The sequence below is a fragment of the Molothrus ater genome, chromosome 8 (genome assembly GCF_012460135.2).
Source record: "Molothrus ater isolate BHLD 08-10-18 breed brown headed cowbird chromosome 8, BPBGC_Mater_1.1, whole genome shotgun sequence".
Lineage (NCBI taxonomy): Eukaryota > Metazoa > Chordata > Aves > Passeriformes > Icteridae > Molothrus > Molothrus ater.
Window position 1 is genome coordinate 23005937 of NC_050485.2, and position 283071 is coordinate 23289007.

General features: G+C 47.5%; 8 protein-coding genes across 17 annotated transcripts in view; 5 read left to right on the plus strand and 3 right to left on the minus strand.

Annotated features, from left to right (window-relative positions):
• Positions 1 to 26100: 26100 nt before the first annotated feature.
• On the minus strand, positions 26101 to 36533 carry C8H10orf95 (chromosome 8 C10orf95 homolog). 2 transcript variants are annotated; one of them, XM_036385841.2, is made up of 2 exons: positions 36426 to 36533; positions 26101 to 27701 (listed from the first exon to the last, which is right to left on the minus strand). In XM_036385841.2, exon 2 carries the CDS (start codon positions 27635 to 27637, stop codon positions 26960 to 26962), a length of 678 nt encoding a protein of 225 aa, XP_036241734.1. In that variant the 5' UTR covers positions 27638 to 27701; positions 36426 to 36533; the 3' UTR covers positions 26101 to 26959. The 2 variants fall into 2 exon arrangements, with proteins under 2 accessions (XP_036241734.1, XP_036241735.1); XM_036385842.1 differs by lacking the exon at positions 36426 to 36533 and adding an exon at positions 34503 to 34537.
• Positions 36534 to 38383: 1850 nt separating this feature from the next.
• Positions 38384 to 51769, plus strand: MFSD13A (major facilitator superfamily domain containing 13A). Of its 5 annotated transcripts, none has more exons than XM_036385236.2 (10): positions 38384 to 38409; positions 39600 to 39670; positions 44043 to 44311; positions 44775 to 44854; positions 45652 to 46101; positions 46867 to 46984; positions 47940 to 48036; positions 48788 to 48959; positions 49518 to 49711; positions 49919 to 51769. In XM_036385236.2, exons 3-10 carry the CDS (start codon positions 44147 to 44149, stop codon positions 50170 to 50172), a joined length of 1530 nt encoding a protein of 509 aa, XP_036241129.1. In that variant the 5' UTR covers positions 38384 to 38409; positions 39600 to 39670; positions 44043 to 44146; the 3' UTR covers positions 50173 to 51769. The 5 variants fall into 5 exon arrangements, with proteins under 5 accessions (XP_036241129.1, XP_036241131.1, XP_036241130.1 ...); XM_036385235.1 differs by lacking the exon at positions 38384 to 38409 and adding an exon at positions 38454 to 38520; XM_054515532.1 differs by lacking the exon at positions 38384 to 38409 and adding an exon at positions 38467 to 38488.
• Positions 51770 to 52366: 597 nt separating this feature from the next.
• Positions 52367 to 67213, minus strand: ACTR1A (actin related protein 1A). The gene is made up of 11 exons (XM_036385239.2): positions 67080 to 67213; positions 61445 to 61509; positions 60482 to 60557; positions 59608 to 59733; positions 58697 to 58821; positions 58183 to 58399; positions 57192 to 57284; positions 56280 to 56454; positions 55362 to 55423; positions 54947 to 54987; positions 52367 to 54556 (listed from the first exon to the last, which is right to left on the minus strand). The coding sequence occupies exons 1-11, from the start codon at positions 67125 to 67127 to the stop codon at positions 54454 to 54456; spliced, it is 1131 nt and encodes a 376-aa protein (XP_036241132.1). The 5' UTR covers positions 67128 to 67213; the 3' UTR covers positions 52367 to 54453.
• A 1874-nt stretch (positions 67214 to 69087) lies between these two features.
• Positions 69088 to 157011, plus strand: SUFU (SUFU negative regulator of hedgehog signaling). 2 transcript variants are annotated; one of them, XM_036385581.2, is made up of 12 exons: positions 69088 to 69341; positions 74996 to 75130; positions 92580 to 92716; positions 111013 to 111155; positions 113480 to 113565; positions 115648 to 115720; positions 120288 to 120444; positions 121932 to 122043; positions 132639 to 132773; positions 134251 to 134389; positions 147391 to 147459; positions 150655 to 157011. In XM_036385581.2, the coding sequence occupies exons 1-12, from the start codon at positions 69160 to 69162 to the stop codon at positions 150742 to 150744; spliced, it is 1458 nt and encodes a 485-aa protein (XP_036241474.1). In that variant the 5' UTR covers positions 69088 to 69159; the 3' UTR covers positions 150745 to 157011. The 2 variants fall into 2 exon arrangements, with proteins under 2 accessions (XP_036241474.1, XP_036241475.1); XM_036385582.2 differs by having other exon boundaries at positions 120291 to 120444.
• Positions 157012 to 167762: 10751 nt separating this feature from the next.
• On the plus strand, positions 167763 to 198479 carry TRIM8 (tripartite motif containing 8). The gene is given in 8 exon segments (XM_036386045.2): positions 167763 to 169259; positions 169547 to 170202; positions 194024 to 194119; positions 194910 to 195143; positions 195514 to 195545; positions 196115 to 196230; positions 196920 to 196943; positions 196946 to 198479. Coding segments are annotated over 7 exon segments (1653 nt in total). The 5' UTR covers positions 167763 to 169259; positions 169547 to 169632; the 3' UTR covers positions 197527 to 198479.
• A 6847-nt stretch (positions 198480 to 205326) lies between these two features.
• On the minus strand, positions 205327 to 235436 carry ARL3 (ADP ribosylation factor like GTPase 3). The gene is made up of 6 exons (XM_036385397.1): positions 235349 to 235436; positions 225372 to 225515; positions 224164 to 224280; positions 219998 to 220048; positions 217830 to 218015; positions 205327 to 209354 (listed from the first exon to the last, which is right to left on the minus strand). The coding sequence occupies exons 1-6, from the start codon at positions 235349 to 235351 to the stop codon at positions 209307 to 209309; spliced, it is 549 nt and encodes a 182-aa protein (XP_036241290.1). The 5' UTR covers positions 235352 to 235436; the 3' UTR covers positions 205327 to 209306.
• A 241-nt stretch (positions 235437 to 235677) lies between these two features.
• SFXN2 (sideroflexin 2) lies at positions 235678 to 242749 on the plus strand. Its single transcript, XM_036385396.2, has 12 exons — positions 235678 to 235744; positions 236756 to 236928; positions 237232 to 237402; positions 238335 to 238433; positions 238586 to 238661; positions 238739 to 238824; positions 239502 to 239562; positions 239634 to 239700; positions 240237 to 240286; positions 240581 to 240630; positions 240881 to 240928; positions 241319 to 242749. Exons 2-12 carry the CDS (start codon positions 236768 to 236770, stop codon positions 241416 to 241418), a joined length of 969 nt encoding a protein of 322 aa, XP_036241289.1. The 5' UTR covers positions 235678 to 235744; positions 236756 to 236767; the 3' UTR covers positions 241419 to 242749.
• A 3067-nt stretch (positions 242750 to 245816) lies between these two features.
• The window catches only part of WBP1L (WW domain binding protein 1 like), a 59311-nt gene continuing 22056 nt past the window's right edge, over positions 245817 to 283071 (plus strand). Inside the window, exon 1 of one of the 4 annotated variants that reach the window (XM_036386172.2) lies at positions 245817 to 246033. In XM_036386172.2, coding sequence (XP_036242065.1) covers positions 245817 to 246033 — 217 coding nt within the window. Of the gene's footprint in view, positions 246034 to 252921; positions 252962 to 280545; positions 280710 to 283071 lie in introns of those variants that run through there. The other 3 variants (XM_036386173.2, XM_054515667.1, XM_036386174.2) reach the window with 3 other exon arrangements.

Consider the following 283071-nt stretch of genomic DNA (forward strand, 5'->3'; position numbering starts at 1 on the left):
TCCCGGGGCGCTCCCGGTGTTCCCCCGGTGTCCCGGGCGGGGACACTCCGCGCGTTTCGGCCACGAGCGGAAGCGTCCTGCGAGCAAAGCGCCCCGGATCGCCACCGAGCCGCAGCCCATGCGGCTTGCACTGCGGCTGGAAGGAGATCCAGGCTGCGCATCCACTTCCAGAGCTGCGAGACAAGGTGGGGAGGCTAAAAAGTTGGAATGGGAGTAACTTCTTCAAAATCACCACTAAACCCTGTGCCTGCCCGTCCTCAGCCTGATATGCAAGATTCCCTCTGCGCCTGGACTTCCCCTGGAAAAGGCATCCTGAGTAGAATCCCGTGTCCTGCACCACCACCTGGCAAATATTTTGGACAAAATCTTGGACTAGGCAACTGAAGAAGCAGACCTGCCAGCTTAGAGAATGCCAGTACTGCTATCTGTAATATTCTGTGTAAATTCACATATTTAGTCTGTAAAAACTAGCAGTATCAAAAAGTTGCTTTAGCAGTTCAAAGCAGGCATTGCACAGATAGGAAATATTCTTTTTACATATGCGTTGGGGGTTTTGTTGGAGGTTTTGTTTAGCACTTTGCCCAAGAGTGGAAAAACACCAACAAAGCCACTGTTTTCTTGGTGTTTTTCTTGGATTCAGAAACACAGGACACAGCTGACTCAAATGTAAAGGAGTGACCCACCCCACGTCTCTTCTCACACTCTACCTTAGGCTGGCCTACGGAGAGGCTGCAAAGCAGAAGTAACAGTAACACAGAAAGGGAAGCACAGGACAAAATAAGAAAATATTTCTTGAACACCCAAATATCTGAGTCTGCCCTGTGCTATGCACCCCACCCCCTTTCATCATGCCCATCCTTCAGTTTCTGTTTTTCAAAAGCTTTGAGCCTTGTAATTTCTGATATGTTAAACCCAGCCCCAAAAGCATAAAACACTGGCTGCCATCACAACATACACCTTGCTTCTTCCTTGCTTGAGCCCCTCCTGCACAAGTTCTGCCCTCAGCTGCAAGCTTTCTGCCCAGGGACCACCTATGACTATTTTGTTTTCTGGAGTGGATCCCACTGTTTGACAACACACTTCTAGACCCACTATGCACAACACTATAATAAATCTATGTTTATGCTGGGTGTAACTTCGTTGAGCAACAAATGAAGAATAGTTTGACTTGCTGTTATATAGACTTGTTTGAAAAGACAGTAGTGTATATATGAAACACCATTAATAAAGTGTTCAAGCTTCATGCCCAGTGTTATCCAGGAATTCCAGAAATATTTATAACACATTGAAGGAGCAGGTGAAATTGAAGTCCTATAAACATTTGCTTTGTCATTCAAGTTTAATACTTTAACCATGAAAAATGGCAATAGACATAGAGGCATTTCTACAGTTAAGTCACCTTAAAGAGTTTCTAAAAGACAACCAAGGAGTTGGATACAGAGCAGCTTCAACAGAACATCCAATTCCAGGACTGGTGATGGCAAGGTGAAGCTGTTTATCATGGGAAGTAAGGATGCATTTCTGAAGTGGCAGAGGACTGTGCAACTCTCCTATAACTGTAAGTACAAGAATAAAAGTAAACACAAGTAGTGAGGCTGGAAAAGGAAGATTTTGCTAAGGAACCACAAGGAGTGGCAGGTAAGAGCAAAGACTGGTATTGTCATAAGTTACCCCCTTGAGATTAAGTGTTGTAAATTACTTTTTCCCCAATACAGGACCCAGTCTGTGTGGAAACAGATCAACCAATATTTATTAGCATACCTTTTTATAAATTGTTGCAGTCTGCTTACTAATAGCAGATCATTATCCAGACAGAAAATTCAGTTATTCTATCAAGAGTCACACACATGCCATCACTCATCCTTACCAAGTAGGAAAGGAAAAGCTGATCACAGTGGTTTTCTCAGATACACACTGATGTGCCACTGGCTTCAGGGTCAATGCTCAGAAAGAGAAAGGAAATGTTTAAAGATTTTCATTGTTTTTCCTGGGAGAACACAGATACTGAAAAAAGTTGTGGAACTGTTGGAAGGGATAAAGCCCAGTGTCACGTGGAAGTGCTCTGATATAGGCAGCCATTATTCTTTGTGCTGCACATGTAAAGGGGACTGCTGGGCACTATGCAGGCTGGGGGGGGTTTTAAGTGAAAAACACTTACTTTGAAACCAGAATAATAATAATGTTTTCTTTAGACTTAGGCTGGTTTCCTCTGACTGAATCATACACCTGAGCACAGAGCCAGGAGCATGGCAGCACCTCTCATGAACATGTCTGAGCCAAGCCTGTGTAAACTCGTCAGGGTGATGTACTCTTCAGGCACTTCCACTCTCAGCCTCCTGCCTGGGATTGCCTCAGCTGCTCTTTGTTCCCTTCATCACCAATTTGCTGTGTGGTTTCAGCACAGCCACAAATTACAGCAGAGTTCAGATACAGACATTTATTTCTTGGCATTCCTGGTTTCCTTTCCTTCCATCTTTCTGGAGAAAAGATTCCCTTTCTCACTAGTTCCCAGATGTTATCAGATCAGACACTCCCTGCTGTGTGTTGCAGGAACCAATTTACACCTCCTTTACCAAGCAGACACTGATATCTTGACATGCAGCTCATGGAGCAGACTAAACTTGGCTTTAGGTAAACATCTGGAGAGAATATTTATGGTACCACTTTCAATTGCAATAACAGTTCAATCAGGGGAGAGGGTTTGTATCTCAAGGTTGTGAAGTATATGTGTTTTTCAGAGCCTGCTTCACCCAGGGAATAGTAATGTGGAACTCAGCTCTCACACCAGTTCCTTTTTTTGACTGGACAAAAAGCTGGCAGCACTGCACTGATATGTCAAGGGGACACAGTGTGTAGAAAATATCTGTCTCTACATAATAATTCTACTCCATTAATATACATTTACCAATCAGTACATAGTTTGCTCACTTTAACTAACACTAATGGTTCTCCTGACACTCATACCTATTCCCACAACCATTTTCATGGAAAACTTCAAATCAGTCTAGGTCAGTTGAATTCTATCTGTTCTATTCCCTACCTTTTATTTATTCAAGTATTTCAAAGTTGTGAGTTCCAGGTCTCTCAATACTTAAAGTTTCATTGGCAATAGCCATGTAACCACACACACAAAATTCCTTTGTCATGACTACAAGGAAAAGTCTGGTTTATAGCTTAAGCAAATTAAAAATGGAAATGGCCTTCACCTGTGGCTTCTTCAGCAGACATCCATGATGTTAACATTCACCAAAGCTAATTCCTGTCCTTGATGCTCCCTTTCCATGGAGGCTGCCTCTGGGTAAACTTCCTGTTAATCACTAATTGTTTCTGTAAAGATTAATCGTTCTTGACACAAAGGTCAAACACGAAAAGAAAAGATGAGGGACAATCCACTGCTAGCAGGCAATGAAAAGGGCTTTCCTTCAGCAGCTTATAACTGTTTCTCTGGCCTTTCCTCCACAACATGAAGATTGTGAAATACAAAGCTGTGTTTCATGTCAGGTACAAACAGGCGATGTGTGTATTTGTGAGTGCGAAATGTGCAGACACCGACAATGGGAGAGCTGTGAATTCTAATAATAACTGAGGAAAATAAAGCATGGAAAAAGGTCTTTGAACCTATCTTTTGTTTGCAATTAACCCTGGTTGATTTAGGAGCATTGGAATTAAAGTGTTAAGGATGTTGCTTTTTGCTTGCATTTAATCCATAAAGAGCTCTGCAATAATAACCTTTTGAAGTATAATTTAGAATATTACTTATATCCTTGAAACTATAGCTTTGGAATGTATATAAAGGAAATATGCTTATCTCATGCCTTATTGAAGCAGAGAAAAACAGCTTGAGAAAGGAAGATGAACATCACCTCAAGGATTTATGGTTTCAACCAAAGGGAAGCTGGACATCACTGTTGTTAGATTTATATAGATTTATAGTCTCTGCAATTAAAAGGTGGACCCACATCTGGGGAGCTGGACTCCACCAGATGGGATTTGTCTTTCTTCTTTTGGAAACTGGACTGCCACCATCTGGGATACTCCTTTTGAGATACATCCTGAGAGAAACTAAAATCACAATACTGTATAGAATTGTGATGTAATAATTTGGAATAAAAATTGCTGATGAGTAAAAATTGGAAATAGAAACTGCTGAAAAAGCTGATGAGTACCCCTATAAATACATGTAACCCTCAACTATGGGTGTGCAGTTGGAGGGAAAACTTCCCCCTTTGTACCCAGTGCTGTATTGCTCATACTTTACCATATTAAATAATAAAATGATTGCTGCTTGAATATTGGCCTAGTCAGGCTTCTTATTCATTACAAGATGTTGCTCTCTGCTTAACAAGCAACAAAAATTTTAGTTGGTAGGTTCAGTTGGCTAACCAAGTTGCCAGACCTCTCTTATCTTCTTCAATTTATATGTGAAAGAGCTGTGACCAAGCTCTTTCAAAGATATTTCTTTTGCAAAGATTGAGGGGATTCCTGAATCAGCCTTAAATATTATAATTCTTTCACAATCAGAGTTCTGATGAAGCTAGGGGCTGCTCAGCTTTCAGAATAATTAACAGAGAAATGCCTGCTGGGACAGGGGAATAAGAGTCACAACCTCCATCAGAGGTAAGCAGACAGGACATGTGATGTCTGGCCAAAATGAGGAAACACTGTTATATTTCAAAAGCTAGACATGCAATCACTCAGTAAACCCCCTTACACTGACTTTCTACTACTTTTAATCTAAGTTCCATGTCTGTGAGTGAACAAATGGAAGGCTATATATCAAAAGTGGCATGCCCTAGCAAATCTTCTTTAAAGGGCTTTTTATTTAGTAACCAGATAAGTCTGCAGGACCAGCCAATTCACCTAGAAGCCAGGGAGCCTCACAGCTGTTACTTCAATGAGGAAAAGGCATCATCACAGCTTGGTGAGAGAGGAACAGGCTTTGTAAAAGCAGAAGAGAGATGTTAGCAGGAAAGGTTGTGGCCACCTTGTCTAAGACCTATGGAGGAAGAAGCAAGATTTTTAGGGAGACAAATTCACTGCAATAACTTGGATTTCTTAAGCAAATTACACGCTAAAAATTTGTTCAAACCAGCTCAAAAACTAGATCTAGCATCATCAAGAGGAACCCAAAATATGTAACAAGGATTTGAAAGCCAGCATCACGTCCTTAGTGTTATGCAAGCGGTCCTCATGGGTTTTGACACGTGTCTTGGAATCCACAAGCATGAGGGTGTGAAAACTTGAGTAAAACATGTGACAGGGAGTGAGGAAAATAAGTTCTCTTGAAACTAAACTTCACTTTTCATTAAGAAACACACAATCTTGTTACATTAATTTTTTTACAGGCATAGGTCAGCAAGTGTAGCACACATCTCATCTTCCCAGAGCCTTGTATGCTTTAGAACACCCTCCCAGTCTAGCACTCCAGCCAGCTCCCCCATCCTTGCCCATATCAGATGGGAAGGATGAGTCCTAGCCTCTTCCTTGGATGTCTAAAGCCAAATCACTGCTAGAAATGCACAAAACTGGACAGCACAGGGTGTTGGCCAGAACCTTTTCCACTTAAAAAGATCAAGTATTGCTACAGCACACCACTAATTGCTCTCCTCTGAATTCCCTCAAGAAATTCACAGTTTTCCTGAAGAACAAAGTGCAAACCCTTTCACCACAGGAGCCCCACTAGAGCAGAAATATCTGTCCCCATATCCACAGGACAAACTTCTGCTCCCACAGGAGGAAGAGGGGGTTCCCCCTCACACACAGCTCAGATCTGATGTGACCTGCAGATCATTTCTGGCAGAGCTGTTGCTGAACAGTCGCTCTCCATCTGACAGTCTTGCAGTGCATTGTGTTAACTCACTGCAATTCCTTGTGAGTTCATCAATGCATTCCTGAGACCATTCCTCAAGATAACTTTTAACCCTGACTGTTTTCCAGGGCTCACCATCCCTCCCAAATTCACAACAGTTTAACAAACATACTCCACATAATTTCAGGCCACTGTGTGGACTCTGGATGAAACACTTGAATGCCCTTGAACACGGGACAGGTTCCTGGAAAAAATTAGGCAACAAATTCTGCTCTTCTGGCAACATGCCCTCGGGAACTCACCTTAAGTACGAGTGAGCACAGGGGAGGGAGAGATGGCCAGGAGTTGGTGCAATTGAGGTGCACAAACTGGTGCAAAAGACTCTCATGTCAATTTTGCAGGCTACAAGTCAAGACAGACAGGCACCTAAATGTACATGGCACATGCACAAATAGGCAAATATACCTTGCCAAATTCTGCTCCACAGGGCCACACTGTTAGGGATTTCTGAGCTTGTAGCTTCAAAGTGGTTTCAGGTGTACTTATGTCAGTTGGAGTTGCACTTCATGGTGATTTACATGTGTAAATACAGTGTAGTGACCAAGTCCCAGAGTAATCAGGCAGCAAAATGCAACACAGCATTTGAAGAAACAAACCTGCTTTTTGCAAATGTTGGATTAGCAGGGCAGAGTGACAACTAAGTTAAATTGGTAAATCAAATAGTAGAAGAATAGAAGCACACTTAAATCTCAAGTGACACCTGTCAGAGAGAAAACTGAGGCAACACTCTTATGCCAATTATTCTCCCACTATTGAATCTTATCACTAGATGTACATGCAATCAGTATCTGCAGCTTGGCTAAAAAGGAGATCGTTCCCCCCATGCTTTACTTTATGTTTTCATCATTCTGAGCATTGCTAAAACAGGCTCTCTCCACCACAGCTTCCTGCTTCCAACCAAACCTTCCAGAGTGACTCTGCAGAACAACCCTGGGACACCCTTAGGCCTTTTTATCAGTGTCTGCCTTTTCACTTAAACGATGAACTGTTGATTCTGGCATCTACAAAACACCCTGTGATGATCCAGAGGTCAAACCCTGAGCTAAGACAAACTGGCACAGTTTTAAAATAAGTGTTGGGAAATAAGAGTGACCTTCCAAAACATGCATTGGCATTTTAATCCTTAGAAACTCCATTTATAGGTACAAGGTCAGTATTTGCAAAAGGTTAGCTGCGTCTGATTATCTGAATATCATCTCTGATAAAGAAATGGTTTGGAACTCAGCTATGCCTTTAATTTTATATTGTGCAACAGGCACAGTTTATAATTAACTTGTAATTATTAACATTTATTCATCTTGTTTATAAAAAACCCAAAACTCTTTAAAATCTGTTTTCATGTAATAGCCTAGAGGAAATTGAGGCTTTTTTAAAATACACCAAACATGATGCAGCATAAACTCACTCAAAAAAACATTTATTCTGTTGAAACTATGAGATGGTAGAGTTGAGTCACACAAAGCAGGAATCATTTACAGCTTCATTAAATGGGCCACAAAGATGTAAAGGTTATAACTTGGCAGGTATTCCTACACTTCCCTCAACTGTGCCAAAGGAATTTCCTTTAACTCCTTCTTAGGGAAGAATTTAACTTTTAACAAGAAGAATATAATCAATCCAATCATTAGTTTCATCCATGTTCCTTATCAGTCACAGCTGTGCAAGACAGCTCATTGCTCTCTGCCTCTGCTAAAGGTTGCCACTTCCTCAGCTCTCCTTCCTGGTACTGTAAGCACACTTTCCCCATTTCCAGTAAAGTCATTTTTCCTGGTTTATTAAATAGATCTTTTTTCTAATCCAGATTGTGTTGACTGAAATGAGCATGTGTGTGTAGAAACAAAATCTTCCTGCATTTTCCCACCAATAGCTCCAGCTTATATGGGCTTTCAATTGACTGAGTTTCTGTAAGTTAATTCACCTTTGCCTTAGCTGGGTTGATCCTGCTAGAAACATTTATCTCTAATGGTCTGTCCATGTTCCCTCTCCCTGTCAGCCAAACCCTCCAAGAGGATCAGGGTGTACATTTGCAGTACATGCTTGCTCTTCCTATATTTCTGCCCTCAGAGTGAGCAGCTGTGGCTTTTCAAAGGGAAGGAAGCAAGGAAAGCATTTTTCACTTTCATATACTCAAAAAAGCTGGATTGCTTCATTATCATCTGTAGCTGTTCAGGTTTTGTTTCTTAAGCAGCCCTGCACACAAGGCTGGCTGTGCTTGGCGCTGGTCAGACACAGTGGCCTTTTGCTTTTACCTTGGGGACTGGAAAAGTGTCCCTGAACAAAAGTCTTTGGTGGCAGTTTGGTCCCTGAAAGTGGGCTCTGCTGCAAAAACATCCCACCTGGAACCCTTCCAGCCTCCTCTTCACCAGACATCTTTACAGCCCTGTGGTGAGAGACTGAAAACTCCAAATAACCCCAAGGCAACAAAAAATTTATATATTTCAACAGAACCAGTTCCCTGCCCTGCTGCATTACAGGGTGTGAGGTGGAAGGCACAAACCAGCTAAGAGAGAAGGATGGGATTTGCTTTTTCCCCAGCAGAATAGCACTAAACCCCAGCCTTCTGCAAAACCAAGACAAATTGAAGAGATTTAATTACCATATTCCACATTCCTAATAGAAGCAGGTACTGTTCTAGAGGGCATTTTGATTTATTCCTGATATCTATAACACAAACTAATGTTTAGCATCAGAAACCAGACAGACTGAAATGAAAAATAAGAAACAGTAAAAGAGTGGCAGTGGTTAACTAGTAAAACAAATTATCAGGGGAAATGTTGGTTTTCTCATTTCCCAATGTCTTCAGATCTGTCTTTTTTGGAAAAAATATGTACTTTAGTTCAGCATAAATCACTGGGCTGATGTCAAGAGAAGCAGGAAGAAATTGCAAGGCCTGTGAAAGATGGGAGGTCACTCAATGGGGTCTAATGGTCTTTGCCTGTTCTGCAGAGCTGAACTCCAGAACAGGAAATAAAGGATTTCTTTTGCATCCACATGCACACAGGTCCTGCACCCGCAGGATTCCTGCAGGCAGCTGGGTTTAGTCCCACACAGGGTGTTCCCCTGCTGACCACTGCACCCACCCTGCTGCTTGTTCACAGCCACATGCCAGCTTGTGCCACATGCAATTCCCAGCCCTTCTGGTTTTCTCATTCCAGGGCACTAAACAAGTTCATGTCCTTTTCCCTTGTGCTCCACTCACAAAACAGATCCTGAGTGTCCTACACACATTATCTCTCTTTACTATCCCATTATCCTTTAAGGACAATACAAGTTTTGTGTAGTTTCTTCTATACTTTGACAGACAGATTAGACCAGGAACCCACAAGTACCTGTCACTTTTTGGGGCCCCACTTAGATCACCACACCAAGAATGTTTCATTCAGCAGAAAAATAGTCTTTGCCTCTTGTTTCCCACTAGAATCAGTAAGGTGCTTTTACAAAGCAAATTCTGACTAGTAACTCCCACTCCCCTCCAGCTGTTCTGTGCTCACTCAGCTGCTGGGACAGGGTAAGTCTTCCCAAGTTGCCTGTGTGTGCTGTGCTCCTGCACCAACAGGCAGCACTGCACACCAGGCAACTTGGGAAAGGTCTGAACAGCCTTGTGACAAACCTGTGTTTTGTTTTCTGAATCCCAGAATGCCTAACATCCACATTCCTCTACAGCCCCCCATAGCAATCTTTCCAGCTCTGGTTAAGCTTCCATTATACTTAACTGTTATCAGTCTCTTTGGGACCACAGTATTTTTCAAGATAACTTAGCAAAATACTCTCATCACAAAAATTGTTAGAACTTCATCCACTTCAATTATTGCATACAAATTTAGGCAACAAATCTGAGTTTTTACCTAGAAAAATCAAAAGCCTTCTGTACTAAAGAACAATTGTGTCTCATATCACTCCCATTACCTCTATATATCTGCTAGCCCATCTCCCAGAAAGTTTGCCATTGGGAAGGGATTTGTGTTAGCAGAATCTCTGCTCACCTCCTGCCCCAACACCAGTATTGTGAATAAGTATGGTCACCATGTCATAGGAAAACAGAGGTCAAGTACTTCTATAAAGGCACATCACAATTCATCTACCAAGCAGTAAAAAAATACCAGTCTTAAATATCTCCCACCCAACCCTGCTACATTCTCCCTGGACTCTCCCAGCAGGAGCAACTGGAGCAGGTTGATTTTTACCTCATCTCCCAAGCAAGTTCTGGCATTTTTCCTTCCTTATCTTTGCACTTTATCAGTGCCCTGAGCAATACCTGCAGACATTCCCTCATCCTCACATATTCCTGCAGTTCTTTCTTCACACTCAATTTATATGAGACTTCTGAGGACAAAACCAGTCATATTTTCCTTTCCCTCCCACCTTGGTGGTTACTCCAAGGTAGGATGAGGCAGGACTCAGCCTGATGAGCTCATATGGAGACCATCTCTGAAAAATGCCTTCCTTCCACACGATTTTCACCTTTGAGGACAGGGGTTTTACTTTATCCACCTCTGTCAGTGTACAGACACCTGCAGAGTGCATCAGTTCATGCTGTCCTGCTGTATACTTCAGGATAGCCCTTGCCTCTCATGAGAGACCTGAATATTTATCCTTGTGCTATTTACAAAACACATAAATTATACATGTTCCTTTTCCAGATTAAGTATAGGTGGCCCATTCACTTTAGTCAAAACCAGTGGTTTATGCCTCAAATTCATGTTACAGGTGTCACACTGTGCTTAAGAGCCCCTTAGCATCCCTACATGCCACCAGCCCCTAATGGAAACTGGCATGTGATGGCAAACACACCCAGGGCAATTTAGCACAACCCTGGGCAGGACATCTCTAGCTAACCCACAACTGATAATATATTTCAAGTTTTAAGTATAAGGTGTTACAATAAAAATATTAAATAGAAGCAAGATGTTACAGTGCTATGCAACTTGGTAGCAACTGCATGTGCTCACCTCTCAAAGGTCCTGTGAGGCACAGGCGGCTTTACAGGGGGTAACCAGTCTGCAACAACTCTTCCAGACACTTCCACAGTGGGATTTCAATTCTCCTTCTGCATGCAATTCAATGGCAGCAACATTTCCCATTCCAGGTCCCTCCTCTTCTTTTTCACTGGGCTCTTATATAATGCCTTTTTTTTGCCATTTATCTGTTTCATAGTTTTTGATGGAATATACTCCCCAGTCAACTTGTTTTAAGTTTTTTCTCCCTTCATACTGCTCATCCAAATTTTCCTCCTTGGTCCAGTATTGCCAACATGCCCTTTGTGCAGATCTTTATTTGGGACGGGAGGCAGTGATCCACACAATATTCCTGATAATGGGTGAACCAGGCCAATTTTAATTTTGAATCCTTTTCTACATCCCTCACAAACCCATCTCTCTGCAGGAATCTTTTCAGAATCCCCTTGTGCCATGGGACATGTCAGGAAACACTGTTAATGCTTCACCTTTATCTTTCCACATTTGGCACAAAACCACAAACTTTCTCTTCCCATGCTAACTCTTAAGATGTTCAGTCAGTCACAGGATCTATCCTGTCTGGTTCCCACAACATGGACATGATGGATTTTTGCCCAGGACCTTTACACCAGTGTGTCCTGCAGTGGGAGGTCAGTGGTGTCACACAGGGCAGGTGACACAGGCACTGAAGGAATGAGCACCATGGCCCCCAGAGGCAAGACCCTCTTGCCATCACTTCCTCTCTCTTTTCCAGGCTCACGCTGACACACCTGATAACTCTGGAGTTTGGTGTCTGGTACACCTGTGGATACCTGGCCAAACCTTCCCCTCAAGGAGAAGGATGGTAACCATCTCTGTCTCCCACCATGAGGGGTTGAAGGGATCACAGCTGGCCCCAAAGCAGCAGGGATTTCCTGCAGACCAACAAAACAGGTAGAAACAGGTAAGAAAAATAAAGCAGTGGATGTAAGTGGTCACAAAAACACTGCTCCAAAATTACTTTAGATGACTCAGAGTAAGAGTACCTTCATTTTACACCTTTCCAGTGCTGCCAGGTTCCCCAGAAATCCATGCTAGGAGGGAACCCAGTGCATCACCCAAACCTGAGGCAGGATCAGCCATACCTGCACCATCCCCAGCCACTCCTCACCTACACTAAACAACCCGAGGACCCCACTGCTTCTGCAAAGGACACAGCTTTCCGGGGAATAAGGGCTGTGCTGGAGAAACTTTCAGGGGCTAAGGGAACTGGACAAGCTCGTCACATACCCCCCAGCATCAAGCCCATGCACTACTTACTTCTTTTCACCTTGCAAGTTTGCCCTGGCAGCAGCAGAGCTTGGGGAAAGCCCAACTGAAATGAAGAAAAATCACTGCCTTGGCCATGTAGTGGCAAACTGCCATTCTTCAAAGTTATTTTCGTCTCTCCTGGGTCACTGAGTCGGTCAGAAGTTAATCAGCATTTCCAGACCAGGCTGTGCAGTGAGAGAGAGAGAGAGAGACACCTCTGGCAGCAAGGACGGGAGTGTGCAGCCCTCTAGTGCCTGCCGCCAGCCACAGTACTGCCACAGTGGCCGTGTCCCTGCAGAGCTGCACAGCTCCCACCTCTGCCGTGGAGACCTGTCACTCCTGAATCTGCTCCTGGCAGGCAGCACGTCACAGGCTTTGCATCCTGAGACCCAGGGCACATTAAAAGAAAAATAAAAAATCCCAACATTTTGGCTTTCAGCTGCCTTCAAGTACAGGGTCTGCCCAGAAGCTCTCTTCTCCTGCACCTTCTGCTGTTCCAGCTCCTTCCAGTCACAAACTTCCCTCAGCATGCAGGGCTGGCACAACTTCATCTGTACTGGAGGGTAACATCCCCATCAGGCCACATTTTTTTCAGATCCCCCTAACTTAGCCCTGAGTGCAGAACATTTCCTCTTGGACTGGGGCACCAGCTCTGACTTGGGATGCAAACCCACACTTCCTCAGGGGTCTCTGCTACAGTGTCACAGCTACTGCACTTGAACACCTTGCACACGATCCAGCTGCCTGTCCCCTCTGGCACAAGCTCCTCACTCACCCAAAGGGGCCCAAAGCTGGGCTGGCAGCCAAGGTGGCATCAGGGCTGCAGCCCCTGTGCCAGGTCAGCCCTTCTCCACCCACACAGCAGCTGCCTCCACCCCTCCTTAGGGTCCCTGCTGGCTTTTAGGGGTCTTCTCCCCTTGTATCCCCACTTACCTCTGCCTTCTGTGCCTGGCAACTGTCTGAAGACCCCAGAGTGCACCTCTAGGAGACACCCAGCTATTCCCCAGAACCACACCAAGCTGCCAAGTTTGCCTACAGTGACCTTTATTTGCTGACAGTTCCCCTCAGTCTGCTCTTACCACCTCCCATCATTAGGTCCTAATGATGCCAAGACCCCATCCCAAATGCTCTCCAGGTGCTAACTGAATCCACTTTCCCTTTCTGTCGCAGACCTGGGCCCACAGCCCTGGGCAGCTTGGCTTAAAGGCCACGTTTGTGGGACAGTGCTTGCTCTGCCTGCTACAGCTCTTGGCAGACACAAAGACCTTTCCTCACCTCATTGATTTCACATAGAAGTAACATTTTTTTGTTTGTGATGCTGAGGGCTTGGTTTAGCTACCTGAGCATCTGCCCAGCAGCAGAGGACACCTGAGACAGCCCTGGGGGTTGGCAGAGACATCAGAAGACCCCAGCAGGCCTGTGTCCTTCTGCAAGCCAGGTGGAGCACCCCAGGCCATCTCCAAGGGCTCTGGTCTCTTTGTTCAGGCAGATGTAGTAACCCCATCCTTGCTATAGCAAACCCATTTCCAGATCAATGCTTTCCTACTTTCACATCTAGAGAAAAGCATTTGTTCTCAAGTGTCTCCTCTTCCCCACCAGCCAGGACATCTCCCTGGAAAACTCACTCTGGAGCCCCCTTGGGCCAGCCTGTGGGGAGCAGAGCACAGCTGCTGCCAGCTGGGATGGGTTTAGCCCCCCGTGTTTAACGGGCTGGGCTAGAAACAGGTGCCTGTCCCAGGATATGGATCCCTCCAGAGCCAGCCCTGGCAGCTATTCCCAGGACACCCGGCCTGCTCCCGGTCAGGTGCTCTCCCAGCAGCTTCCACTTGCCCGGAAAGCTTCAAAAGGCCCAAGTTTGTTGTGTTTTCCTTCCCCGCACAGATGATTCACGGCACTCTTCTGTGTAAACAGTGGGTGGATCCCGGCTGGATTTCCGGGAGTAGCGCAGCACCGATTCCGGGCTCAGGGAGCAGCAGCTCCGCTCCTCCTTCTCCACATCCTCCACATTATCTGTCCACAAGGGCAGGAGCAAACCTGTGGTTCACGCACACCTGCAAAACACTTATGGAGCGTGGAGGGAAAAGGGGGAAGGGGAAAGTGGGCCCTGAGCCGGATCACTGGCTGCAGGGGAACTGCCGGGCACTGGGCACCCCTCGCTGCCGGGCACCCCTCGCTGCCGGGCACTGGGCACCCCTCTGTGCCGGGCACCCCTCGCTGCCGGGCACTGGGCACCCCTCTCTGCCGGGCACCCCTCGCTGCCGGGCCCCCCTCGCCTCCGCAGGCTCCTTTCCCCCCTCCCCGAGCAGGAGCGCACCCCCCCGGGCAGTCTCATCTCAGCCGCCTGGGGCTGGCTGAGGAAAGCTCGATGCCAAGAGTTAACTGCTCTCGCCTCCCACTGTGCCCTACTTACAGGGCGAGACCAGCGTTTGCAAAGAGAAGTGCTGGCAAAGCTCAAAATCTATTTATTTTTTTTTTCCAAGGGACTAATTGCAAGGCTAGCTGAAAGGAATTACTTAGGGAAGAGCTGACACTTCCCTTGGTATTCCTCATCGCGCATTTGTGGGCATGGAGCAGTGTCGGAATCAGCATGATGCTTGAAAGCTTCCCTTTATGGGCAACGCCGTCCCTAATCCAAAAAAGCCCCTGCAAAACTCCATCTCCTCTCAGATGAGACCTTGGGGCAGGCAGGAGCATCCCTGTCAGGGGGGCCGGTAGGGGCTGGGGCCACCTACGCATTGTCCCAGCACAGGGGCAGTGCCCTTACTCCCCGTGCCCCGGCGCCGGGCGCTGCCGGGGCCTCTGGGAGCCCCGGGAAATGCCGGGATTTTAGCCACTAGAGGGAGGAAAGGGAGGCTGGACATTACCGAGATGGTGCACAGAGCTCCAGCACTGTGCAATGCATCTCAGATCCAGACACAGACACTGAGATCTCACCCTGAGGTACCTCTCTGAGCTGGGACCCGTCCCAGGACCCATCCTGCTCCAGTCACACACAGCACCTGGCTCTGGCGAAGGTCTTTTCAAGCAGGAACATGACTTGCACATCAGGGAAATTTAAACCTTGAGAAAGTATCAACCTGGGTGCAGAGCATAGGGAGAAGCTCCCCCAAGATGATTCTGAAGGGAAATAAACACCAAATTCTTAGACGCTGTTTTGTGTCACTTTCATTCCTGGCGAAGCTTTTTCTACCCTGTGACCTTCTGGGTGAATCCACTGCCCCAGCCAGTTCCCACCACCAGTAGGTAACTCCAGCCATGCAACATTTCCCCCAGCCCCTCTTTCACCCCTGCCAAAAACTCGAGCTTCTGCAGGTGCTGGGTCAACATTTGGGATACTCCCAATCCTCCATCCGTCTTGCATGCTGCTCCTCTCCTAGCCTAAATCCCTGGAGCAGACTCTCATCCCAAATCCTGCCCATTTGCTAATGGAAAGCTCGGATGGGGGAGCAGCCCCACTCTGACACTTTCAGGAGATGCTGAAAGGCAACACCCCACTTTGCCATTTCTGGGAAGCGGCTCAGCTTCCTTGAAGCCTCACTTGCCTTCACTCTCACTTCTGCTCACCAGCAGAGCTTTCCCCTCTGGAGAAGCCTTCCTGCCTTCTGATGGAAACCTGCCAAAGTTGGCAGTGGATGCTGCTCGACTTCTGGCTGAGTGTAACCGGCTGGGGAAGCTCTGTCCTGGGGAAAAGGGATGTGGCCATTCCTGTAAGCCACCCCTGACACCCCACACAGAGGTAGTGGGAAGGGGGTTTGGCTGGAATTTGTCCAGATGCACATGCCTTCCAAGGAGTGACTCAGCCCTGTTGTTTTCCTCCCTTCCTTGCCAGCAGATTTGATTCCCAATTTGCTTCAGGGCTGCTGGAAGACAGGGCTGCTGTGCCAGCAACGGGTCAAGGGGGCACCTCTGCCTCCCCATGCCCTCGTCTCCTCAGCCTTCCTCCATCTCTCAGACTTGTTCAGCCCCAGCCACTCGTTTTGCTCCCTCTGCAAAGCTGCATGGAAAAGGGGAAGGCTGCCAGCACCCATGGATGAGGGTTGGCGGGGAAACAGGAACCTTGAGGGAAAAACATCCCAAGAAACTCCCTTTCCCCCTGGCCATGCTTCTGCTGGGGCTGCCAGCACTGAGGGGACTGGTTTATGCTGGCAGATCACACTTAGTAGGGAGCTGCATGGGGTATGTGCTGCTTTCAGCATCTCTTTGGGGGAAGAAGGAGTTGCTCCAGAGAGGTAAATGCCATCTCTGGTGGTCACACCATCTGAACTTCTGTGCATTTCCCATTCATGAAATCTCATCAGATTTCTATCCAGGTGGTCAGACAGCAGGAGGTCTCAAAGGATGCAAAAATATGGCATAGGCTAAAAAGAGGCCAGGTGGAGGGGGAGTCCAAGCTCAGAGCAACACAGCCTGAGCAAAACCCTGGCCGCATACAGAAAGCCCTGCTGGGCAGAGAGGCAGAGCAAGTCCCGTTGGCAGGAAAATACCCACTGCTGGCCAGGCCTTTGCAGGGGGAGGTTTCTTGCAGGCCATCATTGATGATTATAACCACGCCTGAGCTCCTCTGCAGCTGTGCAAATGCTCAATGCAGGGCCTGGAGGCAGGAGTCCACACCAGCATCCCCCAGGCTGTGAGGTCTGAGTGCATCTGCAAGCCCTGCAGGAGCAGCCCATCCCACAGGACACTTGCTGTGATAGAGGCTGCACCTCAGCCCCTCCAGGTCTCCATGTGCAATCAGGGCTGGAAACACAAAAAAGGGGCTGAGAACAGGCTGAGCACCAGCCAAGCTGCTTGTCCTGCCACCCCAGCTCTGAGGCCTCTGGTGTGGCCTCTCAAACCTGGTTTTGAGGATCAGGCTCTGTGGACAAACCAAGGCTGCTCAGCTCTTTCAGCAAGGGCATCTCTGTCTTCATGCTGTCAGGAGAAAAAGCACCTGCTGTGTCCCTTAACACCACATCCTTCTTCCCAAGGGCAAGGCTGAAAGAAGCAGTTTCCCTCATGTATGATGTTTCTCAGAGGAGGAACAGGGGCTTGCAGGCAGCTTGCTGGCTTAGGGGAGAGGGAAAAGGAAAGACACACAAGGGCCACTAAACCTCACAAAACCTGATGTTTGTAGGTTTAAGTCTGGAGATGGACTGAGCCTCAGCTAAGGCTGAAGTGTGGAATTAGCTCTGTGTTAGACATCTGTGAGTCTACACATGAGAGAAACTGCCTGTGGAGGGGCAGCAGTTGCTGGCTGGGCATGACCCTGCATCTTGGCACTACTGTGGGCTTCTCTACTAAAGGGCCAAACAGTGGCTGTTGCCTCCAGTGCCTCCAGCCACAGCTCTCTTGCTGTGCACAGCCTGGGGCTGCAGCCTAGAGCAATCTCCCGGCAGGAGATTGGATCTCCCAGGAGGAGACCACCTCAGATAGCCATGAAAGCCCTTCATGTCCCACTCCAGCCCCAGAGGCAGTGGCTGCCACTGGGCCACTCCTGGGGCTGCAGACATTTCACTGATCCTCTTTCCAGTGTCCTGCCCCGGGGCAAGGAGCAGCTGCATCAGCTTTTATCCTAAACCCCACAGGGCTGTGGGGCTCAGGCGCTCAGAAAGCACACATCAGCCCTTCCCTAGGGCTACTTTCTGCTTTCAGCAATAACACTGAGGTGTTCTAATTGCTGGCTTATTTCTGAGCCCTAAACCACACCCTGGTCCTGCTGCATGGCTTTCTCTGCAGTCACAGAAGATCAAAGGTGGGGGATTTCAACCTAATTTCTTTGGATGGGTAGGAGAGGCCAGCTGCTCTCTTCCTTTGCCACTTCCCCAGAGGAAGAAGGTGGATTTTCTCCCCCCAGGGTGAAGTCCCAGCCTTGCAGGGGCAGTTCCCCAGCCTCCTCTCCCACAGGACCCCCCCAGCAAGGGCAAGCCCCTTGTGTCTAGCCATGCTCCCAGCACAGTGAGGCTGCAGGAAGCTCCCACTTCCCCCCAGTAAATGCCAAGCCATTGTCCTTCCACAGGGGGCTGGGCCAGGCTGCTCCTCACTCACACCTGCTGCCTTTGGCTGAAGGAGACTGGGGGAATCTGGAGAAATGGGGATTAGGAACAGCATCAGGTCCCACGTGTGCCAATGTCATGGGGAAAGGATGGGTCCTGCATGCTGCAGTGTGACCCCAGAGATTGCTTCTGCTTGCTCACCTCTGCTAACCAGACCTACCAAAACTGGGATTCAGACAGTCACTCCAACTCCAAGCACATTCCTCCTCCTCTTCCTTCCACAACCTGCATCGTGGGAGCTGGCAAAGTTGTTCACCAGCAAACATGTGCACTCCTTTCCTCCCACCCGTGCAGGGTCTGAGCTGCCTTGATGCCCATCCCCTTGGCACCAGGCCTGCAGTGACTTCCCTGTTTGCCCTACTTGTGTCTCTCTCTTGCTTGCTTCTTTGCTCCTTCCCCTGTTACCCAGTGGTTTTCCAACTCAGGAGCTCACCAGACCCTTCCCAGCAGGCAGACACATATGGAGCATGGGGGGGACCCATGTGCCAAGAAGGGTGCAAAGAAGTGGCCAAGCCAGCCATGGTACTGAGAAGGAGGATAATCCTTCTGGGGGCAAGATTTGTCCTGCAGAAGGTATCAGAAGCAGTGGCCAGAGGGATGTCCAAGGTCAAGGACAAGCAATGCAGCCAGTGCTAGGGAGGGATTTGGCCAGGCCCCATCCCCAATGGGGAAATCAGTGTCACAGCCATGATGCTGCACTGCTGCCTTGGAAGAACTGAGCAGGCAGCAAGAAAGGAACAGGGAGATCTCCAGACCTCCAGAGCGGCACTGAGAGCTGCCAAAAGTGATAGCTGTGGGGAGGGAGTGCTGGGTGCTGTAAGCTGTGTCATGTTTGGGTGGAACTGCAGCAGGTGAGCAGGAGGGCAGCCCCGCCTTGAGAAATCAGAGATATTTCAGGTCACAGACATGTTCCTGTCCAGCCCCTTGATGGAGCTAAGGGGCAGAGAGTGGCAGTCATGCAAAGTTGTGGTGTGCAGCCAAATTACACCTGAACACCTGAAAATACACTGCGAGGCCCTGAATTGCTGATGTTGCCTGCTTTGAGGACTTGCATTGATAAAACGGTGGCTGCAGCTTGGTCACCTCCATGACAGAGCCTTCCAGGTGCTTCCCACTCCAGAAACATTATGGCAGCTCCTAAAAGACAAAATCACTCTGTAAATTTTATCTGCACCTGTGGGGCAGCTGTTGAGCTGGGCAGGGCAGTGCAGGCAGCCAGGCATGTGAGGCATCTCGCCATCCCCCATAAATTGATTTGCCAGTTTATTTCTGGGTTTGTTCACCATGGCACAGAAGGAGCAGTGGTGCTCACCCCACCATCAGCTCAGTGCTACAGCCAGTACTGGGGCCCAGATTTTCATTTCCAGACTGCTGGCAGAGAGAAACCCCGAGGGACCTGACGTCACTTCTGAGCAAAAACAATGGTTGTGCGTTTGGTGGCACTGACAGAATGCTCAGTGAGAATGGGACCTTAAGAAAAAGACTACTTTTTAAGAAAAAGGAGTCTCATCAGATACATGTGTTAACCCTCCAGAGCTGGCAGTAGCTAGCAGAGGCTTTATGTCCCAGGGAACATCATCTATCAATGTCCCCAGAGAGGGCAGCCAGCTCCATGTGGTGCCAATGGGCGTGCTACTGGATGAAACACTGGCTGTGGAAGAGAATACTGGCTGGCACATTCCCAGGCCCTTGGCAGCACCTGCTACTGGCAGGGCTCTGTGGGCTGAGGACGGACACAGCTCATCACAGGTGTCAGTGATGTGTATGTCACCCCAACTGTGGCGCTGTCCCCACTTGCAGAGGCACTGCATTAGAGGAACTGAATGGGTTTTGGTGGGGTGAGGCCAAGGTATGTCTGAGTCCCGGGGGGATTTTCACTCCCAAAGGAGGAGGCTGAGCTGGTCAGGCAGCCACCCTTGAGCTTGTGCAGGGAGGCAGCACTCAGGTGCCCCCTCCACTTGGCTGGAGAGGAAAATCTGCCTAACCCAAGAGGGTCGTGGAGTGCTGGGCCACGGGCACAAGGCACTCCCAGCCACGCCGCAATTTCCCGGGAAAGTGGCCCCCTCTGGCATCCGCCCCTTCCCGGGAAGGAGAGGCTGCTGGGGGCCGTGGCCCTGGCACGGGGATGCCGGTTGCTCCCTCCCACGGCTTCCCCTTTTCTCAGAAAGCCTGGAAACCAAAGGTGAAAGAAGTGGGTGGAAACTCTGCGCTGCCGTCCAGGAAGAGAAGTGAGTAAGTCGGCTGCAATATTTAACGGTGCCTGCGGCCCCGCCGCCCGCAGACCCGCCTCGACGGGAGCCGGAGCTATCGGGTGAGTGCCGGGGTCAAGGGAGGGTCCGCGCCGGAGCGGGGGGACCGCTGTGGCTGCAATGAGGGCATTTCTTGGCTGCTGCTCTCCCCACGGAGCCGCAGCCCGGGCGCTGCAGAGGGCGGCTCTGGCCGTGCCGAGCGGCGGGGACGCGGTGACGTCTCGCGGTTGATGGCAGCGCACCCGCCCGCGGCTGCGGGGAGCGGGACTGGAGGTGCCGGACACCGTGTGTGTGCACGAGCATCTTCACTTCTACCCGCAGCTTTTTTGGTAACCTGCAAAGCTGGACTCACGCTTCTCATACTTTAAACGGCGGGGGGCATGTTCCCGGGAAGACAAAGTGAAACTCCCTGGAATAATGCTGCAGCCACCATGTCCATGTCAGCGCGGTGCCGGTGGCTGTGCAGCACCCACAGGACTCCGCTGCTTGGGCCTAGGCACGTCCTAGCTAATCAGTAACTCCCGGGATAATTAGCTGCAAATGCCAAAAGGAGGGCGCTGCTGGTGTTGTGGTTTTTGTTTTGTTTTTTTTTTTTTTTTTGGGTTTTTTTTTTGGGGGGGGGGTTTGTTTTTTGTTGTTTTGTTTTTTGTTTTTTTAAGACATAAAGCAATAAATCATTAACCTCTGAGCGCTGGAGCTGCCTGGGAGTCACGTCCCCTCTGGAGCAGTGGCTTGTGCTTTGTCTCCCCCAGGAGCGAGGGACAGGGCAGTGCTCCAGCCTGTCCATGGAGCCACGGCAGGGAGGGAGCGGAGAGCAAAGGGCAGAAAGAGCGCAGTGCCTCTGGCAGCTCAGGGCTGAGCTGCTGAGGCGCAGCTCTCCAGCAGCAGGGCTGGCCATGAGTGAGCTTCTACTTCTCTGTGTCCTCCCATCGCCTCCAGCGGGGCTTGCCATGGGGAAATCTGCTCATGTGGCCATTTCTGCTGTGCTCCACAGAGAAAGCCCCACAGCACCAGTATCCTCCTGGGCACCTGATTGTCACAGTGTCTCTCGACTCACCATCATTTTGGGCTGAGGTCAGGAGCCTTGAGGAGCTCAGCATTTGGCCAAGGGCTCCAGCTCCAAGGTCAGGGGAGGCAGGTTGCAGTGGGGCTATGAAACCCCACCTGCAAAGGTGGCAGCTGGCCTGATGCAATTCCCCGGGGTTGAGCTGGGGCAATGATCACCCCACAGGGCAGTGCTGCAGTCTGACCCTGACACAGCCTCCAGAAACACAGGGTCAGGTGAGGGCAGGGCACCTTCACACCAGCAAAATACCCATCACTGAGGTGGCTCCCATATCTCCATTCATCCCTGCTCTTCCAGGTATTACCTGGCACCCCACTTCAGTGCAGACCCCCTAGGGTCTTGGGATAATCCCAAATACACAGGGCCAAATCCAGCCCTGGCCCTGCCTGTGTGAATGAATACAGGACAAAGCTGGGTCAGGAAAACCAAGGAGCAAAAGCAGAGCATGTGTTGTGCTGTGGATGCCATGCCATGGGCATGTTGCTTACAGGAGCAGCCAGGAATGAAATCAGAATTGGAGCTTGTCTGAGTTTGCATTTGAATCATTTCTTTCCCAGCTGATCTCCCATGGGGCTTTCCAATACACTTGGACCAAACTGTTTCTGGTGCATTTTGGCAATGGGGTGCCCAGTCCCAGCACTCACAGGTAGGATGCCAAAAGTATCATGCTGGAGCTGTCCCTGCCCCATGCTGGGGAGGGTGGGACATGGGGCATGTGGGAGTTCATGCCAGATGGCTGCTGGGCTGTCCAACTCAGCCCCAGCACCCACATCACCTCCCCGGGCCATGGTGCGAGGGAAGGAGGATTATGAGGGAAGGCTTATTGGTGTTGACCTCCATCCTGCTCACCTGCCTGTCTGCTTGAAACCCTTCCCCTTTTTTTGCAAATCAGCCCACGGAGGAAGATGAGGAGGAAGGCTTTTCCTTGCCCTGCACCTTTCAGTTTCGGAAAGCAATGGTTGCTTAGAGCAGCAGAGGGCTGAAGGCATATGGATGGCACTTTGAACAGTAGACATCCATCAATTATGTGAAGCAAATGCCTCAGAGGAGAGTTTTACATCTTAGAAAATGAAATACAAAGGTTTTCCATCCACTGGATGCAGGGTAACATCCCCATGGGCATGAGATGGACAACAAGCAGCCCCAAAGCATCCCAACCCTACCAACCATTTCAGGCTGGCAGGTGCTTCCACATGGCTGCAATGTCTCTGGCAGGCTGCCTTCCTGCCCACTGGATTGCACAGGTGGCTGCCTGCAGAGCAAGGGGAGGAGGAGGAAGAAGGAGATGAGAGTTTGAGGAGCTCAGAGCTATTGAAAACTCTCTAACCCTGACCACCTGCTGCAGGGTGGGGACCCTGGTGTAAGATCTGCTTTACCCCATCTCCCTCCACTGCTGCCCCTCCAGGCAGCCCCTGTGGTACTGCTGCACGTGGTCCCTGGGATACACCAGAGCTGGCACTTTCAGCCTGGAATTCCTCAGCTTTTGCAACAGGGTTTGGCTGCCTTGCTAGTGCATCAGGATGGTGAGTTCATGCTGCCCCAACTGAACTGTAATTCCCAGCGGAGGGATTAAAATAGAGCCCGGGGCCAGCAGTTGTGCAATCCCGGAGTTCACTGCTCGTGCAACAGTTGCTCAGTGCTTCCCCCACTGAAATCTTTGCCATGCTCCAAAGTGGTGTGTGTCATTTCCCGTCTCTTCTGCTGACATACAGGCAAAGGGCTGGAATCCTCTCCTGGTGCTTACTCCTGCCTGAGCCACTGTCATCACAACTGTGCCAAATATTGCTGAGCCAAGAAAAAGCTTTTCAGCCATTAGCTCAGTCCCCAGGTTTGAAAGTGAACTTTTACTGAGAGGTGAGGCTGCCCAAAGCTGCTGCCAGCATGAGCAGCTCTGTGGGTGCTCAGGGGGATCCCTGTCTGTCCCTCAAGTCTGCCCCTCCATGCATGTGAGCTTTGCAGCCCAAACCAGAGGGTGGGGGCAGTGGGCAGCAAAGGACATGTATATAGTTGTGGGATGCACCAGCAAGTCCCAGGTTAACCCAGATGGAGACCAGTCCCTCCCTGAATCCACTCTGAGTTATCTGGAAAAGGTCTTTCACTCTATACAGAATTACCCTGTGTCCCTTCCCACTTCCAAATGGGCAGAAAGCCCCTGCACCTCATGGTCCACCCATGGTAGCACCTGCTGCACAAACCGTTGCCCTCAGCTGGCACCTCCCAGTTCAAGGGTTTCCTGTGGGCACTGGTTTCAGTATGAATGGAGCAGAGGGTCAGTGCCTCGAAGTGCTGAGCTGCTCCTATAGGACTAAGCATCCCCTTGGCACAGCTTGCCCCTTTTCAGACACACACACTGAGGAAAGAGTGTTTCGGAAGAGCAGTTTAGACCAAGGGTTGTGTGACACCTGCACACAGAGCAAATACATAGGGGGTTCTCAACACACCTGCCAATACCAGTCCTAGGTGGCAGAAATGGTGTTTCTCTTACAGCTCTAGCAGGTTTGCAGAGCTCAAGGCTGACCTGAAATTTTGCAGTGACTCCAAACAGCATATGTTGAAGCAGTGGGAAAAAAAAAGAGCCAGCCAACTTGAGCAAAGTTTCCAAAGAAAGCTGCGTCTGTCTGTGCCGCTTCTGGGGTGAGAGGTGCCAGAGTCTTCTCCTTGTGGCAGCTCCCAGTTGCAAAAATCTGTGTCAGCTCATTGCCTGCCCTGTGTCAAAGATATGATGAGCTCTTTGCTATTTTTTCCCCCCTTGCAGATGGAGACACAGCTGGCTGGAGCTGGGGAAGCTGACTCGCACTGGCTGCTTGGCTCTGAGAACTGAATTCCATAGGCGTTAAAGCCTCCAAAATGCCCTATGGATTCAGTTCTGCAGCTGGGCAGCAACTGAGCCTCAAACCTTCAGGAAGAAAAGGCAACTGTGAGCTCTTCCTACAAGGAATATGTAAATTTTGTTCCTGCACAGAGACCAGGTTAGGGGTGGAGGGGAGTTATGGCCACCACAGAAATATCTGCTATTAGAGAGCTACTAGAGGTTTGTGGCACATCTTCCCCCAAGGGAAAAAAAACACCCAACTATACAATGTTTTCTTCCTTCTGGAAGCGAAATGGAATTTTAGAAAATAAATACATTACTACCTCCTGATGTACTGCAAGCAATTGTGAGCCTCTGCTAAAAATACACATTGTCAGAACAACAGCCTGGGTGTGCCCAGCAATCTCCTGTTCAGAGTCCAGGCAGCAAAACCAAACAAAACTTTGCAGAAGATAAACAGGACAGGATGAGTAAAGTTAAGGGTTATGCCCTCTGTCTCCTCATGGGCCTTGGAGATGACCCCAGCAGCAACACATATTTAGAGAAAGTATTTGTGTAGGCAACAGGCTCTGTTTTCACCTATCCATCACATACCTCTGGGAGAGCCTGGCTGTGCCCCTTGATTTTGGGGACATTTCCACTATAACATGGTATCATGCTGCCACCAGGAACCTAACAGCTGGAGGAATGGCATTTAGGATAATTTATTGTGCAAGTCCTTGTAATTTATGTAGCATTTCAAAATCACTATATGGCAAACTCCATGCTCTTCCTCACCTTGCCTAGAAGAGCTAGTTTGCACCTCTTCCAGGATCTCACCTAAAGCAGCCCCTGCCCATGGCAGGCAGCATCCAGTTCCAACAGCTCAGCTGTGTCCCACAACAGCTACAGGGGATGGGGAAGAAGCTCCTTCCCACACCCCACTGAGGTGCTGAACCACTGTGCAAGGATCCAATGCATGAACTTTGGGTTCACTGCCCAAAGGAGCTGCTTCTTCTGCTGGAAGGACAGGGAGTGTACCACCAATGCAGGCATTTAAGTGCACATCCCTAGCTAGGTAGGACAGCCTGCTCAGCCAAGGAAGAGATCAAAAAAACCTCAACAAACAACCAACCAACCCAGCAGGAACTGCTGCCTTTTTCCTATACTAGGTAAGCAGAAGCATAACTTATTAGCCAGCTGTCAGTAATGGAGGCCTTTTCTAGCACATTCAGCAAGTCCCACTGCCACTGTTTGCAACACAGCCAAAGAGCACCAGTTTGGTCCAACGTTTCTACAGCAGTTTTTCTGGTTCAGACCTCTTGCAGCTTTGTCTGGCAGCAGAGTTAACACATTTCCAAGAAGCTAAATGGGGAAGGGGAAATGCAGACAGTTGCTGAGACATTTTGGCAATTGGTTAAACAAAATCTGTTGCACTAACGAAGAAAAAAAAATTAAAGAAAAGCCACTTGCTTTCACTTTATTGCAATTCAGAACAACCAAAGGCCTCCAAGTTCATTCACCCTCAGTCTCTCCTTTGCTATGCAGATTCATAACATCCCATTCCCTCCCATGTGTGAGGCCAGGGGGAGACTAGGAGACTACAGGGTGACAGAGAGGGTCCCCTATTTCTTCTGTATGCTTATAAAGTTCCTGCTGGTCCCTACAGAAGCTGACAGAAAATAAGCTAGGGCAAGGCAGGATACTGCCAAGTGGGACAAGGCACCATGGCTGGGCATGAACCACAGCAGAAGCCATCCCTAATTTCACAAAAAAGTGTCAGATTTGATCATAAGTTGTTCACAAAAGAGACTGATGTAAGGTATTTAAGAATCAGAAATATAAACATTTGCATTTGGTTTTTTTTATTGTTTATAGTCATTTAAAAGGTAGAAGTTTTTAGAAGTTTGCAAGTAAGTCAGACCCAGCCCCTCACAGCCCTCCAGACTTCCAGCACAGCTCTTCCAGTACAACCACCAAGCCATGGAAGTGCTGTGATTCACACAGCTCCAGTAACCTCATTGGAGAGCCAGCACCTCCAACAAGAGCCAAGTCAGACCCAGAGCAGGGCCTCAACAGCAGTTTCAATAAGGACATGTGGCCAGGAGAAATGAGCACCACAGTATCAAGTGTAAGAGGATGGGGACACCAGAGTGTAGGGAAGTGCTGCACAGGCCTCACATGGTGATAAAGCACAATGATATGGTCATAAACAGCAGTGACAAGACATGCAGACAATTGTTCTTCAGAGTGTTCAAGAACCCCTGTGTCCTCTGGGACCTGCACTGCCCTCAGCCTGAAGGAAATTCAGCTTTTATCGCTCCAGGGAGAGAACCAGCTTACAGGCCCTTCCCCTGGACAAGGTAGGAAGAAGCCCATCTTCTCTGATCAAGAGCTGCAGTTTGGAGATCCCCCACCAGGCTGTGACCAGTTAACCAAACCAGTGGAAATCAAATGCTCATTTTAAAACCAGGACCAATGAGCTGACCCAACAGTCCAGTGTCATGTGGTTTCTTCACAGGGTGGACATTATGCATCAATAAGGGTAAATCTGCCATAAGATTGTGGTTGATGGGGAGCAGTTAAAAGAAATCAACAAGAATGGTGGCATCCATTGCTTGTGTTACTTGCCAACCACACCAAAAACAGCTGCCAACTGGCTCCCATGAGGGTACTGGAGCATCAGTCCATTGGGTATCTGACTCCCTCAAGGTCTCAGTTTCTTTTTCTTCTTACGGTTCCGGTCCTCACTGCTGTCATCTGCCTCACTGGCACTGGGGGTCACAGCCTGCTGGATCACCTTCTTCTCCACTGCATATTCCTGGTCTTCTGTCTTGGGGTCTCCCTTAACCAAGAACTCCCCTTTCCGATAGGATATGGAAACATTGGTCCGGGGGTAGGTGCCATAAACCCTCCGGAGATCATCCTTCACAAATTCTGGGAGGTCTTTCCTTGGCCCAAACACCTTTCCAAGCTTCCCCCATTGAAGCTCCCCTCTCATTGTGAAGCCTTCTGGCCACGTATCTCGATACTGATCTGACCTCTGGCAGGCAGCATAGGGATGGTAGTTCGCATAGGGGCTGTAGATAGGAATAGGGACCATAGGAGGGAAGTGCCAGCTGTGGTATGGATGGATATAGGGACTGGAGGCACTATAGAGATGATGATACTCCACCTGACCTCCTGCATAGTCAGGGTATCTGTTCCTGTCCACCACAAAAGTGATGGGTCGACTGTAGAAGTTGTGCATGTGGATGATGGGAGGGAACATCACAGATCTGGATGTGTCTTCTGCTCTCCCAGGCCGCAGTGGTGGGTAGGTATAAGCAGAAGGTGGGATCATGGCTGGGTAATATTCCCGTGGCACAAAGCTGGACTGGTACATTGTACAGGAGCCTGGGGTTTTACACAGGGGGCACTTCTCTGGAGCAGTTGCTAAGTCTCAAAAGCTGTGAGGACAGAAGGGGAAGAGAATCAATTTATACTGGTTATATACATTTTGGGGTGAATAAGGAGATACACTCGCACTGTAAGCATACCAACTAATTAATAATTAATATAAGGAGTTCCCCACAGCTTGCAGGAGCAGTAACCTACCAAGAATAAGTGAGCCACATTGCCAGTGACTGCTTGTTAGCTCCTCTGCAAGACATTATTTAACCCACACATTTCTGAGTTGCAAAGATGAGAACAAGCTGACATAAAGACCACTGAGGGCAGAAGAGTCAGCCTCGTATCCTCATGACTTGAGTTTGCAGTGCTAGGAGGCAGCAAGACACTGCAAGGAGCTGAGGCCCTTGAGCAGGCATGAAAGTGGGAAAGGCAGGCACAAGGGAAAGAAACAAAGCAAGCGGGCAAAGAAAGGAAAGAGGCAACACAGCCCAACCCTGCTGCAGTCATGTCAACTGCTGTCCTGCCCAAACAAGGAAATCTTAAACAAATAAAAAGATCTTCAGCTGCCCTTGACTCTCCCCATCCCCCCAAAGCCCTGCTTTTACTCTGATAAGCAAACAAGAGCTGTACCTTTTGTTTATTTCTAGAGCAAAATCCAGGCACATCTACACTTCCTCTGACAAGTTCTCATGTGCAGGTTTCTCCTTCTGGTCTCACTAATTACCATTCACGTTTAAGTGCGCGTTTACCTTGAGCAACTCTGACCTACAGCTGAATTTGCTCCTAGCCTGCCTTTGCCAGTTATCCAAGCACCCTCCAGGGCATGAAGCAATGTCCTCCCATGACTCATTATCCTCTCCCCTAGGGCCAGAAAGGAAGCTGTATATAGCATAGGGTTGTTGTTTTTTTTGTTTTTTTTTTTTAAGAGTTTGCTATCAGAGACAGGAAAAGATCATGCATAGGACTATAGGCAGCAAACTAGATTTTTTTTCCCCACAGAGTTCAGATCCTGTGGGCTCTTCTTGCCTTAACTAGAGTTGCCTCTCCCACAGGTGTTAACCAAGAAAGAGAGATGAAAGTTCAGCTGTCCCCTAAGAGTTGCCTGACACAAGCAATGCTGGGTACTGCAAAATGTTTTTTTTTTTCTTTTTAGCTAGCACAAGTTCTTCCTTTTCCTAGAGGTTCATAATGTACATTAACTAGCTCAAGCCTTTTTTTTTGCCATGGGTTCAGGGGTAGACACCTACACTCCACAAAGGGAACAGCAAAACAGCACTGAAATATTCAGTCAAGACTAGGAAGCACCCTTAAACAAGACTTGCAGCCTTGGAGACAAAGCCCATCACAACCATCACCCCCTCAGATAGGAGGAAATTAAACAAAGTTCACAACCTACTTGCCTAACTTGCTCAGAATGACCACAAAAATCCAAAGGGGTGTTGTATGTCAATGGCAGCATAAAGTGGGCATGTGGAATAAGTGGTCTCATCTTGAAAACCAGTCTCAGCATCTCTTTAAGTAGCTCATTCATGCATTCCTTTTGAGATCCACACTTTATAAAGTGCTTGTATTTCAGAGCAAGTGGTCTGCGCAGAGTGTGCAGTTATTGCATCCATCATATGAAATAAAGCAAGCCCAGCTTACACCCCTTCTGCTGGGTCAGCGTGCTGCTCCAAGCCAGTTAAGAACCACTCTGGAGAAGCTGTTCACATCTAGCTGATGACCAGCTCTTGCTCAAAAGCTTCTGTAGCACCCTGCATTTTTGCTGTCAGCATCATTGCTCCCAGGTCTTCCTGGCAGCTGCAAGGAGAAGGACTGACAGGCCATCTAAATCACTGGGGGTTTAATCACAAGGCAGCCTGAGCACAGCTACTAATTGCTTTGATTTTACACTGAAGAAAGATAAGGGGAACAAGGTCGTGTCTTAGGACAGAAGAAGACAATCAGGATGACCCACAAGAGGAAGCAAACTGAACAGATAAGAAGGGGAAACAAGATGAGGATTAAGCAGGGCTAGAAGTGCTTCAGGGCAGCATTATCACATGCCCTACCACAGAAGCCAACACATTTCCCTGGAAGCAGATCACCCGGGGGGGGGGAGTGTGTTGACAGCCTACACAAGACTTCCAGCCCCGGAGGAAGTTTGCAAACCTGTCAGGACAAGCCTTGACTGGGTGGCCTCTGCCAGCCCCCCTGCACAGCTGCTGCCCTGCCCCTGCCTGCTCCCAAGCACAGAGCTCTCAGACTGCCCAGCCACAGTCTTACCTGCGGAGGCACCGAGCCCCAGCTCCTGGCTTGCACTGCTCCGAATGCTCGGGTGTGTTGCAACAAGGTTTTGGTATGCAGGAGCACAATGCTCCTGCCCTGCCCCTGCAGAGCAGCACCCTGGTGCCCCCAGGGGCTGACAATGCGATTTACCCCACCATTACACAATTGCCTGTTGTTCATACCGACCTTCAGGCTGAGCTACAGCATGACAAATCCACGTGTACAGGAGAAAAGGGCTTTGAGAACACCAGTACCAGCTTGCCCGACCCAATCCCTCAGTTACCAGGAAGTAAAAGCAGACACTGCTGCAGGGAAAACAGGGTTTGCCCAGAAGGTGATCATTTGTCAGGCCATCTGATGGCTGGAAGGCATCATTAATCAGATGCTTAAGAAAACCGACTCCAAAAACCAACATCAAGTGCTACCACTTGAAGAAGGAGTCCAATTCCCAGTTTCTTCTCCCCTTCCTCTTCTCTAGGAGACCTTATAGCACCTAAAGTACCTAAAGGGGGCCTCCAAGGAGGCTGGCAAGAGAATTACACAAGAGCAAGCAGTGATAGGACAGAGGGGAATAGTTTTAAACTGATGGAGAGTGAATTCAAATTGAATATTAGAAATTAAAACTCTTTACTGTGAGAGTGGTGAGGCACCAGAGCAGGCTGCCCAGAGAAGCTGGATGCCCCATCCCTGGAAGCATTCCATGTGAGACTTGATGGGGCTCTGAGAGCTCTAGTCTAGTGGAAGGTGCCCCTCCCCATGGCAGAGAAGTTAGAACTGGATAATCTTTAAGTCCTTTCCAATTCAAACCATGCTATGATCCACCTGCTCTTATTCTCTTGTTTCTCCAGTACCAGCAGCCAGAGGCTGGCCTGGTCTTGGAAGTAAATATGTGACAGCCTCCAACTCTTCAGGACCAACTACAGGACCAGAAAGGGAGAGGGGATCCTAGCTGATCTGTCTCTTCAGACTACCACCCTCCTTTGCTCCACCTTCAAGCTCTGTTATCCCTTGGGGAAAAAAAAAAAAATTAAAAATCACCACATCTGTAACTGAGCACTTGAATGTCCTGAGCAGGAACAGGCAAAGCAGACAGTAAAGCCTGAGCTGAACTCTGCTAAATGCTTGCCTGCTCCTGAGAGCCACTGACATCCATCAATACATGCCAGGTATTGGTGGCACAGACAGAAAGCCTGGATGGACAGACAGCAGGCTGTGCCTGGGAGCCAAGCCTCCCCATGCCAGGGCATCCAGAGCAGTAGTTGGCAACAGGAAAAAACAAGGGGCCAACACAGCAAGAGACAAGGCAGCCTCTCCTTTTAAGCCTTTCCAGCAGTTTTCACCTTGCTGGAAAAGGGTTCAGATCCCACTTGGCTGTTGCTGAATGAGACACCAGGCACAACAAAAAGAAAAGTCCAAAGATGGTGACAGAAAATTAACGTAAGATTGTCATCTCTTCTTGGTGAGAACATGATACTGCAGACTATTCCCAGACTTGCCAGAGCTGACTCCAGCAATTCCCTTACCCACTGGCCCAGTCATCTGGCAGGGCCTTTCCCTCCTCAAACATCTCAGTGGAGGTCAAGGGGACTGACACCACAGCTCCCAAAAAAAGGCCTGCCAAGCAAAGTGTGCTTCACACCAGCTGCCCCACATAGAGTTGCTATGGAACAACCAAGCAATGTTTGCAATACAAAACTAGAGAGGACATTTGATAAGAGAAGCTTTTGTTTCAGTCCTCTCAGTTACTACAGGTGATGAAACCACCAAAACAGAAATGCCCAAGTCTGGTAGGGCTTTCCTAGTACCTAAAGCAGCAGAAATTACCTGCTAAAAATACAGGGGACCATGGTTTTTCTGAACATCTCAGGGCAGTAGAGATTTACTATCACCTTGGCTAGCTTTGAATTTGGTGAGATTTCTTTTTGGGTATTTCTGGAACACAAGATACCACTGTGAGCTACAGAAAACAGAAAAAAGTAAATATTAAATTCATGCCAAACTTCACATTCTGTAGGAGAGAGACTGAAGTGAGCCTGCCTGTATCATGGGCAGTACCAACACACAGCTGTGCCACAATACCCAACATGTGAATCTTCATACAAATATTTCACCTGTCTGGAGAGTCTGGTTTCACCAAGTCCTCTGTCCAGCAGAAGCAGGGTCCCCAGGTCAGGCTGGCAGTTTGGATGGGTTTAGATACTGCCTCAGGGAATATGCTGCAAGCCAACACAACTGTGGAGACATTGGGCCCATGGGAGAGGACATGACCATCTAATTTACTGTAACACTCAACCCAGACTATTCTCACCTCATTCCATAGCTCTGTGATCAGCTCACAAATGAAGATACCATTAAGTTACCCTTTCCTCTGTTCCAGCACTCAAGCTTTCAGACTCTTCTTTCTAGCTTTTTTCCTGACCTCCACCTCCTCCCCCACCCCACAAAAAACCACAGATCTCCTGTCATTGCCCTGTAACAACTCCCAAGGGTACAGGGATGAATACTGCAAAAGCAGCAATTTCCCCCAGCCAAGAGGATGAAGAAGTAATGAGTTATTTACAGTAAGTCTCCCCATTTCGAGCAGAGTCTGCAGAATTGTTGCCACCTTACAAAGCTTTGGTAAAGACTTTTAAAAAAGAAAAAAAAAAACAGTTTCAAGGACTGCTTACAGTGAGATGTTAAAACTGAATGTTTTTATTAAGCCAAGGTTTGTCCTCCATCACTCTGGTGTCAGTCCCACACACTTATCCAGCATCCTGGTAGCTGGAGATAGTGCGTGGGAGAAGATCACGACAAAGCAGTTTCATATTTTTCCTTATCACTTCTATCCCTTTATTGCCAGCTTAAGGTCATGCCTGATTTGAAGTCTTTTCAATAAAACTTACCCAGGAGAAGACTCCCAAGTACTTCTTGGGGAGGTGAGAAAGCAGTACACAAAAAGCCACAACACAGTAACTTTGATCCTCCACCAGCAGTACTGATCCTTAGGACAGAGGCACCTGGCTGCCTTCCTAAATGGGATGCTTTCTCTTAGCCAGACATGCCTGGCAGCAACACAGGAATTCCAGGAAAATGCAAAAGCTTGTTAAAAGCTGGGCCTTTTCAGGCCTTCATTTTTATCTAGAGGACCAGATTCCCATACTAGTGCTGCTAAATAATGGAAAAACTTGAATTTTTAACAGAAACCCACTCACCCCCCAAACATAAAATAGCACCACATTTTGGTACACTCTGCAAGAGAAAGTCAGCCCCAGGAAAGTACTCCAAGAAGTGTTAAATACTCGCACAAGGGGTGACTGCATCACACCCAGTTCAAGGTACCATTACAGAGCAGTGATTAACAGCAATACAAATCAGTGCTGTAGAGAACAAGCCTCCACACATCACTAACCCAGTCTGAGGAACTCTCCCAGCAGTGCTGGGGCTCTGACCCTGTTTCCTCTCACCTCCTTTCTATATCAGGAATTACTTCACTGCCCAAGCCAACTGGAAGAATACCACAAGCACAGCTGATACAAGAGCTCCATGCACAATCCCTTCAGCTCAGCCAAGGGGGAGAATTTAACTTCTGAAGCCAGAAGACACCAGTCTCACCCTGCTGTTACTAGTGCACCATGAAGAAAAGAGCTCCAGCTGGCATTGGTAACTCTGGAAATAGCAGCTAATGCATACTACAGTCAGTCAACCCTTACAGAGGCCCTTTGAAGAGGGAATAGATCCATTTCAGCTATTCAAAGCAACATTCCCAGAAAGCACTCAAGTCTGGTGTGGGTCTGGCATTTGTTTCTGAGGTCTGTGCAAAGCCCAGACTCCGTATGAAATCAAAACACCAGGAAATGGCCAAGTCATTGCAGAGCAAGTCTTTACTTGACAGCTGTTATCCAAAAACCACCTTCCTGTATAACTCTGCTCAAATAGCAGTCAAATGCAACTCACTGGTGACAGAGAGGTTTGGAGCAGCCATTCCTACTCTGACTGCAGCTGCTGGGTAACACAGCAGCTCTGGAACAGCTGTGCCACCAAGAATAAAACATGATGAGTGTTACCATAGGGTGACTGCATCAGCAGGCAAGGCTCTAGAAAACATCCCTGCTGCTGCCAAGGTGATCCTGACACTGTCACCTATTCAGCCTCTCCCTGGGCATGCATCTGCTGCACCAGAGGACACATTTTGGAGATACTCCACAGTTTCTCTTTTTCTGACACATTCTCCTTTCAGCTTAGCCTAATTTCTGTGTTATTAAAGCTTCCACCACCACCATTCCTATCTTCCCAGTAGCCACTGCAGGCACCCTTTACATCAGATGTCTTCCTCACCTGAAGTTCAAATCTGTGTCCTATGTCTCAGTATCCCAGCCACCATTTTATTTCTCATTTAAACCCTTTCCCAGATGCAGCTGTGTATCTAGACACTACTGTTTTTTTTTAGTTGAGCATATTTTAATGTGTATTTCATAACATTCAGTCATTAGGATCCCCTCCATGTTAAAACACAGCCTGCACAGACCTGCTCCTCCTCTCACTCAAGAGTTCATCTGATACCCATCATCTCCATCCACACATGTTCTTCAAAGAAAAGATCTCAGTACCAGGTAGGTCAAGCTTCCAAATGAGAAGGTCCTGGTTGAGCCCTCAGCTGTGACTTCTGCCCAACTATTCCCCTACATATCACAGTGTTGAGGGAACAGACTCAGGGCACTAATTGTATCAAGCACACCAATAAGTCAACTAAACAGCCAATAATCTCCTTAATGCACCAGTAGCATCTCAGGGCTATTTATACCACTTTGCACACAGCTATGAAGCTACTAATCAAGTCTTACAAACCACACATGATGCTGTTGAGTCACCCTTCCCTCCCACAGCACTTAGCACTAGGATGCACATCTACCCCACTTTGCTCTGCCCTCCCACAACAATTCTTTCCAGGATAGACCTGATGTAGAGTCCAGCAGGTTGTTCAAGGAGCATCACTTCAGCACTCCTGTGAGCTTGAGTCCTCAGGCTCTGCTATCATCCAGACACCTGCAATCCTTCAGTCAGCTGATCTCACTTTTGTCTCATTTTATACATTACTCTCTAATTTCAGGATCCACTTTTTCTGCCACGTTCATGCTTTCTTTACCTCAGTCTCCTCCCAAACAGCCAATCCACCCAGATTATTTCTTCCTCAGTTTTGCCACATCCATAATTAAGCCTGACAATTCTGATATCGTTACCTTGGTAATCTCAGCCTTACGTGGTATTACTGATATGGTGCAGGTGGCCTTGAAAGGTTTTACCCTGCAAGAGCTGCTTCAGACACTCCATAATTATTTGGTTCCTCCTGGTTATATATTGTTTACTTTACACACTCCAAGACAAATCATTCAATTCCAGCCTTAATTCCCATAGCCAGCTCCAGTTACCTACCAGGACTTTCTTATCTTACACAAAGACAGTTTGCATAACAGAACAACATGTTTTGTACTTCCACAGCACCCTACTCTCACAGCTGCTCGATTACAAGTCTTTGTCCTTGAAGTGCTCTTGGGAGAGTCTCCTGATATCCTGCAAAGGAGTTAATGGATGATACAGCTTAGTTCTCCAGAGGGAGGTTGTGCCCACAGTGGGTTTCCTCTGTTGACAAACACCAGTGTCACAGAAAACTATTTGCATTTTAACTCTTTCTCCTTTAAATAGATCCTATGCCCACATATCCTGCATTGAGGATGGATATGCAGAAGTACAGAAGGCATTATCTTATGGACTTACACTACATCTTCCCAGAGTGTCAACACCCTAAACAGTAGGACAGGAAAGATTATCCGCTCTTTGGGGTTGTATTACATACAACATACCCCTCTGGCATATAAGGGAGTTTTCTGTTACAACAGCAATACACACTGCATTTCTAGTGTAAGTTCAAACATCTGAGCTAGAACTACCCATGGAAATACTGCTCTTATTGCATCCCCAAGGCAGACAGCTGCAGCATCTGCTGATCTACAACTTTGGTATAACTTTAAAAAAAACCAACCAACTACCTTCTGTTATGTACAGAACATAGCTCACAAATAACATTATTGATTTTTTTAAAATCGGAATCAAAAGAAAATCTTATGTTTCCAGGAATACAATCACTCAGGCTTTTCTGTGTCATTTTTTCCAAATTAAAGTGTTTAAAGCCTCTCATCACACAACAACAATGATTTACATTAGTATCTTCCACAAGCAGGTGGTGCCAGGAATATTACAGAGTAGAGCACTGGCAGGAGTCAATACTACAGCCAAGTTATGCTACTGTACATGGACGGGCACCCACATGATCAAACAGCAGATGTGAAAATGGCACCACCTGCAAAGGGATTTGTGTTTTTAAGAAGCCAGGCAAAATACAGAACATCTCAGTCACATACTGCTCTGCTACTGCAAACATTAAAGATAGCATATAACTGCAGAAACATTGCAAAACAGCCCAGTCTATAAGTGCAGAACATAGAGAGAGATTTGCTGGGCATATGTGTACTCACATGTGGAGAAAAGACAACCAGGAGAATGCCTTCACTTAACCAAGGAGCAGTAGGATACACAACCTGATCCTAAGAAAGCAGGTTTTTTCCACAGGCTCTTTTTCACTCAAGTACCTTAGGGACACACAGAGAGTAAAGAGATACCCTAAGATACTGCATTAGACCTAATAGAAGCTTTTCCTGTGGTAACTAAGGCAGCAAAACTTGTCTGAACATGCCTTATACCTTAAGATGATAACAGGAGGCTCATTCCTTCAGCAATTACATTACATGCTCAGACAAGGAACAAGAATACAGGATACAGGTAAAGAAGCAGCTAAAATCAGCACATAAAGCCAGCATGGAAAAACCTCAAAAGTACTCACCAAAACTTCGGGTTCTTTCTCAAGTCAGTAAAACTTAAAGAACTGTAGCCTTTAAAGCAACAGACTAACTGACACAGAAAAGAAGCCCCCATTAAGCACTACAAAAATAAACCTTCCACTTTTTTCTCTCAGTGCTACTTCCCCCCAAGCTTTTTACTCACACTCAGCTACAGCTAAGCTGGTATTTGTACTCACAGCTCATCCAGGTTGTAATTAAGTAAGAAGCCATATCAGTGGCTCCCATCAACACTATGTTATTGTAAGCACCTGCACTGTGCTAGACCTTTACAGGCAGAAATCTCCACAGGAGTTTTAAATAGGTGACTCCTTCTGTAAGGTCAGCTCATCATCACCCAGCACAACAGCAGCAGTAGTGCAGCTCCTTTGGGATACTTACTGATTCTGTGATCTTAAAGGTCTTTTCCAAACTAAATGATTATTTGATTAGTGCCTTATGCCTTGCTCTGCTGCAGGTGATCTCAATAGCTGAAGCTAAATACCTACAAATCACTCTTTAATTACAAACCATGTTGATTACAATTAGTTGTCTGGCTTCTAGGAATTTATAAAAATAACCTGCTTAAGAAGCTGCTAGTAAGCCTAATGTGCAAAACCATTGGCAAGTAATAGTGTGCAATAATACTTTTCTGTGCACAGCAATTGGCTTTTGCTTCAATTTTTCGTGGTGAAATTTCCCCTGGTGAAATTTGAGAACAGCTTAATGGAAGCAACTGTTGCAGTGAGAGACCAAAGGTGATACATATGCTGAACATAGGAGTTGCTTCTTTGAGAGAAAGAGCCACAGAGAGATCTTAAATGATAATGGACAATAATAGTCCCTATTTTCTGAAATACACAGGATGAATGGAAATTAATCATGGGAGAGAAATGCAAGTCTCTGATTACGAAGAACAGAGACAGGATATTTGCTGGATTACTGCCCCACCTTCTGAAGCAGCCATGTATATATTTTTGTTCCCACTAAATTGTTCTGCAGCTTGGCACATGCTCCTCGGAGAAGAGGAGGCTCTGGGGAGACCTCACTGCTCTTTACAAACCCTGACAGGAGGTTGTGACGAGGCAGAGGCTGGTCTCTTCTACCATGCCTGCAGTGAGAGGGACAGTGGAGATTCAGATTCAATACTAGATATTTTTCGTTTGGGTGATCAGGCATTGGAATTGGTTGCACAGGTGGTGGAGTTGCCATCCCTGGAGGTTTTCAAGTGGCCTCTGGAAATGGCACTGGGTGATACGGTTTAGTGGCTTACAGGTAACAGTGGTGGCGCTGGGCTGGCGGGTGGACTGCGTAAACTTGAAGATCTGAAGCAATATCGGTGATTCACCTGACTCCAAGCGCTGGCGTTCCGGCCAGGCCGCGTTTCCATGGCGACGGGCGGACTGACCATAGAGGTGGCGCCACACCAGAGAGGCTCGTGCGGCTGGGGGCGGAGATATGCAAATAAGGGAGCGGAGTGTCCTCACACGCGATGGCCGCCGGGAGGTGCTGGCGGCTTCACTTGCCAGGACGCAAAATGGCCGCGGGGCGGGGTTGGGGGTGCGCATGCGCGGCCGCGCTGTGCGACGGCGGAGCGGCGGGGGAGCGCCGGTACCGGACGCAGGTAGGAGGCGCTGACGCGGCGCGCGGGCGTCTCTCCCGCCTCATCGCTGGTTCCGGTCTGTCTCTCTCCCCGTCGTGTGGTAGGGTGGCGGCCCCTCGTCCGCTCAGTAAGGTGCTTCGGGTAGGGTGGGAGAGACAATACCCCCCGGGGGGCCGCCTCTGTGGGGCAGGGGGCACACCCTGTCCTTGCAGTGGTAGAGCCCTGGCGGATATTCCTTCTTGTTATCGTGGATGATTCCACTTCGGGCCTGGGGGTGCCGTCGCTCCCTGGTCTCAGTGCTCGTGGGCAGGGGGCTCAGCGCTGGAGCCGGGTCTGCCTCCCGGCAAGGGGAGGCGGCTCTGGCATCGTCCTCTTCTCCCCGAGTGTGCCGCGGGTCTCTGGTGTCCCTGCTACTCCTTCCCTCCCTTCACCTGGCAGGCTTCAACCCACTGCCATGGAGCCTGCGGGAGAGCCCACCAGGGAAGGATGGCAGCGCCTCTGCCTGGCCACCCAAGGTGGCCAGGCCTCTCCTCAGTGTGGAGGGTCCTGCGGATGGGGCACAGGGATGTCAGCGCTGCTTGGGCATGTCCAAGGTGTCCCCATGTCCAGCCTGGCTCCCTGTGCTCCTGTCCCGCCCAGGAGGCCAGCGGCTGCAGTTGGAGACCCACTCAGTGGCGTGTGGCCTTGTGGCTGCAGCCGGGGCCCTGTGCAGGGACGGTGCCCTGGGAGGTTGCACAGGTGAAGAGAATCCCTGTTCCCGGGAAGATGTGTAGCAGAAACTCCTGGTGACTGCACTTGGCGGAGTGGTGAAAGTTGCTTCTCACCTGGAGTTTCCTCTTAAGTCTTAACAAAGAACAGGCAGAATGTGTGCAGTAATCCCCTCTTATAGCTCCTTTGAAGCAAATCTTGGGGTTTGTTTTCAATGATGATTTCAAATTTACTTCTAGTTTTGTAATTTGAGGCCAGAGTTACCTGGCATTGGTTCCCATCCTTGTGCTGTGAGGTCCATTACAGGATTAGAACTTATATTGGCAGCAAATGATCAGGAACAAGTTTTTTAATACATCTAACACACTTCCTTTACACTGTAAAACAATGAGTTCTTTAGACAGGGGATGTTTCATGTTGTTAAGGTAAAAGCCTTGCTAAGTTCCATGGCTATGAAATCTGCCCTGTTATCTCTGTATTGACAAACCTTGTGTTCTTATTAGGCAATGAGATCTGATTGAACAAGATTGCTCAGCTGGAGCACAGCTCCACGGAAGCTACCAGCTGGTTCAAGGTATTAATTGTCTGTGTGGCAGTTGTGTTTGCGTGTATGAACTCAGCAGGGGTGATGGAAGCACATGATTGCTTGTAATAAGAAGGGTATTACTTAGTCTTATGATGCACAGTCATCAATTGTTGAATTGGTAAAGAGTACTGGGAAACGCTCTCGTAACCTCTTTCAGTCATGTTTCCATGCCTGATCCAGGTGGTTTCAAAGTTTTCATTTCTTCACACATCAGATACAAAGCTGCTGGGAGCCTGCTTTGGGATGTTTGTTCATGTTTCACACAGGACTGTGTTTAATGTTCCCTCAAGAGTCCTTGTTACTAAGGGATTATCTGAGGGTGTTAGGAGGGTTTCAGGAGAAGTATGGAGTGGAGAAACTGAGAGCCTTGGAGTTATATTCATCTCTAAAAGGGTGCACAATATCCAAGTTTTGTCAGAGGAGCCTAAATTTTATGAAATGTGTATCTAGGAAGGAGCTTTCCTGGGACAGAAATAGGATTTTGAGAGATTTTTTTTTTTTGTTTAAGTAGAGGCTCTGTTGGTTTCATTCATTCACATAGCTCTGTGAGGGGATTCTTGTTTTACTGACAGAGTTCTGCCAGAATCCAGGTAGCTTTGTGAGGTGAGGACTCTCTGAGATGTGTTGTGGAGGTGTCCTGGGGTACCATATGTGTGAAGGAAGGAGTGCGCAGAAGCTGGTCTGTGCTCCCAAAATGGGCTCATCACTGACAGATAACCCTGACCAGACAAAGACATCCGTGACTGTCACTTGCAGGCTCTGGGAGGAGTTGATGTGCCCAGCACCAGTCACAGGGCATCAGCTCTTCCACAGGTGCAGCTCCAGCCCACCTTCCCTGTGAGTGGGGCCGGACCCCCAGCACCCCAGTCCTGTCTGGCTGTGACAAATGTCTATAAATAGGGTTTTCTCTCAGCGTGGTTTTTCCAGCTGCTGGGTGGATTTATTGTGTGGAAGCTGCAGACATACAGAGCTGGCTTAGTAAGCCCTCAAAACCCAGAATATGCAGCAGAGGCAGTGTAGTGGCAGCTCAAGCAAGCACAAACATATCCTAAAGTATTATTTGGGATTCCAGCCTGCATTACCCACACAGGGGAGAATGAACACAAGAGCCATCCTGATACTGCAGGCAGGTCTGCAGATGGCTGTTTCAGGTTGCTGAGTGGCAACTTGAGCACATAAAAATCATCTGGCCCTGCTTAAAAGGTTGGCTTGAGCCAAGATTCACATGTATGGCTCTGTTGCTGGCTCAGTACAAGTGGCTTCAGCTGTGGAAGGCTGGAGCTCAGCCTTGTAGTAAGGCCAAGGCATTGCCGAATCACCACGGGACACAGGGACTCGTGCATCCAGCTGTGAGCTGGCTAGGAACTTAGAGCACATGTGTGAGCCCCAAGCTGTGGTGTGTTCCAGACACAGCTGGATGCCAGCACTCTCAAACAAAAGCAGTGCTTTCCTGGTAGCCAGTATTCCAACATCCTCCTCAGGAAGATAAGATCTGTGGACGTCACTGGCAGGAGCCAGATGTCAAATGCGGAGGAGGAAGTTTCTCAAATAAAGACTCATTGCTTTTTAATTTATGAGCTTGTTCCTTTATGACTGTGTTAGAGGTTCAGTGTGAATGAATGATGGCTATTCCCTCCTGCAGCTCCTTTTCCCATTCCTTCTTACAGCCTCATGTTGAAAAGTTCTGACATACTCCATGAATAATTCTCCATCCCAAGGAAAAGGTTATGAAAATACCAGTGTGGCAGTAACACAATCCTTTGGGTGTAGAAGTGAAATCTGTTTTTTACAGACGACTGTGATTTGTTTCCTTTTAACTGCACATTTGCAGATGAGGAGGGAAAAAATATCTATCAAATGACCTAATGACTATCCTAGCAAAAGTGACATCACTGGCAAATATCAGCTGGCTGGAGGGGTTGCACATCTGTGAGGGAGTGATGAGGGAGCAGAAAGGAAGTGGAACTTCACCCTCTTTGAACAGTGCTGTAGCATTTATATGACAAAATGAGGTGTCTCTGGAAATTTCAACAGCTGTGGTTTGTGCAACATGTGCTCAGTGAAGCACTTTTTGGATGGGGACAGCATGAAGTGCAGCACTGAGACCAAGTCTTGAGCAGGCTCTGCTTTCACTCAGCTTTTGGATAGCAAAGGCAAGGCCAGGATAAGAATCACCCTAGTAGGTCACACTGTTAGTCTGTCTGTCCCCATATCCTGCCCCATGGTGGCAGCAGGAGATGCTGTTTAGGGGGAGAGCACACAAGTCTGGGCACCATTTATGGCCTTTCCACTTGTCCACCCCCAGCCTGCACAGCTGGCTTGGGGCGGTTAGAGGAGATTTCCCTGCCTTGTTCCCTTTAGTAGCTGCTTGTGTACAGCTGTTTTCTGTGAATTTGTCTAATCCTTTGAAGCTGCTGCCCAGCTCTTTAATATCCTTTGGTAGTGAATGTCAGGTGTTTACTACCTGCCAGGTAAAGAAATATTTTAAGCTGACTTCCTGTTAGTTACAGTGAGTGTTCCCAGTTCTTGTGTCCTGACAATTCCATGAAGAGGCCCAGCACACCGATGTCTTCATCTCCTCTTCAGTTGGTCCTCCACAGAAGACTTCTGGCAAGAGACAGGGGGCTTACCTCTGGGACAGAGGACTTAGCTCTTGCCTTAACTCTCCCTTCTTCTTAACCTTTGTCTTTACGCATTGTGACTCCTTTCCAATTCTTGACCATACAAAATGAAATTTCCCCTTGAGGCTTGTCTGTCTTTAATTACGTCTATAAAGGTTCATTGTCTGGCTGAATTCTCTTCCAAGCAGTGTCTTCCTTTTTTCTGGCCATGGGTTTTGGCCTGGCAGGGATGCGGAATGGTGTCTGAGCTCTGCAAGGGCTCTGCAGTTGGATCCAGTTGAGGTCTAGTGCTTTGGCTGGGAGTGGAACTGAGGTGCAGTTTCAATCTAGTGATGTAATTGATTGGAACAAATGCTGTTCCTGCTCCTTCTGAACTAGTTATGAGGAATTCCTTGGCCTAGGCAGAGCAGATGGTTATTTTTTGCTTTTCTAATCTTGCCTAGAAGTGGTCAGACTCATGGCTTCAGGGAAATGCTGAATGGGACTGGCCTTTTATCAGGTTTCATACCCAGACGTTTATTCTTCTGCTTGATTTCCTGCTTGGACTTGCTGCAGCTGGTGTTGCAAGCCCAAGAGGATGGTGTGGTGCGTAGGTTCCTATTTCTTATGTGTTCAGTCTTATCCCACATTGCAAAGCCCCCATGATGTATCTGAAGTGGGTGAATGCAGACCCCGGAGGGGCACACAGCCCTTTATCTTGCTTTTGACAGTGCCAAGATAACCTTTTTGTCACCCTTCATGTCTGTGCTGTGAACAGGGCATGATGGTATGGGCTGGAGAAGCTGACTTGTACTGATTTAAGAAACCCTTATGTCTCACATAAGTGCCTTGTGTTTTGCCTTGGGTCTGTAGCAACTGGCATGTGAGAGAGCGCTCAGCCTGAAAAGCACAAGAGAACATTTCTGGCCCCAGCCTGCCAAGCTCAGTGGTGCAGGTGTGAGGAGTCCCCCTCTCACACTCAGCCCCTTGAGAACATACAGCGACTTGTTCTGGTCTAAGGCTGCTGTGTCCACGTGTTTTATTTCTGTGTATGTTGCTGTCCAGCCAAAGCACCTTTATTTCAGACTATGGTCCTAAGACTTAGGTCACTCCAAGACAAGCTGGACAACTGCTAAGGCACTTCTGGTTACCTTTATTGCATGATGGCAGCATGCCTGCTGCAGTTGTGTTTTGGTCGTGTCTCTTCATGCCACAAAACAGCAGCACTGCTCACCATAAATAACTCCTGTCTGAGCCAGCCCAGGTGCAGTAAGCTGTGACTGCCTAGGGAAAGCATTGTGCACATGTGAGGTTACATCACAGCTCCTGTCATTTTTATTTGGATAAAAATTTATGTGAGTACCTAAAAATACCAGTGACTAGGTGTGTTTTCTGAAGGCTGCTTTGTTGTTTGCAGCTATCTGGCTTGATTCTTCCTCTGACCTTGCCTTTAAAGAGCTGGATTAATTGTCTGCTTGCTGGATAACAAAGAACATTACAGGGTAAAGGACAGGGCAGGCTCCTCAGGAGGAGACAGCCATACCCCCATGAGCCCACAGCCCGGCTTCAGCTTAATGAAACAGCTTTAGTGCAGCAGACAGCTTCTAGTCTCTTAAATCCCCTCCAATCCACTTTGTAGCAGCTCTTCAAAACAATACAAATTCTAATTGCTGCATACAGAGATTTACCAATTAACTTAATCTGTTAAAAAAAATTGATCTGTTTGCATTTTATTTTATTTATTTTTTTCTCTCCTGCAGGAGCAACAATGGATTGGCCCCATCAAAGATGTAGTAGGTGTTGGGAGAAGACATCTCACCTGAAATGGAGGTGATCGAAGGAGCTGAACACTGACTGCACCAACATGGGGCTGCGACTGCTGGCTTGTCTTTTCCATTTGCCCACTGCAGTGATCTATGGGTCTCTGTCGCTCTTTGTTTCCATTTTGCACAACGTGTTCCTCCTGTACTACGTGGACACCTTTGTCTCTGTTTACAAGATTGATAAACTGTCCTTTTGGATAGGAGAGGTTAGTTTTTTCCATCAGCTTCTGCACTCTCTAAGTCGGAAACTCTGAAACCAAGACTGCTCCTTGCTAGAAATGTGAAAACTGTTCATTGTAACAGCAGTGTTCCCTTTTGGAGAGGGAGCGAGGGAGCCTTCCAAGTACTAACTTGGGCTTTTCAGTTTTTCCCACCTATATAAAAATAGAACAAGCTGGGACAGAAAATGCAGGAACTTTGTTCTTAAGACTGCCTTTCCTCTGGGGATGTTGGGGTGTTTCACAAGCAGTGAAAACCACTGGTCTTACTGCCAGTTGCCCCAGACAGGGGCATCATACAGTGGTGATGGGACAGGGAAGGTGTGCTGGGACAGTTCCTGGTGGTAGCTCACCATGCCAGCTCAGCACTGCTTGCTTTGGTGACAGAACGGAGCTGTCCTGTGGTTTCACTGTCGTGTGGTTTATTTCACTGTCCTGTTTTCTTTCCTAGACAGTGTTTCTGATCTGGAACAGCCTCAATGACCCTCTGTTTGGCTGGCTGAGTGACCGAGTATTCCTTAGCACACAGCAGTAAGTGGAGTTCTGCTTTCACAGGAGTCTGGGAAGTTGTTTAGTCTCTGAGGAAGATGATGTCAAATTGGCAGCTTTAAAAAGATGGCGTGGGAATGGATTACTGGGCATGGAACTCTTAAATACCTCCTTTTCATGGCATCTTTGAAGTTCAGTGCTCATAAATGTTGTTTCAGTATTTGCCTTTTTAGAGAAAGTCACACACACTTATTGGGTGGATGTGGCCCTAACCCTTAACAGTCATGAGTGGTGCAGAACCTAAAATATGGGCATCTAAAATCTCAAGCCCCTGCTATATGACCAAACCTGTTAATGGGGTGTTAGAGAGTGTGTACATGGTTTGGGAGGCACAAGTGGGAAAAGTACAGTTATTTCCACATGAAATGCCTTAGACCAGTTGTTCCCAAACTCTATAGGATGGAAGGCAAGACAGCTCTGTATTGTTGGCCGTTAGCATTTCTCATGTATTTATGTCAACATTTTAATGAAAATAGTGGTGTGGCTTCCTGAAACTAGTAAAAGGTCATGAAAATCATTTACATTGCACAAAGTGCAGACAGTACTGCACTGTCAGGGAGACAAATGCTCTGGGAAAAAAAATCCCTTTTTGGCTTTCTTAAACCCATATTTTCAGTGTATTCACTGTTAGCTGAGAAGGTATCTGATGTGGGTGGTTGTTACTTGAACAAAAGCTGTATTTGTGTCTGTGCCACTTACATGACTTCCTTGGAGAGGAAAAATATGTGATCATGCAGGGTTTTGTCCAGGTATGTAAATTTTTTTTTCTTCTGTTGCAGGGCAGGAGCAGAGATTTCGTCCCCTGAAGTAGTTCTGAAGAGGCTCAGAGCACTAAGCCACAATGGCCCCCTCTTTGCCATTTCTTTCCTTTCTTTCTGGGTTTCCTGGGCTCATCCTGGTTTGCAGTTCCTCCTTTGCCTTTGCATGTACGACAGCTTTCTCACCATGGTTGACCTCCATCACAACGCCTTGCTTGCAGACCTGGCTGTTTCAGCAAAAGACAGGACGAGCCTCAACTTCTACTGCTCCCTCTTCAGTGCCATAGGCTCCCTGTCTGTCTTCATGTCCTATGCAGTGTGGAACAAGGAGGACTTCTTTTCCTTTCGCATATTTTGCGTCCTGCTGGCCCTCTGCTCCATTGTTGGTTTCACCCTGTCCACACAGCTGCTCCGCCAGCGGTTTCAGGCTGATGGGAAAGCGAAATGGGACCAGGAATCAACCCTGAAAGAGTAAGGGTCACAAATTCTCAGCAGAGACAAAGGCCTGACATAGATCTGCAGCAAACTAAATGTGTGAGAAGATCCAGAATGAGGCAAAATTTGTTAATTATCTCTCGTTCTTGTCTATTAATACAGTTTTCAGGATCAGCTGTCACACTGCCTCCTCTGAAAATAGAACAAAACTGTCTTGTGTCAGCCCTAGTCCAAACTGGAGGCAGAGGCCTAACCTGCTATATGGCCATCCAGTGTTTGGAACACAAAATGAGTTCATGTCTAGAGCACCCAGTGAGGCTTATGAGTGGTAAAATGTCAGAAGCAGCTTATGAAAGCATTCGTGCTTGAGCATGAGACCACATTGCTGCCCATGTCCTACGGAATTGGACAAGTGAATGTCTGTCTCTGTCACTCAGTTCAGCTGCCTGATAGTGGCTGAGCTGTTGGTAGACCACACCAAGCTGATTTTCCCTGTTCAGCTCGGTCCTTGGGCTGCCTCACTTGTCATCTCTTGTTATGAGCTGCCAGCATTATGCTGTAGTAGCAGCAGATCCTGATGAGATCTGCCAGGTGAGCTAACTGCAGGGACCTGGAAGAGGAACGCATGTATAGTGGAATGGCAATCAAGTTATAGACTCCACTGTTTTGATTGGTCCAGGAATATGAAAGGTCAGGGTGGGGGCTGAGGAGACACAGCTCTGCATCTACACAGGGAGAGCTCGCGACTCTGTCTTGGTGTGAGGGATTTATGGTTGCTTTTTATCCCTCCTTTTCCTTGAGGCTGTACATTGAGAAACTCTCCGTCCCCCAGGAGAAGAGGATCACCCTGGCAGAGTATCTCCAGCAGCTCTCCCGGCATCGTAACTTCCTCTGGTTTGTCTGCGTGAATCTCGTCCAGGTAGGCACAGAAGTGACACACTGCGATTCGGAGGATGAGTGCTGTCTCTGGCTCTTTGAGATGGATGATTCAGCAGTATGTAAGTTCCTGAGGAAGGGCAGAGATGTTCCCAGCACCCACTTGCTCTTGGAGCCTCCTGCACATGCTGGCTGATTCAGCAGCTGGTAGCCACTCTCCCTGCTTGTGACAGGATACTTCTGAGCAAGCTGTGGGGTGCCCCTTCCTCTCTCTGCAGTGTAGGCTGGGTTATGGAGGCTGACTGAGCTCTGTGCAGCCCATATGGGGTGCAGAAGCACAGGGCCTGGCTCACAGAGGGGATGAGTTTAGGAGTGCTGTTTGCTGGCGTGGCTGTCAGCAGTCTCCTTTCCCTTTCCGTTTTCCTGAGGCTCACATCGCTGTTCTCGCTGTCCAGCTGGATCCATCTCTCAGCTGGCTTTTACTATTTCTGTTCTTCACCCTCTTCAGTGATGACTACCAAATGCCGGCAGCCTGCCCAGCTTTGTGTGCTGCAGTCATGGCTCCCTGAGGATCCCTCAGTTTCCCTCAGGCAGATGCTGGTCTGCATCTTTGTGTTCAAGCCTCACTGCTTTACCGATGTCCTCCTGCCGGCTGCCTCCTCCCTCCTGCCATGCCACTGTCTCTCCCAGCCTCTGGTCACTGCTGTCACCTGCTGGCCCTGTCTGCCCTAGCAGCACTGTGCTGTACGGCTGGGCAGTGGGGCTGACTTGGGCACAAAGTGGGCATAGCTGATGGCATTGCAGCTCTGCAGTCTCAGCCAGCAGTGTCAGAAATGTCACAGCCAAGGTCTTGCTCTGCTGAAGTACTCCAGGCCTATCCTGCATGATCCTTTGGCATGGGGCTCCTAGGATAACAGAGCCCAGTGGGCTGTTAGCCTTTTCTGTTCTTTCTCACTGCTGTTCCTGCTGACCAGCTCATCTGCATGCTGCCTTCACAGGTTTTTCACTGCCATTTTAACAGCAACTTCTTCCCTCTGTTCCTGGAGCACCTGCTGTCAGACCAGATCTCTGTCTCTACTGGATCCTTCCTGCTTGGTGAGTTTCAGGTGGGACGGGAGGGAGCAGCTAAGTTACACAGGACCTGGCCCAAGTCTGGGTTTGCCCTTCCCAAGCTCCATCTGGGGAGAGGTGTGCTCACATGCAGGACTCTGGGCTGTAAGATTCACACATGCACGCACCCCACGTTTCCCTGGGACCTCTGAATTGTCCTTCCTGGGCACAGAAGTAGCTCAGAGCCTTTTCTAGTAAGGACGAGCCTGGTGTGCTGGACACCAGACTCCAGAGAGGTGTTGCTCTGAGCACTAGAGGCTGCAGAATGCAGTGTTCCCAGGATGCAGCAGAGAACACAGCCCTAGATTTTATCCCTTTCCTTCTGCAGCATACAGACCATTTCCAAGCTACCACAGATATGTGGGCATTGGTCCTAGAGTTACCCTGGGAGGGTTCTCTGCAGGCCGGGTCTGGTCAGGCAGTCCTGCCTCTCTCATTTCTGCTCCAGGGCTGAGTTGCGGCCTCTGCATGACACTGCGCAAGTCTTTTTTTCCTTTCTGTCCATGAGGTTGATGGAAGAAGGTCTCCCTCTGTAGGAAAGTGTGTGCTGTGCCACAGAGCCATGGAATAAATCTGCTGCAGCCTTCTGTATATGTATATTCTGTATATGCGGAGGAGCTGCTCTGTATTGTCCTGCTGGCAGTAGCCAACCTTTCTGTCTCTCTTGGTATCATGTCTGGGGGTATGGTGGAAGGTGGAACTCCATCAAGCTGTTTCTGCATCTGTCTCTGTTCAGGTGTTTCCTACATTGCCCCCCATCTCAACAACCTCTACTTCCTGTCGCTCTGCCGCCGCTATGGGGTTTACGCTGTGGTGCGAGGACTCTTCTTCCTGAAGCTGGCTCTGAGTGTTGTCATGTTCCTGGCAGGACCTGATCAGGTGTATCTGCTCTGCATCTTCATTGCCAGGTAGGCAAGCACTTCCCCTGCTCTCTGCTTCCTGGGAAGCAAAATGCATTGTCCCTGTTTTAAGAAGAGGAGTGGAAGTCAGGGAACAGGGAGCAGGATCATACATAGGCCATGTGGTTTCCAGCTCTGACAGTACATGGGACAGGTCACTGCAGAATCCGCAGGCTGTCCTGCTGCAGAGTGAGGGAGGCAGTGATGTTCAGGAGGTCACAGACCAGCAGGACTGGTGGCAGCTTGCACCTGCATTTGCCAGCTGCTGAGAGCTTCTGTCCTCTGCAGCCCTCGGTGTGTGCTGTAGCTGCCTGTGAGCCACAGGCCCAGTGTGTCCTGTCCCCAGGCCTGTCTGTGTGGGAGGTCAAGAGTAAGGGTACTGTCTTGCAGGGTACTGCTGGGTAGAAAGTCTTACTGATAGTGGTGTTCCTCTTCTGTAACTAGGGCACCTGAAATTCTTATTTCAAGTATGGAGAAACCTTTTCAACCCTTGCCATTTTTTATGATCTGTCACATTTTTCCTGTCATTTGATAGCCCTATTCAGTGCTTTGCCTGTTGTTCTGCAGCAACCGCGTGTTCACAGAAGGGACCTGTAAGTTACTCAACCTGGTGGTCACTGATTTGGTGGACGAGGATCTAGTCCTGAACCGTAGGAAGCAGGCAGCCTCAGCCCTGCTCTTTGGGATGGTGGCTCTGGTCACCAAACCGGGCCAGACTTTTGCCCCTCTGATTGGCACCTGGCTGCTCTGTGAGTACACAGGTAAGGATGCTCCTGGGGAAAGCAGTGGAGCAGAACAGGGCAGAGTTCAGTGTCTGGCACCTTGTGCTGTGTCCTGGGTGGGTGCAGAGGGCTCTTCAGTTGTTAACCTGTGCCTGGTCTCTGCATCTCCACGGCTGGTGACTCAAAGAGAATGGACAAAGATCCATCCCCACAGCCCCTTTCTCACAAACTCTTCTCTGACACCAGGCTATGACATCTTCCAGCGCAACCCCCTGAACAATGTGGTGAGTGCCCAGCCGAAGCTGGAGTCTGCTGCAGCCTTGGAGCCAACTCTTCGCCAGGGCTGCTTTTACCTCCTGGTCTTTGTGCCCATTGCGTGCGCCCTGCTGCAGCTCCTCAGCTGGTCACAGTTCAGCCTGCGTGGGAAGCGGCTGCAGGTGGTGAAGGCTCAGCGGCAGAACCTGACACAAGGCCAAGCACCAGAGGTCAAAACAATCTAAGGGTGCCTGAGCCCCCCAGGATGCTGCTGGTTCCAGGCTGGTGCTGGAGGGCAGGTGAAGGGCAGGGATGGTGGGCTGAGAGAGCCTGATGTTCATGGTTCAGCTGTGAAATGCTGTGATGCCAATGTTTGTTCACTCCAGGTGGTCATCACTGGGGAAGGCAGAGAGGTTCAGCATGTGTGGGGCCTGAGATAGATCGCTTGATCTCAGGAGCAAGAACATTTTATCCCAGCCTGTCCCAGGGAGCAGAGCTGCTCATTCCAGCAAAGAGGTGCTGGGTTGCAGGTGCTAGAAAACAGACACATCCCCAATGTACTTCTCTGCATTGGGCATGGCTCTAGGGAGCCACAGCCTCTGCAGCTGAACAGGAGGAGACTGCACAGGGAGTCCTTCACTAGAGCCTTTCACTCTTGTGCAGTGGGAGGCTTCTGAGGGACCAAGTGACCAAGGGAATGATTGTCAAACAGGAGCAGGGATGACAGGACCTTGAAGGCCTTTCCCAGTAGAGAACCCTCTGCTGGGAAAGGTAGAACCCTCCCACTTGCAGTGCTGTGGTTCTTGGACCAAATCCATTCTTAAGCATTTGTTGTTCATGAGACAATATGCTGCACAGCCAGGATCTGCTGGGTGTGCTGTTTTATGCTGAGGTTCCCTTCTCTGTGGCCTTGTAGAGGAAGTTGTTGCTGGACTGGAAAAGGTGCTGGGCTCGAACTGAGTTCAGAGCCTTGAGCTGTATCATTTCACCGGGCATCCCATTGCATGTGTTTATTCCTCATTTGCCCTCCACAGTCCCTACTACTCAGTGCTGTCACACAGCTGTACCATGAGCCCCCTCCCATTCTGGGCAAGGTCAGGGAGCCAACCCCTAATCCAGCTGCTGGCAGTGCCTCCCTGCCCAGGGCAATCCCAGGTGACCCGGTGAGGCAGCCTGGTGCCCTCCCCTCTGGCAGGAGAGCACAGCTTGAAGGAGACACCAGGTCTTGCTTTTGTGCCTTTGATTCCTCTTTGGAGCCTGTCTGACACAGTACTGGGCAGTCACAGGGTAGGGATTTTACCCCTGTGGGGAGGGGCAGACACCTCAGCTCCTCTGTGCTAGAAACAGCGCCCAAGTTAGATCATCTCACCTGCTGAGAGCAGGTCAGAGAGCTGCTGAGAGCTGCTGAGCCAGGGACCCAAGGAGAGCAGGTGCTTTGGTCTCCCTGGTTTTGGCTGAGAGCAGATGACAGGTAATCACTGAAGAGGTCCCTGAGGCAAGGGAGTGACTCCTCAATCCCTGTAATGTGTTTGGGGGCAAGGAGAAGGGATGTGCCAAAGCCTGTGCCTGCCTGCTGCAGGAAGGTGGGCTTGGCAGGCAGTGTTTGAAGCTGTTGCACGTTGAGGGATGTTCTTTGTTTAGTCCCAGGTTCCCTCTGGGGTCTCAGCCCACCAGCCTCCCATCTTGCCTCAGGACATGGCTGCCTTCTGTCTTGGACCAAGACATTCCTGCCATGAGGCTGCTGTAGTTCTTACTGGTTCAATCATAAGTGATTTGTGCAATTTCTGACCAAGTTCGAGAATGATTCTCCATTTCATAAATTAAAGATGATCTTTTTCTGAATTGCTTGATGATTTTCTTCTAGCCAGTGGCTCGAGCCTGGCTGGGTGGATGTGGTGCTGTGGGGACACAGCTGTAGCTGGGTGGAGACAAGGGGACAGCTCCTTCTCCACAAAACTGCACTGAGGCTTGGCTGTTTCTGCAGGGGGCAGAGGGGATTACCTGCCTTTGAAGGGAGGCATCACTTACCCCTGCTGCTTTGGAAGGGCCCAGAGTTGGGCCTGTCCTGTTCCTACACCAGTGGGTGCTGGGGACAAAATGGGACAGTCATAGCACTGGGCACTGTGCCCCCTTCCCTTTGAGAACAACTACTCACTGCTCTCTCTGCAAACAGCAGTGGCATCACCCTTTCTCAGCCCAGGCTGCCGTCTTCCAGCCTTTCACCTCTCTGCAGTGACAGAAGATTCAGGGATAACACATGTAAAGGAGAGTAGATGTGGACACCACGGCTGCAACCCAGGAATCTCGTCCCACAAAAGCCAGACCAGGAATGCAATCCTGGACCAAAGATGTTGTCTGGCCAGCAACAATTCTGCACAGGCAAGAGAACACAAGTTACCGCCTTAAAATTGCAAACGTGGGCGGAGAAGGAGGCTTGAGTGTTGTATATGAATGACTTTATTTAAGTATGCTGGGCACCACCAGGCAACATGGTTTGGACAGTGTGCAAGGGAACAGTCAGGCAGACTAAACAAATGCTAGATTGGAGACAGCACCATCCTGCCCAGTCACTGCAGGTTACAAAATGGAGCACTGCTGCTGCAAGGCCAGCGGAGGGGCTGGGGGGATGGAGAGCACTGCCTGGGGCACACAGTAATGGAACGGAGGGGAATTTGCTGGAATTCCCCCGTGTGCTGCAGCAAATCAGCAAGAACACAACCAGTTTCCCAGCAGAAGGCTGAGCATTGATGGCTCTTTTCTGACAGGTTCTTGCTTAAAAAACAGTCTGCTCCGATGGGGCGAGGGGAACAAGCAGCCTAGCCTCAGCTGGAAGAGACCACCCTACCCACCTGCCTACAGCCTCTCCAAACCCAGGGGTGAGCCCTAAGAATGTGGTTCCTGCAGTGGCAACTGGCTGCTGCTTACATTTGTCTCAGCTGGGGCAGTGCACTGGCCTTTCCCTCACCTCTGTGGCAATCCTCCAGCTCTTACCCATCTCTGCACCTGAGAGTGACCCAAGGGTGATGTGTGGCAAAGAACAGAAAAGAGAGAAACAGGGAGGAACTGCCACCAAGTCCAGCTCCATTGCTACTGCCATGTTCTGCAGAAAACTAATGGGGAAAAAAGAGAGCACCGAATAATGCACAAGTAAAACTGGAACAGTGGCATGCCCCAACACAAGCAGGTCTGCAGGCTGCCCAGGGCTGTTAGAGCAGTACAAGCAAAGCAGCCAGCAGGTGAGCAGAAAGGCACTGCAGTGCAGCAGAACACAGCCAGCAGGACAACTTCCTGCTCACACACGTGCCACCCACACCGGCCTCCCAGCGCTTTGCTCCTCTCCCCTGGTGCATTCCCAGTGACCAGCGAGTCCCAGCGGAGCAGGGACAGGGGTGGTGCAGGGCTGGCCTTTCCGCTAAGCGTGGGTGCTGTGCGCAGTGCGAACATTGAGCAGCGGGCAGCTGGGCAACAGGTGCTCAAAGAAGACCCAAAGCGTAATTCCCAGGTGCTGTGGTCAGTATTTGAGATATCCTCAGACATTTCAATAAATAAAACAATTCTTACATTACAATGCACCTTCCCAATTATTATTTTGCCCCAGAATGGATAAAGTACACAAGAGTTATGCCTGGCTGTGAATACATGCTCCCTTTGGCCTGACATGGCAGGAAGGAGGGAAACAGCCTCGACTCTTACAAAGAACATGAGAAGTCAGCACTGTAAATCTTGGCAGGTTGAGGGGGAACACACAAGTGCCTTCACGCCCATTCCGGGGTACTTGCTTCCAGAGGAGAAAAGGTATTTAAAACAAGGTACGAGAGAATAACCGTCTAGTACAATGATAGCTGATTAGATTTGCTTTGTTCTACTCCATGCAATACAAACTAAGTCCTATCGCCAACTTCTCCAGCTGTGGTGCAGACCCCACATCAGGCTAAGAAGTTACACAGTCATACACACACTCACACACCAAAACAGTGGGGGCAAATGGACTTAACTGTTGAGAATGTGCTTTCTCTTAATAAAAAATATATTAAAAACAACTTCAAAAACTTACTGATGGTGAAGACACTGCTGAAGAAGGAAGTAGCTATGGGGCTTCAGCTATGTGTTTCCAGACAATCCAGGCATTGCGGTCAGGCTGACTAAAGCCTGCACGAGCAGTCTGCAGTGGTTGGCTCCCTTCTGGCTTGCCAGGCAGTTTCTATAAGCTGTTCCCTTTGTTTTTGCTTATTTGTTTTACAATGACAGATGTGACTGTGATACAGAAAATAAGGGACTGAAATGAGAAAGGAATGGGCCATTCTGGAGAAATGTAGATTGGTATTTTCTCCTTTCCATAAAAAAAAACCAAACCAAAACAAAAAAGTTAGTAGTACTAATACAACCCTCCTGCTGCTGTCGTCTTTGCTCAGTGACATCGGGGCATGCTGGCGCACACACACACACACAGGCAGCTCTCAGACACTCGGACTCAGAAAAGCGAGTTTAAGTGAGTCTTCGGAGGAGACTGAGGACAGGTCCCAGGGCTAGAAGGTTTTTCGGTGGATGGCACGAGCTCCATCTTCTTCATATTCCTTTTTCGAAACCCACATTTTCTTAAAGGTGTCCAGAGAGGCCAGGATAGAGCCACTACAGAGAGACAGGCATGTTACGGGTTAAAGGAAAATGCTGGGGGCACTCTCACAGTATCTCTGCAGAGATGGGCTGTTTCTATCATGATGCTTCCCCATGACAGTAAGGTGCCTAGGCTCAGTTACACATGACAGACACATTCTCTGGACAGTCACTCCCTCTCCTACTATCCTCAAATGTGCCAGTGCTACAGAGCCTGGCACCACTTGCCCCCTCCCACATGACCTGGTGACTGCTGCTTCATGAACACACCAAGCATTGCCCAGCTGAGCAACACAACCCCCCTGACACACAGCACCAGCTGGGATAACAACATGAGAGCTACTGGGCTGTGCCTCTCCAGCCCAATCCCACAGCAAAATGTGTTGCTGTACAGCACATACATACCCAATCCACGTGGAATACAATCTCTCCTGAGGAGCCGATATCTGGAAGAAAGAGAGAATCAGTCTGTACCTCCCCAAGCTCCAGTCTGCTCCTCCTAGCACACTGCCCACACTTCACTCCAGCTAGCACCTGACACAGATGTGACCTCTCCCAAGAGAAAGACACCTGGCAGTCCCCCCAAAACAGCCACTCTTGTCCAGAATCCTGGACAGGGGTCATGTCAGAGGAGCCAGCTTCTCAGTGATGAAACCTAACTGATTTTCATCACAACAGCAAATGCTGTTGGGCATGTGAGTGTCTCAGGAAAGGCATTTCTGATTTGAAGTAAATGGCAGCTGCAGTCTGAGCGAGGTTCTTTCAAGGTCACAGACCAATACACTTGGTAAGTGACAAACACAAAAGAGATGGCTCTTACCCTTATTTTGACATCCTTCGGAGCCAGTTTCTTCACTTCGCTCAACAGCCTGTCACCAAAGCCTACACAAGACAGAAAACATGTAGTGTGAGCACCTCAGCAAAATCCCAAGTCCCATCCACTAACAATGTGGACATGGCCTGTGCAGTCCTATACAAATACCCCATTCCACATCTTACACTAAGTCCAGTCTGGGGAGGCACAGAACACAGACAATGACATAACAGGACTTTGTCTCACTGAAAGCTCAAACACTGGCACAATGGGCTCTATTCCTCAGCAGCAACCTGAGTCAAGCAAACAAGGGTTTTAGCTAGGACCTCCTCCTTCCCTAGGCATTCCTCCTGTGTCCAGCCCATTTGTACAGGGGGTTGAATGGGAAGACTGGATCTGTTTGGAGATGTCAACCACTGGATAACAGACTGATGGGTTCTGGCAGAGCGTATCTTTAGGTCAGCAAGTACCAACTGAGCCCTGAGGAGATGGGTTGAAACCTTTCTGCACACACATAGCTGACACTCATGCAGGACGAGGACCATTGAACTCTCACATATCAGAGACCTAAAGAAACCTTAGAAGGTGGAAGAGTCCTTTTTGGTATCTAGTCTCAGATATTGTGAGCTACAGCAGCAGGAATAAACACAGCTATTCAGTCCTTCCACAGGCATTGACTGGAGGAAAACAGTAACAGCCCTCCAAGCCCAGAAAGTGATGTACGAGGGCAGGTGTCCTGCATACCCAGCAGGATATGACTAGGACTCAGAAAATTAGGAAGTAAATGCTCTGATAGAGCAGAATTTACACAGCCCTCACCCCAGAGGATAAACTGGGTGATCTGGGTTATCTTCCCAGTTTCACATGAGAAAGAAGCAAGAGATCAGGTATGTCACAGCACACTGAAAGAGGAGAGGCAGGAACCTTTGAAAAGTGTGGAGCCTCCAGACAGCACAATGTTGGAAAACAGCGTTCGCCTCAGATCCATGTCTGACTTCTGAATGGCAAAAACGAGCACTTCGTGAAGTCCTTCACATTCCTCCCCTATCAGGTCCGGCCGGAACAGGAGCTCTGGGGCTCGGAAGCGGGCAGGGCCAATCTGCAAGAGCAGAAGTTAGGACACAGGGAAGAGAACAGTGTGGCTTTCTTCACTACCTACAGATGGGCCTGTCTTTCTTAGGTGAAGCTTCAGAGTAATGAAACTTCCTGGACATTGATGCTGCATCACTAGATCCCAAGTGAATGCCAGTCTGGACTACAACCCCTACAAAGGGCACCATTTCCAATTTGCACATGAAAGAGATGAAGAAACTTGTTCAGCCCCATACAGCAGGTCTGGTATAAAGGGAGCAAATCCAGCCCTGGTAGTGGAGGTAAAACCTGTATTTCCTCTCTTTCGACCATTCTATAGTGGGCTGAGTCTTCTAAGGAGTATTCCTAACTCCTCAAGTCAACTGTTAATGCACAGGAGACAATTCTAGGCAGGACAAAAGGCACTGTATATAAAACCACTGATGGATTTAGTGAGCTGACACCTACTCACACTCCATACCTAATCTGCATAAAGTTTATTAGGTCAGAGTCTGCTCTCAAACAGCTCAGAGTCCCCATTGTTACACTGCATCCTTACTCAGGACTTCTAGAAGTTGTGAGGTTTCTAGTAAAGTTTTCTTTCCTTAAAGATTCTAGTGCCCAGTCAACAGCCTAGGATGAGTTATGGTCTTTTAAAATTACCCCCTCCCACCTAACACCGCATGAAATTTCCCATTACTGTGGAGCTTTTCTGGAAAACCTGTGCCTCACATGAGGAATTCTCCAAGAGTGGTTCTTACAAACCTCAATAGTGCTTCCATCTGGCAGGTAGTACTGAGCCTTCTCAGTCTCCAGAGTCTCATCCTTCTGGGGGTTTATTGACAGGTAGCAGGCACGCTGGAGAGGAAACAGAGTCAAGGAGAGGGAGATGAGATGGGTAAACCCAAATACCTCTGATAAAATGTTTTTCTCACTAATAATCAAAATCCATGTATCCCTTTGGGAAGACTGATTTCAACAGTATTATGTGCTGGAGAAAAGACCTTAAAGGTTCACAACAGGCAAACTACATTGCAATATCCCACTTGTGATCCCTAGTTGCCATGGATTTAACTCCATGAAGGGAAACAAACACTACTGAAAGCCATCATCAGACCCTGAAAAACTGCAGCACAGGTAAATGCAAAACTAATTCTGAACCACCAGCCCATCTTCACATCCATGTTAACAGCCTCTCAAAAGTGATTAATGTGATTTTGACTATAACTCTCTCAGAATACGGGACAGCTGAGGTTGCAAATGACCTCTTGCAAATGATCTTGTCCACGCAGGGTTCCCTAAAGCAGGCTGTCCAGGACCACGTCCAGGTGATATTACCGAAGATGGAGACTCCACAACCCTCTAGACAAACTGTGCCAGCACTTGGTCACCCTCGCGCTAAAGAAAGTTTATGTTCAGACAGAACCTCCTGTGCTTCAGTTTGTGTATCTTGTCCTGTCACTGGACGTCACTGAAATGAGTCTGGCTCTGTTTTCTCTGCACCCTCCCGTCAGACATTTATATACATCAATGAGACTCTCCCCAAACATTTCTTGTGGCTCAACAGTCCAAGCTCTCCCTGCCTTTCCACATGTTAGAGTCCTTTAATCATCTTAGTTGCCCTGGACTCCCTCCACCAATGGATTTAGGTGCAGAGCTAGGTAGGCTGAAACTTCCCACCAGATTTCACAAGCCACAACTTCCCTAGAGAAGAAATCCCCTCTTGGACAAACACAGAAACAAGGCAGGGCATCACCTCCTTGATGGTCTTGACAATCTCAAACTCAGAGGTTGTGTGGAAGTCATAGCCTTCCTTCCGGAGATAGAGGCGCAGGAAGCGGGAGACATCCCGGCCAGCGATGTCAATCCGCATGATGGAGTGAGGCATGGCAAAGCCTTCATAGATGGGAACTGCGTGGGTGACGCCATCCCCAGAGTCCAGCACCACTCCCGTGGTCCTGCCGGTCGCGTAGCTACCAAAGGGACAAAGGCTCAAGTCAGAACAAGCAACTCAAAGCGAGCTCAGGAAAGCAGCACATCCACACTCAACTCAGGAAGCAAAGATTTCACATAAAACAGGACCTAAAAACCCCTCAAAACACAAGCTCTGTTTGCAGTTCAGCAAATTTCCTGTAAACTCTTTATTACACAAATTGAGTTTCAGTTCTTGCATGAAAAGGGGGAGACATCAGTGAGGTCTCCCACAGTTTTGTAGAATGGATTTCATAGCAACATTCCGCGAACACAAATCAAAGACAAAAGACACTTACAGGCTAAGCACAGCTTGCATGGAGATGAATAGTGCTGGCACATTGAAGGTCTCAAAAAACACCTCAGCAGCACGCTCTCTGTTCTTGCGCGGGTTTAGGGGTGCTTCTGTCAGCAGCACAGGATGCTGGGAAAGAGAAGAAGGAGCTGTGCTGCAGTAACCAGGAGGCAGTAGGGGTATGTTCCTAAATGTTTCTGCTTATTTTTTCATTTTAGGAACCACTGGTGCAAGAGGGCAGGTACAAAGGAGTAATTTCAGCTGAGCTGTATTAGATTGAATAATCTCTATTAGATTGGAATACCAGCAGGGTTCTGGTCTAGTTATAAAGAAGTGTTAGGAAATGTACTCTGTGAGTAACTCTGACCCATGAAGGACAAGTAGGATGACTCTCAGTGACAAAAAATCAGCCAGATTAGCCAAAATACACACCCTAAGAAAGGGTGAAGGCATATGGTCTTTTAGCACAGGCAGACAGAAATATTCCTACTCCACAACTTAGATTGCTCTCAGACATTTAATAAGTTTTGGTCTGATCCTTCCAGACCACAGGACTGTGGTTTTCTCCTTCCTCACTTCAACTCATATCACTGCAGAGTGGATATGCCTGATGTGCAGGCAGAACAGGAAAAGTCAGAAACACTTGGCCAAGAGTAGAATCATTAGAGAGAGTGTGAATAGCAAATGTGAAAGGCAGATTTTCAGTTAGGCCAGACCATCAGATCTGGAGAAGAATTCTGCTTGGACACTTCTTGTGCAGTATCTCTTGAGAGGTGAAAAACCCTAATTTAGCAACAGACACACATTCAGAAAGAAGGCCAAAGGAAAAGTCCCAAATCTTTCCAAGTTCCAATGCTCCTGGTATTACACACGCATTGAATGACGCCTGTGCCTTTACATAACGTGGTCTCTCACCTCTTCTGAGAAAGTCTGGAGCTGGTCTTTAGAATACACGTACTGCCAGATGCGCTCCATGTCATTCCAGTCCTTCACTATGCCATGCTCCATCGGGTATCGGATCGCAAGAAGACCTCTGTGCTCCTGAGCAAACAGGAAGAACAAGAGAGCATCAGAGCTTTCAACAATCACACTTCTGAGCACTGTGACTTACTGTCAGACTCACCTACATTTTTGATTCCACTAAAAGATAACTTATCTATAGCATACAGGGCAAAACCTGAACATTCATCACAAACATCTCTCCCAGAGAAGCCAAGACTAGACAAGGCCTTTTCACACCAAGTAGGAATGTCTACATCTGACATTTGCAGAGCATATTCCATCAAAACACTTTTAAAGTCAACACATAGACACCTATCATACGGTATCTTTGTACTACCAGATCAGCCATGACATAAAAAACCATAATAGGATGTTACTGGGGAATGCAGTTTGAAGGCTCACAAGAAATGTGACTACACAACTGACTACATGCTGATAGAAGCAGGACTGTGGAGAGAAGCTTCCTGCCCACGGCAGGGAGATATACAGCAATTGAGTAGAGTCCATTTCTAAAGTTCCCAGTCAAAGTATGTAACAATGTAGAGCTAAAAGTAGCCTAAAAAGAAAAGAGAGATATTGAAGACTTTGGGAACTAGGTCTGTGTCAGCAGATTGGCACAAGAATTTAATTAAGCTTTACACTCCACTGTGGACACATATGCAAGTGACTATCTATTCTACTCTTCGGACCTACACGATACCAAAGAACCACAGCCCAGCTGCCACATCCCCCCCTTACAGCAGCACACTGAGATATATGGACAAGTGCAGTGTGCAGGTGTTCTTACCTCTGCCTTTGGACCAATGAAAATGTCCCCTTCTAAAGCACCAGCCATAACACGAACGTGCTTTGGTCTGCCCACACTAGAACAGAGACAACAGAGTAAATGCTTCTACAAAGAGCTCAGATGCACCTAAGGATTGCATACTTTGTGTTTCTCTCTGTCCTAACCAGAACTTTCTCAGTGGGTGAGTTTGGGGGTGTCACCAGGTGCAGACAGACCCAGGTTTGCTCTGAGCTAATCTCAGAAATCAGAGGTGAAGGGGACTGATTGTAGACAGTTCTGAACTGGCTGGACATAAACCAGCTGAGTCTGGCCATATTTTCACTGCTTATTCAGGACTCACCTGTTCAACAGTGCCTGGGATGAACATGGCTAGACTGAACAATTGTCTGAGTTGTTGGATCCACATGTGCTGCCTGACCTCAGGCAGACTTCTCAGCTTAAACATTTGTGTCCCATACCCCACTATCCCATATAGAAAATATGCTCAGAACACAAAACTACTCACTAAAACCCCACCACACTGAAAATAAAAGCCAGTGACTATTCAGAGTTCCTGTTCCAGCAGCCTTCATCCTGGCAAAACTCTTAGAAAACTCACAAAAAAGTCTGGCAGGAATCAAGACATCATACCACACACTGAAAAAATACAGAGGTCTTCACATTTCTTATGCCAAATTTTACTTTTTCCAGGTCCTTTTCCTCATGTGTGCAGATTAAAGGATCCTACAGCTTTGGTTGTGTGTTGAGCCTGACAAAGTGATGTCATCTTTTATGATGTGTGTGTATGTCTCCAAAAATCTCAAAATATCTAACAGCGGAGCTCTCATCTCCCTGATGCTTCTCTGCAGCAGGCAGAAAAGAGTAACTCATTTTTCCATTCATAAAATTGGGCAATTCTTCCCCTCTACATATCAAAGAATTGGTACACAGTACTAAGTTACCAAGAACCAGCAGAATACTTACTAGTTAGGAAAGCAGTATTTTGGTATTTGATCGCCCGCAAAACCTGCTTTAATCACACCCGAGCCCTGTGGAAGCAAGACAAATACGTGAGCTTATCACTCATTCCACCATCTTCACAAGTTTTAGAGGAGCAGCAAAGTACATCAGGACTGCCAGATCCTCTCCTTTCTACTAGGAATAAAGCTCCCAAGGGACTGACTCTCCAGGCTGCTTGGGGATGGGAAGTGCCAGCTTAGCTGTTGTAGAGGGTGACTGGCACCCTCTCTGGCAGTGACACATCTCACAGGGAACAACCATCCCGTGCACCCTGGTACTGCTCTGCACACACCCAAACACCCTGTTATAGATGAGTATTTTTCTAGCCAGGGTTACGTGAGGGGTGCAGGAAGCTAAATTCACACTCCACAGGTGTCTATTGATATTAGATAACCATTGGGGGGAGGAGAACACTCCAGAAAGCCCAGCAAGAACAACTGAACTCTGCCAGCTTCAGGAGGCACTGGAAGAATGAAGGCTACAGGCCTCTCAGAAGGAGATTTGGAAAAGATGGAGGGAGGGCAGATAAAGTCAGAGAAGGAAGTAGCAAAGAATTGTGAGAAACAGACTGGAGAAGAAATAGGGAAAAGATGATCAGATGGTGGATGAACTAGCTGACGCTAAGGAGGCAGAAGTGTGGTCAGAAAAGGCACTGGAAGCCAACCCAGACTGGTTGGGAAAGGACAAAAGTGACGGTTACACTGCAAGGGGAAAAACTGGGGGCAGGAAGCACAGCTGATGGGATAGAGCTTGTTCAGAAGAGTCAAAGAAGAGATGAGAGATGGCAGTCAGGAAGGCACAGATCCAAGAGCCTTCTGCAACATTCAAAGCAGCAAACATAGGGTGGGTAAAACCAGCCACAGCAAGGCCCTGGCAGGGAGTCAGTGCCGGGCATCTGGCCCCACAGCTCTCATTCCCTGTCCGGAAGCATCCTGGAACACCATCATCAACTTGGATCTGTGCTGACTCCTTCCCCTCCTCCATTTCCTCTCCCTGCACAAGGGAATGACATCTTGAAACAATGAGCAGCTTGCAGGAACACCCAAGTTTTGCTAAGGAGAGGATTTTCATAGGATCTCCTCAGATAAGCCGTTTCACGGGTAATCCCAGCCTACCATGGGCACAAGCTCTTCTGCAGAAAGAGGAGCAGTTCTGCTTAGCCCCATGGTGGGAGCAAAGTGTGTGTGAGCTTGCACTGAAAGCTCTGACCTGTGAAGTGCCTGTTCACTCTCAAGGGCTCTGCAGTAGGAATGCTCTGGTATGGAGGCCAAAAATATACTTTGGCTACCCCACCGCAGTTTAAAATGAGTAGCAACACAGCTCCTCCATAGCTTTCCACTTCTCACCACCTCTGCATGGGTCAGCATCACCACTTTTGCTTTGAGGCTGGGGCCAGATGAGTTGCTGAGGGCTCTGACAAGCAAGCTCTGGCTGAAGTGGTTTCCAATGCTGCCTTCCCAGTGCCAGAGGTTACCAGCCAGAGCAGGCTCAGCAGAAAGGAATGTGGGGTGGCCCCAGCCTCTCCCGTTCACAGTCCAGTGCTTTACTGCCAAGCTACTTCCATCAGCAGCTTCATCAGGGATGTCAGGCTCTGCACAGCGTGTGTGCACTCTGCCACCAGAGCTGGGATACTCCTGCCTCTAAACCACCAGAGTCAGATTTGCCAGGACACATCTGTAGGAGAGGAGTGTCAGGAATACTCTGCAAACCAGACACAGCTATTTATAAAGCATATGAAAGGCAGATTGCTTGAATCCTTGTCTCCTGATAAACACCTGCAGCCAGGCTGGCTCCAGGAGCACACCCAAGCTGCCAACTGGGCAGGACTAACTACTTCCTTTCCACACAGGGACTCAGCTCCAGGTGCATCCCAAGGTCTGCACTAACTGATAACAGTGTGACAAAGTAGCAGGTGAAGCGTTAAAAAGACTTTCCTTGACACAGACTATCTTCTGGCTATTCCCTTCAAAGTGAAGCAAGGAACAAACCAAAACCACTATTTTGATTTTTCTAATCATAGCTTATAAACAACTCTCTACCTGGGAAAGAATACCATCCTGTGGCAAGTCTTGCAGAAAAATAATTGAATGAAATGCAGTAACATAATGTAACCAAATTAGAATATTGCACTTAGTGAATATTTTGTTCAGGCTTATGAGTGATCTTGTTGCTAGCACATTCTGCTGTGGAGAACTGGTTTCAGGAGAACAATGATGTTCCTATTTAAACTTAAGAGATTAAAGCTTGCCCAGTGTGTCCTGGTGAGGTTCTTAGCAAGTTATGTATTTTAAGATTTACATACTGAAGTTCAGAGTTAACCAAATGTGTTGGGAGTTCAGAACTCCAACTTGGAGTCAAAGACAAATGACTGCTTTGAATGTGCCGGTGGGATGGGGCTTCAACACAACTGTGCTTCCAAGTGCCTGGGAACAAACCAAGAGCAGCTGTTTGGTATCTCCGCACTACAAAGACCTGACTGCACTTTCTGACCTATTCAATTTTTCTTGAAAATATTTTACTTCTTTGAAGATATGTGCACACTGAGTAAATCTGTTTATTATAGACCAGTTTGAGATTCCTATGCAATGAGAGGAAAATGTTTACATTTTGAAATAACTCTGATTCAGAAGGTTTAAAGACTTATTTTTTCATCTTTGTTTCAAATAAGCAAAACCACATGCATATTCTCTTTTGTTACAAACTCTGATTTATTAAAACTTTTTAAAAAATTGAAAAATTTATATACTTCCACCAGTAACTATCCTGGCTGCGTTTTCATTCCATTTTATCTGGCAGCGGTTTATTTTATTTTTAATCAGAGCAAAAGAATATTAGAAGAAAAACTACATGTAAAATGTAAAAGTCAGGAAAGATAAATTCATTAAAAATTTGGAACTGAACATACCTCATCCCTGAACATACCTCATCTATTAGCTCTGTGGCCAATTGGTTATGGATTCATTCATCTTGGTGCATTTAGGACTCAAATTTAAATGGAAATCACGAATCAATCTTCCATGTAGCACTTTCTATGGAGAGTGCACATTTCATATTGTTGTAAAACTGTTTTATTTGATACAGAATTTATAAGATCAAGAACAAACCAAAGACACAACAGCACTTGCTGATAGCTCAGTTGCATAAAATGCCACCACTTAGACTACAAGGCAAACAAGAAAATTCCAGGTTCCATGGAAGTCAAGAAATTTGCACTGACTTAGGCCACAGCTGGTCTACTGACATGTGCATTATGCTCAGCAGGGCTCCTAGACGTTCAGAGAGAGCTTGCTGGACTGCAGATGGGAATACAACTCTTAAAAATTAGACAATGGAGAGTATAAAGTTGTGCTGAGGTACAGCTCCAACCTCCCACTGTACATTACAAAGCTCTCCTAGTGAAAGCATACAGTTAAGAGCAATGTACTGTAAGAGAAAAAAAATCTCCCTGCTAATTTTTTAGCTACAGAACTTCATGTCCTTTTGGAACACACTGAGATTCTAGAGCAGGGCTGGGACTGGAGGGGTCTGGCTCTCACCAGCTCAGTATCTCACTTCCCCCTTCCCACACACAGGCATGTGAGACAGGATAACATTCAGCCTTCAAAAGGCATCTGCAGCTCTCTGCAGAAAAGCAGTAATGGAACAGCAGTGGGAAGAGTGGTACCTGCTCTGTGCAGCTCCACTTCCCATCCTGCCTGAACTCCAAAGAGCAGCAAAAATGCAGTGTCACCACGAGTCTCCTTGGCCCACAGCCTGCCAGCGTTCCAGGCAGATGCAACAACAACTGCTCCATTCTGCTTCTTGTAGGGAGGGGAAGGGGGGAAGCTCATTTATCGGAGAGGCAAGAACAAGAATTAGCTTTTATAAGACCGGCTGATAAAATTAAAAAAGACACAGAATCAGCTGCTAGCACATGAGCCCTTCTTCAGGTCTGAGGCAGAGGCAGCAATCATTGCACTAAATAACAAAAGGACATGCTGAAATTAAATATAGGCTGCTACTACATTAATAGCTCAACAAAGCGATCCTCACAGTGCCAGAAAACCTAGAGGTAACTTTAATATTTAGCTAATCACTCAATAACGCAGCAGGATCAGTGCTGATACAGGCATTCCCAAAAACAATCAACCTAATGCATTTTTTAACATCTTCAATAAAGAAGATACATGTTTTTCTCAACATAGTCAATTTTACTGCTTATTCTCATTTTCTATTAAATACTTTCCTTCAATGTCTGACTCAAATCCCTCTGCTGTAAGATTCCAGGGAAATAAACAAAGCCAAAACTGTATCAGAGAGCTCATGCTGTAGAGAGGAACTTGGGATCCATAATAAAGAAAAAGTCAGAAGAATAACCACCTTTATCTGAGAAGACCTACAATTATTCACCTTCTGAAGAGTTAAAGCAATAGGTGGAGAAGTGCCAGGCCAGAAAACCCAATTCATATGGCAAAAAAATTCAGGAGAAATTAAGCTTGTGGAAGAAGAATGGAGCACAGTACTGACCCTTCAAAACAACAGAATCTCAACCACTGGCGATAGAGGTCAGAAGGGAGGAGCACGGGTTTGTGACTCAGTACACTGAAGGAGGCTCTGTCCAAGACATGCCCTCCCATTCCTTCCTGGATGGTCCTTCCTCCTGGGAGGGCAGCATGGATGGGGCAAATCAGAACTGGACCCAGAAGTACCTCAAAGAGGCACGGAATCACTGTCATTCATCTCCCGCAGAGCTATTACACACACAGACTGAAGGTCTGCTTTGTGCTAATGAGCAGCATCAGCACACTGGAGCAGCCATCTGCAACACCACACTACGCTGATGCAACCCCGGGCACAGATCCGTCAGCAATGGCATTCCAAGGCACAGGAATCCATGCCTTGGGAACGGCACTGCCTTGTTGTGACCACTGTGCTGGATGCGCTGGAGGAGGGGCAGTACAGAGGTCAAGGCTTCTGTCTGTCTGGGCCTGTGAGGGGTGCCTGGCTGGAGAGCTCCATGTCCTGCATGGGCCCAGGGAAGCGCCAGCACCCCCAGAGCTTGCCGGGGGTGCATCCACGGCCTGCCAGGAGCACACTGGAACCCTGGCGAAGGCCTGCCCTACAGCACGCTGGGAGTGTGGCCATGATCTGGCCTGGCACCCCCATTGTCCCCCCGCACAAAGAGGGGTGGGGCGGGACCGGGAAAGCTCCGCCTGACTGACAGCGGCAGCTGCCAATGAACGCAGGTGTTCTGGCGACGGTCCCGCCCCGCTCCGGCAGGTAGCAGCGGGCTGTCCCGATGACAGACAGCTGTCTCAGCCAATAGGGGCGCGCCGCCCCTCCCAACCAGCGGCAGCTCGGCGGCGGCGGGGGCTGCGCCCCCCAGCGCGGAGCAGCGGCCCCGCTGCGGGTGACTGCCAGTCGCCCCAGCCAATCGCGACTCGCCGACGCGCAGCGGCCCCGCCCCCCGTGGACGCCGTATGGCGCCGTGAGAGGACCGGAGGCGGCGGCCGAGCCGGCCGAGGTGGGGGGGGCGGCGGCGGGTAGGGCGCGGCCGCCCCGATGACAAAGGGACTGCGGGCCCTCCCCGCTCCCGGGACGCGCGGCCGCCCGGACTCACGTTGTCTATCACGACGGGCTGGTTCGCTATCACATCGTAGGACTCCATGGCGAGGACCCGCCGCAGCCGCCCGTGAGGGAGCAACAGCCCAGCCCTCGGCGGCGCATGCGCGGAGCGGCGACGCGGCGCCGCCTGGGTGATGTATTCCTGCCGCCGCGGCGCCTGCCGGGAGCTATAGTCCGGCGCTGCGCAGAGTCAAGCCGGGAGGCGCGCCGGGAGCGGCGCATGCCGGGAGCTGTAGGCCGGCGCCGGCAGCGAGCCATGCTGGGAACTGTAGGCCGGCGTAGGAGCGGGGCGTGCTGGGAGGCGGAGTGCGGAAAAAGGGAATCCTGCGGACACATCCACGGCCCAGAAACCGCTGCGTGTTGCAGTCCAGGAGACAGCTGGGTGCTTCCACCAAAAACGCTGCATCGCAACTGGCTGGTTTATGCTTAAGAGATATCCCCCCGCCTAATTTTTTCTAATAGGAAAGGAGAAAAAGATGATCCCATAAACTTCTGTAGCGGGGATCTATGACTAAGGAAAGCCTATTACTGTCCCATAATTTCATGTGATCATCTTTACGAGCTACTGGTCATAACACATCTGTTCCCTCCATGAAATACCAGTTTCTCTCAATTTTTGAGGCACGAGAGCCACACAAGAGGTGTCAGTATAAAGAATGCACATCATGAACATGTCAGTATTGAACAATGAACACATTGTCATTTTCTATTGACTAAGTATTCTAAAAGCACTCGGAATAATCGATGCCTGAAACTCTGGGTCTTGAAATTAATTAAAATGGACTTCCATGCCAGTGAGCACACCTGAAGGCTTGATTCACCTGTCTTGTCTCACATTTCTCCTGCAGACATGGACTTTTCTCTTGTAGTTCCTGCCTTTAGCCCCAGCAGATAAGTTTCATCCCAGATGTGTACCTTTATAAACCTTCTCCATTCACCTAGTCTACAAGAGGGAGTTTTTGTACAACAGGATTGAGGGATTTAAATTAAGGCTAGTGTTGTATCACTTCAGTGAACGCCAGGAGACACTCATGGGTGTATGGAGCAAACAGAGCCTTTCATAGGTACTCTGTTACATTCCCCTTCTCAGCTGACTGTAACTGACTACTCAGGCAGATGTCACAAAAAGTAGTATGGTAACAGGACAAGTGAAATATTTTTCACTGTGGGAAGTGAGGACACCAACTGCTTACCTCCTCTATCAGGAGATTGTCACTGGGTGTCAGCTTGTCAGCTTCTTGACCATGTGTGTTCTCCCAAATGGTGTCGTGAATGTTTTTAGAATAAACTCTCACCTTTTTAAGTGAGAAATGTGAGCATGCGCACCCACCCTCTCCTCTGAGCACTCTATAGCTCATTTTTTTCTATTTGCTGATTAACAAGCAGGACCCTGCTCTAGCAAAGGTGTGTAGGACTATTGTGCACACACCATCCACACGTACATACTCGGCTTTGCATGGCCACAGTTGTAGTTGGGGCTCAGGAATGAGCCAGATCGTCAATGTGAGCCCCCAAACTTCACCTAGTGGCAGCTTCCAGCTGCCTGCAAGGGCCCTACCGACACAGAGATCGCACGGGGAGAGGAAAGGTGCCTTGAGCACTGGAGGAGGTGTAAAGGCAGCAGTAAGAACCCCCGCTGTGTCCCAGGCCTGCCCGGGTGCGGGACCTCCCGCTCCTCCAGGGACCCGCTCCGCGTTCCCGCCACGGCCTCGCGCGGGCATCGCCCCGCCCACCGCGGGCCCCCGCGCCGCCGCTAGGGGGCGCGCCCGTAACGGAGCGAAGGGCGGGGGCAGAGGCGCGGCCGCCCTCCGGCCCGCGAGCTTCCATTGGTCAGACCGTCCTGTCACTCACACCGCCCTTGCAGCGGGGCCCCACCCCCTCCGCGCGGAGCCCCGCGCAGCGCCGTCATTGGCGGAGCTGGTCTGTCACTCACGCGGCCCGGCAGTAGGCTCCGCCCCTCCTCCGCGGCTCCGCGCAGCCGCTTGGGCCGGGCCGGGCCGGGCCGGGAGCGCCTGGCGGGAGCGGAGCGGCTTCGGCACCAACTGGGACGGGCCGGGACCAGCCGCCTCCGGGACATGGAGGGCGTGCGGCCGGGCGGGGGGCCCCCCGCGGGCGGGCCGGGGTCCGGCTCGGGGTCCGGGTCTGCGTCCTTCCCGTCGCTGTTCCCGCCGGGGCTGCACGGTATCTACGGCGAATGCCGCCGCCTCTATCCCGACCAGCCCAACCCGCTCCAGGTCACCGCCATCCTCAAGTACTGGTGAGGCGGCCTGGATGGGGCCGGGGTCTTGCGTGGAGCTGGGGGGAGCCGTGAGGCCGGCGCCTTGTGTGGGATAGGAGAGGGTTTGGGAGGAGTGGTGGGAGCGGGAGAGGTTTGGGAGAAGCCCGGGGGCTGGAGACGTTGCACGGGTAAGCTGGAGGGGCTGGGGAGGGTTGCAGCAAGGGGAGAGGGACTGGGGGTTGCGTCCTGTGTTAGGGGTGAGGTGCAAGAGTTTTGGGGACGTGCAGCGGGGGATGGAGGGATTGGGGGTGCAGTCGGTTGCCTGGGGCGTATGTTTGGAGGGGGCTCCTGGGGAGAATGTGCTGGCAATAGGAGAAGGGTCTAGAGAGGTGTGCACTGAAATCAGGAGAGTGCATTGGGGTTTCTGGGGTGATTTGGAGGGTCCCTGAGTGAGGGGTTGCTGATGAAGGCCCCAGCTGGGGCAGATCTTAGGAAAAGGGAGTGTGTTTTACTCAGTGGAGGTGTTCCCACAGAAGGTGAGGGTCTGGAGTTTCCCCCTGGACAGGAGGCAGGAGCTCTGTCTCCTGCCGGGACCCTGGGGTTCCAGTGTGGCAGCAGTGACCAGAGTGAAGCCGCTGTTGCAGCCTGCAGGCCGGACACATGCCTTGTGTACCCATACAGCCCACGGGGCAGTGCCAGCTTCCCTTGCCCTTACACAGCCATGTGTTATCACAGACTGTGGATCTGCTGTGCAGTGTCTCTGCTGACACAGTGTCTGACACCAGGAACAGCAGTTGTTTATGTAGGAGAGTGGCATGAAGGAAGTTCTTGGATGTTTAGCTATGAAGATAAGTGTCTAGCGTCTAATCCCGTGTGAAGAGGAGTTCCTTTTGCTTTTTGCTGTCGCTTAGCTGGTCAGGCCCCTCTTCTGGGGCTAAAGAACACGATCAAGTCACCCCTGAAAGTTTGCTTTACATGACATTGGCCAGTCCCTACCCCAGCACTTGAAAAAAACTAATAAATGCTGAACTTCTTTATTTACAGCTCACTTCAACCTGTATGTTTTTATCTAATTAGAGTCCTGAACAACAGTAGAATAACATCCTCCCTGTGTGCTGTTCTGACAGACAAAGCTATTGCTGTTGTCCACAGAAGTGTAGTTTTTTAAGTGATTCTAGCAAGAAGTTTGTGTGTTAGCCTTTAGTGCCTAGGAGAGTATTGTATTAAAATGACACAGTGGGCTGAGATAAGATTTTGCAAATCTGAGACCTCAAAATATAAATTTCTTAGTCATCTATGCACATCAGTACTTTGGTGGTGGTCTGATCAGTCTGTTTTTACAGCTATGTCTAATCTTAGATACTCATGAAGCATTTCCAGTCACGTTAGCACTTCTTTTCTATCAACAGCTTAAAGCATACTGCCTATAGTGGTGTAGGATTTGTGGAGGTTGAGGGAAATTTAGGTCTATAGTGAAGAATGGCAAAGACCCTTGTTTGGGAAGAAACCTTGTTGCTTAAGGGATTGATGAGGGTTTTGCTGCAGTTGGAGCTCAAGCACTAAAATGATTACTGCTGACAGTGATGGCAGGTTGCAAGTAAGAAGTAATGTGAAGGCCTGTTTATCCTGGCATTTTCCACTTAGTGGTTCCTCCAGCTGTTAGCTCAGCCAGCAGTGAGAGCTGAGCTTCTGTTGTAAAGGTGAGCTTTCTACTGCTGTCCTGTGCAGGAAATGCTTGTGTGAGGTAAAGCCTCCATGGGCGCCACAAGTTCTTTCCTTCCTGTTGTTGGGTGAAACTTGGAGCTTGGTTTTGTTATGTCTGGTAGAACAACTCCTGCCACAACACTCTCTGTCCTACTCTGCCTGGGCTGCCAGCTATTAGCTGGTTTAGATTAGAAGAGGAAATGGCTGAATGAGGTTCTCTGCCTTTGGAGAAATATTGTAACACTAATCAGCTTTTAATTATATGTATCAGTTTCTCTATGGTTAACAGCGATTTGTTTTTTTTGTTCAGGGAGCTGACGTTGTAGTCTTTGGCTTGCAGATCAGAGCAGATCCTAACTGTGTAACGTTGGAGAATCTGCAGAACTCCATGCCTGTTGCACAAAGGAGTTTAGCCATGTGGATTATTTAACGGAACTAGTCTTCTAAAATGCTATTTGCATAGCTTGGGATCCAATCAGAACTTCTTGGAAGAGTTTCTGTCTGTCTTTGTGAAGGCTGTGCACCAAGATGGAGTTTGTCTGTTGATGTCCAGTATCCACTTTTATTATAAAAAATATGGTAGAGTATCTCAGATTGAAAGATCTTGTTGCATAGAATTGCTGGTGAAAAAATCAAATTTGTTCTTTTTTTTTTTTTTGTGATAAGTTTTGAAATAAGCATAATTTGGGCTCAACTACTGGGTTTTTATCACCTGTCTTAAATTTAGGCCATACTCTCAAAAACCTGTGCAGTGAGCTGTGGTCTGCGGCCATTTGGGAATCACAGGCTACTTCTGAAGGGTTGTCAGAAGGTGGCTGTGAAAAGCAATCCTATTGTCAGCTGCTGGGAAGTAACTACAAACAATACACTAAGGACTTTTCAGGGTGAATGAATTAGGAGTTTTCCAATGTCTTTCCATTGTGGGTCTCTTTCCTCTGTGTTTCTCCTTCCACACAAACTTCAGAGGTCTCTTAACATCAGTCAAAAGAAGACTCTTGGTGCAGATGCAAATACAGGGTTTCCCCTGAGGCTGCCCTTCCTGCTCCTGAATGAGCTCCATGAATAGAGAATGTAACAAATTTGTACTGTACCTCTGGCTTTGAAGTTGGGCTCTTCCTAATAAAATCCTCCAACGCTTCCAGCTCTTTGTGTGAGTGCATGTACTGATATGTAGATTGTGATACAAGGTCGAACCCTGCCGCGGCGGCCGTGGGCGGGAGGAGGATGTACCTCAGCAGTGCCGACAGAGAGCAGTGAAACCTGCCACCGAAACTGGATAAATATCTGTGCTGACTAACCTTTGGTGAGCATTATTGCCATGGCTGTGTTACTGAGTGCTGCAGGTAGCTGGCTTAAAGCTCATGCTGGATGTTTGTGCAGTTACGGTGGTTTTGGGATAGGTGTATGGCTTGGATATATGTTGTTCAAAATTTAATTAGTCACTGCTGCAGGCTTTTAGTCTATATCTCTTCCAAGCCTACTACATTTCTCAGCGAGTAAAGATGGTGTGACTGGATAATTGAGCAGCATGTGAACTCTGGGCAGGGCTGAGCTCAGCTTCTCCAGGTCACCTGCTGCCACGTTGCCGTGGCCACCTCTTGGTGGTGCGGTGCTGCAGCTCTCCTGAGAAGTTTGGCCTTTGGAGACAAACACAGGATTGCTGGCAGGAGTGGGGGAGAAGTGTTTGGCTTGCCTGAGGCTGTCCTAGGCAGGACTTGCCATCTGCATCAGACCTGACAATTGTGTTTGAGTAGCCCTAGGGAAAAGCATGTGCTCATGACATGGGACAGGAATAGTCCCTGTCCTGAAAAGGGCAGTATAGAGGTTTCTCTTGTGTGTTGTCAGTGTCAGAGTGCCTGTGTCAGCAGTGTTCCAGCATTGATTGTTTGACTTCTAAAGTGTTATTAAACCCAGTTTGGAAACAGGTTTTCTTTATGTAGGAGATGCTGGTCGCATAGCAGTGTTCCCTTCATTGCAAAGCCCACACAGCTGCTCTGACCACTGACTAACCTCTCCCACTGGTCAGTGCATGAACCTCCCTCACTCCAGATCCTTCCAGTCCAGTAATAATTGTATGTGGCTGCTGCTGGTCACTGCCACTCCTTCAGGGTGAGTGACCATCCTGGCTGGAATTGCTTCCATCTGACTGCTTCCATCATGGATCCCTGGAGGGCTGAGCACTGGCCAGGACACAGGTGCCATGCTCTGAACAGAGCCACCTGGATGGGTGTTTCTGGTCGAGACCTCAGCCTCCAGTGTGACCTGATGCCAGTGAAAGGGAACAGGTGAGAAAAGGGTGTCAGAGGGGACTTGTTTTTTTCCTGAGTGTTTCAAACTATTGCTAGACTTTGAAAACAGGTTTTTTCAGGTGTCTACTGAAGATCAGACTCAGCTTCATCATGGGGTCTGATACACTCTCCCTGTGTTTGCTCACCACTTTGCCTTTTATGCCGTGCGGATGCCACTTGTTATATGAGGAGGCTGCATTGTTCTGATGTAGCCTTTGACAATGGACACCTGTGCCACTACTGGGGGTAAGCTGCTCATCCCCTCTGTCCTGCCCTAGTATCCTGGGCTGCATCCTTGACTGACCTGCTGGAGAAGCTGTAACTGGTCTCAGTCACCATGATGGCAATATATGACTTAGGAGTGGGAAGCTGTCCTACGTAAAGTCAGTCTTGTTAGGCAGCTGCTCTGGTTTTTTGCCAGCAGCAGTAGGAGCAAGGCAGCACAGCACACCTGTGGAGAGGCCTTTTAGTACACCAAACTGATAAGCTGTTTTGTACAGACTTGATAAAGTTGGGCAACAGGAGGAGGGCAGAGAATATAAAACAGTGTCTCACTGTCACTAGGGCTGGATCCATCTGTCCAACCATGGAGACTGTGTATCATGATACACAAACCCTCAGGACAAGTGAAGGAAGCACAGCCATGCCCTGAAACCTGCGGATGATTGTGTAAGGGTCTGTTTCAGACAATAGACATGAGAGGAATTGATGTGTAGAAAGAATCATTTGTTCCAGTGAATGGGGTCATGTGAGTTTGGATTTTCTTGTTTGGAGCAGCTGGGAGTTCTACTTGAAGACACAGTGTGTTGTAGGCACAAAGTGGTTAAACAGCTGCTCAGCTGTGCCAAAACTGCTTGTGGGTAGGTGTTTTGTGATTGACAGGGCAAACAGCAAAACAGTCCAGCATGTTCCTTCCTTCAGCAGGGAGTTGTCCTGTCTTTGCTCAGACAGAGGTGACGTGAGTGGCAGGAGGATGTGCTCTGCTCTCTGCTGGCACACAGCCTCAATTCCCTGTGCCTTGTAGCAGGAAGGGTGGCTGCAGGCTTTGGTGGTTGCTGTGTAGCATAACCTGCCTGTGCTGCATTAACTTTTGAGTTATGTTCTTTTAAGGAAGCCATTCTAATGCTGATGCACAGAGTACAGTGGTGCTTTTTACTCATTCTTGGTTAATGCAAGTGGTGTATTTTTAGAAGTTTTGCTGCTAGTTTTACTGAATTAATGTTTTTCTCTTCCACTGTTTGAACTATTTTGTCTGTGTTCAAAAGTATGGATTACTCTCTTCAAAACTTAGTAATTTCAAAGTCTGCTTGGAATAGCATCACTTTTTTTGAGGTATGTGCCTCTGGACTGAATTAAGAGTTTGCAATGCAGATACAGCCATTGCTCTTTTACTAGTACAGTTTTTCAATTTTCTTTGTGTTTTGTGGAAGCTTTAATATGATTTTCCAGAGGTTTTTATGCTTTAACATTAAAAACATTTTTAGCATGTTGCACACATGTACTTTGTCTTCCTGTGCTCAAAGCTTTCTGGACTTAACCTAACCTTTCTCCTCAATCTTTTTGTTTTTTTAGAGGTAATTTGAATGTTCTACTTTTTGTTTTAAATCAGGTCTTTGTACAACCTCTTCTAGCACCTGGGGAGACTTACCCTTTGTCTTGAGCGAACTAACTTACGTAAGAATATTTCTGTTTTTCATGCAGGTTGGGAGGACCTGACCCTCTGGACTATGTTAGCATGTATAGAAACCTGGGAAACCCAGCACTGAATGTTCCTGAGCACTGGCACTACGTCAGCTTTGGGTTAAGTGACTTGTATGGAGACAACAGAGTACATGAGTAAGTGTCATTTAGGTTCTGTAGCTGTGTGTTGAGTTTTGTGTTGCATTTTGGGGGTGTGTAGGTAAAACCCTGTCCTGCTGCTCATATTATTTGAACAGCTGGTTTTCTGTTGAGAACACTCTAGCCCTGGTCTCAAAAACAATGACGTATGCCTGTGCTTGCATGTAGAAGACATTCTGTGTTCCCCTCTGCAGGCTTTGAATGCAGTATATTTCCTTTCAGTGTTGAGTGAGTTTTTCTTTAAATTTCTTTCAACTTGTTGGGAAATTTTCTTTTAACTGTCTCTCTTGTTGTGTTTTTCACACTCTGTAATCTGTTATGGTTGTACACTTAAATCCTGACCTCTCCCTGTGCATGTTAAATGCCTTCCTCTGGAAAACTGCTGTAAGGGCATTTTTGCTGTTGCTGGCACAGCAGTGTTACTGTCAGCAGACTGCCACTCCAGTGGCTGCTGTATAAAGTGCCAATTTGTGTAACAGAAGCCTGAAACTCTAATTGTTTGACTGTCTTTTTTCCAGTAATTAAATTATTATCTTAGGTTGTTGGTGTGAATGGTTTCTAGCAGGAACTTTGGATTAGACCAAGCAGAGGCAGCACGAGCTAACCCTATTCTTGTCTTTCGTTAGCTGACCTTACTCCTTAACTCCAGTTGAAGTGAGTAGCAGTAGCCAGTCCATCATGATTTTGGGGCTGTGAACATGGCCTTTTAACCAGCCAGAAATGGCACAAGGTTTCTGCTGTCACTGTTCACTGAAACTGTCTTTGCACTGTGTTATAGTTGCAGGATAAATGTCCCTTTCCTTCTTTTGTTTGTCTTGGTTAAGATTCAGCCACCATTTTTTTTTTCCATCAAAGTGCTTCTCTTGCAACAGCAGCAGTTGGGCAGTTTCTTTAGCTTTACCCATTCCTCAAGGCAGTTTCTCCTGTTTTTTTTTCTCCTTGTGTTTGTGATTACAGAACTGTTTTTCAGAAAACAAGTCTGGATTTTATACAGGGCCCTCATGTCATAGAGGTCTGCCTGGGACATTTAAGCAGCCATTAACAACAAACCCCAATTGATAGTTGCAGTGCCAGAGGAAAAGTAGGGCAAGTGAAAGAAATGAAGTTTAAGGCTTCCTTCCCTCCCAAGAGATCTTACTGTGAACGTGTAGGCATTCACATGGTGCTTTTGTTCATAGATCAGGTGTGTGTTCCCTCCTGCCTGGAACAGCATCCCCAGCTCCACAGCACTGTCCTTGTGTCACTTGCCCTGAGATGTTCAGCTGTCTGCTGTCTGTCACCTTTAATTTGGCCTCATTCTTGGAGCTACAAAGCTTAATAGTATTTGTCCTGTCGAGTAGATTGGTTCTCCCTTGTGTCCAAAAGCCTTAATATACATTTATGCATGTGGTAGAGCTGTCAAGACCTACACATCTCCTATACACTGAACCTGAAGTTACCAGCTGGTATGTGAGAGAAGGTTTTCAAAGGAGCTGAGCACTCACCAGCAGTTCTCACTCCCAAGAGCAATTGCTGTTTGCTAAAACTGCTCTGGAAATTTAATGGCTGCGGGAATTGCACATCACGAGCCCAGCCCTGGGTGCACACTGTAGGAATGTGGTGGATTTTCCTATGCACTCAGGAGGTTCTTGTTCTCTGACAGGGAATTTAATAAAGCTTTGTTCAAGAAAATGTCTTTTTTTTTGCTTGAAGGGCTTTGGGATTCTGCTGTCCCAGGTAAAGTGTGCTGTAGAATGGTTGGCAGGAGCATGGGGTTGCAGGGCAGTTTAAATCTTTGGTATATTTCCTTTAATACCAGTGTGGCACTTTGTTCAATTGCCCTGGCCTCTGGAGACAGGAAAGGGTTTGTATTTTTTTTTTGTTTCCCAGCTGTCTACAAAGAGTGCAGAGCTGGATCTGCTTGTGACAGTCAGCAGGATTCCTACATCAGGGATGTGCTTCCATAGCCTTGCTGTCCTTCATACTTTAGAAGGGGAAAGACAGAACACTGCCAAAGGTCTTGTTAATTGTCCAGTTTGGGTAACGTGTAGCTTACTTCTTGTAGACCTCTCATGGTAATGCAGTACAGTCTAGAACAATTATAATGCAGTATTAAATGAAAAGGACTTTTTGATTTTTTTTTGAGTGAACTAACACTGAATTGGAGGCCCCGTATTTTTATTTATAATGGAATAGCAAACAGATGTAGCAAATAATGTGAAAATGTTGACTTTAATTTATATTTTTTAATAAGAACCTGAAAAGTCTGAAGTAGAGCTCTCCCTGTGCCTCCTTGTTGACAGATTTATTTTCAGTTAAAGCAGCACTGTTTCCTGCTCTGCTTACGTATCAGCTGTACTCTGCTTACAGAACCAGTCTGGTTTTAAGAATCTGTAGAATAAGATGGAAGAAATCTTAAGAATTTAAAACAAGGAAACCTTTTTCATTTAAAACCCCGTAGTGTTTCATGGTATAATGGCAACCATGACACCAGCTGTGCTGGGCTGATAGCTCTAAAAATCCTAAATCATGATGTCATGACAGCATTAGGGAACCACAGGCCTTTCAGTGGGATTTCATGCCAAGCTGCTTGCATGGAAATAAGTTTCTCCAGTTGAGCATGTTGCACAACTTGAGTGGCAGCAAAAATCCTTCCAGTATGTTTTTGCAAGTTATACTCCATTTTTAGCTTTTTCTATCTTCTTTCTAATCAAAACAAATGTGTGACTTCTTGAATCTATTTAGCAGGGTTAAAGTAGGGCCTTTTTTTCCGACTGTTCTTGCATTCTGAAGAGATTCTGCACTGCAGTGGTGAGTGTGTGCAGCCTGCTGGCAGGAGGCATGTGGCCAGTGCAGTTGTGGGAGAGGAGATGCTGAGTCCTGCACTCTTCTCCACCCCTTGCTGGCAGCAGCTGCCCACAGCAATGCCAGCAGCAAGGAACATGTCCCTGTGTGTCTGCACAAAGCCAGTGCCTTAGCTGGCAGTTGCAGGTTCGTGCTCTGATGCCAGGCCGTCAGTGAGGTCAAGGGACAGATCATTCCTGCAGTTTACAAACATTATGGTGACTTCTTCCTTGGTGGAGAACAGGTGCATGAGGAAGGCAGCATCAGCAGGTGTAGCTGGACTCAGACTCTATCAGCGGCAGTGCCAGCTTCAGCTGACTCCCTCAGGAGTCTCTGACCCAGGAGGCAATGGGCAGAACCTGATGCATAGGAAATTCCACCTGCAGATGAGGAAGAACCTAATTACTGTGTGGGTGACCATGCACTGGAACAGATTGTCCAGAGAGGCTGTGGAGATACTAAAGAACTGTCTGGACGCAATCCTGTGCCATGTGCTCTGGGATTACCCTGCATGAGCAGGAAGGTTGGACCAGATGACAGTGGTGCCACAGTGTTTGCCAGCCCCAGATTGTGCTGGCACAGGTTTGCAGGGCTGTCCAGGGACTAAGAAGGAAAATGTTTTTTCCCAGACTGGCTTCTGACTTCAGTTTGCTCTAAGCCTAAGGTTTGAATCTCCACTTAACTGTTCACTGTTCTGTAGTTTGAGTGCTCATTCATTTTCTGAACACTTTAAAGTGCATGGAAAGTGAAAACCATGATGCAAGAGAATTCCTGAACACCTTGAATAGTCTTATTTGTATTAAAATTGCAGGGTTGTAATTCAGAGCTGAAATAGAAAGTAAGGCTTAAATAATGGATAGATTGAGATAAGATTTTTATTTGTGGTCTTCCCACATCCCGCAAAGTGACACGCCAACTGTGTTTTGATGTTTACTACATCAGCTTCATACTGACAAGGGTGGTGGGGTTTGGGGTTTTTTGGTTTTGTTTTTTTTTTTTCCTGGCCCCTAGCCAGGAGCCGAAGTGCAGCATCCCATTTGCATAAAACCAGAGAGATTACAGCTGCCTTCATCTCTATTACAGATGCAGGGTACCACCCGCTGAGACAACAGGTTCCAACTTGCTGTGGTCCTTTTGATTTGTGCTGCTTTCCATTTGGATCAGGAGGGAGCGGTGCATGCCGGGATAACGTGTTGTCTCTGTGGGTGGTGCCTCCCTATTAAAGGTGAGGGTAAGCAGGAGCCTTTCAAGATCTTCAGTCCAGCTTGTGTTCTGCTTGCTTGTATAGATCCTCTGAATGACCTTAACTTGTAAAAGGGCAAGGATGCTTGTTAGAGTTGGGAGGAAAAAAAGGAGCGCAAAAGTGGATCAGGTAACCAATACAAGGCTTGCAGAGGGGTGGATGTTTTCTGGAAGGCTTTTTCTGAGTATAAAAGGAGTTTGAAAAGAGTATTTAGAAAATAGCCTGGAAGTTGGAATGAGTCCTCTCTTTCTTTTGAGTGCATGCTGGCTTCTCCTTTGAACCTGCATGAATGTAGGATGGAGTGGTGCTGACAGCTATCACTTTAGTGGCCTCTTAGTTCTGTAGCCTTTCATAAATTTAAAAGCTCACTGCCCTCAGCTTGCCAGCCTTTAGCCTTAAATTTTGCTATTTAATGGGTCCCTAAGTGCTTTATAAACCACATGCCTAAAGCACTGCTGAAATATTACACCAAGCTCCAAGGTAACTGAATGCTTTTAAAATGGTGGAGAGTGACTCTGCCCCTCTTTGTTTTCATGATAAAACAGAGGGCCTTTTGGAAGATGGTAAATTAGAGAGAGGTGGTAGATCCGTATTTCAGATAAGATTTGTAAAGTTCAGCATGTCTACCTTGAGAGGTTGCTGGAGGTGAAGCATCTGCCCCAGCTAAAGAGAATTACATGGAAGAGGATATCAGTGAGCAGCAGTTTAAGAAAGCAGTACAAGAGGTAGGATTTGGAGGAGAGAGGGTCCAAGGTGGGCACCATACTCTGGACTTCCTTTTTCTTCCCAGGTCTTGTTTGCCTATCAAAGGCTGACCCCAAATGTAATGGTTATTTTTTCATTTGGTCTTCTGTCTGAGGCAGAGGGGAGAGAGGAAGGTTCACGGCAGAGTGCAAAGGGAGAGGCCATAGAATTAGGGAGTTCTGTAACAAAAAAAAAAAAAGTGTTTTCTTTCAATGCTAGTTTATTTGAGAATCTGTCAGAGTAGGAAAGAGTAGTTTAGATGCACAGCACAATAAAATCTGTCTTTTAATTGATTTTTTTTTTTGTGATTAGATTTTTTCATACCTTTAAAGATATGAGTTAGAATGAGCTTTTCTTAAAATTAAGGTACTTTTAACAAGTCTCACCTGTGTGGATTCTCTGGAAATACATGTGTGGTTCTACTTAAACTTGCTTACTGGGAATACCTGTAGATCCTTCTCTTCTGTCTGCCTATTTGTTTTTGCATACTTTGCAGAAATGTGACATTTTTGGGACAACTCTTGCTCTGAAAGACTGGATTGATTTTGACCAATGAGTTTAGACATTTTAATGAAATATATGCACAAGTGTGATCACGTAGGGTTCAATTCTCTATTTCCCAGACAAAAACATTACAAAAAACCCAGTTAAACCATCATGCCTATTTATGTCCCTCTGAGGGTGTCCCTCCAGTGACTGCCATGCACCAGAACCCTCTAAGGCTTGTGTTTTACTGCTGGAGGCAGACCTCCCCTGAAGCTATGGTCACTGCAGGGAAATCTGATTTTCCTCCTCCAAGGCAGAGTGCACTTGGCTTCCAAATGTCACTTGCTGGAGGTAGTTAGTACCCTAATGAAATGGAAGATGTGGGCCACCTACAGAGAGCAGCCTGCTTTGTGCTGCGGTCTATCTGTGTTTACGTGCAGGGGCTGTGGGACGAGACCACTCTTGAACTGTGCTAGATTTGGAATGTTTTTTGAAGCATTGAAGGAAATTCATTTAATGTTTACAGCACAGTAGTTGAATTTACAGGAAAGACTGTTTTCAATTAAAAAAAAGAAGGGAAAAAGATTGGAAGAAGGTTTAGTGCTGAGCATTGAAGGCAAATGCCACTTCCTGTTCGATTGTGGGTCTGCGCTCCAGTGCTGCATCCTGTTAGGATGAGCTTCTTGCTGCCTTGCAGGGAAGGGGCATAGTGCTCAAAGTGGATGATTTTATGGTGGTTTTTTTGCCAACAGAACTTCCACATTTATGATCTTGGCACATTGGAAGAGAGTTGATCTGAGACATGGCTTCCTTACTCTGATCTCCAATGAGTGGAGATGTGGGAGAGTTTGCAGGCTCTGCTCTCCCAGCAAGTTCAGCCTGCCAGGAAGAGAAGTGACTGGGGATCAAAACTGGGTCTTCTAGTGAAAGGTTGCTTTATGTGATAAAGATCTGTTTATGATGTTTTTAAAATCAAGAATTAAAAAACAGCTTTTTTTTCAGTGCAACATGAAGGTTAAAGTATTTTTGAGCGGTGCAGCCATTCCAGCTGTGAGATCATTGACATTCATTGACATTTTTTAATCCATTTGCTGCCTGGAATAGAGATACTAACAAAATAAAGGTTTGAAGAAATACATCAGAAGGCTGTCATTCATACCTAATCCCCTTTGTTTTTTCCTCAATGCATTTTTAGTGTTAGGAACATGCCTTCTTGACTAGTACTAGAATAGTGCATGTTTCTTGATGAGTCTTTGACTATAATTGGCAACAACAAATTACCACTGGTAATAAAGTTACCAATTTTATGTGAAATTTGAGCTATTGGTGTTTCTCTCTTCTATGCTCCGTGGTGATGACCTAACTCAGCTGCCTCTCTACTGTCATCTCAATTTTGAATCAAGGCCCAATAGGCAGTGACACCAGGCTAACAAAAGAGGGCTGCAAATCTTGGTGGTCTCCCATTCAGATGGTATTGCCTTCCTTGGACAAAGGGGTGAGTAGGGCTCCTGAGTGCCACTCTGCTTCTAGGGATGGTAAACAAGGAACGGATCACTGGTGGGAGGCATTTTTTCATCACTTGACAAAGCTGGGTAGATGGGATACCACCTGACAAAGGGCTGAGGTTTAAAGGAAGATTTTGCAAGGGCTCTTAAGAACAAAAAGAAAAAAAAATAGGCCAGAAAACTGTTTTTTTCAGGATGTAAACAGGGTGGGCGGAGGTGAAGGGGGACTCGGCCATTCTTGGGGAGCTCTGATTTAAGCTCAGAGGATACAGACAAGGGAAGGAGGGAAGAGTGCACAGATGGCTCATTGTTTTGTCTAGCTCAGCATTCTTGTACTGCCGAAGTGAAGGGCAATTGTTTTAAAATCCTTTTTGCAAAAAGTGCTCTTTGCTTTCCAGCTATCCCTGGTCCCTGAGATGCAAACTGTAAACCAGAGGGACTGGTCTTAAATGCCCATTTGTTTTGGAGGGTCAGTCCAAGGGGCCCTGGGCAGTTGCTGGGTGGCAAGGCATTGCTTCTATAAAGGAATGGGGGGAAAAGAGTACTCCTGGGAAAATGCACTGCAGCATTTGGGGAGGAGGCGAGAACAAAAGGATGCACTCGGAGGGACTGATGCAGAGCAGTGTCTGGCTTGGGGGCCTTTACCAAAGCTATGAAATGTAGTATGAAACTGGCACATACCTCACCTGCCATGAGGTCTGATGTACAGTATACTTTTCTTACAGTATTTCACTCTTTTTTTTTGTATCAAATAATTCATTATATAAAGAAATACTGCCATTTCTATACTGTTATTCTTTCTACTGTTCCAGTTACACTGGCACCGCTCCTTCCCCTCCTCCCCTGTAAATTGTTGTGGCCTTTCTGGAGCAGGGGCCTTTTTTGGCATAGTCGACAAAAATAAACCATAAAGGCAGCTGTTGTTATGAATAAGGCTCAACAGGGGAATTTTACCAGTAGAACTACAGCAATATAATTATACTGGTAGACTAGTTACAGTAAATTTCCTCATGAAGACAAGCCTTAAGTTGACATTTCCTAGCTAAGTTGAATCCATATGTATAACCTTATTACGCAAAAATAATATGTCTCTGGGACTTGAATTCCTTTTTTACCCAGAAGAGTAACATTAAGCAGAAAAGCAAAGCATTTAGTATTCAGAGATAAATGGGGGATTTTCTCTAACAGAATGGTTGTGATGAGCTGTATGCTGACCTCTGTGTTTTTTACTGGGCAGGTTATTCCTCCAAAAGTGGTCAGGAACACGAAGAGAGTGTTCCTGCTTGTTGCACTCAAATGTAGGCAGTACTGAAATAGGCTGTAAGTTGACATCTCTCTCCCAGCTTTGCTTCTGATTGAAAGACAAGCTGAGCCATTTTGCAGTTTCCATAACTGAAGTGGTTTGACCGAGAAGAAAACTATTTTGCCACTATTAAAATTTTTAGGGGTAAGCCTGGAGCCACTGAAGGGATGGTGAGGTAATGACACTTTCTTTCCTCCTTTGTTTGATTTTTAAGAGGCAAAGATTTATTTTATCCTTTTGGACATCATCTTACAACAAATAGAGTTCATGTAGCATTCACAAGCCTAGAAGTTTCAGGTGCTTCAAAGGGAAGATAGTCTTGCAGGAGAAGCTTAACACTTAAAAGCAGATTAAAAAAAATCTGTAGACTTTTCATTGCAGATGTCTCATGTTTCCTTTCTGGGAGTCTTTCACCAGCAGGTGAAATTGATTAAGATCTCTCATGGTGCTCATCAATATATTTTTAAGTGCACCCTTTGCAATGAAAAGAGACTATGTAACAGCTCACCAAGGAAGGCAAATTGTATGGGTTTCTATAGCTGATGAAGTGAAAGATCAGGGATTGAATTCGAGATCCATCAGGATCGGAGAGACATAGGTGGGTTTAGGTTGGAAGGGACCGTAAAGATCTTCTAGCTCCAATCCCTGCTAGACCAGCTTCCTCAAAGCCCCATCCAGCCTGGCCTGGAACACTTCCAGGAATGGGGCACCCACAGCTCTGCTGGACAGCCCTGTGCCTCAGTAAAGAATTTCTCCACCCTCACAGTAAAGAATTTCTTCCTAGTATCTAATCTAAACCTACTCTCTGTCAGTTTAAAGGCATTCCCCCTTGTCCTGTCACTTTGTGCCATCGTCAAAAGTCTTTCTCCAGCTCTCCAGCCCTTTTGGTACTGGAAGGTGCTCTGAGGTCTCCCTGGAGCCTTGTCTTTTTCAGGCTGAACAGGCCCAACTCTCTCAGCCTGTCCCCAGTCCTCTGAGCCTCTTCATGGCCATCCTCAGGACTTGCTGCAACAGATCCATATTATTTTTAGGATGGGAGTCCCAGAGCTGGATGCAGCAGTCCAGGTGGGATCTTGCAAGAGCAGAGTAGAAGAGCAGAACCACTTCCCTCAACCTGCTGGCCACACCTCTGGTGGTGCAGCCCCAGATACAGTTGACTTCCAGCACAAATCAATTCACCTTGCTTGTTCTCATTGAGCATTTTGCCAACCAGCCATGGGTGCCTACAGCCTGTTTGCAGGCTTTTGGAGTTCAGGCTCCTAAAAGCTCCTGAATACCTTTTACGCCCCGAGTTAATTTATTGCACAGCTGAGAACTTAATTGTATGAGAGTTCTAAAAGTGTGCTCAAGGATATGCTAAAGTTTCCTTCTTGCATGATTTTTCTTAAGGTATGTTCTTCCGCCAGCAGGAAAGTAAAGGGAGACACCAGTGTTTATATTCTACATAAGGTATTGGAGTCCTGATCCTTGCCTGAGACCTTTAGGCAATGCTGAAAAATACTAACTGTAGCTGTCAGTGGCTTTGAGGGTTTTTTCATATTCTTTCCACCCTCCCGGACTGCTTTTGAAAGGTACTTTTGTTATGCGAATAGGTTCCTCCCGGCAGCTGCAGAGCTTTCCACAGTAGCAGCTAGGAGGGAGCCAGCAGACACTGCAAGAAAAGCTGGTGCCCTGTTCCCGGCTGCTCACCAAACACAACAATACTGCCCTTCCCAGCCATGCTGGCTCAAACTAGCCCTTTGCTCATGTTCTCTTGCCTGGTGAGGTTGCAGCTGAGCCTTTAGGTGAGGTTGTGGAGATGTATTGCCATTCTCTGTCTATCAGAGCTGAGGATTCAGATCCGATAGGAAGTAGGACCCATGTGCAGATGGAAGTTTGTCTTCTCTAATGCACTGTGTCGTGCAGTGATTGTGTGCTTTGTTGGCAGAATCACCTCCAGCTCAGGCCAAATGAGAGCTCTGTTCTTCTGGGCCTTGTAGAAACAAAGTATGAGTAGTTCTGAAGTGCAGCATAAATAGGCAGCTTAAGTAAAATGTTACAGAACTTGATAAGTTTTCTTTTTCATTAGTGCCTTCACTCTTGTTCTGTGAATGCAATAGTAAATCCTTATTGTACTCCTAGCTTTTCTTTCCAGATCCTTTCAGTGGGCATTAAGATGATGCCAGTCTGCTGCAACTTCCCAGGCTTTTGCAGTGAAACTGTTTGCACTTTCTTTGTTAGGAAGCACAGCCTCACTTGTGGTGCTGGTTGTGGTGGTTCAGAACCTGCTCTCAACATGTCACCTGGGCTGGGACTGATTCTGCTGGCCATGAAGTGGAAAGCCAGAGTAGCTCTGTGGGGAAATGTGTGAGCCCTTGAGCTGAAACACATGTCAGTAGTCTAGTTACTTGATTGCACAAAGATTTATTTATTTTTAATAAGTTGCTTTGGAAATCATGAAGAGGAACTGGTTTGGTCTTGTCAGTTTAGCTATAACTGTAATGTAAGAATAAACCATCACCTACTGGTATAGCTACATCCAGGCACCATAAAATAGAGAAAATAAAATGTAAACTGCCCTCATATGAGCATCTTTTGCTGGAGTAGGGAGTGACATATCCCATGCAACCTCCTGTTTCGTATTTGGTTGTTTTAGTCATTTCCCGTGTTCTGTATTTGTCCATGCTGTGCAGAATGTGGAGTTAATTTCCCAGCTTTTGTGACCTTGATAGATGGAGCATAATAAGCATTTCCTATATGATGAGTGTGTCACATTACTCTTTGAAGCAGGGAACTATCATTATTTACATCTGAGAATCAAATCCCTAAGTAACTTGTTGAGGAGAAGTTTGTGGCAGACAGGAGGTTCAAACTTAGGTTACCTGGATGCTGTTTGAGCACTTTCAGAGTATTCTGAAGTTTCCTGTTAATAATGAGGCAGATCCGTCCCTTTGGCACTGACAGGGCCTTTGCAGCCTTTTGCCCTTAATCTGCAAGCACTGTCCCTACAGGTGTGACTGTATGTTGGCACTCTCCAGAACAGGACAATAATGCTTCCAAGCCTCTAGAGCTCAAAGGGATTAACCTCCAGCAGCTAAGCATGATCTTGTCCTCCTTCCAGATGCTACCACTTTCATGGCATGGACAGCAGAGCCTCAAAGAAACAACCCCCAGATTGCCTTAACTTGCAGCCCAGCACATTTAGGTGACCAGAAAACTAATGGTGGCTTACTTTAACATACAAGGCTGGAGATAGCACAGTTCAGGAGCTGTTTTGTAGGTGGTTGGGCAGGAGCTGAGTATAGGAACCACTTCTGTCAAAATGAGTTTAACACAAGTATTTGTGATCGGCTATGGGTCTTGCAAGTGGAGTTCTGGGTACAGAGTATCAGTAGCAGAAGTTCATAGCTGTGTTGTTGGCCATGATGATTTGTAGGATCACTTGGATTGGAAGGGACCTCCAAAAGTTTCCAGTTGATGCTTTCTCAGAGGGCTGAGTTCCCTGGATCACATCCCTAGATCTGATTCCAGAGTTTGATCACTATCTAGTGACACTATATAAAACAGTTGTGCCTGCAGAATTACGAATAAGGTTGACTTGACTCTGTAGGTTTAGAGGAAAAAACAATTTATCTGTTGTATCAACATTTTTACAGAGGCAATTGTGTAAAAACAAAATCTAAACTGTGATTCTCCGGGTTTCAGGGACAAGATTGTAACTGGCTGAGTTTTAAAGAAGCTGAATAGTAAAATCTGTGAAATCAGTGTTGTGTATATGTGAGTGAAACTGTACCTTGTCTCCTCTTCCCCCTCTGCCCTGTAACAGCTCTTCCCTCATTGAATGGTAGCTCAGTGAAACACAATTCTGTTTTCATACTGGCCAGCACAAATCAATTCACAAATTTTTACTCAGCTCTATCTCAGTGTAAGCTTTCTAAGTGGATCTACATGAGTTTTTCAGAAAGCTGAGAAACTCCTCCAAATAACTTCAGAGTGAGTGCTCTGCATCTGTTTGGATTTAGATGTTGGAATAAATCTCTAAAAACAATTTAACTTTCTAGAAGAGTTTTCCATTTGGTTGATGGCTTACACATTTGATATGATGTACTGCAAGAGCAAGCTCTAAGCAGCAGCTGCTACAGACTGATATCTCTGAGCCCTGTGTCACTCACTTTCCAACTGATTTTACATGAACAGAAATCTTTGAGCATGTGTTCGTTTTATGTTTATATTTGTCCTGCTTATCCATGAAGTTTTTTCTTAAATTAAGCTGCAAAGCAGTCCAGTAAGATTGTGTGTGCAAGTTTGGAGTAGCAGGAGCTCATGGAATTTCCTGCTAAGTACTCTGAACAGATAACCATCTGACATCCAGATAACCACCCCTTGCTTCTCTTAAATGTTTTTATGTGAATTAATACTTTTTTAAATGTCAGGAGACAATCCAGGAGAATATGTGAGTAAGCAGGTAGGTTTTGGCTGAAATTACTCTTCTGGATACTTTTTAAGCCTTTTATGTAAAGGGGTTGCTGTGCCTATTTTCTTATGGAATTGCTTTACAGGAACCTCCCAGCATGCTGTCGGGGTTCTCAGACGAGAGTTTTATAGTTTTATACTGTTTGACAGCTGCACTAAAAACAACTGCTTCCTGTTAGGCAAGATACTGGAAGTACTAGGTAGTACCCTTTTTTTTTTCTTTTTCTTTTTCCTTTAAGCTCTGAAATCTGAGGGTCATTTGCTTATGGTGGGTAGAAATTGCACAGTGCACCTGAAGCTTGAATTCAGAAGACTGACTGTGCATAATCTTGTTTAAGGCACATCAGCTCTTGCCTGACACCCTTCCCAGGAGATACAGACACTGAAGTGTTTAGCTCAGTGGCTGCTGAACAGCCGCTGGTTGGTTTTGGACAGGAGACCACCCTTTGTGTTGCTTTTTAGTGGACAGTAAAAAGGAAGTGATTCACATCTCAGGTGATTCAAGTGATTTTCAGGGAGGACCTGTGAAGTCAGGCACTGGGTACCTTGATCTTTTTATGACACCAGTCCTCTGTGTTGCTAATAGTAGGCTCTTTGCTACCTGATAGAAAAATTTTCTGGGACAGGTATTAGCTCTGCAGCCTTAAAACACTGTTGTGTGTTGGACTCCCAAGTGCTTTGTTCTCATCAGGCAGAGTGGTGGATCCTGTCTGTCACCTTGGTTTGACCATGTCCTCGAACTTTGAAAAGATCCTGAGATGCTGATCTGGAGTACTGAAAGCTATGGATTTGCAATTATTCTGTTGAGGATTTTTTGGTGGGTGGGATGGGGATTGTGGGCACAATTAAAATTGGTCCTGATACAAATACCAGCAGCTCTTTCTGATGTCAGGTTTAGAAATGTAATGATACTGTGTTTCTGCAGCCTTCAAAATGGTATCAGAGTAGCTCACCAGCAGCAGAACAGGTAACTGTCTTTGTAGAAGATGTGGAAAGATGCAATTAAGAAGTTTAAGTAAAAGACATCTTAAGTGGTTTCAGAAAAGTAGTGTTGAAGCAGCTGAACATTGAGTCTGAGACAAGTCATTCCAGAGTGCTGTGACCTTGCTTCCCAGAAGAGAGTCGGTTTATCTCTCTGAAGCTGTTGGGAGTGCAGCTGTGACTTCTGAAAGTGCAGTCCTAACTATCCCCAAACAGCCTGAAAGGGCTTTCTTGTTGTTCTCAGGCTGAAATAATCATAATGATTTCCCTATGTAAACTCCCGTTTCCAGGGATTGGTTCACCTAATATATTTATATGCACATACTCTTAAACTCTCAAAAAAATAAACACCTAGTACACTCTGCTCCTTGTACAGAGCTGTGTAGCTTTCAAAAGCAGAATTGCAGAAATACTGCCATTTGCACTGCAGTGAAGCAAACCTTCCCTTCTTCCTTGCAAAAGTGAGAATGAAAATGCTTTGGCATATAGCTTTGATTTAAACTGAAAAGCCTCTGGTTTTCAGAGCTGCTTTTAAAGCAAAGGGCTACTTTGGCTTTTGATCCTCTTAAGCTGGGTTATTTGATGTGAAAAACGTCCTGGGTACTCTGCTGCAGAGGGGAGCAGCTTTTCAGTTCTCTGTGTGTGGTTTCAGAAGAGGGCCTGGCAGAGTGTGGGGTGGTGGGGGGCTCGGGGGAGCCTGGTTGCACAGCTCTGTAAATAAAGGGGCCTCTATTTCTTTGGATTCTTTTGCTGGAACTAAATATCATGATCAGTGAAATTCTTACCTCATTAAAGGAACAAGGCAGGCTCCTCCAGCATATGTGCAGCACTGCAGTGTGGTTTGTTCTGAGCTGATTTGCTGAACAGATAACGGGAGTTTTAACCTAAGAATGGCATGTAATGTATGACCTTGGCTTTTGAAAGGTTTATTTTTGTTCTTTTGACAAAATAAGGTTTTAATATTAAATATGGGGTTGGATTTGACTTGGCAGATACCAGAGCCTCTATTACTGCTGTAGTCATAATATTAAACTATCTGCTGTGTGCCAGTGAGCATGCAGCAAGCCAAGAATTTTTCCATCAGTGTTTATTTTTCTGAAAACTTACCCAGTTGCTTTGCAGTTGGGTTGGCTAAAAAGGTGATGTGCCCTTATGTTGGAGGGAGCAAAGCAGTGGTGGGCACAATATAGTCCATGTAGACTCTTTATACTTAGCATCTTTAGTTTTGGGGTAAAATAGGGGTTCCCCCTCTTCCCCTTTGTGTTTTAGAAGTGTTTAGAAGAAACTTTCACTCAAAACTCCAGGGTTCACCAGAACCAAGGCATAAAACAAACTATGTGAAATATTCAGATCTGTTAGTACAGAAATTTAATGCTGTACTGCAGCTTTCAGTCTATGTAGCGGGGCCATGCAGGGATACAAAATACTAATTCTGAGCCTTTCTCCCTGCACATGTTCCATGTCAGACCATCATCTTACTGTAAAGCTGAGAGGCTTTTGGACTGCTGTGCTGCAAGAATTTGACTGAATAAATTACCTGTAAAGCACTTCAGTGCTGACTTAAGCTCCAAAGTCCTTGTTCTAAATTGGCTGTAGTTTGAATTGGTTACCTTCAGATTTAAGCCACTACCACCCTTCCGCCCTCAAAAAAAAAAACAAAAAAACCAAAAACCCCCACTAAAACCCCAAAACAAATAAACCACCCAAAAAACCAAAAACAAAACAACAAAAGCACTCAGCCAACCTAACCAAGACCAGAAAAACCTACACCAAACCTATCATCTCATTCCTCACTTCCCGAGCTCTCAGAGAAACTAGCCCCAAATAGTGCCAGAATTTAGTTTCTGTAGATCAAAGACTGTAGTCAAAGCATGTTGCCTCTGCAGCTGGCACAGGAGTTGTGTCAGGCTGACCTGCTGGGAATGCTTTCCACTGGAAAGGGAGCAGGTACAGGTAGCAGAGAATGTGGGGAGGTCTGTGGAAGAGTTCATGGCTTCCATGTGCTTTACCAAGATTTCTTCCATCTGTGGATTGTTACCCTTCCACCCAGGTTTTTTTTTTTGTGGAAATGAGGCTTGTCTGGTCTTTCTGATCAGGAAATATTCTTAGGGTTTTTAGCTTGTTCATTGTCTGGCTGGATGACAGTGATTGATTTTCTAGAAATTTTCTGGAAGTTTGGGGGAAATTTGGAACTTACAGGAAGAAGCACAAGTTTGAAAATCAAGCCTGCAAGGTGTGGTGGGTTTTTTGTCCAGCTTCTTGTCATCTTCCTAAGATAATGATTAAGCAGTTGAGACCTACTCTGAAAGGAGAAGACTGCCATGAGGACCAAGTGTTTCCACATGAGGAGTATCTCTGTCCTTGTGAGAGATGATAAGCCATTTGTTCTGTCTTCCATTGGCACATGTATCTGGAGATCTTAAGTTTCTAATTGGGAAAAATAATTTCCCATGCTACTTGCCTTTCCACTAGCAGACTGATGCATCCTTATCACAATTTTGAAGCTGGGGCCAGTGTGAGCACTTGCAGTAAAAAGGATATCTGTAAGAGAAGCCAAGCTGCATAACTTGGCTATTGGATAATAAAAGCAAAACCTTTGGCAAAAATACTAATAAAATTACGATGCTAATTACATTCTGAATATTAATATTTCTATGAAAGACCTGTCTAAATTAAGCATAAAGTATTTCCAAAGTAATCATGAATATTCAAAGCCACACATGTCACAATTTCCTCAAAACCAGATTACCAAACTAAAATTAAACAGATCAAAGACTTTCACTTTATTGACTGTTACCTCAGAACAGCTGCACAGTGCAGGTGAATTACATGTTTTTAAATTTTCCCTGTATTTTCACCAACTTGTGACCATTAACTATTCAAAAACATTTTAAGTCTAATCTTTAAATACAAATGTCTTAGATGCAAATAAAATTCTTCTAAGATTTAACTGTTAATTTGAAAATATAAGCATTGTATGCTGCTGCATTTTCTGAGTGTTCTTTGGAAGGTATGTTTTGAATCTTTGGGGATTTTAAAAAAATCTTATAATGGAAGTAGCTTAATGCTTGTTTCCTTACCTTTTTTTTTTTCTTATTTAGTAATTCTCTGTTTAAGAGTCACAGTACCATATGAACAAATCCATTTAAGTAAGGTTGCCTGTCAGCTTTACTGCTTTATGACTACTGGTCTGTTGTGACCAGCAATGTTCTCCTAAATACAAGTGTTGCTTTAGATTTGATGGATATTCACCTAAACACTTCTGTTATTTGGCAATTTTCATATGGATCAATGTAAAGCATGTGTGGTCTTCTTTAAACAGTTATTTTTGGGAAGCAGAGATCCAAGAGGTTAAAAAAAAGCCCACTGAACTTAGCTCATTTCATATTAGAAGTAAAGCTGTGTTGTTTCAGAACATGCCTTGAAAGGAGGAAAGTCAATAGGGAGCCATCTTACTTTCAGAAAACATAGCTGTGAAACATCAGCTCGAAGGCTTTTTGTTAACTTTGATCTTTCTTAAAACTGACCCATTCATAATGTATTTCAGTTTCTGGTTTATGCTTTTTCCTGGAATCAGTTCTTGAAAATTATCCACTTTGAAGCATTTTTATTTCTCCCTTTAAGAAATATTTTTTTTTTCCTTTACTAACTGATATGTGAAACTAATAAAACACTATAGGGATGCTGGTTGTCCAAGATACAACTTTGCATTTGTGAGGCTGCCAGTGTCCTGTATCAGTCAGTTAGGTAGATCTGCATGTGTGGTTACAGAACACAGGATCCAGATTCCACTCCCTGGATGGCTGGTTCTGTGAGGAAAACACTCCTCCTTTTTCCATGGTCCTAATCTTCAGTCCTGCTCTGGTTACAAGAAGTGTGTCATGACTTTTTATTTTTCATTCCCTCCAGGTTTACAGGAACAGATGGACCAAGTGGTTTTGGGTTTGAGCTGACATTCCGGCTGAAGAGGGAGACGGGGGAGTCGGCACCACCCACCTGGCCAGCAGAGCTGATGCAAGGCTTGGCCAGATACGTCTTCCAGTCAGGTACCACAGGGTCAATACAGGCCTTGCTTTTTCCTGCTCTGCTTCTAAAGGGCCACATCTGTTACAGGGTGTGGCACTTGTCTCATCAGCACCCAGTCAGGTCTTGGGAATTGTCTTGTATGGGAACCCAAAAGAGTGTGTTCCTTCCTCCAGCCCTGTCTGCAGGGACAAAACCAATTGTTGTTCAGGTTACTGCAAATCCTGAGTATTGAAAAGCTGAAGTTACACAACAGTCAGTAACTATGGGAGGTCTGCCCAGTGACTCTTTCCTGCATAGCTGGGTTCACAGAATCGCAGAATCACAGATTGAACTAGGCTGGAAAAGACCTTTGAGATCAAGTCCAACCTATGACCTAACACCTCCTCATTAACTAAACCATGGCACTGAGTGCCACATCCAGTATCTTCTCTCAGCAAGAAAAACACATTTGATTATCCTGAATGAGGAACAGCCATCTGATAAGGTCTCACTTCTCAGCAGAACTTCTAAAAACATTGGAGCTCCATCACAGGCAAATCCCTTCCCATGGTCCTGCAGCCAAGCAGTAGCAATGCATATAGACATGGTGTTGTTGAGATGTGAAAATGTAAAAGTTGTAAGGAATGCTAAGGGCTGGGAGGGCCAAGGAATTAACAGTTGTGAATCATTACTGCTGGTGGAGAATTGCCAGAAAACTGGGAACCAGGGTACCTACAGACCATCCTCTTGCACTGTTCTTTCATAGTTTCATTTACATCAGCAGAATGAATGTTACTTTGAGTGCCAGCACGTGAAAACCTGTGGAATGTCTGATGGCTAATGTACTTGAAAGGCACTTTCCAGCATCACAAGATCTGAATGAAAATATTTAAAGAACATTTTTAACTTAATTTGAGGTCCTTTATAGCTAAAGTACCTTGTAAATCGATGATTATTGAATTTGTAGCATTTGGTACCTGCTGAACTAGTTCATAAATTGCTCAGTAACTTCTGATTCTGCTGATGATTTTCAGTCAGCTGGCAGAGTCTCAAAAGAAAAAGGTCTGGGTAAGAACAGGATTGCTCTGCTAACCTCTATGACAAATCTGAGGAAGTGCCAATCTTTTGGGTATTTTTCTAAATATTGGTAGTCATAGTTCAGTGCCAGCCCAGACTATTGCTTGTCTTTTTGTAACCTTTGCTATGTAGCTGTCTTCCCCAGTTACCATCCAAAATTTGTCACACTTTTCTGTCTTGATTTTTACAACTGTTAAGCATCTAAATCTATGAGACTGTCATTATGTTTTACATTGTTCGAGATTCCCATCCTGCCTAAATTGTATTGCACAGCAGCTTTTTGCTACTGACCATGCAGGGATGAATTCATACTCACATTTTCTATGCAATGATTGCAGGATCTGAAGAAAACATCTGAATCTAAAGTCTTCCTCTTAGATACAAAATAATGTACATGTTATGTGTCAAGGTATACTAAATATCCTACATCCCATTTGAAACATTTAAAATTTCCTAGTCCAGGCTAGTTCTCACAGCAGTTGCTTGTTGGTCACTGTGTTTTCCATTGGTGAGAGGAGGTCTGTGGAATGAAATGGGATTTGGAAGGGTACTTAAGGGCAAACTTCTTGGTGACTAAGTTGGCAGTCAGGGCAGAGACTTCCCTTGTTTGGTTCCTGCAAAAATGCAGTCCCATCTTTTTGAACTTCAAAGCCAAAGAACTGTTCTTAGAATGAAAAGAGTGGTTGTGACCATGCTTATCAATCTGGCATGAACCATCCTCCGGTGTTATCTTCCGCTTATCTATGCTGGTTTTTACTTTACATCCACCATGACTCTTTAAAGGCACACTGAAACTCATCCATGCTGATGGATTCTAGCCTCTGGGTGTTTAGTTTTCAATTTGCCTTATGAAAAACAACAGTTCTTTCTTTGACTATGTAATTGGGTGTGAGCCAATACCATGCTTATCATACAGTGGTCAAACCACATGCTGGGTTACCTTAGGAAAAGCATGAGCAGCAGATAGAGGGAAGTTATTACCTCTTTGGCATGGCACTGAGAAGGGCTTGCTTCAAATATTGTGTCCTGTTTTGGGCCTTTATGAGATACTGAAAAACTGGAGAGTGTTCAAGGTGGTCAGGGTTCTAGGACGTGTGAGCCATGAGGAGAGCTGAAGGGAGCAGGGCCAGTTTAGCCTGAGAAGAGAATGTGCAGGGTGATCTAATTGGAGCCTACAGCTGTAGGGAGGGTAGTTACAAGATTGTGGGGTCATGCCCTAGATAGTACATCAAAGGGCTACAGCTCTGAGTTGCTGTATGGGAGGCCCTGGAAAAGCTTCAAGGAAAACTTGCTCACAAGGAGAGTGGCAAAGGACAGAGAATGGTTTATAAGAGAGGTGCTGGAACTCCATTCCTGGAAAGGTTCAGGAATGGCTCAACAAAGCTAAGTTGGTCCTGATCTAGCATTGGGGATGACTCCACTTCAAATAGGAGGCTGGACAAGTGACCTGCAAAGGCCCCTTAAAATATCATGGAAGTGTTGGATTTTGGGCCTTTTTTTTTCTATGCTGCTTTATGCTCTTCAGCAAGCAGCTGTGTGTTGTCACTGACTGTTACCAACCATTCCTTGCCTTGTATAAAACAAATCTGTGTGCTGTTGCAACAAGTGAAAAAGCTCTAGTTTTATTTTAGTACAAATTTGATTATCACATATCTCTTTGAGAAAGAATTTTCTCAGGCTAAAATCATCTGGTTAATAATAGACATCACATTAATCCTGATAAGATGATGCATTTAAAAGTAAGACTTGTAATGGGGCCTATTTTATCATGTTTCTTCTTGATCTTTCAGGGCAATGCTGTTGACCACAGCTAGATGCAGTAATTTTCTAATTTATTCAAAGATCTCTCACTCCATTGCTCTGCAGAGTCTCCAGTACTTCTACATCTGACGTGTCCTGCTTTATTTTGTTGTACTCCCTTGAGCTGTCTTGTCTCAGAATGGCAGTGTCCAGAGCAGTTCTCCATTATGTCGCTTCTGGGTAATCAGGCACCCAGTCCTCAGCAGTGTTACTTTCTTTTCTGCCTGGTAGAGTTTCCCCCAGTTTGACATTCTCACTCTGCAGAGCCAAGTGAGCTTCTGCCATTGTTTTTTCTCATTTTTTTACAGGACTTCTCTATTCAGATGTTGAAACTTTAAAACTGTGAAGTATTTGAAGGGTTGGTTCTTCTGAAGCCCATTGGGCATGAAGCAGGCTGTGGCATGACAGCATTGTTTTACATGATGAAAGGTTTCTTTTTGCTCAAGTTCTTTCTGACTGTAGTGCTTAGAGCATTTGTCAAATGAAACTCTGGTAAGCGTTGTTTAACTCTGGTGTATGTACTTTAATGTCGTCCTCTTCAGTTGTTTAAAAAAAAATAAAACTATGGTGTATCTTTAATACTCCAAAGTAGCCTTAAAAACATTTGAAGAACTGAAACAACTGAAGTAAAACTTACAAATCCACTCTGAACAAGAAGAAAAAGAATAAAATCAGCAGAAACTTTTTGGATGGGCTCCAAGCACTTTGGCATGTCAGAAAATTGTTTACGCTGAAAGCTGTACTAAGAGCTAAATTCTTATCTCTTGATAAAAGCCAACTTTTTAGTTATCATAGAGGTGTGCTGCTGAGTCCAGCTGAAGCTGGGGGAGAGTAAGGTGTAGTCATACTCCTGCTGAGCCTGAGCATTTTCAGGTGGTGACGACTCAGTTGAATATTCACCTAGCAGCTACTGCTGTCCTAAATACTTTTCCTGTGTATTGCAATTGCAAAGCATGTCTCATTGCAAGTGATGTATTTTTCTAACAAATTCTTCTAGGCAAATGAGTGTTGCATTCCTTTGTTTCTCTCTCCTGCACTGTGTCAGTGCTTTAGAAAAGCAATCTTCTGCATTGAATTTCAGACCTCTTTCAGCCTTGGCTTCTCTGTTCACTGTAACAAGCACTTGGTGCTTTTGATTAAAGGGCAGTACTTACCCTCCTTCAACAACACCAAGCTTTCAAGTCTCAAAGAGTTTTATTTGTGGCTTTATCTGTTCTTAATTTTATCACTGTTTGACCATGACCACAAATTCCAACTCTGTTAGTTTTTAAAAATCCCCAAACCTTCAAACCTTGAAAATGAAACTTTGCACAATTCTGTGACCTTAGCTTGTCACGGTTCATTGGTGTACTGCAAATATCTCATGGTAGAACAAATTTATATTTCAATTCAAATGAAAAGGAAGAAACACTCTTCCTACAGAAAGCTTATCCAGAGCTTACAACAACTGTTAACTCTTTATGTACTACAGTACTAAGACCCTTAATCACTACAGAGGGACTATGGTTTGTGTTTTCCTGAAATTAAAGTTTGCATTTTTTTTTTCTCTCTAGGATAAATTTATGTTGTTTCCAAGGGTCAGTCTGATATGTGTGATGAGGGCAATATATTGATGTAGCATGGGAACAAGTACATGTGTGTATTGAGCTCTTGCTGCTTCCATGTTTTTAGCCTGAAGGAAAACAGCTGCAGCCGTCAGGTACGGATTTGGAGAAATGGTCATGAAAACTCATCATGCAAAGAGCCTGAAGATAATGATGTGGCATATGTCATGGTTATATTCTCCACAATGCACAAGCTGTGGTGGGGAATGAGCCCAAAGTATGAAGAGCATGTCCATGAGTTAGAAGCTTGCAGGTTGGCTGAGCTTGATGACATTTACCCCAGAACATATCAGCATGAGCAGGCTGAGCCCCTGCTGGTTTAGGGGACACAGGCAGCACCACAGGAGACTGGAAAACTGGCAAATACTGTTCTTCACATCCCATTGAAAAACCTGTATCAAAACCAAAACAAACTCCCAAAACAAAACAAAATCCAAACCAAAACAAAAAAAAACACCAAAAAAAGTTTCTAAGTGGTCAATCAGATTTCAGGTCTTAAGAAACTGCTAAGAGAAACAAACCATCCAGAAGGTATCCACAGAATAATGGATGTTCCAGCATGGATTTATCAACAATAAATCAGAAGAAAGTAAGTTACATAGGAAGCAGTGAATGTTGGTTACCTTGATACTGCTGAGGCTTTTTACATTGTCCCAACAAGTGTGTGAATGAGCTATAACTCTTACAATGAAAGTGGGGCTCAGTGGGATTAGGGGATCTGATGGGGGTCTCAGACCTGCAACCATGAGCCAGCAGGTACCTTGGCACCTGCTGTCCTGCCATACCCACCAGGCCTTGGCTTTGCATCTCCTGGGGTCCAGAAAGCTTCAGAGTAGTAGCCTCAGTGACTCTTTGCTTGCCAACATGTTTTCAAACATTCTTGACACAGGCCAGTTTCTGTGTGTAAAAAAGAAAAAACCAAAACAAGCAACCAAACTAAACCTAAAACAAACTCCTTGCTTCCTTGAATACAAATGAAGCTTCTCTGGCTTGTTTGTAAAGCTGTTTATTTCTTCCCAGGAGAATGACTAAAGCCAAATAAAATGTGCCAGTAATTCATACACATTTTTCCCTGACTGTACCCTTATCTTTTTCTTCCCAACACCAGGCCGATTTATTATTCTCTTCTGGTTGCTATGGCTCTGGAAAATATATATTTTTTTCTATCATCTGTTTATAATATTGACCCGTTTCCAGTGTAGAGCTGGCCTGTCTCCTCTCTAGTATTCCAGGATTTTAGATTAAAATTGTATGGAGATTAACTGTGTTTTTTAGCTCTACAAAGAAGTATAAATCAACATCAATTTCAATTCAACAGAACCTGTTATGCAGTGAACTCTGCTGTGTGAATGCTGAAATTGTTGCACAGTAAATTGCCGTAGGTGAACAGGACACTCAACCAAGTGCACAGGGGCTGCGTGCCTTTATTCTGCAAAGGGGTATGGAAACATGAAGTCACTGGTTCCAATTTAACCCAAGTTTGTCATGGCCAAAAGCTCTCATCATCTGATAGTTATTCAGCAGTCCATGAGAAATTGGTTGGGTTTTAGCCTAATTCCTCTTAGATGTTTCCCATAAAACAAGCTGTTCTGTGAGCAGCAGCTCAGATCGAGCCTGGGCCTTTGCATTTTTGTGCAGTGTCCTGCACTGCTGCAATAAATCCCCTTCTCCCCATAGTGCTGCCTTTGAGCTCACCTCCCCAGTACCTCCCATCCCTCCCCCATCTCCTAAGCCAGCCTTGTCACATCCCCTAGCTTCCAGCTGGGACGTACGTGCTGTGAGTGGTACCAAATGATGTGCTGGCTGACAAAACAAACCGGTTGCTGGCGTGCAGAGTGGTTGGCTGATGAGCTGGGCACGACAGGCAGCTGTCAAGCTCGTGCCTTTGTCCCTAACCTGTAGCTGGCTTCCTCTGGAGCTGGATGGCATTGCTGATGTTGTTGGCAACAGAATTGCCAGATGTAATTCTTGTAAATTGTCATGAAAGGCATTGCAGCGAAAAGTGCTGGCTGCAGATAGACCTGGCCCTTTTTACTCCCCATTGTAGATCTGGGTTCCCTTAGTTAAAGTAATGCAGGTCCTCCCTGCAGGCTTGCAAAGCTTAATATTAAGTAAGTTTGTATTACTGTAATTTTTGGGACCTCTAGAGCCCAATGCTTTTATCCTCACTTGTGATTTTACCCAGCTCTCTTTTGTGGATGGCTGCAGTGGCACAAGCTTGCCAATCCTTGGAAAGCAGCTTTGCAGTGGCCTTGGCCATGGCTGAGGTTTCCCTGGCTGTGAACTAGTACCAGCTGGTGGCCTGTCCTTCCTCTCTTCATCAGAGTGCTGTCAGGTGTGGGTGGTAAACTGGGAGAGGGCATAGAGCAGGGACACAGCTGTGAATGCCACCACGTGTGTGGTGAGCCTGTTCTTCCTGGCAGCGCAAATGGAGTTGCATGGCCTTAGATTTTGTGTGATTACATTGAATTCACTTCTCTTCCTGTTTCCAGTCGGAAGAGTATTGCCCCTTTCCAATGCTAGAGGCACCCCAGTGCCAGACTCAGCCCTGCCCTTTGCCTCAGAGCACTTCATCAGCCACTGATGGGATAAGCTGGCCATTATTTTTGCTGATTTGTTATGGGTTTAGTGAGTAGCATCTTTCTGGCCTTTGTTTGTGACTTGCTGGAATCTTGGGCAACACTAGAGAATCTCTTCCCTATACATTTAATTCAGCTGCTGTATAGAAAAGCCCCTGCAGCCCTTTGGACAGGTTTGAGATGTGCAGGATGATTTCCCAGGAACATGAGAGGAAGGGACCAGCGCCACTGCTGAGTGATATTGCCTTTTGCTTCATCAGCATGCGTGCTCTGAAGCAGGGCTGGGCATGAGGCTCCTCCCAGTCAGAAGTGCAGGAGTAGGAAAGCATGACTGGAACCCCAGGAGTTTCCAAGGACACCTGCGCTCTCATTTTACTTGGAAGATGAAAAGTCTATGTCTTATGTTGTCATTAAGCTAGTTATGTAATATAAATTAAAGTATTTTCTTCTCTGCCTCTCTAATCTCCCACAGTTTGGGCTTTTTTCCTCTCCTGCAGTTTGTCTGGATTCATGGTTATTTCCTGTGTCTTGCTGTGGAAGCCACTGTTGTCTCTCCAACTTTTAGTTCTTGGCTGGGAACAGGTCTCTGACCTTCTCCAGCCCCAAAGGATAGGTTCACACTAAGGCACGGAGAGACTTTGCCAGGAGCAAAGGCACAGAAAGCCTTTGTTGCTTATAAAAGACTTTGTTGAAATAGAAGGAAAACTGTCTTCCCCTAGACTGCTTTACTGATTACATAGTATTTCCAGGCAGTAAGTGAGGGATCTCAGTGCTGCCTGAAAGAGAAGGCTTGTTTGTAGCTGCTACTGCAATTTAGATAAAGTAGGTTTAGGCCCAGTTTGAGTTGGCAAGATTTCAACTGATGCTGTCCCTTTTAATTCTGTCAACTCATGTCCTGTTCCTGCCTGGGAACTGAACTTGGCTTGTTGTTTTTCAGCTGTTCAGTACAGTTCATTCAGTTGGTTTATTTAAAAAAAAAGAAAAAGGAAAAAGAAAGGGGGTGGGAATTTGTCTTTTCTCTGTGTTTTACATCAGTCCATGTGCCCTGATGCTGCTCCCAAAGGGTCAGGGATGAGCACAGCACCAAGACTTGTAACTTTGATACATGGTTATACTTAGAAATGCACAACTTTTTTTAGCTTTCATATTGCAGGTGGGCTGCTATTGGGAGGGAGAGGGAGGGAAGAAGCTGGCACAGAGACCTGGAGGAAGCTGTGTGACACATCTCTGTGCAGAGATGGCAGAGGGACAGCCAGCAGGCCCCACGCCCAGGGACGCCTGGATGCTGGCCCCAAGCAGGTGTTCATCCACAGTGGCTGCAGTTCAAGATCAGGACTGATCTGGCTGTTTTCTGCCCAAAGTGGAGGGGAGCCAAGCTCTCTGCAGGAAGCCTTTTCTTCCATCCTACCCAGAGCCTCCCCACTGTAGGGGAGTGAGGAGGAGCCCACATGTTGAGACCAGCAAGCTCTGTGAGGAAGAATGTCTCTTAAGGCTGGAATAAAGGAAGCAGGGGAGAAGCTGCACATGGTGAGCCCTGCCTTGGATAAAAGCTCTGTCCCCTGTACTGAAGGAGGAATGCAGGACAAAGGAAACAGCACAGGGAAGGCAGAAAACTCCCCCTCCTGCTGGTGTGAGGTCCTTTGGCCTCTCATATACAAGGTCTTTGTCCCACCCGGCCTTTCCTGGGAAACGGAAGCAACTGCTTTAGCAGTTAAAAGCTTCTGCAGAGAACAGTATTGCCTCCTCCTATGGAGGAGCTGAAAGCAACAACACAGAGGGATTGTTCTGCAGTTGCAAGAGCATCCTCTCTCACTGCCTGTGTGCAATTGTTTGGGATGCACAGAGGAGAGTTTGAAGGTTACACGTACTGAGTAGCCTTCTGAAAAGGACTGTGTTTTCCCTTGACAGCTGCCAAGCCTATGTTAGATGAAACTGCAGAGTAGAGTAACTGCAGATGAACTGCAGAGCTGGAAGTTGGGTTCACTGTTACATATCCACCTTCTTACACATTCTATTGAAGATCTGTGCAGCAAGTGGTGCTCAAACTGTGCTTTCTGACTAACTCACTCTGCCTGTGAGAGTGGCAGTTTGCAGAGCTCATTACAGACCGTCTTCTGACAGCCTCAGAGCCAAAGATCCTTTGCAGCAGCCTGCTCAACCAGGAGGCAGCAAATGGGCACAGCAGGGGAAGTGTTTTGTTCTTGGTGGGAAAGAGAAACTGGGAGAGTATATTCAGAGGTTGTGGGCAGCCCAGAACCTGAGGAAAGTGGACTCTTGTGCTTTTTGATTTAAAATTAGGGGCTTAAAGGAATTTTCTCAGAACACTTGCGATGGTGTTTCAAATGACGCTCCATAAACAGGCTGTCCATTTTGCATTTGAACCATAAATACAACTCTTGGAATGGAATAAGTGTGTTTTTCTTGCAGTGCTGTAATGGGTTGGTAGAGCTCAGTGGTAATTATTTTATGCAAGCATGTGTGAATGCAGAGTTTTTCTGTTTCCTGCCCTTTGGCCTCCTGCTTTGCCAAAGTAAAACAAAAGTTTGGCCTGTGCAAGCTTTAAATTCCTGAAAATTTAAGGGAAAATAATCAACCACTGAGAAAATGACACAGTGCTCTCTTGAAGACCTCTGCCCTCCTGTCCATTACAAGTCCCAGAACTGATGCCTGAGTAATTAGAACCTTTTTCTGAAAGGGTTATAATGTGATAACTTTGTGAATGTTTTCTCACAGACCATCTGCCCTTTCTTGCAGTTTCTTAAATAATTTTGCTAAAACAGATACCCTGGTGCAGTCTAAGAGTCTCTCTGTCAGATGTCTGTGCTGTGAAAGCTATTCAAAGAAGCTGCTTGTGTGTTCTTTGGGTTCTTCAAAGACAGATCCTGCCTTTGCATTCCTTCAAGCTCCTTGAAAGCTCTTCAACAGAAATGTCTTATAAATGCATATCTAGGGGAAGGTCACAAGTGACTGTACAAGCTTATGGTGCTCATGGGTCCATCTAAATATCCTCCCTTCTCAGTGGCCTGCACATGTGCAAGTATGCAGGAGGTCCAACAAGGAAAAAAGTTTTTCTCACCTGCTGCAGTTCTATTCCCTTCTGTTCCCTGAGGACATTTAAAGGTTGCCAAATGCTGTGGGCACCAGTCTTTGTTCTAGTTGCACCTTGCTGGGAAACATTCAGGTAACTGTAAAACATTCTGGCTTTCCTGTGGCAGAACTCAGGATAAAGTTTGTAAATGACAGGTAAGTATCTCTTCAGACTGGTCATGTGTGGCCACATGATGTGTAAATAAACTGTCATTAAATACCTCTTTTGAGCTGAGTCCTTATCTGACAGGAGATCCTGCTGTATAACATCCTGTCTGGCTCCTGGGGCTCCACCCCATCCTGAGGCTGTTCACTTTTTGAAACTGCTGACGATGTAACTGCCATCCTTTAAAGGAGTGCTGCAAAATGCATCTCCATCCTCCTGAAGGATGCAGAAGACTGGTAGCAGTGCTAGTGGGCGGGGGTGGAAGGGTCTCTTGCCTGACCTGGAGCAAGCACATCACTCCTGCTCCCTTATGGTTGCTGGAACAGGAAGATGGAGAAAGTAAAAGGAAGACTGGGGGAGGAGAAAACATCCCAGCCCTGCAGTACCCAAGGGGAGTGGGTCTGAGTGATGGGGTGTAGAGGAGCAAGAGCTTGGAGCAGCAAACTTCTGTGGGACTGAGAAGAAGCAACTCACATCTGTGTTCATTTTCTTTTTCTGCCATACTCAACAATGCCAGCTAAGTCCTTTCATGCTGCCATGCCTTCTTCCAGCTTCCCCTTTCTGGAGAAGGGAGCCATGCAGATAAATCTGCAGATGGGTGAGAACTGTGTTGTTGTAAAAGCAAGATGAGAGATGCAACCTGCCCTGGACAGTGCTTATACAAAGGGGACAGCAGACACGATGAATGTGCCAGCTCCTGCTGTTTGCAAGAGCTGCAGAAGCCTGAGGGGAACAGAGTGGAGGAGCTGAATGAATTTTTGGGAAGAGAGAAAGTGTGGGAGGAGGTGGCTGGAGGAGCAGGCTGCACAGAGTCAGGGAGAGGACAGGGGGCCCACCACTTGCAGAGGGTGGGAGTGTGCCCTGGGCACTGGAGTCACTTGCTGGGAGCCTGCTGAGAAATTCCCAGAGTTTGCAGTCATGGAAATTGTGTACACACGTAGCATGGGGCAGGAAGAAGGAGTGAGCCAGATATACAGATCTGTAAGGGATGGAAAGAAATGTCTTGGAAAACAGAAGGGGTAGAAGAGGCTCAGAACCAAATTGGTTATTGTACAATAGCATTTAATTTTTTTTCTATATTGCTGCACTCTGCAGTGTGGCAGAAGGCATCTGGGTGCCTGGGGTCTACTTTGTGATAAGAAAAGCAGTATTTGTAACTCCATCAGTGGAAGCTGCAGTACAGTGAGACACATTTTCCTTCATCCCACTGCCAATAGTAGTGATGCCTCTAAGCACAACACAGATAAGTGAGGAATCACCTTGTCCTGCTGGTGATGTACCCTGGGAAGGTGTGGGAGGCTCTTCATTGTGTGTTCAGTTCAAAGAATTAAATGATCAAGTAAGTTTGTATGTGTTTGCATAAATTGATTGGGCTCTTTTGTGAGGGCTGTTAATTTTCCAGATTTAACACCCTGGAGCTGTGCAGTAATCATTTTTGTATTTTCAACCTGCAGAGCAATTTTTTTAAAATAAACTGCATCACGCTTCTTTGCTTTCTGAAACTGTCTTCAAACCTCAGAGGTCAAGCAGTCCTTACAGTAATGGTAATCTGGTTTTTTCCCTGCTATTTTTTTAAAGAACCTTTTATCTAGGCCCCTTGTTTCTAAAAGCCCAATTTGAATCCCTGCAGTGGAGCTATTGTTTAATTGTATTCCTGGGATTTAATTCTTCCTAAGGGATCTTCTCTATGCTGCATGTCTGCAGGAGGCAGCAGCACTGTGTGAATTTGCACCTCTTTGGAGTGCCAGGGCTGGGGCAGCTCCTGTTCCCAAGGCATGAGATAAGGGGCAGCAAAATTGAACTGAAAAAGAAAAACAGGGAGGAGGAAAAGTATTTTTTAAACATAGTGCAAGTATATCACAGCTTGGATTCTGCTAATTCCTTGTATATTCTTAAAACACGTTCATCTTGACTTGAAAGCAAAATTATAAACTAACTGACAGTGGGCCCCACAGATTATATCCCAATTGTTTTTTCCCCTTTACCAATCCATGTGTGCAGTTCTTTGTAGCTTAGAAAACTAAGCTTGAGACTGAATTTGGCATTAATTATCCAGTTTAATGTGGCTGGCAAATGAGTGTAAATAAAGTCTTTTTTTTTAATACTCTGTTTTTAAAAATTTTTCATCCATATAATGAGTTGCAACAACAGTATTACTTTGAGATACTTAGGCACAAATTTCATCTTTAGCTTTTGTATTGATTTATTATAGCTAAAATCTTTGCATGCATGCTTATATTTATTACTGAGCTAGTTAGAAATATATTAAGTAGGTCTAGTGAAAAATATAGCTATTACATTTCAGCATTGGACTCTGTGTTTGCCCTTAGTTTCTCTCAATTAATTCTAGCTGTTTGGTCTGCAAAATGGTACTGAAAAGCAGCATCAAATCTTACTTGTGACAGATTGCCAGATTGTTTTTTTTTTTAACAAAGCCAGACTGAATATTAAAAATGTGTTGGAGAAAATGCATTTATATAATAAATTATACAGACCATATACATGGGGCAATGGCAATGCAATAAATTACGTTGTTTCTGTAAGTATTGGATAAGCTGCATTCAATTTAAATGTCTGGCTGCATCACTGTCATGCTGGTCAGGAATTCACTGGGGGCCTTTTTAACATTCCTGCACCCATAAGTCATGGAGTTAAAATCCTTCTTTGCCTTCAAATACTCAATTTCTCTGAGTTATGCAGGCTGACATCTGTGACTCGCTGCCTGCAGTTTAGCTGAGATCTCTGAGTCAGGTTTGTAGCCCTTAGAGCTGCCAGTTTTCACACTGCTGAGCACTGTGGATAATGTAGGTCTGGCTTTGTGAGGGATGTGGTCATCTTGTTTGTGTGCCAACATCCCCCGTGCCACACACTGATGCAAATTTGCTGGGGTGGTTTTTTTGTTGGATTTTTCTTTTATTTTTAGACCAAGGTAGCAGAGAATTGCCAAGCATTGTGTAAGCATAGCTAAGCAACATCACTGCTCCAAGGACATGATCCAGGTAGCTCTGCTTTTGCAGGGGACAAGCAGGACTGCTTCTTTCAGCATCATCTTGCACATGTCCCCAAATAAAGTGACCATGTACTGATGGCCTGGCTTTCCCCAGAAACAGAATAAACAGAAACATGCTCTTGAAGGATGTAAGTGGCTGTTTTGCCAACACCAGGCAAATGTAGTTAGTGTACTTAGGGCTTCTCCCACTGTGTGCTGTATCAGCTGCTAACTTGTAACACACTGTCCAGGTGGATTTGTCTGGTTACTTACTCAGGCCCCTCTGTTGCTGATTTTAGCTGGCATTTGGAAGGAGGAGGTGTTTTAGATACAGAGGAATGATCAGGCTGCAAATCTGTTCTTCTAATTTTAAAATTTATCTCAAGAAATATGTGGCGGGACCATGTCAGAAGGGACAAGTTTCTGGCCTCTGGATTAACCAGGGTGGTGCAATTTGAACTGCCTTGGAGCCAGACAGGCTGGGGACAGGAGTCTGCGTGGACTGGAGAAAGGCTTAAAGTTGTCTTGCTGTCTTCTTGCTGGTGGAACAACATCAGCTCTTTGTTTTCCTCCTTAAGTTGCCAATGCACATGCAAGAGAAGATACTGGACTCCCAGATGCCCAAAGACTGTTTGCCATCTGCTCTGGGTGCAGGGTAGCCAGCTCACTGGAGGTGTTCCCTGACTCACTTTCAGCCTGGAGCTGCCTTTAGGATGGAGATCTCTCTCAGCTCCTGGTACTTCTGTAAGTTTGCTGTCCTTTTCAATTTACTCCCTGTGGTGATTAAGGGAGTAAGGACTTGTAGCAGGATCCCATATATGGAAAGCTGACAGGTTTAAAAAAGGAATTGAAAATACAGTTGGAAGTGACCTGTGTTTCTCTCTAGAGCCAGGTAACACCACTTGAGCATAGATTGCATGCATTATAATGTTTATGAAACATCCCGAGGCCAAGAATATGACTTGGTTTTATTTCTTTAGGCATGAGCTATATTTAGTCAAATTAAGGAGGGAGGAGGAATTCACTCCAAGAAAATACATGAGCAAAGTTAGACAATGAAAATTTACTAGTCTACAGTGGAATGGTTCCCTCTGAGTTATTTCCCCAGTTCTCATTACAGAGCAGTTGGATAGTAAAGTTAGGAGAGATTGTGCTGCTGAATTATGACTGTTGCTGCATGAAGGAACCTTACCTGCTTTATGTGAGCTGTAAAAGAAAATTGATAATGGCATTTTAAAGGCTTCAAAATATGGGTGGCTTAACAGAGTGGTCTGGTATAACTGCTGCTTTTGCATAAGAGAATAGTACAAGAGCTGGTCTATGGCAGATTTAGAGACTTTTCATTTTTGTAGAGATAGAGAGAGACTTCTATAATAGACTTGCTGTTATAAAATATGAACTAAAATAGTAAGTTTGAATTTAAATGTTTTAATAATTTCCTTGTTGAGTTCTTATGAAATCAATACCTCCCTATAAAGCAGTTGGATTTCATGAAATCACCAATCCTCACCAGAAAGAAAGAAAAGTCAGTGTTTTTTGTTAAAACATAAAGTTGCAGGAAAAGAACCAGTTTCAAAATTGTGAGGATGAGTCACCTTGCTGTGCTAGGTTTAAGGCTTGTTAGTTAGTGCCTCCTCCAAGCAGGAAGGGTGCAAGAGTCCCAGAGAGTTTTGTGAGCAAGCCTGTGTATTTACAACACATCCCCTGCTCCCATGGTAACTGCTGAAGGATATGAATTTATCCTGGGGCAGATTGGGTACCTTAGCTCATCCTGTCATGGAGGGAACACAAAGCCACCTCAGGTTTACCACAACGCAGAAGTATTCAGCAGCAGTCAGCTTCTGTGCAGTAAATCAGAGCCTTAGTTTACTCCTGAGGATTTGCTGTTTTATCCATAGGCTAAAATAATTTGGATTTAACTTTTTAACATATTTTCTTTTAGTTCCTTTGCTTTTAATTTCTCCTGTTGATGGCTAGATAATTTCTGTACTTTGCCCGCTGTTATATGGATTTGACAATTACCTGGTCATGTCCTGGAACTTTTTCTGATGACTGTTGGTTTTGCTGTGGTCCCCTAAAGAGACGAGGCTTATCCAGTTGTGGTGTTCTCATCCCTGTCTTGTTTTGAAAACATGAGTGTGAAAGGTAGGAAGGGAGGATACCGGATACTCTCCCTGTTTCCAGCATGAGGCAATAGAAATTATTATCTAGCCCTTTATTTCTGTAATTTCTTAGTTTTTGTGGTTACAAGTTATGTAATCCAGGCTGTTCTCAGTGCTGCAATGGTCTCTGTACAAGAGTTGATCTTACATCCCACATGGGTGACAATGCAGCAAGTGGAAAGCTGGGTTTCAGGGTGTAATACCAAGTTTCTTGAACTCTCACAGGTTTTAATTTGGCTTCTTGTTATTTGCAGATTTTTTTTGGTGTGATTTAATTGAGTAGTCAGTGTGAATTTTGTGGTGTTCGTGTGTATGCAAGGGAAAGGGAGATTTTCTAAGTGTTCAGTGTTCACATGGCCATAAACAGGTGGGTTTCCAGCAGAGACATTTGCATTTGAAAACCTGCTCTAACCAGGCTGGGCTTTCCCAGGAGAAGCAGCACCAACAGTGAAACGCAGCGATCGATCAGCATAGAATTGTGTGAGCATTTGATGGGCAAAATGTTGTGGTATAAAGACAGGGCCCAAGAATAAGCTCTTTGTGGCTTTGTTTCATTCCTGAAAACTGTGACTGAGAGGCTTTTATCATTTTAAAAAAATTAATCAGCCACATTTTGTCTAACTTGGAAAATATCACAAGATATCCCTTGCAACATTATAAGTGCTGTTTCTTTAACCAGATTTTGATACTAAAAAAAGATCATTTTTCATTTTTCTGCTTATATTTCCTCATCTCTAAAAGTAAAGTAATATTTGAACCAGTCCTTTTGGTCCCAGAGCTGGAAGTGTGTAATTTAGTGTACATAACGATAAACCCTTTGAAGCAGCTTGCATTCACTATGTTTTCTTTCTTTCCTAATTTTAACTAAGGAAAACATTCCCTTACTGATCACAGCACTTCTGTTACATGCCTCATTTTTCAGGCTAAGTTCCTTATGGTAGTTGGAGTTTATTTTAATTCGTAATCAAATGAGCTGTCCAGGAAATTCATCTGAAAAAACATATATAACAAATGTTCAAACCCACACCAATGGGGACACCCAGTGGAGACACAATGAGTTGCCCAAAATTACAGCCAGGAGCAGGCCAGCAGCTCCTCATCAGGGAGAGGACTGCAAATATTTTTAACCACAGCAGTTCTGAGGGAGCTCTCATAAGTTTACCTGCCTGCTGCTGAGGGCTCTCTTGGAGCATCCTGCCTTTGCTGCCCTTGCACAAACCCATGCTTGCCATGGCAATGAATAAAGTCTGTTGGAGAAAAAAAAATCTGAAAGGATTTTTTTACTAAAAGTTGTCATTAAAGGAATTATTAATAATAAATTTGGTCCTGATGCACAATTATTGCAATGGGGTGTGCAAGCACCCAGTTCCTTGGTGGTGCTGTTTAATGTGACAGGGAATGAGTTGCAATTCCTGGCAATTCAAAAAGCTTTTCTCTTGCTGTTGCAGACACTGCCATGTTCATCTATTAGCCCTGTAGATATTTAAGGGCTGTGCCTGTTGTGATGTGTTTGGAAGGTCATGTGGGAAGGTTAGGTGAAGATCCAGGACCATGGGGAGGGCACCTCTCTGAATTGGATCCTGCTCCTGTAGCATAGGAAATGCTCCAGTCTCAACAGACAGCAACTCAAATAACCACTGTTTTCCAGTCTGCACTGGAATTCTTTGTCCTCTTCCAGTGGGCAAGGCCTCCTTTCCTGCTGAGTTCTAAGTGTGGCCTTGGGAGAGACCACAGCGAGGACAGCAGCCCAGACTGCCTTCATGGATGAGCTTGGTCAAGGAGAGGGGCACTGGGCCTGCCACTGACTTTGGAAGCAAGCAGACAGTACTCAGTTCATCCCTGGAGCACTACACCTATCTCAGAGGGCAGAATGTGGATCCAGGTTGTTTATTTGTATGTACAATAAAGCTCTGCTTGGACAAGCACAGCACCCAAGATAAAAGCAGTCGGCTAGGCAGCATTACCACACATGCTCCAGGAACTGCATGCAAATGGAGTGTGCTTTAATTGCTGTGAATGTGGTCATGGCTGGTTGTTTTACTTCTAGTTCACTCCGAAAGCAAGCATTAGCCTTTCCTGTGATGGGGCTGCATCAGACAGATGGGTTCTGGTGTGCCTTCTGGCATGCACTAGCTGTGGAACATGGGATTATCTGGGGTTTTGTCTTTCTAAGTAGGAGGGGAGGAAAAGAAAGGAATGCCTGCCTTGTTTTGATGCAGTCTGTTCTGACATAGAATGAAATTTATAGCCTATTGGTTTTCTCATTGTTTGGGAAAGAAGAAACATATTAATTCTAATTCTGCGCCAGAGCCGCCCAGACAACTAGGAGAGAGAGTGATTTTGACTTACACTATCTCAAGTTGGGCAGCAGAATTTTTATTAAATATAAATTATTTTATTAAATATAGCAGGGTAGTATTCGTGTTTAATTCAAATTTGAGAATATTTTCTCTGTGGCAAATTAAGAGTGTGAATTGCTGTGGCATTGGGCATCCAGTAGGGCCTGCTGACTTTCTGTGCCTTCTCAAAAAAGGAGACTAGTAGTAAATGAGAGACAGGCTAATTTTATTTGCTAGTATTTCCTGTTGGGCTTAATATCAAAATAGGACGGTGGTTTTGTCTACAGGACTCAAGAGTGGGCAATTTTGAAATCGGTGTTGAACTCAGATGACTCCATGAGACTCCATTCCTGTTTCAGGTGGTTCAGAGGCTCAGCAGAGCTGGCCAGGGGCAGTCACTGTGAATAGTGACCAGTGACTGTCCCAGCCTGGGCCAGAGGTCCCTGCCTGGCAGCAGTCAGGAGCAGCTGCCAACAGAAGGAATGTTCTAGCAGACTTCACAGACTAAACATTTCTTGTTTCCTGTCCTTGCAGAAAACACCTTTTGCAGCGGTGACCACGTGTCGTGGCACAGCCCTTTGGACAACAGTGAGTCTCGAATCCAGCACATGTTGCTGACAGAAGACCCCCAGATGCAGCCAGTGCAGACTCCTTTTGGGGTGGTCACTTTCCTGCAGGTATGGCCCAGCCACCACGGCTCCCACTGCCACCTCCTGGGCGTGCAGTGCAGCTAACATTGCTTTGAGCTATGTAACTCAGATATTTATTATCCTGTCTTCAGTTTCAAACATGAACATTGAAAAAAAAATGTTGAGAGAAACAGTTTTAAAAGCTAATGTAAAGATAAAATGAAAATTAATTCTATGGTAATATTGGTGAGTGATCCACTGGTTTGAATGCCAGGAAGAGAAGAGTTTGGAGCAGGACTTGGAGCTGTTTTAGCAGTACTTAATTGCAAAAATGTAGCTTGCACTACCGACACAAAGATTCTTTAGAGGCTGAGTTTTCCTGTATTGATCTACTGTTTAAGAAAGGTTCAGGTTTGCTTTGCAAAAGAAACACTAAAAAAATCCCTTGTGATTTAACTCTGCTGTTCAGCATGGAGAGCTTCTGTGGCCAAACAGGTTTGCTTGCTTTCCCAAAGTCCTTCTCAGCGATGCTTCTTAGATAGGGGCTGCTTTGGATATTTTTAAATTGCATATTGGGTTAATAGCCTTAGTGGAAGAATGGCATAGTTTATGCCAACTGCTGATTTCTTCATGCTCTGTGGAAAAGCTTCCATCCTGTGGGAAAATGCAAGTGTATTTTACAATTCAAGCTTCTAGTTGCTCCCATTTGTCTTTGGCTGTAGTTACAACATGTAAAAGGAAGTTCTGTTACCACAAACCTGCACAAGACAAGTGCTCTGCAAGGCTTTTCTGAGGTGCCCAAATGTCTGTGTTTTATCAACAAAAACAAGGTGGGTGTGAGATTAATAAGTGCAAGGTGAGTTGTGGGACCTGGAAGGAGAGACAGAGAGCCAAGCTAAGCAGGATAATCCCTGGCTGATTCTCCAGTTAGTACTATGTTAGTCCTCATCTCTTCTTTAGTGCCCAGCTGTCTTGAATCAAAGAACAGTCAGCTTGCTGCATCCTGAGGCCGTTGGCCTCTAATCTTCCACAACACATACAGCTGACTTGGTTTTCCCCTTTGTTTGATGCTTGTTGTTATGAATTTATTTTGACCCATGAGGATAAATGATTACAAAAAGCAAAGAATGAACACAAAATAATTTCCTGTTTAGAGTCTTGCTGTTTGTATGTAATTAGTGAGTGAAGGCCCAGGGAGGGGTGTCCTGAGGCAGGGGTGATTCAGGCTGTTGATGGAGGAAGCCTGGAAGATGGGTGGGGATGAAGTGCACCTCCAAGGGCTGGGTCCTGACAAAGTGAACTGTGCAAGGGGCAGGAGAGGTGGGGGTGTGCAGAGCTGGGTGCCTGCTGACATGAGAGTTTTCCACTTAGATCTCTATCAGTGCAGTTATGTGCCTACAGCAGAAGGCACATCCTTCTCTCTGCTTGCTGCTCTTCAGAGCTTAGTTTCTAGTTTTCCTCTTTTCTGATAAAACATCAGTTGAACAGATTTTGTCAAAAAATTCTGTGTTGTTGGAAAAGACTTAAGAGTATTGAGGAAGAAAACAGAAGGCCATGGCAAAAAATATTTTTCATCTCAGGGTGAAACATTGTGCTCAAAGGAACAAACCAGTGGTTGATACAGCAGGAAGAAATTGCCTTCTGCTATCAGCTGAAGGGTGTTTCACCCCTTCATTTGAAGCAGCTGATCTCAGCTGCTGTTAGAGAGACATCTGGTATTGCTCAGTGTGGCAGCTCCTATCCTGCAAAGCAAACACATCCTGCATTATACAGGAAGGCAGAAGTGTGCAGTTGCCTGCAGTGACAAGTGGATTATGTGGTGTGTAAGCAGCTTTACTTTATGGTGCTGGGTAAGATGTAACCAGTCAGCAAACTGAGTTGGTCAAGGATTTTATGAGCACCAAAGCAATCCCATGTGGCAGCAATTCCCTTGCCTGGTTGAGATTGCTTGTGCAGTATTGCATTTGCCCCTAGCAATCAGATGACAGAGCAGTGTTTGTATGTGCTCACCCCTAACCTGTCTTGCTCTGTCCTGTCTGTGTGGACTTGATTGAAAAGTCAAGCAGACTAGTGTATAAACCCTGATTTGTCACCAGACCCTCTTCGTTGTTAAATTCACACACTCTGTACAAGATTAAATGTTACATGACCAGGGCGCTTCACATGGTAAATGTAGAGAGAGAGAGAGAACAAGGTCTTGTGGGATCCCACTGTTGTCTCAGGCTCCATTTGTCCTGGCATATCTGGTTAGATTAAAGAAATGGTGCTTCTCTAAATGTTCACTGTTTGATCCAGTACCACGTGGCACATTTTCTCCACAGTTCTTTCATGGTTCCCACCCAGTTTAGTATGTCTGTTGTTATTTATTACAGATTGTTGGGGTTTGCACTGAGGAACTGCATGCAGCTCAGCAGTGGAATGGTCAAGGGATTCTGGAACTGCTTCGGACTGTCCCAGTGTAAGTGGTCCCATAGCCCATACAGGGGAGCATTTCTATAGAGAACAATTCAGTTGTTTATTTTTATTAACAATCTTTAACTTGCTGATGGAACTTATTTAATCTATGCTGTAGCAAGAGATGGGAATTCACTGCAAATCTGTTCTCACGCACAGACACTTAGATGGCAAATTAATGCATGTGGAAGTCCACATGTTCAGGGTGAAAGAGAATGAGGTCTTGAAAGCTTAATTTCCTTCTTCTTATGCCTGCAGGGTTTTCTCATTGGTTCTTCCTGGGATAACTGTTACTGGTGACCTTGCTGTTTAGTTCAAAGAAAGGAAGGAGAGGGTCTGGCTTACAAAACTGTCTGGAAGTACTGTCTAAAAGTGAGAAAGTCACTCTCAAACTTGGCCCACTCTTGGTGGGCCAGTTTGCAGCAGGAGGAGCATTCATGAAAGTGAAGTTAATTGTTTTGCCATGGGAGAAATAACAAAGATGATGTTGGGTTGAGGAAGAGATGGGTTTTAAATGGTAAATTATATGTTGATGCTTTGCTGCCGGAGTGCAGCTAAATCTTTTTGGCTTGCAGGTACTTTGCTTAAACATTTTTAAATTCATTGGAAGTTATTGCCATGTGATTGTAACTCAAAAAGCCTTACTTTTTAAAGCAAAATAGTTCTGAATATTTGTTTCTGGGCACAATAGTACACTCTCTAGTGTCACAATAGCTTTGAATTGATTGATTATTTGGAGGAGCTGGACTTTTTTAACTTGAACTTTTCCCTTTTAGGCACAAGTGCAGATACTTCATGCAAATGCCCTAGAGTAGAGTGAATTTGTTCAATTTGTTCAGCTGCAAGCTTTGTTTCTGGGTCCCTGAGACAATAAACACTGCCTGCAGCTCCCTTAGCTTCTCTTAAGTCAATACAGATACAGCACCTCTCTCCTCAGTCTGTTCTCATGTTGGTTTTTGGCTTTTGTGCTGTGGTATAAGCACCTTTCCAAGGTAAAAAACGAGACCCAAATGTTCATTGTTTGAAGACAAAGCTGCAAGCTACTAAGCCATTGATGTGGAATTGGGGTAAAAGTCTCTTGCACCCCAGTGAGGAACTGTGGCAGGTCACACCCCTGCAGTTAATAATTCACAACTTCCAAAGTGATGTGAAAAAGCAAGTGGCTATCCATGCATCTGAAAACCTGTGAAATATTAACTTTTTTTGCTCCCACTCTTAAATGTTTTAGGAGACTAACACAAACTAGGCCAGAGGAGGGGGCTTTTGACTGCAGTAACAATGTATCTCATGAAAAAAATGAATTTTTTTATGGCAGTTCCAAAAGACTTCAGTTTTTACTTCAAATGAAAAGCACTATCTAAGGCTGACTTCTGCAGTCTGGCTGCACTATGACCCAAAGTGAAGTCTCTGAGTATTTAGTCTTCACAGTAATCTGTTTCCTATCACCTTTGTTGGGAAACACCTTGAGCCTTCCAACTTTTATTGCTAATGATAACAAAGATTTCCCTGAGCCATCTGAGTACTTAGCCATGAAGTACCAACTGAGTAAAATGTCTGTTGTGACAGTATTTATCAGAGCAATAAGCTCTTTGTGGTACTGAACATGACTGCCAATCTTGGCAAAAAGTGCAGTCCCACTGGGGCCCTGCTCTATTCTTAGATATGTAATAGAGGAATAAATCTTGACTCCATGCCTTGCCCATCTTTCTTTGACTCAGGCTACACTGGACTTCTCAGTCCCAGTTCGTTTCCTGTAAGATTAAAACTCCTCTCAGTCTTGTGTGAGCAAGGGGGCCTGCACAGGGGATAACAGCCTGTGTCAGTCCTGACTGCTGTGCACGTCTGGGTGCTGCCAGACACTGAGCAGATTAACTGCTAGGTCATGGAGGGCTTTTATTATTTATTTATTTGGAAAATGTAAAGGGCAAATGCATGCTGTGGGATGTATACACCACATAGAGGGGTTTCTAGGCTTATTTTAAACCCTTATCTTGTGCTTCCTTGCAGTACAGGTCCACTCTGAGGACCCTGCTGGAAAGTTCTAATTAAAGGGCTTGTTTGGTTCATTACCTGTCTTTCTTTGTAGAGCTGGAGGCCCCTGGCTGATAACAGACATGCGAAGAGGAGAGACCATATTCGAGATTGACCCACATCTGCAAGTATGTCTTTAGTTTATAAAATGTCATGTCTCTCGTAGGAGCCAACTGTTATACAACAGTTCTAATATTTTCTGTAAAGGTGCTTGGATCTTCTCAATGTTTTGTAATAATCCTGGAAAAGTCTTAGAAACTCTTTGCCCTCTTAGAGGTAGTTCAAGAGGGATTGTCCAGTCCCACATGAATGGCAACTCTAGGAAGAAAGATAGAGAAGAGAGACTAGGAAAATGGAATCTCCAATTTGAGACAAATTGGAGATATTGGATTGGATATTTTAGAAAGGAGGAAGAAAGAAGATGAGGGACAGAATAATACAAGATTTAGGAATGGTACACCAGGAAATTCCTCCTTCCTTTTATGTGCAAGTGTAAGGAGATATAACATGTAGAAATCTCAAAACCAAGTATTTTTTCACAGCAAATGTGATAGTGTAGCTCATTCCTGTAGGATATCACTTGAGGCCAAGTAGTTAGTGTGGACTGAGAAATTATGGGAACCCAAAAGTACCACATGCAGCTATTAATAATCCGTGCAGGAAGAGCTATTAAACCTTCCTCTTCAGAGTTCAATTTAATTTCTGAAATTTAAAGATAAGAATAGGACCTCTATGGAGAGGTTACTGTACTGTGGACTTCTCCTGATCCATGCATTTGGGAGACAGTTCTGCAATCCCTTCAGCAGAGCTGGAATACATGGTAGTGGAATGCATGTGTCCCCAGCAAATCCAGTGTGGTGCTGGCCATGTTTCAGTGAATCACTTAGTATTTGCCTTTAACAGAGAACTTGTGGCTCAGCCTGGTAGGGCACGTGCAAATGTGCATGTTTTGTACAAGCAGTTGCTTATGGTCTGCATGTCTGTATCTGATTATTCTTAGTTGCATCACAGCATCTTTTACTTTGAAAGCTTAAGAACAAAACCAAATTCTACTTTTACTGGTTTTAAGGATTTGTTCATCTAGAATAACCCCAGTCTGAGAAACACAAAAAAATGTTCCACAAATGTTCCACAGTGTGGGAGCTAATACAACTGAAAGTCCCATAAGTTTTTAGACTTTCCAGAACCTTGCCCTCTCGCCTCCTGGAGGTGTTTCTGTTGTCTGCACACTGGTGATTCCTAATGATAACAAGGTTTTCTACAATTTACTGTAAATGAAAAATAGCTCAGCTTACTGGAATCTGAGTCAGCCAAGGCAAGTTAAGGCAAATAAAAGAGTACCTCTGCCTCACCAATGTGTCCTGCTGCTGAAAGCTGCTACGTCTGTGGTCCTTCCGGACTTCCTCGCATGGAGCACATTCCTGTTTCTGTTCTCTCTTGCCCTTGCAGAAGTGCAGATGGGCAGGTGTGTGTGTGCACACCTCCCTCCTGCTCTGCTGCTGCAGCCCCAGGGATTCATAGAACAAAAAATCTGCCCCCAAGTCCCACAAAGAGCCTCTGCTGAGTGCAGGGAGCAAGGCTGTGCCAGACTGCCTTCAGCCCTGTCATATGCCTTCTGCTCTAATTAGTGGGGAAAGGATAAAGTGTCATTTTCTTGCTGTTGGTGGAGGGTGTGTGAGACCAGAAAGGCAGCAGTGGAAGAGAGGTGGAGGGGTGGGAGGGAACAGGCAGAGAAACTGGACAACTTTCTTGGGAGCCAGCAAGCGTGTTGTCTGCCTGGGAAGCAGGCAGAGCTTGTTTGGAGGCTGCATTGTGTCTTGTGGGAATTGGTTGAGGCCTAAACTCAGCCCTGGCAGCAGCAGCTGTACTTTCTGTTCGGAGCTGCTGAGAATGGATCCCAACTAAGATGTCATCCCAGGATGTCGGCAATTAACACTGTGGCAACGCTGGCTGTTTTCTGTTCAGCCAGGCTTCCCTGTAGGCCATTCAGATTTCCCTGGCAGCACTGTCAAACAATTCCTGTCGGTCCCCAGCTCTGTGCCTATTCTCAGTGCTTTGCTTCTGTTTAGCAGATATCTCAGAAGAGAATAAAGCTGATTTGAATTTCCTGAGTTGTGGTTGCCGCTCTGCAGGTCACACTGCAGTGCTCTGGCTCGTTTAAAAAGGGATCAATGACTTAGAGCCTCAGAGCATCCCTCCCACATGCTGAGAGGAAAATGGGACAGAAATATCTTTTCTTTGAGGAAGGAAAGAGCTGAACCTCCTTTGCCCTGGGCTCCTCCAGCCTCCTGTTCATGCTGCCCTTTCAAGGAAGGAAGAACAGCTCCTCAGTCCAGGCAAATCTTTGCTGGCTAAAGGTGGGGTAGAACTGTGAATTGCCAGAGCTATGAGTCTACACTGATTGGGGTTTTTTTTTACTTTTCCCCTTTTAACATCAATACTTGCAAACATTATGAAACAGGCATGCAAATTAGGCTGCCTTAAGCCAGCTCGTTTCCATCAGCTCCCCTTGATCTCCAAGGGATGCCAACAGAGCAGCACTTCTTCCCCTGAGGAAGTGCTCTGTGAGCCAGCTGAGCTGCAGATGAGAGTCCTTCCCCCTCCCCGAGGCTCTGCACTGTGTCCACAGGGTCTGCCTGGGAGTGGGGCCCTGGCTGCAGGGATGGGGGAGCAGATCCCACCAGAGCCTCACAGCCCTCTGGCTCCTTCTTCTCCGTGCTCAAGAGCAGGTTTAGTGGCTCTCTCATGCTTCCCCAATGACTGGGATAAAAAATAACTTCGCTGACAAGCTACACCTCCCCAAGCCAGCTCATTTGGGTCCTCACAGAGCAGCATGGAGGGTTCCCAAAGGAGCCACGTGCTAAATCTCAGAGCATTGTCTGCATATGTAGGAACGGATGTACTTTTATTTCTTTCCCCACAACTTCTATTTCTGGGTGACACAACTAATTTTATGTTTAGGATAAAACAAAAGAAAATCACAGCAGATTTATTATTTCTCAGATTTTCCTATTACGTTTTCAAGAAGCCAGTTTCCCCTGACGCTGGAGGAAGATCCTAACAAGGGGAGAAAAACAGAAGAAAGGCAGTCTCTTGAATGCTTAAGTCTAAGTCAAGACTGCTCTGGTCCTGCAGTCAGCCACAGGCTCCTACCTCAATTTTGGGCCAAAGAGCGGGTTTTGGGAGGTGATCCAGATGAAAAAAAAAAAAAAGAGTTGGCTCAAGGGAAGGGATAGGAGCACATGGAGGAGGGTGGGACTGCAGTCATTGCAAATTACATCAACTTAAACCGCTGTGCAACCACACCCTGAATGCTTGTGTTTATCTTTGAGCTGCTCAAATCCTCTCTTGAATGGTCACAAGAACAAGCAATGCTCTTCCCAGGGTGCAGCATGCACAGCTGGGCAAGGGGAGGGATGTATATGGGTTTAGGGTTTAGTCTGGAAACTGTTTCTTGGGGACAGATTTTGCAAAGAGCAAAATGTTCACACAATCTCATCTTCAGTGGCAATGTCAAACCAGAGGGTACTTACATGGGGTGGAGAGATCCTCTCCCACTGTGTGTGACACCACTCTGCTCTCTCCTCAAATCTTTGACGTTTCTTGGGACTGCCTGCGTTTCGAGGTGACACAGATGTATGCAGAGAGATGCAGATCTTGCTAGTGCCACTGAGCAGCACCAGAGGCAACACCCCTTCAGAAAAGGTGGAAGCGAGCCTGGCTGGTTCGGTGCCAGGGAAGAGGTGCCAGGCCTTCCTCGGTGTAGCACAGCCCCGAGTTTGTTCGGCTCAACATTACCCCCTTGTGGGTCACAGGTGGAAATTCAGACTGATGCCCATGTCCAAGAAGGTGGAACTTCCTGAAGAAGTTTTGGCTGTAGCTTAGGGCAGTCTTGCTGGCAACAGATGCACATGTCCTTAAGAAAATGCCTGGTGCCTGAGAGCATCCAGCTGCTTATAATTGGTGTGTAACACCTTCTGAGACCCAAACACTGGTTACGTGCTTGGAAAGTCCAGCTTGCAAGGGAGGGAGTTTGTTTATTTGCCAATAGAGAAAGCTATGCAAAAGCTTTGACATTGGGAACAGACCTGCGTTTCCTTGCACGTCCAAACTTGCATGTTTGTCCTTTATGAGGACACCCCAGCACACTGGAAAGCAGGGATTCTCTGGGCAGTTGCAAATGATGAACCCATGTGGATGAGTCTCTCCATGAGCTGTTTTCATTGTGGGATACTTTGGTAAGGTTGGAAAGAGAACTTTAGTTATTCAGGGGTTTGTTATCATTGACATATAGGAGATCGACTGACAAGCTGTGCTTCATGTCTTAAATATTTCAAGTTGGTGTAAATCAGTGCTAACAGTGAAAGAAGCAATCCTGAACACCCCAGGCCATTGGTTTCCACCTTTCTCTCTCCCTGCTTTGTGCCTGTCAGGGGCACATAGTGAAGCAGGGGGGACAGGGTGAGATTTCAGACCAACTTGCTATGGAAAAGGTTTGTTTAGTTCAGAATGGCTTCCTGATTTGGCTCAATGTGCAGTTGCTGTTTGCTGACACAGCAAAGTACAGGGTCCAGAGAGTGGAAATTGCCCACAAAAGGGGATCTGCAGGTGAAGGTTGGGCTGTGCCATGGTGGGTCTCCAACTCAGGCTCAAGCCACGCTCAAAAAAAGTCTTGGTGTTTTGAATCTTTTCAAGCAGGAGAGAGTCGACAAAGGGATTGAGACAGATGGCTCAAACCTGAGTGGAGTGAGTGCCAAATGTGCCTGGGATGACCTGAGCAGGCCACCAGAGGATGATGAAGACAGCAGGAGCATTTGCATTGGGACCCAGCCTCGGCGGCTCTCTGGGAAAGGTAAGAGGTCCTGGGCCAGGTCACTGGTCATGGCCTTTCAGCTTCTGTTCCGCTGGGTGTGGGCAGTGCACTGAGCCATGCTGCATCCTCGAGTTCATAACAAACTCCACTGCCATTGGGAGGCTTGGTGGGTCTCAGGGCAGCAAAATGGATTTTGGCCTCTTTGAAGAAGTCAGGAGAGAGGAAAAGAGTTCTTGGCATTATTTTGTCTAAACATTTCTTTTAGTTTTTAGGCAAATTGTAATCTGAATCTGCAAAGTTAAACTGAGCACCTGCTGAAACCAGGACTGTAAACACCTGCAAGGTGAAGCAATTTCATTTTCCCAGGCTGTGTTACCTTATTAACATTATCCCTTCTTGGGAAGCAAATTGGACTGACTCTGCAAATTGCTGCAGCTGAACTCAAGGAATTTGTGCAAATACAGAACTCTAAAAAGAAGGATTAAAAAACCGTGGAGTTTCCCTTTGCAGTGAGATGCCTTCTCAGGGTAGAGATGTCATAGCCATTACACAGACTTGAAATTATGCATACTACCTTTCAAATGGGTGAAGCAACATAAAATTTGAGGGCTTGAGATTTCCTGGAATTAACAATGGTTTCCACAGGAATGGCATCTGTTCTTAAATCCATGGTAAAAATAAGTTAAATGCATACAGCCTGTCTTCTGGCTTCTTTGCAAATATTTTGAACTGCACTAGATCTAAAAAGGCTGTTTTGCCTCAGCCTTGAAATGAAAAGCTCAAAAGGGGTATACATGATGAAATTTGTATATTCTTCAAAAGATTTTTAAATAATTTGGGGTTTTTTTCTCTACCTAATTCTCACATTTCTCAAAAATAGATGAAGAAACTTCTAAGAAAGGCAGGAAAGCTTCCTATTGAAAGTATTTGGCCAGTACACATTTCAGAAAAAGGCAGAAATAAAAAGACTGCATCTGAACTGCATAATTTGCAACTTATTTTCAGATGTGAGCTTGAGGCTAAAGGTTGCCCTGCATAAAAATCCCTCCCTTTATGAATCTTGTTGTAAATTAATCAATAGAAATCCAAAGCCAATTGCAAAAAACTTGGAAACCTTCATACATTCATCTGGGAAAGGAATAAGTTCCTCTTATGCCTAATGGGAAAAATTATGTCCAGTGCAAAGGTTTGGAAGTGTCAGGAGGTTCTATGAGAGTTAGAGAACCAACAAACACCTCATTTATGAAAACTTACAAAACTACTCAGAATTTCTTCATCAGGAGGACTCAGTACCAAAGATTCCAGCTCTCCTTGCCTGACATAACAATGAAGCCCAAACAAGAGAATTCAAGCTGACATTATACAGTGAAATAAGGAAGTTCAGGAAAGTGCAGTCAAGTGTTACCGCATAACATTTCTACACTTCTTTCTGAAGGGGAAGAGTTTAGATGAAACACACCTGGTATCTTCTTGTGCCTGTGTTGTTTCTAGGGATTCTAAATCATGTTAAAAAATTCTCTTTGCAGATACAGAGCAAATCAGGGAGACTTTGCGGAGAGGGCTTGAGATTAACAGCAAACCTGTCCTACCTCCAATCAATGCACAAAGACAGAATGGGTTGAACCTCGACCGAGCACCGTGAGTTTCACCCTGCACATTCACATGGTGGCAGAGGGAGGCTAAAGAGCTCAGCATGGAAAACAAAGTTAAGGTTGGGTGGGAAAAAACTTGTCAAGGGGAGAGGAAAGCTGGCAGTGAACACTTGCAAAGTGCAAGGGTGGAGAAGAGTTGCTCAGGCTGGATAAATGGGCTAGTACTCAGGAGGGCAGCTTTTTAGAGGGGTTTTGGACAAACTGTGCTAATGCAGAGTGGCTCTGACTGTTCTGTAGAACCTGCTGGTCTTCAGTGTTTGAATTCAGACTGGAGTGATCCCTATAAAAAGTGCTGTGCTGAAAAGTGCTATGGTATCAGTAGAGATAGGTGGCATAGGTGACTGCTGATATTTTTTCCTGAGTATTTTGTTTTCAAGCTCATAATTGCAAACCTTTCAGTTAAAATGTTGATTTTTTTTTTTCCTTTAAAGTGACTTTGATCTTGCCTTGCTTAAACAGGTGGGCTCTGTCAGTAATTACATGCCAATAACACCTGGGTCTCTAATAGCGGTAGTCTAACATGATTTAAGTGGGACTAGCGTGGCCCATAGATCTCTCTTGTAACTTCTGACTTAAGTGAATCTGTTATCTGCACTTCTGTCTTTCTGGGCTTCTTCCCTTCCCCTCTTAGACTTCAGGTGCTAGTTCAGTGCCTTCCCATCAATTTTAATGTTTTCATCTAAATGATACAGAAAGACACACATCTTTGCTGCACTCTTTCTTCTTGGTATTTCCTTTGGTTTCTTAGTCTCTGATGAACATCTCTACCTTCGGCTTTCAAGAGTAAAGATGAGCATGAAATCAGCACTTCCCTGTAGTGCCAGGCAGGGACAGCACCCTGGTCTGTTTCAATTCCTGTTTCATTCTTGATTCAAACATTTCATGAGAAAAATATTTCTTGTTGCTGTCCTTTCTTGTTCCATTTTGTGGGTGACTTCTGATTTGCTGACTAAATGAATGTTTATGAGTTGCCTAATCCTTTGGGGGAAGTATTATGTGTCAAATGCTAATTCTTTTTGCTAATATGTAATATGAGATATAGGTACTTATATTAAAAAAATCTCAAGTGACTTTATTATTGCTTTAGGAATAATTCTGCTTTTGCCATATAGTAATTATATGGAGTCAAATTCTGATCTGACTCAGGTTTTGAGTAGTATTTCTCTGCCTGCAGGTTGGTCACATTGGACCATTGGTTGGTCCCACTGAAAAAAATATAAAATTATACCATGTGATTTGCACCAATCACACCCAGCCTTGGAGAGCTCAAAAGCACTGGGCAGGATTTCTCACAGATGCTGGGCTCCTGCATGCATCTGCATGCTTACACTTGCCCAGTGTAAGCTCTGAGTCCTCAGTGGTTGAGGGTGACCACAAACATTTTGGGTGCACATCAGGTCAAGGAGGCAGCTGATGGGTAAGCCTTAATGCTGGGAGGCAGTTGTTTCTTAGATAAGAGAGCTTTACGTTATTCAGGGTGAGATAAACAGAGACACATTTGAGACAGAGTGGTGAAAGGTTAGCAGAGGTCTAAGATGAAGCACACAAATATTTACCTGGGTTTTTAACTGTTCTGAGACAGAGGAAGGCGGGTCAAATTCAGAGCCTCACATCTCTAACAGTGCTCTCTGTTGCAAATCTCTCTTACCTGCAGCAGCTGCACACTCACCCTGCCTGAAGCCTGAGTGGCAGGAATGGCTGGTTCCCAATGTTTGCCTCCTAGGAGGTCAATACATTTCTCTGAGGTCTATGGTTACCACTGGGGAAACTGATAGGCTGTTTCTCCATAAGTACTTCACTTAAGGAAAGACAGCTATCAGCTGTGTTACTGTGGTGATACTGTTGGAGGGATAGGGGAAATCTCAGCTTAAACCAGCAGTGTGTCCTGATACTTTCTTCCTCCATCTTACTAGATGCTGCTTTGAGAGGAGTTTGGGAAAGGTCTTCTTCTCCTTGTGCAGTTGTTTCTCCTCTCCATGTAGCAGATACAATGGGACTTGTTCAGTGCATTGACGATACCAAAAGGGGTGGTTTGTGCTGGAAAGCAGTGTTTACTTACAACCTCTGACTAACTAGTACTTAAATCAGACCTGATGATTACTCTTACTGTGGCTAAATCTGATCAGTCAACACATTTTCCAGAACAGTGTGGTATAGATGAAGCAGAAGAGGAAGATCTTGTTATGTCTCCGCCTTCCTTAACACACTGTCTCAGCATGTCTCATGCATTTGAGCAAAATTGCTCAATGTGCAGTAAGTACAAGAGCATGATATGGAGACTCTCATCTCCAGCTGCTGCACAGGAATGTAACTTAGGAGCTCAGCTTTCGCATGCAGTAATATACCTACATCCATGTTCCCTTCAGGTACCTGCAGGGGTAAAGGCTGAGACACAAAAGGCACAAACCCAGTGCAGTTATAACTCTTCCATAGGACTCCTGAGCACCTGAGATGAAGGACATTTCTGTACATAGATCTAGTCCTTCTGGTGTGATCCTTGCTTGCATTGCTTGGGCCTGGTAGGGCTGGGACTCAGGTCTGTCCTGTGCTGTAAATCTTGTGTAATCAAAGGCAAGTAATTTAGCTATTGAGCTTCAGTTCTGAATCAATAAAATGGGACTAATAACAATGTCATCTTCTTGAGGCACCACAAGGATAAATATGTTAATGATTACGAGGTGCTGGCTGATGGGAAGCAGGCTCGTGTGTAATCATATCCTGCACTGTACACACCAAATCATAAAAAGTCAAACCTGTGGTTCTTTGCAAGGGTCCTGTGAATAACTAGTGCATTAGAAGTTCTTTAGGAACTTGACCGAAACACTCTCTTGGGGCATGGCAAATTGTTTCAAATCTGCTTTCTATAGGGAGCACTGCAGAACCCCAGGCTGTCAAATTTCCACCCAACTGACAGTAGGATGTTAAAGTCTGACACAGACTCTAAGGGTTTTGTGTAGAAGAGGAATGTGCTGTTTATTTATCGTGGATTTGCAACCACCAACTGCTTTCCTAGTAGCTTTCTTCCCTTTCTTTTATCCTAACCCTAGCACCCACACACAATAATCTATCAAGGTTTAAAGCAGACAACCTGTTCTGCATTCAGCATCACAAATAGTATCAGAAACACTCAAGCTTTTGAATATTTATTTGTATAAAATGTAGAGGATCCAAATTCCATCTAGATTTCCCAGTCTTTGTATAGTTACAGTTTTCAGTGCTTATGCAAAAACCTCATATTATTTGGTTGCAGATAGGGCTTGATTCAATACTTTGGCTCCAGCAAAGCATATACTGACATGTTAAGCATGCATATTACTAGTTGTTCACTGTCCCAGAGTCCTAAAAAAAAGTTCCTTTGAGAAAAAGCTGGTTTGTGTCAAAACCCTGCTGGGCAGCTGTAGTACTTTGATTCATTAGTGTTATTACTGTAGACTGTGTAGCCCTTTTTCTCCTAAGGATATGAATAAAAGCACACTTAAAGCTTAAAACTGCATCGGACATCTGTTTCTCAAAATGACTGTTGGCTCAGTTCATAAGCAGCCATTAAATCAGTTTGTACGTATTAACAAAGGAACATGTGAATTAATCTTTGGAAACATGACTAATCATTTTGAACATAGGTAACTGGATACTCTCAATTACCACTTGGAGAAATAAGACGTGCATGAATACCAGTGTGCGTTTCAGTGGCGCATTATTTGTTTCTTAGGACCCATCAGCTTAGTAGGTGCTGCTGAGACACACAGAAAGGCAAGGCTCCCAGTCTTCTGAATTGTGCAGATTGTCTCTTGTTGGATACAGAGAACTGTTTTACCCGTAGGGGATGTTTAAATGTCAGACTAAACACTGCTGCTGTCAAGCCCTCAGTGGGCTAGAAGCTCCAGATGTCAAAGTTCAGTGACACTTGTGGAGTCTTGCTTCGATCACTATTTAATTTCTTGATGTAATAATTTCTGGGGCCAAGTCTTTGGTTGTCTCTGGTAATTAGCTCTGTGCTCTCCTGTGCAGTAGGTGAGTAGAATCTCCATGTTACAGATTAGGACAGCAGAGTTGATTTGCCACAGTTGCAGTGAGAGCCAGCACTGGGATAGGGGAATTCTTGACCTTTTCCACCCCTCAAGGGCCCCCTTGATCATGCAGCATTGCTGAAATTGATGTTTTTTCTGCCTCTTGGCTGACTCAGACTGTTCTACTGTGAGTTGAGGCATGGAGTAGAAACCTAGTGCTAGCACACTGCATTACTGCATGTGTTGAAGCTAAAATTATCTGTGATTGTTACATTACATTGTGCCAGAATTCAGGTGTGCCCACGCACACCCCAGTGTCTGAACATTAGGTTTGAGTGATAGAAAAGGGTCTCCAAAGTCTGTATTACTTTGATAAGGCTGTTCCATCATGTCTCTGCTGTTTATAACTCTCCCCCTTCTCAAGAAGGATCAAGTGGTGTGGTGTGTGGTTCACATGCCTGACACTCATATTTCTGTCTGGGATTTCCCAGGTAATTGTGCTGGTCCCTTATGTATGATGTCCCATTTGTCCAGGGACCCACAGAGACCTCAAGTCCCATCTGCATTCAATTTCTTGGCAGAAAGACTGTTTGAGTCTAGGGAAACCTGAACATATGGTAGCCCTGTAGCCATGTGCTAATTCCATCCAGCCCTGAACAGTTTCCAGCTGTGCAGGGAAATGAAGGCAGGTTCCTGGCAGAGTAGGGGACAACCCTCCGGCAGGTGGGGCTGGCAGGACTGTCCTGGCAGTGACCTGCTGGAGCTCTGCACTCTGAGCATCTCAGGTGGTTGCCCTCCCCTTGTGGGAAGAGGGAGGAGTGTCCAGAATTCCTCCTGGGATAACCCCAGACTATCACATGGTGTGCCTCGTTTGGAGCACATGAGTAATAGTGGCACTGCTTTCCAGGGCTGGAGTCCACTGCTCCTGAAGTTCTTGGTAAATAGGGCACATGGATGGAGCAGCACTGGGTTAATGCACATTAACAAGCTCCATCTGAGCAGCGTTTCTGAGGAAGCTCTGACAGTAATACCAAAATGTAGGATTTGCTTGGAGGCGAGTCTGCACTTTGCTTCTCCCAGTTGCACTGGGTTTTCATTCTGCTTTACTTGGGCAGAGGGAAGCTGTTGTCTTTGTAGCTGGTTTCCTGTCTTCAGTTCTTGGAGGCGAACTTTACATAAAGAGGAGCATTTCAGCATTCTCTGAAGCTGTCTGGTTCTGGCTAGGCTTTCTGATTCTGCAACCACTAAGCAGTAAGTTTCCAATCCAGTCCTGCTTATTTAGGCATGCTCTCTCATCGAGTCGCCATTCAGTGGTGTCCTGGTTGAGTCAGGAATGCTGACTGGAGGGAGGCAATATACGTAAGGGAATGTCTCTCAGCGTGAGGCTGAGTGCTGGGTGACAAGATTGCAAACTAGAAAAGTAAATGTCTGGAAAACCAGTGTCAGGAGAAGTGCAAAGCAGTCACCATGCTAATAATTTGCACTCCTGCATAGTTTTCCCCATCTAAGAATCCGAAAGTGCTTTGCAAACATTGACTTAATCCTTGCAACGTCCCTACGTGGAAAAATGTCTCGGTTTTACAGGCAGGGAACTTGAAGCATAAAAGAGTTGTTTGACTTCTCTCATGAGTCTGCAGGGTGCCAGTGGCACAGCCTAAATCTCTCAATTCTACTTCAGCTGCAGGTCTTGGAACAGTCTGGCCCCTGCAAGCTCTGACAGTGGTTATTATGCAGCTTTCCAAAGGGATATGTGAGTGGCAAGAAGATTGTTGCTACTGGCATTGTCCTAGCAGCCCTTCCCTGCCAGGAAATGCACACAGAACATCGTCACCATCCTGTTTAACCAGGCTGAGAAGCACCCAAGTCTGAGCACTTGGAGTGGGCTTGTCTCAGTGTGACCACGGCAGGAACTGTGTAGCCATGTCCTCACCAGTTCTGCACTCGCCTCTGTGCATGCCTGACGGGTGCTGGAACTCTGTGTGCCAAGGTGCTCAGGGCTCTTTCCCACAGCTGCTGGTTTGCCCTTCAGGGGAAACTGTGGGAAAGAGACTGAAAGATTGTTGGCACTTAAGTGATCTTTGACCATATCTTCATGAGGGAGTTAGGAGGTTTGAAACAGCCACAGTTGGAAAGGGAAGAAGGGGGAGTGGAAGGAGGGGGCGGGAGGGGAAGAAAGGAAAAGTGGCCCGACCTTTCTCTCTCAGCTGTGCAAGCCCACACTGATGGTTTGCATTTGCTAGCTCACAGTACTGAATTTTATATGGAGGGAGCAAGGAGCAATGACAGAAACTAACTTCAGTGAAGCAGTGGGCACCCACTCCTGGAAAGGGCCCCTGCCATGGCCAGCTTCCAACAGCATGTCCTTTGTGGTTTCAATACCTGGCAAGGTAGCTTGGAAATGCAGCAAAATTATGCTCCTTATCAGCAACAGAGCTTGGAGGGGAACTGAGACTTCCTTTCTTGACAGATCCATGAGATCAAGCGCTCTGATCATAAAGCAAAGCGCAAATGCAAGAATAAATAAACCTTTCTTAATCCAATCAACCTGGTTATTCTTGAATCCCATAAAATAACTGCCAGTGGTTGCTTGAGGAGTTGCTATAAACATGACTTATAAGGAGGGGACATCCAAACTTTGTGCAACCTAGTGATTGCATTGGCGATTTTCCAGGATCCCCAGGGGCTGCTGCTAATTGGCATCAAATTAAGCAGGTTGCAGCCACCCTCATCTTTAATACAAAGAGAGGGCCCCCGGGAGGCTACAGGTTCCAGCGTGTGGCCTTCTCACATCAAGAAGGAGCACAGCACACTGGGACATCGAGTCTCCTCAGGCCCTTTGCCCTTGTTGACAGATCTGGGGAAGCTGCAGGCCACACTGGACACCTTTACAATGGCTTGATCATGCTCTCTTTCTTAGAAAAAGAGAAAAAAAATCAAGTATGGCTTTGGTTAAGTTCATGTTAATCAGCATTCATGAGACTTAACAAAAAAACAACAAACATAATTTCCTCCCTCTCTCCTCCACCCAGAAGCAGACTACTGGTAGAAACTGAAGCTGGAAAAAATAGTTGAAAGTCAGCTAAAGTCACCTTGGTAACTGCAGCAATACACTTGCCCAGAACAGGAGACATCAAACCCAACTACAAACGGCTTTAAAGAAACAAAAAGAATGTAATCATCTAAAGAATTAATCTGACAACTGCCCACGTTTACACCTCCCACAAGCTCCCAATCAGAGGGAAATGCGCTTTAATCTCCTCCAACTCCCCTCCAGTTTCACAAAACACTAGATGTGCAGTCTTTAAACTGGGGCATTTCCGGCATGCTGCTTCCATTTAAATCTGCTGCCTTTCCTAATGCAGCAGCCCTGGCTTTTGCAGAGTTGTTTTTTCTGGACACTGAGAAACATGAATTTTTTTGTGGGGGTTGGACAAAGTATTAAATCTGGGATAGACAAAGTTTGCAACATTTTTTGTGATAGTCAGCTAGATCTTAGTCATAACAAGTAAAACTCCACTGACTCTTGCTGCTGATTTATTTGGTGATGGGGTGGAGGAAGCAAAGACTTACGGGTAAGTGACAGTCGTAAAACCAGGGATGTTAGTGTTAGAAAGCAAACTTTTTCTACTTTTTTTTTCTGAGTCTGAAAACTACAAGCTGTGGATGTCAATGTGTGTTAGGATGTGAGCTTTTTATTAATAACAACCTAGAGGTCCTGCTGACCCTTCATCTGGGTGATCACCCTTTGGAAGGGTCAGCACAAGGATTTCCAATCCCAAAGAGAGAATTTTACTGGGTCTTTCTTAGTCCCCGTGTCATGCAACATTTTCCCAAATCTGAAAATGATGGCACTGTGACCTCCTAATGTGTTATGTGCATTCCACTATATACAATTCTTGTTTAGAAAGGTCTACCTTAGACAGAAGGTTATTTGGTTTCTGCTATTGGAGTTTCACCCTTAATTTTAAATACCTGAAATTGTGTGAGCTCCTCTGAAGGGAAACAAGAGACACAGAGTATGAGTATTTTGGAAAGGATTAATCCTTTCATGTCATTCACAGAATTAACTACCATTTTGCTTCACCTTTTTGACAGAGGGGCTGGTTACTTATTAATGTGAAGTCATAATTATTGACAGCCGTAAAGTCATGACAGTTCCATTTGATAGTTATACATTAGTCAACATCTTCTCTTGAGCATGTAATGACAAACAGCATTTGCTGGTTTTAATGAGACTCAGAAAGCTTTGCCCCTTGCCTCCAGAATTATTGTCGTCATTCCTATTATTGCATTAACAACCAGAGGCTGTTCCCCCTCTGGACTGCAGCCCCATTTTGCTCGCAGCTGTACTGGCTAGCATGGTGGAAACCTAAAAACCCACCTTCAGCAAGGAGGGATTTGGAGCCCAGGGTTGTGGGGAGCTGTCCTGCAGCTCTCTGTCCTGCTGAAGCACAAACCTCACACCGTGGATTGCCTGTGAGGCTGTTCTGGGATGTCCCCATGCCTGGCACGCTTAGTCCAGGTGAGCAGGGCACAGTCTCTTGTCTGTAGCAGTAACATTGCTGTAAAACTCCTGATCCACTCCACAGTGCCTAAATTCTGGAACTGCATTTAGGAGTGCAAGTTTAAGGCTTGCCTGAAAATCATGCGTTGCTAATGGCTGACCCTTTTGGTAGGGGCTGATAAATGAATGATTGGAAGCTGTAGACCACAGGCTGACTTTCCCACAGCTCACTGTGTATATAAGATCTGATAAGGAAGTTGAGACAAAGCTTAGCTTAAGGTCAACTGATCATTAATCAACTGTAACTGCACTTCTCAGGTAATCAGCCTGAAAAATGTTGGCCTGCTCCACTCTTTGAAGACCCCACCTAGAAAGAGCTATAAAATGTTTGCTGAAGTAGATTAAACACGACTTTAAGTGCCACACATAGACTACAAAGCATGTTGTGTCTTTGCTTCAGAGTTAACCCACTAAACTGACACTCTGCTGACTGTCAGTCCATCAGCCCACCCTGTGCATAAACTGTATCCTGATGTACCATGTCCCTGCTGGATTCATTACTACTTTTGTGTGTTGCTAAAGAAGAAAATAGAGCATGTTTTACAGTTTTTATCTTGCAGAGAGCTGAGCTGCTCTGTTATCTTTTTTCTGCATGTCTGTGACCTGGCCATGCAGTGTTTTTGCAGGTTGGACCATGAGATATCAGAGTTTAGCTGTTTCAGAGTGGGCACTCAGCAGCGTGGGTGAAGGGCTCATATGGGACTGTGTGACCTGGCAGAAGCAACAGGCTGATCTGCACTGAAATTCACACTGAACTGCACTGCTATGTGTGTGGCTGGTAGGAGTAATTTAGGGACAGCTCTCAAAGGTAAAATCAAGTAAAGGTGTCATCTAGGTCAGCTCATGACGGTGAAGCTGATTCTTTACAATCATTTCCAGATGTACACTAAAGACAGTTCAGCTTGGATGGAGGAAGGATCCAGGCTTGTTTTAAGGCATTTTATCCAGGCTTGTTCCCAAATGGAGCCACAGCTTGATAGCCTTGTTTGGCTTTTGGTTCTTGTGGCACAATGGAGGTACATTGCAATGTGGAATCTCAGGGCCCTCCTGCTTTCCCTGTCCCTCTCCACTGGCGATTCTGTACTGTAGAAACTATCTTAACAAAGTCTTACCTCTGTTAAATTCTTGTGGAATGCCAGGTGACAAGAATATAAATCACTTATCAGACACTTCTCATCAGTCCATGTCATCCATTAAAGTCGTAACCCATCCTGTCCTTTATTCTTTGTTCCAGACTGTCAAGTAAGGGATCATGCTGGTGCTCTTTGAACATATAAAGTGTTTATGGTCAAGTATTTTGAGATAGATCGTTTTATTATCTAGAGGATTTGGTCTGGCAAAGTTCCTAATCATGTAACAACATAACCATGTTGTAGCTTCAGAATATGCTGGTCTTGCAGAAATGAAGGAATAAGAAAGCAAAGTTACTATTGTCCTAAAGCAGCCTGACTTACAAGGCAGAAGAGTCTGTGAATCTCCTACTTGTCACATGGAGAGTTTGTCTTCTGGCTGTTGCACTTGATGCTGGAGGAAACAGGAGATTCTCAAAGCCTTTTGGTTGAACTGTGCAAAAAAAAGGCACAAAGGACTGGTCTTTTGTGCCTTTTTTCCTGCAGTCTTTCCTGCAGGCCACTGCCTGAAAAATCCTGAAGATAAAGCAAAAGCAGGAGGAAGGACACACCTGGTAATTCTTCCAAACCATTTTAAAGTGTTTAGAGTTCTCTCTAGAGACTTTAGTTTTGCTGCAGTCCTTTCCAGATTTTTTTTTTAATACCGGGAAGGAATGCACCATGTATATGCATCAATTCAGAGCCCAGGTTGTCAAATCAAGGTGAAGAGCTGCATGCTGGGACTGGTAGTCTGAGTGAGGCTGTGTCTCTGCAGGAGTGGTGAAAACTCAGATGTGTCTTTGTCTTCATGACAGTGTTTTACTGAATCCTTCCATATTTGCAATCAAAATAGCACACAGTACTGGAATCCTGAATCTGTGCATTTTATCTGTTCTCTCAGAAGCCGTAAGGACAGTTTGGAAAGCGAGAGCTCAGCAGCCATCATTCCTCACGAGCTGATCCGCACGAGACAGCTGGAAAGTGTGCACCTGAAATTTAACCAGGAGTCCGGAGCGCTCATCCCCCTCTGTCTAAGGTGAGTGAGTGAAGCCATCCTCCTCCACAGCCTGTGCTAACACGCTGCTTTTGCCTTGTGGCATTGTTTCACCATACAGACATGCATGCAATGGGTCTGTAAAGGCCAGAGCTTAGATATTTTGCCAAAACACATTAAAAACAGATGATTCTTTGCATGATTCTGTGCTCATCATGTTAAGATTGTTTCTCATTCTTTTTACATCTTCCAGTGTCTTTTGAGAGCCGAAACAGGACAGAGTTAGTATAGGGGCTTTTTTATTAGTCTAATGCTAGCAACCCTGTGATAAAGAAGGGATGTCTTAACATACTCTGTCAAAGAAATCCTTAAGTTATTCATTCTGACTTACAGACTCAGATAAGTGGTTGTGCAAAACCTGTTTGCAATCAGTTTATGCATACAAGTGTGGATTTTAGACAAATTATGTCACATGACTGAAGGAGCAACACATTGTGTGCATACTATACACATTTTCTTTTGAAGGTTCAGTCTGTGCATATCACTGGCTTCTAGTTTTCCATAATTTCAGCCAGCATTATTTTTAAAATCCCTGTGCAAATGTTCTAGTATCTTAAGATAAAAATGAACTGTCGTGTCAAGACAAATGATTGTAGGTGATTGAGTTACTTTAGCTTAATGAGTTACATGTTGGTAGTATCAGAGTTATCAGCAGCAGGTGCACACTTGCCTGGGCCTGTTGAGAAACCAATGGGAAAGTTAATGCAAACATATTTTATTTTACATCACAAATGTGTGAACAGTCTGTCCTGATCAGTTAGCTCATCTGACCAGCCATAACTCACCAAGCAACTGTGACTCTGGTAGGCACTAAATATATTACCTGAAGCTTTCCCTCTTGCATGTTAGAAGCCATGCATGGGTGTCACAGATGCTTTGAGCTGAAATACAGAGCCATGATTTTCCTTTGCATTGAATGAAAAAAGGGAAGTAATACTGTAGAGGGTCATGTAAATGGTCAAAACACACTGTATGTGTGTTTTCTAGGCATTTGCTTAAGTAATACAGGTGACATTTGTCAAACACCAGGACAATTGATTACTAGGTGTTGTCACAGAAATGAGCCTTCTTAGAAATGTGTCTTCACATTCCCACACAATGTGGAGTCTGGATTCTCTTCTGTAGTTTCCATCTTGCTGGAAAACTGTTAGTCCCCTGCCTTTACATACATCAGCACCTCATCATGGGGATAGGCATGAAGTAGGTTTAGTTGTATTCTAGTTCTGTAACAAGGTCCTGAGATTAAGGAGGAAGATGAGGGGTAGCTCCCTGCCTCAGAAGGAGGCTCATCACCTGCTTTTTGGAGTAAATCATTCTTATATTCCTGAAAAAATATATATTTGCTGCCTTCAAAATGGTTTCCCATACTGATGGCAGAAACAATAGTGAAGTATCTCCATTGTTGTGTTGAATGCTGTGCATGCCCTCTCAACTCATGCACATGTGTTTAATTCCCCAGGGGAAGGCTCTTACATGGACGGCACTTTACATATAAAAGTATTACAGGAGATACAGCAATCACATTTGTATCAACAGGAGTAGAAGGAGCCTTTGCTACAGAGGAGCACCCCTATGCAGCCCATGGACCTTGGTTACAAGTGAGAAAACCTGTCTCCTGATTTTCCCCTTTCCTCCTTTACTGTGACCTAAAAATTATCTTGCTAAGGGCTTATGTTGTTTAAAAGTGTAACAAACCTGTATTTTCTTCTGCAACATCTCTCATAGCTCTTGCACAATATTTTCAGTAATTATGGCCTCAAAAAATAATGGTGAAATGCTGCTATTTATATTAGTGGAACTCAAAAAGATAATTGACTGGAAAATTCAGACATCATCTGTGAATACAGTAGTATCCATTTCTGAAGTCGGTGAACACTTTACAGGCTGTATTTATTCTTGATTTTTTCCAGAAAGGAATTTGGGGAGGCAGAGTGGAATGACCTAAACAAGAATGGAGCCAGGGCAGAAGAGCTAGAAAGCTGTGGGACTGTGATCCTGCAGAGCCAAGATCTCAGTTTGATCATCCTTAACAGGAGAGCAGCACAGAGAGCAATGCCTTTCAGTTTTAGCTCTTTTCTATTGATTCTTTGATAAAAGCTTGTGGTTGCTTGAAGCACCCACACATTTTTGCACCCACATGTTCTTGGTGTCACAGATTTTCCCTGGAAAATCCCCATCTGCTTGAAGTTGAGGGTCAGCCCTAGAGCAGTGATGCACTAATGATCTGACAGTGTAGCGCTGTTCTACCCTTGAATTTCTTTATGGTTATAAGCATATTGTGGAAAAAAAAATCTTGAGGGAATGTGTTAATGCAGAAAAGCCCATTGCTGAGGGACTATGTGTGCACTATGTCTCTGCCTTCACTGTAACTGTGGCATTCCTGCTTCCCCTTCTGTTTTGAAGACAGGGGGTTGTTTCAGCATTGCAGTGTTGCAGTTAGCCTTCCAATGACTCGTTTTCAAGGCATTCTGCAGTCTGCATTCTTAGGTCTGGAGGACATCATACCTTGGAATCTGTATGACTTGTAAAGGAGCTGATCTCGACCAGACCCATCTCGTGCAGGGATTTTCGAAGAGCCTGCTTTGATTGTTCTGACTGGAAAGTGCAATGCTCCTATAATGATTAACAGCAAAGAGTCAGGTTTAAGGGTGGGTCATTTGCTGTTGGTTCCTGTGCTTGCCAATACATGATACACAGGATCTTGTGACTGTGTTAACTCCAAACATGAGTGTTTGTTTGCATTTGCATCACATCTTGAAATATATTGATAGGTAGAGTAGTCAGGTAACCTCTAAACAGCGAAGAATGGCAATAATTATCTCACCATACAGACATGTTAACCCTTATGAACCTGGCTGTTTTCATGCCTCTTATTTTGGTGCTGAAAAACGTGTAAGATTTTTGGAGTAGGTGGGATGGAAAGGTGAAGAATTGCTGGCTCAGATGGTAGGGAGAAGGAGAAGCAAGTTCCCTCACTTGTCTCCTACACAAGGCCAATGTATTGGATCTTCTTGTCTGACATAAGCAGCTCGGCTGCTGGCCCCTGCCCTGTCCTGTGTTGAGTAGAAAGGAGGACAGGCTGAAGGGGGAGGAAGGGAGGCTAAAAGCAGCCTGGGACAAGAGGAGTAGCACCCGGTTGTGAGATGTGGGAGTGTCTGAGACTCTTGGCTTAGTATGCAAGGGAAGACTTGATCCGCGCTCAGCCGTTCCTTGTGGTGTTGGGAGCAGGGGAGGGGGAGGTTTATGTGGCTTTGCTTCAGAAGTAAAAGAAGTTGTGGTGCATAAAATTTCCAAGGAGGCGAGCTGTGTTTGGTTTAGTCCATTGCAGCCTGGGCTGGCTGAGTTGGCAAGCCCTGCTAAGCTTTCACAGCAAGGCCTAGAGAGGATTTTTCTCCTCCCTTGCTTGGGACCCCAGGCACAGCAAGGAGCTCCAAGGAGAATTGGTGGCTGAAAGCACATTACTGCAATGCAGGGGCATGTTGCAAAGACAAGTAAATGGAGGAACTGTGGAGAAGAGGAGACATGGCAAGCTTTTCCTCCTGTGGACTTTTTCCCTATCTTAGGGTATAAATAAGAGCCTTAAAAATCCCGGCCTCAGCTCCGTAGGAGCTAGAGACTTAGTTTTCTTGAGTCTGAGCTTTGGTGCAGTGAGAGCCCAAACCTGCAGACTAAACACAGTACCTCCTGTTTACATCTTGTGGGCTGGAGTGGAGCATGTCCAAGGTGGGACAGGCCAGAGAGCTGCTGTCTATCAGCCCCCGCTGCCTGGCCTGAGAGCTGAGAGTCACTGGGCTCTGATGGAGGGTTAGCAGATGACAGGAGTTTGGCAGGTCCCAGCACCATTCCAACCAGACAGGTGTCCATATCACCACCACAGCTGGTACTCAGCGGGAACCATTTTAGCAGTCTCAGCAGAAAAAGTAAGGAGTCATTAGACCAGAGAGATTGTACGCCCCAATTCTATCAACAGTCTTTCCAGGTCACGTTTGAGGCATGTTAGTAGGGGAAGCCTGTCCTGCTGCTGCCCGTGCTCTGGGGATGATTAGATTATTTCATTCTCCAGAGCTGTCAAATTGGCACCTTTCCCAAGTACTTGGAATTTTTTTTTTCATTAAAGTAACATCTAATTAGTTCTAAGAAGCTAAATTCTATTAAAGGTCTAAGCATGTTAGGCTGGTTTATTTCTGAACTCCTTCCACTATGTCATGTATTGTTGAATAGGGAAATTGCTTTAACTCAGAAATGTACAAACATATTCAAGAAGTCCTCCTTGTTAACACTAGACTCCTGTTTATATGCTAGTTACTGTGGCAAAGTCTCTGATGTGTAACACTTGAATTAACATTACACATGATCAAAGGCTTCCGGGGTTCTTTCTTCCACTCCCCCTACCTCCAGTGCTGTGACTGCAGAGCCCCCACATTGCCTCCTAAGCACCTCTCCTCTGCTTTCCAAGGGGTAGATGTTCCAGATGCACAGGGAAAGGCTGTGCAGGAGGTGTCTGGCCCATGCTGGAGGGTTAAGGATGCTGATCATGCAGACAGACTCCAACATAAACTGCCTCACAGTGACATTCGGATTTGTGGTGGAGCGTCCTTGGTCCAACATCTGAGCTGTGCCAAGTGTGCAATTCATCACAGATTGACCTTGTTTGTCTCTAAAAGATTCCCAAAGCAAGGTGAGGTTGTGCGTGTGTTCTCTCTCCCTCCCTTACTTTTGTTCCGACAGATGATAGAGACGCTCTGTTGAAATGTGTTACTGATCAAGCCCGTCCCAATAAAGTTGCCTGAGCCTTTAATACATATTAATATTATCCTGGGGTAGTTTGTGTCAAAGCCTGTCAGCATGCATCATCCTTTGGGAATTACCATCATTAAGTCTCCAGTGATGGGAGTCAGGACATGCTTCTGCAAAGCTCCTCTGCTTTTATGTGGAGCTCTCTGCCCATCTAGCACAAAGCAGGCTGTTCTCCCCTCCTGCCTAGCTCACCTGGACTGCTTACTCTCCCCAGAGGGGAGAAGGAGGTTTGTTTAACTCTACCTTTAGATAATTTCTGCTCCTGCTGCTTTAGGCAGTCATTGTTCTAGGCAGGAAGATGACATTCAAGCCTTTGATCAAGTGCAACGTGCATGTTACGCATCAGATACTACTGCAGACTCTGACATACAAGCCAATACAGTGCAGTAAAAACAAACCTATAGTTAGAGTCCTTGTTAACTGTAAAATCCAGCACACAGAATGTAAGAAATATCTCTGCACTTTAGCCTTGCCCCTGTTACACATATGCATTTCAATGCAATATCTAATTGAAGAATCATAGACGTTTTTAACAGAGTGTGCTTGCCTCATTCTCTGCACACAGATGCAGTATGTTTGGGGGATGAATCAGGAGCGTGGAGTAAAGTAGACTCTTTCCTACATGATTTCCACTTTATTTGTTAAAATTGGAAAGTGTGTAATGAATGAGGCAGGTAATTGCAAAAAAATCACAGTAGTCATATAGTGAAGCCTGTTAAACGTTGCCCTGGAGAACTGGGTCCTGTTCCTGCCTCTACTATTCTTATTCCAGAGTCTTAAGCTAAAATATTCTCACCTGGCAAGTGACTTTGTGTTCCTCATTTTCTGGATGCCCAGCTCAAACCTGAAGTCTGATCTGTGTTCCAAGCAACAAGCGGAGGTCAGGAGGAATTCCCTTGTTCATACCTCTGTGCTACACAGGACTAAGTGGACTGGAAAACAGGAATCTGCAAGTCTTGAGATGGGCACTCACAAGAAGTAGACATTCAGATTCAACTTTTTCTTCACTTATTTTCCTATGTCTGTTCAGAAGAACATTCTTCCAGTCATCCTGTGAAGAATGCAATGAATTCAGTGCTTGCCAGGCATTCTCCACAGATGAACAGCAGAAACAATTTCAGGAAGAGATTAAAATTTATTCTTGCAGGTCAGGAGAGAGATAGGATTTCTTTGGGGCAGGGATTCAGCCTGGGAGGTGTGGTCAAAGACCCATGTTCAGTTTCCTGCTCTTGCAGATTTTCTCTGTGACTTTTAAGTCTCTACTTCCTTGAGTCTCCATCCCCCATCTGCTGTACGGAGGGGAACACTTCCCTGCCTTGCAGAAATGTGAGGCCAAGCACATCAGAGGCTGAGAGTGGTGGACAGTAAGATTAGGTACTTCCAGTGTTATCCATGCTGGCAGTAGGTGGATGGAGCATACTAAATAAAGGGGAAGAGAGTAGGAGAAAACGGGGAAGCAAGTTGAATGATAATGAAAAGAAATGATGACTAATGCTGCATTCAGTGAGCAGAACCATCCTGAGGACTGAGCTGGGCAGAGGTCTTGCTGGAGAAAAACTGCAGGTGATCCTGTGATTACAGATTTGTTTCATAAGGCAGAGACACGTGCTGGCACCAAATTAGCATGCCATCATTTCTGTGCAGCAATTTCCCAAGTTTTGTATGCCCAATGTCACTCATCTCTGAGTGCAGAGGATATTTTTTCCAGGTAATGTACTTAGGTTTGGGACTAATCCTGTTAGGCAGGTGGAGGCTATGGATCATTGGCACTTGGCACCCCCTGATTCTCAGCACAATGTGAGTGTCTCTGTGTGAGCTGAAGAGCTCACAGCAGTGGTGGGGTGTTATCCTCTGGCAGCAGGCACTGCTGGGGGGTCCTCTTTGCTCACCTCCCTTGCCAGTAGGTTCCCAATGTCCATCTGACAGCATGTAGATGTTAGGGCTGTGGAAATGGGGTTCTCCAGGCTCCTTGCCCTTTGTTGTCCCCAGCTTTGGCATCTGATCTGCCCTTCATCCTGTTTTTCTGTGTCTCTGTCTTCCCCTCATTCTGGCCCGTCTCTGCTTTCCTCTCCTCCCCTTCATTCAAGATGGAAAATTCCTTCTCCTCCTCCTCCACATGGTCTGATTTCCAGCAGAAACACTGAGTGCTGGAGAGTTTCCCTGCCATTAGTCCTGATGTGCCTGGTGACATAGCAGTCCCTCGCCTCTCAGAGGCATGATTAGAGGAAAAATCACTCCTTAGCTACCTCTGCCCTATTTTGAGGCAGAGTGGCCTTGGGCTGGGATGTGCTCAGTGAAGGAGGACCCTTCATTTCTCATGAAAGCTATGGGCAAACAGTACTTTCAGAGACTTCTGACTTAGCAAAGCATTTTCATGATCAGGAGAAAGACTTTCCCTTGTCCTCCAGAGCACTCATTTGCTAATCTTCATCACCCTCTTCATAAGGGGTGGTTCTTGTGCCAACAAAATTATCATATGAATTTGCTAGTACTGTCAAAATACACTTTTTCCAAAATACCTCTCTTGATTCCTTTTTCCCTTAAAACCTTTAGAAAAAAAATTAAAAACAAGGCATCCAGCATGGAAAAATAAGTTGAGGCTTAGGACAGCAAGGTCAAACCTTTCATAGAAAATGTTAAATGTGCCTGTAGGCAGGATAGGTACATGGAAGCCGTGGGAAGCATCCAGCATGCAGGAGCTATCAACATGTGCTATCTATGCTGGCAGTCACAGCAGAGAGGGGATTACTGTGAGCAGGGTCATGGGGGACGATCCATTCTTTTGGTTTGGCAACCTAAGTGAAAAATCTGGGAAAGAAGATCAGTCTGAGCCCAATCTTTAAATATTTTCAGTTTTTCTTGCTGAAACAAAAGCCTTAAAGAGACCAAAAGCTGAAATAAAATCCTTTTATGTTGAATGAAACCAGAAATAAGAAATAAGAAAGTTTTCTTCAATAAAAACAGGGGAAAAATCTGGTTTTGCAGAATAGGGCTGGAGGTGTTAGAAGTTTTCCTCCTCTAATCAATATTTTAGGGATCTAATGCTTGCATAGGATATGAGAAACTCATACTTTATTTCTTTTCTTTAATTTGAACCCCTATTTCTACTTCTTTGCTTTATGGGCACTACAGCTATAGGGTATTTTGGTTCTTCCTCAGCTCTTCCAATTGGAGTTGTTCCACATCATATAAAAAACTGAATTAGTCACAGAGACAGAGTGCACAAGAGAATGACTTTGTTCCGGTAGAGTCAGGACATTCCCCTGGAAATGAGCACATCTGGTTCTTCTCTCTGCTCGACCACATGTTAAATCATTTATGCACATTGGCATAATGGCAGCAACAGAGGTTCAAAGCAACATTTGAAAGAGCTACTCTGCTGCTGAAGATGCTCACTTGTAAGTGGTAGCTATGGGTCATGTCCTCTCATGAAGACATAGGCTTGATTTTTGGTCTCCCCACACTTGAATAGATGTGTTATTCCTAGCGTGGCGAGTTTAGGAACACCCACAAGCTGGTTTGAGCTGTGTACAACTACAGCCTGCTCTTCTCCAAAGCAGTTTTATGTGTCTACTCATGAAATTACTTTTCAGAATGTTTTGAGTGGCTTCCCCCAAATTCTTGAGCAGGTCTTAGAAATGTAAGCTAGCAGTTTTCCAGTAAGTTTATCGTGTACTCCAAACACTCCCCAAAACCTTACTGCATTATCCCTTTGTGTTCTTCTCCCTCACAGCTGAATGAGACATTTCATCTAGGGTAGAAATGCACCGTTAGAACATGATGATCCTCCCAATGTCAACTCTCCTGCAGCATGTTCTCTAGTACTTTGTCCAGGCTAGTTTTGGATGAGTCAGGTTCTTTCATCCTTCTTGATCTGACTGGCTGTCTATCCTGCCACCTAATACCCCTCCCTTGCCATTCAAAGGAGACTTTGATTTTGGCTACTTTGTGTAGGTTGTCTTCCACCCACTTAGTGCATTCCTTGAAATGTCTGTTCTTCCTTTGCTTTTTCTCTCTGAAAGAATTGGATTTGCCTGTTGTCTTGGCTTCCTTGACAGCCCTTTCCCCAGCTGAGCCAAATTTTATGTATTGAATCAAAGAAGCCTTGACTGCATGATAGATCTCATCAGCCTGGGGTCTAAGGAGCTCAGGTTCTCGGGATCAACCTTGTGACCGAGAATGTCATGAAAAGATCTCACAAGATCAAAATCTTTCAGTGTCATTCTGTATTTCCTCTTCTGGGACTGTAACATCATGGTGTGAAGCAATAGGGTCCCTGAGGCATCTGTGAGTGGATGTTTCTCTTTTACAAGGGGGGGCGTGTGAATCTCCTGCAAGAGCAGCAGTGGAATTTCCCATCAGAGGTGTTTGTTGCAATACCAGTACCTTTGAGGCTGTAGTGAGAGCTGTGATGGATTCAGGCAGCAGCATGGCCTTTTCAGACAGTGTCAGGGCTGGCCTGATGTAGAACAAGGTGACAAGACCTCTGCCCTGACCCCCTTGCAGCATGAGCAAAGCAGTGCAAAGAAACCAGGTCAAGGAGAGAGCAGAGAGGTGGGCTAGGGGCTGCCTGTGGCACAACACAATCCCCCCCATCAGGGGATTTTATTGGTGGAAATTTCACTGGGAAAGGCTGACACAGTTTAACTTAACTTTTTGCTATGTTGACAACAAGAATTAAGCTGAAACATTTTCAGGGCAAAGGACTCATAAAAGTCGCTGGATATTTGCAGATGTAACAGATGATTTGGCTTAGGATACAACTGTTCCACCTGTTCCAGGCATAGCACCCAATGGATGAACAGTTTCTTACAAGGGTTGGTGTGGTTTACATAGGGGTTATTGCAATGTGTCCTCACCTTCTCTGGCTGGACATACAGGCCAGCTCTGTACTAAGTCCAGAACTAATAAAACATGGTTTCCTTTCTTTGACAAACTTGCTAGAAAAGCAACTTGCAGTGTTTAATGCAAACAGAGCACTAGGGCAAAGTGTGTGATTGTTTGGTTTTTTCCTAGGTAGGCAAGAAAATTGAGTATTATCAGTGAAAGCCTCTGCTTCAGTGTAGCTGGGCCATTTATTTTCTTGTGTCTTGCCCTGGGCAAAGCATGTTTCCTTAAGTTGGACAGAGGTGCAGCTTGATTCCTATCTCAGCCTCTGAGAGTCTTCCTTGATCAAAGTCTTGCCAGCTGTGCCAGGCATTCAGCATTGGTGTGACCTCTGTCCCCAGGAGCCTTTTCTGAGCTGAGAATGTCAATCCCTCATGGCAGTGTTGAACCCTGTAGTGAGAGATGGGGTGTTAACTGTGGGGTGTTACCTGTAAGCTAGCTATAAAATCTTTAATGTTTTACTAAGCACCAGGTGCTTTCAATGTCAGCCAAACTCATCTGGAGCCCCATGATCTTGTGTACACTTTTAGATTTCATCCATTTCCATATGCCTGCAGCTGAGTACCTGTAACAAGTCATGATACTCAGCCAGATGTGAGTATGAAAGCTCCAACACAGAAAGCTTCAACACAAACTCCTTCAGGTGACCCGTAGGTGAGCCCTGTGAATAAGAAGTAGATTTCAGCAAGCTCAGGTGAGACTTGCCACGAGAGGGAGACAGCATGTGTTCCCTGAGCACATCCACCTGAATGAGACAGCCTAGCCTGATGTTCTGAACATGTCTGGACACTTGCAGCTGTTAGTGAAGTGGTGAGAACCCAAACTTTGTACTTCAGTTGTGCGGTAGGTACCTGTGATAGAAAACAGGGACTTATCTTCTGGCTGTTGTCATCTTCCGAGCATCTGTAGCATGACTCAGTGCCACAAAACACAGAGCCAATGGAATCCGGATCTGCTGGCAGTGGTTTAGCACATGTCCAGGCCTCTCTAGGTCAGGTCTGGGAGATCCTGGTGCGAGCAGGACTGCGCAGCACCCAAGGAGTTGTTTCAGGTACCCGCAGCTGGCTGGCAGGGCCATTCACTGTTCATACTGCAAACAGCCATTGCTCAGGCTGAGCTGCACTCTGTGACCAGCTTTGGCAGGCTGGGTGTTTGCACAGGGCTGTGAAAACACAGTGCTGTGAGACTGGGCTGCTGCAGCACCCAGGACACCTGCTCAGGACTGCTCCTTTGCTTCCTCAGCACCAGCTGAGAGATTTCATGGGAGAAGAGGCTCGTTCAGTGCACATGGGATGGCTTCGTTTGCCCTCCAGATTGTGTCAGCTTTTCCCATGGGTGCAGCACAACAGTGGGGCTCTGTTTTCCTTTGGGAAGGGAATAAGCTGCTTCATCATTGTGATCTCTGTGTAGTGTCCTGTTGATAAGATCAGTCAACAGCATCAGAGGAAAACTCAGATTCAGTTCTGAAGTATAAAGTGAGTGAGGCCTATTTGTTTAATTTGAGCTTCTAAGGTTTAAATCCCAGAGGAAATTAAATTAGGTGCCTAGAGCAATGGCAGTCTGTCATGTTTATTTGCTGGGAATGTCACCTTTAATATCATGCACATACAACATGTGTGTGTGTTAATGTAATGGGGTATCATACTGTGCAGGAGCAGGCATGCTACAAGAACTGGAAATGTGAAATATTGTGAGTGAAGGGCGCTGAGATAGGATTGGATTTATTTTCAGCCTTGTCCATAAGACTCTCTCACCAGCAAAAAGGTGGTTTAGCTAATTGCAAATGGGGATGGCAGCCTGATCTATATATGAGCACAGGCGTTAGTGCTCTTGGGCCGTTTTGATTGGGCTACTTCTAACAGGAGAAATCTTGTCTAGACGTGAATCCAGGATGACAATACTTCTTGCTTCCAAGCCCTCTTAAGCAGTTGGTGTCCTGCTGGCACATGCCTTCCCCCTGCATGCTCAGGAGTACCTCAAGAGTGCCAGTTTCCTGTGTTGTGGGACGTGGCTGCTTGTACATTTGGTTACACCTGCACTTTGGAGTGTCCCTTCTTCTCCAGGAAGGAAGGCGGGTCTCCCCAGCAGTGCGGGGTAGTAGCATTTGGGGTGGGTTTTTTTCTGACTTGGACTGTTAAGGACAGGCTCTGAGACACACACTGTGTGTGTGTGAATGTCACTGCAGCAGTTTGTCACTGCAGCCTGTGACACCTGCCAACCACCAAAGTTAACTGTCCCTGCAGGGCTTGCAGAAGGCACTGTGATCTTTCCTCACGTGCTGCACAGAGCAGGCTGCCATTGCTTTGAGCCCCCAAATGCAGCTGAGCTGAGTTGTGGTCTCCTGTCTCGCTCCACTTGTCAGATCTTTCAGGGAGCCAGTTCAGCTCAGTGCCTCAGTGGAATTTGTGCTTCTATTTCAGCTGGATTACCAAAATTCATGAGAGAGGGCAGTGAGCTGTAGACAGGCTCAGCCATCTTAAGGCATCATACCCCAGTTTTGGGGCTAGGCACAGTGCTCCATGTAGGTTTGTCCTTAGCCAAGACCTGACCTGTCCCCTCCTTCATTCTCTCCACCCTTTGCTGTTTACCCCTGCATACCCTGTCTTGTCTTCCTACAGCCTCAGAGCAGCTGGCTGCCTTGCATATGTGGCTCCCATTTCTCTCCTGCCTGTGGCACCTTGGGAGTGCCCAGGGGTCTTCCCTGCTGTGCTTGACTTCCAGTCTCCCTGCCAAAGCTGCAGCTCCTCATTCCTGCTCTCTCACCCATCCCAACCTCTGGCATTTTTGCTCATCCGTGGATGGCTGAATATTCATTTCCTCCTGGCCTGATTGCTGTGAATACCAATTCCTCCTCCTTTTTCCGGCTGTTCTGTAGATTTTGATGTCTGCCAAATTGTTTTCATTCCCTCACCCCACTGCAGACTGCACCTCCGCAGAAAGTGATCCTCTCGGTGCACAGCCCCAGCTCCCCACCCAGCCCTTCCTCCTGAGCTGAGTGATCAGGTTGCCCTCCTGCCTCCAACAGGGACAGACTTCTCCCTCCTCCTCCTGCAAACAGCCAGCAAATTAGTGTATCCAGTTCAAGAGGCAGAAGAGTTGCAGCCCCCTGCAAGGAGACTGCAGCAGTTTGCGGTGGCACTGCGTGTTTCACTGCAATGTTCCTCAGCTTGCCAGTCTGCAGATTGGTGCCAGGTTGCAGAGTCCTGTCCAAAGCAGCAAGCTGCTGGCTCCAAGCTGAAGCAGAGCTTTTCAGGCTCAGGGTATGATCAGAAAGGCCTGGTAAAGGTGCCTGCATTCATGCTGAGCAGCTTGGTCATAAACCCTGGCCTGGAGCCTGCTGCAGGTTGAAGCTAAGTGAAGAGAGGAATGTAGTGGAGAGGGGATGTTTCCATCATCCCCCAGGAAATCTGTGTGTAGTGGCAGCAGAGTGGCAATGTTGAGAGGAGAGGACTGCAGACACCTTGGATTTGGATTTAGTGGTTTTTGGATCTCTTGTCTTGCCCAAAAAAAGAAGAAAGGGAGACCAGAGTATTCAATTTCTCTTTCTGTTCAATAGTCCTGCTTATGTGTTGCCAAAATGGAGCCCAGAGGCTTCCACTTGCCCATGGCATCCTGGCAGTCACTCACTCTCCACTGGCCCTAAGCAGCCAGTGGGCACAGGAGGTGGGCTTCCTGCAGGGCAGTGGGACAGCCTGGCTACCCCTCTTCCAGATGTGAGCTGGAGAGCAGTGCAACTGGCTACTTGGCTCCACCACTGTTTGGTGCTAGAACAGTCCCTTCTCTGGAGCACAGGGCTCATGGCTGGGAAGAACAGGGAGAGGAAGGGTGAGAAAGGGGGCATGGGAATGGTGGGCTCTTCTGGATGGAAAATAATGCCAGAAAGGAGGAAAGGGTGGACCAGAGGAAGGAAAGGAGGAGCAGAGGGAAAGAAACAAACCTGTAGGCTAAAATGGAAATAATAATCCACTGGATGCTGCTGCAACCTAACTCCCAGGAATGCTGCTCCAAGGCCCCCTCACTGCGTGGGGATGTTTGCCTGGTCCTGCACGGCCGTCTCTGCTCCTGTGCCAAACCAGCTGTCCTGCCTGGAGCTCTGGCCTTTGCGGCTCTTGTGAAGAGGGCAGGATGTGTTTGCTTTTGCCTATCACATATTTTTTTAAAGAGGGTGGGAGTTCCTCTGCTTGAATTTCCAGGGCTGATTTCCCCCATGATGTTTCTGGTTTCTGTGACTTGGGGGACTTCATGGTGCTGGGGTCGTGGTCCTCATCCAGGACTTTTGACTTGACAGCAGCTGTTTTCTTGGACTGCTTCATGCTTGCCAGCCTGCTCTGAGATGAACCAAAAGCTTTCCCAGCACAGGCACGCAGGATGGGCATGTGCCATCACAATATGGGGGTGCCTTGCGTGGGCACCTCTGGGAACACTTCCCATACCCAGCATCTGGTTCATGTGAACAATGTGCTGTACTGGGGTCAGGCCCTTCCCCATGCCCAGAGCACCAGCTCTGTATGGATCTCTGTCTCTTCCTATGCTGCTATTTCCTGATTAAACTGTGAGCTTGACTTCAATGGATCAGATGAAAGTGGCTATCTCCCACTGTCTCTCCAACAGTTGTTATCTTGACCCTTTTTCCTCCTTCCCCACTCTTTCTGTCTAAAGCCGAGCCTCTAATTTTAGACCGAGGGAGATAATTGAGGGTCAAAAAAGATTGCTGTGTAATTTCAACATTTTTTTCAGTGGTTGGGGTGGAAGACAAAGTTAGGAGCTCCTTGCCCTCAAACCTTTGTATTGCGGTAAAGAAGGACATAGGGGAAGGAGTGAGCTCGTACAGTCTGCTCTGTGCAGAAGTCATGCTGTTCCTGCAATTAGCTAAAACTAAGAGTGTAAAGCATAAAATACTGTATTTCCTTTGCAGATCCTATTGACTGAAGAGTTCGTAGAGAGAATGCTGGAAGATTTAGAAGATCTGAATTCTCCAGAGGAAGTAAGGCTGCATCATTCCTGTATCTTCCATGTACTGTCCCAGAGAGCTCAGCCCATCCTGCAGCTTGTCTTTGATCCTCCCCTCAGCCTGCAGGCTGCAGCCCTGCCCCATCCATAGACTTGAGGCCATGCTAAGCCTTCACATCTGCTGTGAGCTACTGAGGCACTGAGAGAAGGGATTGCGAGAAATACTAGACAGGGATAGGTATTAAGGGAGACTCTGTGTTTTGATTTCCATCAGCATCTTTTCCAGCAGAGTATCTGAGCACCCCAAATGAAAGCAGTGCAGCCCCCAGGCCAGGTGGCAGGGTTTCCTCCATGCCGTGCATAAATTAGTCCTCACCAGCAGCTCCTAGCACATCACCTTCCCTGCTTTCAGAAAGGCTGAAAGTGGTGGTAGCACATATACTTTTGAACAATCTGTTGTATGGGCCTCCTTTAATGGGTTTGGTAAGCAGGCAGGGCTGTTTCACATCTGCTACTTGGCCTTCACCTGCTGGCCCTGCATGGTGTGTGAAGGACCATCACCAGTCTGGAAGCATTACAGCAACAGCCAGGGGGCTTTATAAAGCTGGTACTAAACTTCCCACTGCCATGTGATGTCTTCCTGGGGAACATTTAACACCCCGTCTCCCATGCATGCCATATAAATATTCTGCTTGACTTCAAAGATCAGTGGCAGAAATGACATGTAATATTTTTAATCCCATTTTTTACAGCTCCCTGCAGACTCTAAAGAAACTTTCCTTGGCTTGTAGAACAGCCCTCCTATCCCTTGCTCTGCTCCCCTCCCCCCAGGAAAATCTCAGGGCTCTAATTGTTTAATCCAGAGTTGACTTAATGCCAGGGTGTTCCTCACTGTGTGAGTGAGGGGAGCATGCTGCTGGCTGTGCAGTGACTTTCAGGCCAGCTTTTATCCAGTTAAACCTAATCCAAAGCTCATTTTTGCTAGTGACATGGAAGCCCGGGAGCACTTTGGTTTGAAGGCCCTTTAGTGAAGGCTTTGGACGGCTCGTGTTCCTTCACTGTCCATTGAGGCAAAGAGCATGGCAGCTCCTGGCACAGCAACAGGGTGTTTGGTTCCCACTCACTGTGACTTTGCTGAATTAAAAAGTGAAAAACAAACAAATGCAAAGGATGACTTCTCCAAGAGGATTGGTTTGGAACCACTGCTGTTTATAAAAAGGAAAATACTTGAGATGAAATGTGATCTTTCAGCATCCAGATTCCTCCAAGGATTTGTAACTTGCAGGATCCGGGTCGGGCCAACTGAAAGCATTCCTCAGCAGGCCTGACTGTTGCTGATGATGTTCATGTGGTAGAATGAAGCACTGTGAGGAGTCTTTCCTTTGCCACATAAAGAACCACCTGTGTTAAGTGAAATGAAGGGTAATAATCTGTCTGAGTATCTTTACATGTTTTTCACATGTCCTAGACAGCAACTCAAAATTCCCTGGGCTGTGCAGGGCCAGTAGATTACATGGTGCAAGCTACACACAGGGCTTGAGTTTATAAAAAAACTTAAGGACTTGAGCTGTTTGTTTCCTAGAGGATAACAAACAGGAGTTTGTGGTAGCCTCTATCCTGAAGAATCTTCCTGCTGTGCCCCCAGATCATGGATCAGACCACGAACCACCAACATATTAAGGTCAATGGGTACTAACTGCAGGTTACCCTCATGGGCAGCTGCAAATGGAGCAAGGTCAGGAGCAAATTCATTTTAGAGACACCCTTGCTGTGGAGCGGGCAGCTGGAAGGGGTCTCCTTTAGCAGGAGCCTCACACTGAGCCTGTGTTGGTGCCCATCAGAAACTGGGTGCTTACGGGAAGAAAGACAAGTAATTGGATAAAGATTGATGATTTCCAGTCGCTGTCCTCTTGTACCAGCTCTCTTATTCAAACAGCCCTGGGAAACCTATGGTGCTGCTGGCCTGGGTCTCAGGACTCTCCTAGGAGAGGACCACTGTATCCATAACCACTCTGAATTAGCCACCTCCAGGGCAGATTGTCACTGGTGGTGTTGGGTCCCCATGAGATTCCTCCCTGGGAGTCCCATCAGGGTGTCAGGGAGTATCACAGGGCAAGGCAGTGCAACACTGGGTGCGGTACAGTTTTGAAAACAAAATGAGCCTGCAAACAGGCTTCCAGAGCTATTCTCCCCCCCCCCCCCCCATCATGTGTTTTGGTCCTCAGGTTGGCCACTGGGATTGCATTAAATGCCTATACAGAACTTGTTGCCATTCAGCTGTGGATGGGGCAGATTTGTGGCCTAAGAGATTCCACCCCATGCCTTCAACCCCACCCCACAGCTGGAGGGAAAAGGCAAAGGCAAAGGTTTGAGAGACCTTTGTGAATGCTTGGACACTGGTCATGTGGTTGTGAGAAGGGTTGGTGGTAAGGCTCCTTGCAGCTCTGTCCCTGAATTGGTTGTGTTTGGGTTGATGTTGGGGTGACTTCCTAGCCCAGGCAGGGACATCAAGATGGGACTGGTGGACTTGCCTTGTTTGGGAAACATTGGCCACAGACGGTGCTGTGTAAACCAGACTGGGGCAAAAAATCTCCCTTCTGTGTGCTTCAACCAGTGTTTGCAAAACAGCCTGAGCAGCTGAGTGCCTTTGTGAGCACAAGGCATTGTAGGGCTCTGTGAGGCCTTTGTGCCAGAGGTGGGAAGGACTGCAGCAGGAATGCTGTGCAGGCACATTGGCTCTCCCCAGCCAGGGCAGCACAGTTTGCCGGTCACCAGAGAGCTCTAATAGCTCACCTACATTCCACTCTGAACAGCAGGGGTTTGAAAGCTGCCCTCCAGACTCCCCTTAAAGCAAATGTGGGCTCTGGGGGCTGGGCTGGGTGAAAGAAGAGGGACGTGGTTAGATAGGAGGGAAGACACTTCTGCTGCAAATCTTCTGAGAGATTGGGAAGTGGAAATAGTGATGGGGGCAGAAACCCTCCAAAATTCATCTGACGAAATAAACAGCGCCTGGGCTGAAAGCTCAGAACTTTACTTTGGCAGCTGAGACAGGCCCCATTATCTAATGTCCACTGCTGTCCAAAACATACCGATGGGGAAATGTTTTCTTAGTGGCCTCTTGTTTTAAAAAATAATAATAACATGGGGCTGCCTGCCTTCGCAACAATTCTGTTTTTTCTGTGCAGATTGTAGTGATATGCATTAACTGGTTCTCTTTACTGTCTTACAGTTTAAACTTCCAAAGGAGTACAGCTGGCCTGAAAAGAAACTGAAAGTTTCCATCTTGCCAGATGCCGTGTTCGACAACCCACTGCATTAGAGCTGAATTACACTATTCTAACAACTGGGAGAGCCAAGTTACTGTCCATTACCCAGTGACTCACAGGATAATTAATGCAGTAAAAACTCTGCCTGCAAATAAAAAGAGTTTGCTGCACAACCACTGCAAACAGAAGAGGAGCTACTCAGCACCAGCCCAGACCGAACTGAGCCCTTTCCTTTATCCTTCCCGAGGCTGAACTCTCTGGGAGCAGCCTGCGTATGTGTGAGTGCGAGTGAGAAATATTTAACTATGAAAATTAGTAGTAAGGATCCTTTCTCTCTCCTAGCTGCAGAACTCCCCTCTGCCTTAGCCCAGGGTGTAGACGCTCTGCACGCCTGTATTTACACATACATTTCTGCCAGGTGCGAGCCTATAATCCATGGATTAAATGTTCTTTACGTGACTCTGGAGTCCTTTTGTTAGCCAAACTTTTACTGACTGCAGAACTGTTCTTCCATGTGCTATTTTTTTTTTTCTTTTTAGAAACGGAATGGTATTTCCCCTGTTTAAAGGAGGCCAAAAGCTCACATGCTTGAAGCTGAACAGATTTAAAGATGAACTTTCTAGTTCAGTCAAGAAAAACAAATCCAGATCCTCCCTGCCCTCAAATTAGGCATGTTTTAAGTGTTGGTCTTGGTGCTATTAGCTATGGTATCACTGCAAACAGAGGCAACTTTATTCTTGTGCATCCTGTCCTTGTGCCTGAACCCCAGGGAAGGTCGCAACCTCTGGTTTTGCACAAGCAGGAGGAAGAAAGCTACCGGGGCGGGGGAGATCTCCTGTTTACAGTGTGTTTATCTTTAAAGAGATACTGTCAAGTATTTTTTCCTTGCTGTTGTACAGAATTTGAGAAGCTAGAAAGGATCATTTGTTCACAGGGACAACTTCAGCAGCTCTGCAGGATCAGGGGGCTGCTTGAAAGCATGTGAAGTGGAGATCTCTGCTGCCCTGGCACAGCAGAAAGGAGTCTCAGCCTCAATGAAGGCAACTATTCTCCCTGTTCCAGCAGGGTTGTGCCCTAGTGCAGCTCCATTTTCCCCTGTAGCCTCACTGTGGTGGCTCTTGTTGCTGACCTTCCTCCTTTCAGATGGGTTTGAACTGTAAAGCATCAAAACCAGTTTGAAAAGACTCTCTGTAGATCCCTGTGGCTTCCTCCTTGGAGCAAAAGGAGTGTGCAGAGGAGCCGGTCTCTGCAGTGCCAGGTTGTGTCTCTGCATCAGCTGCTGGCCCTGTGGATACCTGCAGCAAACACTGCAGGCTTTACCCCCTGCTGCTGCTGCTGCTGCTGCTGCAGGGTGTTTCTGATGCATATTCCCCAGCCTTCCTCTGCCCATTGTCTTTTGGTGACAACTCTTCACTCCTTGTCGGGGAAGGTGCAGCTTTCCTTCCACCCCTTTCTGCCTACAAGATAACTGGTGGTTTATGCGCACTTGCTGTGTGATCCTAATACAAGTATAACAAAAGCTTTTAACACTTAACTCCCCTGATCAAACAGCAAAGTCCAGGAGGCCTCACAGTACCCTGGGGTCGGTTTTCTGTTTGTTTTCTGATTTAATTTCTTCCCAGCACAGTCGGCTTTGATGTTTTCTGCATATATTTGAGGCTGGTTAATGTTGGTCAAGAAGCAGAGCTAGGAGCCACAAAGCTTTCCTTGGACTTGCTACAGAATTCCTCTGTGGCCTCAGGCAAGTCACTCAATGTCTCTCTGTGCAGAGAGGGTGACTATTGACTAGAGGGCTGTAGGACCTACCGAAGCATGCCAGGGTTTGCAGGGGAGGGCGTGCTTTGTGTACAAAGTAGTATTTGTATTATTATAATTGTTTTTATATTATAATTTAAGGCAGGCCAAATGCAGGGTCCAACACTGCTCTGCAGAACCTTCCTTTCTGCAAAGCTATGAAAGCAATTTACATGTAAATGAGTTTGTCATTTTGTCTGAACTCAGAGGATCATCTTAAAATCCTGCTGTGAAAGAACAAACTTTCAGATATCTGCATGTGCCAGCCAGAGTGATTTCTGTGCTGTGGCAGGCTGCATTCATCCATGGGATCTCTTGGCCAGTTTTCATTGTCCTGGTTAGCACTAAGCATCCCTTCTGCACTGCAGATGTATGTGCAAGAGACAGCGTGGGTGAGAAAGTGCCATGAAAACCTACCAGTCCAGCTTCAAAAACACTGTGCCCAAGTGTCCCACCACAAGATAATGGGCAAACAGATAATTGTGGCAGTGGGGAAAAAGCAAAGGCAGCAACTACAATTTTGTCCCAAAGCCATCCAACAGTAGCCCATGGATGCTCTTGCACAAGCTTGCTGGGGGTGCTGCAGCAGAGCTGGCCTGTTGCCATGATGCTGGCTGCTCTTCCTTGTTTCCAGATGCTAGCTCTCATTAAAAGGAGTTTAAAATCCACGTCTTGGTGGAGAAGGGACATTTGGAAGGTCAATTGTTGCTATTCCTGCAGAGATCAGCACGGGGCAGAGAGAAGTCCATCAGACCCTCTCTGGGCTCCGACACACATCTGGAAAGCTTGGGACCTCCTGCCCTATGAACTCTTTGAGCTTTCACGGCAGGGATCTGGTGCTGTATGCAGGGAAAGCACCTCCTCCAAGCTGGCTCGTGCTCCAGTTCTGCCTTTCTCATGCTAGTGTTTTCCTCACTGTATTTACTCTCATCAGATGCTCTGGGCTGGGTTTCCATTGACTTCAGAGGGAGCACGCTGAATGCATGTGATAATCCACCCAGTATCCTTGTGTGTGTATGTGTATTTTTGTTCCATGTCATGTATTTATATATAGTTCTGTGTATTTGAGTTATGAACAGGTGGCATGCCAGAAATCTCTATTTCTGAGACACTTTCTCACAGATCTTTGCTGGTAGCCAGATAACAATTGAGGGGGGAAGGCTGGAAGGGAAGGAAGTGAAATCTTCCTATTTAGGTAAGGGGGGAAATATTAGACAAATAATTGCTAAAATAGAATTCTGTGTCTTATTGTTAGAGCAGCTATGAGAACCTGGTGAAAGTCAGCCCTTAAGCTCCCTGATCATGTTGCTGCCTCTCAGAAACTTATCTAAGAGTAGGAAAGTTGCAGTTACTCAGTATCCTGAAGAGCTGGGCAGCCACAGGACATCCCCTCACGATTCACATCAGGTTTGCAACCCTGCCAAAGGCTTACTCACTGGCAAGTAAATGAGATGTGAAGTTTGGATATTTTCATCTTGGGGCAAGAGGACATGTCTGTGTGTGAATGAAATGGAAAAGAAACCTTTGTATTTTAGTGAGCAAGTAGTTTGAAAGAGGGAAGTCATCAGTGTTAATAAATACCACAGTGTTTTGCTAGCTCAAACCTGATGAGATGGTAGGACCACTGGTGCTGATTTTTTGTTGATTGTGTAGAAGGCCTGAAGCAGGTTTGTATGGACCCAAAACCTGTGGGGCTTGTGCTGGCTAAAGACAGTGACCTGGATGGAAATGAAAGCATTCTGTTTAGAAGCAGTGAGTACAGGATTTTTCTCTCCTGAAGAAATCTGGCAATGCAGGTCAATTCAGATATTTGGAAAGATGAAGAGCCTTGAAAATCCAGCATGTGACAGCAATTCTGAAACAGGAGAAGTCTTAAAAGCCAGGACTACTCTCTCCCTCTCAATTTCTGATTAAAAACAGGACAAGGAATGTATAATTTCAGTATTAAAGTATGTAGGGTGTGATCTGAGCAGAGCAGTCAGTCTTGTAGCTGCTGTAACCATATTTTCAGTGGCTTAGATAGATGGTGCCTGCTGTGTCTAATTCTTTGAGGATGGTGTATATTGGTTTTACTCTACATGGAATTGCCAACAGTGATTTGAAATTATATTCTGAAGCTCTTCTCTTTAAATATTCAGTTGCTCTTGGATGGCTTTTGAAATTACACCATCAGGTCATCAAATCGTCTTGGGAGAAGTGAGGGTTGTGTTGTTTTTCATCTGGGACCAGTAGAAATATTTTTTTAACAACCCAAAACACTTGAAAGCAGTGCTTGGCTCTTCCCTCCTCCTAGGTTGGTATCCAGAGTCCATGTCCTGCTTTGCCAGCTTGTACCTGGCCAGGGCAGGGCAGCATCACATTAGGTGGGGAGAAAAGCTTGAGGCCAGAGGAAGCCCTTAGATCCTGTGTCCAGTTTGCCCCTAGCCCAGAGCATGGCCTTGTGCCTTCTGGCTCCACTGTATCAAGTCTTGGGGCTCTATTCAGCCCCTACTCCATCTGGGCCCGGTGAGGAAGGGTTCCAGCACCAGGAGAGCCCTTCCACCTTCCAGGGACTGGGTGACTGCCCTCCTGTGAGAGAACACATTGTGCCTTAATTTTTCCTGTGAGTGAAGCTGCAAGGGCAGACAAATTGTGAAGCAACCAGGAATTCCTGTATGTGCATCTGTCCCTATTAATAAATGCCAGCCGGCACAGCAGCAAGACTGTATCCAGAGCAATCTCAAAATCCACATTTGCCTATGGGGTTCACCTCTTAAGATTTTAAGCTGGATTTAAGTCTCTCAACCTAACAAGCTCTGTTTCAACCCACTGTTTTTATAACATTTTTTTCTGTTGTGCAGTGTCTGCCTATTCTCTCTTATTTCAAAAAAACCCAACCCTTGTGTTTGACATGAGTCCAAAATTTCAAATGGAGAATAGGCCTGAGGTTGCAAATGTGCTTTAAACGTGGTCCCGTATCGACTTGCCTCTCAGGCAGTGAACCTGTCGTGTATTGTGCTTCACCGCCTCTTCATTTCTACCATGATTCTGTTTCCCTAAAGTCGCTGACAGACCATAAAATCATCATAAGTGGCACATCAGTTCACAAACGTCATTTCTGGTCTGCTGTGAAGGGGCTGCCCCGTCCCTTTCCCTTGCTGGAAGACCACAGCATCGTTCACCTGCTTATGGAGCCCTGATAGCAGGAGAGGATCATCAGCCCAGGAAGAGCTACACATGGCAGATGTGGCTGGCCAGGGCCTGGTTGTTTTTAAACTCTCCTGATGCTGTGCCTCCCCTCTTTAAAAAGAGGAAGAGAGAGAGAAACAAACCCAACCTCGAAAAGCCAGAAGAAAATTTCCTGCCCATTGTCGTGTTTTGCAAACACTGTTCTTTTCTCTTGCCCTCTCCCTCCGCTCCCGACGAGGCTGGAGATGAAAATGGCTCCTTTGTTCCTTTCCCTGGGGCCCAACTGCAGCGAAAGTGCGGCTCCGGAAACTCCAGAGCCTGAGAGCCAGGGTGGGAGGGCCCGAGCTGTCACCGTGTGTGGTGGGTCCTACACAAACACGGCTTGTGACAATGCCCCGAGCAGGGTGGGAGCAGGAGGGCTCCCTGGTGCTGATGACGAGGCTCCTGGGCCTGTCTCCCTACAGAAGCAAGCAGGATGCAAAACACACAGGGGCTGAGGAAAGGGAGGTGGGTGTGAGTGGCCATGTTGTCCTGGTAGGACTGATCATGGGCTGGGGAGCTCTGGGCTTTTTTTGCTTTCCCCAAAGTGGGAATCTGCAGCCCCGTGGAAGCAGGCAGCATCCTGCTAGGGGCTTGTAGTGGTTCCTGGCTCCTGCACTGGGATGCTCCTTGCACCCATCCAGCCTTGTAGTCCCGGTACTGTGAGTTTGGCCACAGTCATGCTCCAAACCCAAGTTTACTCTTTCAAAACCCTTCTCTTGTCCAGCCCAGGCTGGACACACTAACTTTTCCCTTTTTTTAAAGGGATGGAGGTTTTGCCTCTCGCTGGGGACACTACTTGTTTTGTGTGCTGAATGGAGCAAAGGCAAGGTTCCCAGGGCAGGGGACACATGGGTGACTGGGACCACAGCAAACCCTGACCTTTGGGGTTGCCCTTGCAGCCCTGGGGTGAGCTTTCTGTACTTCAGCTGTGTACATGTGTGTGTGTTTGGGGGTGTGTGTGGGGGTGTGTGTGTGGTCTGCAGACGCAGGGGTCATATGGATGGAGGAGCCCCAGGACACTCCCAGTGGGGCTGGAAGGAGCCTGTGTTTCTGTGGCCGGTGTACCAGTACCTTGTAGATGGCCTTTCTTCCCTCTCCCCTCCTCCTTTTTTTTATAAAAGACAAAAAACAAACAGAAAGCTAAACTAGCAGAGGTTTTTAAATATTTTATATTAGTTTCTAATGTAAATTCTTACATTGTTATTGCAGTGCTGGGTGTGTTTCGCCTGCACGTGACTTTTTGTAATATTTTTGTGAATCACTAAACATTTTTTTTCCTCCCGTGTAATCTGAGTGCATTAAAGGTATTTGCAGAATTGTCAGTGTCCTTCTCTGCGGGCAACCTGTTGGGACTGACTGTCTCCTGCTCAGCTCTGCAACTCCTTTGGCAGCTCCTTCTCCTCGTTGACACCTTCTTCCCTGCTCCCAGGGAAGCGGGGTCTCTTGCCCAGACCTCTGGACTACAAGTGTGGGAGGGAAAGGGATCTTTTGTTCCCCTAAAACTCAGCAAAATGACTGGTCCCAGGACCTGCCAGATTCAGCATCTTCCATGAGCATCTGCTGACAAAACCCCTTGAGTCAAGGCAGCCTGAGTGCCCTGACAGCCAGGGTTTTCCGTGCTCTTTGGACAAGCTGGAATAGGGAGTGCTTGCACGTGGGTCCAAGGATGCAGCCAGTTGGCTGAGAGATGGCAACCTCGTCCACCAGCACAGGAAGGAGGGAGCTGGGGTGAGTGTCAGGTCAGGTCCGTGTTCCTGTCCTCTGCCAAGTGCCTTCTGGCTTCAGTGGGATTTGTGGGGGTGTGGATGTGTGTGCAGAGAGTGAATATGTTAGAGAAGAGACACAGCAAACACTTACGAAAAAATATTACCGAGCTAATGTTGCAATGATTTCCCAGTAACACAGAACGATTTTGCAGTAATCTTTTTACACTCCTCAGTAATAAATGCCTTTAAGGCCAGAGAAAAAGGGTGGAATATCTGGGCGGGGAGGGGGGGAGGGAGATTGCAGTGCTCAGAGGAAGGATGACAGGGAAAGGAAAGGATGCATGGAGAGCCAAAATCCAGCTTTAGGCAGGTTTTGCACTTGCTCTTCACAGGTGTTATCTGAGCCCACCCTGCATCAAAAGGGGAGCAATCAGCAGAAAGGGTTTCTGCAAGGATTTCTTTTCCTTTGAAGTTTGGAGTGAAAGCCATCCTTTTCCTGAGACCTCTCCCACAGCTGCATCCAGACACAAACTGCCCCAGCCCCAGTGCAAAGCAATGAGATCTCCAAGCTCTGCCAGTGCAGAACAGTCCCTGCTGGATGTGACAAAGAGAACATCCCCTCAGCTTGGTAAGGTTTCACCGTCTCACTTGGGGAAATCTTGATGATCAGTGGGGTTCCCCAGTGAGGTTATTTACCCAGACAGAGGCCTGGGGGGAGAGAAGCCACCCACAACTGGTTCTTTGGCCCAAGACCCCCTCATGCCTCTTGCCTTCTCGGTTTTTGAAGTATGCACAAGCACAGGGCCACCCCTTTAGGACATCCCAGCAAGGATGGCAGAGCCAGAGCAGCAAGGGACCCCACATAGTGCTGCGAACCCTCACTGTCAGCCACTTAGTAAATTTAATTAATGAATTAAACTGTCCACTTGTGCCTTTCCTGTGGTGGCCAGGCAGTACCCCCTTTGCAGCACTGCATCCCAGCTGATTCCTCTGTTCAGCCCCAAATCCGGAGGGGACCCTGGAGCTGTGGCACAGCGGGGTGCCCCTCTCCTGCTGAACACCCTTCCCCCCAGGGCCCACCACCGGCATGGCTGTGCCCAGCCCAGGCAGCCTCGCTGCTCTGCCTGCACCCCAGCCAAAAGCACCTTCGGGCAGTGAATTTAATTAAGGTTTCTGAAAAGCAGTGTCTGGGAGCCCCTCCTGGATCTGCGGCTCTGAACTTCATTAGGAGCGGTTTGTTGCTAATAATGCCGGCAGCTTCTCTAATTAATAATGGAAGGGCTGTAAGCAGATGCCAAGCCAGGAGAGGGAAGGATTTGTTTGTTTATTTCGGTCCTCTCTTGGTGTTTTTTTTTTCTGGAGTGTAGAGAGAGGGCTGGGGCTCATTTCCCATCTGAGAAGTGAATGGCAGTGGCTGGGAACCTCAGTGGGGAAGAGGGTGCACCTGTGAAGCTGAACAGGGAGATGGAGTGAGGTGGGAGATGGGTCCCCATGGGTGGAACAGAGGAGCATCCGCACACCAGGGGCTTCTGCTCCTGTGGTGCTCCCTGCCCATCAGGACAGAGTCAACGTGACTGGACTCGGGCACCCAGGAACAGTTCTGATCTCCAACCCCCTCACAAAGCATCACCCCCACAGCATGTCCCTTCCCATGGCACATCCCCATCCCATGGCATGTCCCCTAGCCCATGGCAGGATGGTGCAGACATGGGAAGGAACTGTTCTGCATGCTTCAGCCCCCTGCACCACAAGGATGTGTCATACAACACCCAGAAATGTGGGCTCACAGGAGATCAGCACACCACGTCCCTTTGGGTTTTGTTGTTCAAGTATTTTTTCCCTCTTTTCCCCTAATTTCTCTCCTGCTTGCTGTCTCTCCCAGCTGATGTTTGTGGCACAGCTGGCCACAGCAGCACCTCAGTGCAGAGGAAAAGCTCCTGACACAACCCAGTGCACAGGGCCCAATATGTTAACACCCCGTATTCCTGGGGGCCGATGGCTAAGCCATGGCTGGAGAGGGTCCCAGAGCAGCCAGGCTTGGCCAGATCCTGCTGCCTCCCTCTGGCACAGGACAAGCACCCCCAGCCAAGTTTTGAGGACACCAGGGACCCAGCAGGCATCCTTGTCCTGTTGCTTGTCACAGCCTCAGGTCTGGCGTAGGAAACCAGGACCTGGCAGGACTGGGAGGAGACTGTAGGGACACCTCCTGCATGCCCCAGCTCCCTGTCTAGGCACCCACGGCCTGCCTAAAAGCTCCAGCTTCTCCAAACAGCTTCCAGAGCAACTGCTCCTGCTGTCAGGCAGGGTTTGCACTGGAGAAAAAAATTACATTACCTTGCCCTGTGACCTCATCGCTCACAAGAACTGAAGCAGTGTTTGGACAGGCCATAGCAGCTCAGCCACAGTGGCCTCAGTGCAGGCTTTGTCCCCTCTGTCCCCTCCATGCCCCACTGCTCACCTGCCACAGGGAAGCACTGCCTGTAGCTTCATGTCAGGCAGCAGCCATTGCCACAGGGGCTTTCCAAGAAAGCATACCTCAGGTTTGCTTTTGTTTTTCCTAGGGGAGGAGTATTTTTAATGCCCTTTCCCAGCATTCTCATTTCCTCAGACTTTCTACGCTCTGGCCACAAATCATAACCTGCTGGAGGGCAGCGAGCAGGGCTGTCCCATGCTGGAGATGCTCCTGCTGCAGGAGATGGGGTACCCACTTTGGAAGGGCTGGACAGCAGGGAGCAAAGGAAAAAGCATGGTTAGATATTTAAAAATCTCCAGGAGTGTCCAAGGCCAAGATGACCTGGGAGACCCAGCTCACTGCCTAGGCTGGGATCATCCCTGTCTGGGTAATGCACAAATCCCTTCTGTGGCTGTTAAAAATGCTGGAGCAAGCGTGGGGCCATGTCAGCTTGTATGTCCCACTTGCTTTTTGAACAGGAAATTTATCAGAAGTTTGCAGCAAAAAGGGAAATATGAAGGCAAAGGGGCTCAGGAGTGGAGGGGTGGCTGGGCTGTGTGACAGGGAGCATCCCTGGGGCACAGGGCGCTGTGGCAGCCTGCCCAGCCCCAGCTCAGCCAGCTGAACAATGCTGCGAGGCGTTGGGAACACGCTCGGCACTGGGAATCCCAGTCCTTGCCTTAAAAGGAGATTTCAGCGAATGATTTTATTGGAAAATTGTTTTCTGATTATTCAGCTTGTTGAAAGTTTCATTTCATTATTTGCAACATGGTGGGAGGGGGGCTTCGGCTGCACAGGAACAGCGATGGCCAAGGATGTTTCCGTGAGTTTCCAGTCCAAAAGAGCCCATTAAATCATGTTTTACCTCCTGTGTTTGCAGAGCAGAGAATTTCCCCCAATTCCCCTTGCACCGAGCCCAATAACTTGTGGTTTTGATTCAAGCGGGTGGCCTAGGACGACGTCCTGTCTCGGTTCGGTGACTTCAAGAGAGGAAGAATCTCCCACTGACTTCCCTTGGCTGTTTGTCCTGGTGGCCAAAAAAAAATGCACCCCTGAGAGCAACACCCCACTGCCAACTTATTTCTGATGCAGCTGCATCCTGCTTGCCTGGAGCCTCTTTTGGATGAAGGGGGATGCCCAGACTGCCCCTCAGCTGGTGCAGGTGTGCCCTCTGAGCTGCACGGATTGATACAGAGCAACAGCAGGCTACCCCCAGCCTGCCCTTAGCAAGCAACTCCAGGGTTAATAAACTTCAAACAGATGTGACCAACGTGTCAAGACATGAGAAGTACGTGGTATGGATGTTTATAAGCACATCGACAGAAGGCATTCATAAAAGGTTATAAACTGTGGTAATAAGCAACCCATCAACTTGTTTGGACTCTAACACTTGATTAACCATTTATTAAAAGGTGCAGTAATCATTTATAAGCCATAAGTGGGACCAAACGTAAAGTATGACTCCTTTTATGTTAATAGATGCCTCAAGAATTTCCTCTCCCTTTCTGACATGTTTTGGGTGGTTAAAGGCTAACCCTGGCTGCCAGGTGCCACAGCCCCTCCTTAGTGCTGTGCATTAGCTGGATTCACTCCAGGAGCCTCCCACTCTCCTGACACCCGTGGAGGAGATGTGGGTCTCCCCACCACAGGTTTGTCAGGGCCCTGGGGTTTTGTTCATGGAGGGCTCTGAGTTTCTTCTGGCCAGGCTCTGGGTGACCTCCAGCAGCAGTCTCTCCCCTCAGAGACTGGCAGCAGGGAGGGATGGACAGAGAGGTGTTTCCTGCCAGCAGTGCAGGGGGCAGCACAAGGTGGTGGGCAGCAAGGGAAGCCTGGCAGCTCTGTAGGGAGAGGAGGGCCATCAGATGCAGGAAGAGCTCAGGCACTTCTCCCAGGCTTTCCTGCAGAGCCCACACGGGCCCTGCTGCCCACAGGTCCCCACAGGTCCCCAAAGGAGGATCTGTGGGGGGACAGCGAGCACCAAGTGCTGAGCTGAGCAGAGTGGATCATGGACAGGGAGACTTCAGAGGGGTTAAAACCACCTGCCTAGAGACTCTGGAGCCCTGGGATGCCCAGGAGAAGGAGAGGGCACAGAGAGAGCTGGGAATCCCCTCCCTGCATTCCCCATGCAGGAGTCTGTTCAAGCCCCAGGCTGCCAACACACCAGGATGAGACAGAAATGCCTCCAACACAAAAGCAACTTCATCCTTCTGTCAACAGGACCCTCCTTTTTTGTTTGCCATCACACTCCTACCCCCAGACAGGTCGTGTTTTCCTTCCTGGTGTCTTAACAAAACCTAAACCAATAATTGCTCCCATTACACAACCAGGAGTGACAGTTTATTAGCCATGCTTCCTGACCTAATTTATACCAGTGCTCTCCTGCTTTTCCCTTCACTGTGGGCAAACAGACCTTTAGGCTTTCTGAGGGGAAGTTTAAACCCCAGTAGCAGTGAGTGCATGGGCCGCAGCTCTGGAGCAATCCCATGCCCTCACCTGCCTCACTTTCTCCCAGACTGAAGCCCTGTGGTACCACTTGGCTTTGGGGCTTTAGGTTTGGGGTTGCACAGGGCATGGCAGCTTTGGATGCTCTGCCCTTCACGGGAAAGCCCAAGAGCTCCCTGGCAGGGGGCTTTCTAGCAGGTGTGTGGCACTGGGTCATTTGGCTGGAGCCGACTTGAATTGCAGGGAACATGCAGAAAATGAACACGAAGGCTGAGAAACTGATGTGAAGATTGCAAAGATTACACCTTGTTCTGGGCAGGGACCACAGGGGCCTTCTGGTGGGAGAGTGGCTGAATGGAACTGCAGATGGGAATGGAGGTGGTGGGATTGTATCTTGTTCCCATCCTGTCTCCCATGATCAGATCTGGGGCTGGCATCCTCATGTCCCAGGCTTGATGCTGGGCTGGCAGCACTGAGGAGCTCCATCTTTCCCTCAGGGAAATGCCTCACTGTGGTGTGGGATGCTGTGCCAGAGATGGATGCACCAGGGAAAGGGCCAGTGCAGGACTGGGCCACTGGTAGCCACGGGCTCAAGGTAAAGGGCTGCTGCTTTCTGCCCTGGCCTTGGGGGCAGTGAGGGGGGTGTGTGTGTCCCTGCACCCAGGGGATGGTGACACAGCAAAGCAAGAGCCCCGGGGCAGGAGGGTTTACATGGCCATTTGGAAGGCTGTAAATCCTGACCTCACCACTACAACACAGATCAGGTGGGAAATGCCTCAAAAAATGACTTTTCTACCTGTGGCACAGCCCTGGGCTTTGGGGAGTGCCAGCCTGGATAGACTGTGGGTGCAGCCAGAGGGATTCACTGCCAGAATGGCCTTCCCTTTTCACAACCTGTGGTGGGATACTCACCACACTGGGGTCTGTCATCGATTGCTACCATCCTTTCCAGACCCCTTTTAAGATGAATGAGTTACTTTTAACCCCATCCAGTACGTTTTTCAGAGTGCAGTGGTGAGTCTGCCCCAGAGCTCTGCTGAGGAAAAAGAAATGCCGGGCAAATTCCAGGGATGGTGGCTGCCCTGGATGCTCTCACCAGCTATGCCCTGTTAAAGGCTGCCCAGCTCTGGCAGCACTTCTGCAACTGGCAGCAGAAGGTAAAATGAGACCAAGCTGCATTTTTTCCCCTTGTCCACCCAGCAAACTATTACAGCTTCTCTGCCAGGTCCTGTCCCCTGGGTCTCCGGGGAAGGAGCCGCCCCAGGAGGGGGAAGAGCGGAGGAGCCTGTCTGGCCGCCAGTCTCCACTGTGCTCAGAAAAAAAGAATAAGAGAAAATTGTGCTGGGTTTTTTGTTTGGTTGTTTTGGGGGTTTTTTTTAATATATATGGAGGTTTTGTGGCTTTGACGCAGTTTCCTGAAAATCCTGCCTCATCCTGCCAGGGACTGAGCAAATGCACATCCCAGCCCTCGGCGTTGGGGAGAGAAGGAGGAGAAGCCAGGGAGGGAGAGAAGAAAGCCTTTGCCAAACTGGCCTGACCAGAATGTGACACAAGAGCAGGAAATGAGTCACGCCAGCAGGGCAGCTGCTCCCAGGCATTTGCATAGAAAGAAACCCCACCAAGCAGGGAACTACACCGGCCCTCATCCGGCTCCCCTGCTCCAGCCCCGCAGCTGCCGGACCCGCTCCGCACTCACCAGCACCCAGCAGCACCCCGAGCTCAGCCAAGGGAGTGAGCCCTGGAGCATCATCCCTGCTCCACAGCTGGCTGGCTGTGCACCCCTGGATTTGGCCAGTCAACCTCAGACTGGGCTGTTACACCCCAGATTTGCTTGAACCAAAGCAGAGCTCCCCTCCAACACCCTGACATGCAGTCCCCCTTGGCCAGGCCTCAATATCCACTTTGGCTCATGCTTTAGGCTCAGGGAGGAAGGGAGAAAGCCCAGCATTTTTGCCCCAAGAGGAGCCCCAGGTGCACACCCATTGCACAAGGGTAAGGCTCTCTCATGGGGCCTTAGCATCCCTGCACCCAGCACAGCATTCCAGACCTGCTCCCAGCTTCCAGTGTCACATGTGGGTGTCGCTGGATCCCAGTGCCTGTGGGGCTGGGAACCTGCTTTGTGTGCTGTGGGGACCAGGCTGCACACCCTGCTTCTGGTCCCTTTTTATTAATGTCAGATAGGAGGTTTCCCCTGCAGACACACTGCATACACACATGTGCATCTTCTCCCAAAAGGTTTTGGGCTGGGAGGATGCCACAGCAGGCAGGTGACAGTGTGTGAGGGACAGGTGTGACTCCATGGCATGGCTGGGCACAAGTGGTGCATGTTGGTGGTGTGTCCTGGGCTGGGCCAGCAGGTGACATGGGGACCTCTGTGTTGTGCCTCTTCCATGGGGCTGTTTCCCTCCTCCTCCACCACAAACAGGAACAGGGGATGGCCATAGCAGACAGATTTAGTGTTGGAAACCAGACTGTTGCTGCCCTGCAAGTTCCTTACATCCTTAAACCCAGCTTAAAACTTCAGTGAAAACCTTCAGCATGTTAATCACATGGAGGAGGTGGAGGGAGATTTCTCCATCACACAGAGACACCTCACCAGCCTGACATGGAAGGGGACAGAACGGGAGTGATGTTTTTTCTCTGATGGGTTAATTGTGTTATAAATTACCCAAGAAACACAGCACTTTGTATCACTTCCAGAGGGCTCAAGGCTTCTGGGGAAGGTGCAGAGCTGGGTGCCAGAGCCTTCAAGAGTGTTCCCAAGGGAGGGTGGTGGCAGACAGGGATGGTGTCACATTAACAGCCAACTGCTCTGTAAACCTCTGCAAACACCCTCCCTCTACCATCAGCTCCGCAGGGTCCCAAGCCCCAAACACCAAAATGAGTTTGGTACCTTGGCTCTGCAGAGCAGCCAAGTTCATCCCTGCTCCCAGGGACATCATCTGTACCAGGCAATGCCACCTCAATGCCAGACACCAGTGACAAGTGCCTGAGCATCGTGGCCCTGCAGGGGGTACCTGCAGTCCAGCCAGTGCTCACTGAGGCTCAGCAGAGATGCTGATACTTTACTGGGGAGACAGGGGGCAGGAAGTGGTCTTTCCCCCCCTCTGGCTGGGAAAATTGAGGCTTAGGGGAGGTTGAGGGATGAACACCAGGACTCAGTTACAAACCACCTCTGTGGCCCCTTGGTGTGGTCTGGGACCCACACCAAGATGCTGGTGGAGGGGAGACTGAAGCATGGGCAGGCTTTCTGCAGCATGCTCCTGCTGCTGTTCATCAGCCACCCAGCACTGTAAGGAAGGGGTTTGGGAGCTGTGTAGGCAGAGGGAAACCTGTCTACAGTCTTCCTCCAGGCAGCTGCCACTGGTTGTGGAAGGGCTGCAATGCCCAGCCTGGCTTTGGGGCTTCCCTTGCCAAGGGAGTTTCTCTGGCATGGGCAGGGAGATGGCATCATCCAGATGTGGGTATGATGACAGAGTGCCAGTCTCAGGACAGAGGGATTCCCAGCCAGGAGTAGGGTGGATCTTTCAGCTTGGCTAAGTCCCATTCCATCCACCTTCCTCTTTTAAGTACTGGTAAATACCAACCTGCTTTCCCAGCACAGCCACAGTGGGAGTACAGGGGGCCTGAGAAGAGCCCTGTGCTGGCTGGGGTGGGGATGGTGGCTGTCACTGGAGGCTGTCTGGTACTGTGTGTGTTTATAGAGAAGTGAGAGTCATGAATAGTTTTGCGCTGACTTTTCGAGGAGAGGTTTGCCTCCACACGGCCTCCGCCAGTTGCCTGCGGTTCTGACACATCTCATGCTGCCCTGCCCAGCTCCCACCAGCCCTGGCTGCCGGCTGGCTGTAAAACCCTGGAGGAGAGGTGCAGCCCATGGGCTCCGAGGCCTGGCACAGGAAATGCATGGCAAACCGCTCCCTTTTCAGGAATCAGCACTTGAGCCCCAGGAGGGCAGGGATGGAGGGGGGCGGCCAAGGGGTGACACGGGGGGAGCCCCAGCAGAAGCCATCACTGTCTCCTTATCAGAGTGTCTCTAGGCAGGGCCTGCCTACACACAGGGGGTTCCTGTAAAACACAGTGTGGAAAGACCTGGATAATCCCTACACTGGGAGTGGTGTGGAATGCTCATCCCTCTAGCAGGCTGCCCTGGGTGGTCCAAGGCACTGGGATATAGGGTGCTATAGCAGACACTGCTGAGTGGTGTCTTCAGACAGTTTGAGGCTGCAGATGGGGAATTCCTGCTAAATCCCTCCCAGAGGCAAATTGCAATCAGAGAGCGTCACCCAAGGGTCAGGTTTGGGCCAGATCCCGAAGCTGCTCACTGAGCCTTTGCCCTCTTGTCACTCCACCACAAACCTGACTGTGGACCCTGAGCATTTTTTGATGTAAATACTCTGTTTTGAGCCATTGACGCTCTTGCCAGTGCAAAATGGATTTCCACCAGCAACGTGCTTTATTCCCAGCAGCTTGGCACATATGGCAGGGGTTAGATGTACAGTGTCCCACAAAACAGCTGCGGAAAACATTTGGCGGGAGAGCTGTTAACAGAGACACCTCTGTGCCCTGAGCTCTGGCAGAAGGTGCTGGGGGTTCTGAATTGGGAAAGACCCCAGGGGACAAACGGCTGTGGCTCTGCACAGGGAGGAAATGCATCTAAATGCAAAGTAACATTTATCTAGAAGCCAGCCAAGAGGACACAGGAGGCTCTTGAGGGCACTTATCCCAGAATATTCTGAGTTGTAAGGGACCCACAAGGATCATCAAATCCAACTCTTGGCCTGCACAAGACATCTTCAAGAATTAAACATCCTCAGTGTGCCTGAGTGTGTTTTCCAAATGCTTCTTGAACTCAGGCAGGCTTGGTGGTATGACCACTTCTTTGAGGAGCCTGTTCCAGTGCCCAATCAGAACCTTTTCTAATATCCAACCCCAACCTCAACCTCCCCTGACACAACTTCAGGCCATTTCCTCGGGTCCCGTCCCTGGCTGCCAGAGAGAAGAGACCAGTGCCTGCCCCTCCTGTTCCCCCCGCGAGGAAGTTGTACACAGCGATGAGGACGGTGCCCAGCACCAGCTGTGACCCAGATGTTCACTGGTTCCAGGGCAACCAGCCTTTTTACGGACTGGCATCCTGAGCAGCGCGGGCCGCGTAGGGACGTCGGTGGCCGGGCAGGGGGGCCCTACGGCCGATGCAGTGGCCAGACGGGACACGCCAAGCGCGGCCTCCTCGAAGGCAGCGGCGGAGATCGGCGGATATCGGCACCGGGCCCCACCGCGGGCCGTGTCCCCTTTACGGCGGCGGGGCCGCGGGGCGGGGCGGGGGCGGTGCCCGGTGACGCGCGGGGCGGTCCCGCGGCCGGGGCGGGGCTGCTCCCGCCGCAGCACAGCGGCAGCTCCGAGGCGGCGGCGGCGGCAGCGCCCGGCGAGACCCTACCGGCACCGGCGCCTCCGCTCCGCCCCCCACCCCGGCCGGCTCCCGAGCGGGGCGGGGCGCGCCCGTCCGCACCCCTTTCCCCGGTTGATCGATCCCCGCGGCCGCCGCCCCCATGGCCGCCCCGCCCGCCCCCCGCCGCCGCCCCGGCCCCCCGCGCCGGGGCTGAGCCCGAGGCGCCGCCCCCCTTCCCCTTCCCGCTGTGGGGCTCCGCGCCCCCACCCGCCTCGCTCCGCGTTCCTTCCCCCCCCCCCCCCCCTCCCCGGCCGCGGCCGCCTCCCCGGGGGCGGCGGGAGGAAGCCGGGGCGTGGGGCTCCGGCGCCCAGGGCGACCCCAAGATGGCTGGAGGAGGCGGCGGGGGCGGGCGCGGGGGGCTGTGCTGAGCGGCCCCGCCGGGACGGGACGGCTCGGCTCGGGCTCGTCTGGCCCCGCAGCCCCTCCGCAGAGCCTCGCTGGGCAGGCGGAGGAGGTGGCTCCCGGGAGCGGGGTTGTTCTGGTGACTTTATTTATAATTTCTTTTTTTAAATACCCTTTCTTCTTCTTCCTTTTTTTTTTTTTTAATTTATTTATTTTTTAATTTTATTTTTAACGCGCTCCCGGTCTCCGTTCTCAGCCGGGCAGCTCAAGATGGCTGAGAGCTGACTCGGCTCTCCCGGAACCGCTCGCTCCGGCCGACTCCTCCCGGCTGCCCGCCGCCGCCTCGCCCCTTCCCGGCGGGGCCGCGCCGGGGAAGGCAGCGCTCCGCCGCCGGCTCGGGCGCCGTCCGTGCGCCCCGAAGCATTGTTACCGTCGGGAGCTTGCGACCCCCGGGCCGGCCATGAGAGTGGGCTAGGACGGACCCTCCGGGCGCCTTTTTCCCCCCAGCCTTGGTGGGAAGTGAGAGCAGGTTGATTTGGGGTCCGCGGGGCTCAGAACCCCCCGTGGCAAAGCCCGTCCCCTCTCCCATCCCTCTCCGGGAGCGTTGGAGGAGCTGGGCGGGCTGTGCTGGGCTGGCGTTTGCTCTGAATGACCGAGCTCTCCCATTCAAGACCTCGCAATCTCGAAGCAGGCGAGAGAGCTTTTTTTCTTCTCTTTTTTTTTTTTTTTTTTTTTTTTCCTGTCTTGTCTTTTTTCCCCCCTCTTCCTTTTTTCCCCTGCTGCTCCTCCGATTTAGAAGCAAATCTCGGGGGCCGCAGAGAGAATTCGTTTTTCCGCCATCGTCATCGTCGCTATTATTATTATTTTTTTAATCTTCCTCCTTTTCCCGTTTTGGATCTTAACCCTTTGATCTGTTTCCTTTAAAAGACTCTGATTCCCAACTCCCATCAGGGGGAGAGGGAGGAGAAATACAGGGAAGGGAAAAAAAAAGCCCGAGCGAGTCGCTGCCCTCAGCTGTTGGCCAGGTTTGGTGTGGGACAAAAGTCCCTTTAAAATATTGAATGTCAGTTGCAAACCTAAGAAAAGAAAAATCTGATCCGGAGCGCTAAATTTAGGAGCTTTATATGGAACTTGGACTCTGCTGCTGGATTTTGTATGGATTTTTTTCAACCTTTGGTAAGTTTCAGTTCACCTTCTGGGGTAAAAAGGAGCGAATGGCTTTTAGGGGTGGTTAGGACTTCGGGCTGTAAGTCCAACAGGATCATGTTGGGGTTTTTTTGACCATTTGTGTTGTTTTTTAACGAAGCGATGGGGACGTTGCGTTTTCTTGCCGGATATTCCTAGAGTGCTGCTCTGTGGCTTATTTTATCCCCGATTTTAAAATCTGCTGCGGTTTATTATTTATGGCGTGTGCTGCGGGGAGGGGGGGAGCCTGTCCGTTCACCTCAGCCTTCCCCTTTCAGGGAGGACAGACCCCGGCGTCCGCCCCTAGACCGCACTGAGCGACCGAAGCGGCTGGGGGGAAGCGTCGACAGAGCTGCCGGCAGAGATGGCCGAGAATTGGAAGAACTGCTTCGAAGAGGAGCTCATCTGCCCCATTTGCCTGCATGTCTTTGTGGAGCCGGTCCAGCTGCCCTGCAAGCACAACTTCTGCCGGGGCTGTATCGGGGAGGCGTGGGCCAAGGAGTCGGGCTTGGTGCGGTGCCCGGAGTGCAACCAGGCCTACAACCAGAAGCCCAACCTGGAGAAGAACCTGAAGCTCACCAACATCGTGGAGAAGTTCAACTCCCTCAACCTGGAGAAGCCCCCCTCAGTCCTGCACTGCGTCTTCTGCCGCCGGGGCCCGCCGCTGCCGGCCCAGAAGATCTGTTTGAGGTGCGAGGCTCCGTGCTGCCAGTCCCACGTCCAGACCCACCTGCAGCAGCCCTCCACGGCCCGGGGGCATCTCCTGGTGGAGGCGGAGGACGTGCGGGCCTGGAGCTGCCCCCAGCACAACGCCTACCGCCTGTACCACTGCGAGGCCGAGCAGGTGGCCGTCTGCCAGTTCTGCTGCTACTACAGCGGGGCCCACCAGGGACACTCGGTCTGCGACGTGGAGATCCGCCGCAATGAGATCCGGGTGAGTCCAACCATCCTGGACGCTCGGGTTTGCCCAGCCTGGGGACCGCCCAGCCACCCTCTTCCCTGCCATGTCTGTTCCCTTGTGTTTGTGTTGGACCTACACAAAACCCATCCTGGCACTGCTCCTCCTTCCGCCCGGGGTCCCCCTGTGGCAGACATGTTGGGTGGTCTCCCAGCCAAGCAGTGACGGAGCCTGTGGGTGCCAGGGGGGCTCCCTGGGGAAGGTGTCTGTGCTGGGGGGGCCTTTGTAGCTGTTGAGCTGTGGGACCTACGGCCCCTTGGGTGTGCACTCTGCAGGGAAGGGTTGCAGTCTTGGGCCAGGGGCGTTTGGAGGGGCTGTCTGCCAGGTTTGTGCTGGGCTATGCAGCTGTTTTGGGGAAGGCAGAAGAGCTGCCTGCAGCTGAGGTCGAGTCACCCCAAAATTTGGCTTCCTGGGAGGACAAAGTGGCTGCAGGAGCTGCAGGAGCAAACCCTGTCTATTGTAAGGCCTGTGAATGTCAAACTGCCTGCTCTTCCCACTGCCTCCCACTGGGGCCGGTGGCCGCCATCCTCTTCCCCCCAGCAATGGAAGAGCTTCGTGTCAGAGACCCATGACGTGTCAGAGACCCATGACGTCTCACTGGTGGGGATTCAGTCTTGGGGTTTGGCCAAATAATGTGATTTTTTATTAGGGGGCACAGGGCTGCCTTTCTCCCTAGAGCAGCTTGGGCTGTTGTGCTGGATTCGAGGGAAAGCGGGTCTGTATTTTGCTCTTGGCCAGGCCATCTGGCAGGAGCTTTCACCACTGGCTCCCCACCCTCCAGTTCTGGCGGGCATTTACCAGCCCTGCGGCCAGCCCTGCCCTGACCCTTCTACCACCTTCCCCCTTTTCAGGGTTGCCCCTCCACTCCCCCTCCGACCCTTCGAAAGAGGCTCGGCGCTTGTCTGCCGAATAAATATTTAACAATGAATTGAATGGTGATTACTGTAAAATGGGGATGATTTCCTGTGTATTTTAATGTTGCCAAAATGAGTCACCATTTAGCAATAAAAAAAACCGAAGAAGTCATAAATAAAAATTGCAGTATAATTACTTTCCAATTGGATGGCCAGGCCTGGGAGTGGGGCGGGGGGGTGCAGCTCTGTGTAGAGAGGAGCCAGCCTGAGCTCACAGGAAGGTTATTTTCCTCTCCAGGTTTTCTGGGGGAAAACCAGGGACCTCCGTGGAGGTGCCAGCAGCTCCGCCACACACGCTGGAAGGGGAAAGACCCAGTCAGTCTTTTGGAGAAGCGCTTTTCTGCTTCTATTTATAGGGAGTCATTTTGGTTTCCCTCTGCCAGGGTGGGGAGCCACCTCGGGAGGGCTGTGCAGGGCTGGGATGGGGTTCTCATGTGCATCTCCCAGGAGCCTTAGCCAGGGACCGAAACTATTTTTCCAGGTCCTTTTCCAGGACACTTTGATCTCATTTATTCCCGCTCTTGCTGCATGTTTTTTTTGTTGTTACTGCCGTTGTTATGGCTGGATGTTCGCCGCTTCTTGCGGATGCACACTGCTAATGACCTGGCAGAAATCTGCCACTGCCTAGGCTGGATTTTGGCCCTAGCTTGAAATTTTAGGATATGTGGCCAGACACCAAAAGTGTTAGACGGTTGTATCGTAGAGCCATGGAATTATTTTGTGACCTTGGCCAAATCCCTTGGTACCTCCATCGCCACATTATCTTAATTTCCTTTCTCTGTGATGATAAGCTTGTCTCTTCCCGCTGGGCGCGTGGCTCAGTTGGGTGCACGGAGTCCGGGTCAGTGAAGGACAGCACCAAGCTGGGGGACGGTGTGCCCAAAGGATCCTCCCTATCAGTTGAATCAGTTCTTCCATGAAGTGGCTGGAGTAGGGATGAGCCCCTGGGAAAAGCACCCAGCAGGTTGCCAGCCCTTGCTCCATGGCTGTGGCTGGGTCTCCAGCTGAAAGCTGCCAGTTGCCAGCCAGCAAGGAAGGTGGCCTTGCCTCGTCGGCTCCCGAATTAGGGTGCATGAGCTCAGCTGGTGATGGCTTCCCGCCGGCGGGAGCCGGGCCCGGGATTCCTGGCTGCTTGCTCACCCTGCAGCGGCGGTGAGCCGCACTTGGAGCATCCCGAGAAAAGATGGACTGGGACTGGGGGGCAGATGAGTAACGCTGGGCTTGGGAGGTCCGGGGGAGGCCCCATTGTGAGAGGTTTGTTCCGTGTGTGGCTTGTGTTCAGAAAGCCGTTAATTGAGAAATGAGTCAAAGTTGGGAGGATCGGAGCCCTGACCTTGGTGCGAGGGACTCGCAAGTGTGGGGGTTGCAATGCCAACTTGCTGTGGAGGGGATGTCCCCCATGGTCTGGAGGAGGGACTGGAGCCTGCAAACATGCTCCCCATAAACTCTGCTTTTTTAGCATTTATTCCTCTGGCTGTGTTGCCAGCCTCCCTCAAAGGGCACCTTACCCCTGGTTACAGACTGGTTTGAAGGGGAAAAGGGGCTCAAAACTCCTTGGGGACAGCACCAGCACTTTGTCAGCTGAGCTGGCAGGTGGGGCAGGAGTGCTCTGGCTGGGTGAAGGAGGCTGGAGGTGGGTGTCTGCCAGAGGAAAAGGGGGTGTCCGTGCAGGGTTTGCCTGAAGCAGAACATGTGCCTGGTGGGTTTGGGGGAAGGAGCCCCGCTCAGCATTAGGTGCTGCACAAACCCGCAGAGCCCTGGCTCGGAATTAGTTGAACTCCATGGTGCAACTGTAATACAAACAGTAAATAAAATATGTGGTTAATCTTTCTTTCGTGGGCGTATAAAGCGCTTACCTCCCCTTCCCCCAGTGAGATGTTTTCTCCTTTGTTTCCTGTTTTTGTAGTGCTTAAAGAGGAGAGGGGAGGAAAGAAAAGCCAACAAGGCACCGTCTTTTCTTTTTTTCTTTTTTTTTCCTTTTTTTTTCTTTTTTTTTTTTTTCTGCTTCTTTTTGTTTCAAGGTCTCAAAATGAAACAGTTTTTCTTCCATCTTTGCCTTCGCTGCCCTAGCCATGTGCCTCTTGCCTGCATGGGGGAACCTGCTTCTAAGGCTGGAAAAGAAAGTTGCTCCAGTGCGAGGTTGATGTGTTGCTTTTTATTTTTTCTCCATCCAAAAAGGGGAAAAATACGTTGCTGGGCTGGAGTATGGGTAAGAAGTCAGCAGTCAGAGAAAGAGACTCACTTGTGGGGTATTACTATGGTTGCCCTGTCTTTGTGGGGGACATGGTTGATTGAGGACAGGTACATCTGAGCTTGCTCAGAGGTTTCCCAGCTGCCCGTCCTCAGCTAGAGGTGCCACCAGTGGAAATGTCTTGGGTAGAGAGGCTCTGCTTCTGTTTTGTTTTGGGGGAAGGAGATCAATTTCTCCCTGTCGTAGCTTCCTAGAAATCCCTTCATATTCTGAAGATATCTGGTGGCTTTGAACATTAAGTGGGAGAAAATGCATTGTGGTGCTGAGACCTGGAGGAAAACATTGGGAATCCTCCTGGAGGTGTGTAGGAGCAGCATCCAGCACTGTCCATGGAGCAGTGCATGTTCAGCAAATCCAGGGGGACAGGGACCAGGCTGCTGGCTCCATCTGCAGTTCAATGGGTTTGGGCTTTCTTCTTTGGCAGCACCCCACATAAGGCCAACTCATGCTTTCTAAATTATGAGAAGGAGGAAAGCTGAGTGCTTGGTAGGGGCACAGGAAGAGATGGATCTCAAGTCTGTACCAAAAACTCTGATACTTTGCCAGCTTTGGCCACCACGAAGTCCTACATGGCATTCCCATGCTGCTATCACTGCCAGGATGTTTTGCTGGGACCAAGGGAGTCCCACTGGTGGGCAAGCTTGATATCAGCTTCACTGCTAGGCTTCTGGCATGAGCTGCTCTAGGTTGTTTTACTCTGAAACAGGTTTGGTAACTTGTGATGGACTGGATTTTTACAGGCTTACTTATTTTCCAGATGACTTGTTTATGAGGAGCACGGCACGCAGCTCACTGCAGGCATTGTGAGTACAAGTGCCTGAGTGCTTGAGTGCTAATTTAGCTCTCGTGGCTGTAGGTGGTGTGGCTGGTGCCTGGCAGGCGTTTGCTGTGGCACTCTTTGAGCATACCCAGACAACTTTTGCAGCAGGTCCTACGAAGCAGGAGATGGGCACCTTCTCCCTGCGCCTGCCATCTGAACTTCCACCAGCACCCAGAGCTGAACTGCCAGCCTAGCCCAAGGGTTAGGTCAGCCTAACCCAGGTCTTTCTTTCCCTGGCTTTGCTTATGCCCTAATTCCTGCCCAGGAATGTGGTACTGTGCTCCTAAATGTGGCTTATCATTGTGCCCTGGGATGCTGTCAGTTGGTCACGCTGCCATGATGAGCACTGACTTCTTGGGCCTTGGGCAGTGGCAGAAATCCCAGCACCCACCTAGCCTGGCTCCCAAGCTCTGTGCCACTCACCACATGGATCTGTCAGGCTTTGCTGCTCAGTGTTGTCAGGGGCAGCAGATTTCAGTTCAAGCCGTAGCAGCCTGAGCTGCCCTAGAGTGGTCTGGGGGGGCCTGAGCCACTCTGCTGCAAACCCCTCTGGGTTTGCTGGCCAAGCAGCAGTGGGTATCCTGGCAGTCCCAGATCTCTGGCTGAACTGGAGCAGTTCCCTGCCTTCGCAGGGTTTGGATTAAGGGCTTTTCCCCGCTGCTTTCCTGCTAAGCTTGAACATTTTCTGTGCCCTTAGCCTGTCAGGTTGCCAGTGGTTGGTGCTCCAGACCTGCAGCTGCAAATCTTTTGTGTAGAGTCAGTCTGAGAAGTGACAGCAGAGATGGAGAATGCTGGGAGGCAGCCTGGTGGCTTGGGTGGGAGGGAGGAGACTTGTGTGGAGGGGACAGCCTTGGTTAGGGAGTAGGGACTGCTGTGGAGAATGCTCTCTTCCCATAGGGGACAATGCAGTGTGGATGGGAGCTTGGAGAGTGAGGTGGAAAAAGGAGAGATAAGGAAAGGTTCACCTGAGGACCTTGAGCTGCTTTGCAAGGAATGGCAACAACATGTAGCCCAGGCTTACAGCCCTGCTCACCAGACTGCCCTGGCCTACCTAGAGCTTTCCACCCTGAAGCCCTCCCTCAGCAGTGACTTTGAATGAGCCCCTGAGACAGAGGTGTTGTGGTCTGGTCTCTGAACTAGGAGGTCTAAGCCCAGCTTTGTCTAGTGATAGGGCATAATGAACTTAGCCCAGACCCTTGTTTAATCTAAATCTATCGTGTGATACTTATGTGAGCATCATGTGTCTGCTGGCATGGAGGTGATCAGCGTGCCATTCTCCTCAAGCCCCCTCCGTGATGGAGGGGGAGAAGTAGGAGAGGCATGAACTGCAGTGGGATACCTTGGACTTGTCTCCACCCCTTGGCCTCGTGCCTCACACGAGGGAGTTTGGGTGAGCCCTTCAAGGAATGTGCAAGCCCCAGGACTGTCCTTCCCTTCTTCTCCCCTCCCCTTGCTCCAACAAAGCGCTGTTCTCAAGGTCTCCTGTGTGCTGATCCAGGCCTGGTCCTGCCAGAGGGGCATCCACAGCCTCTCTGCTGCTTTGGTCTTTGCCTCTGGAGCCAAGGAGTTGCCTCTGTCCTCATCTGAGCGGGAGCAGCAGAAGAGGGGCTGGCGAAGGGGGTGGGAGGAGAAGGCAGATTTCCATGTCTCACAAAGGGCACAAGTGATCAGATTCGTGCAACTGCCCAAGAATAAAGAGGCTCTTACAGTGCTGGCTGCCCTGACCTCTCTCCTCTCTGCTCCAGAGGACAGCGTGTGACCACACAGGGATTTCTTAGCTGTACTTGGGAGGCGGGCAGCGGGCTTTCTGTCCCCAGATCTGTCTGCAGCTTACCTTGCAGCATATTGGCCTATTTTTTGCTCTTTACCTATCTGTTTACTGGAAATCTTGGTACATGGTGATAATTTCTTCTTTTCTTCTCTTTAATTTCATGTAATTGTTTTGGTTTTTTTTTTTTCAATCTGACACTGAAATGGGGCTGAGAGCAGCAGTGCTTCCAGAGCAGGGACAAAAGTAACCAGGAAACACAGGGCAAGAGAGGAGGGATCGACACCGAAACAATGAAATAGCCAAGCAAGGAAAGACTGAATGCTCAATAGCACAAGCCTTTGCAGAAATGCCTGGCTAGTGCAGCATTTTATAATCAGCTTCTGTGCAGGGCTGGCCTGCAACAGTAGTGTGATGGGGGAGGAATGCTTTGAATTAGCTGGATGCCAGAATTAATTCTGTCAGAATTCAAATGTACATGTATGTACAGATTTATAAATAAACACTTGGAGCAGGATTTTGCTTTGCCACAAAGGCTTTAGGGCAGAATCTGGTCTGGCGTGGCTTTTTTGCTTTAAAAAAAATAAAATGCTATGGATCTGGGCTAGGTTCTGGTGACTTTGTCAACTTCTTGCATTTATCAGCAGCCTGTACGCTGAGGAGATGCTGGTTGTGTTGAAGTAAGGGGGATGGCACAGAGGACTCGGAGCTGCTGAGCTTGCTTGCAGTGATAGCCAGTTTTCTGCAATGAACCTCACCTGTGCTGGAAGAGAGGGTGAGGAAGATGCTGGGGGACTGGTGGGGAGATGTGAAATTTGCAGGACCAGGGATATCCTGCCCTTCCCTTTCCTCCACGGAAGGACAGAGGCAGCTACCCCTCCTTTTCCTGGGAGAACCATATCCAGCATACTTGGGAATGGGAGGAGGAGATGTCTGGTCCCTAATATGGAGGGAGGGGTGGTTATTCACAGGCATGAGACTCTGGATGCACGCAAAAGTTTTTACATATGTCCCCCAGATGAACTCCAGGAAGAGGTTCTCAGTCCTGGATCCTTTCTGATAAGGACAGCTTCAGCCTGTTCTCACCAGGGCATCATGGTTGTCCCTCTTCTGTCTTGTGATTCTCTTGTGATGGTAGCATGAGCAGAAGTTCCCAGCTCAGCTCAGTGCCCTGCACTCTGCAGCGGTGCTGTTGCACTCCAAGCACACTCCAAGTCATCTGTTTGCTGAGATGATGTACCAGAACTGTTAAAAAAAACCCAAAACACGAATTAATTAAATTTCTCTGTTTCTTCTCTTCCCCCTACCTTTCCTTTTTCAGTTTCTTGCTGTGTGGATGCTTTGATGGGGGGGCTGTCTCTGGAGTGGGCTGGGAAGAGCCGAGCTGTGGATGGCTCCAGATGAGGCAGTTGGCAGGGAGTGATGTTCCGGATGGCTGTGTCTCTCTGAAATATGAGTAAACATTGTCAGAGCAGCCGACTATATGATCTGAGGCTGATCTGCCTTTTCTTCCCTCTACCCATCTCTCCCTGTTCAGTATCCCCCATTTGCTCAGCATCACCCAGTTCTCCTCTCCCTGCCTGGGTGACCTGGAAGCTTCATCCTAGAGCTGTAGCTTTGGAGAAAGGGAAGGAAAATCCCGCATGTCCTAATGGAGGCAGTGTTTTCCCTTGCCATATGACAGCTTAATCTAAACCCTCATTTGAGCCAGTTATTGTGTGGCTTTAAAACCCCATCCCCTGGAAACTAGTCTCCCACCCCCTTCCCTCCCAGTCAATCCTGGTCGGTGGAGCTGAGCTCCAGGGTTTGGTGCTGGGCCACACGCAGACACAGATCGATCACGCTGGGGGGTGGGTTGATATTTCTGTGGCAATGGTTTTTATTGCTGGTTGCGGTTGTTGGGTTGTTGGTAACTCGGGGGGGCTGGTGTGCACTGTAATGGGCTTGTGCGAGGGGAGAGAGAGGGTAATGTGATTGCGTCCTTCTGCTCATTATCCTCTTGCTGCAAGGGGGGGCCGCATCCCTCTCCCCCTCTGAATCCATGTGGAGCTGCCGCCTCTGCGGTGGGAGCAGGTTTTCCCTGCAGGTGAACTCCTCTGCGCTCAGACAAAGGGCTGGGGGTGCCGGTGCCTCCCTTTGTTCTTTTCCTGTCCTGGTGCACCCGCCTCTGACGGCAAAAAGCCCCTTGAAGCGTGCCTCTCAAATGGATGGAGCGGAATAATGTGCTGCGAGGTCTCTGTCCCCCTCACAGACCCTTTGGGGACAGTGCGGGGGCGGGTGCTGCGCTCCCCCTTCCCTCTGGTATTGTGCTAGCCCTTAGTGATGGGGGTGGCCAGATCCAGGGGGGAATTACTGCAGCTCTCCTGCCACAGCTGCACTGTTGTTACTGGGTGGCTGAGGCCTGCGAGCTCTGTTTTGGTCAGAGGTAGTTTGATTGTAGGGGGTGGGGATGGAGCCTGCCCCCATCAAGGGAATGAGAACACATCTGGGGGCTATTTTCCTGCCTCTGCCTGCTGGCATCCTGCACAACAGGGCATCTGGGCAGGGAACTGGAAATAGTGCCTGGTGTAAAGACCACCCCTTTCCAAACACAATTCCTGAGCATGTAAGCCCAGCAGGTAAAGCCAAGGCCTGTCCTCCAGCTAAGGAATTTGTAGCTTTCTACTTAGAACAGGGGAGATAAAGATCATTTTAATCTCTGCAACAATCTAAAGTCTGGATGGGGAAGTTGGGGCATTACCCTAATTTAGAGGTAAGCAGAGGTGGGGAGACCTGCTAGGAGTCAGGAAGTCCATGGCAGTGTGGGGAAGCAATCCTGGAGACTGGAGCTTTCTTTGCTGATGGTGGTACCTTGCAGGATGTGGACCCTGTTAGCTGCCCCATTCAGGCACTTCCTCCTCTGGTCTTCCCCAGGGCTGGTTCCTGCTACAATCTATGAATGCACATGGTATTAATCTCCATTTACCAAAGTGCTTTTCAGCAATATGATAAATGATAACAAGGTGAAGAACAAAAACTAAACCTTCCTCTTTCTTCATTAAAACTGCCCACTGGAGCCTTCTCAGGAAATATTCCTCCTTCCCAAAACCAAGGCCTGGCTTCGCAGGAGAGAGAGACAGGAGGCAGCTGAAAAGACAGCCTTCATGTACATGCTGCATCCAGTAACTGTTGACAAAGGCATTTGAGGAAAACCTTGTGCTTCCCAAACAGTGGAGGCTGGGAGCATCTGTCAGTTTGGTGGGGGATGGAGGTATCCAGGGGACAGGGAGCCCGTCAGCCCATCTTTTCTGGGTCTGGTGGAGGGAGCAGGCATTGACGTTTTGAAGGTCAAGCAAAAGTCACGAGCTGGCCCTGTGGCAGCTGTGCTGGCTGGCAGGTAAGGGGAAGCCACCACAAAATCCACCTGGTTTTTCTGTGGGTACAATCTCACCAGGGAACGAGGAGCTACCGTTGTTGGTCCTTTCCGCTCTAGAAAATGGCAGTGGGTCACAGCTAGAAATGGCTTCTCTGGTTGTACACTGACTGCTGACGCTGCTCCCCCAGTCCCTGTGCAGTTCTCAGCACATGCCATAACATTTGTGTCTCCACCGCATCCTCTTTGAAAGAGGATAATGAAACTGAGAGGGGGAAGCAGGGCACACTAGAGGCACCTTGGACTGCCAAGCTTGAGGAAGCAGTGCTGGTCTGCCATAGACCTGAGGAGCTGGATTTTTGAGTCAGAAGATGAAATGCCAGGTAGGCAGAGAGTGAAAGACACCTTATGTGAGGACAACAACTGAGTGTCAAATATGGCTCACGTGAATCAGCAGGACTGGAATTGTGCAGAGCAGCAGTTCCCCTGGCTCCCTGGGAGGATGGAGCTGACTGGGGTCTGAGCTGTCGAGCTCTGATGGCCGAGTCAAACCCAGAAGATAAATGATACTTCAGGGGCCTGAGATCAATAATGTCAAAGGCTGGTCCATAATCGGGTGAGATTAAAAACCAATGACAGGCCTTCTCCTAGGAGCACAAGTCAGCATGTTGAAGGAGAGCAGCAGGGTTTGCTCCTTTACAGTTATTCCCTGGCGGTGCCCACATCCAAAATCCACCTTCCCTGGCTGCCCTCTGCAATATCAGTGATTTCCCTTTTCAATCAACGTCGACCACATCCTGCAGGTCCCCTACGGCTGAGCCCTCTTCACTGCTCCCTGTGCAGCTGGTCCAGAGTGCTCCTGTCCTTGAGAGAGTGGCTGAGTTGGAGACAAAAGCAAAGTAATCTGGTGCTGGCCACCAGCCTCTTTCAGTGCCTGGGGGTGAGCTGGGACTGCAGGAGGTAGAGGAGGAGAGGAGATGCTGAAGCAGGAGGTCATATTGATGCTGTGGGTACCATGATAGGCCATGTTTTGAAAGGTGCTTGGCTTTGGGGAGCATACTGGGGAGAGGAGTTTGGGAAATGAGGGCTGCTGATTACTCTTGCCTTTGGTCCTTAATATGTTATTTTTATCTGTATTTATCAATGAGTACCATGAGTATTTAGCCACCCATAAGCAGGAGACAGGTGGAGTGCATGCTTGTGCTGATTTTGAGGGTGCGGATGTTAGATCTTGTCATAGAATTGTTTTTTCTCCTGGTTGGGTGCTAAGCAGGGAGCTGTGTCCCCTGGTTGGCAACAGCCACAGCCTGGCATGTAGAAAATGGGAGTGATTTATTTGCAGGAGCAAATTAAAATAAACTTGAGTCCCTTCTTTTCAGTGCGTCCTTAAAGGGCTGCACAGGGTGCAGGCAGGGCCGTGCTGTTGCTCCTGTGAAGGGCACTAGGAAATACGATGTTGCCTCTCTTTGCCGGGTGCAAGGGCGATTGAAGTAGAAGGGGCCATGTTGTCCCCTGCTGCTGCCCCTTTTGCACACACAAGGAGCTGTAGATGCTGTTTGCCTTTGCCCCAGGCTCCTCTTCCCCTTCCTCCCCGCTCCCCCACCCCTTCCCCGCCAGGAAGCCTGGCCTTTGTGTGAAGTGATGCCTCCTGACATCAGCCGGGCGCACAATTTCCTCAGCAGCGGGGAGGGTGAGCGGGCAAGGAGAGGGGTGCCATGTTCCCCAGGATGTGATGTGTGGTTTGCTCTTGCTGGAGCACAGGGTGTCAGCACTCCCAGGGTGGCTGTGTACCCATCTGAGATCCTGTAGGGGGGGGAGGTGGCTGTCCCCAGCCTTACTGGTATGGTGATTCGGTGGAGCTTTGCCTGCTTGTGCTGTTCTGCCTGAAAACACCACACCGATGTGTTGCTTTTTGCTGCCTAAGACTCTGATTGCTTCAGTGGCATCTTTATGTGACCCCTCGAGGGATGCATTGGTGGGCTTTATGTAGCTGATGTGTGACCAGCACTGTATGCAGGATCCTGCTCTGGGTTTGGCATTGCAGTGCCATGGAGCAAAGGTGGAGGGGCTCAACAGCAAGGCAGGAGCAGGGCTGCCCCAGAGCTCTGGGAGCATCCTGCAATCCATGCAGACACGTCGCTTCAGAAAGGGCAGGTTGCAGGTCAGCGACGAGGGGATTTGTGGGGTGTGGGCTCTTGGCTTCTCCTTGAAAGGGAGCTACTGCAACACATGGGAATTGGCCAAGTGCCTGCCAACAGGAAGCCACTGCTGGCACCTTGCCAGGAGTTTGGGGACCTTGCATCACTTTAATTTGAGATGTGTTTACTGGGGGATGGCATTTTGCTGCTGGCTGTCTGGAAACTACAGGTCCCAGCATGCTCCTTCGCTTGTCACCCGGAGGGAGCGGAGGGAGCATGGTACCACAGGGTTTGTAGTCTCAGTGCTTGCCACTTTCGGGTTTTGCTGTAACTCGGAAGGGCTCTGATTCAGCATCGCTGGGCACATCCAGGCTGCAAGACATGGGACTGGTCTCTGCCTCCTGTTTTCCTATCCTTCTGCCACCCACTTGCTCACTGCAAGACCAGGTTGGCCTTTTTATGTCACCAGGCTGGGGAGGGGATCTGGTCCTATTCTTACTCATTTGCAACGTAAATATTTTGGTCCTGAATACGTTGCTTGGAGCTGGGTGTCACGTTGAGGAGCATGATTCATTCATGCTGTGGCTGCTCGGAGCACAATGAGGCAGCCCTGGGACAGGTCCCAAAGATTTCCTGTGATCGCGGCTGGTGGGGAATTTGGGACGTCACGTTCGAGTAAGTCAGAGCGCTTTTTGCACAATTCCTGCAAGCCAGGAGTACTGTGCCATGCCTACTGTATTCGGGACTTGCCATCCCCAAAATGTGATTGTTGTGGGTGGCTTGCATTTCCAGAGGGAGAAATAATGAAGAGCAAGGCTGAGCTGCAGTTCTTGCCTTGTCCAGCTGCTGGTGTGCAGAAAAGGTTGCCGGGTGTAGGGTTTGTGCTGGTCCCAGCCAGCATAAGAAATAAAGATACAAAGCAAGGCAAGTTGAAAACCTGCGTCACATCAAGGAGACTCGGGCAGAGTTTCTCCAGTGGGACCAGAGCATCCCTGTGTATTTTTGAGGGATGTGGGACAACCTGAGGTGAGACACTGGGCAGACGGGGCTGGGGCAGTGGAAGATGCCCCTCCATCCCACCCTTCCACTGGCAATGCTGTGCTGCCAGAAGGGACATTTCTTGTCCCACTTTGGTCACTGGTGCAGGATGGGCTGCATCCTCCACCCCAGGACTGGTTCCCTCCATCCCGCCATGTGTCACTTTGTCCTCCCCATACCACTGAGGGCCAGGTGTGGGCAGCGCCCAGATTCGTTCTGGCATCCTTCGTTAGACACTGTTTGTTCATGCTGCATTTTTCTTTTTGCTGGCTTGTTTGGACACGCACTGGTACATTCACGGCACTCAGGCAGTAACGTGAGTCTCTTTCCCATTAGGAAAGGGGCCAGGATTTGGGGGAGCTGGGAGGGTGGCTTAAGCAGTAGTTTTTGAGATATTTCCTTCTGCTGCCACACCCTGCGTGAAAGAGCAATATCTGCGGCTTCAGCTGCTATCGCAAGGCTCTGAACGTCTCTCTTTTAATATAGATTGGTATCATTTTGCATTTTAAAGTAAAAACACGCTGCAAGCTGCAGACAGCTGTCGGTTGGCAGCTTTGTTTGAACATCTGGTATTGCTGGGCTGCTGTTCAGTGCGATCTAACTATGGGATTCATAAAGATTATAATCCGGGCTTTCAGATTCTCAACAACCACCTCACCAGAAAAAAAAAAAAAATTGGTAAGAGAAAAAACCCAGCAGAGAGGCAATGGAGGGTCCTTGGTGTTCAGCAGACTGTGGTCATGGTCATTTGGGTGGATGGACTTGCTGTACCTTTCCTTGGCTGCCCACAGGTGCTGACAGGCTGCTTCCAGCCTGCAAAATGCCAGGCACTGGGGAGCTGTGGAAGTGCGAAGTCTTTTCCCCGCTTCTGTTTTTTCCAGCTTGTGTGCTGAATCTGGTCTCATACTCCTCTGGGTGGTGTCTGGCGCTGGTGAGCTGAAGCAGCAGATTCTGCTGTGGCTTTCAGTAGATGTTTCTAACAGTTGTCTGCAGCAACAGGACTTGGTTTCTTTTTCTTTAAAGTAAATGATGGAGGAGCCAAGGCTCGCAGTAAACATTTTGGCATGTCAAAACCTCATTTCCAAGAGAAATTGAGTCCGCTTTTCTTGAAGCAACTGAAAGGTTGAGATAGCCACCTCTGTGAGCCCCATCCATCCTTCTGCGAGTCAGGCACTTTCCTTGGCACCTTTGAGAATTAAGCGACCTCTAAGCCCCTAACGAGTTTTATAAATCTTGTTAGTTGATCTGCATTTTTGCAAAGCTCTTTGAATCCAGCCTATTGGTGCATAAGTCACCTTGACTTTCCTCAAGGCTTTGACTCCCAATTCACTTTCAGGCTCCATTTGTCAGTTGGAGGTGCACAAAAACATCCCCCTTATCTTTATTAGAGAAAAAAAAAGCTGCCTGGAGAAATGTAGCTGCACTTTAGTTGGTGCAGGCCAGTAATAGACATGCATATAAACCTGTTCTGTCCTTGTTTGTGTTGATTTAACTTACCAGTACAAATTAAAATAGCCTTGAGCAGTTGAAAGTTTAACTAGATCAGTTGGGAGGAAAAAAAATAAAATCATGGCCTTTAAATCAAAGGAGGGTTTTCTTTCTAGTGCTGCCTGAGTCTGGAGAGGTGCCTTGTGCAGCTGGACCCTTGTCTTTGGCTCACCAAATGAGACTGATGGGGCACGTGGCTGCAGGTCATTGCCAGTGGTCTCATGGCCGGGATGTGGGTACACGTGGGTACTGCTGCTGCTCTGCCCCTCAGAGGTATCTGAGCTCCCCATAAAACCTGTTTATGCTTCCAGATCCTCATGCCAGGCTCCCTCCAGAGCAGAAACTAGAAATCAGGCGGGGTGGGAAGCCAAAAAGGCTGTTGTTCAGAGCTCAGGGCTTCCCATGGCAGGACTCAGCCTGGTGGGTGCAGAGTGGAGGTCTTTGGGCAGGGGAGAGGCTGCTCAGCCTGCAGTGGGAGCAAGGGTGGAAGAGGCTGGCTGTGTTTCACCCCTGCAGGCAGAAGGCTCTGAGATCACACAGGCCAGCTGGATCTTGAATCCATGATGTTTATTTGGAAGGGGGAGTGAGGGTTTCTCAATTTTGCAGGGCTTGCAGATGGGGGTAGGTTTGCTGCCAAGCAATAGGATGGGTCTTTTCAGGATGGCTCCTTTTTAAGGCAAGCCATTCCCCCAGCCACAGTTTGAGGACAACTGGCTGAGACCCTGAGATTTTGTCACATTAGGAAGATCTTGGAATTCAACAGAGCTAGACAAGACTGGGACAGCAACAGATCGAGGCAGGATTGGGGGCGCTGCCAAAGCCTGTTGAATTTTTTATGGGGGTTATGGGAGGAGCAACTGAGAAATGATATGTCAGAGCAATAGGACTGGTGTGAGGAGTTTGTGATTCAGCTGAGTTTCAGCACTGAGTGATCTCCCTTTGCTGCCCAGACTGCCACCACTGGAGCTGGCAGAGCGCTTCTGAGAGCCAGCTGGGGGAGATGATCCCACCAAAGACAGACTGCTCTTTTTTTCTGGATGAATTTTTTATCTGTATCTGTGGTTGGGAAGGGGCAGATGTATGAAAACAGGCATGAGGGAAAAAAGGATTGTAGGGCCCCCCTAATGTCCATATAAATTGATTGAAGCATTTGAGAAACCACAAGCACAGAGTGTGCTGAAGACAGAAAGGGCAGGACTTATTACATGATCTTTTAGGCTCTGAAAAACTGTGAAATCTGGTGAATCCCACTCAATACAGTTACAGGCCCCAGATTTTATTTTCTGGCATGGCAGGGATGAAGCACAAGGCAACGCTGGTCATGAGGAGCAGTTGTGCTCCAGGTGTTGGTGTCAGTCTGAGCTCCCAAGTGGCTGGAAACAGTTGCTCAAGGCACTTGGGTCTGGGTGTCTGAAACTTTCGGGATGTCACAAGCCCTGCACTTTCCCTGCAGTCTCCAGTGCTGGTGCTCCTGAGTTGGTTGCTCAAAGGGCATTTGGTGCTGGGTAGGGCAGGTTTGTGCCAGGGCCTGCAGCCAGACCCCTGTGCTGGAGATGGCTCAGCAGCAGGGTGAATTTTGGCACTCATTTATAAGCAGCCCTAAACATGTACATTTTCCCCCTAAAACTGAAAGAGGTGGTGAAAAGAGCTCCTCCCCTGCATCCCTGGTGGCAAAGAAGATGCAGATCCTGTCCTTCATAAACACTGAGCTGAGCCCTGTGACTCTCCCTGGCTCTCCTTACTCCTAGATGAAGGTGGCCTGTGCTGTCCTCTCACTGAAAGCCGCCTGGGGTGGGCTGTGTTCACACCCAGGCCTGGCTGGGGATCTCTTCTCTCTCCCTGCTCAGCAGACAGAAATGAAATTTCTTGAGCTCCTCAGTGCCCTGAGGGCCTGGTCATGCCTGCAGCCCCAGCTCTCAGAGGTGGCATTTCCATCTTGCTCCTGCACCACCCAAAGGCATCTGCTGTCCCTGTGGCATTGGGACACAGTGTGGGAGCATTTTCCCTGGTGGGATGGTGTCTCTCCTGGCAGGTGCAGGGCAGGAAGTGGCTCTACTGGCCAGGTCACTAGTGAGGCTCTCCAAGGCTCAGTTTTGAGACCACTCTTTTTTAATACTAGGAAGGCTCTAGAGAGAGATCTGGACAGGCTGAATAGATGGGCCAAGGCCAGTTATATGAGGTTCAACAAAGTGAAATGCTGGATGCTGCACTTGGATCACAACAACCCCACACAGTGCTACAGGCTGGGGGGCAGAGTGGCTGGAAAGCTGCCCAGCAGAAACAGAGCCGGGGATCATGAGCCAGCAGTTGCCCCGGTGGCCAAGAAGGCCAGTGGCATCCTGGCTTGTATAGCAGTACTGTGGCCAGCAGGACCAGAACTGTGATCACTCCCCTGTACTCAGCACAGTACCTCAAATTTCATGGTCAGTTTTGGACCCCTTACTGCAAGAAAAATACTGAGGTGCTGGAGTTAGTCCAGGCACAGAGCTGGTGAAGGGTCTGGAGCACAAGTGCTGTGAGGAGTGGCTGAGGGAGCTGGGGGTGTTTAGCCTGGAGAAAAGGAGGCTCAGGGGAGACCTTATCACTCTCTACAACTGCCTGAAAGGAGGGTGTAGCAAGGTAGGGGTGGGCCTCTTCTCCTAGACAGCAAGTGACAGTACGAGGACAAGCCTCAAGCCATGCTAGGGAGGGTTCATGTTGGGCATCAGGAAGAATTTCTTCACTGAAAGGGAGGTTAAGTATTAGAATGGGCTGCCCAGAGAGGTTGTGGAGTCACCATCCCTGGAAGTGTTCAAGAAATGGCTGGATCTGACCATTATAATGTGCTAATGGTTTAGTTGACAAGGTGTTCAGTCAAAGGTTGAACTCAAAGATCTTGAAGGTGTTTTCCAATCTTAATGATTTTATGATTCTGTGATTCTATCACCAAGGCTCATCTTTGTCCTGTGGAGCCAGCAGCATCAGTCATGACTCGCCTGGCTGCATGCTCGGCATGCAAACTGGCTTCTTGTCCTGGTATTTGTCTTCCTGGTGCATTTCCAGCCCCTTTTTTCCTCTTCTGCACATGTTATGAGTGAGTCTTGAGCCCCAGATCTGGCATAGGCAGTTTGCCCTGCTTTCACTGCCTCTAGTTGTGCTTTGCATGGAGGGAGCCTCTGTTTTGAAGGGTACAACAGACATACTGGAATCACCTCATACCCAGTATGAGGAAGGATCCTTCCTCCAGGACTTGCAGGGCTGCTGGTAGAGAGGTGATGTGTCTCCAGCCACTAGCCTCATCTCTCTGCCCCTTAATCTCCCTTATCCTCCTTTTGCTCTCAAAGCAAATCTTCATCCCTACTCCGAGGACACTGACAGCAGTGGCAGCTGGGCCATGGCTTGAAGCTGGGGTCCAAAAACTGTAGGTAGAGCCCCAGCCTCGTTCCCCCATTTGTGTGAGAGGCACAGCATGAAGTAACTCTCATGGCTGCAGTGAGCAGGGGGATGCACAGAGGCCCAGGAAGGTGAATTAGCATTCTCAAGATCCTCCTGAAGGGTTGCTTTCTGACAGATAATAGGTCCCCATTTCCTGACCTCCAGAAATCCTGCTGCCGGCCCAATGCTACACAATGCCTTGTATTTTCTCTTTATTAACAAGTTCTTCCTTTCTGCTAGGTGTAAACAAGGGAAAGAGCTGTCCCAGGCTGCAGGCACCAGCACAGCCCTTTGGTGGCCCAGGATCTGCTCTGGTACAGGGACATGCAGAGAAGTATGGTCTGCCATGCCCACTGTCCTGGGATGCTCCAGGAGCCAGGCCTGACCTGGTTCTGCTCAGCAGTCATGAGTCATGGCTCCATGGAGCATCCGGCTGCTGTGTGCCAGTTGTGCTGCAGGGATGCCCTGTGCTGGGGTGGCACAGGACGTGGGACATGGGGCTGTGCCTGTGGGGTAGCCAGTGGAGATGGAACATGGGTCTAAACCTGATGGTTTCTTCTCCAGGAAAGGCTCAGAGGCCAGGCAGCATCTCACAGGGTGATGCAGGAGGTATCCTCGCCCATTCCAGCATGAGAACAGGGTAGAGAGCTGCTCTTGCAAGAGGCATCTGTACATCCTCTTCCCCAAACTGGAGCTGATTATTTGGCCTTCAGCCCTTCTCTACGAAGCACCAGCTCTCCTGGTGCTCAGGTGTCCCCTCAGTACTGGAAAAGGGGTCTCTTTGGTGCCTCTTCACTGCATGGCTGCTACTTCCATCCCTTCCTAGCAAGGGCAGCTATTAATATCTCAGACTGTTCCCCTCCCCTCTTCCTTCCCCTCTTGAGGATAAACCAGCCTGATCTCTGCACAGGGAGCACTGTGAGAAAAGGCAAAGCCTGGAGCACTGTGTTAGCTCCGGGCTGGCCAGGGGAGGCAAGACCTCGTGCTCCGGCTGGAGACCTTCCCTTCTGCCTGGTGCTTACTGTAAATGTGTGCAAGATGAAACCCCAACCAGAAAGCATTTCCTTCCTGCCTCTTTAAGTGGATCAGCCTCCTGCGTGTGTTGTGAGGGCTGTGGGGAGTTTGAAAGAGCTGGTTTTGCCTAGATCTGGTCAGCAGGAGACCACCAGCAGGGTGGGAGGGATGCTCCAGGGGTTTGGGCTGTGGCAGTGCATGATGCATTATCTCATGATTTGAGATCCTGGTTTTGGGGGCAGTGGGGTGCTGTGCCCTAGATGTACACAGTGTCAGGGTTCTGATGTGTTAGCAGGTGGGGTGACACTTTCAGGAGGGATGAAAATAGCTCATCACGTGGGTTTTTCTCAGAAAATGGTCCAGCTGACAGTGGAGCGGGGCTGGTGAGAGGGAAGCCTGTGTGTGGGAGGCCTGGGGAGGCGAAAGGTTGCACTCGCCTCCTTGGCCCAGGGCTTTTGATGCATTAAAATTCAGTCACTGTGACTTCAGGCCCGTCTCCAGCAACGTGCTGGGACATGTGTCTCAATGGGGGCTCTTGATCCCGGTCCCTGGGCTGAGCTGCAGGTGTCTGGAGCCATTCCCGCTGCAGGCATCTGCCCTTTGCAGTTTCCTCGCTCCGGTTCCACCTTCCTCCTCCTCCTTCTCCTCACCCTTCCTGCCCCTCATGCTCCAAGCTGCTCCCTCCGTTCTCGCTTTCCGGTGACTGCAAACAATGTCCTTATTCACTCAGTGGCTGGGATTTGGCGGCGAGGGGAAGGCCTGGGCGCAGAGGAGGAGGAAGGAGCGAGGCAGAGAAGTGAGTGTGCCTGTCCTGGGTCAGCTGTCCAGCTGTGGTTAGAGGTGCTCTGTGGGGCAGGGTGGCTCTGCTCCCCCACTTTCCTTCGGGAATGAGGGCTGTGCACTCCTGTGGTTTGTCCACCTGCCCTGCTGTAGTACCCTCCAAACCCACAGACAGTTTCAGCAGAGTTTATTGGGGATTAGCATCCTGCAAGCATCCCACAGGTCAGGATGTGAGCACTCGGTTGCTCTTGCAAGGTGAATGGCCCTGAGGGATGCACAGTGCCTATTAGGCATCAAGAGAAGCTGCATGGGCTCCATTTGCCCTGTGAACACAGTAAGGCTTTTCACTGCTCCAGCTCTTGTTTAAAACCACAGCAGCTCAGCAGGTCATGGGGCACCGCTCTGCCTCTGGTGAAGCTGCCAGGCTCCTTCCTGATCCTGCTAGGAATTGGGCAGGGGCTGGTGAGCACTCCAGCCCCCAGGGAAGGGGTGCCAGAGGCTCTCCCCTGCCAGCTCTCCCTGGAGGCACACAAGGGCCCTGACCAGCCTCAGGGAACACAAAACCTTGGGGCATGTCGTGGGATTTTGCTGCCCTGCTGCTGGCCCCAGAGCAGTGGGCTTCTAGGGGCTGCATAGAGGGGATGAGGGGAGTGCTGAGCCTCAGGCAGGGCAGGGCCATAATCCACTGTTCCTGTGGGCTCAGCAGTGACCTTTGGCAGAAGGCAGTGTTGAGACCAGCCTAAGACAAGTCAGAGGAAATATTGTGCCCACAGACTGCTCCCTGCCTGGGATGTCTTGGGTGGGTGTGAGCTCCTTCCTACACCCCAGTGCCCCCATTTACAGTGGAGGTTTTCCCAGCTGGTTGAGCTGGACCCGTGTGTGTAACACATCTGAGCCTTGTGGTGCTGCAGCCATGCAGTGGGTCTCGGATGAGAAGCATAGGTGCCCTGTATCATCAGAGCTGCTAAACTCTTTATTACTATCTTCCTGTCTTGTGGCTGCAGGCATTTAATGTTGCAGTAGTTCTTTGTTGGGACTGCCCTGTCCCCCAGCAGACATATCCCTATGCCCTGCCTGGCAGGGTGGATGTGTCCCATGCTGGGGCAGCCACTGGGAGCTGGGGTCAGTGCATAGTCTGCACCTTACTGCACTCCCTCTGAGCAGGGGGTGCAGTAAGGTGCAGGCAGGGTGAGGCAGGGCAGGGTGTGGTTTCCCTGGTGGTGGTTTCCTCCCAGCAAGTGCCGTGGATAGCGATGGTCAGCAAGCCTTCCTCCAGCACAGTCCCATGGGGACCAGCTGTGTGCATCCTCCCTGCAATGAGACCTTGCAGTGTTTGCTTTGCTTCCTGCAGAGATGTCCCTCCAAGCAGTGTTTCAGTCCCAGTGCATGACCTTGATACCCCAAACCCATCTGACTTGGCACAATTGCTGCTCAGGATTCACTCTCCTCTGCCTGCACAGGAGAGTGCACCCTCTCTCCTGAAGGGAAGTGGATGATAGTGTCCCCTCCTTTGTCCTTCCACCTTTGGTGGTCCAGCTCCCTTGCAGAGTTGATGCCCACGGTGTGTTTGCAAGCTCCCTGTAAGGGAGCTCCCTTTTGTACCCACACTTCATTTTTCTCCATGAGGAGGGGGGAGATTATGTTCATCTCCTGCAGAATAAGCTGGTGTCCATGAACTAGCCCAGTCTCACTGGGGCCTAGAGGGTCATGGTGGACCAGCCACTTACCCCAGCCACCGATTAATTTATTAACTAATGAGATGAATTCACTCTCAGCTGGTGCTGGAATAAAAAGCATTTTTAGTATGCGTTTTGCAAACTGGCGACGTGTCTCGGAAAAGACAAACTGGGATCAGAGTTGCGCACAGCCTGGGAAGGGTGCCTGGACAGAGGGAGCCTCGGTTCTCCCAGCATCAAGGTCATGCATGAAATATGAGAAATTACCCCGAGAAATTCTGATCCTGGAGGAGGAGGAGTTCATGACTTCAGAAATGCCAGATTTGGGAGGGGATGGAAGGGGAAGGGATATATTTTCCTTTTCAAAATACCTAAGGAATTCAGCCTGTGCTGCATAGACAATGAGATTTTGCCCCTTGGTGCCAGAAGGGGTAGTTCATACCCTTGTGTCTTGTTAAGGTTTTGTTGCCGTGGGTGAAAAGCCCTCCCATTCCACTGCAATCCCAGGCACATACAGTTTTTAAATCACCCTAAAAAAAGAGTGGCTCAAATATGAGGTTTAAAGAAAGCACTGCGTGTCCTCTATTCTGTCTGATTTCTATGGCTTTAGTTGGATTTTGGTCACGTTTTCCAGCTGTGAGGTGATATTAAATTAACTTATATATGTATAAAGTTATTTTTACATATGTTTATATGTATATTTGTGATTTCACATAATTGCATGATTCCTGGAGTGGAGCAGTCTGAGGTTTGTTACAAAACACAAAGGTTGGCAGCTCTGCCACGGCAGCTGCAGGGCGATGGTACGTGCATGTCCGGGGCTGTTCAGTGCCTCCCTCGGGGGTCCCTCAGACCAGTGGGGCTGCCAGGGTGGCCTCTGCCTGCCTGGCATCTGGCAGTGATAGGAAACCCTGCTTTCCCCTGCTAGAGCATCCCAGCAACATCAGGGGGAAGGGCAGTGGCTGCCTTGGATATGTCAGATACCTGATGGGTATGACAGAGTGGGATGGGGATTTGGCCTCTGTGCCCAGTGAGGGATCCTGTGCTATGTTTTTTACCCACTCCTGTCCCAGCTGGCAGACAGAGAAGTCAGACTGAGGATGGGGCTGCTCCTGGGGGCCTGGCTAGACTTGGCTGTCCTCCTGGTGGGCTGGTGTGGGATAGGTCTGGCTGTCTGTGGTGGAGATGGCGAGTCTGTGGCAGGGAGGGAGGTGTAGGGAAGAGCTCGGTGCAAAGCTCACTGTGTCCTTTGGCTGCCCAGCGTGGGGCGTGAGCAGCTCAGCCTGCACTGCACGACCTGCCCAACTCCCACATTCAACTGGGAGTTGAAGCAGGGATGCAAGCAGGGATGTTGGAAGCAATCTCTTTCCTTGGAGCCCAGGAGCAGGCTTCTTGCCTGCCACTTCTCAACCCACCTACACAGGGCTGTTTTCTGTTTAGCGCAATACAACAGTTGTCCACCTGCTCCACAGTTCTGCCTGGTGCTTGACCCAAAACCCTGTCTGAGCCCCTAGAGAAACCCCCAGCAGCTCCACACTCAGGCCTGGCTGCTGGCACAGGACCTAGGACACAGTTACTGCCTGCACCCTTGGTTCTCCAAGGTTCAAGCAAATCGTGTTGCACTCACTCTCCAGAGCTCAGTTCCCACCGTGTTAAATCTGGGAGTGGACTGCAGCCTCCTGCTGCTGCAGCAGCACAAAAAAACAATTGTTTTACAATGAAAAAAATGAGATTTTTAATGTATGCCTCAAATCTTTCTTGGTGTGGATACTTCCAGTGATGCCCATGGATGCTGCAGGCCTCTGTGTTTCTGTACACATGCACAGGAAATGTCCCCCCGTGGGCTGGGGGTCTGCGTTGCTGTGACTGCCCCTCAGCCCCGTTTCAGTGGATGTGCTGTCTGCGTGTCTGTCTGCATGGGCCTGGGTGGGTGCACAGGCGTGCATCCTGGGCATGCATGTGCAGTGTGCTGTGAGTGGGAAGCTGGTTTTTTTTAGCTCCTCGTTATTATTAGTGGTAGGAGCCCAGTGACAGTAAGGCTGGAGGTGCCTGAGACCTTAAGAAAAACAACAGGAGGGAGGAGGCTTCGCATTCCTGCTCCTGAATTGAGTCGGAGGTGACAGCCTTTCCCTGCAATGCAATTAATCCCAGCAGCGCCTCTGCCACCCTCCCCCTCCCGCCTCGTCCAGGAATTAATTACTTGATTATAAATTCCCGAGTGGCGGTTTATAATAGCAATAATCCCCTCGAAATTCATTCTTGCTGCCGGTTTCTTTCCATCTCGCCCCCATCGTTGAGTCTCGAACATCGCATCTCCGTGCCGGGTGAAGCCCTTCTCCTCGCCCTATTGGTGTCCTGGCTTTTCCGCCCAGTAAACATGAAGGGTGAATATTTGGAGTTGATTTTGAGGGGTGTTTTGGGAAGCCCTGCTCCTGCTCACAGGGATGGAGCCCTTCTCTCATGGGCAGTGGGTTTCTCCAGGCTGGGAATCGTGCAGGAGCGAGGCGCTCACGCTGATAGCTGGGGATAAGGTTTTGTCCCAGTTATTCAGTGGATGGCCCAGGCCCAGCTCCAAGGAGCGGGGCTGGGGGCTGGCAGTGTGGCAGGGGAAGGCTCCTTTCCACCTCACTCTGTCCCTCCAGATTACGCTGACGCTGGCTCTGGGGCTTGTCAAGGAGGCGGGGAAGGGAGAAAGGATTTGGCGTGGCGTACGGGAGTGCGAGGGAGGTGGTGATGTCTCACAGGAGCCTGCTGGCGATGGGTGATGGGCCTCAAATGGTACTGCCTTAGCGGGGGATGAGCCTCTCTGGCTCCCCCCCACAGTCCCCAGGGCTTGGCCCTGACCTAACCCCACTGACCAGGCTGCAGAAAGTTACCTGAGGTGCTGCCCCCATCCAGGGGACACAGCCCAGCTGATAACACAGCCCGGCACAGGCAGCCCCTCTGCCATTCCTGCCATTGAAATAACCAAGTTCCCTGCTCCACAAGCTACACGGGGGCTTTCAGCCTGGCAGTGGCATCCTGCTGGGAAAAAGCACCATCCCTCCTGAACCATGTGGGCAGAGCCAGTGTGGGCAGCACTGATGTTCACTGGCACATGTGGCCGCTGGGCTCTGACGATGCTGCTTTCTCTCATCTCTGCAGAAGATGCTGATGAAGCAGCAGGACCGCCTGGAGGAGCGGGAGCAGGACATCGAGGAGCAGCTCTACAAGCTGGAATCAGACAAGCGGCTGGTCGAGGTAACCAGTGCCTCACCCTGCCACGGCCAGTCCCAGGGACTGTCACCCTGTGGCACAATGGGGACAAGCTCGTGGGACACAGGGGCCAGGTGGGCAGGGAGGAAGGCAGGCATGCAGGGGAGGAGTAGCTGGACAGACTTCCAGCCTCCATTTCAGTGTCATCAGTTGTCATTTGGGGAGAATAAAAAAAGTGTTTGGAGCTGCTCTGCAGCCTCTTGGGCCCTGGGTTGAGTTGGGAGGTGAGGAACAAGGTTGCCCTTAAATATCAGATGGCACATCCTGCCTCAGCTCAGCACAGCCTTTCTCAGGAAGGGAGTGCCTGTGGTCCTTAAAGCCCCTTGGCCTCCCCGAGCATGAAGGGAAAGGCTCTGGAACATGAAGTGTCTCCAGCCAGGGATGGGGCTGAGGATGAGGATGAAGGTGGGAAAGAGTATGCAGATAGGGATGGGTGGGATTTTTCAGGGGAGCGCATTTTCATTGGTGGTGTAGCAGGTTGTTCCTTGGCATTAGGTCTCTGGAGCTGATCCCCACACAGACCCCAGGGAGTATGTCCAGGAATCTGCTGAACCAATCAAACCTTCAGAGTGTCCCTGTTGTGTCTCTGGCACATAGAAGTCCTCCCATGTGGGAGTTGACAGCAGGGTTTGAGCTGTCTGGGTGTTGCAGGAGAGCAGAGCTGGGGTGCAGCTTTCAGGTTGCACTCTCCACTGCTAAGAAAGGACCTAGGTGTCCTGGAACAACCAGGAAGAGGTCAAAGAGCACAGAGCACTGACCCTCCTCCTCTCCCCAGGAGAAGGTGAACCAGCTGAAGGATGAGGTGCGCCTGCAGTACGAGAAGATGCACCAGATCTTGGATGAGGACTTGCGGAAGACCATGGAGATCCTGGACAAGGCCCAGGCCAAGTTCTGCAACGAGAACGCGGCCCAGGTTCTGCACCTCAATGAGCGCATGCAGGAGGCCAAGAAGTTGCTCAGCTCTGTCCAGGTCATGTTTGACAAAACTGAGGACATCAACTTCATGAAGGTAAGACAAGCTGCCCATGCCAGGGTGGGACGGGGGCTGTGGAGAGGTTTGGTTGTGTGGGAAGAATTGGGTATGTGTGGGGTGTGGTGGGGAGCAGGATGGCGACATTGGCAGGGCTGGCTGATGTCTCCAGAGTGCTCAGCAGTGGAAGAAGTCAAGGAGAAGTGAGGCAGGCTCAGTGCTGGCCTCAAATGAGGAGGTGCCACAGCTGGAGATGGGGCTGGAGCAGCCCATGCAGGGGAAAGGGGGCTCAGTGCCCATGGTCAGACTGTCCCCTCCTGGGGGGCCATGGAAGCTGACACTGAAAGGGGGCATGGCCACCATGGCAGGGATTGGCCTTACTGACCAGAGCTTCTCCTTCCACTTCTAGAACACCAAGTCTGTGAAAATCTTAATGGACAGGTAAGCGCAGCGAGACAGACGTGTTTGGGGAAAAGGGTGTGTTCATGTCCACAGGGGTGGCAGCAGCACAATATCCAGAGGAAGACCAGGGTCAGGGATGCTACAGGGTTTGGGAGAGGCACGTGCCATGCTCAGCTTCCCTCTCTCTCTCTGTTAGGATGAAAAAATCCACTCGTGCAGCCATTGAATCAGGTCCTCCCCATGGACTAGGGGAATCTCAGTGTTGTACTTGTGGAAGAGCAGAGGATGGGACCAGCAGGGTTGGGATGCAGGGCTCCATCCAGCTCCACTGGGCAGAGGCAGGGCAGGGAGTTAAAGGCAGCACTAGCAGAGCAGAGATGAGCTGGGATGGCCATGCAGTGGGGACATGGACTGCAGGAGGTGTGCCCTGGCAGGGGATATTCAAGCAAAACTGGACAGGGAAGGTCCTGCCTGCCAGAGACAGCCAGCTCACTTCTGTCCTCTACCCTGGGGAGGGCGTTTGGCTCCAGGACGGCGTGAGGGGAGGAGCTGTCCCTCTCCTGAGTTCACCTTGTAACTCACATCTCTCTGCCTGCCATCCCCAACAGGACTCAGAACTGTACAGGTGGCAGCCTGCCCCCACCCAAAATCGGCCACCTCAACTCCAAGCTTTTCCTGAACGAGATTGCCAAGAAGGAGAAGCAGCTGAGGAAGTTGCTGGAAGGTGGGTGAAACCTGAGGGGTGCAGGGGCATGGGACCTCACTACCTCCTGTATCCGTAGCTGGCTGCCCTGCAGATCCCAGTACAAAATGGTGGGGAGAGCTCTTTGGGGCAGGGACCCCTTGGAGCTCCTCTGCAGTCAGCAGGGAGAGTCACCAAGCCAGTTCCTGACTCTGCTGAGGGCATTTTCCTTGTCTTGTGAAATAGCTGTGTTTTGTTGGGTTACACAAAACCCTGAAATACAGAGCTTTTGGGGGTTTGGCCATTGCCAGGAAAAGTCAGTGGAAAGATGGGGGTCAGCATGTGGGCAGGGACAGCCAGGGGCTGGCATGGTCCCACAGCCCCCAGCCAATGCCTGGGAGCAAACCACGTCCTGTGGAGCCTTCCCAGTCCTCTCCTTGGGGTATTGGTGTTTATCCCCCAGGCTGTCCCACTCTGCTCCTGTTAGGGACTGTGTTCATGAGCTGTTTGCAGAGCAGTGCCCGGGGCTGCTCCGAGCCCGCTGCCAAGGGCCCAGAACTGAATCTGCAAGTCCACCTGCACAGGGCTGTGTGTGTGGTTTGCCACTGCACACATGGGGCTGGAACGTGGGTCTCGGGGCTCCACTGCCACTTCGGATCAGCAGCCAGAGCACCCTGGAGCTGTGCCACGCTGTGCTTAATCCAATCCCCCTCTCCTGTTCCCCTCCACAGGTCCTCTGAGCACCCCCGTCCCCTTCTGCAGAGCATCCCCATGTACCCCTGCACCGTCAGCAACTCCGGCGCGGAGAAGCGCAAGCACTCCACCGCCTTTCCCGAGGGCAGCTTCCTCGAGCCATCGTCCGGGACTGTGGCGAGCCAGTACATGAGCCAGGGCGCTTCGGCCGGCGAGGGGCAGTCCGCACAAGCCATGGTGCCTTGTAGCTCCACGCAGCACATAGTTGGACTTCCTAGCGGCCCGCAGCCAGTGCACTCGGGCTCCGTCTTCAACCCATCTCACTACCCCAACACCACGTCATCTCAGCAGTCCGTGCTCTCCCAGTACGGCGGGCGCAAAATCCTCGTCTGCTCCGTGGATAACTGTTACTGTTCCTCGGTGTCCAACCACAGCGGGCACCAGCCCTACCCGCGCTCGGGGCACTTCCCCTGGACAGTGTCGTCGCAGGAGTACTCCCACCCGCTGCCGCCCGCCCCCGCCGTGCCCCAGTCGCTCCCGGGACTTGCCGTGAGGGAATGGATTGACGCATCCCAGCAGCACGGGCGGCAGGATTTCTATAGGGTCTACGGGCAGCCCTCGGCCAAACACTACGTCACCAGTTAACCGTCACACTCTCTGGAGAGTCCTGCTCGATGACGTGTTCAGAGAGAAAAGTCTGGTTTGGTTTGGCTTTTCTTTTTTTTTTTTTTTTTTCCCCCACCTTTTAAATCAAACCCGATTTTTTCCCTGCCTCACGCCCCTCCAGGATTTTGGGGAGGGTTGTTCTATCATATCTCCTTTTTTTTTTTTTAATCTTTTAAAAATGAAATAATTTTTTTCATTTTAATGCCTTTTTTTAATTTAATTTTGGAAGTCCTTCCTGCCCCTCGCTGGGTAAACACGAGGGAGAAATTACCGAGAAGAAATTGATGGGGATTTCAGTCGGACATCTGGGTCTGTGCGTTGTGCTCTTCCTCGCTCCTCTCTGCCTTTGGAAAACTTCAGAAGGGACAATGGCACCTTCTCTCTTTCTATTTCTCCAAGTTCATTTTTTTCTGGTTTGGTTCAGTTTTTCCCCTTTCCCCACCCCTTTCTTTCCCTTTTTAAAAAGAAAAAAAAAAAGAAAAAATCTATCATTGATTCAGTATGAAATGATACTTGTAGATTTTGGGTTTGTTACTTTTTTTTTTTTAAAGGCTGATTTTTTTTTTTTTTGTGTTACAAGGCCACTTCTCATGCATATTGGCATTTTTTTCCTTCTTTCAGAGATTTGTAAATACACAATGGCAGGAAATTTAATGCACAAAAAAAAGGGAAAAGAAACTTTACAAAAAACCACAAATAAATAAATAAAAAAAAATCTGTTCTAGTTTTCAGGAGGGGAAGCGTGACCAAAACGCACTCCCCTCCTGCATATCGCTGATGCAACTTCCTGTAACAAGCACTTTGTATAAAAAAAAGTGGACTTCCTGCTATAAGGCACAGGTATTTATTCTGTAACCAATTTTAGACACACACACACACACACACACACACACACGCAAAATATTCAAATAAATGTGATCACTTAGTGCAAATGCCTCGCTCTGCTGCAGCTCTTCCCCCGGGAACGCCAGCTCCGGCGGGAGGCTCCAACCTGCTTTGGGCAGGAAACGCTGCCCAGTCCCGCAGGGCCCAGACCATGGTGGGGGATTCCGGAGGGGCTCTTGGGAGGGAGCAGCTCGGCCATGGGGCAGCAGTGGGTCCCAGATGTGGACAGGGTCCCCTCCAGTGCCCGTGCCGTGTCCCAGCCCCGTGGGAAGGTGTGCTGGAGATGTGGCTCTCCACCAGCTCCCTCCCAGGCAGCGAGGATGTGAGTCAGGCATGGAGCCGGCCAGGCCGCATCCTGCCCATGGGCTCCAGAACAATCCCCATTGTGGGATGGGGACTGGGCTGGGGACAGCAGCTTTCCTGACTCTGCCAGCATCCACCGTTCCAGCCATGCTGCTGCCCGGGCACCCAGCCCTTAAGGCTTCATCTCCACCTAAAGCCCCACTGCCTCCTGGGGCTTTGTGGGTGCTGGCAGCACCCCAGGCTGGTTTGGGGACCCTCTGTGCTCAGTCAAGGCTGGGAAGGGCGAGGAGGAACCTTTGCCCAGGATGTGCAGTGGGGCCCTGGGCTGGCCTGGCTGGGGCTGTCCAGGGGTGATCTTCATCTGGGGAAAATGAGGCTGACATCATAAAACAGAGCAGTGTCCTAGAGGCAGGAGGGGTTTTCCACTGCTCTCTTCAGATTCAGCTTGCTTTATTTTTTCCTTGGTTGCAAAACACCCCTGGTTTAGTTCCAGTTTGAATTCCCCTTGTGCTACTTTAGTGGGAACTGGGAAGGGGAGAAAGTCTCAGTGAGCTGAAACGGGAACAGTGGGTTCAAGGGAGGAGGACCCTCTCACTAACTCCTCCCATTCCATTCCAACAGAGGTGGCAGCCCAACCCTGGACAAGTTCCCAGGCAGTATTGGGTTGGGGAGCCAGTACCTCCTGCCCCTGTGTGTTCTTCTACACACAGGCTGCAGAGCCTGGCAGCTCAGCCCTGCTATCCTGCTGGGTTCTTCTCAACCCTGTCCTGCTCAGGCTCTTCAGGAAACCCCCTGTCCATTGGGATATTTGGGGGTTTGCTTCTCAGTCAAAAGCAAAGCACTCCAGGGTGGCAGGAGGGAGCAGGATGCTCTCAACCTCCACAGGGATCCCGTGATGTCTCCCCTCCATATTCACAGGGCCGGCTGCTGGGGGGTAAAGAAGAGCCCCGGGCTGATGAGAATACAGGTGAGATGAGTGATGTCCCTCCCTGGGGAGGAGGGTCCCTGATGCACAGCCTGGGCCACCCCCCGTCCCAGGGCACTCCCCAGCCATGGCCCCTATGCTTGGTGCCTCTAGGTTTGACTGCCCAGCTGTCTTCCTCCTCATCATCAAACTCTTCCTCCTTGGCACAGCTGCCTCCTCCTGCAGCAGCAGCTGTCACCACAGGCATTAAAGCACCTGTCACCTACTATGGGGAGACACAGACACAGCCTCCCCCCGCCGGGTGACCCCCAGGAGTTAGGACTCTCCCTGCCATGGGCCACTCTCACCCCACACCTTCGCTGAAGGGATCAGCCCCAAAAGAGTGGGTGCCCATGCCGAGCAGAGGGGCCACAGCCCCTCTCTTGCCCCCCCATCCAGGAAGAGTCCCCTGGTGTCCTGGGTACCTCAGCTTCCAGGACCATCAGTGCCATCAAGCCCCCTGTGCTGCTGGGGGCGAGGAGGAAAGCAATGGCCCCGTGGGATCACCCCGTGGAGCAGCAGGAGGAATGTGTGCCCGTGGCTGTTGGGATATTGGTGTCCTGGGAGGGGAAGTGCTGAGGCTCGGGGGCACAGCGGGGTTTTATTGATGGATGGCTCTGTCTGGGGGGTGGGGAGAGCAGGGGGAGCAGAGGCACATCCATAAACAGCTCGAGTTGTGAATGGAAAGAGACGGATTAGGAGCCAGGTGAAAACATGTCACACGGCGGAAAGAAAAATGAGCAGCTGGGCAAGACCAAATTGGTGTCTGATGAAGGACATGGGGCCTGGTGGAAAAAGGATCCCGGAGCTGGCGGTGCTGCACGGGGGAGGCTGATGGGGAACAGCTGGAGCTGGACACGCACATCTGGTGGAGCAGGGTGGGGGGAGAGGCAATGGCTGCTGTAACCACCGTGCCACCGGCCACTGGACTCGGCACGAGGCTGCGGCTCAGCCCTCGGATCGGCACAGCAAGAGGGGCTGATGCTTCGCTTTCAGGGTGATCCTGGGAAGGGGCCACAGCCCCGTGGCCCAGCCCTCAGCTGGGATTTACCTGGTGGGATTTAGGCTCTCCTGTGCCAAGGGGTCCCCAGGTGGAGGAGCCACTGCCTCTTCCTCCATTTGCATACATGTAAATAAGCAATCAACATAATGAGGGCGAATGCAAACCAGGCTTTCAGTTTTCAACCCAGTCCTATTTTTAACCTTGGAGAAGGGTTTCAGCAGGAAGCTGCAGGCCCTGCCCTGGTACCCGTCAGCACGTCCGGCTGTGTGGGTGCTCACGCTGATCCTTCACCCCAAAGCACCGCTGACCCCACTGGGTCAGTGCCTGTTGTGCTCTGTTCCCGTTACCAAAGCAAACACAAATCCCACATCTTTGTGGAAAGATGGATCACACAACATCACACCCTGCCTTGCAGGAGCCTTTTTGGGCAGCTCTCCCACCCACTGAGCCCCAGGTCCTGCTTCCAGCCAGGGTGTGCACCCCAGGAAAGCCCTCGCTGCCTTGGGAGAGAAAGCCCCATGCTTAAACATGAGGGTATATTTAGACATTGTCAATTTAAGTTTGCACATCAACCTTATAAATATGAAAGCCCATCTCCACGAGTTGTTTAAGATATCTCATCACCCCTTGGAAAATATGCAGAAATATTAATTAGCCAGGTTTGGGTATTATCTCATAATGAATAAATGAAAAGACTCACTGCCTAAGATGAACCACTGGAGTTTCCTTGGGTTTTGTTGCTTTCTTCTAAGAAAAGTGTGTTTCATTTTTACCCAGGCTGGCACAGGGAATCAGAGGATGCAGCCATGCCAGGGCCAACCAAGGTGGGACACAGCAGACTGCTCTTTACCTGAAGGGATCCTAAAAGCTGCTTGTTTTACACCCCCTGATTTGGCCCCAGCTGGCTGCACTGCCTCTGGAGACAGAGGGGCAGGGACAGAGTTGGAATCCTGTCCCAGCTGTAGCAGCCCTGGGCCCAAGATGGAGGTGGAAAATACAGCCCCACTTCTCAAAAACTTGATTTTTTGCTTCTTCCCTTCCTGCCCTCAATCCTTGCCTCCTGCCCTCCTACTCTGTTCCCCTGGCTGCTTCACTCCCTCCAGCTGGGCCAGGATAGGAACTTCCCAGTTGCTGTAGAAACCCAGATGAAGGACACACTTCAAACAAAAATGCCAAACAAGAAATGGCTTTGTGTGCACCCGGATGGCCGCTTTTCCTTGCCAGGATGTGGTGGCTTTGAGGCCCTTCTTTGGGGCACCCTGTGGGGACAGGGAGGGCTGTAGGGACATGGGAGGCTCCCTTGCGGCCCTGAAAGTTTGTGTTAAGCAGTGAGAAGAGGCTGGGGGTCACTGGAGACTGCACTTCAAAGGTGCCCATCACCCATGGGATGCTGCACTACAGCCACTGGGGTTTTGACATTCCTGCCAGCTCTGGCACCATCTCCCCCTCCGGTCTTATGGCTGGGACCCCAAGGGGCATCACCACCATGATTTGCAAGATTTTGGGGTGGTGGAGCAGTTTCCAGCTGGTGGGAAGAGGCTCAGGGCTGAGAAGGGGACAGCCGGGTATAGGATGGGGTCTCCAGCACAAGGCTCAAGGTCGAGGTTGGATGACCTGGATGGTGGGTCGGGTGGCAGAGCCATGTCCCGCGGGCACAGGGAAGTGGCACCAGAGGAGCTGGATGGGCTGGCCCAGGCAGCGGGCGCTGTGGGCCGGAGCCGTGGGGCCCCCCCGGCGCGTGGCGGCTGGCGGGGCCGGGGCGGCGCGTGGGTGCGGGGCGCTGCCGGCTGCCGGAGCTGCCATTGTTTGCCTTCAATCAAGATGTTTCAGGCAGAATCAAAAGCACCAACTGGGGAAATCATCATCACAAAAAATCTTGCGCCTGCAAAATAGGTCAAGTAAGACTCCAAAGAGAGAGAGCGTCTGATCTGCATTGCAAGGAAGAATAGCAACAGCTGTGATCTCCAGTATATATGGATGGGCTGGGGGGGGATAAATATATATATCCATGCATATGTATAACCGCTTACAGCTGTTGGGCCGTATGTTCATTAGGGCCAACTGTTTTGGAGGCAGAGGGATCAGTGCTAATCGGGAAAGGGAGTTTATCATCACATTCAGAGGCAAAAGTGTCAGGAGCAACTGCAGCCCCCCCCCGCCCCGCAGCCCACACCAGCTGTGCCACGCTGAATGCACCCAATTCAGGGCCCCTCCCAACCCCCCCGGGCTGTGAGAGCTGCAGCTCCTGCCCCAGCTCCAAAAGCAGCCGCCAGCCAGGCCCAGCTCTCTGCCCAGTCCCAGACCCAAGCACTGTCCCCAGGTGCAGAGAGGCTGCCACGCCCATCTCCCCGTACCCCAGAGCAGCTCTCCATGGCCCTGCCACCAACACAGCCCCTCACAGCAAGGCCCCTTCGCTTATCCCTTCCTGGCTTTGGCCTCACAGGTGCCAGCTATAAAAATGAACCCAAAATACATATAAATCCTCCTGTCTGACATCAGGGAGGGTGATGGAGCCAGGGCAGGACAGCTGGCTCAGCCACCCCAAGACGCTGGGCTTTGTCTTGTCAGTTGGAACCCAGCTGTCGCAGGCTGGGGACAGCACAGTGTCCCAGCCCACAATGATGCTCTTGGCAGGGGGGGACCCACTGTCCCCAACAGTGTCCCCCTCAGCACCCCAAGCTCCTGCCAGACAGAGAAGCATTAAAGCCTGCAGGCTGTGGCTCCCATTGGTAGCACAAATGTTGCAAAGCCAAGCAGCAAGGACAACTTCTATTTAAAAATATCTCTCATCCAGGTGATTTACTTGCAGGGCGTTCCTGCCAGTTCCTAATGCAGCTCAGACTTGGGGCCTAACCCACCTGCCAGTTCCCTTTCCTCTGAGGGTTATTTACTTGGGGCTGCGTTTGGCTGGCTGACTGTGCCGCCCAAAGGGCTGCAGCTCTGAGACAGGCGGTCACAGAACGTTGCAAGCAGAGAGGATCCTTCCAACCCTTCCTCTTCTGAATGTGATTTTTTTCCTTTTCCCATTAAAAATGATACAGATACTCATCTTGGTCAGACAGCTACAAAGTAAATGCAGAGGAGGCACCCCCCCACCCCGTGCTGTTTCCAGCAAGCCTTTCACAGCATCCCCCAGCACGGGCACAGCCTGACCACAGCTTTAGAAGTTTTGCTTCCAATTGGTGCTGGGAAGGGAAATAAGTGAACAGATTGCAATAAAAAATCCAACAAGCCCAAATTCAGCCAACTGAGCCCGAAGCTGCCATTTCGGCAGAAGCCAATCACGAGGCTGCGGTGCGAGTTTGTTTCCACTTAAACAAAACAAAATAAAATGAAAAAGGCTTCAGCCAGTGCCTGGGTGGGTGCCCAGGTGGGTGGGCTGGAGCACGGCCGTGGCCATCAGTCCAGCTTCCCCACTCCAATGTGTCCCAGCAGAGCACGGCCGGGCTGGGGAGTGCCAACGCGGCAAGAACACGGAGGCTGAAATATCCGGCTCTGCGGCCACAGACCACTTCTCTGCTCCGATAAAGGCAGGAGTCCGGGGGTGCGAGGCCATAAACAGGGAAATACTGGTCAAAGAGGAACAAAAATCTCAGTGTTTTTTTCTCCTGCAGGCTGCAGATTATTCTTTTCTTTTTTTTTCCCCTCCCCACGCCCAATCCGCTCGGTTCCTTGTCCTTTCGGGAGCACTAAATTCATCATGTGGATGTGAAGCGGGGCTTGTGCGGGGAAGGGACCCGCGGCTCGCTCCAGCAGACACACGCAAGGTCACACGCAGCCTCCCCATAAATTACCACATCCCACCCCAAACAGCAGCAGGAGAGGGGAAGCACAGCCCATTCGGGGGCCGGGGGCCGCAGGGGCTGATACATAATGCTGTGACAAGTCAAACAGCTCTCAGGGTGTTCACTTGCCAGAGAAATATTTTTCACATCCAATCCATTAGGCAAACAAGATGAAAAAGTATTTCCTACTTCGCTGAAAAAATACCAGGACTGAGTATAAAGCGTGCCTTAAAAAAAAAGAGAAAAGAAGTTAAGTGTGACCATCTATAATATTTTTTTTCCAGTGGCTCTGACAGACTTCCAGGCATCCTGACTGTGACTGTGCAGGGAGGGACCTGATGCTTTAAAGAGTTCTAACAGTTCCTTGCTTTTTGGCTCCTCTGGGTGTTGCAGAAACAGTAATGAGTCAGATTAGCTGGAAAGCAACAGATTTTCTTCCCTCCCTCCTAACCCCCTCCCAATCTCATTTCACTGAACCAAACCCAAATAGTTTGCTGCTTTTCTTTTTCCTCTTCCCTTTTCCTGCCAGGTCACTAGAGAACGTGTTTCATGACATGCTTTTTTTTAACCTACAACATGATTTTTGAAAAAAGAAGATCCTCCCAGAATTTCCCTTTCTCTCTGGCTGACTTCTCTGATAGTTTTGGAATACTGAAAATCCAAAGGAAAAAGGCTTCTTCAACAGTTTTGATCACTTCTAGTACCAGCAACCATTTCTGGTGGGGTGACAGGACCAACAGAAGAGCAGCCTTGTGACCTGACTGGAAGCTCCTTGGGAAGAGACAATCCTAGCAGAAGATGAACCTGCTGAAGAAAAAAGGACCACCCCCAAACACCAGTTGTCTTTCTACTAAATTTTAATTTATTTCCTTTTTTTTTTTGACAAAGACATCTAAATTATACACTAAGTAACAACATGACCAGATATTGCAAATATCCCTTTTTGGTGAAATACAAAAAGGGAACATAAAAGAAAGAGCTTGCGTGGACCTGGCCGGCCCAGGGAATGCAACAGCCGCCATCTTTTGCTTTTGGAGAAGAGTGAGCATGTTGGAGTGGGCTGGTCTCATCCCAGTACACTTCATAAAAAGAGTCTGGTGACCAGTTATAGTTTTGACAGAGAGAGAAGTCATTAATGTGCAAGAAACATCATAGGTAGTGGGAAAATGGGAGAAGGTTGCAAGAGGCTTTGGCAAGCATTCTCCCAGGGCAGGAGAGACATTCTCCAGCGAAGCTGCAGGGGAGGACACAGCCACAGCTTGGGAGAGGACAAGTCCCCACACCCCACTCACATCAGAGCAGGGGCTTGGACTCAGGTTTTCTGACATGCCCTTGGAGAATTTCACTTCTCCGGCACCTCTCCCCTCCAGGGAACGAATGGGGCAGGAGCAGGAGAGGCTTCTTTCATCTATCGCAAAGGTAGAACCAGATTTAATGACGTGAAAGTGAAGCACGGGAAGGGAATTAACCCCTGTGACAAACATCCCGAGGTCTGCCTGTCACTCGGAGCCTTTAAATCATGGCTGGGTTTCTTCCTACCACAGGGGCTCTGGCTCAGCCATGAGTCACCATGGCGGGGTGAGGTTTCACGGGCTGTGTTACGCGGGAGGTCAGGAAACAGGAACACAACGGTCCCTCCTGGCTTAAAAATCCAGGAATTGGTGCGATGTGTGGCAGAGCTCCACCCATACCAACGAGCCACCTGATTCCCCCAGCCTCAGTTTAAAGGAGGGCGAAGCTGACAGCGCTGGAAGGACGGAGCCCTGCGTGTGCCACAAACCAGGGCGGGACTGAAGGGCTGGCAGAGGGGCAGCATTGATCGCTGGCAGGTGTTTCTGGCTGGCCCCAGACAGTTGTCCAGGTGGTTTTCAGCCAGGTGCTGCCCAGGGCAGAGAGCCCTGCAGAGGCCATAGCAGATGTAAATACATTCAGATAACGAGCAGCAAGTGAACAGAACCTCAAATTCTCATACGTTTTCACCAGGTTGCACAGAGAAACGTTTACAATACAATGAACATTTACAGCCATCACTAGGATGATATACTTAAGACACGGTCATTTTAACCCCCCACCTCCATCCTCCAAGCACAGCTCACTCTATCACGGTCTTCCTCTCTTACCACCTGGCACAGGAAAACCAAATTAACTACTGGGTTACAGGTGACACTCTGGCAGGTATAGATGCAAGCAACCAATACGTGTAGCTACAAGTAAACATAATGAATGAGCCAGCAAAAGTTTCTGGATCCTGAGTTCAATAAGGCAATTTTTCCTTCCCAACTAAAGCGATAGGAAAATTACTACATATTTATTTTACACATATTTCCAAATTTAACCAACATGAGACTTTAAAAAACCACATTACCCTCCTGGATCCTTCAGCCCCGGGAAGCCAACTGTGGCACTGGTGGGGTGTCACAGACTAAGTCTGCTACTGCTAGAAGAGTAGGGAGCAGGAAAGCACCAACTCAAATCCTCTGCAAGTGTGAAAGATCAATGCCTGAGCTCCAAAGGGTGCTCTGCCCTGCCCTGCCTGGGCCAGAGGAGAGATACCCGAGCACTTTCCTCTGCATCTGGTAAGCAATGTGGGCAAATCCAATGCTTGGGGACTATCTATCACAAAGCTCTGCCACTCGGCCAGCACAAGCCTGCCCACAGGAAAGGGTTGTAATTCTTTACATTGCTTGCATCAGGCAAATGCATTATTTGCAAGGAAAAGGTGATGCTGGGATGAATTTCTCCTCCTTGGACTGACCTAGGAACATGCCATACTCAAATTTGCAGCGTTCCGATAAGCCTGCGCAGCTGGGGAGTTACCGAGCAAGCTGCATTTAAATGAACATCTCATCTTATGACTCCTTACTCAATCCATGCAAAGCCAGAGCTGTGTCACTTTGTCATTAGCGATTGCTTAACAGCTCACTTGAGCCCGCTCTTCCCCCCCACCCCGCTCCCCAGTCGTCTGGTTTTTAAAGCAAGGCTCTGCTACTCCGGCATGCGTGTCCTGCCTCCCTGCTGGAGACAGATGCACTCGGAGGGTGCTGACTCACGGACACAGGCAGATTAAAGTTGGATTGCTAAAGCAGTTGCTGTCCCAGCTGTCCCTGTGCCCCCAGCCACAGCAAAGACAGCTGAACTACACACGGATCATCCCTGAACTGCTACTGTACATCCTGATGTATGGGGGGACCTGGAATGAGCCCCAGATGATTTTAATATGCCAAGCTGTAACACACAGACAGCCAGAGGCTGCTTCACGTACAGTGCAGATGTTTGTGCCGTGAGGTGGAGATGTCCGGGGAAGGGAGGAAAAAAGAGCTGGGAGCTCCAGGGGTGTCAGCCGTCTGCCTGGGTCCATGAGTCAACTCGCTGACGCGTGGTAAAGCCACATGCTTTAGTACATGCAGCTTTCCCATCCTGCACCACCGTCCGTCTCCAGGAGGTGGAAGGGGTAATGCAGTCCCCAGTCATTCTCTGGCCTTTCGCAGGCAGGCAGCAAACAAAGCTGGCAAGCAGGGCAGTGGGATTATTCTACCATCTGTGCATTAGAAACTGGCCCAGGAGTCACCAAGCTCGCTTCATGCAGGACATGGCTACTTTGGCGTGCTAATCGCTCCCGCTCCCCTGTCAGTCTGGGGCTAGATTTGAATTGGGGAGGAGGAGGTGGAAATCACATTCTCTTTCCCATTTCAGCAACTGTGTCCTTTTAAAGGGAAGCCGGCCCGGGGAAGAATGAATGCTCGTTTTACAGAGCACTTCCCATCTGCTGTTCACCAGGATCCTCACTCTCCACCCGGGCAATCCATAGCCAGCACCAGGCTGGGGGACCTCAGGCACTGGACAGCCAGCCTGCTATGGGGCAGTCCCCCAAGTCCCCAGAAGAACCAGGCAAGGCATGCTTAGCTGGTGGGGTAGGAGAACACATTTTGCACATTTCAAAGGAGGAAACCTGGGACCTGATATCTCATTCTAGAAAGTAATCATGGACTTAATTGCATTTTCCTGCAGAGTTGCCTTAACATCAAGGGAAAATCAACAGGGATTGTTCAACATCAAGACTAATCTCACATATGGAACTTATTGAACGGAGGAACAACATTTTTGCTGGCTCAAGGTGAAATGCTGGGCTAAATTCTCCTTCAGCTGCGAGAAAAGCCCTAGGCACGCTCATCCTGCATTATTCCAACTGCAAAGAGCTTCAATTATACACATATAACCCTTCTCTCCCTTCTACAGCGGTGTCGCAATGCAACAGTGCCTCGTTATCATCAAACTCCTCTTTTATGGCTATAGGAATATGTGGAAGTCTTCTACCCTTTTTACACAAATGACTCCTTAGCAGCTTTATTTTAAGAAACTAGCCACAATTGGTAACACAACTGCATTTTATCTGTCACTGAGGGGAAGCTGTGACTGATGCCGAGCGTGTCCTCAGCAACCGCGCCTATTAGGGCAGCTCCTATGCATCTAAGCCACTACAGTAACTCACCACTCCCTCTGCTCCACACTGAATCAGTCCTGCTTCTGCTTACAAACTTGCTTGCTAATCAGACATTTAATACTACTTATGCATAGGGAAGAAATATGTAATTCCTTTATTGGGATAAAAAAAATTATACTAAAGAGCAGGTCAAGTTCCAAATCCAGCAGTAGGTTTAAACCAATGTTGCTCCCTTTTTTCTCTCTTTTTTTTTTTTTCTTTTAACAGCTGTAGCTGTGCACAGATGGAAAAACATTTGGTCAGAAAGCAGCAAATTAGTGTTTTCAGGCTAGAATTCTGCTTCCACCGCTCCTCCATTTCCATGCAGCTCAGAACGCTTTACTTCTTCTTAGTACTGACATTTTTGCACACCCAGTTCATGCCGTCCTTCAGACAGAGAAAGGTAACATTAGTCAAGCGACAGGAGGAGGAATCCCCCAAGCCCACCCCTCCACCATTCTGCAAGAATCATGTTCTGCCTCCTCACTGACCCCCTGCCTGCCCTTCTGTCCCCAAAACCACTGTGGGTTAAAAAAAATAAGTGCTTCCTTGCTTGGTAGATGTTGTCACACAGAGGTTATTAAATCTTTCATCTGACCATAAAAAAGTACCATCATCTCATCACATCACTATGTGTAGGTCCTACGAGGAAGGATCACTTTGCAGTCAAGGTACGTCAGTAGCAGATGAAGGCCCTGTTCCAGGTTTGGCTACAGATGATTTGTGTAATCTTGGACAAAGTCATCTTATCTTTGAGACTGGATTTTAGGAGACTGCTTGTTATACAGTCAGCCCCCTGTTAAGAAAACAAGTCTAATTCTCTGTTCATCTGCAAGCCTTGAAATCCAGATCCATGAAAGTCACTGCAACAACCAGACCTGGACCCTGCTCCCTGTTCCTCAGGGCCCCCACAGAAAATGGGCCCTCAGTGATCCCACAGGGGTTCAGTGAGAAGCTATGTGGTCCTGTTTTAAGAGGCTGATATACTCTTTAAGTTATCTCTGTAAAAATGTGTGGGTGACCTCTCTGGCCAGTGCAAGCAGGATGGCAACACTTGTGCTGTGAATACCCGATTTGTGAGTTTATTGCTGAGATCCCAGAATGGGATATGCTATTGAAAGCCAAAGCTTCATCTGCTCCTGTCACTTATCTGTTAGGAGACGTGCCCAATGGAGTGAAAGATGCACAGTCTCCTCATATTTGTGTCCCATCAAATCCCTTACCTCTGTCCTGTCTACGAGGTATCTCTGCAGATAGGGAGGCTGAAGGCAAAAGGTAGGGTTTTGGGGATGAGAGAGGAGCAGCACATCTTTGTGTGGAAGTCAGGCAAGAATCACCTCAGAGTTCAGAGTGGAGGGATTTCACTGTATTATGTTCAGTGGTCATTTTTGTATCATTACCACAACAACCTTAGTTAGACCCTAAGAAAGGTCAGAGCTTTTGGGCAAACGTCACTGGTAGCCCTACAGTAGCAGTGTTGCTGATTTCCTATTCCCTTGTTCCCTGACTGCCAAAAGGCTGCCAAGGACCTCGGCTTCTCCAAGGACAGGCAGCCCAAGGCAGAGTACAGCAGGCCCTTTGAGTGAGCTGACACTCACTGCTGTGCTTCTATGCTGTCCCTCAGCCACAAAGGTGGTGGCCATGTCAGAGGGGAGCTAAAGAGTTAAGAGAGAAGAGAGGGAGTCCTCAGGGCTTAATCAGAAGCAGAGAGGTTCTCACTTGAAAATACCAATTCACCTTGATAACTGCGCTATGTGACACTTCTTATCTGAAGGGGAGCAGCAACTTTTGAAATCAGCCCTTGTTGCTGTGTTAAATAAAGAATAAGTGAGCCCAGTTTGTGCTGGGGTGCACATGAGGCCCTACACTAATAACACTTCTAACTCTAACCTTGGGGAGGGTTGGTGTCTCCAGTTTCATTTATTTATCTCCCCAGCAGAGATCAGTGTAAAACAAATTGTCTGAAATCCTCCGAGCAAATGGGAAAAGATGAGAGGTAGATTCATTTTAAGGCCCGGTAGCTTTGTGTCTTCCCCTTTCAATAACACTGATAACCTAGGTGTAAAACATGTAATGCCTTAAGCAATCAATAGCATGGTTTAAAGCTTATCACTTTAGAGAGAGAGGGAGCGAGTGATTCCCTGCATGAGGAATGCCAGGGCTTAACAATGGGGCTGGAAGGAGAGGTGTCAAGCCTTTGACTTGATTGTGTGCTTTAGAAATCTGCATGATTGCCTGCAAAGAGTAAAAATAAATAAATAACTAAAAATGCTCCCACAATGATTTCAGCTTCCCCTGCCTTGGAAGCAGTAATCACATTTGCACACATCATGGCATACAAGGCAAGCAGAGCTCCTCATTCATTTTGAATGTAGGTTTATTTGCTGAACCAGAACAGCTGAGACAGCTTAAAGTAATAAATATCAGCTGACACCCTCTGCTATTCAGCACAGTAATCCCAGAAACAATACATCACTGCAAAACAACAAACACGCATCCTATCTTCTACCTAATCTGACCACAACCTGAATTCACAGTGATTAAAACACTGCCTGCTGCCACTGGGGAGCTGGGCAAGGAGAAAGGCAGACCACTGCAGCACCAGCGCAGCGAGGGTCATAAAGCAGAGTTTATGATGGGATTTACCATGGCTGGGAGCCTGGCTGCATGAAGCATTTAACGAGGGCAAGAGAATGACATAGCAAAATGCAAGAGGAAAGGTGAACTCCAAACACGCTTGAAATACGTAAGTAGGTCACCAAACTTTTAAAGCAGAAATAGATTTTAAAAACTCTCTTCTGGCATGAGTTAATTGACAGGAAAAATCACATTTAATTGTAAATATCCCCCTGCCTGACAGTGATAAAGGGAAAATTAACATGTTCAGCTGTATCAGAAAGGTGTATGTGAGATGCCTTCCTCAGCTACGTCTGCAGCTTCTGGTGCAACTTTTTTTTTGAGGGGAGGTGTTGTTCTGCAGTGTCCCCAGATGCTTTGGAAAATACCAAATGCAATGGAAAGAAAAAAAACCTAAAAGGTACATTTGCAGTTTTTCTACCTATGGTGTGAAGCAGGACAGAGCATTGGTGAGATAAAGAAATCCAGGGAAGCTGCTACAAACACAAAGAGCTGCTATGGGAAAGGCACATGGGAAGCAGGAAACAGTGCTTGAAAGAGTCAAGTCCTCAAGGAGTCAACTGTTGTCATCCTTTGTCCCTGCACACTCTGTCCCTATATCTGCATGTTTAAAAGATGGTTCTGTGAAGAAAGTATAATCCCTACAGTAACATTTAGATCTTGATAGATGTCCTTGTGCTGCTTTGTTGAGACACAGAAACATTGGCAGGTACTCTGAGGACTGAGGCGGATACAATATTAGTATTCCAGCCTCAAGTCAACCCTGGGAAAACTTAGCCAGGGAAAGATTTCAGATCTTTCAGCTTTGCCTCTCTTAGCTCCTTAACAAGCAGCTAGTAAACTTTACCAAAGCAAAGAGAGAGAACCCCAGGGAAGAGGATAACACTCCTTGCAGAGAAATGCTGCTCACACAACCCCGCCTTGCTGCAGTCCCATCTGCTATTGTGCCAAGGGAGTTGTACTCCAAGGCCCTTTGGGAAAGTACTGGTAGAGCCTTCCCTGGGAGAAATAAAAAGTCCTGCTTAAGATTAGCCCACTGCTTGCTTATTCTCTGCATTATCAGCTTTGTGGCTATGGGAGTGAAGTAATCTGACTTCAAACACAGCGAACAAGTCCTTTCCACCCCATAAAAAGCCTCGTGATTTCTGCTCCCCTGCAAGCCCGGGATCAGGCAAGGCCACACACTTGTGACCCCTAATGTGACCTTAAGGACAGAAAAGCTTAATCCTTTCATGTAATCCTCTGTCTGCCATAACAAATTGGGTCAGGCAAGTGCAAAATTCTCAATCTCTAGCATTTTTGGTATGCGTTATTTTAACTGTCACTTTCTTCTCCCTCTGCACAGCCAGGACTGTGCCTTCATTATCTGTCATTTCCTTGCACCTCTAGTGATCATACAGGCTGGCTCTTACAGGCTCCTGCCAGTACATTATCCATTGGGTTTTGCCTGGGTGAAAGCTTATTTTCTTGTCCTCTGAGACCTTGTATCCCTGTAGACTCTCTCCTTACCCTACTTAAAAATCAGAAGACACTGCCTTGTAATCTGGAAACATGGTTGCTTTTCCTCAACATGCACAGGCTCTGCCTGCTCCAGGAGAGCCGTAGTCATCAAAACTGGTTTTAAATCATATTTACAAATACCTCCAGAACCTTGTTAAGATGTGGGAGATCCCCATCCAGCCTTTCCTTGCTAAGACTAAACCTAAGCTCTGCAGATACCTCATTGGTATGTGGTATCCACCAGGGATGGTCCTGCTCTAAATCTTGCCCTTATGAAAGTGTTGAATTGCAGCACAGACATAACTTAGGTCTTGGTCTTCATCCTCAATTAGGTTGAAACAGCCAGGGAAGAGAGAGAGGCTCAGCCTTCCCCACAATCCTTTGGGCCAGATGGGCTCTGGCATAAATTGGAAAAGTTTAGTGGCTACTCTCAGTTTCACTGCCTTTTAATGGTCTCCAGAGGGTCATTATGTTTGGGAGACTCTGGACACAATACACTGCATCATCATTCTGGAGGACAGTTCCTCAGGGCAGGCTGAACTCCGACTGCCTTGATTGGAGAATCTTGCTTCAGACAAGAAACAAGCTACAGAGCACACATCAGTCCCAAGCCTTGAGTCATATTTAATATCACACCCTGGCCCCTAAATAACACCTCAGCAAGAGAGGAGGCAGGAAAGCAGAAGGGTTCTGTTTGCTTTCACACCAACCCTGGCTGGCCAGGGTGGAATGTACACAGCTTTTGCACACCAAGGGCTACAATTTGAGACCTGGTCACAAATACCCCAAGAGAGCCTACATGGCACCAGAGTCACTGTGAGGCAATAGTTCCCTTATGTTCCTCTGCTGTCATCAGTAATCACCCCCCTCATTTGCTGAGGTCTCAGTGTAGGCTGGTCAGTACCCCGTTCCAGAAGAAGAGCCCAGATGGCTGTGGCAAGGAGAAAAGGCTTTCCTGCTTTTTAACTGGGGCTGAGGGTAAGAACAGACCTAAGAAGACATTTTGCTTGAAAAAGCCTCGATGGCACCATGAAGTCTGATTAACAAGACAAGTGCTGCCCACAGTTCCAGTCAGGAGGTAATGAAGTCTTCAGCTGGCATAACCGGGGCTGCCAGCTGGCATCCAGAGACACTACATGGAGTTTCCAGTTAACCCAGTCACCTCTCTTCTGAGCCTGCTCAGGACACTGCCAGGCCCCTTTTCCAGAGTCCCTAATGGTTAATTTTAAAAGAGAAGATGACTATATGGATTCCCCCCTTAATTAACATTTTATTAAATAACTCATTTCAAATAATAGTTAAATTCTCTAAATTTATATCATTCTATTAACCATAATCTAATCTCATTAACCTTGAAATCCCCAGTCTTAACTACCCAGTTCTATACACGATGGTGCTAGCTGTTAAACTAATTAAATGACCTTCAAACTATTTCTCCTTCATGTATCAGCATTATTTATCTTTGCTCATTGCTCTTCTTTCAAGCTATCACAAACATCTTCCCATATGAACTCTGTTCCTGCATGTGCTCAGTACAAGATATGCCACCACTCTTCCTTGCAAGATCCATCAGCAATGTCTCCAATTCTACTCCAGCTAATCCATTCCATCACCTGCTCGTTCCTTGGCTTTCATTCTGAACACCTGATGCTTCCCCAACTCCATTTATTTTGCTGCCACTCATTGTCATTTCTCAACAAAGTCCTTAAAGCAATGACCTGAGATTTAACCACATATGGAGAGCTCCTGTTCTGAGCCTCTGGTACCTGTGGCCCTGGTGTACCACAATCCTCAAAAACATCTTTCCTAATCTCACTCTTTAAACAAGTTTTTTGATTCTCCTAAAGTTTGACCTCTCCTTCACATCCCAGGACTGAAGACACAGTTTTTTCCTAGGCTGATCTGGGTTTAGTTTAAAAGCCATCTCCCCAAACATTTTGTTCCATTTGCAAGGAAAGGGAGTGCTTGACATTCTTGCTGTCTGATTTGACAGAGCTGAGGTTATGGCTGAAGAGAAAAGTAGAGGCTCTTCTTCTATAAGCTATAGAGAGTTTGCGACTTTCCTGATTTTTCTGCAATAATCATTTATGGAATAAGCTGCAGTATTTAGGGGAATGAGACTGACTACAACAAAGTGGGATGTTATCTGGCCTGCATCTAAACTAATTTGTCTAGATAAGCATGATGAACAAAATACATAGGCCTGCAAATACTTTTATTTAGTTCTGGTCTTCTACTTTCTGGAAGTGAATGCAGAAGCAGATTTCATTTCCCTGGCAGAGGATATTGGACTGAGTATTTGCAGTACTGGAGGATTAGGGATGTGCAGGGAGGGAGGCACAGTAAGAAGGTGCTGTCAGTGGAGAAGTGTGCAGCCCACTCCAGAGAGCCCACAAATCCGCCTGAGAAAGAAGCACCTTTCAAAGCTCAAGAACAGAAAGTGACACTTTGTATCGTTTACTTTTTCCACATCCAACACACACCTCTGAATTTCATCTGTCTCTTTACTGCCTCTTTGCAGCTGGAGAGATCCCTTGGACTTCCATAACCTAGAGAAGGGCCTGAAGGGGTAGGAAGGCAACCTATGTTTGCCTGACACCCTGTCAACTGCAGCCTCGTTTTCCTGGTCAGATTTCTTTGGACTGGAAATTTCAGAGCAGAGATTAGAGCTGAAGCCCTTTACAACACTGGCTACAACATAGCTGAATTTGTAGCTCAGCTAACTACAGGCCCTGTAGAGAACACACCTACTACATTCAGGTCTAAAAATCAGGTTGAGAATTTAAAATCAGAACTGCTGTACTGGGTCAGACCAATGGTTTGTCCAGGCCAGCATCCTCTTTCTGGATGCCAGGGGAAAGACCATGTAGGAACAGGATCTGCCTTACTCTGTTCTTTGCTCCCAATTCATGGCCCAAGCTGTTCCTCAGTCAAAAGCTGCCTCCAGACCTTACTGGTCAGTGATTGCCTGCACATCCCACCTTCAGAAATTCATTTAAGTATTTTTCTGATACTGTTTTTTTTCTGATACCTTTGGTCTCCCCAACATCCTGTGCCAATGAGATTCAGAATTTAATTATGCCACTTGCAAAAAGTACTTATTTTTATTTCTTTTAAACCATTTTCTGATTATTTCATTAGGAACACTCTTCCTCTAGCAGTGTAAAAATAGCATACAGTCTATCTGACATTTTTATACCTTATTTTATAAATCCTGAAGATTTATAAACACTCTCTGTCCTCTCTCTTACAAACTACTAGTCCTAATTTATTTATTATCCCTGTATACAGATGCCACTCTGCGCTGCTGATCATTCCTGACAGAGGATCCTCAAATCTCTCCTAATTCTAAGCAGACATGTGGAGTGTATTTTTTTCTGATTAGGGAAGTTAAGAGCCTGGAAGAGGTTACCTAGAGAGGATATGGAATTTACATGCTTAGATATAACTTGACTGGACAAGACTCTCAGCAACCTCCTCTAGACTCACAGCTATCCCTGCTTTAAACATGAAGTTGGTCTGAAGATCTTCTGAAGACCCTTCTACCTAATTTTTTGTTGGACTTTATGATTCTACTATTACTCCTAAAACCTTTTTAAATGTGGCAGAGACAGAATTTGAGGTCATATTCAAGGTATGGGCTCACCATGACTTTAACCTGCTAGAAAAGATGTTTCTTCATTGCTTTCTTGTAATTGTCCAGTGTTTGAATTTTCCTCTCTGGCCTTTGATGAGCTCTGTTCCCAAGGCTCTCCTTCGGAGTAATGGCAGCTAATTTTGAGCTCATTGTCATATAATTAGGATTGTTGTTTCTCATGTGCATTATTTTGCACTTGTCAACACTGAATTTCATCTGCCATTTTACTGCCCACTCAGCATGGAGGGCTGCTTCTGTGATTCTTCATACTCAGCTTGAGATCTCACTATTCTGAACTGCTCTGTAGCATCTGCAAATAAGGTTTTACTGAAACTGCAGTGAAGATAAATGTCTTCACCATTCTGTTTCTTTAAATATCAGTGAAGGGAGTACTCAGATTTCGAGCTCTGCAAATACCTCATTAATTCAGGAAAACCTAAGAGTGAAATAAACAAACCTAGGTCCCATTTACATTACAAAGAACTACTATACCGCAGGAACTGACTACAGCACAGGAGCCCAAGACACAACTATTACAGTTCAGCACAGGGACACAGTGCAGGCCCCTCGGTGTGTTTTTGCTGCCCCACATGCTGACATTAGAAGTGGTTGTTGCTCCATGTGCAACTCTAGCATTTCTCTGGATCAGAAAAATTGATCAGTTTTTCTCCCTGGTGCCTGGGTTTAGTAAAATGCCAAATGACATCAGTAGCAAAGGTAAATCAGATTTCTAGAGTGCACACTCGTACCAGTCAAAGGGTTAATAGTAAAAGACAATTTGTTTTGTGAGAATGATTAACCTGACGGCAGTCTCTTTAAAAGAAATCAATGTCTTCATCTGGGCCAGCTAAGGGCTCCTGGGTGGGGAGGGAATCGCTCTCCCCTTTACCAGGGATGGAGAGAGCCCCAGGGCCCCCAGCTCTCCCTTCCCTTTGCACAGGACCCAAGACACGCACCCCCCGCGTTTTGCACTGCAAGGCTTTGGCTGTGCTGACCCTCATCGGTGAGGCTGGTCCAGCCCCACCCTGCAGATCAGCAATCTCTTACAGATGGCCTGCTGGCACAGCAAGCCTTCTGCAGAGCCTCACCTGTACTCCCTCTCCTGAAAGAGCTGAACAAGACTGGATCTGCCAGACTCTGTCCCGGATTGTGTGCAGGTTCAGTCCCTCGGCAATCTCTGAAGCAGGGGCAGCCGTCAGCAAATCCTGCTTGTTAGCGAATATGAGCACGGGCACTCCACTAAGCTTTTCTTCATCCAAAAGCTCAGCCAGCTCCTGTATCATTTACAAGGGAGTGGGGTGGGGGGAAGATGGTGAGAGGGAAGGGAAGAAAATTTTCAACCACCAATGCTTGTCTCTAATTAGAAATATATTTAGGGCAAATGCTAGAAGAGTGTGTTCCAGTGAAACTTAGATCTTATTATAAGAGAGCAAAAATGTATACAATCATCTCTGCCCAAGATTCAAAAGCTATTTCTTCCAATTGCAGGTTAGAAAAATCTTAATTTTGGTCTGAAATTAGCAGTTGCCTTAAAGGCTACGACTCTGTGTTTTACCAGTCTCTGATCCCAGGAGACCAAAATTGATGAAACAGCAAAAAACAACAAGTAAATTGGCAGTATGAGGAATCTGTCTTAAGTTATTGCCTGACTGACCTGATTTGTACCTGAGCAACCATTGACACTGGCCCTGGTATCTTTGCTCATCATGAGTTTCAAGGGGTTGTTCGAAGTTTTAGTCACTACAATTTAAATCGGAGAGGACTTCCCAACCCCTACCTCCCCCCCCCAAAATGGAAATCTCCCTCCCACAGGAAAGTGCTGATAATTTTGAAGGCATTGATTAGCTGAAGACAAGCTAGATGAGCCTTAATAGTTGAATTTTGGCTCCATATACACAGCACACATTGGATGGCATCTTAAAAAATGGGTTTGTTCATTCAAAACTGGTTGACTCAAAAAGATTTTTTCAATAGCTCAAATCTGAATCTGCAGTGGATCAATGGTGGCAGAAATACTTCATGTCAGACTGCTGGTAGGTTGTGCAATGGTCTCATGTGAAACCAGCACTCAGTCTCAAGTCTCTTCCCTATGGGAACATATGACAAACTCAGCAGAACATGAACCTGTAGGGACTGCTGGCATTGCAGACAGATGAGTATAGGAGATTTTTGTGGCCTCCTTATTTAGCTGGAAAGGTCTCATGCTCTCAGATAACATTCTAACATCTTTTATCCACTGAATAGAAACTTCTGGATTAAACAAGTGCAGTCGGGGAGATGCTAAACTGCAGTGGAAATACAACTCCATCCCCCCCAAAAGCAATGTTTGGTTTGGAAGCCAGGATGAGAGGATGGAGTTATAAACAGAACTGGCTGGGAAATTTTCAACAAAATAGGTCTTTCATCTGACACGGCTGATTTATTGAAACCAAAAGTGTTTGCAGAAATATGAGGAGGGGTTTAGGTTGGCTCCGCCTGACTCAGGCAAGTGATCTAAGCTGCTGCTTCCTTTCCATCTCTTTTGCCCAATGAATATTTAATTACTGATATAAAATGAAATAGCTCCAGCAGGGAAAGATTCCCCCACCCCTAGAACAACCAACAGTTCTGCTGTTGGGGTATGTCCATGAGACTTGAGAGGCAAAAGATCAAGTATCTCCTTCAAATCAGGCAGAACAGAAGGCTTTAATCTACATCTCCCATTTCTGTGGGGTAAATCTATTGCTAGCTATTTTGGGACACTGTCACTTTCAGAATTTTACACAATGAAGTTTAAGTCCTATTTTTGTTCCAACCTAAAACGAAAAATGTTACAAAACATCAGAACTTTGTAAAACAGAAATCTTATTTTCTGGCAGTATTAGTTAGATAGTTCTTAGCTTTTTTACAATTACATCCAAAAGACAATCAAGTCAATAGGATTTCCATTTCAGCTTCGTAAATAAGAAAATAGGATTCCTCAGGGTCTTGGTTTGGCAAGTTTTAAAGGACTTAGAGAAGTTTGTGCTTTCAGTATTAGGCTCCATTTGCTATTATTGTATAACTTTAATGAACACTGTTCTATTTAAACAGAATTAGGCTACCTATTTTCCTTGTTTCACATCTACCAAAATAATCTGTATTGATGTTGAAAGGCAAGTCTCTTGAAATGCAAATTTCCTTCATAAACAACAAAATCTTCTTCCTAACTTTTGTGAGCAAGGGGCACTCAGAAGTACTGAGTTACTTCAAAGGAAGCTGGGCTTAAGTAACTTACCTGACCTGTTTCTTCAAACCTCTTCCTATCTGCACTGTCAATGACATAGATCTGAAAAAAGAAATGACAGGAAAAGTTACTCTTCCCAGAAGACACTCTTTCACAGCAGCATGTGCTTGAGTTTACACTTTTGGGCACAAAGATCCTTGCTATTATTTGCAGCAAATGTTGACAAAACTTCATGATGTTCTGCAAGGAGAGGAACCACCTCTTTTAGTGCCAGAGGAGTGGACAACCATGTGGGTAGAATCAGAAAGGAGCTGGCAGAAGTACTGGGATGCTGTCACCATCACCACAGCATATATTATCTGAAGAGAACAGGAGATTGCTGGTATTGTTTCAAACTTATTGTTACAAGCTGAAACTGAGCATAGGAGGGCAAAACCTGGGGAGCCAGACATGGCCTTTCACCCCAGCAAAGTATACAAACACTGGCCTGGTGTGACTGTGCCGTGCTGCCCTCTAGCATCCCCTCCTCAATAAGCCACCAAGGCACACAATGGCACTCAGGGGACACATGAATGTGTTGGGGACATTGAGTTTGTCTCCATCAAGCAATCCTACTGTAGCCTCTTGGAGAAGGTGGTTGGGTATGAAGGCTGGATTCAGCCTGCAAGACTCCATCTTCAGTTGCCATCTAAAAAAATGGGGAACCTCAGTACAACATGCAGGCAAGAACAGACTGGTATCCCTTTTTCATTGCTTGATACGTGAAGGTTCATTGCTTGATACGTGAAGATCCCTCTTGAAGAAGGATGCTGGGATAGCAGACAGGTATGAGACTGGTGACAAACACTGAGCATTTTGCTTCCAGTTGCTGCCATTCCCCATCAGTAGTGATTGAAGCTGCTAGCATGTCATCTGCATGCTCTTTGGTGGCTTACAGGGAGCAAGTGTCAGCCTGGTTTTCAGGGAATAGATGAGCACAGCACCCTGCCATCAAGATAAATGGCATCCTTGCAGGCAGTCTCAGCATAAGACTCCATGCTTCTAGGATAATTTCGATCAAATAGTAGGAGGAGGGAAGATATCTAGCAGCAATATCTATTAAACTATAGGCTTTCTCTTAATGAGCAGCATTTGAGTTGTTTGAAATGGGACCAAACACGCAGCATGAAAATCTGTATGCGAGGCCTGAGGAGGTAACCCAGCAACCTCCCAGCCGCAGTGCAGATCACTTGGGGGCTGATGTGCACTGACAGGGGCTGGGGGACACGGGCAGGGCTGGACGCAGCTGCGTGGGGATGCGTCAGCAGAGCACGCACCCGCTGCCACGTGATGGGGACCAGCCCGTGGGCATGACACACGGGCCTCTCCCTGCAATGTGATCCCAGGCACGTGCACCAATACTGCATCAGCTACACACGGCCTCCCCGCCCCTACCAAGCATCCACCCCTATGCATCCCATGTAGGGTAGGAAGCACAGAGCAAAAGAAAGGAAGAAGCTGCAGGGCTGGCAGTTGTGTTCTGGGGTGAGACTGGACTGTCATCTGTCCTCCCTCTGGACATCTCTGGGGAAGTCCACAACACATGAATGCAATGGTCGAGCGCTGCTTGTGAACTGAAAGGCAGCACCTTCCATATTGCGGTGCTTCTCTAGCTGGGAAGGAATGGCTCTGGGTCCCATCCAGCCAGGCTTTCTCCTGCACTGCTCATTCCTCACTAGGGAGCTGTTTTGCAAGATGAGAACTAGATACAACAGTGCTTGGGGCAAAAGCCACAAAAGCACAGCACAGAGAAAGCAAAGTATGTGCCGAGTGCCTACTTCCAAACCAGCAAGCACTGTGCCAAATAGCTGCAGGTGCCTGTCTGAATATGCAATCAGCCAGATATCCACACCTTATTTGCCTGCGTTAAGCTTCCAAATATCACAGGTGTGTGATGCAAGACCAAGCTCTCATTCAAAGGCACCTGCATGGATTTGAATTCGTAATTACTTCCTGCTTTTTAATACTCTTTAGAGGGTCCTTTCTGTTTTATGCAATGCAGTTTAGGGGAACAGAGAAGCAGGGGGTCCTGGGAACTGTAGTGTATCTCATGTCCAACCTCTTTTTACGGCCAAGGCCACACAAGAGCCTGTTTTTGCCTGTGGGGCTTGGTAACATAGTTTACCAATTGGAACACCATGCTGGAGAATGGAGATTTGAGAAAGAAATTCCTGTAAAGCTGGGTACCTCCTTTAAGAAACAAGCCAAAACACAGCCTGGAATAAATGGGTTGGGCAGAAATTGCAAGTGGTGGGGCTAGATGAAGAAATAGCATGAGGGATAAATTGGCTCAATTTATAAATGCACAATCTGCACCAGGTTTGTCAGAGGGTAAAATTACTGGCTAAAACAGGGGTAAGGACTGGCAGAAGACAGAGCAAGCCATCAGCATACACGTGATCCTAGTTTTGGTGTGTATGGAAATAGCAAAGCACTGCCCCAACATGCCAGCATCTCCCAGTTTGGACTGGGTGTCAGCATGAAGTGCAGCTAGGGGAACTCAAGTCCATTGGTACACCAGCTATTTCTCTGAATTCACACTGCTGCTTCCCCCAAACTGATTCTGCTTCTATCCACCCATTTTCTTAGTCATATGAAGAGGGTTTTTTTTCTGTACATTGCTTTAACTGGCGTGAGAGAGGGGCAGGGAAAACAACTCCTTTTATCTCCTTCAGTCTTCAAATACACCTTTATTTCTGCACCTCCCATGCAGCACACACTAGGAAGGGTGGAAGGCAACAGGGCACTGTAGTTTATTGTCTTTGCCAGCAGAGTCTTCCAGATACTGTTTTGTGGTTGCACAGCCTCTGCATCCTGAGCACCTGCCACAGCAGGCAGAGATCCCAACGCTGCTGCTTTGCAGGGCTGACCTTGATCTGCATACTTACTGCCTCCCCACCACCCACAGCGCTAGAGCCTGGGCTCAGTGGGCATAGTCACCTCACAGCCACACCATCTCTGTCCTCAACAGCCACAGAGGAGCACAGTGTGTGTCCTGCTTGTTTCTCAAACCCAGATCATACTCCATGAAAAATCTCACAGTTCCTCTTTGCAAAAGCAATCAGCTGGGTTTATGCAGTGGTGGCTGTCCTTGAACTTTAGATTCCAACTTAAGGCTCAAAAACGAAGATTGGCAAAAGAGAGTGTCAAGTGTTTATTAGTCACATTTAAGTAACAGCTTCATTTGGACAATGTTTTCTAAGCCTGCAGGCACAGCCAGGCCTTTCAGCAACTGGACACAAGCCTTGGTGAACAGAGTCCTATTCCTAGTTGCACTGATTCTTCTGTGCAAGTGCACTAAAGCTTCTGACACATTACTGAGTATGTGTGTGACGGGAGGGAGGAATGGTGTCCTTCTGAGAGAGCTTCCTACTTTCCCATGGGAGCCTGCAGACCTTGGTTTTTCTCTGTTCCCACAGGCAATAGTGCTTGGGGCAGAGAGAGGCCTGCAGCCCCCAGTCTGCCTTCACTCTGGCATATGTGGCTGTATGCTAGAGGTGATCTTTGAAACTAGCCAAGACAGCACCTGAAGGGTCCCAGGGCAATGTGCTCTGGCATGGATAAACAAAGGTCCTGCACTGTAAATGTAATTGTGGTCATCTGTAGCTAATTGTAAAGTAAGTACAGCTAAGTTGTCGAAACCATTAAAAGACAGCCTTACGATTAAAGGAGAAAAAGAAAAGACAAGGAGTCTCTCTGTGTCCCTCACTCAGAAGCTTTCCTATCTGATGCCAGACAGAGCATTTAATTCTTAAGCCTCAGTTTCCCTACCTATAAAACAAGGGCACCATACTGACCTACCTCTACACATGATGTTTAAGTCACTAATGCCCATGACAGGCCTTCAGAGTCTCCAGTGAAAGGAGCTATAGATGGGTAAAGTACATGTTATTAATGTTCTTTCATTTGAAAGAGACTGAGATGAGAGGAAAGGAACTGGCTATAAACAGCACCATCCTGTGAAAGTAAAAACATGCAACTGAATGATTTCTGCAAACATAACTGTATTTTTCTTACTGCACTCAACCAATCTTGCCATTTAGCTCAGAATAACTCCTGTTACAATGGCAATGGTGTTGCTGAGGGCTGGGATATTACATTACTTGTTTCTGAATTTCTGGCTGAGACCTTGGAAAGCCATTGCATGAACACAGCATTCAGCTGCAGCCAATACTCACAAGGATATCAGTGTTTTCAAAATAGTTCCTCCAGTATGGTCTGATCTTCCTCTGTCCGCCTATGTCCCATACGTTCAGTTTGAAGCCTTGAGACTGTACACTTTTGATGTTGAAGCCCTGGAAAGAGCAGAAACAAAGCCACATAGAGCATAAACCTGAATGGCTGGAGCATATTTGTAGCCAGACATTAACACCTTATATATCCCATGCCTGCAATGTGCATTGAGATGGGCTGGGCAGCCACAAAGATGCATCAGCTGTGGGACAGGCACCAGCAAAAGCAGCCGCTAAACCATCAGTTTGTCAGTGCTCTTGGGTCAAGGGTTGATGCTGTCATGCCTATGGAGACATATGATGCAGTTAGTGCCCTTAGAGAGCACAGCAGGGTGGGTGCAGGAAGAGGTGGGAGAGCTGCAGATAAGGAGAAAACAAGGGCACTGTGAGAAGCAAGATTGAGCTTGTGAAAGCTGAGTAGACAGTCACAACTAATATGAAGCCAGAGGTCTCAGCTCAATTCGACACGACACAGCTAATGCTGGGCTTAAAAGAGCAACAGCTGCACGTCTGAAGGGTCCATTTCATCAATTAGAGCACCAACTGAAAGTGCATTCAAGTAGAAAAACAGGATGTGGTGTGGGCTGGCAATGCGCTGCCACACCACCCAGGGGACCAAGGCTTGGAATTAGGGTGCCAGGGCTGGGAGCTTTGGGAGGCAGCTATAGGGTGGGGGGGAAGCATATCCCATAGCTCTCTAGCAACCTCCTCTGGAGCAATGCTGCAGTGCTTCTGATGGGAGCCATCACTCTCCTCCAATCCCAAAGCTCAACAAAAGGGCATGAGAAACATTAGAGAGGAGCACTGGTATATGCAGAACCCTTGGAGCTGGTTGGGTGAACAGACAAGGGTTCGTCCAGTGCTGCAGCATCCACTCTACATGTCCCCTGTTTAGCAAGAACAGCAGGAACAAAGTCTCATCCATGCAAAAGCCTTTTGCAGAACTCCACAGCACTCATCCACTTTTGCACTACCTGACCAATGTGGCCTGAAGCTCTCTGGCTCTTTCAGAAAACCTCCTCTTAGGCAGAAAAGACAGAAACTTAATGGTGCACCAGGCTCCAGTTGCTCCCCCTTTTAGAATCATGAGCACTTTGTATAATGTGGCAGGTGGGACCACAGTAACTGCCTCAAGAAGGAAAGGCCTTCCTCACCTGTGTTGGGGTGATGTGGCTGATGTCCTCTGATGCCAGCTGTTTCAAGAGTGTGGTCTTGCCTGCATTATCCAGTCCCAAGAGGAGGATTCTCACCTCCTGGTCTGGGGTGCTTTTTAGTTTGCGCAAAATTGACAGTAAACCCTAAATGCACAAGAGAGACCATAGCTGTTATTTCCCCACCCCAACTCTCGTCCCCCACAATGTTATACCCTCCTCCCTTGAAATGGATTCTGTCTGGTGGTGGCTCCCAAGACACCCTAAATACCTTTCTGCAGTCCTTACTCCCATTTCATTTCCTACTCCTCCCTTTGCCCCTATTTTCTTCCATCTCAGAGTACCAACAGCAAGGTCTCAGACAGCACAAATGTCACGCAGTGGGGTGCCCTGCTGGCTGCACTGCTCTTGTCACACAGCTGTTTGGCATTCCCTGTGCCAGGGAGACAGTGCCTATGCATACCCTGTGCAGATCCTTGCAAGCTCTTCATTACTTTTATCAGAGGGAAAACCCCATTAATTTGATCTGCCTCCTAGGTAACTACAGGTTACAATGTACCTGACACTGGTTTTCACAGTAACTACCCTGGTCATCTCAAACCCTGTTTATCTGTCTAAAACACGCTGAACCCATGGGGCATGTGCAGTTCTGATTCTCAGGATGTAGCACTTAACAGCTACCTCAGATTACCACACATCCTCACTAAGAAAAGCACAGTGGATTCCAGTCATTACCCAGGCTCAGCTCTCTGAGCTGACAGTATCACTCAGGATTAGGAAACAGAATATGCAGGTCAGCTCATTTACAAACATGCACCTTATAGCAGCACACCCAAGCTTTTGTCAGTGCCACCAGTCAGAGACCAGCACCTCTCTAAAATGGCTGGAAAAATATTCTGGATCCTGGTACATAACCAAGAGATGCAAATCACCCTGCTACCAGCTGCCTCTCACTGCCCAGCCCACCCCACAGGAGAGGGACAGTTGCAGCCAAGGGCACAGGAGCAGGCTGTGACACCAGGAATGCCTCAGTGTCTTTGGCACGCTGCCACACTACTTTGCAGCCCCTGCGTGTCAGGGACTCCTCCTCAGAGCCCAAGAAGCACACACCACACTGACACCCTCCCTGTGGACAAAGGTGCTCTTGCTACTAATTTGCCTGAGAAAATCCAGGAAACACCTACAGCCCCTTCTGAAGCCCTCAGCATTCCTGTTCCATCTCTCCCAAACAATTCCCTTGTTGAAGCCCACTAAAACCAAGAGGCAGGAAGAAAGTTCAAATATCAGCAGAAACCTGAGCCCATGGGGCCCACATCTCAAGCCTTTTTGTTCTCCCAACAGCAAAATGGAGAAAATGCTTCTTGTCGACCTGCAAGGGTGTAATCAGTTAAATGTCTTGAAGTGCTTTGTTGCTATGAGGAACTAAACCCTCTAAACATTCCTGCTGAGAGCCAAGGACTATTTGAGCCTTGAAGGTTGCTCCCGATCCCCTCCAGATCGTGGCAATCAAAAACTTGTCCTCAGGATAAAGAGCTGCACGTTGCAGTACAACTGTCACCACTGCAACACATCCCCTGTCTCCAGCAGTGTCCTTCTGCCCACTCCCAACCTCAGCCATTCTGCAAATGCTGCTTCTGACTGCTCACCTCCCTGCTCCCAGGTGGGAGTGCTTTGGGAAGGACTCAGCACCACAAGTCGTGATGCTGAAGCTTTTAGTAACGCTCAGAGATTCAAATGCATGTGACATCTGATCCACCCCTGCAAGCGTTTTCGATTTCAGAGTAATTTAATGGCTTTCTGTGAAATTACCAGCTACAGCTCAAAAAACATGTGTGATGTGTAAGAAACAGGGAGGAGAGAAGGAACTTGGTAAAACTGGGTTTGAAAAGTATGTGTAGAAAGCTGCAGGATTGCCACTGTTGCCTGTGCTTTTAAAAAGCCCTGTGGAAAGCTGAGGTTCAGAAATTCAGAGCTTGTGCAAGCAATAGCAAAACTGCAATCTTACTGCCCAATAAGCAGGCTCAAGTATCACCTATTTCATAGGTGATAGGCAGGTAAAAAACTGGGAATCCAGGCCCTGTTCAAGAGCTGTGAATTAGAAATGGGCTCTGCTTGGTAGAGGGTGCTATGCCTGCTCAGTACAGGCACTGGCACAGGCACAGTAAATCCCCAAACAGCTTTTAGTTGAAATGTACAGGCCTGTAACACCATGTGCAGGGCCCTGAGGGCCAGATGCTCACAGCTGGCTCTCACCCATGGGCCCATGGCTAATGAATTTGAAGGGCTGTGTTCAGTGCAGCCAGTCACTGCAAGCCCTGCCAGCCCAACAGCTCATCTCCCTGGCCACAGTGCCCAACCCATGTTCTGCCCTGATGATGGTCTGCACTTCCACACGTCTGAGGAAAGAGAAAAGGAACAGCAGCAAAAATACCTCTAGTGGTTACTTGTTTATATGCATGTCCTAAGTGCCCTTGACATCATTAAAAAGCACAAGTTTTAACTGCATGACTAGCAACACATTTTCTTTTCACCTGCCGTCAAATTTACAGTTGTGTTTGTTGGCTTGTAAATCTATGGATTTCAACTCAGTGTGGACAGACTCCACAGGAGCAGGAACTCTAAAATTCACACATTCTCCTTCCTTTCTAGGGAAACACTGATTTTCCCATTCTTATGGGCCTGACCCAAAGCCAATGTACATCAGCCAAAGCACTACTGCCGACTTTGGAGAGCTCTGAATCAGGCCCTATTATTTTAGTTTATTGCTCACAGTTAAAAAAAGAAGCTGTTGAAATGCTAATCCTATTCACAGCTCCACTTGCTAAGAGCAGAGCAGTGTATCCCAGAGCAGATCAGGATTAGGTGCCTTTATATTTCAGAATTCAACTCCAAAATACTGAGCGCAAGGAAATGTATTACAAAGTATTGCTTATCTACCACCGAGCAATTCTCAAGGGTCGGGAAGAGGAACAGTTGTAAATGTTAATAGAGCTTCTCCCATTGTAGATGGATGCTATTTCTGGGCTAGTATGACAGCCTATGAGAAAACGATCAGCATCGTTCCATATTCTACTCAAGTGACACTGCTGCATGGCTGATCACAGGATTATCGGGGGTAGCCAATAGAAGAGAAGATATATATAGAAATAAAAGTATTCTCTAAGGTATAAAGTAAGCTGATTTAAAAGGCTGGAAGACAAGCAAGGCAACATAGAGAAGTGGACTTTATTTCAGTAGCTGCCAGCATGGTCTGTATATACAACTTAAATCAAGAGCCAAATCATAGTATTGGTTCCCATGACTGTTACTACTTTGTAAATAGTATTTAAAATGTGAATCCAACATTCTCCCTGCAGTTAGTAAAGATTTAAAACTAAAGAAAGCCAAGTCCACATGCATTTCTCATTTTTTTCTTTTTAAATTTTTTTAATTGATCTTGGGAGCACACTGGCTAGAAAGACAGAAGGCATTTCCTGACAGCTTAGTAGACTGGAAAAAATAACTCAGCAGAGTTCCCTGCTGCATGCCACCACGATGTGGGACAAGCAGCCCCTGTTGCACACACACTGATGGACAAGCACTCCTCTGCTGGCAAACACAATGCCGAAACTAAGGGGCTGAGGAGAGTCAGAAAGCAATGCCTTGTTATTGATGGGATTTGTCAGATAGAAAGCCATGAGATGGGAAGATCTGCTGCAAAGGGGATGCACAAAAGCAACAGAGGAGGAGCAGATTTTTGAAGCAGGGCAGGTAAGAAATGTTTCATGCTGAGACTTAGCCAGTAGGGAGAAGGGAGGATTCCCAGGATGCCTGCATAGCAGCCAGGCCAGTGGCACTTGCTCACTGGAGTGTCCAGGGTGAGAAGCAGGACAAGTCTTGAGCAGGCCAGGGTAGATGTGAGCTGACTGAGGAGCTGCAGAGACGCCTCACAGGAGTGTAAGGGCAGCGTGTCAGCTGCACAAAACTAAGCAGACTGCGGCATCTGTAACAGAGAAGGGAACTGCAGATGCTGCTCAGATAATGAACAGCACAGCATGGCAGCGTGTGCAGCCTTTGGAGAAGGGCAACCAGACAGAGAAACTCAAGGCTGGGCACAGTCAGCCAGCACCCGCTTCTTGGTCACCTCTGGGTTAAGCAAACTATGTCTTATATCAGATTGGCTTGTTTAAAAACATCTTTGTCCTTGGTGGAGAGGGTTTTCTTTACAAGCACCGTGAGGAGACAGACTGATGGGGTCAGCAATGAGGAGACTGTATTTTCCAGACAGTGAGCGGGGACATACAATAAAGAAAAAGAGACTCCTGACAATTACTATGAAATCAGAGTGGGGCATTAAATTCAAAGATGCAACTAAATGGGTAAGAGCACTCATAAACACATTGAGCATGAAAGCAAAACTAACCATCTTATTAACATCCTTCAGAAAACAGGGATGTGCGGTTTTATGAAAGTATATCATTGCTAGGTTTAAAATACCCACCAAATTATCAAAGGACTTTCAATTATAGCTGCATGCAGTAATCCTATTCTCTCTCTCAAAAAAAATCCTACATATATAAAAATACAGTGACATTTATAGTCCTAGCTAAGGGTTTTGTGGGTTTATTCATGCTGTATATGGGTCTCTTGAACTAGTTGATGCATGTAACTACATCCTGTACCACAGAAGCCACTGAAAGGAAGATTCACTTTACAGGCCAAAGCAAAAATTGGTTTGGGACAAACAGAGCATTGAGATAATCTGTTTAAATATTGTATCAGATTGGCAATATAAAGCCATAATGGAAAGAACAATTCTCCCTTGTACTGAGGGCTGGATACACGGAGCATGGATAAAAAGCGTGGCCCACAAGCTGCTGCAAAGCACGGTTGATTCTTATTAGGAAAGAGAAGTAAATGTATTTTGTTTAACTTTATTAGCCACAAGGCTCAGATAATGAATTTAAAATAAAGCCACCCTCAGACACCACCAATTGCTTATCTACTCGATGTGGACATTTAGGTAGAATCAATTCACTTCACCAAGATGCAATAGAGCCACAAAGCTCAGCAGCTCAGCCTGCCATTACAACCACATCTTCCCCATCTCTATAACCCTGCAGAGATCCCCTCTTCCCCACTACTGCAACCACAAGTCACTTTATCCTCAAGACTCATCTCAGCCAAGCACATTTGCCATCAAGATGACAACTCCTGTCTCCCCACAGCTCCCCAGCACTGCTGAGCTCCATTCTCAAACTTCTGTGACTTTCCTACAACCGTGGGAGAAACTTCACAAAATATCCATAAAACCAGCCCATGATTCTTCTGCTAATTCCTTCTCTGCCACACCTACAATCCTTGATGAGGTTTAGGCAGCAAATATGTCAAGTTCAAACCTGTCTTGGATTCTACTTATTCGTATCAGTTGATTATCTCTCACCCCAGACAGACCATATTTCCATGGCATGGGAGCACCATGGGAGCTGGCACAGCACCTAGCACAGCTCTGGGCACCAATTTATTTATTTGCTTTCTATTAAGCAATATGGTAGCAGTTCACCATTTTTAAAGTGTAAATTAAAGATAGAGGGTACACATGATGATTTCAGAAAGTCACACAGGAGGAGCTGACACAGGGAAGGACGAGGAGCTTAGCTGAGCCAAATATCTTGCCTTGCACAGTGGATATATGAGGCTACATTTGTCATCCAGGGTGCAATCCTGCACACACAGAGCTGGAGGAGGGGAGTCCTTCCTGACAACTGCACTGATTAGCTGGTGCCCTGAAGAATGACGTCTGATTACCTTTATCTTCGGCTGCAGAACTGCAAATGTCACTAATGGTCATAAAATCATCCAGTCTTTTTCAAAATACAACCGAAGTAAATTAATCTATTGAGCTCAGTTTATTCAATACTTCTTACTCTGGCAAAACTCCCAAAAAATCATTTGCTTGCTGCATGTCTCCACCATATGGTGTCATTCAATGCAGACTTTCTTTCCTGCATTGAAATCCAAAATTTAATGGAGTCGAGTCACCTACAGAGTTTTTCCAGCTCAAACCTACTAATGTAGTTTTCTGTCAAAGAGGTCACACAGCACTTTCCAGTTTGATACATAAACCAATACCAGCATGAATCCTCTTTTCATAATTAAAATCAAACTCCTATGGTTTCAGCAGGTTTGAAAGAAGTATTTTGCCCTGTGCAGAGAAGAGCCAATGCCCAGCACTGGACAATGTCAGCAGTGTCTGTCTGGTTTCAGAACTTCAAAGTTTTGGCCAGTGACTGGTATACTCTCCTATCTGCAGGTGATTTCTCATATCAACCTCGCAGCAATCAGTAAAATAAACTAGAAGTCAGGACATTGAACTGTACTGAAAACTAAAGTAGTGAGACACTTATAATACTTGAAAGCATTTTTAATGGGGCCGTTTTAAATAGAGCCTTACTGCCAAGGAACAAGGGACAAAATAAAGAATTTCTAAGTATGAGGTAGTCCTAGAGCAGGCAAGACATACATGATGGTTTTCCTAGAAACATGAGCTCAAGAGCAGGAGAAAGATGCCTGACTATGCATTTAGCTATGCTGTTATTTTATCCTTTTCACCAGATGTGCCTTATGTCAGCTAGGCACTCTGTGACTCAGTTTCCTTAACTATAAAACAGGGCCACACTTTGACAAATCTGGTTTTGACACAATGATGTCATCTTCAATCAATGGTTTTAGAAAAACACTGGTGATCCACTGGCCCCAGCATCTATCACTAATATACCACGTCTCTTGGTAAAGATTGTTATTTCAGTGACAGTAGGAAGCATTACTGTGATGAGGAAGCCACAAGCTCTGCTTCACACAGCATTTCCTAAACTTTGGAAAGCAGCATATCCTTTCATGTAGCAGCCTCCCTTCGCCCTTGCCATGCACCCACTGCAGATGCTGCTTAACGGTGCCAAAGACTTTCAGCTCTACACATCTCTCATGCTTTGCAGTTTTATGGCTCATCCTTCCCTCCATGCTCCAACTATGACCTTCCACCACCCCTGCCCCACAGCTGTGAGAAATCCTCGTATGCTCTGCAGAAGAAGACACTGCCCCTCTGTACTTACTCACTCGGATGATCACTGAAATAATTTAAACCTCAGCATTAACCCTCTTAGCACTGGAGTTGGAGCAAGCAGTCGTTGAGGGGAGTTTTAGCGCTTCCCAGTGCCATCAGGACATGGCAGGAACGTGCTCACAGGCAGCTACCACGGCTCAGATGACAACCAGTAAATTGTTACATCAAGCTGTCTGGATGATTTCTGACTACTGACCCATACCCCCAGGCTGCCATAGCTGCTTTGGATGTATTTGCTGCTGTTTCAGAGTTTCTACCATAAATGATTATTCTGTTTTCGTGAATGTTGAGAATCTAGAGATATAGTGCATTGCTCTCCAGTCCTCTGTCCAGTCCACCCAGCCCACCAGGCACCCCAAAGTGCCACCCACCCTGCCTGAGAGGCTATAATTCAAAAAACAACTCCAAGAAGTGGAAAATAGACAAAGAGGCAGTAAAATGTTGTATCAAATAACACGAACGCTGGCGAACACCCAGTCACCCTCTCGTACACAAATGCCTGGATAAGAGCAGCCAGATCCCAGACTACAGCAGCTTATCAGGACATCATAAGGCAGAAGAGCAGATCTGGCAGCTGCAAGCCAAATGTGTCCCACAAAGCACTGCACTGCTGGAGGCAGCTGCCCTCATCTTTACAGCAGATGTCCACCCTGTGATGGCTTTGGTGCCTGGTGTGACATTCCCTATCACCAACTCATCTGAAATAGAGCAGATACCACAGGCTTTAACTCAGTCTTCTTCTCTGTGACCCAGCAGGTAGGGATGCAGCCAGAATTAACCCAGTGGAGATAAGAAGCTGCCTTTGGTGCTCTTGCTTACACCTCCTTCCATGCATGAATCCCTCTACTTGCACGAATCCAACTTATGTCCAGAGGGCTCCTGGACAAAATAAGGCTTTACCCTTGGGAAAGCTCCTTCCCCATTGCTACTGCCTTCTGCTTGTGTTCTCTCTTCATGCAGCATACTCATGAGTGGATCTACATCCACGGCAGCTCTCTGTCACCACCCTCAGCCATAGTTCCAACCCCTCCTTCTAGTCCTCACTGTACTTTGCCAGCATCCCACTTGTCCCACCCCAACTACTTTGACTTGTCCCACCCCAACTACTTTGGCATCTAAACCCAAATTGTTTCCAGCACCTGGATGACCCTGGTCCATCATCCAAACTTCCTCCAACCTCAATTTAGACTGCACTACACACCTCACCTGTCTCCCAGCATTGCCCTCCACCCAAGAGACCCAGTTTTTCCCTTCAATCCCTGCTAGTACCTCTCAAACAATTTATTTCTCTTTTCCAACACTTCTTTTCTCCCTGGGATCTTTCTTCCTCTCATCAACATCAAAACTCCACTTCCAGTCTTTCCCACAGTTTATTCTTATTTCTTCTTTTGAACCCAAACTGTCCCTCATCTTGCCAGCCCATGGCAAAAAACTCCAGAGCACACAACATCCCAACAAACTATCCTAGCCAGCCAAACACTGACTGGGTTTTCCACTGACTCACCAGACTGTCCATCCCACCCAACTGGCAGTTTTCTTTCAGCCCCTGAGCACTCTGTCCTGGACATCTCTGGACACCCAACCCCTTCATCCAGTCTCTCTCTGCCATGATTGGTACACAGCCCCTTCTCAGGCTGTGTATCAAAACCCAACCCTTCCATCTCAGCAAGCTCTCTTCTAGCTCCCTCAATTTCTATAGACAGGATCCAAGTCCCAGGGTTGCCTCCTCCCACCTTGGCTGGGTTGTCTGGTGCACCTTTAGAGTCCCAGACTCTTCACAGGCAATCTTTGAGCACTGCCTTCCATCCTTGCCAGGCTCTTCCATTGCTCCTTCCCTCCTCAGGTCACTGCCATCCTGGTCCCCAGCCCTCCCAAGCACCCACCCCTCCATCACACCTTTCACACCTTGACTGAATCAACTCCAGGCATGATGATTCCATCCCAACCAAGAGCCCCCCATAGCATCCTTGAGCCTCCCAGCCACTGTCTAGACCTGATTCACAGAATCACAAAATCAATTAGACTGGAAAAGACCTCTGAGATCAAGTCCAACCTATGACCAAACACTTACTAGAGCGTGGCACCAAGTGCCATGTACAATCCCTCCAATCTTTTCCTAAACACCTCCAGGGATGGTGACTACACCACCTCCCTGGCCAGTCCTTCACAATGTCCAATCGCTCTTTCTGTGAAGAAATTCTTCCTAATGTCCAGGGCCTCAACCCCAGCCAGGATCTTTCATGGCTGGATGCCCCAAACTTGCTCTGTTCTCATTCCTTTGTATGGGTGCCTGAACCTGCCCAGCCCCAGGCCCCCACGCCTGACTGGACACCCCAGGTGGGCACTGAGACCCCAGGCCGGTGTCACACAGTCACAGGATGGGTCAGGCTGCAAGGGACCACAGTCCATCATCTGCTCCAAGCTCCCGCTCAGGCAGGGTCATCCTTGAGCACATGGCACAGGATCGTGTCCAGATGGTTCTGGAATATCTCCACTGAGGGAGACTCCACAAACTCTGAGCACACTCTTCCAGTGTGTGGTTACCCGCCCGGCAAAGTTCTTTCTCGTATTCGGGTGGAATTTCCTGCGCATCAGTTTCTGCCGTTGCCTGTTACCCTACTGCCCGACAGCACCAAGCAGAGCCTGGCTCGCTCCCCGTGGTTCCATCGCCTCGGCCCCCCCTCTCATGGCCCAAGGCCTGCCCGTGCCTGCCACGAGCCCGGCCGGGCCCGACAGACCCTCCGGCCCCCACCACCCCACGCTCCGCGGGGAGATCATCCGCGGCCTCAGGCGGCCCCGTCCGCGCTGGTCCCGTCCCTCAGCCCTCAGCCCGCCCCGGCAGCCCCGGGCCCGGCCCCGCTGCCCCCGCCCCGCTCACCATCCTCGGCGCGGCCCGGGGTTACCATGGGCAACTGCGTCACACCCACCCGCGCGCCGACGTGCCCGCGCCGGGGGAGGGGCCAGCGGTGGGCCCGCCCACGAACGAACGGCGCATGCGTACTGGGGCAGGCCTGCCGCGGGGGTGGGCGCGGCCGCTCGGGGCTCTGTGATTGGCTGAGGGCGGCCACGCGTCGGAGCGCGGGGGCGGTGAGCGGCGCGGGGCGGGAGCGGGGCCCGGGAGCGCAGGTGGGACACGTGGGGACGCGACGGGGCTGGGCTGGGGCGTGCCGAGCCGAGCCGAGCCGAGCCGAGCCGAGCCGTGCCGTGCCGTGCCGTGCCGAGCCGAGCTGAGCTGAGCCGAGCCGACATAAGCCGTGACCGAGCCGTGCTGGAGGTGTGCCTGGGCTGTGCTATGCCGGGCCGAGCCGAGCCGGGGGTGTGCCGAGCTGTGCTGTGCCTTACATAGAAGGGCAAGGAAATTGGTGAAGGGTCTGGAGCTCAAGTCTTATGAGGAGTGGCTGAGGGAGCTGGGAGCGTTTAACCTGGAGAAAAGGCTCAGGGAGACCTTATCGCTGTCTACAACCACCTTTGAAATGAGGGAGTGGGCCCCTTCTCCCAGGCAGTCAGCAACAGGACGAAAGGATATAGTCTGAAGCTGTGCCAGAGGAGGTTCAGGTTGGACATTAGTAAGTGTTTCTTTACAGAAGGGTGGTTAGATACTGGAAAAGACTGCCGAGGGAGATGTTGGAGTTACAGTCCCTTGGAGGTGTTTAAGGAAAGGCTGAACATGGTACTTGGCTAGGGTTAGGCACTAGGTTAGCCATGCAGAAGTTGACGTGGTGGTGTTTGGTCATAGGTTGATCTCAGAAGTATTTTCCTGCCTAATTCATTCTGTGATTCTGTGCTGTGAACCGTGGGCATGTGGTGCAGCACCCCGGGGAGCACACAGGGCAATGCCATGGCAGTGCAGAGCAGCATTAGAGGGATGTGCAGGATGGTGCTGTGGGGGGCACAGCACAATGTGGGGGTGCTGTGCTCTGCATACTCGGGGGCTGCAGAGTAGTGTCCCTGTAGGAGTGCCTGCAAGCCAGCCTTGGGTTGAGCTGGGCCCTACAGTGCTGTGCAGCACTACACCACCCCGAGGAGGGGGTGTGGGGTGCAGCACAAGTGGGGCAACCCCAGGCAAGCAGGGTGATGTGTGAAGGAGCGGCCTGACTGCAGTGTTCTGCTGACAGCAGGAGTGCAGGGGCCTCCTGGGCTCAGGGCTGCTGAAAGTCCAGTTTTCCTGTTAAATATAAACCTGCCATGGCTCTCACCCAGCTGACTGCTCCTGTGGCCGTGGCAGGCGTGCACTCAATGAGCGAGCAAGGCAGGATCTTACTGAGCGGCCTTTTCCTCTGCCCAGACCTACTCCAAGATGGCCACAGTTACTGTTAGCTTCAACATCGACTCCCCACGCTGGGACCAGAGCACCTTTGTGGGGCGCCTGAAGCACTTCCTCAACATCACCGACCCTCGGACAGTGCTGGTGCCGGAGAAGGAGCTGGACCAGGCCAAGGCCCTGGTGGAGAGCTGCAGGTGAGGGGCAGGGGTATGAATGGGGCAGGTGCCATCCCTGTGTTCATGGCCATCCCAACCACTGTGCAGTGTTGAAGGGGATGGAGGCAGCCATTCTCAAGCAGGTATGCTGTGGTGTAACATCTGTTGGAGGTAGTTTTGGGGGGTTTCCCAGGCTTCTCCCAGGAGCTTCAAGCTGTGACATGCATTCTTCTCAGGAGATGTTTCCTCTCCCTTTCATGTGGTGCCCGGAGCTCTGTGCCTCAGCAGTGCTGGGTGCTGGCGGGTCTGTGCAGCTTCCCCTGATGGGTTTTGGGTTTGCAGGGCCGGGCTGGTGCCGCCAGGAAGCAGCCAGGAGCAGCTGCTCTATGCCAAGAAGCTGTACGACTCAGCCTTCCACCCTGACAGCGGTGAGAAGATGAACCTCATTGGCAGGATGTCCTTCCAGGTGCCAGGGGGCATGGCCATCACTGGCTGCATGCTCCAGTTCTATCGGTGAGCTTCTGGGTACACCAGGCTGGGGACACAGCCCTGACAGCCCCCAGCCCCTTTCGAAGTCCCCAATGCCCAGAGCATGGCCAGCCTGCCTCCTCTGGGGCTGGGTGCTGCCCAGGGCTTGCCCTTGGCTGCTGTGCTTGCCTGTGTCCTGTGGTCAAGCCCAATGTCTCTGGGCTCTGTCCCCAGCACCAACCTGGTGGAAGCATCACAGATCCCCCTGGCATGGCTGGGAATGGTTTCACCTCACCCTGAGCTCAGCTGAGATTTTCCCATAGCTCCTGTAATGATTAATGCAACCACATCCTACTTGGCTGCCGCTCTTGGTCTGTAGCCCATAGCAGTCTTTGGAAATGAGGACCAAATGTGCCCCTAGGCCAGGCTGCTTCAGCATCCCCAGCCCCTGCTCACAGCTCCCTGCCTTTCCCTTCTCCACCCCCCTGCATTCCAAAGCGTGCTCCCTGTGTCCCTTCCTACCCCACGTCAGTGTCTCTGAGACACCAGTAGAAACCCAAGCACCCTCATTCCCCAGAGCCACTTCTGTCCCCATGTGTCCCCTCCTTGCTGCTTGCTTTGACAAAGGCTTATCTCAGCCCAGCAGAGGATGGCTGCCATCCTGCTGAGAGCTTATCTCAGCCCAGCAGAGGATGGCTGCCACCCTGCTGAGAGCTGTGTCTCCCACGCCTGCCCAAGTGCCTTGCATGACTGGGCCCCTCCTTCCTGTGCTCCCCAGGGCAACCAGAACTCCTGGGATCATTTCCCAGGTCTGCCACTGGCTTGTCACTTTGCCACAGTTCCTCAGTTTCCCTTTGGAGACACCATGATGAGTGGATTGCAGGCATCTTGGCTGTCTCCCTGCCAAGCCTGGCCACGGGCACAGGCCATGTGTCCCTGACAGCCCTTGGGTGCTCTCCCATCCCTTCCCTCCACAGGACAGTGCCTGCAGTGGTCTTCTGGCAGTGGGTGAACCAGTCCTTCAATGCCTTTGTCAACTACACCAACCGCAACGCTGCCTCCCCCATCTCTCTGAGGTGAGCGAGCCCCACAGGATGGAGTGTGTCCATTTGATGCACCCCTGGATGCCCTGTAAAGACCCTCTGTGCCATGTCTTGGGCACAGAAGGAACAGGGCTGAGTCAGAGTTGGTGATTCTGTTGTCTCCCTTCTTTGAAATCACTGTCCAGGCAAATCGGGGTGGCTTATGTCACGGCCACCAGTGCAGCCCTGGCCACTGCAGTGGGACTCAACCTCTACACCAAGGTATGCCAGGCTAGGGCCAGGTGGGGCAGCTGGGCACATCCTGCTGTCCCATGCTGATGCCAGCTTGTTTCCCACAGCGAGCCCCCCCCTTGCTGGCCCGCTGGGTCCCCTTTGCAGCTGTGGCTGCTGCCAACTGTGTCAATATCCCCATGATGCGGCAACAGTAAGTGTCACACGTGGCTGGGGCGCTTGAGGGACCCAGCTCCCTCCAAAGGCAAGCTGGTGGCAGCCAGGCTCCTGGGCTGCCTGGCCTCCCTGCCTTGGATTCCCCTCCTGGGAGCTGGAGAGGGGTGAACTGGGGTCTGTGCATTTGCAGTGCTGTGTCTGTGATGGAGGGTGTTGGGTGGGATGGCTCAGCCTCCACCTAGAGCAGGAGGGGGATTTTTGGCTGAGGATAGCTGCTCTGGAATCTGTGCTGGAAGATCCCTCAAACCCAAAGATCTCCTGCATGGCATGGGAGAACCCTAGTCCATGATATCCTGATGCTGGGACACCCCAGTTGGGGTCTTTGTGGTGACCTGTGTCTGCTGCTCGGGATTCCCCACAAGTCAGGGCACAAGGAGCTCGGGTACTGTGTGAGGGACTATGCCCTGGCTCAGCTGTGTATCCAGGCAGTGTCTGTCCCTACACAGCCAGATCCTGCTCGCAGCTGTGCCCTGAAGATGGCAGCATCGGCTGGGCTGGGGACCATGGTGCCCTGGGGTGCTGGAGCCCCGTGCCCTGGGGCATCAGGGGCTGCTGTGTATAGAGGACTCCCCTGGCACCCCCTCACCCCGTTGCTGTGTCCTTATGCTTTCCTGGCCATCCCATCCTCCACTCACAACTGCCTGTCCCCTTCAGGGAGATCATCAATGGGATCACAGTGACAGATGAGAACAACAACGAGCTCGGCCACTCCAGGGTGAGTCTGGGGATGGGGATGCAGGTTGGGGCAGGGCACTGCCAGGGCTCACCTGCTGGTTTTGCTTGCAGAGGGCAGCAGTGAAGGGCATCGCGCAGGTTGTGCTCTCCAGGATCACCATGGCAGCACCAGGCATGAGTGAGTGCGGGGCACGGGGGTGTGCAGCTGAACTGAGGACTCTCCAGGACCCACCACCGTGCCCTCCCCTGCTTCAGTTTCCCTCATGAAAAAGAGGGAGAGTGGCCCTGCATCCCAGATGGCATTTGCTCTCCTCATCCAGCCATTCCCATCAGAGGTCCCCCAGCCCCCTCCATGCCAAACCACAGCTGGGAAGACAGGGGGCAGTTTGGCCCCATAAGGATGCATCTCTTGTGCTCTCTGGCCCTAGCCCCTCGCCCTGCAGCCCGGCACCCCCTCTGCTTCTGAGACCCTTGACATGCTGCAAGCCCAGAAGGAAGGGCAGGAGCATGAGGAGCACAGACCATGCTGCCCCAATGATGGATGTGTGGGGGCCTCGTGTCAGGTTCTTGCTGTCAGCAAACGCCCGGTAGCCCCCAGCATAACTAGCTGCTTCCGTGGCCTGCAGGTGGATGGTCCTGCTGGGACAGCCCTCCAGGCTGGCTAGCAGGATAGCTGTTCTGGGATCTGGGCTGACCTTTGCTCTCTGTGCCTAGTTATTTTGCCCATCATCATGGAGCGGCTGGAGAAATTCACCTTCATGCAGGTGAGCGCATGTTTCTCCTGACAGTGGGTTCTGTGGTGCTCCAGCCCATATCTGCTGCTGATATGCTGTGGATCAAATGGGGATTTGTAGAGCCTGGCTTGCTTTGCTCCCTACTTCAGTCATTGATACACCAGTGGCCTCTCAAGTGACATGGGGAGGCTGTCGGAGGGTGGCAGGGTTTGGTGCGCAGCAGAGGTGTTGGGCATTCAGTCCTACTGAGGGGGGAAGTCTGCTCAGCCTATGAGTGGGTCTTGTGGTGAGGCCAGGGACTCAGTCCTGGCTCTTCTCTTGCAGCGGATCCGGGTTCTCCACGCACCTCTGCAGGTGCTGCTCTGCGGGGGCTTGTAAGTATCTCACTGCTCAATCACCTGTGAGTGCCTGGAGTATGGCTCCAAAGAGATGCTTGAAAAAATGCTTATTTCCCAGAAGAAATTGCAGAGCTGCTTACCTTTCAGCTTGGGCTTTCCCCAGTTATTGGGAGTTATGGGGTGTGAGCAGCACTTCTTGGGCTGAAATCCCTATGGCTGGAGGGCAAACAGGCTGGGATCCCCAAGACTAATGAAGACTAATGCTCTGCTCTTCTCTGTCCCACAGCCTCCTGTTCATGGTGCCAGCAGCCTGTGCCCTCTTCCCCCAGCGATGGTACCTCTTCCACTGCTTCCCCCTCCTGCATGGGATCTTGGGAGCCTTCCTCCTTCCCTAGTACTTCTCTGCCCATCCCAGGAGAAGCATGATGGGCACCCACCCTTCAACCCAAGGCAGTGCCTGCCAGCACACACTGGTGCCCAGGGCAGCAGGAGAGCATGTGCCTCCCCTGCTCTGTGAGCTCTGTGCTGGGACCAACAGGACACCCAGCTCCATGGGCAGCTCTCTGCCTTCCAACACTGGGAGGGAGGGGTGGCGGGTCTTGCCATGAGCCTGCAAGATCCCAGGGACTGCAGAGGCCTCAAATGGCAATGGGAAGGCAGGGTGGTTTGACTGGTGTTTGGGGAGGAGGATCATGGCTCTCAGTGTGAATCTCCCTCTCCACAGCTCCCTTGCGCTGGCTGACCTTGAGGTGGAGCTGCGTGACAGTATCATGGCCAAGCACGGGGACCAAGTGCCGTATGTCTATTTTAACAAAGGACTGTGAATGGAGACTACCTCAGGAGCCATCCCACCCCTCTGGCCTCCTGCCACCACTATTCCCACATCTCCTGAGCAGGGTCAGATGCACAGTCCAGCCCAGATCTGCACCCCTACCCAGCACCTTCTCTGCAGCCTTCTTCCACTGTAGAATCAGGATCTGACTCTGTGTGTCCAGCTTGCAGCATTTTGGCTTGTAGTGACCCATGCCCATCTGCTGCATGGCACGGACATGGGTCCATGATGTCTCAGCCTTCCCATGTCCCTCTTGCCCTGAGGGATGCCTGCACTTCCTGTGCCTTCCTTTGGCCCAGCCTGTCTGGGCCTCGCTGGGTCTGGCCCCATGAGGCTCTCTCCCTTGGGGCACATTTCTACCTCTAAAAGCAGATATCCTGCCATTGTACCAGCAACCAAACCACATTCCTGCCTTAAACCACCACAGTAGCCTCTTCCCAAGAGATGGATCATGTCTTGGCAGGTGTGAAGGGACCTGTTCTCTCTGCACTATGAGAGTCACCATCCCAAAGTCCAGAGATCAATGCTTGGACTATGCATTCCTTGCTCTCAGGTTCAGGTTCTATTCCCTCCGTGTTTGCCACAAGCCAGGAAAGAAATAGCTAATTGTTTTTAGCTCTGATTTTTTTCATTCCTCTGAGCTCTGTCACCCTTGTCCTACATCTCTGGTCCCCACAGTGAAACCATGAAACTGCAGCTTTAGAGAACAATTGTCTCTGTGCCCCCTTTGACATGGGGAAGAAGACACAGAAATCATGGAATTGTTAGGGTTGGAAGGACCTCTGGAGGTCATCTATTCCAGCTCCCCTGCTGAGGCAGGGTCACTAGAGCAGGTTTCACAGGAATGTATCCAGGTGAGTTTTGAGTATTTCCAGAGAGGGAGACTCCACAACCTTCCTGGGCAGCCTGTTCCAGTGCTTTGCCATCCTCAATGTAAAGAATTTTTTCCTCATGTTGAGGTGGAACTTCTTGTAGTTTAGTTTATGGCCCTTGTTCCTTGTCCTGTTGCTGGGCACCACTGAAAAAAGCCTGGCACCATGCCCTTTGCACCTGCCTTTGAGACATTTATATGCATTGATGAGATCCCTCTCAGTCTTCTCTTTTTCCAGACTGAACAGACCTGGCTCTCACATTCTCTCCTCATAAGAGATGCTTCAAATCCCTCATCATCTTTGTGGCCCTCCACTGAACACTCTCCAGTAGCTTCTCTCTTTCTTGTCACAGAGCTGTCAAGGCATTCACTCAGGCTCTGGATTCAGTCACTGCTGCTGCATTGCAAACAGCAGAGGAAGGTTGAAAAATAAATGTGATTTTTAAAAACCAGCTGTGGGTTGTGCTTCTGGCTGATCTCTGGTTCTCTGGGCTGGGCTGGTATATGGGTCTCATGCTTGCCTTGGAAGGGAAAAGTGTGGGCTTTGTGACTGAGCAAGCATCAGGGTGAAGGTGAGCAAAGGGGCCAGGAGAAGGAGGAAGAGTGTAAGGCATGGCATGAGCTCTGAAACCCTTGGGCATTCAATGGCAGCCTTCTCCAAGGGGTTCTTGGGGCTGCAAAGTCCCATGGCAAGTGACAAAGGTGATTGTGCTCTGCTCACAGTGACAGTCATCCTCTTCTGGGGCCTGGGAGGATAACACTGGGTGACCCTACAGCCATGGGTGCTGTTTATCTTCATGGCCAGGCAGAGTTTCATGGTGCTATCTTGGGTCTGCCATGAGGCCTCTCCCACCCCAAAGGAGAGCAGCTTGAGTGTGCTGCAGCCTAGTCTGGGGAAGAAAGGAGCCCAAGCCCTGGACTAAAGCCCCTGCTTTAAATCGTGGCTGCTCTGAGAGTCCCATGGCCCAGATGATCCATGCTCCTCCCTCCAGTCAGGGATATGTGTCAGGTCTTTAGGGCAGCAGCATTCTCACATCAGCCACCTGCTTGAGTAGAGACACATTACCCATGGCATAAGCTGTGTCAGGTCTTTAGGGCAGCAGCATTCTCACATCAGCCACGTGTCTGAGTAGAGACACATACCCATTCAGAGAGAGCAGCCAAACCCAAAAGGTACTTCTTGAAGTGCCAAGCTGTATCCACAGCAGGTTTGCTCCTGCCAAAGGTGCAACAGGCAAAGGATAACGTCTCCAACCACATGTAGCTACTCCTAGAAAGCTGTAAAAGAGCTCTGAAATAATTAACAGCAGAACAGAAAGTAGGAAAACTTGTATATCTGTTTCCTGGGCATTATTAGATCCCTTGTTAAAGCACAATTAAAGTAATAGATAAGCACATGAAATAAAACAGATGTCACTCCTGCTGGGAGTGGAGAGGAGCCCCAAGGAGACTGCCCTCTGCTTTTCTTAAGCTCCTTAGCTCACTCTGCTCTTGTCCTACACCCAAAACAGCCGTGAGGGCTTTCAGAAAAGTACCTGTAGCAGTCTTTTGGGTCCAAGGTGCCTCTGGCATGCTTGGGAGCATGGCAATGTTTGTAAAATGATGTGCTGTAGCACCCAAAAACTGCCTTTTCCCTATTCTTGCTGTTCACCCCTCCTGCCTTGGCAGTTTGGAGGGGTCCTGGCAGGGCAGAGAGTTCTTTGGGCAGTGATTCTGGGGTAGCAGCCACATGAAGCCAAGTTTGGGACCATGACAGCAAAGCCTCAGCTGTTTGGCTGCTCCTTTTTTCCTGCCCTGAGGGGCAATGGAGCACAGAGACCCCCTGAAGTGCTATTGCCATCTTGCATCAGCTCTTCCCTTGCCCTGGGGAGTGGGACATGGTGCAGTTTATTGCTTATGGACAGAGTAAGAGGTTTGCTCTGGGCTTATAGAATTGGCAAGCCATGCTCAAGACAGAGCTTCCTCCCACCTCCCTGAGCTTATAGCAGTGGATTCTCTCTTCAGATCAACATGGATTTATGCCAGCTGACAGTTCAGCTCAGCAGGGTTTCTAGGTTTCTAGGTTGTAGCTGGAATCTCCCCCCGAGGATTCAAGTCATCTCAACAGCTCACATCACTCTGGACATGGTCACTGCAGCCAGAGCCTGCCAGCCCTCCCCAAAACCATAGTTAAGTCTGCAGCCTGCTTGGTCTCACTGGGGAGCAGAGGAGTTGCTGTCAAGCTGTGGCCAGTCTGGCCTCCATTTCCCATTGCAACAGGAACGAAACCTCATTGCAAAGAGTCAGAGCCAGACGAATCCCTGCTTGGGAAGAGCAGCAAGTGTTAATTGCTCTCCAACAATGAGTCACACCTGATCTGGGCTTGTCCTGTGCTCCCTGATCTCCATGCCTTCCCCCTGCTGTGCCTCTAATTTCAGGGCTAGCTGGGAACAGGAATAAAGCTCCTTCAATAACTGTGTGAGGCGGAAATGTCAGTGTTCCAGCATGTTTACGACCTCACTTCAAATGGTAACCACACCAAAGATGTCACGTTGGTGTGCAGCAGAGCCCAAGCAGGGGCTGGGAGGCTGTTGGGCTCCCTAAAGCACTGGCAGTCCCAGCAGGAAGGGACTGTCTTCGGTCCCAAGGGCTGCTGGAGGCCGGGATCTGGTGCCACAGGAAGAGGAGCGAGCATGGTGAAGGTGTGACAGCTAGCAGCAGGCAAGAGAGCTGATCTGGTTAGAAAAAAGCCAGGGCAGGAGATAAGTTGCTAAATCAATTATTTTTTTCCGGCCTTTCTTAATGTGTTATCTGGGCATCTGATGAACCTCATCATGCCAATCCGGCATGGAGGCTGTCTGGTACACTGGGAGTGGCAGTGCAGAAACCCTCTGACACTGCCCCTGGAGCGTGGGCTGTCTCTGCCGAGCTGGGAATCAATGCCAAGTGCTCAAGATGCCCCCACTCTGGCTGGGAGTGTGGACAATCACTGTGTAGGGACATGCTGGGACACAGCCGCTGGAGAAGATCCTCTTCTCCATGTTGCTTATGTCTGCCAGTGGTGCTGGCACCAACAGATTGCTACCCACTGGCACCAACAGACTGCTGCCCACTGGCACCAACAGACTGCTACCCTCTGGAGGCCCTGAGCCCAGTGCCATGCCGCTGCTGCCATGCCAGCCCCCGCTCCATGCCCCGGTGTGCCCCAGCTCCGGCCGGGCTGCTGGGGTTTGGGGCAATGTGAACGCACTGGGGAGGAGCCTGAGCAGGGCTCATGCTGAGCAGGAGTGACCAGCTGAATGGAGGATGAGTGCCTGGTGGCCACAGAGATGCTGTGCGTCTGTCTGTGTGTGTCTGTGTGTCAGTATGCGTGTGCGCGCAGCCCCCGCACCCCTCTCCAGCCGGTTCCGCCACTCACAACATGGCGCACCGAGTACGCCCTCAGGCTCCCTCCTCGCTGTGCCACACTCAAGATGGCAGCGCCCTGCGCGCAGACCCCGCCCCTCCCGGTTCTGCCATAAGCGACATCGCGCTGAATCAATGGCAAGCGGAAAGCTGCGCCGGCCGCCCAATAGAGGAGTGCCGAGGGCGGGTCCGGGCGCGGGGTGCCCCTGGGCTCCCGTCCCGGGCCGCAGTCGGGCCGGGGAGGCGGGAGCGGGGGGTGGGGGGCATGGCGAGGAGGCTCCGCGCCGCCATGGCCCTGCTGCTGCTTCAGGCCCTGCCCGAGGGGCTGCCCGCCGGCGCGGAGCCCGCCCAGGTAGGGGGGAGCCGCTCGGGGGGTCTGGGGTCGTGCCGTGCCGTGCCGGGGGGCTGCGTCCCCGGGAAAAGGGGCGGCTGTGAGTGCGGGGGCTGCGCCGGCCCTTGGGGCAGAGGCTCCGGCGGGGCTGGCCGGGTGCATGAGGTGCCAGGGGGAAGAGGCTCTTGGGGGCCCGCCTAAGGTTTGGGGAGCCCCGTGACTGGAGTGAAGCTGGAGGAGATGGAGAGCCCTGGCTTTGGGGGTTCCTGTGTGCCGTGGGGATGGAGAGGTGGTGTAGGGATCCAGGCACCGGTGGCAGTGCCGCTTGCAGGGGCTTTGTGCGGCAGAGTGGCTGCAGGACGAAGGAGAAAGGTGTTTGACTGGACACGAAGGGAAAGGTGGCTGGAGTGAGGGCAGGAGGCTGCAGCTGGCAGGTGCGCAGGGGCCTGCGGGTGGAGGTGCAGGTGTCTTTCGGAAGTGGTGACAGGGAGCAAGGTGACCTGTGAGGGGACAGGGCTGAAGGAGGTTTAGAGTGAGCTGGATGGTGGCAATGGGACAGAAGACGTGGGTCAGCAGGAAAGTAGGACTTGTGTGGTGCTGCCCAGGACAGGTCAGCTGGTCTTCCCGTGGCAGGAACAGTGGAGAAGGAGCTTCGTTCAAACCTGACGGCAGCGGTAAGGAAGAGGGAGCGTGTTACAGCTGGGATAGGGGGGACCAGGCCTTGTCTTTGTAGGCTCTGACCACCTGGTTACTAGTTTTGTCATGCCTGGGAAGGGTTTTAATGAAGTTGGCTCCCTCTTTTTCATCTCTTTACTCTGTCTCATGTCTATGCTACAATATGTACTGTTCACATCTCCAATGGTGGTCTTGAGTCCAGCAGTGCAGACACCTGTAACTTCTCCCACCTTGATGTATATGTTCACTGATGCTCAATGAGGACTGCACTTGGCCAAGCAACCTGTGCACAACCTGCATCTTGTGATTCATGGAGTCATTATGCCTTTTTCACCCCGTGGAGAGCATGGATGGAATATGATGACTTGTGGTTTGATATGGTGTATTCTGTATAAAGTACAAATTGCAGTTTGCATTTGTTGAAGGTCAGAGATAGTGAGATGCTGATCTGTGACTGTAGGTCACAGGTGTCATGGGTTGCATTGTGCTTAATGTCAAAGGGATGCAGATGGATGTGTCCTTCTGGAAGGCATCCACTAAAATACTTCTCAATACTTCTGCAGGAGGAGGAGGTGAGGAGTTTGTCTACAATTACAGATGTTATGCCTCTTTTGAATTCTGTTCTTTTCAAGGTGTTGAGAGCACCAGATCTACTTTAAAGGCTGTGTAATTCGCTGTTGGTAGAGCCATTCCAAATCCCCTTCAGCCACACTGAGGCTAAGGCTTGGCTGTTCCTGCTCTAGAAATGAGAATGTAACAAAACACAGGATTGTGTTGAACTGTGTGTTTTCCACATTGTCTCAACTGCCTTTAATAGATGGAAGTCCTGGTGCTTGCTCCATTTCACCTCCAGGCTGAGGTACATAAACTAAATGTAAACAAGCACATCTCAGAACCGTTTTGCTCTCTGGTTGTTGTGGTACCCAGCTGTGAGCAGTGGTCAGGTGGTAGGATTATCTGTATGGTAGCTGTGAGTCTCTACAACCCTATACATGCTAATAAAAATGTCATACCAGCTTTGAAGACTGTGCAAGATGCTCCCTGCCTCAGACAGTTTATACATTAGTCAAACAAATAGGAAGTAGAAAAGGAGGAAAGGAAAAAGGAGGAGGGCATGGAAGCAATTGTACATCTGGATTGCATGTGGAATAGTGGCATTTGTGACTTGTGGATATAGTCTCTAGTCAGTGCACCAGAAATAATCCTAAAATAATATGTCCTGAGTGGTACAATACATGAGAGTGGGGGAGAACAGGTTTGGCTGCCTACGTTTTCTTTAAGAGCACTTGGATAGGGATGCATCTTTTACTCATTTCCTTTCCATAGTCTGTCTATATAAAACTCTCACAGCTTTTTTTAGATCTTAAATGTATACTCTGTCTGTCAAAAGGCTGAAATTATCTCACTGCACACTAGAGATTGACAGCTGCCCACTCAAAAACCAGCGTGGTAATGTAGGATCTTGAGAAATGAGCATGTAACAAAACTTCATCTGCTTTGGTGTTGCCTTAGAGCCTGATTTCATCAGAGCAAGCCAGTGAGTTCACAGAGAAGACCTGCAGCGCGGCAGTGCTGGACTTGGAAGATCTCTGCACCAAAGGTTCTTGTATTTCTACCTGAAACCCTGACAGCATTTGTCTCTTGTCCTCTCCAGAGTGCTGTTGCCCTTGCTGCCTCTGGTGAATGCTGCCTACTTCCATATACCTTGCAGACATTTGCTATGTCCCGATTGCTTCTGCTGCCAGGGAGAGCTTCTTGCTCAGGGTCTGTGTCCCCTTGCCTGGAAGAACTGTTCCACAGACATGGTGGTCTAAGGCTGGGCTGCAAGAAATGTGTCCTTTAAATAATTCAGGAGGTGGGGCTGTACTGCCTGGCACTGAACAAACATTCAGGAGAACACACTGTGCTCTGCAGGAGTGTCTGATTTTAAAGGTTAAAATAAATCCAGGCTGTCCAGGATTGTCAAAGACCTTTCTTTTAACTAAGGTGGATCACAGAGAAAATGATGAGCTCTTTATCTTCTATCCCAAGTCCAGGTTTATCTGTCTCCATGACTATTCATTGCAGTTTCACTTGTAATCAGAGCATGAAACTTTGTTAACTTGAGTGGAAGCATTTATTAGTAAATTACAGGCAGAAGTATTCCAATTATGTTTTAATAAAATCAGGATAAACATCACAGGAAGAAGAAATCTAGCTGTGTTCAGTAGCAGCTGTAGAAGTAGAGTCTTAGAGCACACCTTAGCTATGTGCTTCTTCTCAGTTTATGGCAGAAGGAAATAAGAAATTAATGTATTTCAAAATGAAATTGATAAAATTTCTAATGAAAAACTTTAAACTTTAATAATTTTTCTATCTTAGTTTGTCTCTACAGGGCAGAATAAAGGTTATTTGACCATCTCAATAATCTGTTTGCTTCCCATGCCTGCAACTTAATTATTACATAGTTTTCTCAACTGTTGTTGTCTTTAAAAACAAGAGATTTAAGTGAATGTTAACTATGTGACAAGTCTGTGGAATCTGTCTTTCTCTAATAAGGTGGTTTTGAGCCAAAATCTGGCAGAAGCATGTTCGTAAAGACCAATTTAATCCCAAATTAAAGAGTTTGCTTGAAGTACTGTGACTTGAGGCATGATTCATCATATGTGACAAAGAGGACAGATCCTTGCTTTGAGGAACAGCTCAGCACGACTGTCACTGTGGCTAACACCCCTGTAACCCAGAGTTTCTGTGACCACAGCTCTGATTGCACCAATGTGGCGTTACCATGCTTCGTCCAAGGCTTTGGCTGGATTCACACCCTTTCAGAGCATCACTTCAGGTAGTCTGTGAACTGAAGAGCAAAGTTTCAATCCTCATGTAACAGGCTCCTCATCTGTAAGTTTAAAGCAACGTTTTTTATTAAGGTAAAGGTAATTAGTTACAACTGCACTTCTGTGTCTCCTGAAATGGATCAGGTTCCTTCAGGAGGAGAGCTACTTGTGTACCACTGGGTGTATTTTGTCTGCCATATCTTTGTCTGAGACTCTTGGTTTTTTGGCTTGCTAATATCCACAATTTTGGCAGGAGGCAGCAGAGATCAAAGTACGTGATGCACTTGCTTAGAACAGGAACCTCTAAATAACTGCAGGCTGGGAGAAGGACTGCTCTTTCTGTGATGATTGTAACACTGTGAACTCCAGTGTCTCATCTGTATAGCACGCTTTCCTGCTGATTAAATTTTGTGAGTTGCACTCATAATTACACAAAATGCTTTAAGACTTTCAACTTGCATCTCTGCAGCTGGGCAGCAGATGGAAAGCCAGGTCTGAAAACGTCCAGTGAACCCTGGGGAGGAGAGTGGCAGATTTCTTCATAGAAGTCAAGGCATCTCTGTGACTGGGACCTGTCATTGCCTTTCTGAGAATTTGTCTGCCACCCCGCAAATATTAGTTAAGGAAAATAGAGCTAGCACCTGTTTAAGAATGAATTTGGGCAACTGTTGCAGAGTTGTGTGTGAGAAGGGAACTTGGAAGGTTTCATCTACCAGAGTTGTTTTGCTATGGTTGGGGATTTTTCCATCCCCCCAGCCTGTTGGGCCAGGTCAGCCACATCTGGCTAGTGGGAGCATCCAGTACTGAGTGTCCCTGCTGAATGAGGTGCTGCTCTGCTCTGAGGTCATGCCCAAAGTCGTGATCTGCCATCGGCACGGAGGCAGAGGATGGATGCCGCCACATTTCAACAGCAGTTATTCAGACCTGGATAAAACACCCACTGAACCCTCAGTTTCATTCCCAGAAGTGCTGCTCCTGTAAGCATCTTCAACAGCTGCTTTTCTGCTGGCAAAAATGGAAGCTCTGCTCTTTTATATGACTCTGTCAGCCTGTATTAACATGGTGTTATGTTGATGTTCACCTTAGTCTTTGTGTGGTATTAGAAGGGCACTAATGTTGGTAATAGTTTGTGTTTCTTTATGATCCTCCATATGGCCATCCTCTGAGGTAATGGGCAATATATTTAGTAAATGCAAACTGCCCACCTTTTCTTTTTTGCCTTTTTTCCCTTTAAGTCACATTGGGATGATTGGCAGGATTGAACAGACTTTTGCTTGTGGCAAAAAGCTATTGTTGGGCTAATGATCCTGTGGCCTACTTCTCCATGCAGTGCTGTCACTGATGTGCCCTGTGGTTGTGGCTGTGCCTATGCAAAGGTCTCCTTGTCAGGCATGTCCAGCAGTTTCAGTAATGCTGAGCTGCACGTGGCCTTTTGTTCTGTCTCCTGACAACGTGTACTTGGAACCAGGTTTGGGGATATTCCTCTGATCTGAGCTGCCCTGCTTTACAGGGTAAGCATTTGCCCTTTCTGGATAGCTGCATAGGAGTCCTCTGAGCTTATTAATGCGTATAACCAATGACTTTATGTCTCTTACAGAGTCCTTTCTTGCATTTGTTTCAGAATGAAACAAATGAATCCAAGACAAGCAGGCAAGCTGTGCTGCTGTTTTGCAGTGTAGGGGAAAGGACTCAGCGTGTCAGAGATCTTAAAAGCTGTCTGTGAGGCAGGGCTGGTGACAGTGCTGGAAGGGCCATTAGTCATGGCAAGGCAGAGATGCTCATTGCACGTTGCAGGACAGCCTGATTATGCCAGGTTTTGGTTTGTGCTTCTGAGTCAGAGGAAAAGAGCTCAGGGTGACGGATGGTATTCTTCTCTGAGTTCATTGAGAGATGCTGACAGGGAAGTTGGATCCCTCATCCCCCCTGCTGTCGTGTGTGATTGGAAAGCACACAGCTAAAAAGAGATGTTTTGAGATGCCAACACCTGGGTGCTGTGGCAATGGAGCTGTGACAGGTGATTGTGTGGCTAGGCCTGTGAAGAGTGCACGTAACAAACGTACCTGAAATAACAGCTGGCTGGAGAGGACAGGCTTGCTGAGCAGGAATTGCATGCCCTTACCTTGCTTGTTAAAAGAAGTGTGTTGCTGTGGCAGTCACAAATGAAGTTTTTTCCACGATTTCAGCAGTAGATACTGTTTGACTGCAGAGGAAGGCTCAAGGTGCTGCAGAGACCTGCTGTTTATCTGCTTGGACAAGGAAAAGCTTGATTCTTCTCTAATGATGTGATTATCAGTGGGATCACCACCTCCAGTATTATTTTTAGATGATAGCTGTGGTCTGTGCAATTGCTTCTGGAACTGCAACAGAGCAGTTTGCACGCAGGGGTTTGCTAGGTGCAAAGTGAGGTAGGTGATGGTGGCAGACTGATGCAGCAGGACAAACCATTTAATGCCAATATAGCCAGTGCTCCTTGGCATGCTCTGCCCAGAACAACACCTGCAAGTAGAAAGAGACTATATTTTGTGTGAAGACACCTTGTGGTGCTGCTTGTTTGCAGCCCTTCTCTGCTGAGCCAGTATCTCTCCACCTGGCATTGCCCAGTGCTGGTCCAAACTGGTCAGAGAAAAAAAGGACATGAGAACTGGGTTGCGTAGGAGATTCAGATGCAGTTTTCAGACAGTTCCTTCTTCCCAAGCACTTTTATACTGGCATACTGTAAACTAAATCCAAACACTGACATGCACAGGAAGCTTATGAGGAAGTGACTGAGAGGAGATTCCCAGTGCAGATCCCAAGGCACAGAGTTTTGGCCAGCAGCATTTTAAATGGCTTCTTGCTGACAATGGGTTGCAGAGGTGTAGGTGGGTATGGCAAGCAGCTACCAGGACTGACAAGTTGTTGGGTGCTAGGTTTAGGGAATAAGAGACAACATGGACCTTTCCTTTTTTTGTAAAGGATCGAGACCTTCTGTTCTTGACAGCAGTCTTTAGGACTAGCAGAGGGAAGAGTGAAACTCAAGAAAGGAAAGATCTCAGCAATAAAGAAGAGAATTCTCCCTTATTTCCTCTTTATTCTTCTCCATTACTATGAAGTGGAAGTCTGTTACTTCTAATGGTGATGTGTTTTTATTTCATCTCTAGTTTTGGTGTGTGCAAGGCAGTAATAAAAATTTCAGAGGCATATCAAGTGGAGGTCCATGGGGTTTGGTTTTTTGTGTTTGGGGGCTTTTTGTGTTTTGGTTTGGGTTTTTTTTGTTTGTTTTGTTGCTTGTGGGGATTTATTTTTGAGATCTGGGAGGGAACAGTGGGAAAAGCAGATACTAACCCTCTCTTGGCTCTACTTCAGGCTGAGGGAGCTTGTCAAGATACTGACATTTGTTAAATGTCCTGGAGAAGGCAGAGAGAGTGACTTGAGCAGGAAAATGGATTTTATTAATGAAAGAAGATAGTTCACAGAAGAAGGTGAGCTTTATGTAGTTATCAGTGTCCATCTCCCCATCCGTTTTGAAGCTACCGACCAACTTGAACGAAATTTGATAGGAAGATACCTCAAAGATGCGTAAAATTTCAACATATTTCCTGGAAACAGGTAGGCACAGAGACACCTTAAAAAACCAAACAAACAGGGGTTCACTGGGTGAGAAGCTACACTAGTGAGCTTATTAGCACTGGGAAATGTTTGAGTTGGGTTGACTGACATGATACATGCCTTACCTCTTACCAGAGCTTCCGTTGGAGCTCACAGTTTGTGAGCCTGCAAAGTCAGTCAGCCTTGTGGAAAACATTTATGAGAGGTCAGCTCCAGTGGTTACAGAGCTACTTTTATTTTTCATTTTGTCTCCCGCTGGCAAAAGAGCAAATTGAAGGTGAAAAGGTTGATAAGCTGTAGCAACAGCTATGAAGAGTGTGTTTTGCCAGTAATCTCACCAGCCATGCTTAGTTTTCCCTGTGTTAAAGGTGTCAAGTGTTCCTTTGGAAGCAGGGAAGACACTTGACCATTAATGACTTTCCTACAGACAGTGCAAAGGCTTTTTAGGGAGCAGAACTGATTCACTCTTTTCTCTCATGTCCAGCATGAAGATATGGCCAGCAGGTCAAGTACTGTTGTCCACAAGAGACCTTTTTTTTAAACTTATTGTGGAATCAGAGCTGATAGTCAAGAAAGAGAGTCTTGGATAATACTTCCAGTCAAACAATGGTGTAATGGTGGCAGCCACACCAAAGGCTTGATACAGAAAGAGTGTAAAATATGCAGAAGTCCTCTTCCTTCTAAGTTCTGTATTCCTTACTCTGTGTAATAAGCTTTTTATTTGTTTACACTGTATCAGAAGTCACTTGTTTGTTTTAAAAACCTCTTTCTCGGTTTGGGATCCCCTTTAAATCCCAGGTGGTGGATGACTGCTGGCAGGAACCCATGGGAACTGCATGTCTTCTGTCTCCAGCAGAAGATCAGGCCATGCTGTTGCATAAATTATCCCCTGTGACAGCCATCCCACTGGTGGTGGGCAGAAAATCTGTCCCACAGAGGTAGCAGTCGGTAAAAGCACATTTTAGAGCTGAGCTAAACAAGAATTCGGAGTGACTGGTGTGGAATGAAAGGGTTAAGTGGGGGCTGAGATCAGAATGAGCCAGGAGGTAAGGGAAGGGCTGGAGGAGGTGGTGGGCATAGTGTACAGGGGTGTTGTAAACACTGAACAAAACCTTTGACGAAGGCAGTCTTCAAGGCCACAACACTGGGCTGACTTCATCACATCCTGTGTATCAGTTGTAACTGTAAAATTACCAAACTTGCCTCTCTTCTTGGGGGAAGGTAAGAATTTTCCTCAGTTATGATCCGAAAGACCTTTACTCTGCTTGGAATGCATGTAACTACCTGAATACGTGTGAAAGTCATGACTCATGTCTGGGTCTCCTGTGTGATTAATTCCTCCTTTTCTTAGTGGTTGCCTCATTTGTTTGCAGACTGCTTTAACAGTGAATGCTGAAGAAGAGGAGGAGGAGGAGGAGGGTTATGCCTGTGTTGAATTGTCTTCAAATTACCTTGTCGTTTTTGACTTCTGTCTTTAGAAGAGGCAAACTTCACAAACAGCTTGCATTTGACTCTCCAGCCTCCTGTGATCTGCAGCTTAGATAAAACAGGCTTGCAGACATCTGTCATTGCTGATTGTCTCCATTTACTGACACTTAGCACTTGGACTCCAACAGAGCCTATCTTAAATCGCTGTGTCAAAAATAAGAGCTCTTATTTTCCTCTACTTTTTTTCCTAGCTGTATTGTTTTCTTTTTGTCTCATTGTTTTGCTCATTTTTCCTACTCATCTCACTAGGAATTTTTTGCATCTCACATGCTTGGTTATTAATATCTCTCTCATGTTTGTGGCTCTTTGTTTTTACTGACTTTCTTGCTTTTCTGCTCTTTTTATCTCTACTTTCCAGAGTCTGTGATCATACTAAACCAGTGGTTAGGCTGTCAAAACAAGAGTTAGAAGATTTTTCTCCTCAGACCTATTTTGTGCTCTTAGGCCCACCATTTGGCTCCAAAGTCCAAGGATCATCCTGCCAAAGATGAATTCAGGAGCTCTGGAGCAATCATTTTCTATTCTAAAACCTACAGTCTGCTTTCTTTAGAGGGACTAGCTGGAGAAGCAGTCCTCCTTTATTTTCAGCATGATATATATCTTTCAAGAAGCATTGTGCCAGGAAAACTTTAGATTAAGGGCCAGACAAATCTGTTGTTGCCTTGTTTCACCTTTGCTGGCATGTAACTTCAGGCTGGTGTGAAATGTAAGGGCTTGCTGTATTCCAGGTGTGGATGAGGCTCAGACTAATCTCCTTTTTTTCTCAGCCTTTAACAGAGCAGATAAACTTTGGGCAACACAAAGTGTAAAAGTGATGGTTTCTTGGCTGTGTTATGTTATCTAACAGTATATAACCAAAACTCTTCCTGCTGTAATCCTACTCTAAAAGATTTTAGAAGTGCAACCAAAGGATTAAGTACATTCAGTGTGTCCTAATAAAACAGGACTAAATCTGTGTATGCAAGGCAGTGAACAGTTTGCTTCAGCTGGAAAATGTAGAGATCTTCAGGGGAGGAAAGCAGCACTAGGTGAGATCTTTACAGTGACCTGGCTGGATGGTGTGGGCCATCTTGATCTTTTGGAACCAAACAAATGGAGGGTTTATTTGTGTCTATGAAACTGTGTACCTTGCATGAGTGTTAGGCTGCTGAGTGCTGCTGTTGATGCAGCCTTTATCATTACACAGAAATAGTTAATTTTACAATTCTGGAAACCTTAAGTTCTAGTGGCACTTCACAAGCTGGGACAGACTCTGAAATTAATGACCCTAGATTTTGTTTATTTGTATTCTTTTGCTGAGAGCTCTTACTATTAGTGGCTCTTCTCTTGCACAGGCACTGCCTGCCAACCGTCCTTCTGAAGGCACTTTCCTTCAGGACAGGGTACAAGGTAAAACTTGTTTGTGATTTTAACTAGTGTCTCTAATTAAAGAAATGGTCTTTAAACATACTTCTTTTATCTAGTTCAACCTAATAACCTCTTCATTACAAGTCTTGCACTGCTTCTGTGTTGATCAGCTTTTTCCCTATCCTGGCAGCAGGCATCTTGCATATGCTTGTTATGAGGGCTCTCAAGGGTGAAGTGCCTTGCTAGTTTACTTAACCCAAAAGACAGTGCAACAATGGGGAAAAAGTAGAACATTTTTGGAGTTTAGCTTTAGTTTTGGGTTTTTTTAGAGTGAATCTATAAATATTATTAAAAATATTTTTAAACGCTCCAATGTACTCCCTTTGATGAATAAGTAATTTTGCAAGAACTCTTCAGTTGTGATCCTGGCTTACCACATGATATTAAGAAAGTAATTTCACATTTCTCATCTACAATGTGGACATTAAAATGGCAAATGAATTGTATTTTTTGTATCAAAATACTAGGAGATTGTGTGGTACTGGCTGTATAAATAGTGTGTAATTTTCCTCTTCAGCTGGATGTCTGGCTAAAAGTCTTCAGGTCTAAATTATTAATTGTTAACTAAGAAGCACTTGCTTTTCTTCTGCAAGGTTTTGGTCCAAAGGCTTTTAATGCCCTCAAGTACTACGGTCAAACTTTACCTAATTGTCAAGATACAGTTTTATTGTTCTTGGCTTCTTCTGTACTTGAGTGGAGATTGTTTTCTATTTATCTGGAAACCATTACTGTAAATAATCAACATGTGAAGACACATGAGGATTAAGCTTTAGTGCTCCTCACAAATTGCATGTGCTCTGTTTGTGCATGGAAAACTATTCCTTCAAGTGAAAGCTTTTCCTTCTTTGCAGCTGAGTTAATTGGTTCTGTAGCAAAGTCAAAACATGGAATTTCTTGTATCTTATTTCCCCTTGGAGACAACAGCACACAGAGATGGAGATTTGGAACCAAAGCAGCAGGTTCAGCGAGCAGAGCAGTGGGAGCTGGCTGAAATGCAAATGCAGAATCTGAAAAGGGAGTGCAGAACCCAAACTGGCAGCACAAACTGTTTTTACAGCTGCATTTTGACTTCTGGATGCTTAGTACAGGGTAGTCTCTTTTATAGGCTTTTGAACTGCATACCAAAATCTTCAGATGGCCATGAACCATGAGAGCATACCTTGGGAGTGAAAGGGAGAGGGAGCCTGGAGCAGATTGCCAGCAGATCCTGATCCTTGTGGGATGCTCTTGGGCTGGGCAGGCAGAGGAATGATTTCCAATTGCCCATGAGATGTCCTGGACGTCATCACGAAAGCTTGCCTTGCTTTCTTTGGCACCAGGAATTTGACTGCCCAGCTGCTGGGAAGGCTCAGACATCTGTGTTAAGTTCTTCATAGGATGAGATACCCAACCTTTCTGCAAAGAGTAAGATCATCTGATGGGTCTAAGGGGGACATTTTATATGTGCACACTGAAACGACATCCTTAATTTCCAAACAAGTGTGTGTCTTGCACTCTCGCTATTTTACATTTCACCTTTCATTTGGTGATGAAATGAGCATTCTAGTTTAACTTGATAGTTCTTCAGTGCTAACCTGTCTTCTCCCCAAGTGTGTGGGCTTGCCATGGAGCAGAAGTCTTCTAGATAATCCTTGTCCTTCCACAAAGAGGAAGCAGGCTATTTCTGCATGGGTGGTGGGTGTTAGTTTTTGCATTTGTTGCTCTCAATAAAGTGAGAGCTTGTTCCCTTTCTGTCAATAACACCTTTGATCCTCTTATATAAAGTGAACACTGGGTGTCCTGCAGAAAAGACCTCTTTAAAGTGCCTTGCAATCTTATGCTTCTAAATCATGGTTAACAAAATTTCATAAATCCATACTGGACTGGAGACCAAGTACAGTTCTCTATACTGTATTCTGCAGCACACACGATTTATTCTCAGCTTGACCTCATGATTGACCTCATGTGGACTTGTGCCCGTGTAAGTAGCAGCTAAAATCAGTGGTCTGAGCACTAATCTACAAGTTGCAGACAGTAGGTTATTTAGTGAGAATGCTCCACAAGTCTCTTGCTGCAGCATTTTCATTCAAAAAGGTCACTTCCATGAGTTCGTGCACAGCTGAATTTAATGTTCTTTCTCAGCAAGGCAGGCCACACTGGAGAGTGCATAATTATAATAAATACAACTTTGTTCTCAGCTGAAAAATCCATCTGAAATAAATTTTTCCAGCCCTTCCAAGAAATGCTTTTAGTAAGATAAATAAAAGCAATTCTTGCCGATTTCACATTCATTCAGCAGGAATGTTGGTGGGTGTAGGGTGCCTCCACTTAAGTCACTCATCACAGTGCCTTCTGGGCTCAGTCATATTCAATAGCTGGCTAAGGATAGCACTTGCAAATTGGGTTTCTCGCAAACCAATTAAACCCAAGTTCATTATTTCTTGCTTGGTTTGAATCCTGGTTATTATTTTGAGTAAAATTGTTCTTAGCAACAAGTACAGAGAGTTCAGTTACACTCTCAACTCAGACAAACTTGAAACAATGCTTTGATAGGTGCATCTGGTTTTTGGGATATGCGTGTATTTATACAAGCTTTTGTGGCTTATTTTCTGGTTGGCACTTCTGTTTAGTCAAAGAAGATTTGTTTTCTTCTGTGTTCTGTTTCGCAACAGTGGAAATACTGAAAAATTCTCAGCCTAAATATGGAAGGAAAACTAGGGGTTGTTCTTTTCCTCCAAAACTTCTAAGCAAGTACTTTAAAAAATCCCCTCTTTGCTTTCATCTTCCAAGAGACTGAGCAGAGTGTGAAATGTCCTATCTTCTCTTTCTTTTATTTTTTTTTGTCTAGGTATACCAAAGAGGCTCTGCTAGTTGATTGGGTTACTGCTACTGGTAGAAGCTGAATTTTCTCACAGTTCTCCTGGCTTCATGTGCAGTTCTCCTGGCTTCATGGTTAACTTTGAGATTTCAGAGGGGCTCTGCAGGGTGGTTTTTAAATGTCTTTTTGCTTTCCCTGCAGAGACTCTAGATAAGCAGTTTCCAAACTCCTCTACTCAAAGCTACCACAGCTTTTGGTTTAGGATCTTCCTGGTTCCCATTGTTCCTGCCATTGTACAGTTGGTTGTTGCTGCAAGGTCACTCTTCTGAAGGGCTCTGCTGGGATCTATGAGACTGCAAGGGAGAAAAGACTCAAATAGCAGTGTCAGTTGTAAATGAAAGGTAGCACAGTGATTCTGCTCTTGCCCTGAATTTGGACAGCCCTATGCTGTACTGCTTGGCATGACAAAGTAGCTGCATGTCACCTGCCTTGTCCTGTTTTCTTTTCACTTTGGAGAGAGGGAAGCGTGGAGGCCTTTCTAAAGGAAAGAAGAGCCTGATATTTAGGAAAGAAGAGACTTGACTGTGAAGGGAGAAAGCAGAGGGAGGTGACTGAAATCTGAGTGCTCTGACTTCATTAAATGCGAGTGATAGTCCCGGACCTGAGGATGTGGGGTGGAAACTCGAATTTACTTTCACTCACCTTCTGTGTGCTAAATTAGATAGTCATCTCTCAATGACTTGGTATCTCTTCAAGCCCCAGTGGGTTTCCATTGACACCAGAGAATGATCAAAGGGTAAATATGCTCTCTCTTGCTAGACTGGACTCGTGCCTTATGGTCATATTCATTTAATACCGATTGGGAGCAGATTTAATTAGCACTTAGATCATGATGGTCTGCTTTTTTTTCTCAATGTATTATTTTCTCTCCTTGCTTATCTACTTTATTCCACTGCCTTCCTTTTCCTGATGCAAGTCTTTGTGTTCTCTCTTTTATCTGTTGAAGCCATCAGGACTTGAATACTTGGTACTTGCTAATGAAGCTTGCTTGGCAGGGAGAAGGCATGGGAAGCTCACTTGAACTAATTGTTTTAGGATCTCTCCAGGCACCCTGACCCTATGCACAGACATGTTTTATTTTAGAAAGATTGTCTTAAGTTAGAAAATCAGCTCTTGTTCAAAGATGAAAACACACATTGATCAAAACCTGAATTTCATGTGGATTGTGTAAACATGTAATTTGGGTTAGATCCGGGCATTGGAAAATAAGCAACACTGTTGTCCAGGAAGTTCCAGTGCAAGAAACGTGGGGAACTTCAGAAAGTCACATTAACTGTCTCCTTGGGGAAGTGCCTCAGAAATCCTGACCTCTGCATTTCTGCCATGTGTGTGACGCTAGTGGAGATGATCACTTGAGCAGTTGCAACATTCTTGTGTACATAAGTTTGAATGACATTATGAACTGTGGAAAGAATAAGGCTGTGCTTCCCAAATTGCCCCCCAGAGACTCTCCCTCTGGCCCTGCACATGAGCAATCACTTTATTGTCAAAGCACTGTCTGCTTCCATCAATGCCATGTTTCCTATGGTCAAATCACAGAAATCTTTTTCTAGGCGTCTATGCACTTGAATTTCTAGGGGTGATGGCTGTGGTGCTCTTGGACACCTCTGCTCTTTGCCATCGTCCAGTGTGTAAGGTTTTGGGCTGACTCAGATATCCTGTTCCTATTCCCATCCGCTGAAGGTTTCCTGTCAAAGATGTTAGTTTTATTTCTCTTTATCAGCCCTGACAAAAGTTGTTATTTAAATGTTGCTCAATATTTTCAACGTGATTTTGGGAGGACTGCTAATTCCTTCAATGCCTTGTTTTGTTTTAGAATTTCTAATCCCATTTTGTATGACTAAGTTTGCGTGGTTTCCCCAGAAAGGATTAGGGCTTACTGCTATAGGTACGTCACCCTGCCTTTGAAGCTGCTTGCTCATGCTTTCCTTGGCAAGCTCTGGCAGATGTGCTTGGGAACAACAGAGATGGTATCTTTCTGAAGCTGTGAAAGGGTTAATCGGAAGCATGTTTATGAAATCAGTTTGCTCACCCTTACAAGCTTTTACTGCGATCTTTTTGAACGCTTTTGGAAGATTTATCACCTGCTTTTGTAATTTATACTAGATTTTTCTTTCCTTTCTTGAAGCTATTTTAATGCTATGTGTGATATTGTGAAAATTACCTATGATAAGTACCTTTTCTTGGCAAGTCCTTAATTGCACACCTCTTGGATGCCAACTGGAGAATGTGACTGTCTTCATGTGGATGGCCTGACAGTTTTGGCTGGTATTTTTGGGATGGCTGAAAGAGAGTAGAGCAGCTGAAGCACATCTGTAGTTCCAAAGCAAACCCAAGCAAAGGACTTCATCCCCCGGCAGGCAGATCACTGTTTGTACAGATGCTTCTTCTCAAGAGCCTTTTTGTACGATTGGTCACACTTGTGGGTGAGTTTGCATATGTGATGGGGAGAGGGGCTGCTGGCTGTTCATGGGAATATTATATTTCATCAGGGAGATTAAAAATACTACTATTGAATAGGAGATGGCTTTAGAGATTCTTCAGTGAAATGGAGTGCCTGCACATATGCAGTACTTTCTGAAAAATGTTAAACAGCATCTACCCTCTGCTGGGAATTGTTAATTGTGCTTTTGGCTCTATCTGCATTGCTGGCACATGTATCATTGTGAAATTTTTACACCCAAACAAAATATCAGAGAATGGTTCTCTTCAAGATGAAGTGATAGCTGCCTTCAGCTGATGCCTCTTTGAAACCAGCTGAGGAGTGTGTGCTTGCCTCATTGGGACCTGCACCTACCTGCACTGCCACAGCACCAGGATATTGATGCAAGGCTCCTGGATTGCAAAGAGCCTGGATAGTTCTGGTGGGGTAGATGCTATGATGCCAGGCTCTGCAGATGTGCATGATGCCGTTGAACAGAATGTGAAAGCCTTAATTCCTAGTAAGTCATCTCAAAGTGGATCTATTTGTGCATTTTTATATAAAATCTGTCTTCATTTTTAGTAAATTTCTAAAGCCATGACAGAGACTATTGGGACTTGCTGTGTTTACCCCTGTCTAGTAGTGAATGCTGAGCTTTGCAAGTTCTGGCTTTTGTTACAAATTCATGTGTTGTGTACTTGTAATACCAGGATCTTCTAGAAACCCATAGGAATCAAGTGACTGTTACTTGTATTTTCTTGCTTGTTAAAATGGCACAAATGTAGACTTTTACTTCTGAAGACTTCTTTTCTTCCCAAGGAAGTATCATCTCCTGGGATTTAAGTATTTGCTGATGCAAATATCTGTGATCACAGTTGAAGAACTACTGAGTGTCACATCGTTAAGTCAACAGTTCAAATCTAGTCCAAAGAGGTAATGGGCATTTTTATACCCCTAATGCCTTTCATCAGGATTTATGTTTACTTGCTTAAACTAAAATTGGAGCATCTGCTATTCAAATTTATGGTTCAAGTGGAAAATAAACACTAGAAGCAGATCTTTCTATACCAGAAAATCCTGTTTCACTTGTGTATCTGTATATGCTTGTAAGCACACATGGAGCTTTAGAAGGAATAAAGGTTGCAGGGAAATGGATGCATTTAGTCAGGTCTGGTATTTTTGGTATGCTTTTCTATGACTTTTAAATTGCAAGAGCTTTTGAATAAAATATAGGAGGATACAGACTTTGAAGGCAAAGAGATTTTGAAATTGAAAATGCAATGGGAGAGTATTTTGAATGGCAACTGAAGCACTTTTGGACGAAGTATTTCTGAAATTCTTCCAGACAGCTGCTCTTCTAAAGAATGATGGTTGGTTGGTTGGCTTTTTTTTTTCTTTATTTCTTTCCTTCTTGTTTGTTGCTTCTAGCATTCATGTCAGAATCCTTGTACAAAGCAGCACTGCTAAATCTGACCTCTAAAATCAGGCTTCTGGTCAAGAAGTGTGCACTTCAGTGTAGAGTAACATCTGGTACTTGTGATAACACATTGGACTGTACCTTGCCCAGGCTGCAGAGAGCTTCAGGGGTTCAGTTCAGCCACACAGGCCTTTGCAGCGTCCCAGTTCCTCTTTGTGTCCTCTTTGAGTTGTTTTTCTGAAGTTGGGAAATCCTTGTAGTCTCTTTGAGATATGCTGTGATATGGAAAGCCTTGCTAATCCCTGCAGTCAGGGGCTGACCTCCTGCGTGCTGGGATCTGCCTGCAACCACGTGCTGGGATCTGCCTGCAACCACCTCTTTCTTCCAACCTTTTCCTGAATGTTTCCTGAGCGCTCTCTGGCTTGTTTCAGGGACCAGCTTGGCAGCGTTATCAGGAATCAATAGCTGGAGTCCTTCAGGAAAGAAGTTGAAGATGCTGAAGTATGAATTCTGGTGTCCTGGTTGTTAGAATCTCTTAGCAGAGACGTCAAGATGTGAAGAAGAGAGATGTGAAAGCCGGTACAAGTGTTCTTTTCTTTGTGCTCCTGAGTTGAGAAATTAAGATTTGAACTGGCTTCCCACCCCAAAGGCTGTTGCATAGCTTCCCATGCATATCATGCCATGGGAGATCACTGGTAACTTTTGTCAGTATTTTGAGGTACAAAAAGTGGGTTGTGAGGCGTGGAGACAGAAAAATTAGATATTTAATGGCATGGAAAAAAAAGTTGCCCATAGAGCTTGAGTCATCACTGTGACACTTTGTTATGAGGGTTCCAGTCCTGTGAGCCTGGAGTATGTATTTTCACATGTGGTTACTCTGTAAAGAGTCTTCAGTCATGTGAAGGTCTGAGTTCTTGGCACTTTGGGAGAAATGATGAGATAGTTAATTTTTAATCCTGATTCCACTTACTGCTACCATGTTGCTGGTTATCTCAGAGACCCAATGTATTTATGGCTTCCTACTTAGAATGTCCAGTTACAACCAAGTATGCCAGAAGCACTGAGTACATGTTTCTGTATCTCTTTTGATGCTGATTTTATAAAGTCAGTATTGAAGTCTGCTATCAAAGGAATACCAACCACTAAACTATTTCTGCCAGTATTTTAAATCTCTGATTACTTTTTGGCTTGTAACTGATATCAGCCATAAATGATGCATGGCTAGGAATCTTTCTAAATTATCATCCATCTTTTTGCTGGAGACCAAAAGAGGAAAGTTACTGAAGTGGAAAGAAAACTTTTTTCTTAAGCTGAGTCATGAGAATATTGGCAAGTTGCAAGGGAAAATTTAAATCTGGTGTTTGCTTACTATAGTTGACAATGAAATCCTCCTTTACAGGAAATTATTAGAATGAATTATGCTTTCAGTCTCCTTGATACTGTGGAAGAATAAAAGAAAATAGAGTTGTCTTAGTTTTAAAATTTATTTTTAGTATGGATATTTGGTATAGAACAGGGGTAAATAAAAGGAAGATGCTTCTTTTTACTGCCAGTTCTTCAAAGATTGACCCTAAAAAAACATGGTCATCCTCAACAATTACTAGTTTTCATAAACAGTATGATTTTGTATTTGTTTTCTCTTGCTTCCTGCAAATAACTAAATCACAGAATGTCCTCTTCTGAAACCTGTGAACTTTTAAGATTTCTCCTTGTTTTCAGTATGTATACAAATATTAATACTGAACTAGGATGAAAAATATCAAATGAAAAATGAAACATCAAATCTTTTGTGTAAAGTAATAGGTGTTCTCTATAAACATTAATGACCTAATCTGTTTCTGATACAGTAAATTCTGTTCTTATTTTGCTAGTAGAAAAGGAAAGAATAGAAAACAGTGACTTTGCCAGACATGAAGCCCAATACAGTTTGAGAATGGATGACCAGTTATTTGGAATCCCAGTTATGTTTTGTATAGAGGCCATAATTTGTCTTGCACAAGAAACCTGACTAATGTAAAAAACCAAAAAGTGTTACCTGTCTTTTTGAAAATAGATTAAACAGACTGCAAAAGAACATATTTGTCAATGTGAAGTAAACATAAACTTAGGCGGAGTGCAGGCATCAAGTATAGCTGAAGACAACTGTGGAGAGTAAAGACAGAACCTCTTGCCCCTTGCTTTTCAGGCTGTAAGCAGGACCAGAGAATGCCTTTCATGAGGGTGGAGCATGATATTCCATCCCCTTTGTGTGTGCAGTTTCTTCATGTAAGTCTTGGTGCCAGGCTTTCATGACACAGACTGGGGGCCACATGGAGTGAAGCTGCAGGTTGTCACCAGCCCACAGCTCTTGCACTCCTGGAGACAGAGGAGTGTTTAGATATTAGTGGGATTTGATGTAGATAAAATAGAACAGGAGAATTTCAAGGTGTCCCTGTGCAGAGTTTTGTCATACTGCCAGATGTGCTTTACTGAACTGTTGCATGTAATGAACAACCTTTTGTGATTGCATTGATCAAGATAGCACCTTGGGTGTGTTCCTCATGCAAGGGGAAAAGTGAGGTCAGTGGGAATGAATGTTGTGCTGCAGCTTAGACTGGAAAAGAGATCCTTTGGTGTCCTGGGAAGAATAAGTCTCAGACTTCTGCTGTGGGGCATTCAGTCTAACATGGCATCTTAATGTTCTGTGGCAGGTGACTTTTCTGCATTCCTTGCTGGGCTGCCCTCCTTGTTCAAATGATGGCCAAAGTACTTTGTCCTCTGCATTCTCCTCTGGCAGGCAGTCCTTTCTCTTGTCCTGGTACATGTGCTTCAGCCTTGCCTGCCATCTCCTTTTGGCTCAGAATTAGCTGCTGTGTTGTTCCTTGTAGATGTGGTCACTGGTCCCACCCTTCAGAAAACTGGAAGCCTGGTTTTCAGTCACCTCCACAAGCTTTTTGGATTTGATGCATAGCATGGAGAGCCATTTGGATGTTGGTTTTTCAGATATCTGGATATTGTGGTGGGAATGAAGGCAACCAGAAAAGCAACAGGCAGGAAAATCCTGTCAGCTACATCTGCCAGTAGGCCTAGATAAATAAAACTGAGATGTTCTCTTAACTCCTCCACCTTTCAGGTTAGATCTGCTTGTTTGTTCAATGAGTGAAAAGTATTGTGTCTCAGAACACGTGCAGAAGTAGAATGGCTACATGTAGGGCTCTCAAAAACTCAGGGAAGCTGATGTTGGCATGCTCATATTCTACACTGACACAGTGACATTCCTGGTAAATGATGGCAAAACATAAAATCTTTTTTTCTCTTGCTCTTCTTCACAGTTTAACTCTCCTTATGATGTTTATCTCTGATCAGAGGATATTAACAAAATCTTTATCTTCTTGGTTTTACAATTTTGGCTTAAAAATTCTCTACTTGGCAAAACTTGGCAAACATTGCCTTAGTATGCAAACAGTGGGGATGGGATAGGGGAAATCACTTGGCTGTTGAAAAGCTGCATATGGGAAAGTCACATGGAGGTTTCAGTGTTTTATTTATAATTCTGCAAAGGCCTCTTCTTATTGGAAAAATAGGAGAGACCAGATAGTGGCTTCTGGAAAGCAAACAGCTAGATTCTTCCATGAGTATTTTTAACATAAATATTAACTTCACAGATTGTGACAGTATTTTCTCCTTGAATACTTGTTTTTAGCATTCAAGATGTATAACTGGTAAAGTAAAATTGTAAAGAAAACTAACTCCTGTAGCATCTGTTTTTTAAATTCTAATTGTGAAGCCATAAGAGATGCTTTGTTTTCATTTAGCAAATACATACTGAGTTTCCAGGAAGGTAACTTGATTTGCAATAAGCATACCCATTATGAACCATATGCTTTTCATGTTTGTCTTTTATTGAAGGATTAGAGTATTTCAAAATCTTTTTCAGAAGAACACTATTAAGTAATATTTATGTAAGAATCTTTTGCATTTTCAGATTTGGCTGTATATCTAAAGAGACATTTCCAAACACAAGTCCTTGGAAGGATTTTGCTAGTTAATAATGTAACGATGAGTTTTATGTCAGCTTGATTCTGAGTGGTGTTTTGCTGATATAAGTTAACTGTATTATGTGAAACTGCTTGTACAGAGCTAAAGGAGCAATAAAAGTGTTCTGCCCAAGAGGCTTTAGCGTTTTCCCTCTGCTCAGATTGCTGAACATGACTAAGTCTTTGCAGAATGACATCTAAGGTTACACTTGGAGTCATTAGGTTATAAACAGTCCATAAAATGTTTTGCATACTTCATGTTAATATTCCTCAGAAGATCAAGATTCCCTTGGGAGAAATGAGAATATGCACCAAAAACATTCTCAGTCTTGAGGTTTATCCACAACTTCCTTGATCACTAAAGATCAACTGTCTCATGAAGACATTATTGCAGAACAAATTTTGATGCTGCTCTGAGTGTTTATATACTGGAGGAATCTACTGGGTAGTGCCCTTTCATGTTTTTGCTGACTGGCTGAGTTGTAAATTACATTTGAAAGTCTTTCTGACTCTAATTTGGTAGATTTATATGAACCTTCATGTTTAAGAATGTTTTTGAGCCCCAGGCTGTGTTAGAAAAAAAAAACATGGTAAAAGTGTTCAGATCTTGACAGAATGTCTGAATTGGTGCTATTGAATAGATAGAGGGTTTCTTTCATTTCTGTTCATTCCTAGTAAGGCTTAGAGGCATCAGGGGTGAGTTCTTGACCTTTCTTGAAGATGCCAGAGTCTCTCTGAGAGATCTGACCCCCCCCCCCCACTTTTTTTTTTTTTTTTCCCAAGAATAAATCTGTCTCTACTGTGAAGAAAGGGTTGTTCCTAGACACAATCCAAGTAAAGCTGAGTCTGTGGGGAGACTGTTGAACTTGGGAAAAGGGTCTTGTCTTTTGTTCTGGTGTTAGCATTGACTGCCCATACTGAATGCTTGGCGTCTGCAGTGGTGCAGCAGCAGCCTGTGCTCCTTGCCTCTGTGGTCAGCTGACCTGACCTAGGGCAACACTCTGAAATAAAACAAAACCTCCAGACCACCAGAAACTGTTGTTTCTGTCCTTCAGAAACTAAACTTATTTCAGATTCCACTGTTACTTTATGAAATACTGGGATTTAATAGACCTGGCAGGATGGCTCTGGCAGTGCTATCACATTACAGCAAGATCTGGGCTCTCAGTCAAACCCCTGACTTGGTGTCATTTCTCATACCTAAGGACTCAACTCACAAGGGATGTTCTTGGCATCTGCATGCATCGAAATTTCTTCCAGGTCATCTAAATGAGAGCAAAGAGTGGAGGACTTGAACAAGAATCTGGTGAGAACTGCTGTAAGCTGCAGACACTCCCAAGTTAGCTGCAGCTCAGGGACTGTAGGAGCCACTGGTGCATCTTCCTCCTCTTGGGAAGTTTAGGAAGAAGCATATTCCATGTGTGTATTGAGTTTTTGGAGGCCTGGCTGTTCCTGGGGTAGTTCAAAAGCTGTCTGCAGACAATTTGATGGCATCACTTCATGCTAATGAGGAAGCAGCAGAGTTGTGTTTCCTCCAGCCTGCCTTGAAAAGGGAAGTAGAGAGGCTCAGCTGTGCAGAACTACAGGGCTGTGGAGCACAAAACAGCTCAGAGACTTTCTTCTAACTGCACAACTCAAGAATGCACTAGTTGCGTGTATGAGAATTCACCCTGGTCCAGTGTGCTTTGTCTGACAACAAAGCTTCTTGATTTGTCTCTCTTATGCATCTGGTTTCCAGTCTGAATCCTTCAGGCATCTCTGAAGGTCTCTTTTGGTGCATGGTGGATGCACTGAATGCACTGGTTCTGCTGGCTTGCTTTGGCAGACAAAAGTTCCGTTTCACTAATGTTTTTACATTTACAAAAGATGGCTTTAGCTTTTTAAATTTTGCTTGGCTTTGAGTTTCCCAAGAATTTTGGGACATTTTTGAAGGTCAATTATTTTTCCTCATGGTCACTTCAAGTCAGTGTGAGCTCAGACTGCAATAGACATTCTACTGTGTGTTGACACTTTTAAAAGATAAAGCCATGCTGTCAGTTTATGCTGAATTCTTTCCAAAGATGGGGTATATGTGGTAAAAGTTCTTAATATTTTTCTTTCTCATCCCAGACCTGCATTTGAAAAGGATTCTGAAATTTATTATCATCTTCATTATATTTTGCTGATATTAAAACCATCTACTAAATCCAGCCATCTAAAACTGAAGGGACAGTAAAGATTTTACTGATTTTATCATTTACCTTTGGTGTAAAAATTATATTGCAGTAAGGAACATACAAAGGCTTAGAAAAAGGTTCTGCAAAACAGTGTTAGATATAAAAAAGAAAAAGAAAGGTATTGATCTAAAATTTAATGAATGAAATGAGTGTACAATAACTCAGTAACTGATATAGACTGAAAGTGTTTGCAGCTCTTTTGGTTCTGGAGGGAAAAGACCCCCAAACAGAAAGTATACCAACTTCTAGTTGTAAATCTGCACATATGAAAAGAAATACTAAATATATAGGGGGTCAGATTAAAGGAAAAAAATAAGAAAAAGTTAGAAAATGGTTAAGTGCTTCAGTCTCTATTGAAGTACTAGAATAAATCCCTGAAGGTTTTATAAGTATCTCTAAGGCAACAGGAAATGAGCAGTGTGGATTTATCAGGAACAGCTTCATGGGAGGAGGCTGATGAATTTAATTTGATTAATTCAATGGATGTTTTACAGCCCAGCCTGAGTGAGGCAGCACATTGGTTTTGGGATACTCAGTGAGGATCTGTGTTCAGGAGGGTCCTTTAAGTGATGAATATTTGCTGAGGAGTGTCTGTGGTGGTGACTGGATCCTGGAGGGGTTTGTTCTGCCTCTCTGCCAATAGTTTGGGAGACTAAGAGAAAACACTTGAGATGCAGATGGAAGTTTGTGTGTGTTTTTAAAACAGGAGAACAAGTTGAAGAAATAGCCTGAAGTCTATTTCGCTTTTCCTCCTCACTTTCCCTTAAGTAAAAATGCAGAATATTTAGCAATGGAAAAAGTGAAATAGTCTGGGGTTTTAGACCAGAAATTGAATGCAGTTCTTTCAGTAAAAAGCTCACCAAATCTTTAACAATGTAGAATTGTCCTATACAGGTATTTTGTAATACTCCACGCTAGTAAGTGATATGCCCCATTTTGGATCCCACATTTTAAGGTGGGTTTAAGTTTCAGACTGAGAAACCCAGTAAAACCATGATTTAATCCTTGTAGTCTAGGAAATAAAGACTTCTTCTGTCTTCTGGAAGCAGCTTATAGAGGAATGGAACAATTTTCTAGGTGAGCTAAGTTAAGAAGATCCCTATGATCAGTTGTCTTGTTTTTAGTGGACAAAAAAAAAATATTACTGCCTTATTTTGCACTAAGGACTAAGTTAACGTTAATGGGAACGAACAACCTTGTGTTTAAAGGGCATCAAGCACAGGAGTACATCCCCTGTTGAGGCAGTGGGTTCTCTAGTGACTGCAGTTGCCTTAAGAACGGGTTAGAGAAATGTTAATGCTTTGGGTGCAGTGAATTGTTCCTGGAGCAGTTTGACAGCCTGGTGCCTGTGGGTTTGCCTGTTTGATTTTCAAACAGCCCTGACTTTTGAAGCCTGTGTTAAGAAACAAGTGCTGAAAGGAGGTCTGATGGTCAGTGTAATTAAATCTGTAACTAAATCCTGCTCACAAATGTTGCTGTCTGTCCCTAAGTTCTTTATGTATTTTTTCCTGGAAGATGTCTTTCCAATGGTCTAATGACTTTACAAGGTGCAGGCTGGGTCTCTGAAATTAAATTGGTGGTTAGTTTTCTCACTTGTTGACAGGAAATGAGGGTTGGTGTGATGGTGTTCCAAGGGAGATGTTCAGAACTTGTACTCCCCAAACTACCCCCTTCAGGGGAAAAATACTACTGTAGGAGCCTGTGATGTGTCAGAAGTGAGTATTTCTAAAAATTGAAAATATTTCCTTGTCTTAGAGTTTCTTCATTCAACAGTCACCCACTGGGCAGTGAGCTTTCTGAGTGCTGAGGGTGATATATATTGTTTACCTTTTGAAGAAGAAAATATTTTGCTAGTTGGGGGTTTGTTTTGGTGTTTTTCTGGTTTTTTTTTTTTTACATTTACTGTTTTACTGTAGTCACTCTAATTAGCACTACCTACTTTCCTGTAAAAAGGTAGGATGTCAATCAGGTTTTGATCTGTTTTGATTTTTTTAATACTGATTCATACAGACCATTTGGTTTATGCTATGGGAGAATTCCAAAAGAAGCAATGTATGCAGTAGTAAAAGGTCACTGGTTTTGTGATCTAGAGCACATGCATGTCTCTAGAGCCAGGGAGCCAGGCCTGAGCAAGGAGAAAGCAAGTGCTTGATCTTCTCTCTTTTACTGCAGCCTTGCTGCAGAGAAGTGCATGAAAGAGCTAAAACTGTGTGGGTCATCTGGTCCTCCTTCTCCTCTGCACAGCCAGGGGAGTGTTCACTTTATCCTCCAGTGCAATAACAAGCATTACTGGAAAACATAGCAGTTTGGATAATGCCCATAAAGGCAGGCTATGGCTATCAGTGTTTCTTCCCAAAATAAGACTGAATTAAGATTTTAATTACGGAACTCTCTGAAATAAGCTTTGCACATGCTAACGGGAAAACCCTACAGATACCAGGAAGGAAGGTGAGTGAGACACGGGGTGTTGGAGGTATCTGCCCTTGAAAGGGCAAAGCCTCCTGGCCAGCAGGTTTGTCACTAAAATTTAGAAACTGGCTGTGATTGCAGGTACCACCAGTGCCTTTAATGCTTCAGCAAAGTGCAAACTGCATAATGCCAGGGCCGGTGCTGAAAGGCGACACCGGGACATCGCTTCCTCCCCGCCGCCTGTTCTCCTTACATAACTTGGGGCTTCCCGGGGCGGCCTCTGCCTGAGCTGAGCCGCCAGGAAATGCCTGGGCAGCCGGTGCAGCTCTGCTGGGCATAGAAAGAATAGCAGTGAATTCATTCTGAGTCCAATGGTTCTGGTACCTCAGGTGCTGTCCCTGTTCTGTGGTTAGGGAAAATGAAGCAGGATGGTGAAGCTGGTGATGGGAGGCACTGGATTTTTTTGCCCTGTATGGCTGGTTTGAACCAGCTTTGTCTGCACCTGGAAAGTTACATCTGTCAGCTCTGGTTCATGTACACCATGTTTTCTGAGGGCTTCCTCAAAACATCTGCTCTCTGGTTGGCAGAGCAGACAAGTGGGTGGCCTTTTGGGGGGCTTCTCTTGTTTTCTTGGTAAAGATGTCAGTCAAAACGGAACCTGTACTGTAATAGGACAGAGATTAGGCTTTAAGGTATTTTATATTTATTCTCTTTCACAGATACCAGTGAACTCAGCTTGAATCTGCCCTTAACCATACACAATGCTGATTTATTCCTTACTTTTGTTTACTCATTTTTTAATTTCACATACTTGGAGAGATCATTAGCAATGCAGTAATTCAAGTTAGAAAAGACAATCTTTTGTTTAAAATGTGGTTTTCTGAAGTGTTTTTTCCATAAAGTTGCATTTTTAAGGAATTTTTTGCAGTGGAGTTTAAGACTGAATAGCTCTCATAGAGTTTTGTCTAGAGATTTAAAAGCGATGTCTTTAATACTGTTTTGCTGTGATCTTTTAAATGCTTGTGGTATTGAGCTTTCTTAATAGTTAAACTTGTGATTTCCTTTCATTCTTCATTTTGGTTGTACGAAGAAATGTGATCTTCAGTGCCCTTCATTTTGGAAGAGGAGAAGTCTGTCTGTCTGCTAGTCAGACCACCATGCCATGTGGGTGGAGGGGCTTTCCTCATGCTTGTGCCAAACTCTGAGCCCCAGCCTACTTGGGGCTGTAAGGATGAGTTTGTGTTTCTGCTAGATAACAGAAATCCTGTAAAACTCAGATACTGCACAGCCCATTGGGTTAATTGAGAGACTTTTAATTTTGGGAATACCATATTGTGATACACACGTATTTTCTAAGAGGAAGAAGATTCAGTTAAAGCAGTTGTTTGTAGTTTGAGTACTGTAAATGCAGTCTCCTGCAAACCAGAATCCGTTTATCAGTGGAGATGTAGACACAGCAGGGCCTGGAAGGAAAGTCCAGGGATAAAAAGTTATTGAAGGTGTACATATCTAGAGAGCAACTTGAGGACATTTGCCTCAGCCTATGCAATATTGCTCTGTAGTGTAACATTACCAAAGCATAATATCCAGCAATGTGCTCAAAAAGAGGTGGCTGCTGATGTTTTTGGTTTTTTGTGTTGGTTTTTTTTTGGGTTTTTTTTTTTTTTTCTGAAGGATTTCCCAAAATCTGTTCCTCCAAAGAAGGGTTCAAGCTACAGAGAAGTGGTGTTCTGCTGGAGAAATGTAATTTTCAGAACTTAATGAAAGAGCCTCTTTGTTGTAAAACAAGCTACAGAAAACAAGACTGCTGGGATTTGAGGGGCGCTTTTCTAAACGTTTTTCAAGATGTAAACTTATGCTCAGGAAAGGCCAACAAACTTAAGAGAAATCTGACCAGACTATATGCATAACAGTTCCTCCCAGCAAAGTCTTACCTGATGACAAAGCTTTTTTAACCAGTTGTTTACCTCTTGTCAGGTTAACCAATGCATGGTTCCTGAAGCAAGAGCTGAGTGTCTTTGGGCCATCAGGTGCCCATTTGACACCACTGTTTCTGAGCAAGGTGTGGGTTTTAGATTTATAAGAAAAGCAACAGAGGTTAACATCAAATTTGTAATTTGCAGGGATACCATCACCTAAAATCACAGGCATCTGCACGTGTGATTGCCTATCATGTCTGCTATCTGTTCCTATCTCTGTGGGTGTTTCCCATAACCAACATGCTTGTGCATCATGTGTGAGACTGGATTTTATCTGAATATTGGCTTTTCACACAGTGGCACTTTGTGAGACTGCAAAAGGGGCAAAGGACAATTAACTTGCTTGGATTTTATCTTCTTGCACATGGTAATGTAATGCATTTTGGCTGATCCCTGACCTTCTTGTGCACTCCAGGATTCTGTCGTAGGTATATCTTGGTAAATCACGTAGCCACCCTTATCTTCAACAGATTGTCTGTTTTTGTGGTAGGTTCTTTATAAACACATTTGCAGGCTCTGAGAGTTCATGCCCTGCCTTATCTGTAGCAGGCCTTGGCCTGCGTAGTTGGGCCCAGCAGCAGCAGTGCTGCATCCCAGATAATTGCTTCATGTATAAAAGTATCCTTCTCTTTGAGGATCTCTAAGTTAAGACTGTCTGCTGTATAATTGCCTATTGACTTGGCCTATGATGAAAAAATCCATCTTCTAGGACCCCAAAAGGTATTTAGAGCAGTGTTACTCCATGGAATCTAGAGGCAATAGAAGAGTAAGGAAGATGAAAACCTTAAAGTCAATTCTAGTCACCCCAGCACTAGTGTTGTTAGTTTTGGCAAATCCTGTCTCAACAGTAAAGCCAGCTGCCATTTTGGCATCAACACAGACAGACTTGGCATGATCCCTTCTGGCATCAAAAAAATGCTTTGTGGGAGCTGGCACCAAAGCTGTGAAACAAGGGTAAGTAAGGCCCAAGGGAAACGCCAAGCAGCCATGAAATGAGCACTAAAAATAGTGAGTTGCTGTCATTTGTAGAGAAATCAAATAGCACTTGTAAGAGTAGGGCATCCAAGTTCTCCATCAAGGTTGTGCTGGTAAGCATCTCTGGGACAATGCATGTCTGTGATGATGTGACCAAAGGGCACGCACAGGCTGTATTTTTGGTTCCCACATAGTGCAAGACTCTAAAACTAGAACAGATGCTTACCGTCTTAATTCTGTGCTTAGGGGATCCTGTTACTGTCTGCAGACTCTGCCTTCTTCCCTGTCTGGAGCAGATCGTCTCCTCCTGAGCCATTACCTAAGTCCTGTTTGCATACATGGGCATCAGGAAGACAAGAGCTGCGCTGCCAAAAAGCAAGGAGCCAAGCTGGTGTCCCTGCACCACCCCGGATACACTGTGGCAGTCTCTTCAAATATTTAACAGCTGAACTCTCCACTCCCTCCTCCTTCTCCCCCTCCCAGCAGGCTTAGAAGAAAGCTGAGTAGGCTTTACCATGACTTCATTACCCACTCCAGACTAAAAGTGAAGCCTGACATCTTCATTTGGGCATTTCAGGTGCCCAAAAACCTGGGAATGCTAAAGGGGCAGAATCAACCCAATCTTTTTTGAAGCACTTAGCATCACTTCTCAATAGGGCACTTTCAAGCCTTTAGTCCCTCTGTGCCTCAGGGATGGACTTTGAAGCTTTTTAACACCTCTGGGCTTGGATGGCAGTGTGGGTGTTAGAGTGGTCACACAAAAGTAAATGATTCACACAGACTTTGGCATTACAGTTGCATTGGTTTGGCCACAGCTCTGTTGCTGTGAAGGAAAGCACGCTGGACCTGTGGCTATCATTTTCTGCTCCATGGGGAAACAGCAGTGGGAACAAGGTTGTAGCTTGGAAACCTCAAGCTACACTTAGAAAAAACTATTTTGGTCTCAGAGAAGAGCCTGAACTTTTCATTGCTGCCACTCTCCCTGAACAGCAGAGTGGGTAGGAGTGTCTGAACAGCCTGGATGTGGTTGCTTTTATCTTCTCTGTCAGACGGGTGTTGGAGAGGACTCCTCTCGGGTATGTCCTCCACAACCACCCCTTGTCTGCTCCCTGCCCTATCCCTGAGTGCCCTTAGGATAGCTTAATACAAAAGGCAGCTTCAGAGGAAGGATTGCTTGCTGTATGAAAGTGCAAAGGGAAGTGCTTTACTGTGGCATTTCTTCACCCACAAAGGAGCAGGGAAGAGGAGGACAAGCTCTCACTGAAATAGCAGATGATGGAGTGGGTAGTGGCTTCCTCTGTGGGGCACACTACTTGAGTTCAGGGCTTACACATTGCTTTTGGGTGGAGATGTGGCACATATTTGTACTTGCCTGCTTGGCTGACAATTGCTGTTTGGGATTCAGTCGGAATTGAGAGTCAGTTGGAATCAAGCATGAGCTGTTGGGGCTCTCAGTAACACTGAGTATATTTTAAAGTATAGGGTCTCATCCTCCCTGATCAACCAGTTACTCAAGAGAAAGACAGGTAACAGCAGTGAGGTTGAAATGCACTGTCCCTGCAAGAGTTTTTTGCACTTCTGAATCACTGAGCTGACAGAAGTGATAGTCTGTGGGGAAGAGGCACAGTTTCTTACCGCTGCAAGCCCTTGTGCTTTGTTGCATATTAAAATTTATTGATCCATCAGACTGGTTGCACTGCTAACTCACACGCTGGTTCCAACAGATATGGTATCTTTTCCTGAAATTACTCTTTGCTTTCTCCAACAAAGATTAAGACAGTTAGGCCTGAAAAACAGTAAATGCAATGACTGCAGTGTTCTTGTTTTGTAGTTGAAGTGCATGTGGACTGGGGGACCCACTTTACCCCACTCCTAAACAATACAGTAATACTAGACAGAGTGAATGGTTTGTTTTGGGCCAATTGTCCCCTGAGCAAAAGAGTAGATATTCTAGGTTCTGCAGGTACTGGGAGGTTACCAGCCTGACCTCTTCTTCTTGGTCTTCTGGAATTTGTTGATGGCATTCTTGGTAGGCAGTGCCAATGCTGTATGTTACATGAACCCAGGACACCTGGCCCTCACACTGGAAAGTCATCGTGTTCTTGTAGTGCTATCATTGGGGTGGGGAAGTTGCCCTTCACTCTTCAGGGATCTACGAGTGCACAGGTGGGCAGACAGAAATGGTTTGTAGGCAGATTTAGCATTGCATTGCTCTTCCAGCACTGGTCATCTTCCAGTGTCTCATGCTAGTTTTGCTAGCAAACTAGTCCCTTTGGAATATTTGCTGTCAAGATGGAGCTTGTTGTTCCTGGATATTGTCTTATTCTAGAGAAACAGAGATCTGCTTTTACACCTTTCTGTATGTTTCTTTCCTTTTTCTTTTCTTTATCCCCAAACTATCCCCAGGATGGGGAAAGGTAAAGTCACCTTTGCTGAGGTTGCTTCTTTCACAGTGTGTTTTGAGTGCGTGCCAGATTTATGAAGTCTCAGTCCTAGCACCCAGGGCTGCAGGCTGACTAACAAAATGGTGCTCCAGAAACATTCCTCTTATCAACATGACAATAACAGAGTGCACTGGGGAAAATGGAAGAATAATTAGATAAAATTGTTCCAACTTTATGGTCAACCTGTGTATGTAGCTGCAGAACTGTGGTATTAAAGTTTAAATGGAGGATATTACACATCGCCTGTATTTACTGTTCAAATCTCTCTCTGCCTAGGACTGTAATAGTGGAGCAACTGGGAGCAGCCTCATGCTTCAAGCCTGACAGATTTGAGGTGCACAACATCAATTTTTGTTACAATTGTGTTATCATAGCTGGATCTCCTCAGGGTGTATCAAAATCAGTACTATACCTTGCTTGGTTATCAGACCTGCTTGCAAGCATCTCCCGTCAAACGTGGAAAGCGACTTTGAAATGGCCCAAACAACTTCCATCATGTGTTTCACTTGCACGTTATATCTGAGGTCATGAGGAACAGTGTGTTGGCCTGTGAAGGTACTGAGCAGCATCCTTTGCTGGACATCATATTTGGGGCAGATGGCATGTTCTGGAGCAGTATTACAGGCTGGTAATGCCTAGAGGCCTCTTTTCCAGTAGAAACTTGCTCACCGTTTTTCTGTGGTGGGATCCATGCTGACATGCCAAAAAAGGATGGTTGGTGGCTGCCTGAACAAGCAAATTTTGAAAGTAATGTAGATCCCATAATCTGTCTTGACATTTTCATTTCCTGACTTTTCAGAGCCCTCAAGAGAGTCATCTATTGAGGAACTGTGTGAACAAACACAAAACTTGTGTTTGTTTTGTCATTATATCTTAGATAGATGCACTCTTGTGTAGCCTTTGCAGATCTTAAATTCTGGGTTTGTGTAAAGGTAGTGAACCCATGCTGATCCTGCCTTAGAGCTGCTCTTGCTTTCATTAAAATAATTATTATTTCAGCTCTGGTTTCCCCCAAGCAGAGAGCAGTAGAAAATTAGAAGGGTTTTGGAAATGGACAATGAGCAGCTGAAGGCTTTGGGATAAGATTTTACATTAAGAGGATAGGGAAGATTGATATCTTTTATAAGACGATAGCTAACAGGTACAGAGTAATGAATGGGTGAGAAGATGGATGAGGACTTCTGTTCCCACCTGCTAATATTATGAAAGTCAAATTAGAAGGTGGTGAATTCATTCCTGATGAAAGAAACTATTTGTTCACAACCACTGTCTATGAAACTCACTGCCATCAGGCAGAGCTTTGGGGCAAGAATTTACAAACTTAAAAAAAGAGGGGTAAAAGGATACCAGTTGGTATATCCAAAGCAATTGCAACAATTAGGAGAACCTAGGTGTTTTGTAGAGGTTCTAAGGGTGTTGATCAGTGTTTTATAAGGGTATGAGCTACCTTGTCCAGCTCTTTTTTTTTTTTTTCTGTCCCTCCACAGGGTTTTTTCCGTAGTCGCCTATAGCAGACTTGTGGAGCATGTTACTGGCCGCTGTCACTCAGGGACTGCAAGAGAGGGTGGCTGCTCCTGCTGCAGTCCAATGTGGTAATGCCTGCTTGCAAACCACCTTTTTTGTGTCAGTCTTTCCAGGATTGCTAAATTCACACATAAATTAGGATGCTTTTGCTTTTCCGCCAAGTTACTGCTTTTGATGGTCCTTCACAAGTTGTCTTAGATCTGGAATGATGCTTTGCCTTCTGAGTGTGTGCTGGGGAAGAGGTGGGTGGTTAAAGTTAGATTTCTTCTGCCAGTAGGGATTTAGAAACTGCTGCATTAGCTCAGCCCTGGGATCTGCCTGGTCCACAGCTCTGGATAGCAACAGCCAAAATCGGATGTTTCAAACGCCAATGCGAGACCACAGAACAGATTACTAAAACAGAAAGCTGCCCTTTTATATCACTGGTGTTTGTCCATAGAATTGGAAAAGTAAAGGTTGAGAGTTAGTTTGATCCAAGAGCACAAAACCTGGAAAATCCCATTGCCTGGCTGATGCTATTTAACACTCATGTTTTGTATCCTCCAGGAAATTGCTTCGTTGCTTGTTTTCTCTTAGGGAAATCAGGGATGTGCTTACCCTTAAACAGCATTTTTAGATGGTGTGTTGAAGTTGGTGTAAAAGTAAGTAATGCTTGTGTGTAGTCTCACAGCCCAGTAGTGGTGAGGACACACAGAATGAGGTTCTCATTTGGGAAACCACTCTGGGCTGGACTAGGCTGGACTGAGAGGAGGCAGCAGTGGTGGTCACTGAGTGGTTCTGGCATGTGCAGAATGGGTTTCTTTTTCTGACACTGCTGAAAGCTGTCTAGCTGTTGGGTGGCAAGGGGTGTCTGTTCTGCTTTTTGGTTTTTTTTTTTTAGTTTCCTCTTTGATTTTTTTTTCTTGCGTTTCTAATTAGCATATGCAAGAATTGTATGTGATTTCTCTCTCTCTCCTGAAGTACTGAAATTACTAATAAAACTGCTACTAAAAAAGGCATTCAGTGAACTCACTATGCAAAAAAGTATATTCCTTTCCTTGTCATTTATTTTAATTTGTTGGGCTCCAAAGCCAAAGAGGTCAAAAGCCAGGGGAGTTTGTCCTCTGTCAAATATCCATGGAGCTGCTGCTGGGGCATATGGGAGTGGCAATGGTGTCCCAGGCCCCCCCTCCCGGACAGACGAGGACAGCTGCTGATTAAAGAGAAGCACAAAAAAAGAGGTTGCTGAACTTTCAAAGTGGAGGTAGAAAAGGAAGTTAAATTTAGATTACCTTCTGCAGTGTCATCTTCTGCACCTCTGTGGAACTTGCTGTACTCCTTGCTTGAGGGAGGACAAACAAGACATGCCATCCTGGGCACCGGATGATAAATTTGTTTATAAGGCTTAATTGCCCCTTGGCATGAAAATGTGAAATGAGCTCAAGTAGAATGAGAAACTTTTTGACAGGGCTAGTCAGATTTTCCTTGGGGAGAGGTGGATTTGAAACTCTTCCCATCACCTGTCTGATACTGGAGGGGTCCAATCCTGATCCTTCTGAAATCAGGGAAGTTGTTGCTGTTTCTTTAGGGGGACAGCTGTTACCAGGGGCTGAGAGTTGAATGGTGCTATGAGTCAGAAAAAGTGGAACTGTGGTGGCAGGCAGAAGGTGGCAGGGAAGTGCTTTGGAGCTGTGAAGACTACCCAGGTCCTCAGGGTCTGGAGGTACTCGGAGGAACCATGATGGTGGACATCTAGGACTCCAGTATTGTCCAGCAGGCAGCATCAACCTTGGCTTTCTCCTCAGAAATAGATGAACTGTCTATTTTTGCTTAGCGAGATTTAATCATCACCACGCTGGTGGCTCATGGCAACATTTTTAATAGACTGCCCTCCATTGCAGCCCCCTTTAGCAGGGAGGAGAGCACTTTTGCACTTCTGCTCCACCAGGGCTCCCTGGCAGGTCCCGTTTGCAGCGACCTGCCTGGTGTCACCCAGCAGCTCAGCACTCTTAAGGTTCAGGGCTGCCTTTTGGTGTGGGTTGGTTTTTTTTCTTTTGTGGGGGCGTGGTTTTTTTTTTGTTTGTTTGTTTGTGTTGGGGGTTTTGTGTGTGTGCTTTTGTGCCGGGGAGTTGTTTTAGTTTTTTGGTTTGGGGTGGGTTTTTTTGTTTTGTTTTTTGGGGTTTTTTTTCAGAGCTGCCCGACCTGATGTCATTTCCCCCTTGCAAACACCCCGGCTGGGCTGCGTCTGAGATATGTCACAGGGAGTGGGAGGAGGAGGAGGGGGAGCCAGCGAGTGCGTGCAGTGTCCCAGGACCCTGTTTACTTAGCATTCCCAGCTGAGGAAGCCCTGGTTTAAATAGGATCGGAGGAGCGGGCTGCCCACAGCAGATGAAGAAATGGTTGCTGTGGGGCTTTAAATTCCTGCCTTCCCATGTGCTGGCGTGGAGGATGAGCCTGCAGAATGCCTTTCCTCCTGGGTCTCAGACAGGTAACCGACCGGCTGAAGTGCGGTGGGAGCTGCTTGCTCAGGTGGAGGATGTGACCGATTACTTTTATGTTTATTTCCCCCACCTCTAAGGATATGATTTCTGACTTTCCCGAAAAGGAACTGTACAATCAGCACTTCCCCACCCGTGGTGTGTGATCGGAGCGCACAGTTGTGCGAGAGACGCTTTTTATTAGCGAGGAAGGAGCAAAACTGTGAGCCAGGGATAGGAACTTCCTTGTTGTTGTTGGAGGCTTTGAGCAGGGAGGCTCTTTGTGTCGTTGGGTTTTAGGGTGCTTTCCACAGTCCTTAAAATGAAATTGCGTTTGCATTTCTTAAAAATATGCCAAACTTTGAACTCTTTTCTTGTACAGGCATTATTTTGTATGTAAAACTGTGGATTAAAAAAAAGGGAAAAAAAAAGAAAAATCAGGGGAAAAAACCCAGAAAATAGCCAGGAAGAGGTATATGCGTGTGTGTCTGTCCCCCATCTCTAACAAAAGGCACCAAATGGAAAATGGCAACATGTTGTGACCCACAGCTTGGTGATTTTTTAATTGTTTTGCGAGAGTTTGAGCTAGAACAAGAAACTTGGGATAATTTAATAGCTGGTAACATCGAGTGGAATGAGAAATGGTAGCAACTGCCCAGCTGCTCTCTGGTGGAGGAGGTGCCAACTATGTGTTCCTAGGCTGGGGCGAGCAAACCCTTTTTTTGGTTTGGGAGGCACGTCTGTAGGAGAATCTAACTGTAAACTCTTTCCAGCACTGCTGTGATCTGTAATCCACAATAAATAAATACTGAATTATGTCAGAGTGCTGCTTGCAGTTTCTAATTTAAAATTAAGAAGTCGAGATTGAACCGTAACATGCTTTAAACTACCCACTTTCAGTTGTTTATCAGTGCTAAAAGGCTGCGACGCTCTGCTGAGTAAACAGTGCTGTCTCTTTTTCCTTATCAGTTCAGTTTTGGTGAAATGCAGCTCTCTCCCCACCCCCACACCCCTCCATCCGAAAAGAGTTTTACATAAGAAACTACCTCTAGCACAATGACCTTCTGTGATTGGTGCAATAGCTATAAATAATAGTTCACTTGTTAGCACTCAGGGCAAAGAGACTTGCCTTAAAAACTAGGAACTGAACCAGAGGGGGAAATTCAGGCACAAAGGCTGAATGGCTTTAGGTAACTCAAATTGCAGTGAGATGTAGCTGCTTCAATGCTGAGATTGCTTGAGACTCACAGATGTGTTTTTCTCTAAAGTTCCTGTTTTTAAATAATTCGTTTTGTTTTAGAGATGTGTTCAGTGCAGATGGGGTGCTGCATAAGGTGTAAAAGTAGAAGTTAGGTGTAATTTGGCTTCATTTGCTGGAACAGTGAACATCTGGTTGTCTCAGTGGATGGATGGTACTTTTTTCTCTGCTGGTAACTTTTCAGCATCAATAGAGGCATTTACGGGAAGCAGGAAGAAAAGGTGTTGCCTCAAGAACACAAGAGCAAAGTTGACTATTTTTATCCACTGATAAAGGATATAGTGGGAAAGAGCTGCTTGAACTTTTCTTAGTTCTTATCATTTTTAGTTTTTTTTAAAAAAAGTATCTGTGAGTGTGTCCTGCATGCAAATATTATTCAAAAATTTCTTTTTCCAAGGGTTGTTACTGAACAGTGCTGTTTAATTGAAAGTAGAGGAGGAATTCAGGAACATCTCATCACCTCCATTGTGTCTTGGTTTTTACTTGGTACATTCAGACTGTAAACACTTGGCTGTCTGGGATGCCCTTTGTTGTTCTCACTCAACACAAGGGCTGCTGATCCTGGGCTGCAGTCTCAGGGAAGAGGTGCTGAGTGGGGTGCCCTCCTATGAGCTGTGTGATGAGGATGGAAGGATCAGAGTGAGACCTTTGGCTCCCCAGGACCAGCACCCCTTCCTCTGCACCCCTGGACTGCACTGAACAGCTGCTTTCCCTGAATCTGCCTTCATTTCTTCTTTGGGAGCCAGCAGCATTGTAGCATTGCAGATGGACTGCCAAACACCTGGTAAAAGTAAGCTGTCTGGTTGATTTGGGGTTTTTTTATTGTTGCAGTGAGGATGATATTTAAATGCCTAAAAAGCTAGGTCAGCAGTGTCTGACATCAGCGCAGTGTGGGTGTTTAAAGCTCCCATCCAAGGAAACATGATTGTAGGGGATCTCTGCTTTTAGTTTTGAGTGAGCATTTCCTCCTAAAGTTGGAGGGGGTAGCTTTGAATACATTCACCTAGTTTACTGCAGAAATGAAAAAGGAAAAAAAAAATAAAAGAAGAAGTTGGATTCCAAACGCTTTCAGTTTTAATTTTAACTGCTTGAGGTTTTCAGCATGGTCCTCTGTT

Excerpts from the sequence above, each read along its gene's own strand:
- ARL3 (XM_036385397.1), bottom strand. Across the intron at positions 224,281-225,371 it reads GCCACATCACCCCAACACAG|GGCTTCAACATCAAAAGTGT; the intron begins GTGAGGAAGGCC and ends TGCTCTTTCCAG. Across the intron at positions 218,016-219,997 it reads GGTTTGAAGAAACAGGTCAG|GAGCTGGCTGAGCTTTTGGA; the intron begins GTAAGTTACTTA and ends TAAATGATACAG.
- SFXN2 (XM_036385396.2), top strand. The coding sequence starts at position 236,768 with ATGGCCACAGTTACTGTTAGCTTCAACATCGACTCCCCACGCTGGGAC. Across the intron at positions 239,563-239,633 it reads ACGAGCTCGGCCACTCCAGG|AGGGCAGCAGTGAAGGGCAT; the intron begins GTGAGTCTGGGG and ends TTTTGCTTGCAG. Across the intron at positions 240,929-241,318 it reads GCCCTCTTCCCCCAGCGATG|CTCCCTTGCGCTGGCTGACC; the intron begins GTACCTCTTCCA and ends CCCTCTCCACAG.
- SUFU (XM_036385581.2), top strand. The coding sequence starts at position 69,160 with ATGGAGGGCGTGCGGCCGGGCGGGGGGCCCCCCGCGGGCGGGCCGGGG. Across the intron at positions 111,156-113,479 it reads GGGTGGTCACTTTCCTGCAG|ATTGTTGGGGTTTGCACTGA; the intron begins GTATGGCCCAGC and ends TATTTATTACAG. Across the intron at positions 147,460-150,654 it reads ATCTGAATTCTCCAGAGGAA|TTTAAACTTCCAAAGGAGTA; the intron begins GTAAGGCTGCAT and ends ACTGTCTTACAG.
- ACTR1A (XM_036385239.2), bottom strand. The coding sequence starts at position 67,127 with ATGGAGTCCTACGATGTGATAGCGAACCAGCCCGTCGTGATAGACAAC. Across the intron at positions 56,455-57,191 it reads CAGATGGAAGCACTATTGAG|ATTGGCCCTGCCCGCTTCCG; the intron begins GTTTGTAAGAAC and ends CTGCTCTTGCAG. Across the intron at positions 55,424-56,279 it reads AGGCTCCACACTTTTCAAAG|GCTTTGGTGACAGGCTGTTG; the intron begins GTTCCTGCCTCT and ends TGTCTTGTGTAG.
- MFSD13A (XM_036385236.2), top strand. The coding sequence starts at position 44,147 with ATGGGGCTGCGACTGCTGGCTTGTCTTTTCCATTTGCCCACTGCAGTG. Across the intron at positions 48,037-48,787 it reads TACTGGATCCTTCCTGCTTG|GTGTTTCCTACATTGCCCCC; the intron begins GTGAGTTTCAGG and ends GTCTCTGTTCAG. Across the intron at positions 48,960-49,517 it reads CTCTGCATCTTCATTGCCAG|CAACCGCGTGTTCACAGAAG; the intron begins GTAGGCAAGCAC and ends GTTGTTCTGCAG.
- C8H10orf95 (XM_036385841.2), bottom strand. The coding sequence starts at position 27,637 with ATGTACCAGTCCAGCTTTGTGCCACGGGAATATTACCCAGCCATGATC.